The sequence below is a fragment of the Onychostoma macrolepis genome, chromosome 16, assembly GCF_012432095.1.
Source record: "Onychostoma macrolepis isolate SWU-2019 chromosome 16, ASM1243209v1, whole genome shotgun sequence".
Taxonomy (NCBI): Eukaryota; Metazoa; Chordata; class Actinopteri; order Cypriniformes; family Cyprinidae; genus Onychostoma; species Onychostoma macrolepis.
The window spans coordinates 10,478,069-10,711,194 of NC_081170.1; the positions used below are offsets into that span (position 1 = coordinate 10,478,069).

At 36.4% G+C, this 233,126-nt stretch overlaps 15 protein-coding genes and 1 long non-coding RNA gene across 28 annotated transcripts; 11 read left to right on the plus strand and 5 right to left on the minus strand.

The window, feature by feature from the left end:
- Window positions 1-14,661: 14,661 nt before the first annotated feature.
- Window positions 14,662-34,579, minus strand: plekho1b (pleckstrin homology domain containing, family O member 1b). The gene is made up of 6 exons (XM_058747374.1): window positions 34,170-34,579; window positions 32,828-32,974; window positions 25,579-25,719; window positions 22,804-22,908; window positions 19,546-19,647; window positions 14,662-18,330 (listed from the first exon to the last, which is right to left on the minus strand). Exons 1-6 carry the CDS (start codon window positions 34,194-34,196, stop codon window positions 17,638-17,640), a joined length of 1,215 nt encoding a protein of 404 aa, XP_058603357.1. The 5' UTR covers window positions 34,197-34,579; the 3' UTR covers window positions 14,662-17,637.
- A 19,908-nt stretch (window positions 34,580-54,487) lies between these two features.
- On the minus strand, window positions 54,488-60,488 carry si:dkey-23o4.6 (retinol dehydrogenase 13). 5 transcript variants are annotated; one of them, XM_058746383.1, is made up of 9 exons: window positions 60,357-60,441; window positions 58,229-58,292; window positions 58,066-58,145; window positions 57,335-57,469; window positions 57,066-57,257; window positions 56,817-56,978; window positions 56,032-56,151; window positions 55,576-55,780; window positions 54,488-55,502 (listed from the first exon to the last, which is right to left on the minus strand). In XM_058746383.1, exons 3-9 carry the CDS (start codon window positions 58,130-58,132, stop codon window positions 55,397-55,399), a joined length of 987 nt encoding a protein of 328 aa, XP_058602366.1. In that variant the 5' UTR covers window positions 58,133-58,145; window positions 58,229-58,292; window positions 60,357-60,441; the 3' UTR covers window positions 54,488-55,396. The 5 variants fall into 5 exon arrangements, with proteins under 5 accessions (XP_058602366.1, XP_058602367.1, XP_058602369.1 ...); XM_058746384.1 differs by lacking the exon at window positions 58,229-58,292 and having other exon boundaries at window positions 60,357-60,488; XM_058746386.1 differs by lacking the exon at window positions 60,357-60,441 and having other exon boundaries at window positions 58,103-58,145; window positions 58,229-58,697.
- pogzb (pogo transposable element derived with ZNF domain b) lies at window positions 59,820-72,952 on the plus strand. The gene is given in 22 exon segments (XM_058746382.1): window positions 59,820-59,881; window positions 60,383-60,460; window positions 60,664-60,776; window positions 61,009-61,125; window positions 61,638-61,819; window positions 61,914-62,022; window positions 62,109-62,360; window positions 62,635-62,814; window positions 62,919-63,019; window positions 63,106-63,153; window positions 63,155-63,387; window positions 63,502-63,656; window positions 64,749-64,849; window positions 65,316-65,462; window positions 65,725-65,859; window positions 65,949-66,142; window positions 66,234-66,374; window positions 66,479-66,529; window positions 66,614-66,726; window positions 67,689-69,341; window positions 69,598-69,631; window positions 69,929-72,952. Coding segments are annotated over 20 exon segments (5,829 nt in total). The 5' UTR covers window positions 59,820-59,881; window positions 60,383-60,460; window positions 60,664-60,667; the 3' UTR covers window positions 71,703-72,952.
- Window positions 72,953-76,043: 3,091 nt separating this feature from the next.
- On the plus strand, window positions 76,044-81,977 carry selenbp1 (selenium binding protein 1). Its single transcript, XM_058746830.1, has 12 exons — window positions 76,044-76,270; window positions 77,083-77,139; window positions 77,724-77,836; window positions 78,002-78,187; window positions 78,991-79,111; window positions 79,189-79,371; window positions 79,445-79,630; window positions 79,767-79,841; window positions 80,770-80,891; window positions 81,015-81,107; window positions 81,316-81,434; window positions 81,585-81,977. The coding sequence occupies exons 1-12, from the start codon at window positions 76,267-76,269 to the stop codon at window positions 81,745-81,747; spliced, it is 1,422 nt and encodes a 473-aa protein (XP_058602813.1). The 5' UTR covers window positions 76,044-76,266; the 3' UTR covers window positions 81,748-81,977.
- A 1,005-nt stretch (window positions 81,978-82,982) lies between these two features.
- On the plus strand, window positions 82,983-103,234 carry pi4kb (phosphatidylinositol 4-kinase, catalytic, beta). 2 transcript variants are annotated; one of them, XM_058746856.1, is made up of 12 exons: window positions 82,983-83,247; window positions 85,816-86,855; window positions 95,978-96,022; window positions 98,552-98,779; window positions 98,914-99,141; window positions 99,227-99,336; window positions 99,409-99,513; window positions 99,598-99,721; window positions 100,494-100,759; window positions 100,841-100,973; window positions 101,092-101,212; window positions 101,323-103,234. In XM_058746856.1, the coding sequence occupies exons 2-12, from the start codon at window positions 85,836-85,838 to the stop codon at window positions 101,502-101,504; spliced, it is 2,562 nt and encodes an 853-aa protein (XP_058602839.1). In that variant the 5' UTR covers window positions 82,983-83,247; window positions 85,816-85,835; the 3' UTR covers window positions 101,505-103,234. The 2 variants fall into 2 exon arrangements, with proteins under 2 accessions (XP_058602839.1, XP_058602840.1); XM_058746857.1 differs by lacking the exon at window positions 95,978-96,022 and having other exon boundaries at window positions 82,984-83,247.
- A 485-nt stretch (window positions 103,235-103,719) lies between these two features.
- myo1eb (myosin IEb) lies at window positions 103,720-119,352 on the plus strand. Its single transcript, XM_058747834.1, has 27 exons — window positions 103,720-104,144; window positions 105,122-105,259; window positions 105,960-106,049; window positions 106,431-106,525; window positions 106,637-106,724; window positions 107,457-107,546; window positions 110,385-110,516; window positions 110,754-110,888; window positions 110,976-111,108; window positions 111,258-111,454; window positions 111,930-112,010; window positions 112,099-112,185; window positions 112,269-112,355; window positions 112,445-112,612; window positions 113,542-113,627; window positions 113,981-114,062; window positions 114,290-114,495; window positions 114,609-114,753; window positions 115,463-115,577; window positions 115,773-115,942; window positions 116,117-116,262; window positions 116,736-116,882; window positions 116,981-117,138; window positions 117,720-117,794; window positions 117,885-118,077; window positions 118,505-118,680; window positions 118,774-119,352. Exons 1-27 carry the CDS (start codon window positions 104,142-104,144, stop codon window positions 118,848-118,850), a joined length of 3,300 nt encoding a protein of 1,099 aa, XP_058603817.1. The 5' UTR covers window positions 103,720-104,141; the 3' UTR covers window positions 118,851-119,352.
- A 242-nt stretch (window positions 119,353-119,594) lies between these two features.
- prune (prune exopolyphosphatase) lies at window positions 119,595-133,632 on the plus strand. The gene is made up of 8 exons (XM_058747800.1): window positions 119,595-119,877; window positions 123,488-123,592; window positions 123,715-123,917; window positions 126,452-126,636; window positions 126,836-126,994; window positions 127,118-127,212; window positions 129,382-129,540; window positions 130,077-133,632. Exons 1-8 carry the CDS (start codon window positions 119,839-119,841, stop codon window positions 130,485-130,487), a joined length of 1,356 nt encoding a protein of 451 aa, XP_058603783.1. The 5' UTR covers window positions 119,595-119,838; the 3' UTR covers window positions 130,488-133,632.
- A 591-nt stretch (window positions 133,633-134,223) lies between these two features.
- LOC131521950 (uncharacterized) lies at window positions 134,224-136,552 on the minus strand. The gene is made up of 3 exons (XR_009266405.1): window positions 136,420-136,552; window positions 135,655-135,781; window positions 134,224-134,361 (listed from the first exon to the last, which is right to left on the minus strand). It is a non-coding gene; the product is annotated as an uncharacterized LOC131521950 (long non-coding RNA).
- bnipl (BCL2 interacting protein like) lies at window positions 134,274-143,809 on the plus strand. 3 transcript variants are annotated; one of them, XM_058747117.1, is made up of 11 exons: window positions 134,274-134,352; window positions 134,480-134,531; window positions 137,947-138,027; window positions 138,106-138,176; window positions 138,736-138,987; window positions 139,069-139,260; window positions 139,333-139,435; window positions 139,513-139,644; window positions 141,692-141,778; window positions 141,883-141,981; window positions 142,788-143,809. In XM_058747117.1, exons 2-11 carry the CDS (start codon window positions 134,488-134,490, stop codon window positions 142,810-142,812), a joined length of 1,086 nt encoding a protein of 361 aa, XP_058603100.1. In that variant the 5' UTR covers window positions 134,274-134,352; window positions 134,480-134,487; the 3' UTR covers window positions 142,813-143,809. The 3 variants fall into 3 exon arrangements, with proteins under 3 accessions (XP_058603100.1, XP_058603099.1, XP_058603101.1); XM_058747116.1 differs by lacking the exon at window positions 134,274-134,352 and having other exon boundaries at window positions 134,369-134,531; XM_058747118.1 differs by lacking the exons at window positions 134,274-134,352; window positions 134,480-134,531 and adding an exon at window positions 136,767-136,907.
- A 1,626-nt stretch (window positions 143,810-145,435) lies between these two features.
- On the minus strand, window positions 145,436-157,129 carry cdc42se1 (CDC42 small effector 1). Its single transcript, XM_058747120.1, has 5 exons — window positions 156,974-157,129; window positions 154,038-154,376; window positions 150,575-150,679; window positions 147,816-147,895; window positions 145,436-147,726 (listed from the first exon to the last, which is right to left on the minus strand). The coding sequence occupies exons 2-4, from the start codon at window positions 154,098-154,100 to the stop codon at window positions 147,827-147,829; spliced, it is 237 nt and encodes a 78-aa protein (XP_058603103.1). The 5' UTR covers window positions 154,101-154,376; window positions 156,974-157,129; the 3' UTR covers window positions 145,436-147,726; window positions 147,816-147,826.
- Window positions 157,130-158,548: 1,419 nt separating this feature from the next.
- gabpb2b (GA binding protein transcription factor subunit beta 2b) lies at window positions 158,549-164,428 on the plus strand. 2 transcript variants are annotated; one of them, XM_058747810.1, is made up of 8 exons: window positions 158,549-158,740; window positions 159,530-159,637; window positions 159,724-159,891; window positions 159,987-160,181; window positions 160,328-160,478; window positions 161,721-161,888; window positions 161,964-162,082; window positions 162,169-164,428. In XM_058747810.1, the coding sequence occupies exons 2-8, from the start codon at window positions 159,530-159,532 to the stop codon at window positions 162,520-162,522; spliced, it is 1,263 nt and encodes a 420-aa protein (XP_058603793.1). In that variant the 5' UTR covers window positions 158,549-158,740; the 3' UTR covers window positions 162,523-164,428. The 2 variants fall into 2 exon arrangements, with proteins under 2 accessions (XP_058603793.1, XP_058603795.1); XM_058747812.1 differs by having other exon boundaries at window positions 161,724-161,888; window positions 162,169-164,426.
- A 105-nt stretch (window positions 164,429-164,533) lies between these two features.
- Window positions 164,534-166,764, plus strand: elp6 (elongator acetyltransferase complex subunit 6). Its single transcript, XM_058747813.1, has 8 exons — window positions 164,534-164,664; window positions 164,830-164,976; window positions 165,054-165,132; window positions 165,357-165,427; window positions 165,558-165,682; window positions 165,992-166,196; window positions 166,298-166,453; window positions 166,549-166,764. Exons 2-8 carry the CDS (start codon window positions 164,923-164,925, stop codon window positions 166,669-166,671), a joined length of 813 nt encoding a protein of 270 aa, XP_058603796.1. The 5' UTR covers window positions 164,534-164,664; window positions 164,830-164,922; the 3' UTR covers window positions 166,672-166,764.
- A 3,611-nt stretch (window positions 166,765-170,375) lies between these two features.
- aldh5a1 (aldehyde dehydrogenase 5 family, member A1 (succinate-semialdehyde dehydrogenase)) lies at window positions 170,376-177,427 on the plus strand. Of its 2 annotated transcripts, XM_058747323.1 has the most exons (11): window positions 170,376-170,574; window positions 170,948-171,190; window positions 172,120-172,203; window positions 172,304-172,474; window positions 172,577-172,693; window positions 173,154-173,297; window positions 173,379-173,522; window positions 173,788-173,946; window positions 174,052-174,215; window positions 174,518-174,576; window positions 176,022-177,427. In XM_058747323.1, exons 2-11 carry the CDS (start codon window positions 170,969-170,971, stop codon window positions 176,231-176,233), a joined length of 1,476 nt encoding a protein of 491 aa, XP_058603306.1. In that variant the 5' UTR covers window positions 170,376-170,574; window positions 170,948-170,968; the 3' UTR covers window positions 176,234-177,427. The 2 variants fall into 2 exon arrangements, with proteins under 2 accessions (XP_058603306.1, XP_058603305.1); XM_058747322.1 differs by having other exon boundaries at window positions 170,376-171,190.
- A 132-nt stretch (window positions 177,428-177,559) lies between these two features.
- kiaa0319 (KIAA0319 ortholog) lies at window positions 177,560-190,331 on the minus strand. Of its 4 annotated transcripts, none has more exons than XM_058747320.1 (21): window positions 190,121-190,331; window positions 189,662-189,753; window positions 187,184-187,890; window positions 186,229-186,385; window positions 186,027-186,125; window positions 185,847-185,938; window positions 185,654-185,741; window positions 185,472-185,567; window positions 185,249-185,381; window positions 184,832-185,060; window positions 184,511-184,634; window positions 184,298-184,427; window positions 183,092-183,240; window positions 182,588-182,739; window positions 182,331-182,490; window positions 180,624-180,783; window positions 180,352-180,488; window positions 180,109-180,231; window positions 179,766-179,856; window positions 178,590-178,681; window positions 177,560-178,450 (listed from the first exon to the last, which is right to left on the minus strand). In XM_058747320.1, the coding sequence occupies exons 2-21, from the start codon at window positions 189,711-189,713 to the stop codon at window positions 178,287-178,289; spliced, it is 3,135 nt and encodes a 1,044-aa protein (XP_058603303.1). In that variant the 5' UTR covers window positions 189,714-189,753; window positions 190,121-190,331; the 3' UTR covers window positions 177,560-178,286. The 4 variants fall into 4 exon arrangements, with proteins under 4 accessions (XP_058603303.1, XP_058603301.1, XP_058603302.1 ...); XM_058747318.1 differs by having other exon boundaries at window positions 185,847-185,941; window positions 190,121-190,330; XM_058747319.1 differs by having other exon boundaries at window positions 185,847-185,941; window positions 189,662-189,784; window positions 190,121-190,330.
- Window positions 190,332-190,375: 44 nt separating this feature from the next.
- On the plus strand, window positions 190,376-194,219 carry LOC131522084 (tyrosyl-DNA phosphodiesterase 2). The gene is made up of 8 exons (XM_058747324.1): window positions 190,376-190,393; window positions 191,055-191,142; window positions 191,436-191,552; window positions 191,795-192,430; window positions 193,096-193,187; window positions 193,264-193,382; window positions 193,530-193,700; window positions 193,808-194,219. Exons 3-8 carry the CDS (start codon window positions 191,512-191,514, stop codon window positions 194,096-194,098), a joined length of 1,350 nt encoding a protein of 449 aa, XP_058603307.1. The 5' UTR covers window positions 190,376-190,393; window positions 191,055-191,142; window positions 191,436-191,511; the 3' UTR covers window positions 194,099-194,219.
- Window positions 194,220-219,924: 25,705 nt separating this feature from the next.
- Window positions 219,925-231,864, plus strand: pnp4b (purine nucleoside phosphorylase 4b). Its single transcript, XM_058745765.1, has 6 exons — window positions 219,925-220,035; window positions 221,188-221,360; window positions 225,143-225,246; window positions 229,965-230,140; window positions 230,272-230,462; window positions 231,268-231,864. The coding sequence occupies exons 1-6, from the start codon at window positions 220,013-220,015 to the stop codon at window positions 231,513-231,515; spliced, it is 915 nt and encodes a 304-aa protein (XP_058601748.1). The 5' UTR covers window positions 219,925-220,012; the 3' UTR covers window positions 231,516-231,864.
- Window positions 231,865-233,126: the final 1,262 nt, after the last annotated feature.

A 233,126-nucleotide genomic window follows, 5' to 3' on the forward strand; every position in this document is an offset into this window, starting at 1 on the left:
ATAAAATCTATTACATTTACATTTATTGTCTAGGGGGGAAAAACAGCTCTCGAACATACTTTCGTTTGTGACAACATGCCCCTTTGTGTTACATTATCCACCCTAAGGGTGGGTTGCACCAACAAGGATTAAGCTTAAATCTAGATTAAGTCAAGGTTTATCTAATAATTCTGTTGCACCAAACTTTAAACCTTGTTTAAAAATAAGAAGATTTACATTTAAACCATCAGTTTGATCCTGGATTTATTGTATATTTAAAATAGATTAACTTTAATCTTGTTGCTCCATAACTTTAAACTCAGATTTAAATCTCAATTAAGAATTAACTTTAAATTTACAGTTGAGGAGGTTTAAATACAATAAAGTGCACTTACAGTTACAGTATGTGGTTGATTGAACAAAGACAGAAACAGTGGGTGTGTCCTCGGGTCTCAGAGAGGTGTTTATTATAAATAAAAATGAAAATTAAAGCGCACTGAGCCCGCAGATTGTGAGGGTCGTGGCAGCCTGTAGTAAACTCGCGTCTGCTATCGAGTCCGGGATGAGAATCCGTCACTTATCTCGGTGCATCTCGGCGTACGACAAAAGAAAAGACAACAGGATCGCGGCCGCGCCTCTCGTTTCTCACGGCCGCTCCACACGCGTGCTGGACGGCGATCAAACGGAAGGGGCGCCGCTGTCACGAGCAGAGGTAGTCATTCCATGAATCATGCCAGTTATTTTCTCTTATCTCGGTTGTTTTGTCATAAACTATACTCCATTAATTGATACAATAAATATATATATTTCCAAGATGATCAAATCCGTAATGCACTGCCTCAAAGTTGTATTGCTTGTTTGATCAGCTGTTTGATCAACGGTCTCTCTACGTAGCGTTTTATAAAGACGGCGGACCTTTTACAAGTTTATTTCCTTTATCGACAAAAGCAATTTATGTCAGAGACAGAGGATAAGGAATATTAACATTGTTGCTAATTAATTACATGACGAATCCATCATGGCGGAGAAAATTAATCGTAGATGGAGGTTTTAATCGCAGGTTAGAATTCCAATCCCCGATTTGTTAATCTCAGTTTAAAATTAAGTGGTGCCACACAACTCGATTTAAAATAAAACCCAGATTAACAAATCCTCGATTCGCTCTAAATTTTGCTTAATTTAATCCTTGTTGGTGCAACCCACTTTAGCCTATTTTTTTACCGCCGAAGTGAGAATGCGATTCATTAGCCGCTATAGGTTAATGAGTGGAAGAATAACAATGTGCAGTAAACGTTGGACGCTCCCGCTCTTGTCTAACGTTAAAAATAAGGTGGATATGTGGTAAATTGCCATCTATTTTAAGAACATTTTAAAGAAATATGAAACAATTAATGAAAAGGGAAAAACCAAAAGGTAAAATAAATACCAAATCATTGTTTTGGGCAAAATAACTAGATATTAATTCATAATTCTTATGTGGCAACTTTTTTTTTTTTTTTTTTTTGCATAGGCTAATGACAAACTCCGGCTGTTACTATCTAAACCTTTCAAACATGGGTTCATGCTGTAGTGGTTGATACCAACCTCTTTTAACACAACTAACCCTTCATTTCTGAAATTTGAGTGATGTGCTGTTCCTGGGTCAGTTATTGCTTGGAGATGCAAGGTGACCCTGTCTCATGTCGCTGAGACAAGAACAGAGAATACTGCAGTCTGCTCAGGAAACTGTCAGACATGTTAGTGCATATTTGTGCAGCAGGCAGACTGAGCTTAATGAGCAGCTTGAGCCTTGGGAGTTGTTTCACTTGTCTAAATGAGACAAATGTTATTTATGGTGTATGCTAATTAAAGAAGCATGTGTGACATCTGTTAAAAAAAAAAAAAAAAAGGTCAAAGGTCAGACATTTAGCTTTGTTTAATAAACTACACCCAATAATCAGTAATGATTAGAATTTGCAAAAAGCACATACATGCATGTCTCACATTATTGTTATTATTTTTTATATCAAAGACTATTTTTGTTATACTTAAAATAAATATTTAAAAATTAAAATGTATTTTATTTCATTTAGTTTATCTTATCTTACAAAAACAAAAAAAAACTAAAACTGAAGCAAAAATTAAAAACTGATACTAAAATGATAGATTGTTTATTTGCTTATTTTATTCGGTTTCTCTTATATATTAGTACCTCATTAAGAATTTGTGAAATATATAAATAAAGTTTGCACTCAGAGCTGTTAATCATGCCGAGCTGTGAAAGCAATTAGTAAAAACTATATATATATATTTTTTTTTTTATTACATCCTTTATGTAAAAGTGAAAATGATGGTTACAGTTTCATAAAAGCTTCACATATAATGATTGTTGGATAATTAACAGACCCAGTAAAGCATCTAAAACAGCATAAAATCTGTGATCATTTCAAATAACATATAAAAAGTTCAACTGCCTTGAACAACACAGATACATTTAGTAGAAAGATTTTTCTTTTTTCCAAAGCTTTAATTCAGTGAAAATGTCAGTATTGATGTCGCTCTGCAACAAAGAGGATGTTCTGCTCCTTCCTCTTCGATGACATCGGCACATTGGTATCTTTGAAATATAAAACAAAACATGCAAGAAATGACTGTAACACTGTTATCTGATATGTAGCACAATAATAAATTATCACACTGCTGTAGCTATTATGATATGCTAACAGTACAGAACAGTGCACCTAATAGAGATTTCATCAGTCTCTGTGATAGATAGCTGGGACTAAATATAAATCGATTTATGCATGATGAACAATGCATTTTTAAGAAAATAACAGTCACTCCAGGCTGTGAATGTACTGTAATGCATCAAAGAGGAAAGATGAATAAGAGGCAGCGAAAAAACTCACTTTTGTTTGGTCCATAGCTGATTTTCATGTTTGCTGGCAGATGTGCAGCACCAGCAGCCCCGCTAATATTCCATAGTGTCTATACACTGACACTGAATCCTAAAAAGCAGCAAGCATTCATTAAGCAGTCAGTATGGATATTTTCCCAGTCAGACATTGAGACTGTTTGTTTTTTGATTTCCTATTTGGCCTGCGGCATTCTTGGTAATCAAAGCCATCAAACAATTGCTCATTCAAAAGATGTTCCTGACCTATTTTTGTTCTAGCAAATCTCTGCATCTTTCCTGTCATCCTTCCTTTTTAGGAGTTATAGTCCTTTTAATTATTGATTCTTTCACTTTATGCCATGACAATCACAGCCAATTTAGTTCTATTCATTTCAATTGTCACAAGTAGCAAAAAATGAAGGTGATTAATCAGGCTTTTAGAAATGAAATGCCTGTGGATAACATAACAATGGAGAGTTTATGCCACTTTACCGTATTTCCTTGATTTTTAGTATCGTGGAGAATTTCGTACATCTCATAGTTAATAACTGACGTGCCATCTGAAATGGAAACAACAAAAGAGTTAAATTTATGATAATATACATTATTTGCAACTCATTTTAATTTGGTAACACTTCACGTTCTCCTAGAGAGAGTCATTTGATTTTATGAATTGTCTGACTTGTCGCCAGAAGAAATGGAAATTTGCTAAAACTTCCTCTTAGCTATGGCTATTGGTTAACATTATCCATAACTGCTATTAGATGAATCTCTGGAATAAAAAAATGCAGCATTCAGTGTTCAGATATTTCTTAGTATCTGCTGTCGTCCATTGTAAAGTTGTTTGTAAGTCCATCCATCCAGTATTATGTATCTCATCACACCACAGACTGGCACTTTCAGATTGCATTAAAAAATGTGCTCAGAAGACTTCAGGACAGCTGTCTTCTATATGCTCACCAGTGCTCAAGAATGAACATGGCAACTTACTGTACAAATAGTAGTCGAATGTAGCGTTGTAGTCATAATCTGGTGTTGGTGTCACATCTTCATCATCATCTTCACTGCCTAATGTAGTACCTGAGAGGATTTGACAAACACATTTCTCTTTCATTGGTTATGAAGGTAATCTTGAGAAATGCTTTAATTCTTTGCAGTGCCTTTTTAATTGTTTTATTCAACAGTAACTCTGTATGCAAGTGATAATATATGGTTAACCAATCATTACTGCAAAAAAGAAAAGAAAAAAAAATCACACTGAATCAGTATCATTGAGATACTATTACAGTTTTTATGTTTTAAATGACTTTATACATTTATTTTATTTAGTTTTTACACTTTTAAATGAAAAGTTTTATTATTTGATTATTTAAGTTGAGATTTTTTATTTAATATGTCTATAGTTTTTATAAATGTATTATTTCAGGTTTAGCTTTACTACTTCAAAATACACAACATTTTGGCAACTAACTGAAATACATTCAAGATTTTTTTTTATCAATATGCTATTTTTATATAATAACAATAAATGTGGCAAAGATCAATTATACAGTATTGAGTCATTGTAAAATATATATTAGTTTGCTCCCTTGACTTCTCACTCATACATGTTCAAATACAGAATGACAAGACTGACTGAGCCATGAAATTAAAATAAATACATCTTTGAATCATGTTATTGCCATTGTAACTTTTTTTAATTAAAACTATTTGGGTGTTGGGTAACTATTATTCATTGTTTTGATATCACGTTTAGCTTCAGCCAAGAATGGAGAAGTTATGATTTCTCTATCCTGGGCCTGTGTTCATGTGTTGCTATCTTGCATTCCAAAGAATGATATATGCTCAATGAGAAGACAGCACAACATGAACAGATGACAAAGCTATATATGATTTCCAGGGCAGCAGCCTGTGGAGTCTGGGTCAACAACCGTTTTAGCCTTTTAGAAGAAGATCAAATAGACCGTCCTATTTGTGTGAACTTTTCTATGCTAAGGATCTTTTGCGGACTTATTATCTAAACATTCTTTCTTTCATTCATAGGTAATTCTCAGTTTTATTTATTTAAGAAAAGCATTTCTTAAGCATGCCATTGCAAGCCCACTGTGTCCAACTCCATCTTTCTCAACCACAATAATATGATTCAGTCAATGAGAGTGTTTGATATCAAACAATCTGTCAGTAATTTCAATTTAAGAGACCATTATTCTGTAAAGACAAATGCTGCCGTGTTTGAATGGGTTCTGTTTTAGTGACCTCAGGTGAACTGGACCGTCACAGGGTCCAATAGAAGAGATCTCCTCATAGCATCTGGCCCACCAGAAACAAATGAGACTGGCCTTGGCAAAAAGTCATTTTGGCAGGTTCATTTTCGCCTACATTTTACAACAGGCAGAAACACGATCTAGATGTGCTCTAACCTTAAAGAAGATTAAAGAACTAATTTTTTCCCCGAAATTCCTATGCTGTCTTCCCTCCCTTTTGCTTTCTTTTGTTATTGAGACACACTACCTTGGGCTATAGTTTGTTGAGTGTAAGATGAAGCCAGCGCGGATATGTTTCTTCATGTTTTCTTGGTTAAATCGCAGGCCGTGCAATACAACTGAAAAAGTTGTCATTGCAAAACTCAGCCTTTGTTTCACCTTTGAAAGCTTTTAAGCGGCTTTCAAAGGAAAAGTTCAACCATAAAAATAACAACACTGTCGTCATTTACTAACCCTCATGTTACTCCAAACCTGTTTGACTTTCATTTCATTCACCATTTAATTTAATTTTTTTATTTTTACAAAACTTGGTTTGGAACAACAGGAGAGTGAATAAACCATAATAGTAATTTTTAGTAAATAGTAAATTTCCCTTTAAATGTCATGTTTGTTATGCTTAGGCACTGTTGTTGAGTGCTGTTGGCATATTGGCTGCAGTGCTAAAGAACTGGATGTGCCAAGAAAAGGGTTAAAGCATTCTCAAATTTTTGCGTGATTCCTGATAGATGAAGATAACGTTTGCAATATTGCCGTGGAAATTCCCTGCAAATGCCATCTATGTGAACAATGCCAGTCATGCACCCCCACCACAGATAAGGCCCAAAGCTGGCTCATTTCTGTTACCCCTCAGTTGGGCATCAGCACAAGAAACAAGATAAAGAACTGTAGAATTGCAATTAAAATTAAATTTAAAAAAAGAGTAATTTATTATTCATACACTACTGTTTAGAAGATTGGGGTTTTAATTTTATTTTTTTATGTTTTTAAAAAATATATATTCTCAAGGCTGCATTTATTTTACCTAAAATACAGTAAAAACAGCAATGTTGTGAAATGTTATTACAATTTAAAATATCTGATTTCTATCTTAATATATTTTAAAATGTAAACTCCAGTCTTCAGTGTCATATGATCCTTCAGAAATCATTAATATGCTGATTTGGTGCTCAAGAAACATCTCTTATTAATATCAATGTTGATAACAGTTGTGCTGCTTAATATTTTTGTGGAAACCATGATCAATTTTGATGTATGGAACAACATTTATTTGAAGTATGTATTTTTTGTAACAATTTAAGTTTTTACTTTGACTTTTCATCCAACTTAAATAGTAGTATAAGCAAGCTATGGCAGCCATTATTTCTACTGCAATGACTGTGTCCTGGAAATTAAAGCAGATTAACTTGAGTTCCTGAAATGTGACATTTCTGAGTAATAACTGTCACACAGTATGAGACTGTATGCTCTTTTTTTTCAGTGGCCCTATCACATTTTGTTCCTCAAATTGTCAAGAGAAGCTCTAAAACGGCATAAAAGCATTCTGACAATTCTTCAGTGGCCTACTTTTCTGCTAAATAAACCCAAATAAGCTTAAGGCAAATCCATTCACAAAGGAAAACAAATAAAGTTGAAGAACTATGAAGGGAAAACCATTTCCAAGACATGTTTTGCTGTGCAGAAGAAATATACAGACATATTGGCATCCTATGATATTTGTGAATGTCCTCTAGCTCTGTGACAGGTTAAGGGCAACAGTTTTGTACTTACCCCAGTTCAGGGGCAGCAGTAATGCCCCAGTCACCCAGAGAGAGAGAAGCCGTGTGAACATGCTGGAGGAGACAGAAGAACTGGCTGGGAACCTGACTGCTTGTCTTACTATCTATATATGAGCGCATGCTGAAGTGAAAGGGTGGGAGTTAAGACTGGGGAGGGCTTGAAACAGTTACGGGAAAACTTGTGACAGTATTGCTAGATTGGTCATTCATTTTCAGTTGCGTAACATTTCAAGCCAAAAGTATTAACCTGTTTAATTTATCTATGATTAATTCTTTATAGCAGTCTTAAGGTTAAAATACTGTCCATTGCTTCAGTTTTTACTCTTTTTATTGTTCAATACGAGTCTTGAGAGCTTCTGCACCACTAAAAGAATATGAAACCATGAGGTTTGCACACTGACTGTGGTTTTGCTTGATTTTCATTTTTCGCTTGATTTAAATTTCACACTTTAATGGACTGAACGTTGCTGTCTTAGCATAAACATCAGATTTACACGATGGGAATGATTCACATGATGTTCTCACCACAGGTGACGTTTTTCACACCCGCATTGAGCTTTTGGTCTGTTGGATGTGTGTACTTTGATTGTAATCTTTGTGGGTCTTTTTTTTTTTTTTTATTCTCAATTTTGTCCACGTCTGTTTTATCTTATAGTGTAACGTATGTTTTATTTTGTATTTTAAATACAACTTCTATATAGTACAAATGCTTGTATAAATATCTGGATGCAGTATATTGTTTCTGCTGTTCCAAGTTTCATAGCTGTGAGCAGTTATGCGGTAAACCTGTTGGCCAACATCATTCGAGAAGTTATTATGGGACAAGTTCTGACAAATATCTTGAAGTCACCACTTTCTCTTGCCAAGCATAACTTCAGGTTGTGATGGATTTCATTTTAATAATGCAAAAAACCAAAGCCAGCCTGCTGACTGAACAGGTTTCATGAGTCCATTTTGTTCCAGGTACATTAACCCCCAGGACAGGATGCTGTTATGCAAGGTATATTTAGTGTTCAGTTTGCTAATCAAAAATAATCAGGAGAAGTCAAATTCTAAGTGTCTAAGACCATTATAGGCCCTGAAGCCTAACAGTAAGGCGCAAATAAAATCAAGTCTGTGTTGACTGTCAAGGGTTAATCTTTCCACAAGATGGCGATAAATACCTGTACTACCATTTCAGAGCGAGGACAGTCTCTGCAGTTTTTCCTCAATTCTTTCCTCACGATTTCCTAAATGTTTTAATGAGACACCTTCTGAGGCTGAGAAAATAGGACAACAAAATTTAATAAATAAAAAAAGATCGTGAAGACAAACTATGATGTTGTCTTGAGAAAGCTGAACGTTTGTTGTAAAAGCTTGAAGTCTGAAACAGTTTTAAAGTTTAGATAGATAGATAGATAGATAGATAGATAGATAGATAGATAGATAGATAGATAGATAGACAGATAATTGTTTGATCTAATAATAATGATCTAATGAATTTTACTGCTTTTGTTTCTTGAGCAGTAATGAACTTAATATGCAGATCAAATCTACTGTTTTATTTTAAAGTGCAGGGGTACTACAAACACATGTTAGTTACATTTATCAGTAGCTTTGCTAATTTTAAATCATAGCTTTTAAGTAACATTTTAATGTTTAATAGCGGTTAATATCGACTGTCAGTCTACAACGTTACATTTACCTTGATAATATGGCATATATGGTTTTATTTATGTCGGTTGTTTAGAACATAGACTGCAACAAAAAAAAATCAGGTTTACACTGTAAAAAATCCAATTAACAAAATGTTGGAAGGGAAAAAATATTTAAAGGAACACTCCACTTTTTTTTTGGAAATAGGCTCATTCTCCAACTCCCCCAGAGTTAATAAGTTGAGTTTTACCGTTTTGGAATCCATTCAGCCGATCTCTGGGTCTGGCTATAGCACTTTTAGCATAGCTTAGCATAGATCATTGAATCCGATTAGACCAGTAGCATCGTGTTCAAAAATGACTAGAGTTTCGATATTTGTCCTATTTAAAACTTGACTCTTCTGTAGTTATATCGTGTCGTGTCGTACCATGGCGTAGTGATATTACGTAGTGCCTGAAAGTAGTCCCCAGCTATATTATAACTAGTTACCTAGCTGGGGACTACTTTCTGTGCTGCGGCTATGGTACGGCAGCAAAGTTCCTTGATTATTACGCCGGAATGAGAGTATAGTTCTTAATCATATCAGCCTAGAAAATCGCAACTTTTCATTTTCCGCCAGTCTTAGTACACGATATAACTACAGAAGGGTCAAGTTTTAAATAGGACAAATATCGAAACTCTTTGGTCATTTTTGAACGCGATGCTAGTGGTCTAATCGGATTCAATGATCTTTGCTAAGCTATGCTAAAAGTGATATCGCCAGATCCGGAGATCCGCTTAATGGATTCAAAAACGGTAGAATTCAACTTATTAACTCTGGGGGAGTTGGAGAATGAGCCTATTTCCAAAAAAAGTGGAGTGTTCCTTTAAGTTGAACTAGTTTTATTGCTTGGGCTTAGTTGAGAAGACATATTATATTAAGTCTGCACAAATATATTTTAAAAACATTAAATGAATGGTTATTTTCAAATCCAGTCAACATTCAGAATGCTTAGTAACCAATTGGGATAACAAACTGATCAATCAAGTTTTTACCACAATTATAATGTGCTTTACTGTTCTCAGTGGCATCTACACTAATATTAGTCTGTTTCATTCTTATTCCGAGGTCACCATAGCCACCCGGATCCAGTCTGTATCCAGATCAGATGGTGGATCAGCACCTAGAGACGACCTCGACAGTTCTGAATGTCAGCGGAGACTGTGTCAGCTAGATGAGCTCCAGAGACAGATCCCCTCCGAAGACCTCGTTGGCCATCGGGACAAGACCACGAGAACCAGATAAGTCCTCTGCTCAATCTGACCTATGTTGCAACCTAGAATTAAACCACGCCATGCTGGTTTCGTCTGGCCAGAGGAGAACTGCCCCCTGACTGTGCCTGGTTTCTCCCAAGGTTTTCTTCTCGATCTCTGTCACCGATGGAGTTTTGGGTCCTTGCCATTGTTGCCTTTGGCTTGCTTATTTGGGGACGCTTGGCTGATTGCACAGACATTAATGGAAGAGAGCTGAACTGGATGATGTCAACACTGAATCACCAATGAACTGACTTTAACTGGAAAAATGACTTGTTAATGTCCTCTGGCATTATTGCCAAACTATTTTCCTGTTTGACTCTTTAAAGCTGCTTTGACACAATCAGTATTATATAAAGCGCTATATAAAAAAGGTACTGTAATTTTACTGTAACTAACATATTTTTTGGACTCCTGCCTCATATCAAAGATGTAATTGTGAACAATAATAATATTTGTAAACGTTTGTTTGCTAACATTTTGTTTAGCTTGTTTAGTTTTTTGTTAGTTCTTTAAACAAAGTTTAAACTGAATTTTGCAGTTATATTACAGATGTAATGTTTGACAACTGTAGCTTTAAAGGGATAGTTCACCCACAAATGAAAATTTGCTGTTAATTTACTGACCCTTAGGCCATCCAAGATGTGGGTGACTTTTTTTTCTTCATTCCTGTGTTTAGTTTGTATGAAAAATGTTATAAATAGAGATTGTTATTAAATAAAGGCTATTATGTGTTGTAAAGTGTGTTTTATGTTAATGCTCAGGTCACTGGTTAGTGGACAGCTTTCCAGATTGGATCTTTCCAGATCACAAACAATTTCTTTATAGATGAATGTAATTATAAACAGCCTCAAATGTGGACAAAATAGCACTAAAACATTACATGGACTTTATCTCCTTTCTGTTAAGTGAGTGTTGATGCCCCCCATCAGTCCCCCTGTAGTGTCTTATGGGAACATATGGACAAGCTCAACAGCTGTGGGGTTCCGCCCTACTGGACCTTTGAGATTAATTATTGCTTGGTACAAATGCATCCTTTCCCTTGGAAGTCACTATGGAAACCCTTCTTGCCAATTTCAGAGTGCTGGTTTTGGTTGTGAAATTGTGTAAATGTTTTTATACTGTTGGCTGTATGATTCACTTTTTTCATTGTCACTTTTCACTAAGCATCTTGGTTCTATGAATAGAAGCAGGCCTACTTGTGATATTGATAACTCAAGATTTTTAAAACTAAAACCAGACGGAAAAAAAAATTGTTGTAAAATCTAACATGTTAACCAGTGTCTGCTGGTCTGAGATGGTTATTATTAGCTGGTCCGAGCTGATTTTTGGAACATGCTGGGTGGTCAACCAGCAGCTAAGAACCAGTTTAGACCAGCTAGAAACCAGCTACCATGTTTCAAAAATATAACCACTAGTTTGAGCTGGATATTACAACATTAAGCATACTTTCATAAACCTATAATAGGAACAGTTCTTTGCAGAAGTGAAACTTGTGTCAACACAGCATGAGACATGGTCACATTTGTCTGAGACAATGTTATTTTAATATTTTAGAGATGAAGCGCTCCTGGGGTACATCCTACAGCTACAGGCTCTGTGATTGGGAAGAGCCTGGTAAGGCTTTCTCACTTCTCTGTGTGGGGTGTGAGGAATGCATTGACACCTCTTGACACAGACCTAACTAGGTGAAACGTTACTGCCATGGCAACACACCCTACTCGGCTCATAGCCAATGGCTTCTGCTGTCACTTGTCTGTCAGTTTGCTTATGTTTCAGACCACATGCGGTTTTGTTGTTATGTTGTTTGTAATGTTCTTATAGCTCCCTCAGTATAGTATATGCACCAGTTGAGTGTATCTTGTTGTTTGCTTTATTTCAGTGTAAATGTGTAAACCATGCAAGAACTGTGGTCATAATTACTAATTTAATGAAATAAATAATGAAAAAACATATTCAATTTCATTTTCAAGTAATATATAATTAATTTTACATTTTTAGGTAATTTCTAGGTTGGTTTGAACAATTGTAATTATTGTAATATAATTAGTAGGGCTGGGTAAAATATATCGATATCTCGATATTAATCGATTCTCATTTTTACGGAACGATATCGATTTTTAAATCCCAAGAATCGATTAGTCTAGCCTGTTTTCAGCTAATGGACCAACATTGAAGGGCACAGTCCATTCAATAAATCGCAATACGCATTGTGCTTTGGTACGTTTAATGTGAAACAAAGTCTTAGATTTCAAATGCTGTCCATTGTATTGCAGTATTCAAACAATAAATTCCGTTTTGGCGCTATTTAATGTGGAGTGACAGATCGCTGTAGCGCGGGCCAGACGCGGCAGCGCGTAGCGCACGTGAACTGATAATCTCCTCCACATTAATACCAGTTTCAGCACAAAATAAACATGACTAAACATTAGAAGGTAAGTTAAAAGAAAGAGTACAACTTTACAATCCGTATCCTATCTCATGTAATCGCTCAATCTGTGTTTCAACCGCGCAAAGACGTCAATATAATGAATTTGATGAATCTCCTGTAAATGTCACGTAACGTCACATTTAACTTACCTCAGAAAAAAACATATTCGGTGACCATAAACTCATTAGTCAGATAGAAAAATAAACTGTAGAGAGGGGCATAAATATATGCATCATATAACATTCATTATCATTTTTACTGTTCTTCAATGTTTTATTTATGTTTGAATAAATCCATCAAGGTTTTATGACAGCCACCATTTAAATGTTTAATTTTAGTAGTTGTATAGCCTACAAATCAGTCCATTTTAACCTTCAATATTATAGTAGGTAGTTACCAACTGACTCTCATGTATATTTTAAAGCATTAGTTGAGAGATTTTTTTTTCTTCCTTGAGGAAATTTGGCATGTACTGTACCGATATATATCCAAAATAATCGAATAATTTTGATTAAATAATATTGAATCGAATTGGTATTCGAATCGAATCGAATTGAATCAAATCGCAAGCTTGTGAATGAGAATCGAATCGGATAGTGAAATTTGTGTCAAAACCCAGCCTAATAATTAAAATGAAAATGTACGGGTGTGAGTTTGGTTACAGAATGCGGTTGTCACGCCCGTAAATAACCCGAACTGTCTGTGAACGGAACCATATTAAGGACTCAAATACAGGACTGACAACCGTATTCTGCTACTATGTGAAAATGGCCAGAATGACATCATTATCAAATCGCACAGCTGATTGATTCTTTTAGTATCAGCAGCCAATGAGCTCGCTGCTCAACATTCAAATACTTAGCTAGTGCTTGCTGTAGCGGTTGCAACGCTTCAGAAACCCTCCACCTTCCCCAGCTCCACCTGTATCGATCTGGTACGGGGTGATTTAATGTATTTTATATATAGGGGTTATTTCACATGTTATATGTGCAGCAGCAGTATTTCTTACATGCTCACAGCAGCATATATGTGGATGTATTGGCAGTAGCAAGTCTTGCAGCATAGCAGATCTATTCCACCAAGACCAAACACATAAACCATGTCATGTACATTACCATGCTGAACTCTTCAAGAGTTGTCATGACAGAAATCTATTTAGAGATATAGTATGATATTGACCCGAATATAAGATGACCCTGATTATAAGACGACCTCCCTTTTTCCAGATGTACCTTTTGGAAAAAGGCTTTATGAAAACCAAATCTTTCAAAAATCACATTTTATCTTAAATTATTTTCATATTGCATATTTTTCCTATTTTAATTTTTGTTTTGAAAGTTTGGTAAATACTGGTAAAATGTACCATTATCAACAATGACATTTAAAAATATACACTTTTTGATATACCATAAAAATAACAGGTAGCCCATATGAATTATATATTTAGGCTATCCATCTCCAGTGATGGGAATAACGGCATTGTAAATATAGTAGCCTACCAAAATGTTATTATCAGTAGAAGTTAAATCTTATTGTAGTCTTCAAATCTGGGTACTGTCTTCTGTTTTAAAATCACTTACAGAGGAAGTTTGGTCCCATCAGGCTAACATGACAGTCACGACTCCTGCCGCTGTAAGCATTTTCTTTTTCTTTTGTTTTCACTCGCGATCTTTACAACAAACATACATTACATATTTCATGGCACACTCGGTTTATGCGTTTTTGGCGCCACCTATTGTTGTGGTGTATTACTGACATGTCAAAGTCTAGACCAGGCGTCCTCAAATCTGGCCCACTCCTGCAGAGTTTAGATCTAAGCCTAATCAAACACACCTGAGCCTGCTAATCAGAGTCTTCAAGATCATTAGAAAATCACAGGTAGGTGAGTTTGATCAGGGTTGGAGCTAAACTCAGCAGCAGATTGGCCCTCCAGGGAAAGATTTGAGGAACCCTGGTCTAGACCAGGGCTCCTCAAATCTGGACCTCGGGATCCACTTTCCTGCAGAGTTTAGCTGTAACCCTAATCAAACACACCTGAACATGCTAATCAATGTCTTCAGGATCATTAGAAAATCACAGACAGGTGAGTTTGATCAGTGTTGGAGCTGAACTCTGCAGTGGATTGGACCTCCAGGGTAAGATTTGAGGAACCCTGGTCTAGACCCTGAATATAAGACGACCGCGTTTTTTCAGATGTATTTCCAAGAAAAAAACATCGTCTTATATTCGGGTCAATACGGTAATATGCATGTTGAGTGAATTTATAGCTTATATTGTGATAGTCTGATAAGTCAGCAAGGCAAATTGTTCTGATAAACAAATTTGGTTAATGTTTTTTAAATATGTTTAGTGAAATTTAAGCTTTTGTAAAGTTTTGCAGTTAAGACATGAACACTCAGAATTCAGGGATGTTGAATGAGGATCACTTTAATTGCACAAGTGGTTGTGTCTCAAGTACATCAGTGATTAGCCGGTCCTGAGCTTACAAACACCCATTGACAGGGTTCTGCTCTCCACATTGCAAACTGACCCCCATTTACAATTAGCTACAGAAATGTGAAATAATGTACATAGAGATTTACAATTGTCCATATAAATGTGATTAGCAAGAGCAGAAAAGACATTTGAGTATCTGAGTTGTTTACCAGCAGCTTGTAACTAAACTGTCCATCTGAGAGATTGTGGGTTTGTGAGGATAATGGAATCGAAAAATTCCAAAAACATTCAGGTTTTCTTCTGTATTAATGCGCATGTTTTTAACATGAACCTTAAAATAGCCAGACTCTGTTATTTGTAGTAAGCAAAATCAATAGTTTGTTCCTTTCTGATTGCATAAGACTTTTTTTTTTTTCCAGTGTCAGTCTAGCACTGACGCACTAGCTCACAAATACAACATCCCTATGCAAAATTACTAGTCTGACCACAATAACACAGTCAAGAGCCAAACGAGAGATGTTCCACTTCATTCACATTTGATCAAAGGTCTGCAGAAGATCAGAAAAATAGCGACAACAGGTGAACAATCTTATGGCATACATAAATAGTTCAAAAAAGCATGAAGGAAACATCAGCTCTAAGCAGTCACATTGTTTATGATGTCAACTTAAAGTAAACGTGTCATAAATGATTAATGTATGACTATCAAAGTACAGGAATAATTTGGCTCTGTTTCTGTTATTCTATGTGATAGGAGCTGTGCGATAGGAAAGATGTCAGGATTGGTTTTGATGTAATCTAATATGACCCTAATATGATCCTGGCTACCTGACAGCTGCTCGGGTAATTAGATTCACCTTCGGCTGGCACTGTCAGAAAAATCAGATCATAACACAGTCAGCTAACATCTGATTAAACCTGAAAAGATCACAAAACATTGCTCTGTTTGAGATAAGAGTTGTATGAGGTACAGAAAACCTTTGGCATCTGTGTGGCGATAACATGATAAGAATAGAAATTAAAATGTGAGTGGTAGTGAATAAAAGCAATTATTTAACCATACTTTAAAAAAAAAAAAGCTAAGGACTGCCATAGGCTTTGTGCTTTATTACCTTTGGAAGCGGAAATTTACAGTTTTTTTATGACAAGATTCCAGAAGCAAGGAATGTCCGGTTGAGTTGCGTTTCAAGGGAAGTGGTTTTCTAAGTCAAACGTTTAAAAAGCAAAAACTTTCCTCAAAGTCTTTCTCTACAAAAAAGCACTTTACAATAAAATGTACAAAAAATATAACACTGTTTATAATCAAGTCTTCGTAACAGAACAGGCTGACCTGTACCCATAGAATTGTGCAAACACATTATTTAGCTACTAACTGTAAAACAAGGTGTTTTATACTGGCAAGACATACCCTTTGGTCGTTGAACGCAATACCGTACTGCACACTGCCAGTAAATCCTGATACCTGTGGATTATTTCAAGCTTATATGTGGGGGAATCTCACTAAACTTGTCTGGGTCACATTTTACACCCAAATTAAGAAAAAAAAAGAAGTAGAAATTATATATTGCATAAAGAAAATGAACTATATTTTCCTTTTTGACTTTTTTCTTTTTTATGCACCTGTTATACACTGGTAATTAATTATATTCAGATTTTTATATTACAAAAATACATTTTTTAAACATTTTTTATCAGAATAAATTAATTACGGTAATAAGAACTCGGTAGGGAAATGTGCTTAATTTTCATAACAAATTCATAAAATTAAACTACTTGCTAAATTAAATTAGCAAATAAGCTTCATGTACTTTAAGCAAAACACAATTTCTTCCTTTTCTCAAAGAAATTTTGGGGTGAAATATGACTCTTGACCGGTTTCTGAGTTTCACCCATGCAACCTTGCATAGTTCCCCAGAGACAAAAATCCTGCAAAGCAAAGCGCAAGCAAAATAAAATCCTGCTTTAAAAGCTTCTCTTGAGGTGCAGGCAACTTGTAGGCGAAATTTAGGAAAATTAAAATATACAAGCATTCAGAGTCTTTGAAGAGTTTTGCAGTTTGCATGTGCCCTTTTGAAAATACACTAAGGCAGCTTTTGATTTTGAGAGATACCAACATTTTCGGAAATACCACTTAGGTGTAAAGACTTGGCGCTACACGACCCATGTTTCCCTACCTACAGTAGATTGTCTGTTCTGCCTCTTAGGTTTGAAAAGATAGCTTGCCAGTGTCACTCTCGTTTTACAGCATTCTCCATAGTGCAAATGTGTAATTATTATTAATAGTTTCCTTTACTGCATGGAGTCTCGTCTTTAATGGCAGCTGACTTTCCACAGCAACACTGGCACCAGACGTCATCTGTGTTCATGTTCATGGCTTTGTTCACAATTAGAACCCATCTGACGGGATATTGAGCGCCGCCGGACAAGGAACACGCTCTGCTATCCGTGATCGTTCCCGCCAATTGCCTTTGGCTGCACCCTGATTGCATCTTATTATGAGCTTGGTTTGTGTTGATAGCAGAGCAAATGTGCTGGGCATTATTATTATTATTACATACAAAAATGACCATTTCGAAACGAAGCTCCTCCAGTGTATTATGAAACAGAAGGAAAACATTCACATTGTGATAGGCTGGTGATGACAACAACATCACCGCCGTCTGGTGTTTCTCACCCTGTCTTAACCTGATGGGCTGCTCGATGACTCGGTGCTTTTACTGTTCCTGTCGACATCACTGTGAAAACTGATACCGCAGGGTACAATGCAACAGCTTGTGTTTGGTAAAACCACCAGACGCTGATATTAGGGAATGGAAGAAACTAGATTTGCTCTTTAACAATTCATACATACACTTATAGCTCATGTTATTCGCTTTTTGTTGATTCCAGCGAAAGCAGTCAACAGGAAGAGTCCATTGAAAAATGACGCCATGGAGGACTTTTATGTTCTCACATCATGCTTTTCCGGTGGTTTGCTTGTTGAGGGCTGTTTAGTTTGCCGTTCTGTGGAGGACTGAGTGTGACGGAAGAGGCGGAGTCAAGCTGCTTGTACAACGCTCTGAGTTCTTTCACTTCCTCCAGCACGTCACGAGCCTGTCCCCAAGTGGACGCCGCCTCCTCCAGAAGCCTCTCTGCCTCCATCCGCTGACCCTCCGGACTAGAGCTCTTCCCAGCCGGCGAGCCCTTCCCCTTGCCCTGCACCCGTACCTCCGTCAGCAGCTCTTGAGTTCTTTCTAGCTTCTGGGTGATGAGATCCTGGAGCTGGCTGATGGGCTGCACGGGCGCCGAAGTCGAGCAGTGAGGGAGTGCTCGCGTCTCGCAATGCGTCAGGATCTCATCCATGGAAGCGCAGCGGTTCTTGTCGGATGTGGGCGGTTTTTTGCGGAGCTGCGGCGTCCTGTGGTTCTCCGACCAGTCGAAGGCGCTCTCGCTTTTTCGCGGCAGACTCTGGGACTTTCCAGGGGTCTCGTTACAGGTTGAGAGCTTTGAGGTGTCCTTGATGGAGCGCTGGGAATCTGGTGTGCGCTGAGAAGCAGCTTTATCGAGGGTATCCTCACGAGAGTCCTGACCCTGTGTGGAGGGGACATCTTCTTCCTGGATGAGGTCAAGTGTCAGCATGCCATCCGAGTTTGTGGTAGAAGCCTGAAAAGGGTGGGGAGATTTTAGACTTAAGTATTTCTGCAGGGTAAAAGCAAAAATCAAACCGCTTCATTCATTGTGATGACAATTGAAATTAAATAGTGCTGTCAAACGATTAATCGCATCCAACATAAAATTTTTTGTTTACATAATATATGTGTGTGCTGTTTATTTTTATTATGCATAAACACACACGCATGCATATATATATATATATATTAGTATAGAAAATTATGTTATGTTCATATATTAAATATATTTATATATAATATTATATGAATATAAATATATGCATGGAAATATTTCCAAAATATATACTGTATGTGTGTGTATTTATATATGCAAAATAAATATACACAGTACACACATATATTATGTAAGCAAAAACTTTTATTTTGGATGAGATTAATTGCGATTAATCGTTTGACAGCACTGAAATTATATTTAAAGGTGAAGAGTGCAAGTCCTGCCACATTGTTTGTTCTTCAAGTGTACCTTTCTTAAAAAGCAGGGCTCAACAACATGTAAAATTTGTAAGATGTAAAATTATCGATCTGACCAACATAGATAAGTTACTGTAACTGTAAATTGATAGTCATGGTAGAATTAGTAAAAATGGGTTTGAAAATTACAAACCATTTATTACCGTTTTACTGGGTAAAGGGTTTTAAGGGTTTTTGAATGTTATTGGAGCTTTCTGTGTAATTGTAATTCATCATTTTTATTTATTACTGCAAATTTTCTTTGTAAATGTATTTACATTCGATAAAATTAAAAATATAATAAATTATGAAAAAATATATATTATAATAAATTATCTATTTTATTTTTAACAATTATTTAGTATTATAATAAATGTAATATTTAAACATAATTATTAAAAATTATAAATGCAAACCTAATTTTGTAAAATATATATAAAAATATAGAGTTTTTTGTTTGTTTTGTTTGTTTTAATGAAAATGGGCTAATGAAAATGTAGTCAGGACAAGTAGAAATCTGGACTGGCCCGAGCTGGAAAGCAGAAAGATTCTTATTGTTTGGCCCTAAATTGTCCTAAAACTAAAAGTATGAAGGAGAAAGTATTTTATCAGTAATATCTGATACTTTACACACTTCGTTACCTTAAAGGACTGCTTCATATGTATCATTCCAGGCTTTTCCCAAAATGATGTTCATATTTAATGAGATGATATTCAGAGCAAATGGACTGCTTACCACAGCCATGAGGTGCCCGCGGGTGGGCAGACGACGAGTATGGGGTATCTTAGCTCTGTCACGCGTCGGATGGGCCAACAAGCTGTCCTCTTCCACTGTCACCTAAAAGGGGTCGGACAAAGAGTGCTGGATTGAAGCCCAACTGAACAAAATCAGTCACATAGAAACTAGCAGCAGCTACATGTCTCACGCAAGCCTGCAGGAGGAGAGCCAGTATATTGATCAACCAGTCAATGGGTCTGTTTATTATTTGTATGTGATGTACAAATAATGACGCAAGCAGTTCGGCAGAGTGGATGAATGTTTGAGTTCTGGGAATAATCTGAGAATTTGTTCTGAATCAAGTGTGTCAGTACAGCCTGTTGTTTACAAGAAAGCTTATGCTAAAATCCAAGACTCTGTGTTCTGAGATAGCTTTTGTTTGCTGGCCAGGAGTGTACGGCTAATCTTATTGTGTTTGGTCAGGGTTTATGGACTAAGGGAGGGGTGGTAAACAACAAAAATATTGGTTTAGGAGATTTTCTTTGTTCCCTATAATATCTGTATTTTTTGACTTGAGCTTTTAACATATAATTATTAATAGTGTCCGTTGAAGCAATCTGTTCTAATCTTTAAATTCTAAGTATTAAAATTTAGTATGTTACTCGTATTGCTTTGTTTGTGCTACAGTCAGGAATGATCTCCCATTAAGAAAGCACCTAGATCACTCTTGGAACACTATACCAACCAACTAGCAACACTGGTGACTGCTTCCTGTACCCTACCCCTACCCTACTTGTGGTAGTGAGTTTCACCAAAGTCTCTTTAAGGTATTCTATAGTCCTTGGTTTCACACAAGCTCCGAATATGTAAAGTTCTTGTATGTATTTGTGCATTGTGTCGTTTGTGGCTAGTGAATGCATATATCTAGTCACTAAACCTGCCTACACATTTCTCATACTTGTAACACGCAGCAGTGCTTGGCAACAGATAAGCAGCGCATTGACAAACTGTGATTTGCAAAACCAAACCATGCAGATCAGAAAAAGAATATGGCCGATATTGATTCTTAAAATACCAAGATCGATTGCTCTTTTGATATATGCGTTTTCCTTTGATGCATGGACAATAGTGCAAAACAACTGTAGCAATCCTTTTGTCTTTATAAATGTTGGTGAGTCAGTGGCGAATCGTGATGTGCATACTGTTTCTCTGTCACTTTTAATTCCACAAGTGATCAAAATAACTGAAGCATGCCTGTTAGTAAAATAATCCTAAATGAATAATTATAGAATCACAACAAAATCAAATAGAATCAAAAGCTAGACCTTAGTAAACAGAAACTTTCAAAACGGCTTTGTGTAGTTCTTATCTGAACATGCTGTATTTCTATCCTTCACAGCCTCATTTTCATTCCTGTCAGAAATGAAATATGGTGCTTCCCTCACTAAGGTCTAGTGGAATTGAATTGACTTTGAATCAATACCCAGCCTTGTAAAAAAAAGTATGCAAATGCAAAAGACCCTTTTATCATTAGTAGTTCTTTCTTCATTAGCAATATTTATTTAATGATTTGATCCATATTTGAAGACTATGTTTTTTTAATTTGTTCATATTTAATATTTTTAAATGAAAGACTGTCTTCAATAGCATTTTAGGTTTTGTATTGTGAAAGTATTTGTATGAACTACTGAAATGTTGGTATTGTGACCACCCTAAAAAATAATGTGACGTAGTACCAATCTCTCATTTTTAAATTGGTATACTGAATAGCTATAACAACAGATCTCACAACATAACCGGCTGTTATCGAGTGCTGACTCGTCTGATTCCTCTCCTGTTGAGTGTTATGGGAGATCTCGCCTATTTAACTAGATGTAGGGTATGAATCACACCACACTGACACGTGAAAAGGAAATCACATGGTCTCTCTGGTTTATTGAAATGAATATCTAGTACACTGGGTGTGCTGTGTCGTAGTCAGCCTACTTGAAACGCCTGTGTGTATGTTACCGGTCCCAAACAATGACCTGGTCCCCACGAAATGTGGAGGATGCCGACAGCTTAGGCCAGATTAAATCTTGTTCGTTATCGGAAGCTGAAGGTGAAGATAGGCTCTGATCTGGCTGCTTTAATGCTGAAAGTCGTGACTGCCATCTATTTTTGGCGGAGTGATTCATTTTCTCCCACTGTGTGCTGAGCGTGATTATAGACCCGCTTTTAAATTGAGCAAATCCCTTCGCAAACAAACTGTGAAAAGATCAGGGAATGAGAGGGCAGGAAACTTTGCGATTAGAAGTTTTCATAAAAGTGGCTCCTCCAAGGACCTGTGAATGACAATCTGTGATTTCACATTTTTTGAAAAGATTGGAGTGGTGCTTGTGTATGCTAATCGCTGCTAGGGTGTTGTGGGAGGTTGTCTGAGCATTGCTATGTAGTTCCTACGGTGTTCAGATGTTGCTATGCTACAGTTTTTGGGATGGTTGCTTAAATCCCTAACCCTATGCTCAGAAACCTACTTAATGGAAGTGTACAAAATATGATTGCCTGGTCAATGCATTCCTAACTTGCAGTCTGGTTGTAAATAATTAATAGCAAGCAGAACTGGCATAGGCGGGTTTACAACATACAACACCTGCAGAGGAATCTGAACCTAAACAAAATAAAGACAGATGACGCTAGATGCCCGATTCCAGACCCGGACAGCCTCATGAAGGTGATCCACAGGACGCTCCGTAAGCAGCTCAGTGTTTTACATTTATGTCAGGAAAAGGACCATTTACATCCAAATGTCATTTAATGCACACAGAATAAAACCTAGAAATATATTTCAGAATATAAACTGCTTAATCGGCCATTTTCAGTAAGATTTAACGTTACTAAATGTGTTTGTGTGCTTTCGCATTTAACTTGAATAATGTCCTACAGATATTTGTTTTAAAGCAGTGGGTAATTCACTCGTTGATTTGCTTAAAATCTACTTTACGATTCTGTTGGCAAACATGTTTATGGTGCACTCTATTCAACATGTTTATTGCTAGTGCAGCAGAAATAGACAGTGCAGCCTTTACAAGTAATTCGTGTGCAATGTATCTGGTTGCCATGGCAAACTCATGCGCTTGCTGCTGCTCTAATCATAGTAAAACCGCTTTTAATGGTACATGGATTGTGACTTTTACAGAAAGTTTGACTGACCAAATCGACAGGCTTGGTTTGGCCCCCCCAAGCTCAAATGTCAAGCTACGCCTATATGCAAAGATATGGAAATGTCTAGCTTACCTCGTCCAATATGCGATTCTTGGCCCTAGTGATGGCTGCATTAAATGCATTGATCCATGACTCCTTCTCTTCTGGACTGACAGCCAAAAACACCAGATTTGGGACCTGCATGTGGCAGTTGAGAGAGACTTTAATATAGTGTGCTGCTGTTTGAAAAGATCATTTATCCAAGCACAGTGCAGGTTATAGAGCAAACACAGTTTGATGTATGACCAATATGCCCTGAACCCTGCTGGCTTTTCATTTTACGCCTACACACGTGGTGAAAATTCCTTCAGTCTTCTGCTAGGCGGACACAAACATCTAGTGAGCCAAGCATAAATGAGCAGGTACAGCCATATGGCTCTTTCTATGGACAGCTGATGCAGCAACAGCATGAGGCAGAAACCACCATATTAGGCAACAACACTGCAAGCCTTCCAAACACAGTCAGCTGGAGCCGTGACAGGCGGCCCTTCTGTTGATGCTGCAGCTGTGTAGATAAGACACTGCTATGCGCCCTATGCTACGCATTTGTACTGTTGTTGACAAATCACTTTGACCATTAAAGGGGACATATCGTGGGAAACAGAAAAACACCTTGTCGGTCTGATTGCTGCAGTCTTTATTTTATTATTTGGGGTCAAAATGATTTTTGTTTTTTAAAACAAATTAATACTTTTGTTCAGCATAAATACATTCAATTGATCAAAAGTGACAGTAAATACATTTATAATGTAACAAATGTTTACTATTTCAAATAAATACTGTTTTTCAAAGAATTCTGAAAAAAATGTGTCACGGTTTCCACAAAAATATTAAGTACTGTTTTCAACACTGATAATAATAAGAAATGCTTTCTGAAGGATCATGTGACACTGAAAACTGGAGTAATGGCTGCTGAAAATTTAGTTTTACCATCACAGGAATAAGTTACATTTTTAAATATATTAAAATAGAAAACAGTTATTTTAAATTATAAAAAAAAAAAAAAATACTGTTTTAACTGATCAAGATTTTTTACATTGCTGGTGCTTGTCCAATGCAAAACCAGACATTCGGGTGCATTGTTATGTGATTTCTAAGGTGTTCAGAATGTTTTTAGTGTTTTGCTAAGTGTTTTGGTTGGTTGCTAGGTGAAATTCTTACAATAGCAAAAATAGTTTAGTAAATGTTATTTAAAACAGATTGGGTCCAAGAAAACTTGACTTGCTTCATAAGTGGATCTCAGGGGTTAAATATAATGCTATAAATATGTAGGAGACGGTTTCTGTAAGGCTTTTGAATTCCTTGGTAATGAAAATGAGGTACTTAGGGTCTGTTTTGACCTTTTTGAGGTCTGTTTTTAAAGGTGCAAAAAAAAGAGGCAGGCGAGAGAAAAGAGCAGAAAGATGATGATTTTCATGAGGTCATGTATTAGGGTATCTCCCCTCTTGAGCTGCATGTGGAACAGCTGTTGTATGCGGGGCAGAGGGACTTATTAACCATGTAGTGCTATGTTTCTGTGGGTTTGGGAGGGAGGGTGGCTGCTGCTGGATTTTCCTAAGACCCTCCATGTTTGTTTCCTGGGGATTAACCCCTTGTCTCAGTGCTGGATTTTAAAGGATTGGTCAGACGTAACCCCTAATGTTTCATCAGAAATCCTAAAAATGTGTTCTAGACAAGAGTCTAGATGACCAGAAAATGCTTTAAATCTAAATAACTAATGCAGACTTCTAAAAGGACCGATACTGATTTAAAAATGCATATCAGGAGAAGTGATAATAAAATTATATGTAAAACATTTCATTTTCCACCAAACGGAATTGCACAAATTTTAATTTAATTAATTAATTAATTAATTAAATTTGTGTTTCTCTACAGATTCTCCCATACTCACACAATTAGTTGAGCCAGAAGATCAGAAGGTAGCAAACAGGATGCTGAATTGAAATTTGAATTTAATGTCAAGAAGCAGAATTCAAATGTATTGGATTTTTTTAATAAAAAAAGTTTGCCTTGACTTTAAATGCTGGCTTTGAAAAAAATCAAGCTCTGAAAAAGTTTAAGAAGCCTCAAAGTTTGTAGGTTTATGGATGGATATAGAGAGATAACTCTGCATTAATTGGAGACAGAATTAACTGAAAAAAACACAGAAAAAGCTGTGTTAGACATAATAACATAAAAAAAAATCACATACTTTGCCTTTAAGAAACAAGGAGCCTTAACACAATTGGTAAGATGTACTATTTGTGTTGGTCTAAAGGATGAAGGATATTCATGGAGGCCTGTGGTGTGCTAGTGAAAGCAATAAGCTGAGCCGTTCTTACTGAAAGCCAATTACTCAGGATAGGATGACTACAGAGGTCGGTCCAAGTTTGTGCTTAGAGACCGGCGTGCCAACTATGCCGGAGTACGATTTATTGTCTAATATTGTCTTAGACTTGGTGGCTGACTACTGACTTAATGGCTGCGTTCACACAGTCAGTGTTTGGTATCGAAAACCATGTTTACAAACAGATGTGACTCTTGAATTGATATGTGTTCAAATTACAAAAGCAGTTTGAATACTTTCTGTATGAGCGAATAACCAGTCAAGACCCCTTTTTTATTCCTGTTACATTTCCTTTTGCTCTAATATGTTTGAATGTATGTAGAGACACAGATCTTTGAGTTGTGCAACAGGTGATCACTGTCTCACAGCATGACTGCAAACTGACTAATGAAGCAGCCCGGCAGTGCTCTAGTGCTGACTGAGACATAAAGCCATTAGCTATTATCCTCTGCTGTGAAACCCAACTTCCTGTAGAGACTGACCGTGTTGCCTGGCTGCCGTGAACGCAGAAGCGTGAACTTGCTGTGATTTTTTTTGCTCCTGCTCTTGGCTTTGCGAAGTTCTTCAGACCTCTCGTAGTCGGTGAGATCCACCACCTCCTGGATTTTCTTCTCATCTTTGACCTGTAGAAAGTACAGATTTGGTTTAATACTGTGCTTTAAATTTGTTAGAAAATAAATGTAATTTGCTTAATTATTCCCAACAAAAGCTAATTTAAAATGAACATTTTTACTGGGCAGTGTGTCCAGAATTTTTTTAAAGGGAAAAAATGGGTTTGGTTTAGTCTAGTTGGTGCGGTCACAATTGTTAAGGGCATCCGAATGACCAATGATACTAACTTTTAACTAGGATAGACCTCAAAACGTAGCTCCAAAATATCATTGGTCCAAACATGGAAGAAGAGAACCTTTTAACCCAGATTTCCAGTGAACACCATGGTCTGATTTGCTATCACCTGCCAAACATTCTCATTAATTCGTAATCAATTTCCATTAGCGCTCTACTAAAGACAAAAAACGCTGTCTATGCACGCAAGCACACATCTGGTTGTGTTCTGTACTACAGAGCCGCTCTACAGTGCAGTACTTAAGAGATTGGCGTCACACCCAGTGCACTACGGGGTGTCACGACAGGGAATGGCTGTACAAATAGTACATCTACTGTTCCAGCAGTACAAAGGCAGCAATTAACTAGCAATCTGATCCAATCCTTTTTTCCAGGAGAGGACAGTCGGGGCACAGTACACAGTATTTGCACTCAATACCAGACATTAAGAACTCCTCAATGCAACTAGAAAATACTGAAGTATGCTGTTATGACTTATAATGCACTATAGTGAATGAAAATGAGGCATATGTGAGGTATAGAAATCATCTGAAGTAAAAAAAAAAAGTGTTTGATACAACAATAAGATTTGGATATTTCCCCGGCATTACTTGTAAAATGACCCTGATGTATCTGATGACAAATCAGGCACAGTAAATGTAATCTGTAATCTGAGATCACACAGAATATAGAGTACTTTAGTGGTTAAATTCTTTGAATGAAAGTGAGCTACACTACTACTTTTGTAGTTATGCTCTTTGCTCCTTTAAACTGAGTAGGCGCAGTCTAATTAAGTGGTTGTATATGAATCTGACACCATGTCTTTATGCTTTATTTGGATTTCATAACATTTGAAACTGCCTCTTTAAATAAGAACTGGCAGATGCTTGAGCAACAAACCAATTTTCGTCTTAATGACCTTTTTAACTGCAAATAAAGAGCATCATCTATATTTAATATTGTGTACATTAAGCTTTAAACAGACGCATCACTTTGCAGAGGAGACGCACACACACAAACAGTGTGAATAGCTCAAAATAGCAAAATAGCAACAACCAAAAGAAAGCTAGAGAAAATTGTTTGCCAAAACCTTGTGCTTCTCAACAGAAAGAATGAAGGGACAGAGAAGTACTACTGAGAGAATAATTTCACAGTTTTGCGAGGCTGTCTGATACGTACTCTATAATCATGCTACTTTCTGTTGTGTAACTAGAGCTGTAAACAATATTTTTGTTGTGTGCGAGGTTACAGAAATGTTCCAGGTTCAAAAAAACTTGAGCTCTACAAATAGCATCTGTGGCGTGCTGTTGAGTACCACAGAAAATCATTTTGGCACAAATTTGTGTTTACATCAATGCACTTATAATGGAAGTCAATGGAGCGTGTTTCTCAAATATTACCACAAAACTGCTGTTCACAAATGTTTCGGACTGAAACAGGATATTCAAAGAAAAAAATGTAGAAAGGAAATCAACTGAATCCAGGGAAAAGTGGATGATTAACAATTTTACTTCTCAAATTATGCAATTTTTTATACTAAAGAAGTTAAAGCCTAAATGCTCTAATTTTTCATTTGGACGTGGTCTTCCATTGTACACTATTGTTAAAAGGTTTTGGGTCAGCAGCCATTACTCAGTCCTCTGTGTCATACGAGTCAACGTTATTTTTGACATCATGCCAGTAGTTTAGAACTTAACTTGAATTAGCCTCTGGGAAAAAAAAAATCGTTTTAAGGTTTGCTGTTTTTTGTTCACAGTTTCTTGTTGCTCACATGCACCATTTCCAGTGTGTATTCATATTCATGTTATTCAACAAATCAACTGGAGAATTTCCTGTTCAGGTGTCCTTTTGTTTCAGTCTGAGGCCAGGTGGATCATTCAGAGATGAGCAGCCATCGTTTCATGTTTCACTGTCTTTCAAAGGATTGGTCAAGTTCCATCTGAATGGAATTTCGCTATTCAAATTTATATTTACTTTATCCATTGACCAGTCTAACCTTTCATAAACGTCCATTAGGGTCACAAAACATTGCAGCTGAGAGGGTGTATCAGAGAAGCCAAATACCCTGAAGAGGAATTTGAAATGAAAACTCCTCGGCAATGTGTCCCATCGGCCCACACATGAAAAATTCATTGCAAAGCGTTTAAGTGGAAATCTCTGAATGGTACGACCAATGCTGCTTTATGATATGAAAGTTGCGGGAGAGAGCTTAGGGTTAAATGCATCATGTTCGCTTGGTCAGGTGAGGGAAGGAAGGGCGAGCTACATGTTGACATCAGCAATTACAAACCAACCAAAGACAGTTTGAAGGTGTTTCCTCTCTGACTTCTAGCACAGTGGTTTTTCATCTAGTTCCGCAAGTTGTGACCAAACACAGTGCAAAAAAATGTATTTATATCACCACAAACTACATCCAACACAACTGCAAGGCCTTTTACAGGAACAACAAAAGATATTGGAACCGTTTTCAGCTCTTTAAAAGCCCATTTTGCTAAATATTTTTTAGTTTAGAGCCACTGTTGTACAGTTTATAATTTGAGTCCAACAAGCTTCTCATTTTGAGCTTCCTGATGCTATTTTGCAAACTGCTGTTCCAGAGTAAAACCAGTCTGCAACTTGTCTGATTTTTTCTCTGCCATCCTTTCAAATTCTTTGAACCAACTTGCAATTGCAGCAATAATCATCTGACACTGCGACCTAGATCCCATGTGATACTTTGCAGAACAGAAGAAAACACCTAAAGAAACCAGACGGAGAAGAAATGGTTTGATGACTATACAGGGCACGACAACCTCTGCTGATCTCGCTTTCCAGCAAGTGAGTCAGAGCTGTGCCAGGCCCTGACGTGTGAAATGATTCATCCGTCGATTTCATTTGCGACTCTACTTGTGTAAATGTAGCTGGACGACTGCACCCCATCACTCTAGAGAACGATGCTGGCAGATGTAAAAAGAAAAATTCACATATTTTTCCTTGAGTATTTGTACATATAAAGTATGCAATGAAGTCTATAGACATGTTACTTTTACTACTGCACTGCATGATCTCATCATTTGATCATGTTTTCCGTTTGCACCAATTCAGCACATCTGCAGATCTCTTTATTAGGGAGTGCAATGCATATGTACTAATATGACATCTAAACTGGAGTGAGATAAATGGGATGCACAAACTAATTCAAGCAATTGGCTAATTATGATGTGAAAAAAACAAAGGTAGAATATTGTAGTGTTATAATGAAATTGACAAGGGTGTTTCTCTTTAGGGTGGATACTGATTCTGAGTCACCAAATTGTGACCATTACACCCATGTCTACCATCTATGCATATGACTCCAAAAAGCAGAAGAGCAATATAAGATCATTTCAAAATAGATGAAGACCACAGCTTCCTTATTTGGGCTTGAGAAGGCAAGAAGACAGCTCTTGTCTTCTACTTTCATGTTGAAGTTCTGGTAGATGCCATTTAGTGCAAGCGGAACAAAGAAAGACAGGAAAATATTCTGATTAAAGTTTAGATTGTGAGAGAGAAATGTACCAGAAGAAAAGTCCTGGGTGAGTGGGAAAAAACTCTCCTATTATCTGTAGACTCTCCCTACATCTGCCACATCAGTGGCCAGGAATCTGACCCCAAACAACACTCGCGTGACATCTGCTCCTGTGAGCTGTTCAGTAAGAGTTTTGCAGGACACATTCTCAGTTTACTGCCACCCTTTAACCTACTATCATCTGACTCGAATGTGTCAATCTGATTTAAAGGGGACCTATTATGCCCCTTTTTACAAGATGTAAAATAATTCTCTGATGTCCCCAGAGCCTATATGTGAAGTCCTAGCTCAAAATTCTGATTTTGAGTATGTTGCTTTTATGCAAGTGAGCTGTTGCTCCCAGAGAAGAGGGGCATTAGCAGTGCTAGCCTTTGCAAATAAACATTCCACTATCAGTACAAGCCTGTAATCTTTACAGAAAACATACTCTGTTTCAAAGTCAGTTATCTGATTATACGGTGCATAATAAATTTGCGTTTATGAATTACACAGATGGGGAGCACGGCGGGATAAAAATAACAACATAGCTATCACAAACTTTGTAAATCCCACTTCTGATTATGAGCTTGACAACTTCAAGCAATTGACTCACATTGCTTTCATATGCAACTTTTAACTACCACATTCCTATTCACGATCATTCTGATAGCACCCGAAGGCAGCATCAGTGAAAACAGTCAGAGACAATCATAGCTTTAGCAATTAGCCTTACAGCGTACCAAGAAGCTCTTTCAGAAGGGCAATTTGGAAAAAAAACGTGTGATACTTACTTTGTCTGGAGCTGACGTTCATGCACAAAGCGTTGGTATTGATTCCTAAACATTTAGGGGACGTTACCGGGGATATTTCCTTCGAAAATTTCATTTAACCACAGTGTCCTCGGCTCAGATAGGGGGAGATTATGGTGACTCCTATGTTCATTAGTGCATCCCAAAACACAACACTTGTAAAGGCTCTTTGGTGCTGACATTGTATATATCTCCAGTAATGGCAGACCGCAGCTTCTCATTCAGGGCTGTGTTTATGCTAATAGGGCAGAGAGCGTCACAAATGGGCGGGACTTTTTCCCCTCGGTGACGTGAACAGAGGGAGAATCTGAAACGGCTCTTTTGGAGAGACTGTTCATGATTTATTGGTTTTATAAAAAAAAATTAAAAATGAGTTGGTGGATTTTTAACATTATAGGCTGGTTGTTTTCACACACTGCAGCCACACAACTGTGTTCAAACACCTTATAAAAGTGATTTTTGCATAATAGGTCCCCTTTAAGCAGAATCACCTACAATGAGCGGCCAGTGGTGCTTGCTGTTGCCATTACTCATACTTTAGCCCTTAACTCTAAGAGAAGTGTGCTTATACTTCTCAAAGCAATTTATACCTGGTAGATGATAAAATGTGCAAATAAATACATATGTACATTAAAAGAGGGGCCTGAGCATTAAACTTATTTGGCCATTAAAGTCAGAATTAAATGCAAATTTTCTAAATGCAGGTTTGATCTTTTTGTGACCAATTCAGCATGTGTTCAACATGTTTTTTCATAATTCATAAATCCTCCAGTGAAACAACAGACTTCTCTTTGTTGATGTAACCACCTACATCTCTCCCTGGCATGGAAGCTAGTTCTGCACAGGCAAGTATCACACAAAACAAAAGAAGAAAAAAAAAGTCGGTAGGCATTAATATGGCCACTTTTAGAATCTTTGTTTGTTGAGGCCAGCAGTAATATTATAGTAATTTTGCTGTAGCTAACTATGGTATTTTTGGCAAAAGCTAGTTATCATGGTACATTTTTGAAAGTTGTCTACACTTAATTATTTTTTGATACTTTTATGGTACTTTTGAAGCTTGAAAGTCATAATTCCTCTTGATTGAAAGTGCAATCATCACAATTTTTCAAATATTATCTGTTTGTCATGTGCATTTGGAACAATATCAGGGTGAGTAAAAGATGACTGTTTTCATTGTTGGGTGAACTATCCCTTTAACTTTTAGGGGACTGAATAAAAATTCTAAGAAACAAAATGTATAGTATAAGCACAGATACCTGATGGTATATATGTTTTGGAACTATATTTAACTCCTCAAGCTTGGATCTTCAGACCAACATATAAATATGAGGATCATTTTGGCATTTATCTGTTAGGAAACATGATACCAAAACAACAGCATCGAGTCATTAAAATCTGTTGTCTGTCTAGACAGCTGGAGAGAAACATCTAGACGACAGCATGATGAAACCTCAGTCTGTTAAGCACTAAAAGGGTCAATCCTCCCTCTGAGCTGTGAGCCAGAGCCCATATGCTGCCTCGGCATTGTTTGATCTGATGCTGAGCACAGCAAACAGTCTTCTGCGTGACCATGACTCAACCTCAATCCTGCTTTCCTTCCCATCGTCCTCCCACACTGCAGTAAATCAGCCTCGCTCCTGAATAAAGGCCCTTTATTTTCCTATTCCTTCATGCTTGCTGAACTTGTTAAACCTCTCTTTAAACCGTCACTTCATCCAGGCACAATGTCAGGCACACGCTGACAGTATGTGATGCATTGGACTTGGAAATGACAGTCGGCCAAGTGAATGTTTACATGTTTATCTCATCATGTTTGGCCTTTCAGCACATCCGGCTCTAATTCCAGAACAATGTCTGCAATTGGATAAAGGTGTTAACGCTGTAAGACACAGCTCTGTGTACCATAGTGAGGCTGACCTGAGCAAAGCTGGATATTAAAGGGATTGTGTCTTTCGAAATCTGGGTTTTTTTAGGGTAGACAGTCCAAACTGCTGTTTTTTTACAATGAATACAATGAAGAAGAATAATGAGTTGTATAGACTACTTTTATAATGTTTTACGAATCTTTTTGTTTGACCTTTTTTGGAGATTGACAGTCCCTAGTTACCATCTTCTTTCATTCTCTTAAACTTCTTTCCAATGAACAAAGAAAGTCATACGGGTTTTGAAAGGCATGATATGAGTAAATGATGACAGAGTTTTTATTTTTGGCTGAACTTTTTTATTTTTGGCTGTCATCATTTACTCACGTCATACCTTTCGAAACTCATAAGTACTCCTGTAATAAAAAATTTTGTCCCCTCTGCATTTATCTGCATTGGAAGTGTATTCTTATATTGCAGTTTTTTTTTACTTTGTGTAGTTTTGTTATGGTTTTCAGAGATGAGGACATGTCATGTAACCCATCTATGCCCTTAAGCAACTGGAGCAGATTTCTTTCTTTCTCACACTGAAAGCAGTACTAAATATCAGCATGTTATACAAGTAGCATCTCATCAATCAAATGATGATGATGTGGAGAAAAGCATTAAGAGAGAGAGAAAAAAAAAAGTTTTTTCCAAAACTAACCTCTTTTTCAGAAATGTAGAGTTGGTCTCCTTTCAGTATAACAAATCTGTTTTTCCAAATTTCCCTGAAAATTCCTTTGCCACAGAACTTGCGAATCCAGCCAGTTTTGTCGGGCTGCATGGGCAGTTGATTGGCATCCTGAGGGCCCTGTGTTTACAGAGAGAAATTAGAGACATGCCAGTGAGACTTAAGGTTTCCAGTTGGTTATGATCTACAGTAATTGTCTGCATTTCTAGGCCTTTGCAGGTCTATGATGCACATCATGCTGTCTAGGAAGGCAGTTCACTAGGTTTTGAGACACAATCGTAGTCTCTAGAGAGGGAGAGACTTTCTTAAAACCATGTCATTGTCTTTGTCGTGTAGATCATATCACATTCCTGGCGCTTACTCACTTTTCTCACACAGCACATGCACATACACACACACACACACCAGTGTTTCCTCAACCTCTTACCCGAGCTGGGATCTTGTGTGTGATGAGAAAAGGCTGTGTGCATGCACAATACTGGCAAGAAAAATTTATTTCTATTGTATTGATCTCACAGACAGAGTGAGCAATATCCATAATCTGTTTATTATTCAGAAAAAGACTTTTATTTTATACATATAATCAGCATATTCTATATGAAACATGCCCATTTTTCGCCTGCTAGTCTAGACAGGAAATATTGGAAGTGCCATTAATTATGCTTTTTAGTCATTTTGGACAGTAATTTAATCAACTCATTAAAAGTGCATGTTAAGTGTTCAGTTTGTAGTCCCAGAAGATGACTAGCATTTTTCAAACATGGGTTCCCTTGGGAGTTTCCTTTTGGGGATTTACAATGAATTTTCTGTGTGTTAATAATTCATATTTGTTAGGAAATGCGTATATGAAATTATAGTTTAATTATAGAATTAAAAATATTTGTAAAACTTCTATTTAATATGCCATCAGTCGTATTCCGTTTTCTAGAAACTGTAATAGCCTACTGGCTTCTGGTTATAGCAATCGGGTTCTGTTTATTTTTATGAAACTAAATCAGTTCTTAATTGAGTTTAAATTGTTTAATACATGTATAGTATATATTTAATAAACTCATTTAAACGTATATACATCACTACTCCTTTCATTATTTTAATCCTGGTAGCATAATCTACTTCGTGCGAAATAATATCATGTCGACTTATACATTTACAGCTAAAATAAAATAATTTTAATTTCATGTACTGCATTGGTGCACTGCAAAATGTTGTTAGAGTGTTTTTAAACTGAAGTGTACTTGCTGCAGTGTTCATACTAGTGCACAAAGGCTCGCGGCGCTCCTCACTGACAATGGAGTGGACTGACTCGATGTCTTACCCGCTTTGTTGAACTGTTCTTCTTCATGGCTCAATAAAACGGAGCTTCCCGACTCTCCCACCGCTAAATCCAGATCCTTTCGTGCACAATGTGTTGTCTACAACGAAACAAAATCCCAGTGTGGACTCGAAAAGGAGAGCTCGGTGTTGAATGAGTCGCACCCCCGTTTGTATCTTTCGCCTCCTCTTATCTATTTACTTCCATTCAGTGTCCTCCAGATCCGTGCAGATTATCCTCCAATGGCTTTTTCTTGCAGACAGATCTGAGAAATGTGCTTTCTAGAGCAGCAAATGAGTCTGTGCTGATGCCATCATCATCGTTGTGTCGTATAGGTTGATCTCCTGCCGTCATGTGTGTCTCTTGTGGAGTTCTGTGAGCTGGAGAACTTGAAGCTGTGTGGTCCCTCTCTTTGTCCTCGACAGCTCCACCTATGGACATCACAATGATGTCACTGGAAAGACAGAGGGGGATTTGCTGTACTGAAAGGAATGTTCAGTATTTTGCTGTCATTTTACATTTTACATTTCCTATAATAATATTATTATTATTATTATTATTATTATTAATAATAATAATAATAATGCAGTAGCATTGTAGTTGTTGTTGTTGTTGTTATTATTATTATTATTATTGATGTTGTTATTGTTATTACAACCCGAATTCCAGAAATGTTGGGAGGTGTTTTTTGTTTTTTTTCATTTGAATAAAATGAAAACAAAGACTTTCAAATCACACAAGCCAATATTTTATTCACAATAGAACATAGAGAACATAACAAATGTTTAAACAGAGAAATTTTACACTTTTATCCACTAAATGAGCTCATTTCAAATTTGATGCCTGCTACAGGTCTCAAAAAAAGTTGGCAGGGGGGCAACAAAGGGCTGAAAAAGCAAGGAATTCAGCTGGGAAAACATCTAGCAACTAATTAAGTTAATTGACATCAGGTCTGGAACATAAAGGGATGTCTTAGAGAGGCAGAGTCTCTCAGAAGTAAAGATGGACAGAGGCTCTCTAATCTGTGAAAGAGTGCGTAAAAAGATTGTGGAATGCTTTAAAAACAATGTTCCTCAACATCAAATTGCAAAGGCTTTGCAAATCTCATCATCTACAGTGCATAACATCATCAAAAGATTCAGAGAAACTGGAGAAATCTCTGTGCGTAAGGGACAAGGCCGAAGACCTTTGTTGGATGTCCGTGGTCTTCGGGCCCTTAGACGACACTGCATCACTCATCATTTCTAAATGGGCCCAGGAATACTTTCAGAAACCACTGTTGGTAAACACAATCCACCATGCCATCTGCAGATGCCAACTAAAGCTCTATAATGCGAAAAGGAAGCCATACAGTGCCCTCCAAAAGTATTGGAACAGTAAAGACAAAATTGCTCTGTTGGCTGTGGAGTCAAGACATTTACAAATATGATTAAAAGATGAATATGAGACAAAACTACAGAATGTTACATTTTATTATTGGGTGATTCAACACATAGATGTTTTATCAGTTAAGAAGTTCTTTTAGAGTTTCATCCCTCTATCTGATGTGAGCATAAGTATTGGAACAGTTGCCTCACAGGTCTTTCTAAGTGATCGGCTGTGTCCTGTTGCATTAATTCTTCAGATATTAAAAGCAGGGAATGTGTCGTATCAGTTATATCCATTACTTATGCATTCTGAATCTTGCATTCGATGATGACACACACAAACCAGGATGAAGATGAGGGAGCTGACTTTGAGAGAAAAGCAAGCAATTTGGATGCTAAAAGAAAAGAGGAAGTCAGTTAGAGCTCTAGCAAAAGCAAAGGGCATGGAGAAATCAAGAGTTTGGAAACCACCAGCGACACCAGCAACCAACAACGACCCGATCGGCTGAGAAAACAACAGTAGTTGATGACAGACAAATCATAAAAGCTGTGAAAATGAACCCTAAAAGATGTGTCTGTAAAATCATCAACAACTTCCAGAAAGGTGGGGTGATGCTCTGACAATCTACTGTCCTCAGGAGATTTACAGAATTACAGATGCTACACAGCAAGATATAAACCTCTGACCAGCTCCAAAAATAGAAAGGCAAGATTAGAGTTTGCAAAAAAGCACAAAGGTGAGCCAGAAGAGTTTTGGAACTGTGTTTATGGACCGATGAGACGAAGATGAACCTTTATCGAAGTGATGGGAAAGCAAAAATGTGGAGAAAAAAAGGGAACTGCAATGATCCCAAGCATACAGCCTCATCTGTAAAGCATGGTGGAGGTGGTGTCATGGCATGGGCATGCATGGCTGTCTCTGGAACAGACCCTCTCAACTTTACTGATGACTTAATGTATGATGACAGTAGCAGAATGAATTTGGAAGAGTACAAAACCATCTTGCCTACCAATATTCAAGAAAATGCCACCAGATTCATTGGGAAGTGCTTCATATTGCATCAGGACAATGACCCAAAACACCCTGCCAGTTCAGTCAAGGAATTTATAAGGGCAAAGAAATGGAAAGTCTTAGATTGCCCAAGGCAGAAACTCACCAAAACAAGCAACAATTGGAATTGTCTGCATTAAAGGCTGGGGAAAGTATTTCAAAGGATGAGAGCAAGAGTCTGGTGATGTCTATGGGTCACAGACTCACTGCTGTGATTGTGCGCAAGGGATCTGCAACTAAATAATAGCTTTTAATTTTTTATATCTGCCTTATGTTCAACTGTCCCAATACTTATGCTCACATCAATGAGTGGGATGAACTCTAAAAGTGCTGTTCTTTTTATTTGGTAAAACATGTATGTGTTGAAACGGCTAATAATAAAATGTGACATTCTGTAGTTTTGTCTCATGTTCATCTTTTCATCATATTTGCAAATGTCTTGACTCCACAGCCAACAGAACAATTTTGTCTTCACTGTTCCAATACTTTTGGAGGGCCATGTATGTGAACATGGTCCAAAAGCGCCATCGTGTCCTGTGGGCCAAGGCTCTTTTAAAACGGACTGTTTCCTAGTAGAAAAGTGTTCTATGGTCAGACGAGTCCAAATTTGACATCCTTGTTGGAAATCACGGATGCTGTGTCCTCTGGGCTAAAGAGGAGGGAGACCTTCCAGTGTGTTATCAGCGTTTAGTTCAGAAGCCAGCATCTCTGATGGTATGGGGGTACATAAGTGCATACGGTATGGGCAGCTTGCATGTTTTGAACGGCACTATGAATGCTGAAAGGTACATAAAGGTTTTAGAGCAACATATGCTCCCCTCCAGATGACGTCTATTTCAGGGAAGGCCTTGTGTATTTCAGCAGGACAATGCAAAACCACATACTGCAGCTAATACGACAGCATTTGTATTAGCAGAGTCTGGGTGCTGAATTGGCCTGCCTGCATTCCAGATCTTTCACCTATAGAGAACATTTGGTGCATCATTAAACAAAAAATACGTCAAAGACGACCATGAACTCTTCAGCAGCTGGAAACCTATCAGGCAAGAATGGGACCAAATTCCAACACCAAAACTCCAGAAACTCATAACCTCAATGCTAAGACGTCTTCAAACTGTTTTGAAAAGAAGAGGAGATGCTACACCATAAACATGCCCCCGTCCCAACTATTTTGAGACCTGTAGCGGGCATCAAATTTGAAATGAGCTCATTTTGTGCATAAAATTGTACTCAGTTTAAACATTTGTTATGTTATCTATGTTCTATTGTGAATAAAATATTGGCTCATGTGATTTGAAAATCTTTCAGTTTTCATTTTATTCAAATTTAAAAAATGTCCCAATATTTCCGGAATTCGGGTTGTATTATTATTATTATTTAATATTTATAATTTGTAACTAAAAAATAATTACACTAAGAACATGCTGTTCATCAGCATTGTAAAAAAAAAAAAAAAATTTGTTAATTAGCAATATTTAAACCAGGATTTGAAGAATTTATTGACATTAGCAGTATCATTTAGTATTCTGTACTGTGGTAAAAATGTAAATGAACTGGTTTTATGAATCACATACTTTTTAATATGACTGAATCAACTTTAATGCATTGTCAGATAGAAATAGCCTCTGAAGTTACCAACTGCACAATTTCAGTTTTTTAGAATATTTTTATTTTGAATATATGTACTGTAAGTATTTATTTATATTTTTATATCTTTCATTTCTTTAATCCCCTTTTATGTAAAATGTGTGATCTGAGCAGTTATGGCTGGTATATCATGGTATATTTTGATGCATGAATTGCTAGTTTTGGAGCGTTTTCTTGACATTCACTGTTTTCATAGCTGTATTTTTGTTGTTGTTTTGCATTATTATTTAGTAGTCTAAATGCACTTAAACATCAGGTAACAAAACGTGCTTTTGATGTTAAAATTAACTGGTTTTGTGGCTTTTATAATTAATACATCAAACTGAATCAACTTTACTGTATTCAGTTTCTGTTGGCAGAAGTCATTTTTATGGTCAAGAGATAGAAACAGGTTTCAGTTTTTACAGTGTAATATTTTATTATATACTTATAAATAGTGCTGGGCAATGATTAATCGTGATTAATCGCATCCAAAATAAAAGTTTTGTATAAATATATGTGTACTGTGTATATTTATTATGTATATATAAATACAAACACATGCATGTTTATATTAAATATATTTATATATGAATTATATGAATATATACAGTCATGGCCAAAAATATCGGTAGCCTTGGTAAATATGATCAAAGAAGGCTGTGAAAATTAATCTGCATTGTTAATCACAAAAATCTAACCTTTTAATTGGTAATAAGAATTTAAAATGGGGGGAAATATCATTATGAAATAAATGTTTTTCTCTAATACACATTGGCCACAATTAACAGCACCCTTTTATTCAATACTTTTTGAAACCTCCATTTGCAGTTTAACAGCTCTAAATGTTCTCCTATAATGCCTGATGAGGTTAGAGAACATCTGACAAGAGATCAGAGACCATTCCTTCATCCAGAATCACTCCAGACCCTTTAGATTCCCAGCTCCATGTTGGTGCTTCTTCTCTTCAGTTCACCCCACTCATTGTCTATAGGGTTCAGGTCAGAGGACTGGAATGGTCATAGCAGAAGCTTGGTTTTGTGCTCAGTGACCCATTTTTGTGTTGTTTTTTAGGTTTGTGTTTATGGCCCATTATAAGATTTCTAACAGAGTCAGTCACTTATTGATTTTTTTATCTGTTGGTATTTGATAGAATCCACGATGCCATGTGTCTAAACAAGATGTCCAGGACCACCAGCAAAAATATAGGCCCACAACATCCAAAATACAGCAGTATATTTCATTGTACACATGGGGTACTTTTTATCCCGTGTTCACCAAACCCATCTTGAGTGTTTGCTGCTAAAAAGCTAATTTTTTTAGTTTCATCTGACCATAGAAGCCAGTCCCATTTGACGTTCTAGTTGTGTCTGATAACTGAATATGCTGGAGTTTGTTTTTGGATGAGCTAGGAGAATTTTTCTTGAAACCCTCCCAAACAACATGTGGTGATGTAGGTGCTGTTTGACAATTTTTTTTTTTTAAAGGTTTTCTGACCCCGAGACTCACGTCCTCTTCCAGTCAGTTTCGTAACATTTTATATTGATTGGAAATTCTTAATTATTGCCCTGATGGTGGAAATGGGAATTTTCACTGCTCTAGCTCTTTTCTTAAAGCCACTTCACTAATTTGTGAAGCTCAATTATCTTTTTCTACACATCAGAAATATATTCTTTGGTTTTTCTCATTGTGATGGGTGATTAAGGGAATTTAGCCTTTGTTTTCCCTCCTATTTATATTTCTGTGAAACAGGAAGCCATGGCTGGATAATTTCATGTTCATAACCACCCTGGAGTGCTCAAAATTGTGAATATGAATGGGAATATACTACAGAGATATTTTACTCATAGGAATTTCTAGGGGTGCCAATAATTGTGTCCAACGTGTATTTGAGAAAAACATTTATTTCATAATGATATTTCCCCCCATTTTAAATTCTTATTATCCAATGAAAGGTTAGATTTTTGTGAATTTTTTAAATAAAAGATCAAAAGGATTAACAATGCAGATTAATTTTCACAGCCTTCTTTGATCATATTTACCAAGGTTGCTGATATTTTTGGCCATGTGCAGTTTTATCACACAGCACAATGCCACAGATGTCGCAAGTTTTGAGGAAGCGTGCAGGAATGTCCACCAGAGCTGTTACCCGTGAATTGAATGTTAATTTCTCTACCATAAGCCGTCTCCAAAGGCGTTTCAGAGGATTTGGCTGTACATCCAACCGGCCTCACAACCGCAGATCATGTATAACCACACCAGCCCAGGACCTCCACATCCAGCATCTTCACCTCCAAGATCGTCTGAGACCAGCCACCCGGACAGCTGCTGCAACAATCGGTTTGCATAACCAAAGAATTTCTACACAAACTGTCAGAAAACGTCTCAGGGAAGCTCATCTGCATGCTCGTCGTCCTCATCGGGGTCTCGACCTGACTGCAGTTCATCGTCGTAACCGACTTGAGTGGGCAAATGCTCACATTCGATGGCGTCTGGCACTTTGGAGAGGTGTTCTCTTCACGGATGAACGTGTATGGCGTCGTGTGGATGAGCGGTTTGCTTATGTCAACGTTGTGGATCGAGTGGCTCATGGTGGCGGTGGGGTTATGGTATGGGCAGGCGTATGTTATGGACAATTTTATTATTTTATTATTGATGGCATTTTAAATGCACAGAGATACCGTGACGAGATCCTGAGGACCATTGTTGTGGCATTCATCCACGACCATCACCTCATGTTGCAGCATGATAATGCACGGCCCCATGTTGCAAGGTTCTGTACACAATTCCTGGAAGCTGAAAACATCCCAGTTCTTGCATGGCCAGCATACTCACCTGACATGTCACCCATTGAGCATGTTTGTGATGCTCTGGATCGGCATATACGACAGCATGTTCCAGTTCCTGCCAATATCCAGCAACTTCGCACAGCCATTGATGAGGATTGGACCGACATTCCACAGGCCACAATCAACAACCTGATCAAATCTATGCGAAGGAGATGTGTTGCACTGCGTGAAGCAAATGGTGGTCACACCAGATACTGACTGGTTTTCGGGGGCAAAAACAAAAGTGTTGCGTTTATAATTTATAATTTTGTTTAAATATATACTGTATGTGTGTCTTTATATATACACATAACAAATATACACAGTACACACACATATATTATATAAACATTTTCTCTTTTTTTTTGGATGCGATTAATCGCGATTAATTGTTGCCCAGCACTACTGTGAGTTTACTATTACATCTATTTATTGATATATTTATAATCTTTAATTTCTTGAATCTCCCTTTGATGTAAAATATACAACTATAAAAATATGACTGGTAAATGAGGAATACTTGAATGCAGATTAAAAAGAGAATTTTGCAGTTCCATTCTTACAGACCAACAACTCATGACAAGCAGCCCGTGAGGTGTTGAGATAATGCTCCCATAAAGTGATGTAACTCAGCAGCAATACAAACATGTCCACCTGTCGTCTTAAACCCATCATGGCCCTTCTTAAGAGTTTAAAAATAGTAATGCATAACGCCTTAATAAGCTTGTGTCTGCAATGCCCCCCTACCTACTGTGTTCTTAGAGAGAAATTATTAGGTTACCTGACAAGGTTAACATAATAGCTGGATTAATGCTCTATATAATTACAAATGCAAACACAAACATGTTATGCAGCTTTATTATTCATGATAGTGGTGTAAAATTTAAGTCAAGCTGAGAACATGGTTAGCATAACATTGACGGTTTAAGGGCTCAATATGGGTCAGTCAGAGCGAATGTTTGTCAGCGGTATGGCACAGGATGACTGGCTGGTTATCTGTTAAACTGAGCCTGTTAGTCCCCTAATAGAAATTCTAAATATAATGTGAGAAATGAGAGCATTTAAAAGCTGTATCAAAAATAGTAAGCAAAGACCGCTCTCATATTGGGTGTAAAAATTCAGCAGGGACTTCTATTCTAGTTATTTATTGAATGGTAAGAAATGTAAGTGTAATTCACTCCAGTATGTGTTGAATTTTCAGTGCTGTCATTTGCCATTTAGGAAATGAATGTGCTTTTTGTGTGCATTGCTGTAAGAGTTCATTCCTTGAGATCAGTATTCACCACACAATCTTTCTGCTCGGCTACAACAAGAGGCTTTCAGCAAATCCATCTAGGAATGGGCTGAAAACAACAAAATGGTGCAATCTAGAAAATCTAAAACAAGAAAAATGGTGCAAATCTTCTTTCTTTCTATAAGTTGTTAATATTTAATGCTTTTAATTAATTGCTATATTCAGTATAACTGAATTTTTCTGCATAGTCATTTTATGTGAAACAGTTTTCTAGTCCTTGCATGCATAAATACCCATTTTTTAGTTAATGCTGGTTTTTATAAACCCAGGTAATCATACACCCAGCATCAATGTAATGACACACGCTAATCCAGCACTGAAGTGGAATTAAGCAGCAGTGCTGTCCCAGTTTAAATAGAGCTCTTGCACAACTGCAGCGGAAATCAGCTTACAGAGTGGCCTCTCAAAAGGCTTTCAACTGCTACCGAAAAAAAGAAGAAAAATAAGCAGCCACAAGGCTTGAGGTCACTTTTCTCATCAGGTTAAAGTGTCCATGTGAAGAGCTAGACATACAATCAGTCATTTTGTGCTGCTAATCATCTATGTCCTAAGATGAATGCTACCTTATCATACTTGATCAGTTCAAGAGTTCCCATAAGCACCATGAGACATGAACAGACCATCTTTTAAAGTGCTCAGGCCCACTTTATTGTGATTTAAAAGGTTGCCTGTATTCTGTATAAAGAGACCGCTCTGCGTCAGAACGTGTTGTGCTATCAGCAGTCTGTCATGCCGTGGCCTGCAGTGACCTGATAGCAAACTCATGGCAAGGTGCACGTGCTAGCCTGGTTCCTCACCGTTGATTGGCCAAGATTATAAAATATTCTATGATTTGATAGGATACGCTGTGTACAGATCTGTTTTGAGCAGATTCAGGTCATTGTTTGGGTGTAGTTGTGTTGCAAAGTGCATTGAAACATTTGTAATGGCAAACAAAATGCAAAATGAGGTGAACTATGCCAAAGTGGGACAGTTTTTTTGGAATTTCATGATGGAGCACAGATAAAATCATTTTAATATCAGCTTATTTTATGCTTCATCCATCCTAAACGTGAATGTATTCAAACAACATTTATTAAAATTCATATGCTGCAATTGAAGAACTACACAATCTTTAAAAAAAAAATTGACACAGATATGAACTATTAGTAATTAGTTCTTACTGCGAAGATGGTGCATAGTATGATATTGCATGATTACCTAGCTGCATAATTAAAGCTGCATTCTTACAATATTTAACAAATTACAATAAAGTGGGACATTCAACGCCAACACATAATTAAAATCCAGTTTTTGAAACAATATAATGAAATTTAATGTTGGTGATTTCTTTTTTTATAGAGGCTTGTGTTTCACAATAACATTCTCATTTGCCTTTGAGTGCTAAAAGCTCTATTGATTTCTAGGATAAATTTGTGTTATTAGCTGGTTTTTATATTGATTTGTAGGACAGCAGTGGATTGAGCACTACAATCACATCTGATGATGGGACAGGTCCCAACGTGAGCCTTGGGTGGAGATTACACTCCAGATGAGAAATGTAGGCCACAATGCAGACACAACTTTTTTAAATGCCTAATATTTAGAAATTACATGCCAGATCTCAATACCTTCATTGGTGCAGAATAAAATTGATCAAGAATAGAAGAATCCAATCTGTCTCCAGATTTGAGAAGAAGCAGATGCAAGTGTAGTAATTTACAGTGGAATCTTGTGACAGATGCAGAGAAGAAACTGATCCAGGCAAACAACTATGTAATGACCAGATGTTGTCATGCTGCTTGACCTCAGCCACAAGATACTGCACAGCTGATTGAATTCAAAAAGCATATGATCACAGGTTCTGGTCTTCTGAAATACCACAAAATACCATTAAAGGTACTGAAATTACATGAGATCCAAAACGTACAGGTTTAAGAATGAGTAAATGATAACAATGCTCATTTTTGGATGAACTATCTCTTTAATTCTTTAAGTGCTGGAATTATAACTGGAATGTTAGCTGGGTTTTTATAAGGAGATGATGGGTTCCTTTCCCGTGTTTATGTTCTTCTTTCAAGTTTTCTTCATCCAAATGAAGCTAAGTGTTTAGTAAGTCTGACCACGTCTCATTGGCCACTCGCACAGGACAGAACCATATACTTAAGTTTAAAGGCAAGAGTTTTTGAGACTGGTTTAGGAGGTTTATAGCAGTCCAGAGTGAAAGTGGAATGTGAAATAAAGCCTTAAAATTCAAAGTGGCATTTCAACTGTGCTGACACAGACAGACAATCACGACACTCCATCCCACATCCTCATTCCGCGGGGGCTGATTCGACAGAAAAGTAGCCGCAATAATAAAAGCCGCTCCACCCTAATTGGCTTGTTGTTTTAGTTTGGACAGGACAATGTGTAGCCTTCAGTATGCCTTTAGTGCTTTCATTTACTCTTCCTTTTTGAAGAGTAGTATTTATCCTTCTTCACTGTATGTTTCTTTTCTCGTTTTATCTTCTAACGGGAAAAATAAATGATTACTTTGACTGTATTATTATTATTTTTTTAAGCTTTGTGAAATATACCCATCACTTCAGAGAAAGACTGTTGGCTCTCTGTCATTTGTATTGTTACCTTACACTAGTCAATGAAACATTCAGTGAAACCTCATCTCCTTGACACTGATGAATCTACTCGTCAACCTTTGAGTGACCAGGTAGTAAAATGTTAGTGTAGAGTGAGTTGTGGAACTGTATCCTTTTTCAGACTTGTTGTCCCACTGACATTTTCAGGAAATATCAGACACAGGGGGTCTGATTTCACCACTTCAAAATGCCCTGCAACACAGGAGCACTATACTATCGAAAACATAACCGGGGTCAGGGTTAAGTCTGTTTCACATTCTCTTTTCCGACAGGCTGATTGATTGGATTGATTCAAAATTGCACTGAAACAATATGACTGATGTTGCATACAAAAGAGCAGCTGCTTCTGCACTTAGTTCCTGAATGTACCGCAACAGCATGTTGTTTCACTCTATTCATTACATCAGAGGGTCATGCAATGCTAATCGCATGGAGAATGGACTCTTGAACAAATGTCCCAGCTTCATTGGGATTATAAATGAAAGCAGGTGGATTTGGGAGAGTGTAACAGAGGCTACTGTGCTATAAAACTGACGTGCACCTTGTATGGAAGTCCGTTTTCGCCACTGAATAGAAAATAAAAAAGGTAATTACAACTTTTTATCTCGCAATTCAGATTTTTTTCAGAATTGTGTCATATAAACGCGCGTCATATCTGACTGTTTTCTACTAATTGTGAGCTATAAACTCACAATTGCGAGATATAAAGTCAGAATTGTGGGAAACTCACAATTGCGAGAAATAAAGTTAGAATTGCAAGATATAGACTTTTTTTTTCTCACAATTGCGAGTTTGTATCTCAATTGCAATTCTGACTTTTTTTTCCATAGAATTGTGAGATATAAACTCACAATTGCGAGTAATAAAGTTCAGTTCTGAGGAGAAAAAAGACTGATATGTTCTCAGAATTGCAAGTTTATAAGTTTATATCTGTTATAAGTTTATATCAATTCTGACTTTATAACTCGCAATTGCGAGTTTACATCTCACATTTCTGAGACAAAAAGTCAGAATTGTGAGTTTGTATCAAGCAATTCTGAGAAAAAAAGTCAGAATTACGAGATGTAATCTCCCAATCGGATATTGTGAGATAAAAAGTCGCAATTACCTTTTAATTTTTTTTATTCAGTGGCAGAAACGGGCTTCCATACTTTTGACCTTGTTTATAAAATGTGTAAAACTTTAAATCTTCATTTCTAATTAAAATTATCGCACTTTAAAAATAAATTTAATAAATTACCACTTGAAGTGAAGTGAGGCCAAGTATGGTTACCCATACTCAGAATTTGTGCTCTGCATTTAACCCATCCAAAGTGCACACACACACAGCAGTGAACACACATACACGGAGCAGTGGGCAGCCATTTATGCTGCGGCGCCTGGGGAGCAGTTGGGGGTTCGGTGCCTTGCTCAAGGGCACCTCAGTCGTGGTACTGAAGGTGGAGAGAGCGCTGGTTACCCCCACCTACAATTCCTGCCAGACCTGAGACTCGAACTCGCAACCTTTGGTTTACAAGTCCGACTCTCTAACCATTAGGCCATGACTTTTATTTTGTCTGTTAGTCTCAGGGAAAGACGTTACTGTAATGCCTTACTCCAGTTGACACGAAAACCTGCGAAGAGCACTTCTGAGTGCAAAGTGTCATTAGCAGTCTGAACTGTCATATTACAACAGTCTAGTATATCAAAATGCTCACAAACAAGCAAAATATGTTGTTAATTCAATTAATTCTTAGTTCTACATATCCAATGTTGGTGCATGAGAATCTTCTGGTAGTTAGAGAGAGTTTTGGACGAAAGATGGATTGCTTGTGCTCTGACACTTGCGTAGCTTTACCTGAAGGAGATACGACTGGATCTTGTAATGCTAGCCATGAAATTTAACTCTGGAGACCTATCAATTATAAAGTAGACCAACGTCAGGGACCTTTAGTGACACTCTCTCCTGCCTGCTATCTCTCTTGAAAACATTTCGGCACTATTCGGAACAATAGAAGAATAGCGGCAGTTTCATTTTCCGAGTCTCACTGTGGTTTCAGGAAATAGCAGAAATGCACACAGGTTTGTTAATTCTCTCTCTTAGCACCCAGATTTCTACATGCTTTGCATCACTGAACAATATGTACCATCAAGGAGTTACTGAACCTTTGCTAAATCATTCATAAGCACACAGTGAAATTACAAGAAATTACCGTTTTTCTCATAAAAGGTCTATCAGCATTATAATGAGGATCTGGAGCCGGTATTAAAATCTGCCGTGCATCCTGTTCAACAATGTGTCATTTTAGGCTTGTATTTTAGCATTGCAGGTTGTCTGAGGTTTATGTGTGATCTGAGTGCCCCTCATTTATTATTTAAGCATCTTTTATTGGGTTGCACATTATTTATAAGCTTTAAAAAGGGAGCTGTGCCCTCTCACTCATTCTTTTGAGATCCTGTCTTGTCATTAGACCAATCCATCATATACCAGAAATAAAACTATACCATTTAGAGCAAGGGGTTTTAACCTTTACAGACCCAGGAAATCTAAGCAAACCAATATCAAAAAGCTAGATGTGGCAACAATTCATGAAATTTTTCAGATTATTTATTTAAATAGCTCAAATAGTTAGAAATGTCATGAAAAGAAAGAACAACAATAGTCAGCGTAGAATAATCTAAGAAATCTCACAGAAAGAGTTTTCAGGTGAATCTCACAAGCAAAAACTCTCTAACATAATGTAAAAAATAAATAAATAATTAATTGTAGAGGACATTTGTAAAGCCTATACCATTTGCTGTATTTAATTTATTTGTGATGATTTGAATGAAAATGTACATTTCTCATGTTCATGTTCAAATCATGTCACAGTGCAAAATAGAATCCTGAAAAAATAACTATCATGGTTTACACAAAAATATTAAAAAGAAATGTTTCTTGAGCACAGTATTGAATAGCAGACTTGCCATCACAGGAATTAATTAATATATTAATATTGTGAAGTATTAAAATAAAATAAAAAACTACTATGAAATATTACTGTTTTCACTGCATTTTAATTAAATAAATGCTGCATTGGTGAGCATAAGAGACCCCAAACTGTGTTTTATATTTGGCTAGACGTAATAAAAATAATTTTTATTCACTCAACATGCAAAGTTTTATATATCCAATAACAAAAGTAACCTGACTCTGCAAGAGCGGTTATACAATATTGTTACATTGGCACTGCCTTGTCCAGTCAGTTCAAACCAGGTCACTGGGTTTGAGATATTGACCTGCTCCACTGCAGCACAGCACTGTTGTGTGCCATGTGATCTTTCCCCATCACAGACAGACACAGTTTTGTGTTTTTCCATTTAGAGCACAGTGTGGTCACTTGAAAATGTCTGCCGGCTACATTAGGTTAGATAACACAATCGAAGCTCTGGAGATCAATACAGTCTTCTCTCTCACTTATTGCAAGGCCTGTGATCATGCACCAAAGTCACAGTGACTTTCAGTCAACATCTGAGCTTGAAATGAAACACAAAATTTGAGATCGATTTTTTTTATGAATCTGTCCTCTATCTGGAAAAAGACGTCTGAACAATCACATAATTTGAAGTATATCATTCAATTTTGTAGTACAAACAGTAGAAAAAGTTATGCTCTTAGGTTTAATAATTATGGCTTGTCTAATCTAATCTAATCATAATGATTAATTATTGGTGCATTACTTTTTTTTCCATACACAGCTCTAATTATGAACATTCAGCACTCATTCTAAACACTAAAGGCTATAGCACTTTTTTAATAGTGAAATTGGTAAAGTTAGTGGTACACTATTGCCGGGTTGTTCTCTAGTAATTACCACAATAAAAGGAATGTAGATTTACAGTCAGGAGCTTTGCTTCCTGTTCCATTTGAAAGAAGTCTGAGAGGTTGATTAGGTCTAAATGGATAGGATTAAAAATGCATCAGTATTGATCATAATGCCGGGAAAGAAATAAAGCACTGTTACCAAGCAACTATAAATGAATATCCCTCTTCTAAAATAACGATAGTCAGCATACAGTATTTTTTGTGTGTGTGTGTGTGTGTAGTGTTGTGTGAGTGATATAGAAATGTGCCTCTCAAATAGGGTCCTTGTGAGGTTGACACTAGGGACTGGCAATATGACCAAAATCTTATATCATGATATGAGTTATTTTATTGGTTACGATACACATCACAATATAGTTATTTTTGCTTTAAATAAGTTCTTTATGATATTGAATGGCATCATGAATTTTTGATAGCATACACATTTCATAATTCTTGTCACCAGTGTCATTATAACAAAAAACTCAAGCTCACTGAAGACAAGTAAACAGGTAGAGATTAAATAAGAATAAGAAACTAATTACAAGCAACAGGACAAAAAACTACATTAGAACAAATAAATAAGAAATGTTGTATAAAGTAATCAAATATATAAAACACTGCATATTTTCTTCAGTGTGTAAATTAAATACATACTTCTTATTTAAGATACAAAAGTGATTTAGACAAGAGCAGTGAGAGATTTTCTCTCTTTTGTTGTTTGATTAACATGAATGGCAGACAGCAGGAATATTAGACTGCTGTCACTTTAAGAGCTGCCCGGTTTTCTTTCTAAGCTGTTTGCTTTCACTTAAGACCTAAATTGCTGTGTTTATGAGGATACTTGCAAAGACAGGGATTTTAACACCGCTCAAGGCTTATAAAGCAGCAAAATAACTAACATTATCGTTCAATATTCCTAAACTCTTTGCGCATGAAGTGAATTGAGTTCCCTTTCACTGCTGATTGTGTTTAAATGGCTTTAAATCACTTGTTTTTAAACCTCAATGCTTAAAAATGCAAAGTGCAAACGATATGTTTTCGTGACCACGTAGCACAGCAAAGTCACATGAGCGTGTATAGAGATGGTACTCCAAAATCTCTACACATGCCATGTGTCCAATTCTAGACAGCTGCCGGAACATCAGTAAGTTTCATCAAGAAAGGTCTCAAAGTTCGAAAGCACAACACTCACTAGATACCATAGATCCTTGTGTGTGTTTGTCAAGGCATACTGACCTGTATTTGTAAAAGCATGCAGCCAGCTGTTTCTATAGCACTCATACTGTATTTGTGATCATGCCCATGTGTCTGTATAGCACAAAGCAGTCTGCAGTGATTACTGTACCCAAGCAGCTGCAAGCTGCCATTAGAGATCAGCGTTAATTACACAGCAGCCCTGATCTGCCGCCTTCCTCTAAAGAGCCCAGCTTAAACTCCCATCAGATCACCGCAGATTCAGGGCATGTGAGAAGCTCCTGGGGTGCTGGGCATGATTACGTGTTCTGTGTAGCCTATCCTTCACAAAGAACAGCAAGCAGGAAGGATGTTTGAGGAAGATACCTCTCAGCTGGATTTTTTTTTTTTTTTTTTTTTTGGATTATAAACATATCAAACAGTGTTATTTTAGGATCATAGATATACTATTATATTTTGAATTAGTTTTTATATATTCCATTTTAATTTTACTAATTTCATTTTTGCTTTTTAAAAAATGCCTATATAGGTTTTTTCACTGTTATTTTATTTATTTTATTACTTCAAGTTAAACTACAAGAAAACGAGAAATGGTGGCTTGGAAACTATAGCCAAAATAAAATAATGTATGTTTTTATACATATATTTTTATTTTATTTCAGTTAATGTTGTTTTTTACGGTTTTAGTTTCAGCATAACATAATGGTACTGCAAATATTTTATCATATTGTGACATTTCAATCGGTAATACATGCAAACACACCCAAGCTTGTTGGTGTATTGTATGTTTTGACTTAAATATTATTTTTTCTATTCTTATTTACAGTTGCTCATATTTTATTTTGTAATGTAATTATTTTATTTGTATTTAAATGTATTTGTGTATACTTTATCAAATATGAATTATTTTATTATGGATTATTTATTTTATTATTTGCTTCTTTTTTTTTTAAATGCATCAGTATTGATCATAATGCTGAAGAAAACTATTACTTTTCACCAAGGCACTACAAATGTTTATTTTAGTTTAGTTTAGTTTAGCTACACACATAACATTCATTTTAGAAGGTAATGAAATGCCACATATTCAAATATTTGCTCTTGTTGTCTTGTTGTTGGAGAATCAGAGGACGTTTGGGGCGTCATTTTGGCCCTGACAGCTATAGCGAAACAAGTACAAACACGCACATTTGTATCTTCACAGATCTTAAAATCCCTAAGCAGGTGTATTTGCAGGGGATGTCATGCTGAGTAAGCAGCCAGTGAATGAGTGTGCTATCCCATCAGCTGTTAGTGATAACTGACGGTTATCCTTCTCAGATTTCACTCTCCCTCACCTGTTCTCGCCCCTGGCCCACCGCCCCGACATGCCCTCCACCTTCCCTCATGGTCGCAGCATGTTTACTGTGATCGAATCCAAGATCAGAAAGATGAGCTCTCAAGTTTCAATGGACTGTTATGCATGGCGGTTCTCACCGAACTGATTATCTCCCGAGATAAAAACAGTTCCTTTGTGAGAAATGGAGTGAGATATTCCTCATGTTATACCTCTCTCTCTGTTTCCCTATAGGTTATTTTTATTAGTAGTTCCCTTTGTGCCAGCACACCATGGTTCAAATAGCTTTAGAGGTAGTGTGTGTGTGTGTGTGTACAGGGAAACTCATAAATAACAGAGAGACCGACGATGACCCCTAAGGCAGTGCAAATCAGACTGGCTTTCCTGGAACAGAGTCCTGTACACTAGTCCATTCTTTTGAATGAAAGACCTCTCCGTGTACAATTATTATCGGGTCTGCTGCATTCCAGCACTAAGTTGGCCAGAAAAACACAGCAGTTAAGCTGAATCAAATTCCCTCAGAGCTGGTGAAGGGCTGACTTTAATGGGGCCCCTAACACTCGAGTCAACAGACCGGGTCAGCAGTTGTCATGACCCCTCGGCTCTTGGAGCCAACCACACTGGGACTCAGGAACATGAAGCTTTTATGATCCTTTCAGAGCTCAACTGGTCTCCATTGAGGTTCTACTATGGCCCTCCCGTTTCCCACAAACCCTCCCAAAAGCCTCATCAAGGCATAATGGATAGGGGGTTGTGCACAACATTTACCCCTGGGGCAAAACAAACAGAGATGGCCACGATGATGTAGTTTTATAAGAACACAACGATTCAGACTTATAGACTTGCTCGTGTTTGTATTGTTAATGAAGTGCATCATAGTTTTGACTCTCTTTTAAAAGGACAGTCATACAGGTTTGGAACATCATGAGGGTGAACTATCCCTGCAGTAAGTTTGTATTTGTGTTTCGCTGACCAGTATTATGGAAGCTTATTTCCGTTACGGAATAAAAACGGTAAAATAGGTAATTGTGACTTTTTTCTCGCAATTGCAAGTTTATACATATCTCATAATTCTGACTTTTTCTCGTAATTCTGAGTTTACATTCATGATTCTGATTTTTTCTTAGAATTGTGAGTTTACATTTCATGTTCTGACTTATTTATCAGAATTTAGTTTATATCTCGCGATTCTGACTTTTTTCTTAGAATTCTAGGTTTACATTCTGTGATTGTGACTTTTTTCTCAGGATTTTGAGTTTACGTGATTCTGACTTTTTTCACCCAGAATTCTGTGTTTACATCTCACAATTCTATTTTATGAATTCTGAATTCTGCATATGCATGCAGTCAGGTCAGGTGTAAAAAAAAAAAAACAGAATTGTGAGCTGTAAACTCAGAATCCAGGGAGAAAAAAGTCAGTGCTAGATGTTAACTCAGAATTCTGAGAAAAGAAGAATTCTAATAAAAGTCTGAATTGTATCCAAAAAAAGAAGAAAGAAGCAATTACATTTCTATATTTTTATTCCATGGTGGAAATAAGCTTCCATACAACATGACTTCAGATGCGAGAGCCGTCTCTAAAATTCCCCTAAAAAATAAGGTCGTCAGACCACACATTTGAATGCAAAATTCATATTGGTTACAATGTAAATTATACTCAGAGCAACCTGCATGAATATCACGTTGTACTACATCCATTGATCTTATCAGCACATTATGGATATTCAAGAAAATGCAAATCTGTTCGATTTGTGAAAAAGTTATTTTGTTTATATGTACAGTAAATTTTAGTTGAACTTTCTAGTTTAGCTTTATCTTATAATAATGTACAAGAGAAATGGCACATCTCCATTTAATGCTCTTCCTCTTGTGAGGCCAGGGGAGACAGGCAGGCGCCGGGCATTGCCCACAGGGGCCACGCATGCAGAGTGCTCATTGATTGGGTTCAGTTCTTCACAAGCATTACGGTGCTGGATATGACGGAATGAGTTTAGTGAATTATGCTCTTTGTCGACCATAGATGATGTGCTAATGCTACAAGCTAAATTACGTTGGGAGTTGATGGTTTGATTGGCCCAGCAATGGGTTTCCAATTGGATTTCCTCTTTATTCAAAGCACTCAGAAATGACTGAGGGTGTTGTGCATTGTCGTGCCTTGAAGTCTCTGATTAATCACTTTTTTTGACTAATCATGTTTACGTGAAATCTTTGTCCTGTGCCTGCTATGTGCGACACTATACACATCATTACCAGTCACTTATTATCAGTAATGGGCATACAAAGAACTGAATACAAGAAAATGACTTCAATTTCACACACAAATGATTCCCTGGAGAAAACTCTCAGGGACAGAGGCTTGTTGTTTGCTAGCAGGGAACTCATCAGCAAAATGTTTCAGTCTTAATCAGACAATTATTTACAAATCTGTTAGCGAACATTGTGCAGCACTAAAATACGGGGTCTGTAATATTAATATAAAAACATTACAGGAAAGTAAAACAGAAATATTGTGAAATTACAAATTAAAATAATTATTTTCTATTTGAATATATTTTAAAAGAAATTTATTTCTGTGATGGCAAAGCTAAATTTCCAGCAGCCATTACTCCAGTTTTTTAGTGTCACATGATCCTTCAGAAATCGTTCTAATACACTGATTAGGGGCTTCTTATTATTATCAGTTGAAAACAGTTGTGTGGGTTTTTTTCTTCTTCTTTTGGAATCTATTATAAATAGAAAGTAAAATAAAAAACTGTCTTTACTTTCACTTTTGATCTTTATTGCATCCTTTCTGAATAAAGGTTTTAATTGTACTTTATTTCTTTTAATAAAAAAAGTACTGTGCCCAAACTATTGAACGTTAGTGTATAACGATTTTTAACAAATTAACGAATGAAGAGTTTATTTGCAAAAACAGATCATTTTCAAAAATCATGTTTTTTATTATGTTATCATGTTTTTATTGTGTTAGTTAACTGTATTTTTTAGTTATTTTTTACCTAATCAAAATAACCCAACTGCAGTTTGATTGAGATTAATTGGAATGCACAATGAAAAAACATGATTTTTGAAAATTGTTAAAAACGGAGAATTGCAAATGAGCTCTTCGAATAATGAAATCATAGCAATAAAAGAATATAAATAAAAATGAATAACTATGAAATGGCTACAAATTGTTTTTTGCTTTTTTAAATAGATAGCAAAATAATCAGACAACTTTAAAATAGAATTTATGAAATTTAGTGACATTGTTAATATCAATAAAAATGAAGAAAGCAAAATTCAATAAAGCAAAATAGGAGCTGGACTGTTTTATATAGATTGTAGAGTCATTGTTACATAACTGCAAATGTACAACCACATCACAAGGCAATCATGTGATCCAGTCTCTGCTTTTTACAAATCACATCATATATTTCCTTTCAATTGACCTGCAGTGCTCCATTGTGGAAGGATACAGTTTCATAATTTAGGTAGGGGGAAATGCATAGCATGGCAAGTGCTTCCAAAAGCACAACTTCATCGCCATCTAGTGGTTAAATTATATATAAATTATAATAAATACAATCTATATAAATAGGTATGCACATACTGGACACACACTACAGCTGTAGTTGCTTTTTAAAGATACCTTGTTCTAATAAGATATAGGCACAATGTAAAATGTGCTAGAATGTGCACCATCTCATCATCAATAATTAATCCTGAGAGCAACGCTTCTGAAAAACCTAATTCATTGCTGGATGGTTAACAAACAAACCACTGTTTGCTTTTTGCTCTTTCCCTAAATCTGTCAATGTTTAATATATCTGACATATGTACAGATGATAAGAATGTGATCAGTTTCTTAGAAAACACAGCAAGGCAGCTATATTTTCTGAGACTTTTTTCTTGATTATCCTTTTCCAAGAATACAAAAAAAAAAAGGCTGATAAATAAATGCATCTTCTGATGCAAATCATGTAATTTGCCTTGACACTATTTCTGTCATGACTTCACATCTGTGGCCACCTCACTGGTCAGAGTTTGGGGTTATAGGTATCACCACTAGGTGGAGCGCTTACAGTCAGGAAGAGAGTAGTATGAGGTATCAGTGGCGGATGTTTAGTCCAACCAGCCGAGCACTTTCCTCCCACAAACTTCTTGCCACTTCATCATCTTTTCCTTCTGGTGCAGGGTCTTTTTCAGCACAATCACTGCACAAACGCATATACACAAGACAGTCTCAGTTTAAAAATGTTTGATAAAGTGGAAAATTATTGCATGTACCTGAAGTAGCAGCCAGACTTCCTCTCTAAGCCCTCAGTGACAGCACAGTAGATAGAGGTCTGTGCACCCTGCCAGGGAGTTTTCATCAGCAGAATACAGGGCAGAGACAGTATAGTCTTTAGCATTGGGTACCATTGCAGAACATGGCGGTTCAGCTCTGTTCGAATCACTCCTGGATGCAGGCAGTACGAGGAGACTCCTATACCTATGGAAGCATCCATTGAGATATAAAACAATAAGAAAGCATTCATGTAATTGCCTTATTTGTATATGAACTTGTCACAAACTAGATTACACATGGCCATTGATACAGTATGTGACAAAACCAACCAAGTCGGAACACTAATACGTAGAATATTGTTTACTTTTTGATCAAAATAAACAAACAAGCTTTGTTACTTTATTAATTAGCTTGCAAATTGTTTTGGTTATACCAAAAACTGCAGTATATCTTACCTTTCATTCTTCGTGCAAGTTCTCTAGAGAAAAGCACATTGGCCAGCTTACTCTGTTTATAGCTGAGCAAAGGACTGTAAGGCCTTTTGTCAAAGAACAGGTCATCAAATTCAATCTTTCCTGTTGGAAAACAGTGACAAATATGGATATATTTTGACTCAAAGATTTCCATCCTTGTGGCATATTTACTTTAACATCTAAACTACTGTTCAAAAGTTTAGGGTCAGTAAGATTTTATTTTGTAAAAGAATAAATACTTTTATTCACATAATATTCACTAAATGTAACTTTTTATTCATCAAAGAATCCTGAAAAAAAGTATCACAGTTTCCACAAAATACTTTTATTACACACCAAATCAGTATGTTTGATTTAGAGTCTATTACAGAAATAAATAAATATATACTTTTTTTATATATCTCACAATATATTATATAATTTATTCCTGCGAGAATATATATATACAGTATATATATACATATAGTACATACAGTATTTCACAATATATTATATAATTTATTCCTGCGAGATATTTGCTATATATATATATATATATATATATATATTTATTTATTTTTACTATGTTTTATTGTATTTTTAAATTTAAAGGCAAAAAAATATTACAGACCCCCAAATTTTGAACAGTGGTGTATTTTCTGTAAATATAAGCAAAGAAATAATATAGTCTGGTCTAAAAAAAAAATCTTCATTTCTTATCTTAACATTCTTATATCTTAAAATCTTAACATTCTGAGTATTTCTGATTTTTATTCAAAATAAATTACCACCAACATGTGCAATACTGGACACATTCACTACACGGCTGGGGGAGGATCTCTTTAGCATTCCCAACAGTAGATTGGTCAGAAGAAAGTGTCCCAAGTGATTGACAGCCAGCTGTGTCTCAAAGCCATCCTCTGTGATCCACTTTGGACACATCATAACACCTGTCAGAAAAAAAGGGACTTTAAGATCTGTCTCTGTACCCCTTGCTTTTAAGAGTGAAATCAAACTATGATGACGGTCTGACTCACCTGCATTGTTTATAAGTATATCCAGTCGTTCTTCTGTTGCTATGAACTCTTTGGCAAATTCTCGGACAGAATAGAGAGAGGCCAGATTTAAGTGTCTGATGACTACATTGTCATTCCCTGTGGAGCGTTGAATATACTCCGCAGCATTCTCGGCACGAGTCAGGTCCCGGCAAGCCATCACTACCCGAGCCCCTAAATGCACACATATTCACATTTCCAAATTAAAAGTAAGAGAATTGAAAGATGGGGTCCTCGATAATATGCCATACCTCTACGAGCCATATCTTTTGCAGTTTCCATGCCAATCCCAGTGTTAGCACCAGTAATCACAACCGTCTTTCCATCTAGACGAGCACGGCTTTTGCAGACACCACCAGCTATCCATTTCCGCAGCAGCATGAAGCCTGCAAGGGAGATGGAATCCTTGACACAATGCTTAAAAGAATTCTCTCGGCTGTAGAATCTTGAAAATCTGTAGCATTTTTTTATTATTATTTAACTGGTAATATTGTTATATAGGCATATGTGTAGATATTATAAAAGTTTGGACTCACCAGTACTGCATAATAATACTAAATATGGATTTTTTTTTTTTAAATATTATTACACTTTAAATAACAGTTTTCTATCTAAATATATTTTAAAATGTAATTTATTCCTGTGATGTCAACGCTAAATTTTCAGCATCATTACTCCAGTCTTCAGTGTCACATGATCCTTCAGAAATCATTCTATGTTGATTTGGTGCTACATTTTTAGAAACGGTGATACATTTCAGGATTCTTTGATTAATAGAATGTTCGAAAGAACAGCATTTAACGTTATTTTAAATGGAATTTTTTTATAATATTGTACGTCTTTTTAATGCTTCATTGCTAAATTATAGTATCCATTTCTTACATAGATCATTGCTTTAAACACCTTACGAGCCTTTAATGTTTATTTTAACTAAAGATTGTAATAAAGGATCTAAAGATGTCAAACAATACACTTAACTTACTGACTGCGGCCAGCGCGATGACAGCGCCATAACTCACTCGATCAGATGATGTGACTTGATCCCTCATCTCTTGTGAATGTCTACAAAATCAAGATTGTCACACTGTGTACTCTCTGTGCAGAATGCTATATATAGGTCTTAAGCAACTTAAACGGCTTATTACCTGCTGTACGCTTCGCCAAATGGCTGATTACGCGCGCCTCATAAACATTAAGAACAGCAGATTTCTCCATGTTTTGAAACGAGAATCACAATAAGAAGTTTGTAGATTTATTAATATTCAGAATAAAAAGTACAGGCCTTGTTATGAAAATGGGAATAATACACATTTTGTTTTGGGTGTGTTGACAAATGCACATCTGTGCATGAACAATGGCGTAAGCACGTTACGCACGAACGCACACGCCATCGCGAGGGATGCGAAATTATTATTTTATTTTAACCGTAAGTTATCGTTACGATTTCGATTCCTATTTCTCTGTTATTTCTCTGTTAATCAGCAGTGATCTGTGATTTTTATTTTTCACCAGAACAGATATTACAGATCAGAAATAAATGTAATATTTATAATAATAATGTTTTTTTTTGTTTGTTTGTTTGTTTTTTTGCAAATGGTGTTTACTTTGTAACGGCGTTTCACAGTTTAGAGGCGACAAAAATGCACAATAAATATTTTTATATAACAATAAATTAAGTAAAATATAAAACAATCAAAAATGTATTTGATTACAACAAAACCCGAAGAGTTTATTTTAAATTACACCATATGGAGAACCAGTCATTAAATCCCACACGAGCCTTAACAACATTGTACAGGTCGAAATTTACATTAACCGCTACTTCTAATGATTTTGAGTCACTAAAAAGAATCGGATCAGAAGAGTCATTTGTTCGGTACTCGTAGTACACTGGTTGAGCTCTATGTTTTCAGCCCGAAACACACTGCACGATTTTCCAGTTGCCCCATTTGTCGGCTGTCCCAGACGATTTCTGATTGGCCACGATTGTTTCACGATGCCAATCTGTCGTCTGGGGCAGCCGAAAATCGTGCAGTGTGTTCAGGGCTTTCGATTCATTAAAAAGAACCTATTCATTAGAGTCGTTTGTTCAGGAATCGGACCTTACTGGTCGTGTCGAATGTTTTGTGCTGTATATATTCAGTAACGGCGTTGCAGTGAGTCTGAACAGTAGTGCAGTAAACACTGAATTGTGATGTACCGTCCACATTGGTCCACAACCCTTAATGGAACAGCACATCTTAAAAATCATTCTGCTACAGTATGCTTTAAAAAAACAGAACCTGTTCTGGAAAAGTACAGGTTTTTGTTTCCTAACCTACTTATGAGTAAGGGGCGTATATATCACAATTTTTGGCCAATATTTTCATATAGAAGATACTTTCAGTGTTCAATAATTGAACATCAAGAATTCTGTTCAAAAAAGACCAATCTATGATGGTTTTGACAGATTATCTGCAAAACACCAGCAAAGTGTTGAACAAAATGCCAACATTATCTGCTTTCCACTATTAAACCAGCAGTTGGTTAAACAGTGTAAAAATGTTGTCGTTTCAAGGAAGGAAGCCATTTTCTTGTTCCAGTAACCACTCCTTCTTATTTCAGAGATTACAGCCAATCAGAGCTCAGAATCCAAAACAGGAAGTGGCGTTTTGCGTGCATCAACCAATCGCTGACGCAGAAAGAGCAGAACCTCTGCCCATTTAGCGCACTTATTCGTCTCGTCTGTGACGTACCGGCAGGCTTTGTGTTCTTTCAATATATCACATTGAGCATATTTCCATATAGACTATAATCCGGTAAGTATTATTTATAAATTCGATCATATTTGATGTATTCGCGCTTTAATTCACGCATTAGATGATCGTCGTTTATTATGTGCGCAGAGGACAGTATGCGGAGTGCGCACTCGGTTGGTGCCGCGCGAGGGGGTTGCTGCATAATTTGTGACCGAGTATTTGTAATAAACGTCGAGCTGGCTATTGTTCCGACCCAATTTGGATTTTCAACCCCATGTATTGTTATTGTACACAAGCCTAAGGCTTATGCTTTCGTTTAGGTCTGTCAAAATCACCCAGTCTCATGCCCTGGATGTAACAGCACAGGAACTACTTTTCTCTTAGCCCCTTTCAGTTGGATGAAACCACATTGCGCGTACTTACACGATATATTGAGGGCTTTTCTGAAGTGATACGGTGGCGCACTGAATATCAAACCCATTTTAATCCAGCATATTTCTCCAAATGCATGTAAAAACAAAATGTGGTTACTCACTCGTTTTTTATTTATGTGATTCGCAGGATGAGGTGGTTGTGTTAACGCCAGCCTTGACATTGAAACCGGTCGGAGCTGAATGCTGTCCGATCCCGGTGAATATTGTGAGGGTCTTCATTTCAAACATGTCACTCACCTGTCCAAAATAAAACTAAACCCTAAAATTTCCTGATTTATTTGACTAAATGCCATGGGCATTGATAACGTTATTATATGTTTTTCATCTTAGCCTAAATGTAAAGGCACGTTTACTGTTGCACATGTTCACTGTTCAAATGTTTAGCTCAACAAACGTTTTATATTTCAGAAACATGGATGCGGATTTGTTTATGGAGTGTGAGGAGGAGGAGCTGGAACCATGGCAACAGCAAAATTCAATGGATGATTCAGGGGGAAATGCTGAAAGCAGTGCTCCCACCGGTGTGTAATTTCATAGGTTTTCTGTAACATTTATAGTTAAATGTATGTTTATTTACACATATGTAAATACTTAATTTACTAAATGTATTTAATTTTATTGCTTCTAATGTCCTTATTTGTAAGTCACTTTTGAGCGTCTGCTAAATGTACTAAATGTAAGAAATTCTGTTTCTTTTAATAATTTGTTAAATATCATTATGCTAAATAAAACCTGTCCTTCATCACTGTTTAGTGTCTTCAACTCCTGCCGCGAAGGTTGATATTCCAGCTGAGCCTAAAACCATGGTGATCCCAAACCTACAGCCTCTAGTAAATACAGCAAACACGGTTCCGCTGATCACAAATACATGTGAGCATATGTTCCTTAAAGCATTGTTGAGTGATTATCAGGAATTAAGGAATGTTCTTTCATTAAATATTGATTATTATAAATATACATTATTGATTATCATAAATATACATAAATAAATATATAAATATACATTAAACTCATTCTTATGTTGTTCCAAACCCATTTAACATTCTCTATTTTGTTGAACACAAACAAATTATGAATAATATCTTGGCTGCTGTTTTTCATTTCATGAAAGTGAATTAGGACTGGGGCTGTCCAATTTTAAAATGGCAAAAACAAATAAAAATTAATTTGTGCTCTATATATTTACAGTGTACGCTTAGTACGCTTTGTGTAAGGTAGAGACTGAAATTCTTGCAATTTACACATAATCCATGTCAAATACTGGAAGCACAAAGTAATATAAACTACACAAATGGTACATCAGTGCCAACGCCACCATCTTGATGACAGTGTTTTACATTTTCTTCTGCACTTCTCCTTTAATCAGTCAATTATTCTTTTAGTGACTCAACGCGTAGTTCCTGCTGCTGTCCCGGCGGATATTCCTAAAGCAGTGCAAGGGCAGCAGGTCATCTTGGCGCCGGGAGGAGGAGGGCTCGGCACTGTGGCTCTGTCACAGGTTCTCCTGCCTGGCACAACTATTGCCAATGCTGCCAACAGCCAGCCGATTTACTTTACCACACAGGTGCTGCCATCCCACCTCATAGATCCCAGTTTATTTCTGATTATTTCAACTTTTCTTTTATTAATCAACATGTTTCCTATTGTGTATGATTCAGGGTCTTCCTGTCCAGAATATCCATCCTGTCCAGCCTGGCCAGGCCCCAATGAGTTTGGTGCTGAATGTCCAACAGGGCCAGACTGTTCGACCTATTACACTAGTCCAAGGTTTGGCAATGTGCTCCTAAAACTTGTCGAGGTTTTTGTTGTTGTGGCTTATTGATTAACTGTAATTTCTTTATATGTATTCTCAGCACCTGGCACACAAATTTTCAAACCAGCTGTTGGAACAACCCAAATTATTACCCAGCCAGCTCAAATAAGGACTGGAGCTCCCGTTGCAAACAGGGCACAAACACCCAGCACTTTTAGCACCATGCAGATACCTGCTACTCTCACCATTCGCACCACAACAGCAGTCGCCCCTCCTGCAGCCAATTCTCTGCCCACCATGTCGTCTACAACAATTACCCAGCCCTCCGCAGCACGAACCACGACTAAAATCTGTAAGATGCTCCTGTTGAGTACGGTTTTCTTTAATTATTTCAGGAATCTTTTTTAGACAGTGGTTTGTAATTTTAAGAAACCTTGAAGGTACTAATAATGATTTAAAAATTAATTATCTTAAAATTACACATTTAATGTTCACAAGATAAAATCATGTAAACAGGTATTTCCTGTTATAACTGTTACTATATCATGCATTTATCACTGTATTGACCAATCAGCATCAAGAACTGCAATTATCAGTTATAAAATTGTATTTATTTCTCTTTACAGTGACAATAAAGCCAGGAAATGGACCCTTGGACATGCAAAATATAATGAGCCTTGTGAAATCAGTTAACCTTCCTGGTGGGGCTCAAGCACAGACATTTGTTGTCATGAGCAATCAAAAGACCAACAACGGACCTATTGTTTCCTCTGCTGTGCCTGTCATGACACAAAATGTTGTCCAAAGTAAGTTTGTTGTTCTGCATCTGTGATCACTACTATGGTAGTTTCATATTAGAGTAGAGCCACTCTGATAAATTCCAAATTCTTTTTTTCTCTTTTCTTTGAAGCAATCCCTATTACACATACAACAGCATCAACAACTACTCATTTCTGTCCTCGTTGTGGAGCTCAGTTCAAAATGATTGAGGCTCTACGGAGTCATATGTGTGTAAGTATGCACTTTCTGAAGATATTATATATAAAAGTGTGTTTTGGTAATTTGAAAGTGTTCAATTAATCTCATTCCCCCTTTAGTTCTGCTGCCCAGATCTGGCCCAGACTGACACGAGCAGTACTGCAACTTGCTGTGAGCGCTCCAGCCACACCACCTAAAAGCCTCTCTGTTGTGCCCAGTATCAAGCTGGATAGCCCACCTACAAAGGCCGGAGAAACCCAGAACAGACTTGTCATGCTGGTGGATGATTTCTACTATGGCACATTTGAAGGGAATCGAGTCTATGTACCAATGGACAACTCAAAAGAGCCGTTATCATTCAAATGCCTCACCTGTAACAAGAGACTGAAGAATAATATTAGGTACGTTGATGGACAGTCAAGTTAGGATGGGAATTATGGGTGTATATGTCTAATTGCAGTAGATATGATTCATTCTAGAATGCTCCAATTATTAAGTGTTTGTTCTCCTTGCAGACTTATGAATCATATGAAGTACCATGTTGAGTTGGAGCAGCAAAATGGGGAGATGGACACACACACATCCTGCCAGCACTGTTTCCGCCGCTTTCCCACACCATTTCGTCTTCAGTGTCACCTGGAGAGCGTCCACACTGCTATTGAGTCATCTAGTAAGAACTATTTCCAGTTTATTCTTTCATCTTGGGGGTCTGTAAGGGTTTTTATGTATGTTTTTGAAAGAAACATGTTATGCTCACCAAGGCTGCATTTAAAAACAGGAATATCGTGAAATATTATTACAAAATAAAAGTGCTGACTGACAGCTCTGATCAGTTTAATGCATCCTTGCTAAATAAAATTATGAATTTTCTTTCAGAAAATTCTTACTGACCCCACACTTTTGTATGGTAGTGTACAGATGTTCAGATACAACTGTGTTCGCTTGTTACCCAGAATTATACAAAGATGTTTACTATATATTATGTTTGATCCATATTTTATTCCAGTTAAACATGTATATGAGCTGCGACATATTTTAATCAAGTCTATCCCTATTTAATCAAATTTTATCCTTATGCAACTGTTCTCAAATCATTGGATTTCAAATTAGTATTTCCTACAACACAGCTGCCAACCAGTATTTCTGTGAAGCAGGTTTCTGTTGTTGTTTTCCTCGCTTTTTTTAAAAAAAATTTTGTATTCTTATGCACAAGCAACATTAGCAGCTTTCCTCACAGAGAATCAGGTTATACAGGCACAGATAAAGTTAAACATTTAGCTTTCTAGAGGTTGTTCATCAATCCGCTCTTTGTACCAAAAAGTAAATTGTGCAGTGTTTTGTTAGCAAGTTGACCAGTTGGAGTCAGATAAAAAAACAGTGAGCTTGCAGGACTGGTTATGCTGGTACGAACATATGCAGATAGCTTCTTCAACCAACACACACTCTTGCTATGTGCACTAGTTTATTTGACTAAATTCAAACATGAAGGGGCAGTGTCCAAACACAAAAATGGTTTTGTAGCAGCCAACTTTCATATCCTTTCTTCATAAGGCTTTTAGTGGCACATAATGTTCCTAACACATATTGTATTCGGATGTTGCATGTTGTCATAACTAATTTCTGGTTTACTATAGTGACAGTAAATGTTTAATTTCTGTTGACTGACAGATGCTTCATGTTTGCTTTCACCTGGTTTGGTACAGTGACCATAAACTGCAGTAAGTTTAAATTGAATTAGTGGTTGTTATGCTTTTCTGTTCAGCCAAGTGTAAAATATGTGAGTGGTCCTTTGAGAGTGAACCAGTGTTCCTGCAGCACATGAAGAACACCCACAAACCTGGAGAGATGCCTTATGTGTGCCAGGTAAGTTGAGAAAAAAAATCATCTTGATGAACCTTGTTACCAGTATCCATTCATAGCTGCTTTTCCACCGACGTGCCAAACCACTCTCATTCCATGCCGATCCAGCTCAGCCAGTACCGATATGGTATCGCTATCCACTGTGGTGCTCGTAATACAGATGTGCCAGTTGATGCCTTGGTCATTATTTACATTTCATACTGTATGTAAACACTAGCGATACCGAGTTATGGAAAAGGATCGGATATTTTTGTTTACCTCACTCAAATAGTCAAACAAGTGACAAATCCTGCATGGCCACATTACTACACGCATTCCTCCAGCACAGAATTCCAGGTCGAGAATGGTTTTGCTGTGCCGAACCAAGCTCGAGTGAAAATATAACTGATTCTGTTCCTTACCGTTTGGCCAGACGGTGGAAATGCGGCTTATAATACCAGGAGTGTCTGTAATGTCTTGACACTTTCAGGTGTGTGAATACCGCTCCTCCTTCTACTCGGATGTGTTTAACCACTTTCGTACTTGGCATGAGGATACCCGCCACCTCCTGTGCCAGTACTGCCTTAAGGTTTTCAAGCATTCCACCAGTTACCAGCAGCACTATAATCGTCACCAGGTGAGCATAAATTATACTGTAAGATCATGAAAGAGAAATAAAAATGGCATGTAAACAAATATTCAACACATTCTCATTTTGCAGACTATTTGCTGTATTTGAAAATGTCTCTTTTGTCTTCCTGGAAATGATAGTCTTTTGAGGGGGTCCAAATGGATGCTTTAATATCTCAAAAAAAAAAAAAAAAAAGATCCTATGTTGTTACTGATTGACCCAACAGACATTAACAGATATTTTGAGCCATTATATGACTTTCTTACAGAAGTCCACAGTTTACCACTGTAACAAATGCCGTCTTCAGTTCCTGTTCACAAAAGACAAAGTTGAGCATAAAATCAATCACCACAGGACTTTCCGAAAACCTTGTGAATTGGAGGGACTCCAGCCTGGGACAAAAGTAAAATATTTGTCTGTTTGTTTGAAAACAAGTTCAATGGGTGCAACAATGTATTTTATGACTGTTTTATGTAATCTCCTTATTTCCAGGTGACCATCAGGGCATATGTTGGGCTTAAGAAGTCACCAGGTCAGGCATCTTCAAAATCATCCACTAACATTCAGAAAAATAGTAATAGCAGTACACAAACTTGTAGTGGTGACCAGCAATCCCCAAGACATGGACCTGGGAAGAAACAGGTCAGCAAGATGTTTGACTTCTTGTCCAGGTTCCAAGAGCAGAGGTAAGCTCACGCTGAGTTTTAACAGATATGTTGATCTATTTCAACTGGAAATCAGAAATTTGAAGTATGTACTTTTGGTCTTCCTCTCCAGGGCACTGCTGGGCAGACATAAGTGTGTGGAGTGCACTTTTGACATCCCAGACTTTGCAAATCACTACCCTACTTATGTTCACTGCTCACTCTGCTTCTATAGCACTTGCTGTTCTCGTGCTTATGCAAACCACATGATCAAGTAAGTGAAACTGGAGGTTTAAGTTTAGTTTAGTAAGTTTTAGTTTTGTTTGGCAGGTAATCAATGTGACAATATACTGATTGCAATTATTTTATTAATTTCAGCAATCACGTTCCTGGAAGAGTCCCAAAAACTTCTAAAAAGGGGCCACCAAGGTAATATATTATTATCGATTATGAGTTCTGTTTTGTATACAGTCTGAAACTGTTGCTTATGGCTGTTTTGTTGATCTTTTGTAGTGGTGTGAAGCTGAGCTGTGCAGGTTGTGAATACTCCACTGCTCTAGGGAACTTGATGGCAAAACATCTCATTAAGTTCCCTTCTCACTCCTATTGTATCTTCACTCGTAAAGGTGGGTGTTCTCCGACTTAGTAGAACAATAAAACATCTATGTGTTTTACTGAGTCTTTAAAAACTTACTGCATGGTCCCCTATCTGCATGCTTGATTTTCTCTCTCTGCTTTTTACTCCTGTAGTTACAGGGCATCCAACTCTATTGTAGGTGTCATTAAATGCATGATTATACTAATAATACACTGTAGACACATTAATTAATTAATAGTATCATGAATTACACTGCTACTATGATTTTATCAATTCAGATCTTTATAGGATCAAACTCTGCTGACAGTAGATTTCTAACATCCGAGCATCTTAACATTGTGCAACGTGTGCAAACTGTTAATCTTAAGGCTTGATTCACACACTGTATTTTCACAGCTTGAATGTTATTTGTGTAGATGGACACCTACAATAAAGAGGGATCGTTTTAATAAACTTTTTTTTTCCATGCATTCTTAGCTACACTCAAACATTACAGATATGCCTACAACATTTGCAAAGTGGCCAGTCTTGAGTAATAGCCCACAGAATGTGATAAACAACAATCACAGGAGTAGGGTATGAGCTCAAGCTGTTCATTGTCAAAATGGACAAACGTGGGCCTTTTGAACTTGGTGTGACTCTACAGGACTTACAGGCATGCCTTTGCGAGAGCACTCTGGATGAGTAAATGAGTATTTACACAAAATCTACTGCACACCACCTGAACTGGAGAATATCAGAAGGAATACAAAAAACCCCTAAATGGATTAATTTAGAAACATGACAAATGAATAACGACAAGGACTATCCATCGGGGAATTATCTGCTGCTTCTGAGCTGCTTATTGTTTTCTTTTTTTCAAAAGCTAACTGACCTATCAGAACCACATGTACATTGAGCATGGTGTTATAAAATGGATTATTGGTGATGGTAAAGACTCCAAGGAGAAGACTAACTCTGTGTTCCTATAATCCCTCCCCTCCCCTACAGAGTGTTTGGAGACAGATATTGAGTTCTGCCAGGTTGAGGAGGAGGTGGAGGGTCCACAAGGGGATGAAGCTAGTGATGTTGGGACACAGCCTGACTGGTTGTCCATGAAGCAGTGGAGTGTGCCCAAAGAGGAAGGAACTGTGCCAGAATTCATGGACATTTGTGGCCCACAGCATATAATGACCAGGAATAGCGATGTCCTCGACTACTTCCAGCTTATTTTTCCCGACATCCTTTTTGAGCAGATCGTTTTTGAGACCAATGCCTATGCCTCTTATTGCTGCTCTCTGGGGCAGGGAGACCCTTCCTGGAAACCTGTGTCTGTAGAGGAAGTCAAAGGCTTTTTTGGTCTCTCTATCCTCATGGGAATTCAAGGCCTGGGGGAGCCAGAGTTATACTGGTCCTGGGACCATCACCATGGCCGCTATGGCTCCAGAACATGGGAGCTCTTTTACAGGACCATGTCAGTCAAACGCTTCAAGCAGATCGGCACTCACATCCGAATGAGCAGCATGCTTGTGGAGAACGATAACCAAGGTGCTGACAAGTTGTCCTTTTTTCAGTCTATGCTGAGCATCCTGCAGACAAGCATGCGAGAGGCCTACAGGCCAAACAAGTGTCTGACAGTCGATCAAGCTTTTCTACCAAGCCATGACAAGGGAATCGCTCAGGAGAAGAGTAAAAATAACCAGCCGAGGATATGGCTACTGTGTGACTCAAAGTCAGGCTACTGCCATAAACTGCTGGTCTTAACGAGTCAGGAGAAAAACAAAGACCTGGGAAAATCAGTTGTATCGCAGTTTATAGAGGGCCTTGAGGGTAAACATCACCACATCTTCTTGTCCAGCTCACTTGCGTCTGTGCCACTCATGAAGGAGCTGTATGACGCTGGAATATACTGCTCCAGCTCTGTCGTCCCTCAAAGTCCAATTTTGCCCAGGGAGTTTTGGGATGAACCTCTGCTGAACAATCAAGGAGATTTCCAACAGTATGAATTCGCACCACTTCTCGCCACTAGATGGAAAGATAACAAGCAGCTGGTATGTCTCTCCACAAATGCTGATGCAGGCCATCCGGACGTGGTGTGGAGGAGGTCTCCCACTAAGTTAGGAGAGCTTTGTGCTGTTGAAAGACCCCAGGCCTTCAAGCTGCTCCAGGACAACATGCGCGGTGTCGACATCTGTAATCAGCTCCTGACGTGCAACCAACTCGGCGGGCTGGTTCTCGACACCAATTGGCGGCGTCTCTTTTGGTTCCTTGTCAACTTGAGCATCATCAACTCTTTCATTGTCCTACGGGAGACCCGCAAAGACAACCCACCCGGGTGGCTTCAAGGGGGACATTTCTCTCAGGCCATCTACCGTAAACGTCTGGGGTACCAGCTGGCCAAGTGTGCTGCAAGATATGCTCGCCAGAACCAAGTCCACGATAGCATGCTTGAGCAGCAGATTATAAAAAAAGAAAATCCGGACATGCAAGAAGGGGTCAGACATCGATTAGCCAAAATTACTCGTAGGACAAGGAGATGTAAAGTTTGTAACCTGAAAAACATGCGTCATGAGAGTGTATATGGCTGCACAGCGTGCCATGTGAATCTGTGCAAACGTTCTTGCTGCTTCTGGGACTTCCATGGTTTCTCACCTAATTTCCAAGGTTATAAAGCTCAAATACTGACACTTAATATTAATCAGTGTATTTCCAAATGTTTATTCTCTGTTCAAATGTTGCACAAAATTAAGGAATTTACAATTTTCAAACAGCTTTTTAATTGCCATGGATTAATTTGAAAAGATAATGCATTGTATTATATATTTTTAACATGGAAAAATAACAAACACATTGTTTATATTCATTGTCGTAGATTATTATAACTGATGTTAGAATTTATTATCATTTTTTTCCTCTACAGGTAACCCAAAAGTGGGATTCGTTGACACCAAGAGGTACGTATTTTAGAAACCAACGGTTTGATTCAAAATTGCAACCTTGGGTAGATAAATTTTAAAATAGTACAAATAATTTAGTTACACCTAATTTAACATTTAATTTTAGAGTTAGTTATTGCGTGCACCTTTTTGATTAAATTTAAATGTAAAAATTATGAAAGAAATGCATATGCAGTTTATGCAGCTAAAAGTAATGTGCGAAAATAGCTTATTTTTTTCAGTTAGCAAATCTTAAGTTGCCAAATTTTTCATGTTATACAGATTCTGGAAAGTGACCCACTATTTCCCTTCCAGGGAAGGCACAGAGCCTGGACTTAAATACAGAACTGAAATGTTGGAAAGAGGCCTGCACAGATCTTCAGTCGACATCAAAAACTCAAGTGGCGCCAATGCTGTTCTGGATGAAGACGTGGACCAGGAAATGGCCCCTCTGGAAGATGAAGATACTGACTCGGACTCTGAGAAGACTGAAAGCGATGAAGACTTGCCACGTGAAACAGGGGCTAGACAGAAGGTAGAGGTAACAGTAACCAATACACTTACACAACCTGTGAAAAACAGAGAGGAGACTCTGTCTATTCATCAGCGTCGAATACTACTCCTTGCACTGTGCTCTGGGGTTCAGAAAGCGGCTAAAGAAATGGACACCAAACCTCACATCATCAAGACTTGGCTTCAAGACAAAGAGAATCAATTAAATGAATGCAGCAGCACGAGCTGTGGAGAGGCCGTTGATCGTCTGGTGGAGTGGGTTTTGACTCAACGGGAACAGCAGCGTCCTATCAGTGAGGCAAAACTATTTGAAAAAGCTTCAGAGCTCCAAAGCCAAACCAATGAGATAAATTCTTTCCGTATTTCATACGAGTGGGCCGTGAGCTTCATGATCCTGCACAAATTGGGCTTGGATACCCCTTTCACAGTACATCGGGAACTCCCTAAGGCCATGGAGGAAAACTGCCGTCGCTATACAGAGTTGGTGCACAGTAAAATAAAGACAAACAACATTCCACAGTGTGTCTTTGGTGCTATGGACCAGCTTTCTGTTTTTGTGGACTTCAAAATGTTGAATGAGAATACCAGAATAAACCGAGAGACTGCTTTTCAGTTTACTGGGTTTGGGAAGCCCTTCATAAAGATTTACCTTTCAATGCTCGCAAATGGTACAATGCTACCTGCGGTGCTCTTCACTAGTCAAAATACAAACACGCTGAGCAGAAGCCCACCAGACTCAATCCTACTTATGGCCAAGGAGGAAGGTTTCAGTGCAGCGGAAGAGCTAGAAATTTGGGCCACCAAAGTGTGGAAGCAGCATCTCGACTCACAGAATGAAAATGATGCCCTGCTGGTGATGGATAGCCATCACAGCCAAACATCTGAGAGCATCATATCCACAGTCAGTAGCACCAAAACCTTTCTTGTCATAGTTCCAGCTGGCTGTACGGGCAGACATCAACCTCTAGAGATGTGTGCACGCCCTGTGCTGCAAAGGTTACTTCTAGCTCGTTGGGCACAACGACCTATTAATGGTGCATCTGGGGTTCAGCGTGAAGATCTGGTGGAGCTTCTCGTATCCTGGTTGGAAGAGGCCATGACTTGCTTCTCTGGTAGGCCTGAATTTATTCAACAGTCATTCTGCTTGTCTCGCCTGCTTCCTGATCAGGAAGCACATACGAATTTACCTGGTTCACCTTTGGAGCTGTTAAATAAGTTGTCGGTGGCCACACTTGAACCTGAAGTTGTAGATCTTGACTCGGAAGAAGAAGAGCCAATGGACACACACACTGTAGACAAAGTGAGCCAAGTAACTGAGAAAATTGATTTGACACAGGAGCCAGAGGATGAAGTAGTCAGTCAAACAAAGGATGAAGATGCAATGCCAGTTGAAATAAAAAACACAGAACAACAAAAGGAAAGAACTGATGAATGTTTGGAAATTGCAAGTGAATCCACAGATGTCTCACATTCATCCCCTGAATCAGAGACTCCTTCACACAACTCTGAACAAGATCAATTCGCAGAATCTGGTCAGGATGTTAACGCTTACCAAACGGACTCAGCAAACAGGTGATGATTGATCTACAGAGACATTGTGAAGTTGAACAGAAGGATTTGAAGTCCGACAAACCTATTTAGGCTGAATGTGAAATTTAATTTACATGCTATTGTGTGGTGGAGTGAAAATGTAAAAATATTTTTTGTATTCTAAATACTGTATAGATTTACAGGATCGACATTGCATGATTGATTTTTGCACAGTTTTCTACTGTTCATTCTTTTTGTTTATTCACTAGCATAAAACGATCCAATAGCTCCCACAGTGTTAGGATTTTTTTTGTTTTTTGTTTATGGACAGATATTATTTGCATTTCAATTCGACATCCTCTGAAAGTAAATCAGCGTTTTTGCGCCTGCTCATGTTTCACTCATTCTAAAGCTGTAATGCCTCTACGCGACTGTCCTACTCTCACAGTTTGTGTGACGTCAATCTCGTCATCAGCTGTGCGTGTCGTCTGCGCATGTGCCTAACTGGAGGTTGAATATCACAAAGCTTGTGTCAACCGTTTGCGAGATGAAGCAGAAGGCTGAAAAATAATCTAACACTTACAAAAGAAGAACCACTCAAAGGCTAGTTGGATAAGTGCTATTTAAAATAGTTTAATTTAGTAACCATTTACCATAGCTCTTGAAGTTAGATAGGCCATTACAGAACAAAACAACTTTTATTCCATAGCTTTACAGAGTCTGTCATTACATTATATGGCTGTTCTAAAGTTCAGCATGTTGGCTGGCAGCAGACTCAGACTGTCTTAAAGTTCTTCCGTTTTGGTTATTTATCTACAGACCGAATAAACAGTGAGACACGCTGAAGAGTCTTAGCATTGTTATTGCAGCAGCAGTGAATGGAGTGGGATCAGTATGTATATTCAGTATTGATTTCAGCATCTGAATTTACCGTAGCAACCACAGGATGGTGTAAGTACACTCCGTGTGTCATTCATTGACATTCAATTCAAAGATGTTCTATAGCACATTATTGGTGCCCTTTCATGTTTGTAAAGGCTTACTTTGATTTCATCTCCATTCGCTGCAACAATTTTGTATGTAATTTACATGTACTAAATAGTGGGGCTTTATGTAAACAGTCTAATTATGAAGGTAAGTGGGAGTTCATATAACTGGGGGTCTTTTGGATGTTGTTTTGATGAAACTGTAAAGAGGACTAAAAAAATTATTTGAGGTAAAAGTGTTATGTGTGTGACTTGGCATTTTGACTATTCCTCATGAATAAAATGTAAATAAACTCAGTTTGTGCATAAAGCCCTCTCTTTTTCCCATGCTTCCCTGCTTGTTTTTTTTTTTTTTTTTTTTTTTTTAAATGTGGACAGGAGGTTTCCTAGACTTCCTGCCAGAGATCAGCATCTACACTCAGATTCCTAAAAACTTGTACCATCGAGTTTGCACTCTATTTTGAAGAGCATGCGCATTACCTGAACGTTATGTAATAGTGATTCATACAGGACAGTCAGAAGCGGCAGCACTGAGCAGGATATTGATTTGTAAGGAAGCATAAATAATTACAAAAAATAATTTTGACTGATTATGACTATATTTTTGCCCTGACACAAAGAATACTTAACAGATTAGATACATTAGAACTTTTTTTTTTTCCAGGAATGCAGCACCGCAAAATTTCCACCAAATTGTTTTCAGATAACTTAAAAATTAAATCTTCATTTAGGTAAGTTAAACAATTTTAGGAAATTTAATGTTCATCCACTACTATACCTAAAATTAAAGTTAATTAAAATGTAAACAAAAAGATGTATAGGTGGCAATGGCATTTCTAACATTTAATAATTGAATGATTCGGAAAATAAATCCTATATTCTGTATACATGTTTATAGGCTAGTTTTTCATTAAAATGTTTTAAACCTGAACATGCTGTAAAAAATGCTTTGCAATTGGAATTAGTTCTTCACCCTTGCTACCTTAATTCAAATTCAGGAACTGATTTGAACATTGAGAAACATTGGAGGATCCGAAGCTCGCATCGGTTTTATGGGGTTTATGCTTCAAAAATGGAAGCTTCCCGCTTAACCAGAGCGCTCCATAGATACTACATACATTTCAGTGCCTCTCCATATTAAACTGGTTAAATGTACATTAATTTAATCGTACCCTGCGATCAGGGCCGGGTTATCCATAGACGGGATTGGGCGAGTGCCCTGGGGCACCAGCCAATAAGGGGGCACCAAGTGATTAAGAAAATAACTAGACCTTTAAAATATTTTTAATGTTTTGTATATATTATTTTGCTGGAAGAGTTGCAGATGCATAGAAAATAAACAGTTAATGATCCAATGTATACAGAGAGAATATAAAATATATGCATGCATATAGAACTGCGATTGGGTCAGGCCACAGTGTAATTGCTCCCTCCCCCAGTCAGAGTCGAGCCCGCCAATTTATAATATTCAATTCATAATGGATAGGCAGCATCAGCGTAGCAGTTGGGCTAAATGTAAATTAAAAAATGAGAAAATATCAGGGCACATAGCCAGGGCTCTACAATGCGACTGAAAAGTACTGCGTGCAACTATCAAAACATACCCGATCAGCATTTGTGTTTGCGCTCAGGGAGCTTCAAAGATTTCTACTTGCGTGTTTGTGCAGCAGTGAGTAATGTCGCAGACATTAATTTCTTGAATGCAATGTTAATCAGAATCCACTCACTGCTCAAAATACTTTTGTTCATTGCTGAGTTATGCAAGCTCACAAATCCTCTCGTTATAACAAACAAAGTGTAGACAGGGTGTAAATAAGAGATTCGTTGTGCAGTGTAGATCTCTTCATTGATTATTATGGAGCTTTGTGAGATTGCGATGAACTGTGACAGCTTTTAAAGATTATAGGGGAGTTTGCAAATGTGATATCAAATTAATACAACAGTTCAACAAACAATAAGTTATATAAAGTGATGTACATTGTATGAATTTAACAATATTTCCGATTTTGCTCTATTTCGTAAAGGAAAATAGGTTCAAACAGTCACAGCTGAGCCGCTGCGCATCTCCATTCAAATACAGCGTTGTTTCATTTATGAATGAACCTGCGTTTTAAATGAATCTAGAGTCAGTGATTCAATTATCCATTCATAAAGACAGTGCCTGCGTCCCAATGTGCATACTATCCATCCTAAATTCTATGTGATAGTAGTCATTTTCAATACTATTTAGGGCAGATAGGGTGGATAGTATGCACATTGGGACGCAGGGAGTCACTTGCTTCGTTCCTGAATGAATCAGCCGTTCAAACAAATCAGTTAAATGAATGATTCAGTGATAAAATCAGTGACTTGCTGCCACCTGCTGGCAGTTTTATTTTTAAAGTGTCATAGTTACTTAAATAATTTCAATCAAACAACAGTTCTATATTCAAAATTTTATATTTAAAACATTAATCTCACAACATTGTTATGAATTTAAAACATCTATCCCACCTCTGAGCCTTTGTAAATGTCTGTAAATTTACCTTCATGCCACTTTTGTGTTCTGTGCCACCTTTGTAGTGGAAACTGATTTTGTTAATATTGATTTATTTTGATTGGTAACTTATTCTTATTATTCTACCTGTTCTTATTCTATTTTTTTATTATTAGACATTTTGGAAAAGCTTATAAATATGGACTTTTGAATTTGACATAATGACATACTTTTAATAAAATTCGAGAAAAAAAAAAAAATTGCATTGCAAAAAATACCAGAAAATGCCCCTGTAAATCACTTTAAGGAGTCAAATATCACCTTCTAATGGGAAAGCTAATTTTTGTTATTGATCAGAAGGTGCTCCTGAATTTTTGAGGGGGCGCTTCAAATGTGCTCACCCTAGGGCACTACACTGTGTTAATCCGGGCCTGCCTGCGATACATGAACAGTGTTGATCCGCGATCGTGATGACCATAATATGAGACTTCTCCCGCTTGCATTGTGATCTGTAAACCCTCCTTCGAGTTACCCACCGTATTTATTTTTAAATATTTTATTAATCCCTCCATGGAATATTTAATTCCCATTTGGTGGCCTTCTGTGTCCAAAATTGTGCAAAAAACATCGTGGGACAAGGTTTTCACACTGCAGCTGTCATTGTGTGAGCAACTCCTTTTGTTTGTCCGAGGGAGCAACAGTAACTAAGGGGGGCGGGGCTTACCAATAGGTCAATTGCGCATATTGCTGAAAAGTTGTACATTTACAATTTAAGTTTGGAAAAATCTGATCTTTAAGACATAGTAGTTTGTCGATTTGTTTTCTGCTATAAAAAAAATGTATAGCAGCTGCAGCGCTCACCAAGGTACTTTAACTTTGAGAGAAAGTTGTCCAGTAGGGCAAAATACCCCAGAAAGGGGGCGTGTTTCCTGTTTGGGGGTTGATTTCCTGGGACCGAGGTGACAAACAACATCTGATCTTTTTATTCTCCAGTTGAATACCTGGGTGTAGTTTTAAGGATCATCTCACAATCCCACGTGATATCATCACTGAAGGAGTTAATTCAATAGCGACAGAAAATCTTTGTGCACGTCTGCAGCGCTTTGTTGGGTCAGTGAGTTTCCGTCTGTGGAAGCAATAGCTGAGCCATGGGTGAGTGTCTTAGCGCACTTTTGACCATAGCTTTAATTTATACTTGACCATAATACTTTAATTTAAGCATTCGACATTTTCATCCGTAGTACGCAGTTGCTTCAGTCTGGAATAAAGAATTGCTTCACTAGAAATTCTTTACATTTAGGCATAATCGTGTTATTTGTAGGCCTAGCTGTCAAAGTCATTAAGGTAGAAATCGTGCAATGTTGTGGCTTCGGAATGCATTAAATTCCGATTTTAACGTGTTTACTGAGGCATGTTAAAAAAATTAATTCCCAATGTATTTACAATTTTTTTCTCATTGGTTTGAAAACGAACACATGCTATTATTGCAATTAGTTGCTTAAGTTTTAGTATTAATATTAAGCAATAGTGCAACACAGAAATGATTGTTAATAACAAATAATAGTAATATATGAGATGGATATAGTTGGTCAGTGAGTGGGTTGACCTGCACATAACCCATAAACGCATGTCTAGCTCTCAGGGGAAGGATGTTGAACAATCCTTGGCAAGACATGGTGTCTCCTCCTGGACTGTGATATTGTCCATCTGTTTTAGTTGGTTTGTGTGCTTGTATGTGTATTGTTTTCAAACATTTACAGGGCAGTAAGAAGTATTGTCTAGTAGTATCCAGTAGTTCACTTGGTGATTCATCATTCACGCCTTTATAAGATGGTGCACTATGTAGGTCAAGAGATCATCAAACCCTTCACACTTAAAATAATAATACTTTAGTAATTGCTCAGCTGAGAATAACTCGCATAGTAATATTTGAGAGGTGACATATGCTCTTTCTCTACTTGCAGCTTCAACCTGTTCAGGATGTGGACCAGGATATAAAACCCCTTTAGAGGCCATGAAAGGTGAGTTGCTTTAAAAAAAAATAAGACGGCATATTGTTTGAACCATAAAGTGTTAGTTTATATTAACATCTGAGTTTGTAATACATAGTTGCAACTTGCAAGGTACTACAAGGTAGCAGTGACCTTTGCACTGGACAGTCACTATCACATTGTTGTTCCTGCAGCTCCCCCTCCCGACCACCAGAGGTCCTCCTCACTTGTAAATTGGCATTGTTCTGAATTTTTTTGATTTGCCCACTGTTTTCCCATATTCATGTTGACAGAAGTTGAGGCTTCAGTGTCCCAATGCGTAGTGATCTTGTGTGCATGATATACTTATTTACAATCTAGGGAGCTGATTGAGATGCATCTCCTATATCTTTTGAATCTGAAAATAATAATAATAAATAAAAGAATAAAAAAGAATAATATATATTTTAAATTTTTTACAGTTGAATAAACATTAACTCTTAATTTAATTTTTTTAATAAATTGGATAAATTTGTTCATTTTAATTTGTGTATTTAAGCATGTAAAACACTTAATAGCAGAGTTTTTGTTTACTGCATTTAAACTCTAAACTTAAACATAAATTCTTCCTACAGGGCCTCAAGAAGAGATTGTCTACCTACCGTGCATTTACCGCAACACAGACATTCAGAAACCTGACTATCTTGCAACTGTTGATGTCAATCCACAATCTCCCAATTTTTGCAAGGTAAAAGAAAATATGATTTATGAATATGAACTATTTTGGATTCAAATGTGGCATCAACATGTTTCCTTTTAATATTTCTAATATTTTAATAGTATTTATACTATATTTAATAATATAGTATAACACCTACTTTAATAGCATTTCTTTTGTAATGTAATGGTCTAGGTGATTCACAGGCTGCCCATGCCTAATCTAAAAGATGAGCTACACCATTCTGGTTGGAATGCCTGTAGCAGTTGTTATGATGATCCCTCCAAAAGACGCAATCGTCTCATTCTACCTTCCCTGATCTCCTCCCGTATCTACGTCGTTGATGTAGGGATGGATCCACGGGCCCCACGGCTTCATAAGGTTTATTTTAGTAAACACTCATTCAGTTATATACTGTAAGAGCCTTGTGGATGAACATCTGGGTTGATTTTTTTTTTTTTTTTTTACTGCATGCTATAGTACTTATAGTACTTGATGTTTGGTAAACTCGGGCAAGCAAATGTGTATCATGAAAAGACATTTGACCAATGGAGGTCAAAAATCTTAAAGATGAACCACTTGGTTAAAAATCAAACAAACAAAATATGATGTTTTCACATCATCTTGATCTGTAATACAAGCATAAAGCAATATTTTTTGTTAAAATACATGCTCTATAAATTGTGGCCACGAATTAAGAATTAGTTTCTATGACTTATTAATTAGTTCCCTTGTCTTGATGAAATTGTGGCCATAAATGGTTCCCTCATTTTAGTAAATCCTGGCAGTGAATTAAGAGTTCATTCCCTCATTTTAGTAAATCATGGCCACATTATACTAATACGTTCCCTAATTTTGTAAATCGTGTCCTTGTAGTAGTACTAAATCATACCCTCGAATAAGGGAACAAATTCTTAATTCATGGCCACGATGAATTTATTTTGGTCATGTGTGGGGCTCCATAGTTTACCCCCAGTATATGTTTTAATTTCTGTTAAGAAAAGCCACAGAGAACCTTTAAAAGCCCAGAAGCATGACATCAAGTCCTGTTATCCATATTAATTGATTTTGTTTAACATCTACGACATAGCGCTTCACATTAAGTGTGACTGTTGACTTTAAGAATGTTTTGTTCTTTCCAAGACCATGAATTCTTTCCATCTCTCATCTCTCTCCTCCTCCAGATAGTCGAGCCCATAGATCTGTTCTGGAAATGTGGCCTTGCCAACCCCCACACTTCTCACTGCTTAGGCAGTGGCCAAATCATGATCAGTACCATGGGCGATCCCTCTGGCAATGGCAAGGGTAAGATGCTGTGTTCACCTCTATTTATTTTCAATACACATTTTAGCCTTACCCTTTTATTTATGGTAATTTTTAAGGTGGTTTTGTGTTGTTGGATGGCGAGACTTTCGAAGTGATTGGCAACTGGGAGCAGCCAGGTGAAGCAGCACCATTTGGTTATGACTTCTGGTATCAGCCTCGCCACAACGTCATGATCAGCACTGAGTGGGGAGCACCCAAAGCATTGGGAAACGGCTTCAACCCTGCAGATGTCAAAGCTGGTATGTGTGTATTCATGAGGAAGCTCAAAAGACGTTGTAGCTGGCTAGCAGTGATGACCAGATCTGTTTGTAGGTCATTATGGACAGCGCCTCCATGTGTGGGACTGGACCACACACAAGCGGATTCAGACTCTGGATCTGGGGGAAGAGGGTGCTATTCCTCTGGAGATCCGGTTCCTGCACGACCCTGCTGCGGCTGAAGGATTCGTGGGCTGTGCGCTTCAGAGCACTGTCTTCCGCTTCTACAAGACTCCGGCAAGTACATAAAAAAAATGCTTCCATTAAAATCTTCTCTAACCTTTTTGTAAAGGGCTTAAAGGCCATTTTATTGGATTTTCTCCCCAGTTGTTAAGCAATACATGTTTTTAGATTCAGATTTTTCATTTTACAGAAAGGGGACTGGGCAGCAGAGAAAGTCGTCCAAATTCCAAGCAAAAAAGTGGAAGGTTGGGCTCTTCCTGAAATGCCAGGTGAATGCTTTTAGTAATGCTTTTTAGTATTTTTTTTATTTTTAAGTTTTACTTATGTAGTTTAGAAAAAAATTAACTCAGGGAATGAAAAAACACTAATTATTATATGTGACCCTGGACCACAAAACTAGTCTTAAGTCGCTGGAGTATATTTGTAGCAATAGCCAAAAGTACACTGTATGTGTAAAAATGATCGATTTTTCTTTTATGTCAAAAATCTTTAGGATATTAAATAAAGATCATGTTCCATGAAGATATTTTGTAAATTTCTTACCATAAATATATAAAAACGTCATTTTTGATTAGTTATATGCATTGCTAAGAACAACTTTAAAGGCGTTTTTTTTTTTTTTTTTTTAGGAAAAAAAAGTACTACAGTGTACTATATTATAGAAAAATGTTGACATCCATTACCCACTAAATACAATGATCCTCTTAGCAAAGGACCCCTTTCTAAAACATAAAAGTTGCTATATATTTTTCTACATACTGTTACTGTTATATAGTGTTATACTAGGGCTGTCAATAGAATAAAATAGTTATGAATGATGTTTATTTTTAGTTTATTTCTGACTAGTTTTGAAAAGAATGAAACTAATATGAGATGTAGTGTTTAGAAAATACTGTGTTAAACTTTTGATATATACAGCCCTAAAAATACATTTTGTAATTTTTGGGGGGTTTCTCTCTCTCAAATTTTCCCTGAGCCCCAAATCAACATTCATCTGCTTTAATGGCAAAAAGTGAAAAAAAAAAAAAATTCTGAATTAATAATAATTTGTCTCATTTCTAAATATTGTTTGTGTAATGTAATGTAATGTATATATTTTCCCCCTTTCAATTGTACTGCAGTTTGACAATCTGCCATAATGGCAAAAAGTAAAAAAAAAAATTAGACACTCATTTACTCATGTATTTTTTGCCATAGGTCTCATTACGGATATCTTGATCTCACTGGATGATCGCTTCCTGTACTTCAGTAACTGGCTGCATGGAGACATTCGACAGTATGACATCGCTGACAGGAGGAATCCACGTATGGTTGGTCAGGTAAGACAACTTGGATTAGCAGGATCAAGACACCTTTGTCTACATTTCTAAAATCATGTCAAAAACAAATAAAATGTCTAAATAGTAGAACTTGCATTTAATTTCATGAAATGCATTTTTAAGGTCTTCCTTGCGGGCAGCATTTTAAAAGATGGACCAGTGAAAGTATTGGAGGACAAAGAACTGGATAGTCAGCCTGCCCCACGAATACTAAAGGTACCTTTTTTTATTTCCAAGTATGTGAGCTCTGTGTACACATTAGAGTTAGCTATTATTTGGAGGAAAACAGCCTAAAGCTGTTGTTAACTAACTAATTGACAGATGACCCAGCTTATTGTACTCCAAATCATTAGGTCATGCAGACCTAAACAGAGCAATTAGAGCACATCATTTGTTGGAGGTTAAAACGCTCCTTCCTCATCAGGGAAAGCGTGTGCAGGGAGGCCCTCAGATGCTCCAGCTGAGCTTGGATGGAAAACGTCTGTATGTCACCACCTCTTTATACAGTGCCTGGGACAAGCAGTTCTACCCTGACCTCGTCAAGTGAGACAAAAGGATCTTTATTTGTATCTTTATTACTTGAGTATTGTATATAAATCAAAGATTAAGAAATTAGGCTGTTTAAATGGTTTTAGAAGTAACCTCTGGTTTGTTTGTTTGTTATGCTGCAACATGTGTCTTATTTCTCTTGAGGGAGGGGTCGGTCATGATGCAGATTGACGTGGACACAGATAAAGGCGGCCTGAAGCTCAACGAGAATTTCCTTGTAGATTTCGGCGCAGAACCAGATGGTCCTGCACTTGCCCATGAGCTCAGATATCCTGGTGGAGACTGCACTTCTGATATCTGGTTATGAAATTGGAGCCAAACCATTATATTCCAAGGAGCAGAATTACTATGCCCATATTCTCAGTGGAGATACAGTATATCATCAATATCATGATCACGTTTAATCTATGTATGGACCAATTAGCAATTACAAAAGTGAGTTATGTTGTGAATCATATCTTAACTACAAAAACTAATTTTCATTGTCTGTATATGATTTCTACATTTCTTTAAATAAATATTTTGTATCCCAGTGAATTCAAAGGCTTTCTCATTTGTTGTTGTAAGGGCTTTCCAAATCATTAGAATTGCAAAGTAGATTTTAAACACGTGCAAGTGCACACAATCACAATCACCATCACTATACGTGCACACATTTTAAAATATTGTTTTAAGAATACATTCTAAAACAAAGCAATCAGTGTATTTTGAGTTTCAGTGCTTAAGAAACCCTCAAAGAACAAAATGGACATGTAAGTGTAATAACGGGTGTGAATATTTTTACGTTATTTTTAAGGCATGCTTTTATCAAGATGCAGAGAAAGAGAAATGCAATTTTGTTTAACAACAAACACAAGGAATTACAGCACTACTTAGGTTAGTTTTGTTTATTGCCATTGTAGTGCACAAGTACACTGTAAAAAGTCAAAAAATTGAGGAAACCCGTTGCCTTAAAATTATCAAGTACATAATTAAAAAAAAAGTTAAGTGAACTTGACAATTCAATTAACTTGTTTTTTTTATTTATCATTTACTTTTAATTTTAAGGCAACGGGTTTCCTCAATTTTTTTAAGTTAAGTCAACTTATCACTTTTTACAGTGTATAAAAAGTTATCTCTCCGAGTTGAAGACCGAGAGAAATATTACTTAAACTTACTTAAAAAGTATTACTAAAAAATACAATGTTCTGTAATGATAAATAACTACAGTACAGCTATAAATGAGGAATATGTAAAATTGTTAGTAAAAACTGTAATATGTATCAAATGTCAAATTAAATGTCATCTATTGACTCACACACACGCATACATTTTATAAAAGAATAATTGGAAAAAGTGTAATATAAAAATATTAGCAGTAATTTTTATTATACTAATATTTCTTACTATTATTCTTATATAACTGAGAGGTAAACGACTAGGTTCAGTTTATTAGAGTTTACAACAGCTAATGTTTTTAACCCTTACAAAAAAGCGTAAACGTACTATAAAAGAACAGCAAGCATATAAACTGTGTCTCAAAGCCTAGTGAGCTTCCTGCTTAGACAGCATTTGTTGGCATTGCCTAAACGCCCAAGAATGTTGTCTTGTTGGCAGCTCTCTCTGTGTTTTGAGACACAGACTATACGTGTTGTGTGCTGCCTGGAATCAGGCAGTTGATGTGGGCAGCCCCGGCGTGTCATCTCTCCACTCACTTTCTTAGCGAAGCGCACCGGCTATTCAGCAACAGGAGAACCGCGACTCCCAAATGGGGCAGTTAAAATACAGATAAACCGATCATTTAAGCCTTCACCCGGTTTATTTTGAGGTAAGTCATATGTTTATATGTTCTCTTGGGACGGTTCAAAAGTAGAGGAACGTTCTAAAGTAGAGACGTTGCGTTAGCTGCTTGGCTAAGTGTAGCATCCGTTTGTGTTTTTATGAGGCTTATCCTTTCAGGCCTTCATAACAGTTGAACATTTAATAATAACTAATGTTAATTAAATGATGTTCTTGTTCAGCACACATAATTGTATACTGTTTTTAAGGAAAAATCTCTTTGAGCTCTACAAGAGAGAAAAGTAGTCGACGTGTCTCTTAAAGGTCTCAGCTAAACATGCTCAGATGCTAACTAGAATGCAAAAGTCATCCGACTGATAGACTGCTTAATTTTTAACGTCTGAAATAGGACAAAACAAGTAATGTTTTGATTATAAAGCAGATCAGAATATAAATATGGGTGTTATTACAAGTTTTGGCAGCCATGACTGCAAATATTTAGCTTGATGTGCTTGTGCTCTTAGTTGTCTGTAGACTTTTAACTAACTTAACATAAAAATAAATAACATTGGTAGTGTGATTTTATGGCAAGTTGATTAACTAGTCCATCATTGTTGTTTTAATTAATCTAGAATATTATGTCCCGATCGAACCGGCTGATGCATCACATCAATCCAAATTCTGGCTAAAGATTGTCTTTACAGACTTGGCTTTAAGTTTGTTGATTTTGTTTCAGTGTGTTTGATCTAAAGATTATTGGATTTCATGGTTTATTTATACTGTGACAGTCTTGTAATCTAGTTACTCAAGGGTTTCATCAAATAGTTAGATAATAATGGTTTTGGATTGTGGAAAGTGTTGTGGGTGTTGGCAGAAGGAGACTCTTGAGACTGATCATTCATGATCTACATGTTTTGTTCCTCTAGATCACTGTCTTCCTCTCACATTTCAGGGCAAAGGCTGATTGAATTTACTCTTTCCATTGCAATCGGAGAAGTTCAGTGAAACGTTTTGATACTGAACAATGGAAGTAGGCTTGTGCATGTGGTTTGATTGGGCGAATCAGTGTTGCAACTCTTAAATTGTTATCAGTCGAGGCTTGTTGTAGAGCAGTGTTTTTCAGTTTCACAGGATTTAACTTGGAGAGAGAGCTGGTAAGATAGAACAACATACAAACTGTCTGTTTAGAGTAAACCATCCACCAGAGTTGGAGTCAGCGTGTGATATGTGAGAGGAGAGCTGGCATCTTTGTCAAGGCTGACTCAGTCTCTACCATTTGATGTGTGCTTTAATCTCATCGCTTTCAGAATCAGTTTTGATTTCATCTGTTACAGTTTCTGTTCCTGGTCTTAAATTTCAATGATCTAAGAACAAACTATGTTGCTCTAGCTGATTTAGCAAAACTAATCATCATTCTAAGTTAACTTACTTGACGACTTTCCATCACTACTGTTAACAACATGAAAGTAGAACCACGGGAACTTCCAGAGGTGACTGAACTTTAATATGGTGAACTTGCTGCTTTCTGACAGCCTTATCTGTTTTAAAGCACAATGGGTTTTTATAATGTAGCAGCTTTGTGGAATCTGAGACTGATGCTTTGCTTTATCTGATATTGGCCTGCTGGTAATGGTGAGGTAATCTGCTGGAGGCGGATTATGGCGCTGTCCTGCGTAGCTGTGGATCAGTGGGATGTCGTGACCCTGGGGAAGTGGCGCTTAGTAAAGCCTGTTCCTCTGGGTTATTGTGAATTTTATATTTGAATGGCTGTTTACAGTGTGTGCGGTCACATGTTGTGTCAAAACTTTAGATTTAGTAACAGTTCATCATGGGAGTTCTTTTTGTTCTCAGACTTTTAGGCCTATATGTAAGTTGATATTTTAAAGGCAAAATGAAATCAAACTGACCCTATTTACGGTCTTAAATGTTTGTGTGCTTTCACCAGTACAAAACCATTCAAAAGTTGGGGATTGCTTAGGTGTTTTAAATGTTTTTGAAAGAAGTATCGTATGCTCACCAAGCATGACTTTTTAAACAAACATACAGTAAAACATTCATATTGTGAAATATTATTACAATGATTTCAAAGTGTAATACATTATAAAGTGCCATTTATTCCTGTGATGGCAAAGCAGAATCTTCAGCAGCCATTACTCCGGTCTTCAGTGTCACATGATGCTTCAGAAAACATTCTAATATGCTGATTGCCACTAAATATACATTTCTTATTTTCATCAACGTTGAAAGCAATTGTGCTGCTTAATATGATTCTTTGATGAACACAAAGTTCAAAAGAAAAGGATTTTTGAAGTACAAAATCTTTTGTTACATTATAAATGTCTTTACTGTCATTTTTGATTCATTTAATGCGACCTTGCTGAATAACATTATTAATTTCTTTCATAAAAATAATTATTGACCCCAAACTTTTAAATGGTAGTGTAGGTAATTTCTCTGCCACTCAAAAGTCCCACCCCACATTTTTCCTGCTTAACTGTCTATTTCACTCATCAGTTTCACATTGCAGCATTTTAAATGCGTTGTAATTGCCATCATGTTGTCATTACTAAAGCTCACTTGCTGATGGTGTGTTTTGTTGTCTCTCTGTGTTTTGCAGTGGCCTGAGAGTGTGTGGCCATGGGTGACACAGAGCTGGAGCTCTCCCCCACCCAGCTTGAGGAGCTACAGAAGAGCCCATCCGCTTCTTCCACCTCCACCACCTCCTCGCTGTCCCTGCCCTCATCTCCCTCTTCTGGCCCTCGTCCCCTCACCAGCTCCAGCCCGAGCACCAGTGAAGGCCTGCCCACCTCCAGCCCCCCTCTAGATGTCATATCCGAGGGAGTGGGTGAACTCAGCCTAGTCATCGATACCGAGGTGGCAAAGAAAGCCTGCCAGGAAGTTCTTCAAAAGGTGAAGTTCCTGAAGGTGGATGGAGAAGTATCTTCAGCCAGCTCAGAGCCAGTTTTAGTGAATGGTACAGCACACCCCGAGTCCACAGATGGAGGAAAACCTCCCAAGATCAGCGAGGAGGAAGTGGAGCCTGTGAAGAACGTGCGACGCCGTCAAAAGAACAACTCATCCAAGCAATCCTGGCTCCTGCGGCTCTTTGAGTCCAAGCTGTTTGACATCTCCATGGCTATCTCTTATCTTTACAATTCAAAGGAGCCCGGCGTGCAAGCCTACATCGGCAATAGACTCTTCAGCTTCCGGAACGAAGACGTGGATTTCTACTTGCCCCAGTTGCTCAATATGTACATCCACATGGACGAGGATGTGGGCGATGCCATTAAGCCCTACGTGGTGCACCGCTGCCGGCAAAGCATCAATTTCTCCCTGCAGTGCGCCTGGCTGCTGGGGGCCTACTCTTCTGACATGCACATCTCCACGCAGCGCCACTCCCGTGGCACCAAACTGCGTAAACTCATCCTGTCAGACGAGCTCAAGCCCTCCAGCCAGCGCATCCGCAGGGAGGTGCCGCAGCCTCCCCCTTCCTGTCCCCCACCCCTCCATCACGGTCAGGGCATGAGTGAACACAGCCTCTCGCCCTCCAAACGCACCCACCAACGCTCCAAATCCGACGCCACCGTCAGCATCAGCCTCAGCAGCAACCTGAAGAGAACCGCCAGCAACCCCAAAGTAGAGACCAGCCAGGATGAGGTGAGACACCTGTTACGTCACATGCTTGCTTACCAAGTTAGTTACATGTAAGCTGCTTTTAGATGACCCGTCTCTGGCCGTCGCTTCCACCTCCCACAGATGTTATTTCTCAGCTGTTTCATGCAAATGCAGAAGGCAAACAACTCAGATTTGTGTGGTTTCTATGGCTGCGCTGGAAAAGGCGTGTCGATGTTCCACTTGATGTGGCGCTGACACTCAGACAAGCTCTGTAAAAGAAATATTCATGTAGTTACTTTAATGGCAGATGGATGAGCAATGTGAACTTCCTTCCTAGGCAGCATCCTAACTGAAGGGGAACCTAAAAAGTGACCGATTTTCATAGGTAACAACTACAAAATATAGTGCTACATAAAAAGCATAGAAGAGTCAACTTACAAATGATTCAAATTAAAAAGTAAACGATATACTTTTATGTTAGCATGCAATTAATATTGAAATCTAATAAGCATCATTAGAAATTTTGACATGGAAATGAAATGCATGCGTTTCTATTTTCTAAATGCAGGTTATTGATCTCATTGTGAGCGATTCATCCATGCTTATGTTTTAAAAGTTCATCACTCACTTTTCCATTGAAACAGCAGGTTTCTTTATGGTGATGTTTGCAGGACTTCTCAAATACTTTAGCCTAACCCTGCCACTTTTTTTTTTACAATCGACTGCAAGCTCACATTAAGATCTGCCTTCATCCGATCAACAACCGACGAATAGAACCAATTCCAACCCAATTTTTTTTATATACATTTTTTTTTTTTCCACATTCCATTTCATTCATATGCAAGTCACAATACACTCTTAAAAATAAAGGTGCTTCACGATGCCAGAGAAGAACCTTTTTGTCTAAATGGTTCCATAAAGAACCTTTAAAATCTGAAGAACCTTTCTGTTTCTTCAGATTATAAAAAGGTAAGCAAGAGATGGTTCTTTATAAAAAACCTTTGACTGAATGGTTCTTTGTGGAACCAAAAATGGTTCTTCTATGGCATCGCTTGAAGAACCTTTTGAAGCACCTTTATTTTTAAGAGTGTATGAAAGAAAAGATCTGTCGCTGTTTCCGTTTCGTTAAGACTTTAAAATACTGTCTAGATGGGTAGCTCACTAGGTTTTGGAACAGAGATGTGTAATCTTAGTTTGTAGAGTTGGTCTGCCATGTGGCACCTATAAATGTAAATTTTAGCTCTAATCACAGTGAATGCTGAAGCCAGCAGGGGGATGAATAGATTTTTGTTTTTGCTCTCAGAAAATAATTAACTACCACTACTGACTGATTCCCAGAAGAATGATGACAGCTCTGCAGCTCTTCTGTTAAGACAGCCCCTTTCTCTTTGTGTTCATTTGCACGCTCATGATCATAGTCCTCAGGGCTAAATGTCATGCCATTAACAAATTACCTCTCATGCTGCTAATAAGTGGCACGTTGCAATTCACAGTTCCAGGATTAGATCCGAGGTCAGTGTGACAGACAGATCAGATCCTGTTTGTACCACTTGAATCAGATTACTCTTTTATCACAGGAGATTCCAGGTAGCCATCAGGCCGACATTAAAGGGATAGTTCACCCAAAAATGAAAATTAATTATTTATTAATTACTCACCCTCGTGTCGTTCCAAACCCATAAGACCAAAAGGGTCAGAAAGCTCTCGGATTTCATCAAAAATATCTTAATTTGTGTTCCGAAGATGAACGAAGGTCTTACGGGTTTGGAATGACTTGAGGGTGAGTAATTAATGACAGGATTTTCATTTTTGGGTGAACTATCCCTTTAAACTTTTAATGATAGCAGATGAGCTTTGTTTCGAATGGTAAGATTTTAAAAAAAAAATGTTTTTGAAAAAAGTTTCTTATGCTCACCAAGGCTGCATTTGTTGGAACAAGTTTTACAATTTACTATAACTGTTTTATTGTAATATTATTTGCAATGTAATTTATTCCTCTGATGGCAAAATTGAATTTTCAGCAGACATTATTGCTCCAGTCTTCAGTGTCATATGATCCTTCAAAAATTATTCTAATAAGCTGAGGTGCTAGAATCATTTTACATTATTATCAATGTTAAAAAAACAACAAAAAAAACAGTGCTACTTAATATTTCTTTGGAAACTGTGATGCATTCTTTCAGTATTCGTTTTTTTTTTTTTTCCAGGAATAGAAAGATAAAATACCATATTTATTTATAAAAGAAGACAATATAAATGTCTTTACTTGTCACTTTGATCAATTTAATGCACCCTTTCTGAATAAAAGTTTATTTCATTAAAAAAATAATTACACTGACCCCAAACAGTAGTGAATTGGTCACTAGTATTAGTATAGTATATGGTTATTACTCAAATGTAACAATTAATAAATTAGGTTTTCAAACATGAAGGTCGGTGATCAGTTTGAACTTCAGACGGTTCATTTATCTTTTGTTCCCCGTAATAGCAGGCTAATGGGTGAGGTCAAGGGGAGTGGAGAGTAGTTACAATTTAGCAATATACCATAATACACACTGTATTTATTTTCTGATAAGACTTTATGGTTTGTAATCAAGTCATGACAAGTTTATGTAAATATGTCGATAAGGATATTAATTCATTTGTGGGTGTCACTGTGATTTTTACAGATTTGTGTCCTTTGCTTGTCTACTCTTAGCCGACCATAAACCTAATTGGCAAAATTGGTATTAAAATAAAAATGACTGTTTAATTGGTCTTGCCAATATATGTCTAATTTATAGTAAGCTTACAGTTTATTTAATAGCTTTTCACCAGCCTGGATGTTAGTATATAGACCATACTAGTGCTGGGCGGTATGACCAAAAATGTATATCACGGTATTTTTCAAAATTATACCGGTTTCACGGTATATGACGGTATTTATTTTTTTCATGCATGATCGGGTGTTAACCACATTTTCTACTGATTGAGAGAGGAAAAACTGCAGTAGATTGACTTAGAATGCCCTATTTTACTGTCATGATGAGCGAATATTGTAGAAAAATTCCACACTAAATAGTGACTAAACACGACCCATTAATACATGTTAACCAGGAGTCATTTTCATTTATAATCGCGACATCGTCTGATAAAATCAACATGCATCTAACGTTATACTAAAGAGCGGCTATGTGGTGGTTTTGGCTATATTACTATTTTGTCTCATGCAGCGCACTGCCTGCGTCTGAGTAAACTAAAACAAAAAAGTGCATAATATTAACAGACGAACTATGCTCATATTTGTAATTCCAAACAGTCGCTGATGCGGCCAAATGAATGCGGTGCTTCTCTGCCGCCGCTGCACAGAACAGACGCAGAGACGCGACGCTGCGCTGGGAGTCAGATCTCGCGCCAAGGGCAGCACTGGCGACATCTTCCAACTGAACCATAGCTAAGGTTTATCCAAAACATTCGCTAGGTTTGTCAGTTTGTATATTCTATGGAAAAAAAGCCGCTAAAAGGGTTTGAAAGTTGCTAAATATAGTGCTAAAGTCATGCTCGTGTGTGTGACGAGCTGGTGGCGGCGTGCGGTGGATATTGTGGATGAGTTCTTCTGTGTCATCACGTTCTACTAGTTCTACAGCTTCAGAACACGCTTAGTAACACATACAGCTGTGTTCTTGCCACAATGCAATAGTGAAAAGAGACCCCTCTCAAACAGTGTGTCGCGTTCCGAACGTTATTTAAATAACACCGGTATTGCGGTATTTTAAAAATTCATATCATAAGAAAAATAAACACCGGTATTCGGTATGAACCGGTATACCGCCCAGCACTAGACCATACTGACGTGGCCATTACCTTTTGTGTGTCCCGACCATTATAGTGTATCAGTGAAACCGTAGGGTAGAACGTTATGTAATAACCTACCATGGATCACGTTCTATTGTGATGTGTAACTTTAGTGCTCCCTTCCGATTTTTCTTAATTTTAACCTCGCACAGCACACACCCTCTGTTCTGACGTTCACATGATCACTCACCTTCCTCTTTTATCTTCCTGCATGGTTTCTTCCCTTCCTTCTTCCTCTGAATGTGATCTTGGTGCAGCATGTGCTGCTATGGCAACAGCGATGTCGCCACTCCACTGGTAAATGGAGTAAAGATCAGCTATTATGAAATGCGTTGCTCCACAACTCCTCCACACCGTTTACACACTTCAGCGAACTTCTTTTGAGAGCCGAAGGTATTAACGTAGGAATGCCACTTTGTCGTTTCTTCTCCACCTTGTGAACTGCAGTGTAGGTGTCTAATGTGAATTGTGTTAAGCCTGAACAAACATTGGTCAGTATAGATTTGCTCAAAGGCTTGATGGCTTTTCTTTGAGGAACAGGATTTTCATTTATGTTGTAAATGAAAATCCAGAAATGTTATATTGGACACTTATTGTGCATTTTAAAAATAAAAAATACAGCTTTTCTTGGTCGTTTGAGCAGTGTGTCATGCTTATTTTCTATTGGTGGAACGGGTGCAGAGCCTTATCTTATATCCCACACAAACTGCACTGATAAGTTAACCGATCCACTGTGATTTATTTGCACATTTAAGCTGTAGTTTTTCAACCTAATCATGTAAATATTTCAGTCTGCTGGATTTTCTTTGTCCAAACAGTGAAGATTTATTTTAGAAAGATAAAACAAGGCTTATCATCTCCCTCTCTTTTTTTTTTGAAAGCCTGTCAGGATAGAGGTTTGCCATGAGAGAAAGTCCACTGTGTGTTATCATGTGGAATTTGGATCCCTGTTTGGCTATGAGGACTGACGACCTTCTCCCCCCATCATGCCAATTCAACCAGAGCATAAATCTGGGTTACAGTGAGACATTTACAATGGAAAATTTCGGGGTCATATTAAAATACTCATCGTTTCAATAATATAGCTGCAAGATGTAAATAATGTGTTTTGACATGATTTTAGTGTGAATAAAGTGCTAAATAACACTAACTTTTTTGTCAATTTATAGCTATATATATATATATATATATATATATATATATATGTCTAAACCCCTTAAATGACCATAAAAACTTTATAGCTCAGTAAAACAGTTTTAACATAATGTAAGTGATTTATAAAATTATCACATTTCTGCTTTTTATTCATCAAAAACCGACCTATTATAAGTTCACACTGTAACCTTGATTCTTGCTTTTTTTTTTATTTTTTTTTTATTTTTATAAATAACAGAAAACAAGGGATGAGTCAATTATTTTTCGCGGTAATCAGCATTATTTTTTATTGTTTTACATTTTCTGAGTGGCGCTTGCTTGTGCAAGAGTTGCCTCAACAGGACACATGACCACATCTTGTAAACAAGACTGAATTGTAAAGTGATTGTTTGCTGGATGAGGTACAAGTAAACATGACAGCTGTTGATACTCCCTGAAAATTGGAGCAAGACCGCAGTTTGACACTCCCTGAGAACTGAGACGCGACAGCTGTTCGACAGCTGTTACATGGCCCTGGAGAACAGAGCTTGGTCCATGCAAGTTGAATGCAAAGTAGGTTTATTAGTGGCCAGTGCTGGGCTGTAATTACGAGTGCCGATCTGTTGAGTTTCAGGTGGGTGGCAAACAGCTTAGGTGGTCAATGATCATACGCTGTGGGGGAAGAAGCCTGGCAGATCTGGCTTGGATGCTCTGGTGTCTTTTTCCAGATTGCATAAGGGAAGGATAGAGTCTTACTTTTCTCAGTTGCAGGATGTTAAGGGGCAGCTTTCTGATTTAGGGGCTAGTCAAGCTCCAGTGCTCACTGTGCTTGCATTTTATTTCGTGCAGCCAGCTGGGTTGTGTGGATTTGCATAACCAACTAGTGCATCATAGACCAGGGCTCAACAATCATGATGTTTCCATAGTTCATAGTTTTGGCCCTTGCAGAAACAATTGTATTTTTTTTTTTATTATTTATTTATTTTTTTTTAGGATAGGGACCAATTCTCACTATTAACTAGTTGCTTATTACCATGCCTATTATCAACATATTGGCTGTTTATTAGTACTTATAAAGCACATATTCTGCATGACCATATTCTACATCCTTAATCCTACACAATAGCTAAACTTGACTACCTTACTAACTAATTAGGTGTTTGAGGCAAAAATCGTAATTAATGGTTTGTTAATAGCGAGAAGCAGACCATAAAATAAAGTGTGACCTGATTTTTATTATTTTTAATGTTTTTTTTTTTTTTGCTCAGCAGGGACACATTAGATTGATCAAAAGTGAGAGTAAAAACATTGTACATTTAGTGCGTTTACATGAACCCTCTTAATGCGATTATAATGAGATTTTGACAGTATTGCTATTAAACTTTACCTCATGTAAATGCAATACTTAGATCTAAATAATGTGATTTAAACTCATAATCGCAGCAAGCATAATCGTGTTTAATTTTAATTGAAATATACAGGCATGTAAACACCTTAATCACAGTATTGTCGCTCTGACCAAAGTGCGCATGTGCTTGTGACATACATGAATGACGTGACACGCACCTGTAATAATACGCAGATTAGAAACGATGGGGAAGGAAGCATCGCATTTCTGGGGAAAACCCAACTCGCTGCCACCAGTCTCTGTTCCTTACCCTCATCCAGAAACGGAGAGTAGAACGCCACGGCACCATAGGCAAACGAATTGCCATCACATTTCTGTGGCACCGAAAAGGCATGGAATACAACAACCATACAAAAGTTTTGTATTAGACTAGGGCTGCAACTAACGATTATTTTAATAATCGATTAATCTGTCGATTATTTTTTCGATTAATCGATGAATCGGATTAAAAAAAACAAACAAAAAAAAAAGCATTCATTTCCAACCCTTTATTCAAAAACAGAACTAAAATCTTTAGAAAGTGCACAAACATGTTGCTCCTTGAACATCCCTGAGCTGTTATAATAATAATAAAATAAAATAAAAATGGACTAACACAAAAAACATACACATGTATGCTTTACATCTGCCAAATATATAGACTTTTTGGGGTGCAAAAATTAAATAATTTAACAACACTGCGTCGTTAGCGTTGGTATTGTATCAGACACCTGCACTTAACATTATATGAAAATCAAGCTCAATGGAGTTAATAATGTTTTGACCAGAGAATGACGGAGATGGAGTGTTTTGTCTGTCATTAGAACGGCTGTAACTGTTATCTGAAGCAGCAAGTGCATTATGCTTTCATCAACTTTTACAGGTTATATAACTTTGATTGTAGCTATATGGGCGCTTAGTTTTTCTTGTTGTTTAATACACTTGGCCAAAATCTCAAATTAAGCGCTTATGCACATAATGCACAGGATATTTAAAACGTATATAGACAGCAAATAACTAATTCTTCTCCACTCTTCAAACACACAAAAACATTATCCTTTACTGACATAGTGTTTGAGTAAAGAAAACGCTGTACTATTCAAACACCAATTATTTATTCACCCTTGCATTGCGAAAAAGCAGAGATCTCATCTTCTCCAGGCTGTGCGCGCGCGTCAATCTGAACGGAGGCGGGTGAAGGTACGAGGTCTCGCTGAGAGCTCGATGATCCAATGGCGTTACAGTTTTACTGACAAGTTATTTTAATGCTTATCATTGGTTTACCATTTTTAAAACTCTCTGATTTAAAATAATAAAACGAATTATAAGCGACTCAAGTTTGGATAATTTTTCACAGCACCTGACTGGGCTAGGGTATGGCAACTGCCATACTCTGCCATACGCAAACGCCGCCTGCTCCCACACCTTGGATGACTTGGGTCGCACGGATTTCTCTGCCTCCGCCATGTATCTTTCCTCTACCTCCGCTCGTTTTTTTTTTACTTTTTGTTTTTTATTTATGAGGCGCCAAACTCTGCTAGCATCCGTGCGCGAGAGAGACTGAGTGTGTTCACTCCGCTCCGCGCTCAACTAAAGTTTTTTTTAATAATCAAACGTCTCCGCGTCGCGCGACACAACGAATCGATTATGAAATTCGTTGCCAACGCTTTTAGTAATCGATTTTTATCGATTTAATCGATTCGTTGTTGCAGCCCTATATTAGACTAAAATAAATTAAAACAGCGGCCAATAACACACCAACTCTTTCTGAGTCCATCAATTGTGCTGTGCAGTGGGGTATGTGAATAAGCATTTAATACACAGAGCCGTAGTTCACTGACAAGCTACGCAATATCGCGTTCATTATCGCAGATGAATCGCATTCGATTATGAACGCGAGATTGTCTAGCTTGTCAGTGAACTACAGCTCTGTGTATTAAATGCTGCTCCATTTGAAAGCAGGTGATGGAGATTTACAACTAATCACGGAACCGGCTTTACTGACGAGATGCGCATGATCATCGCGTTCGATATTTCGCACAGCCCTATTAACAATAGGATAGTAGTTGTTGAAATAAGTTTTCATGCTTAGCACTGTGTCTTAACCAAACTTGCCGTGATATGTCAACAGGCAATTAAAACTCAGTTTCATGTTCTTGTCCTAACCAGCCATGACTAGTGACAGTTATTTCTGTGGCATTACCACACCCAATGTGAAAACTCATTGGTTGAAAGTCCTGTCTCTCATTACAGTACATTAAACATGAAATATCTTTGCTGATCAACAGGTTTTTTTGTATAGTACCATAATCGGTATGATCAAGGATTTTTGGGAGTGTGCGTTTGGCAGTCCACCATGATGGCTAATGCTGTAGACGTCATTTTCTGATAAGGGTTTATGGTTGGGTTTTGAAATCATAGCCATTTTATTTGAATATGTAGATGATAAAAGTAATCCAGCCATGAGGCGCGGCCTTGGAGGAGGAGTGTGTATAGATGCGTGCATGTGTGTGTGTGTGTGTGTGTGTGTGTCTCGTGTAATCCCTCATCTTGTCCTCACCACCATCACGGTGCTTTACATGGGTTTGATCAGAGCAGCTCTCAGAGATTAGACCCAGTCACCATCAGCAGCCAGAGATAAACATGACACAGTAATTTTTTCAGGCCTGCGGAGTCACGGCCAGACCCTGCTGCTCAAACAGATGGGACGAGTGTAACCTTGAGATGTGTTTTTGTCTTGTTCTGACCCCCTCCACCCTCCCTTGCTCTTGCACTGCAACTCCCCCCTCCCTGCTCTTCCTTTTCCCAGGATCTGAGCTCCAGCTCCGACAGTCTCGAGCTAGAGGCTGGTACAGTAAGTCTCTCACCGTCTAATAACGCTCCTCTGTGCGTAGTGGGATGATGGCTGTGTCTGTTTGCAGGCGGGGTTGACTCCACAGATTCCTTCAAATGTGTGCCTTCAAGATTTGCAATCATGTTATCAAATGTCACAAATTGGGCATAGTATTGGCATTTTACATGAAAAGGTGCAAATAGGGTGTGAAATTCTTAATCTTAATGTCCTTTTTTTTCAGTAAGGTTATTTTGTCAACTTCTGGAGACAAAACTAGATATAAGATGTTATTTAAATTGTTATAATTTATTTTCTATTTATTGTACTGTTTGCATTTTTTATTTTATTATTTTATAATTGTTTTTGCAACACTTTTTAGTGTCTGAATACAGTTTACAACCCCAGTTTTATTTATTTATTTGTTTCTTTTTTAGAAAAATATTTATTCATTTTTAACAATAACATTTAGGAACAGGGAAGAATGATAGTCATCACTACAATTTAGTAATAATAAAAAATAAACTAGCTACATTTAGTCTTATATGTAGCATATCTTATAGTTCTCCAGTGGATGTAGGATTTGGGCCTTTATTTCTTAAAGTAATGAGACACCAATTTGTACCTTATTTGTGAAAAATGCTTATTGCATGTTGCATATTCATGTGAATACAATTCTTCATCTGTGAACTGATGGCATGCTTGCAAACACTTGTTCTTTGTGTGGTTGTTCTTTTCAGTTTTAGCTGTAATAATTATTTGGATGTGACATTTTCCTCTCATTCTCTTATGTAATCGATCATTGTCTAAGTGTAAGAGTTTTTGACTTTAATAATGATGATAAAGATGGGACAGTTAGATTTGTTTTGGGTTCTGTGATCAAGCCCTTTGGTTTCTTACAGAGAGTTTGTAAACCTTGGCAAAGGAGAATTCTCTGGGAAGTGTTTTAATTTGGTGGAATGAGTTCTTTCCATTGGTGTTTTGGGTGTTCTTTTGCATATTTGCAAAGGATAAAGTGGTATTCTTAGTTCTTTGAAAAAAAGAAAAGAAAAAAAAGTCATTTTATGTCATGTTTCTGTAACCCCTTCTACATGGATTACAGAGATATCCATGTATCCTTTGACATCTATGAATCATAGGTCGCACATGTGGAGGAGTTTGATGAGTCTTTCTCCACATTTTCCTGTCCTTGGATGAACTTTGTATTTGTGTTAATACTTTTTCCTCATTTCAGGTGATGCTATTTCATTCATGACTCACTTGCTCTACCCTGTGGTCAGCTGTTGCTAAAACACTCGCTCTCACCATTTCTGATTTTTTACGTCCATGCTTCACTTTGAGTTTAGAATGCTGTGCCGATCATGCATGCAAATTTTTAGCAGTTTTGAGCACTGCTCCACATATTCCTGTGCTGAGTAATTAAACAGTCATGTGCAATAACTCATCCATTGAAAATTCAGTGACTGGTTTAGATTGGATGTATGGTCGGCTTTGGTACGATACCAGCTCTGATACTATGGTATTGATACTAAATCAGACTGTAATAGATTAATCATGTGAACATACAAAACCAATAATAATTGATGTTATTCACATTAATTGCCATTTAGCTGGGATAGGAGTGTTTTAACATTGGAAAAAAGGACACATCGCTTTTAAAGGTATAGTTAAATTTTTTCATTAATTATTCACCCTCATATCATTCCAAACCCGTAAGACCTTTGTTCATCCTCAGAACACAAATTAAGATATCTTGGAAATCTGAGAGCTTTCTGACTCTGTATAGACAGCAACGCAACTACCACGTTCAAGGCCCAGAAAGGTAGTTAGGACACCGTTAAAATAGTCCACGTGACATCAGTGGTTCAACCTTAATTTTATGAAGCTACAAGAATACTTTGTGCAACAATTTCTTTTCTTCCGTGCATGCGTCATAGTAATCTCATGCACGTGTGTCAAAGACTGACACGGAAGAGAAGAAATTGTTGAATAAAGTCATTATTTTTGCACAAAAAGTATTCTCGTTGCTTCATAAAATTATGGTTGAACCACTGATGTCATGTAGATTATTTTAACAATGTCCTTACTATCTTTCTGGGCCTTGAACGTGGTAGTTGCGTTGCTGTCTATTCAGAGTCAGAAAGCTCTCGGATTTCATTCAAAAATATCTTAATTTGTGTTACGAAGATGAATGAAAGTCTCACGGTTGGGAACAACATGAGGCTAAGTAATTAATAAGAGAATTTTCATTTTTGGGTGAACTATCCCTTTAACTTTGCTTTTATGCTTCATGTCACACCGCCTGAATATATCTATTTATATCAGAACATTGTTATCAGGTAACGAAATTTGCTATATCTTGGTATCGTACCATTTTTAAATCAGTGGTACTTTTTTACAATTATTTTAATATCATGCAACCCTTTTTGTTAGAATAATTCCTCTGCAAATTTCCAAATCCGTTTGCATGCGTTTCATTTTGTGTGTTAAAATGACTTTTCTCTCTTTTCCCATCATCTTTCATTTCCTCTCTCAATCTTCATTCGCTCTCAGCCTGTGCGTCTGACCCCTCAGAGGGAGTTCATTAAGTCTCTCATGGGGATCGGGAAGAGACTGGCCACTCTGCCCACTAAAGAACAGAAGACCCAGAGGCTCATCTCAGAGCTGTCCCTACTCAACCACAAGCTGCCTGCCCGGGTCTGGCTGCCCACAGCTGCCTTTGACCATCACGTGGTGCGTGTGCCGCACACGCAGGCTGTCGTGCTCAACTCGAAGGATAAGGTAAGGTTGGGCTGAGATAAGAATTTAGACTTTTGAAGTTTAAGAATGATTGAGTTTCTTTGTTCTACTGGGTTTTGAAAGACTCCTCCTTTCCTAATTTCTTGTCTAAAGATTGTTAAACTCTGCTTTTTCAGGCACCTTACTTAATCTACGTAGAAGTTCTGGAATGTGAGAACTTTGAGACGTCAAGTGTGCCTGTGAGAATCCCAGAAACACGGATCCGCAGCACGCGATCCGTAGAGAATCTTCCCGATTGTGGCATCACACCTGACCAGCGTGCCAGCAGCTTCTCCACAGTTCCCAATTACGACAACGATGATGAGGCGTGGTCTGTAGATGACATCGGAGAGTTGCAAGTGGAGGTACTCACACAGAGTGACAATGAGGGCAACATCTACAAATTTGCTGTTGTTTGAGAACTGACCTTTATTTTTTTTGGTCCTTCAGCTTCCAGAGATCCACACCAACAGTTGTGACAACATTTCCCAGTTCTCAGTAGATAGCATCACCAGCCAGGAGAGCAAGGAGCCTATTTTTATTGCAGCTGGAGATATCAGGTACACCTGGAGATAATGAATCAGTAATTCCAAACAGTGAGAAATACAATACTAATTTCAGATTTATTTCAGACGACGCTTGTCTGAGCAACTTGCCCACACCCCCACCACATTTAAGAGGGACCCAGAGGATCCCTCAGCCGTAGCCTTAAAGGAACCGTGGCAGGAGAAAGTGAGGTATGTGTATGACATTCTCCAGCAAGGATGGTTAGTTCACTCGTTTGTTGAGTCTGATTTAATCATTCCTGTGTCGTTGAATAGACGGATCAGGGAAGGCTCCCCCTATGGCCACCTGCCCAACTGGCGTCTACTGTCTGTTATTGTGAAATGTGGCGATGACCTGAGACAGGAACTTCTCGCCTATCAAGTGCTGAAACAACTGCAGGTTGCACTCTTCATATTTTGTCTTTCAAAATACGGTTAAATCTAGGGATGCATAATATATCAGTAGTGGATATCGGCCAGTATTGTATATTTCATTGTGCTTCCTCATTTCCCCTATTTTTTACATAAAATTTTTTCACACTGTTCATTATAATGTTATGATGCCAAAATCACGTGTAGATTTTATATTGATTAATTCTAGGTTTTAATATTTTGATTTTTAATTTATCAACTTTTTCAAAATTTAGCAGTTTATCGTTATTTTAATGTTGGTTCATTCCTAGTTATATCACATCGTTATTTTAAATCTATATTAACTTATATAAAATATGAATGTACATTACCGTTGAAAAGTTTGGGGTCAGTATGATTTTAAATAAATTTTTAAAAGAAGGTTTTTATGCTCAAAGAGGCTACATTTATTGCAGCAGCCATTACTCCAGTCTTCAGTGTCATGTGATCCTTCAGAAATCATTCTGATATGCTGATTTGGTTGTCAAGAAGCATTTCTTATTATTATCAATGTTGAAAACAGTTTTGTTGATTAGAGAGTTCAAAATAACAGCATTTATTTGGAATAGAAATATTTATAAATTAATGTCTTTACTATCACTCACTTTTGATCAATGCATCCTTGTTGAATAAAGTTATTATATATAAATCTTACTGACCCCAAACTTTTGAACAGTAGTTTACAATGTGTTTATTGAAGTGAGGCCTGCTTAGGCATTGTTGCTATACTGGATCTTCTCACCGTCTTTGTTGTCTTCTAGATTATCTGGGAGCAAGAACGGGTTCCCTTGTGGATCAAGCCCTACAAGATCCTGGTCATCTCCTCAGACAGTGGTATGATTGAGCCAGTGGTCAATGCTGTGTCCATTCACCAGGTGAAGAAACAGAGTCAGCTATCATTGCTCGACTACTTCCGGCAAGAGCATGGGAACTACAATACAGAGGAATTCCTTACCGCTCAGCGCAACTTTGTTCAGAGCTGCGCTGGCTACTGTATCATCTGCTATCTGCTGCAGGTCAAGGACAGGTGAGAGAGATAATGCTCAAATCAAGTTGGAAAATATATCATTTGGATAAGTTGTAACCACCCATTGGTCTTGTTTTTCAGGCACAATGGAAATATCCTGCTAGACTCTGAGGGCCACATCATTCACATCGACTTTGGCTTCATCCTTTCCAGCTCTCCACGCAACCTGGGCTTCGAGACGTCTGCCTTCAAACTAACCAGTGAATTTGTGGATGTAAGCACAGCTTTGTTTATATTGGATGACGTCCTCATCGAATGTGGAGAAGGATTTAAAAAGAATGATCAGCTTCTCCGTATTGGCCAGAATTTTAAAATCTGTGCATCTCTTTTAGGTAATGGGAGGACTTGATAGAGACATGTTCAATTATTATAAGATGCTTATGCTACAAGGCCTCATCGCTGCTCGTAAGCACATGGAGAAGGTCATCCAGATTGTAGAAATCATGCAGCAAGGTATTGTTCGTCTGAAGCTTCAGGGGATGGAGCATCTTTGTCTTTCTATATTCGTCTGAGGACACTTTATCATTCAATTTTTCTTACAAAGTGGTTTGTGTGTTCTGCAGGTTCTCAGCTTCCCTGCTTCCACGGCTCCAGCACCATCCGTAACCTGAAGGAGCGTTTCCACATGAACCTGACGGAGGAGCAGCTGCAGGTGTTGGTGGAGCAGATGGTGGATGGCTCCATGCGTTCCATCACTACCAAGCTCTACGACGGCTTTCAGTATCTCACCAACGGCATCATGTGAGCACTGGCCGGGGTGCACACGGACTAGAGCGCTAAAACTGGAAAAAAAAGGCTGCACCACTTTGAAAACCACTCCTAACGCCCATTTCCCATAACCACCCTTGTGTTTCTGCACACTTCAGACTGATTATCTTTAAAACATGGATTTTTTTGTGTTCTTTTTTTAACCTTGACTGAAGAGGTCTTGAGCTGTGAAGTAACTGTTTGTCGTCTTTTTTTTTCAACAGTCTTTCCTTTCGTTTAAGCCCTCCCTTTTTTGTCACGTCATCTTGCAGAACTCTGGATGCCCAGAGTTGAATTTTATCCAGCTTTCCAGTGCCTCATTTAAACACTACGCTGCTCTGTGACTCACCTGTGTACTGACTGACTTCAACAGCCCATATTATCATCATCAGCTTTTTTTGTTGCTATGCCACTAATGATACATACTTTGGATGAATAATATTCAGAATTTCAACACACACACACATACAGTGAGGCAGAAAACAGGAGATGCTGTATCAAAGCCTGTAAATTGCATTGTGAAATGAGGGAATCGGGTGGTGAACATTTCTGTATTGTTCAACTCTGTGAAGTCAGTGTTACATGAACTGTTTAAAAGAGATCTTCAGCTCAGCGCCGCTCAAGTCGGAGACTATTAAGCCATGAAACGTTTGCTTAAAGTGCTCTCATTTGACCCTGTGAGAAGCGCTTGAGCCGTAATAGGGTTAATGAAGCTTTTTAATTCGATATGGATGTGTTAAATGTCAAAACACCAAAGACACAGACCAGTGACTCCACTAATCATATGAGAGTTTTAATCTTGAATTGATAAAGACGACGATGTAAAATAATTAGGATTTAACTAAAATAACCTGATTTGTTTTCTAGGTCAAAATAAATGGATAAAGAATCTATTTTGAGTTTCCAAAGGTCTGGACTGGAATATGGTGGACTGAGAGATATGAACACTATTTATTGCCCTTTTACAGATATTTCATATACTTACTTGACACTTATGAAATGACACTTTCTCAACGTTCTCTGTGGCTTTCATTTCATTTTGTCGTTTTGTTTGGCACACGTTATAATCCAAGTTGTGCTAGTTTGTACAGCTAACCTGAATTTATAATGTGCATTCTTACAGCTGATCTCAATCTGAGGTGGGCAGCCATGTTTAAATGTGTGACTGTGAGCCACTGGAGTTGTTGTTGTTTTGTTTGTTTTTTTACAGAGAGGAATTGTTCAGAATCTGTTGCACAGGAGAAATGGAAAGGGCTATGAAAAAGCGAGAGAAATCAACACATTAAATCAACACATTCTTTCTTTGTTTTTATTTCCTACACATGTACAGGTATAAAATTCCCTGCCTAAAATTTCTAGTTTTTTTATTATTATTATTATTATTATTTTTCTTTATTTTCATAGAAATTGGGCGTGTGTTGAGCCTCGTCTGATTTCCCTGTGACATCAGTGCTTCTCTTAATAGTTTTAATTCATTCTCTTAGCGGGAGCCACAATTTCCTTTAATTTGTTTGCCTGTGCGAGGGCAGTTAAGACGATGTGTACATTTTCAACAAGCTTATCTTTTCTCTTTACTATTTTATACTTCTATTGTTTCAACGTCAGACTTTCCTTTGAAACTTGTAAAACGGACCAGCTCTTAAGATCATGTGAATAACCTTCCTTGTGAATGTTCCTTTGTATAATAAATTAAATGTTCCCGTTACACAAATTGTATTTTTTTTTTTTTTAAGTCTTCCGAGACCCTGTAATTGATATATTTATTTTATTTTTATTTTTGGTGCAAATGTGAATATCACAATCCTACATACCACTATTGAAATTCTAGTGTAGTGTATGTCTGGGTGGATCCCTTACAAAAAATATACTAAATTGAAAAATCATGATACATAATAGTATTTAGTAAAATAATAATACATTTTTAAAATGCTGCATTTATTAATTATATTTTACTACTGTAAAATACCTTCTTTTCTTTTTTTTTTTTTTTTTGTTATTTTAGTGAAACTATGCTTAACCATGGCTTATGTTAAACAAACAAAAAGTAAATTAAAAACATCTGCTGGTTTGAAGGAGGATGGATATCAGAAAGAAAAAAAGACGCACAAAGTAGGGTAGCTAGAAACTGTGTAAATAACATTTATTTCTACATTTAACAGGGAATTATTGTGAGGCACTGAAATGGTTTCACCTCGCTAGCTCCAGCTCTGGCCCAGAGGCTGATTTCCCTGTGTTTGTAGTGCGCTGTGATTATTACCTGTGGCGCAGGTAAATCCGTTCAGGATCGTGGGGTGGCGCCGTTATCTGTGCAAGTATCTGCGATTCCTTCCGCAACAGCAAGAAGGAAAAACTCTCCACTAGTACCTGCCTACACTTGCCGATGCATGGACAACACCCGTAAAACCAATTATTTAATCGTTTCACAAGTGTTTCCGATACGTGAAACACTACATCCAGAGTCGTTTACGCTTTGGGATAGAATTAAGAAGTCGTATCGGAGGTTATAGGTGGAATATCAAATGGACGACTAGTTAAATCCTGGAGTTTCACCTGAAACTTGCAAGATTTCCTCGAAGAGTCCACACAGGACTGAAAGTTACCAAGGGTGTGATACAGGAAGTACCTTTAATTTATCATGGTAAGTGTTTTTAAAACCTAAAAGAACTTGTAAAAATAGCGTTTTAAGTTGAGATAAAGAGATTAAGAGCTGCAGCTGGCTCTGTACACAACGTTATTATTGTTCGATAGGTATATCTACTAGTCTACAGTATAGAAATTGCATTTTAACTGTCGACAAAACAAATAAAAATAGTTTTTCCTGTCCAGCAAAGTAAATCCCAAATCATTAGTATGGCCAGAAGAAATAGGCCACTTTTGAAATACATAGGTGGACAATGTTTTGCCTGCCAAAAGCTCCTAGCAAACTGGGTTTTGGGACATTATATAAAGAAATCTGACAAGAAAATGTAAAGCACAGGGACTTTAGAAATTCCTAGAATACATGAGAGGACAAGAGAAATCTGTCCAGTTTATTTGTACAGTTCTGTTGAATGTCAGTGAGGGCACATAATAATGATAATAATAGTAATCATAATTTGAATTCAGAGTCATTTTCCCCCTTCTATTTAGGATCGGGGAGGGGAGCCCAAAACTTTCTTCAGAAGTATTGTTAATGACTTGTGCAAGGAGGATATACTCTTATTATATTCATCACAGATTTAATTGGCCATACTTAATTGTTAACTGACTAAGCATTTGCCTTTTGTTTATGGCTTGAGGGAAAGAAATATGACTCACGTTTCTTTTTGTTGTATAGCTGCACTATAGCACTTTTGCAGTCAAAGTGTCAGAGGTTTTAACGCTGCATAAGTGCTCGTGACAGAAAATATTTTAAAATGTAATTTCCTCCTCTGTGCAGAGTTGCTGGCTTAGTTAATCAGTATATTCTTACACTTATTAACCCTTTAATTAACTTGTTAACTTATTAATTCTGCTGAACACCAGCCCTCTTGTCTAATGCAGTGCCGCCAAATGTATATAGTAGCAAAATGCATTTAAATAATCTTTATCTAACCCAACAGTGTGTCGGCATAATAATCTTTCTCTCTCGCACAGGGGAGCAAAGAGAAATATCACTGGCAGACCCAGAATGTGAAGGTCAGTGGTGTGGACGACATGGTCCTCCTCTCCAAAATCAATGAAGATGCCATCACAGACAACCTGAAGAAAAGATACATGGATGACTTCATTTTTGTATCCTTGTGTCTGAAATAAACAATACTTATTTGGTTATTTGGTCTGGCATACTTAAATATATGCTATAGTTGAAGTTGAAAAGTTTGGGGTCAGTAATTGTTTTTAAAAGAAATGAAAGTTTTTATTCAGAAATGATGCATTACAGTGATCAGAAGAGACAGTAAAGGCGTTTATAATGTTACGAAAGATTTATAGTTCAAATAATTTTTTTAAGAAGAATTTTTTTGTATACACAGAAATACTAAGCAGCACCATTTTCAACTTTGATAATAATTAAAAAGTGTTTCTTTAAAAAACAAAAACATCAGTCAAACATATTTTAAAATATATTTAAAAAAAGAAAACGGTTACTTTACATTGTAAAAATGTTTCACGATATTTCACAATTTATTGTTATTATCATTTTATTTATTTATTTATTATAAAATAAATGATTATAAGAGACTTCAGGTATATCATATATGAATTGGACCAGAAAGAGAACGTTTTCAAATCAAAAACAAAAAGAGTTATTTTTAATTCTAGTACTACAGGCAAATATGGGTGCAAATATCTGATTTAGAGAATGCTGCCCTTTTTCCCCTGCTCTCCAAATGTCATTAACATGTCTTTATGAGCACCAAACTGCTCATAGCTCATCTCTCATCTTTTTTTCAACCTACCAGCATTTATTTTTGCCATAACCACAACTCTTCAGACATACATTGGTCCTGTGCTGATATCAGTGAACCCTTTTAAACAGCTGCCATATTTCACAGATCGAGAGATTGAACTGTATCAGGGAGCCGTAAGTAGTACAATATACATTTTCCATTAGTGTCCTGTACATGTACTGTACCGTGCCCTAAATACATGGATACTAAATGGAATTAAAGTTTAGATGAATAATCATTCCTGCAGGATAAGTCATTTAGACGTGGCCAGACGGAGCAGAGCAATGCCACTGCGTGTCCGGTCTTGCCATTGTGCTTCCAAAGACTGCCTATAAATCTGTATTTGTTAACATCTTCCCCTGGATGGCCAAATCATAGAAAGTGCATATGCAAATCAGGATATGTTACTGGTTACGGAATAATGCCTCTACCTCAATTTCATGCAAATGTGACTTTTAATTTTCCAGGACAGTTGTGTTAGAGTCCGCAATGTGTGTGTATTCTGTCATTCGCAGGCGCAGTATGAGAATCCCCCCCACATCTATGCTCTGGCCGACAATATGTACCGCAACATGATGATTGACTCCGAGAACCAGTGTGTCATTATCAGGTCAGGGATAGAGGATCTGGTGCCCACACCCTGAGGCACCTTTATCAATACAAGTATTGTATGGCATCAAAGGTTTGCATGATATGTGATCTGAATGTGTTTGTAATACAGCGGAGAGAGTGGAGCTGGAAAGACAGTGGCAGCCAAGTACATTATGAGCTACATCTCCAAAGTCTCAGGAGGTGGACCTAAAGTTCAGGTAAGGTTATCATCTGCTAGATCAGGGTTTCCTAAACTGGGGTTTGTGAAAGAACTTCAGGAGGGTTTGACAAAAAGCTACTAATTAATTTAAATATTTAATAATAAAATATAAATATAATAAAATGAATTGAATGAATTAAATATTAGTTTAAATACTATATTAAACATTGCATGAAATATAATACAAATGTCATATAAATAAAAACAATCAAAATAAATTACTAAAAAAAGCTGAAATATTTTATTTGTTGACTTGGATGTTATGTGACCATTAACCAAATATCAGAAAATGGTGAACATGCAAATTTGTTGCTTAAATTATTTAAATGTTAACTTAAAATCATAGGTGGTACTTCAAGTAAAGATTTTAGGTCAGACAGGTTTGGTAACCCACTTGTTAGAAGACCATTTGCTTAAAAAGAGCCTGATTGAATTCAGCCCAAAATTCATGTGAACTCATGGGTGTGGTTGTTTCTTTTGTTAATATTGCCCACATTTTGTGCTCATTGTATGTGAAATGTAGTACCTTTGAAATCGCCTAGACAGTTATCTGACAATGATCTATTTGTTCCTCTCTGACACTGAACAGTTCATTGCCAGTCAGCATCAGCAACTATAAAAATTTAATGATTCAAACATAGTTAAACAAATGAATTGTTTAGTGTACATACCTTACATGGCATATTTGAACTGTCTGTGATGTCATATTGTTTCCTCTTTGCTTGTTTAGCATGTTAAAGAGATAATTCTCCAGTCTAACCCCCTCCTGGAGGCTTTTGGGAACGCAAAAACCTCCCGCAACAACAACTCCAGTCGCTTTGTAAGTCTTGCTGCAATGATTCATCTCAGAAGAAATGTATTTTAGATCATTTTATTAATATCTTATGTCTGATCATTTTATTCCATTATTTAGAGTCAGAATGTTTATTTTATATATATACATACACACACACACACACACACACACATATATACATACATATATTATATGAGAGAGAGACAGAGGTGTAAAAAGTACTCAAACATTTTACTCAAGTGAAAGTAAAAATACTCTCATTTTTACTCAATTAAAAGTACAAGTATCTGGCCAAAAACATACTTGAGTAAAAGTAAAAAAGTACAACTTTAAATTGTACTCAAGTATTAAAAAAGTAGAAGTACTTTTTTTTTTTTTTCTGACAGACATACAGAAGTTTGGTTAAAGGGAGAAAACGAAACAAAATGCAGTGGCACAGGTCAAACATATATCTAGTGCAGCGATAACAATTAAAATGCAGCACAGTGGAACACAAACAAAATTGCAGGGAAAGGAATTAAAAGAAAACTCCATCCTTTCCACCCTCATGCCATCCCATATATATATATATATATATATATATATATATATATATATATATATATATATATATGTATATCTTTATTTATCAGATGGACACAAACTAAGATCTAAATCATCTAAACTAAATCATCTCTCTTCGTATAATAAGACAAGTATGGGACTTCCAAAAATGACACTTCAAAAACTACACAAAATGAATATGACAGTAACTCATACAACCCCTGTTAATGAATCAGTGTCTTAAGTGAAACGGTAGGCATATGTAATTACAAATACTAATATTTTAAACTTGACCGTCGTGTTCACTTTGTGTGGTTTCTGAAGTGGTCCTGTCCCCTTGCATTACACGGGCTAAAAATCTTTGCTTGTATTCATCTGAAGAAAGAAAGTCATAAACATCTGGGACGACATGAGAATCTTAATTTTTGGGTGAACTATCACTTAATAACAATGTGATGCAGAGGTTTGAAACGTATTATGAGATAGGCATTTTTATTTGGGCATTTTCTCAGCAAATATTGCTACATAATTATTTGCGAATAATTATATGAATTAATGAGCAAATCATGTAATTATTAAGATTCAAAAATATTCATTGAGAGTCCAAATTCCTACACAATGCGTCATATAATGACATTATTAAAACAACTTACCCACTACCTGGTAAGAACATCACAACATGAAATACAATTAAGTAAACATACAATGTTCATTTAAACACTTTTTTGAAGATTTGTAACATTTAATTAAAAAAATATTAATTATATTTAAATTTTCATCACTGATTTTATTTGCACTCAGTCTTGTGCATTCAGTCAATATACTGTACACAGCTAATGGCTCTATCAAAACAAAGAATAATGAATACACTTTTTGGGGGAAACACAACTTTTCTACCTCAACATGCTTCCTCAGATTTGATGGTGAACTTTTGAAACCAGACATTGACCTGATGAAAGTCATAACTGAAGCAGAACTGTGTGTTTGATGCGTGAAAACAATGATTATTGGTTCTCACGTCAAGAACACATGTTTGAGATTCCGTTTACCATACTTAATGTGCATAAGATAAAATAAAAATATAATGTACTTTTTAAGTTGAAATAAAATTGTAAGGAGTAAAAAGTACTGTTTTTTTCTTCAGAAATGTAATCAAGTAAAAGTACAAGTAGTCAGTTTAAATTGTACTTGAATAAAGTAAAAATCCCCCAAAATAATACTTAAGTAAAGTAATCAAGTAAAATTACTCAAGTATTTTACACCTCTGGAGAGAGAGAGGGTCCAAAACTCAAAATTAACCCAAAAAACAACACATTTTCTTCAACAAAACATAACACATTTTTAAGACACTGTGTGTTTCTAAATTCTTCTACATTATTTGTAGATTTATAAAAATCAAGTGACTTATTTCAGTCTGGCTTTCAACAATCTGACAAAAACTGTATTTGCATCACAATCTGGAGACTCATCTATCTTATTTCTTCTGCTCACGTAGATAGCCATTTTTGCCTGGCCTAGTACAAAATTGAGTAATTGACATTTCACTCTCCACTTCTGACAATATTTAAAACCAAGAATAAACATTTGTTTAGAAAAACTTTCTCCAAACATTGTGAACATTCTTTGTAACAAATAAAAAAGAGCACTCAGTCTGCCACAATCTAAAAAACAGTGAAAAATAGTTTTCCTCTGTTAACAAAAAGGACTATTGGGATTGACAACTGAAATAAAAGCCTTGACTGCCATGATACCGTGCAGTATTCTCCATTGCAAATCCCTACCCTCTTTGTCAACGGTGGTTTGTACAACGCTCTCCACACAGGTTTGATCTCATTACCAACACCTGAGAGACAGAGAGAGATCTATTTAATTACTTTTGTATTATTTAAATATAATTAACAATTGTTCATTTTAAAAATACATATAATAATTTTTAATGAAATATGTATCTTATCAATATATTTTATAACTGATAAAATTATATTGGAATTAATTCAATCATAATTTAATTTTTATTTTATTTTTTTTGTAAGTCTCTCTGTGCTGCGGTTTAATCCCTAGAATCAGTGTGTTATCCAGTTCTAAGAATGTCATTTGGAGCATGCTGGTTCTCAACATGTTCTAGCTTGTTGGCTCCTTGTTGGCTGCAGGATTTGTTTGTAGGAGTGCAGTTTGTGTGTGTGTAGGCTGTGAAGTTGCAGTTCACTAGGCTTTACTGTTGATTTCTTTTCTGCAGCGGTATGCCAACATATGCATATGCGATAATGTCAGTGCACAAGCTTTGAGTTCACTGCATAATATGTTTATTTCATACCTCAGGGAAAATATTTCGAAATTCAGTTCAGCCGAGGAGGAGAACCTGATGGCGGAAAGATCTCCAATTTCCTATTGGAAAAATCCAGAGTAGTATCTCAGAACCATGGGGAAAGGAATTTCCATATATATTACCAGGTAAAGCTGTGAACTCATGGAAACACATCCAAGAAAAGGCCATTTCAGGGTGTGCTGTGTTATGCAAGCTGGCAAATTGTTGTGTGTCATGTTACGGCAGTGTGATTTAATCTAGTTTAGGCCAATTGTGGATTGTATTGTGTCATATTAGTAGCTTACTAAATCAGGTCAGTATGGAAGATTATTGAAATTGGATAAAATTCTTGTATGTTGTTGATACCAATGTTTCTGTATCAGCTCTTGCAAGGAGCCACCAAGGAGCAGAGAGAGAATTTAGGCGTCACAAAGCCTGATTACTACTTCTACTTAAACCAGTCTGACACCTACACTGTGGAGGATGTTAATGACAAGAAGGAGTTTGAAGACACAATGGTGGGTGTGAAGCATTGGATCCCCTAATAGAAACCTTCTGGTTGTGTTCCTGCCGTTCAGTATAAACTTGATATATTGCATTTTTAGGCTGCCATGTCGGTGGTCGGCCTGTCTTTGGATGCACAGGACACTGTGCTGCAGATTGTGGCAGGAATCCTCCATCTTGGCAACATCACTTTCAGAGAGGAGGGCAACTATGCTGTGGTGGAGAGTGAAGACTGTGAGTTTAAGCTTACATTTTATTCATTTAGCAGGTCTGTGTATCTGATTACAAATGAGAAGTAGCACAAAACAAGCAATTCTTGAGGAGCTTGCGTAAGGATGTTTATCTTAGCTGCATAATGAATTCGCTTTCTCACTCTACTGCAGTCCTGGCATTCCCATCATACCTGTTGGGAATCAATCAAGATGGTCTAAAGAGCAAACTGACCAGTCGCATCATGGACAGCAAGTGGGGTGGCAAAACAGAGACTATTTCTGTCACCTTGAACACGGAGCAGGCCTCCTTCACCCGAGACGCCCTGTCCAAAGCCCTGTATTCTAGACTCTTTGACTACTTGGTTGATGTGAGTCACAATTTGAATTGTATAACAAAATGTGTTTTTTTGTGTTCCTATGGTATACTGTAGCATTCAAAATCTTTGGGTGAGTATATTTTTATTCTATAAGAAGCATTAAATTGATCAAATGTGACAGTAAAGACAATTCTAATGTTACAAAAGACTTTATATTAATCAAAGAATCCTGACAAAAAAGTATCAGAGTTTGCACAAAAATAATACGTTTTCAACGTTGATCATAATAAGAAATGTTACTTGAGCACCAATAATAATTTTCATCAACATCATTCAATTATCATATTAGATTGATGCTGATGAAAATTCAATTTTACATCACAGGAATAAATTACATTTTAAAATATATTAAGATAGAACTAACTGTCTTTTTTCAAAAAATCTGACCACAAACTTTTGAATGTTAGTATATGTCTCAAAAAGCAAAAGAAAAATCATTTAAATTAGTTTGCGCTTGTGTTTAAAGGTCATAAACAAGGCAATGCAGAAAGACCATGAGGAGTTAAACATTGGAGTTCTGGACATCTATGGTTTTGAAATCTTTCAGGTGATTTAATTTATGTTTTCTAAATGCATCTCTTCTTCTTACTCGTCGTATTAATTTTATAAGTAACCACATGCCTTTATGTCTCCAGAAAAATGGATTTGAGCAATTCTGCATTAACTTTGTGAATGAAAAACTGCAGCAGATTTTTATTGAGCTCACACTAAAAGCAGAGCAGGTGAGAATAATGATTTTTAATAAACTTATACGCACGTAGGTCTGTAGGGAAGTGTTTGCTGATGTTTTCCATCTCATTTGCAGGAAGAGTACGTACAGGAGGGAATCAAATGGACACCCATTGAATACTTTAACAACAAAGTTGTATGTGATTTAATCGAGTCCAAACTGGTGAGTTTACACTTTGTAGCGTCAAACGATTGTCATATGCATAACAACACCCGTTCAACTAATGGCATCTAATGGGCATCTTAACCCAGAATCCTCCTGGCATCATGAGCATCCTGGATGATGTGTGCGCCACCATGCATGCAAAAGGAGAGGGTGCAGACCAGACTCTGCTGCAAAAACTGCAGTCGCAAATTGGCGCTCATGAGCACTTTAACAGCTGGAACAAGGGTTTCATAGTGCACCATTATGCAGGCAAGGTAAGAGACACTTTTCAAATGTTCAGATGGAGATATATATATATATATATATATATAGGCACATGTGTATTTAGAAAAAATCTTTAGCAAAATAATAAATGGTAAACAGTCAGATTGGCAGTAGAGTGGATGCAACACTGCCCCCTACTGTGGATGAAAGTGTGTGTGTGTGGGTTGGTATTTGTGGTTTACAGGGACAAAAATTTGTTTAATGACATGGGTATGACAGAGGTATTACAATTTGAAGGTGGTTTATGAGGACACTGCCTATGTCCCCGTAATCCAAAAGGCTTAAAAAACATACTAAATGGTGCTTTTTTGAAAATCTAAAAATCTAAAAAAAAGGGGTAGGGTTAGGTGTAGGGTTGGTGTAGTAGGGCAATAGCACATTCGGTTTGTACGGTATAAAAACCATTACGCCTATGGAGAGTCCCCGTAAACCACAAATACCAACGTGTGTGTGTGTGTGTCATACCTTTGTCTTTTTACTAATTAAACATTTACTAATATTTTTTTCAAAATATTTATTTCAAATATTTTTGTCACCTCATAGTTTCCATAAAACAGCACTAACTTTTCAAGTCTATAAATATGTACATTGTTGGTTTGATAGCAGTTTGAAATTTGAAGTAATTTTGGGGAATTTTTAATGGAATGGATTTAAACATGGTTTTAAAAAGAGCTAAAATGATCAGAATTCCTATTAAAAGACAAAAGCACAATCAAATCTGCTAAAATATCTAATAAATGAGGGTGTATTAATTCTCCATCAAGAGTTCTGTGCGCAGCACATTGGTAACACGAGTATTATTCTTAAACGAATAATCTGAATTTAGATCCCTTGAGTGTTTCAGTGTGCTTCAAGCGAGTAGAGTCACTCTGATATTGATTAACGTCTTGGTGAGAGTAATAAGAGCTCTTATTTCCAGGTGTCATATGATGTGAGCGGCTTCTGTGAGAGAAACAGGGATGTGCTGTTCAATGACATCATCGAGCTCATGCAGAGCAGTGAGTTGTAAGTGGCTATTTGGTTATTTTTACTAGTACTATAGTCAGCTGGATTATAGCAGAAGCTTTTTAAAAGCCCCTAAATGCACTCATGCACCAATACAGAACGTCTGCAGTCCGACAGTAATTCCTTAATGAAATAATAAATCACATAAATAAATCATAAAATCAATATGGTGTAGCATTTTTATGGAGCATGGTGAGTTGTTTATTTTTTCTTGTGAGAGATATTCTGTGGTGTATTACTTCACTAGAGGCAGCTCTATTATTATGTCTTCCATGTGCTGGTAAAGAATAAACAGTATTAGGGCTTCTGAGATGTTTGAAATGATTGATCTCTTTTTCTGGTCATATCCACAGCGCCTTCATTAAAGATTTGTTCCCAGAGAACCTTGAGGCTGAGAAAAGGGGCCGTCCTACCACTGCAGGTTCAAAGATTAAGGTAAAATAACTGATTTACAAAACAGAAAAACACACACTTGACTAGAAATATTCCTACAATTTGATTTAAACCGTGTATTATGTTTCAGTTCCTAACAAAGTTTGCATGTAGTGCCTGGCGAGTGTGCTGGATGCTGTGTATAGTTACAGTTTTGTATGATACATGAATGTGATGTTATGCTTGTGTTATGCAATTGTTTATTTTTTTTCTCCCTTCTCCCCTTACAGAAACAGGCAAATAATCTGGTCCAGACGTTAATGAAATGCACCCCTCACTATATTCGATGCATCAAGCCCAATGAGACCAAAAAGCCTCGCGACTGGGAGGAAAGTCGCGTCAGACACCAAGTAGAATATCTGGGACTGCGGGAGAACATCCGTGTTCGCAGGGCTGGCTATGCCTTCCGACGTGTCTTCAAGAAATTCCTGCAAAGGTACAATCAGCTTTTACCAATGCCTGACAAGATGCCAAATGCTATATATGAAAACTTTAAGTTGCAAAAAACTGTGACGTAATATAACTAACTATTCCATTATATTTGCTCAGATATGCCATCTTGACCAGAGAAACATGGCCTCAGTGGCAAGGAGATGAGAAACAGGGTGTCCTGCACCTTTTAAGATCTGTCAACATGGACTCAGACCAGTACCAGCTGGGCAAGACCAAAATCTTCATCAAGGCCCCAGAATCTGTATGTACTTTTTTTTTTTTTTTGTAACTTGAAGGTAGTGATGTGAACAGATAATGTTACAGTTGTGATTCAATGTGATGTTTTCTTCAAATATGAGAAATAATTACCTAATTCATTAACTGGACATTTGGGACTATGTTATCTCCCTGTTTGCTGTTGTAAGGTGGGAAAGTTTATTTTAGTCATGGACAAATTGAATTACTTTGCAGTTTGGCTATTTAAATGCATTCCTTTAGCGATGTGCAAAAGATTAAAAGTAATTCAGACTTGTTAAGTGAACATTCTTCAGCTGTGGTTCACATGGTTTCTTGTAGAACTATTTGTTTTCAAAACTTTGTTTTTTATAGAATAGACACTATAGGTGCGTTCTAATTCACATACTTATGAAGTATGCTGTTTTTTAGTATAAGTAGTGTGAAAAAGTGCATTTCTAATGCCCGGATGATGCACTTAATTAACCAAAAAAGTGTGGAATGTTGGACAAGTTTGGATGAATAAGTAACCTTATATCATTTCCATACTAGACGATTGAGTATGTAGTGCATAGAGAGTATAGTGTGTCATTTGTTACACACCTAACGAAGTGTGTGGACACACTTCTCAAAGTTGCTTTGGTCATTTTGTGATTGCATTTTGATATTCTGAAATATTTTGTTGATATTCAACAGTGCTGACTATGAAAAATAAGTATGATTATGTCAATCTATAGTTGTTCCTGCTGGAGGAGATGAGGGAAAGAAAATACAATGGATATGCTCGGGTAATCCAGCAAGCCTGGCGCAAACACATCGCTGTGCGCAAGTACGTCCGCATGCGAGAGGAAGGTAAGGGTTCAGTCAGATTCCTTTCTTTGATACATGCAGAAGAAGAATTTAGTCCAGATCCTATTGCTCTTTGTATCCCATCTTCTGTATCAGTCAATAAAATGGACAAAAAGACTTGAATCTAATATATAGGACCTTTGGAATAGAATCAGATGTACTTCATTTTCAATCACACCGATTCTGTAATGCTTTCAGCCTCTGATCTCTTGCTGAACAAGAAAGAGAGACGAAAGAACAGTCTAAACCGCAATTTCATGGGAGACTACATTGGCATGGACAACCATCCAGAGATTCGACAGTTCGTGGGTCGTAGGGAGAGAGTTGATTTTGCTGACGTGGTGGTCAAATATGACCGCAGATTTAAGGTATGGTTCGATGTCCCCATTAACATTCTGAAACTCATAGCTCACTTCCTGAGTAACTGTTTAGTAATATTTTGTGCTAGTTTACTGAACCAACAGATGTTTTAGTCTGCACATGTAGTTCATCTGACATATTTCATGTGACCACATACTCACATGCTGTTTCAACACCCACAGACTGTCAAGCGTGATCTCATTCTCACCCCTAAGTTCCTCTATTTGATTGGACGCGAGAAGGTGAAACAGGGTCCTGAGAAAGGCCAGATTCGGGAGGTCCTGAAGAGAAAAATAGAGGTGGAAAAGATCCAGTCTGTCTCTTTTAGGTACTCTATCATGTAATATGCATGATAACCTTTAGGCCTTGAAAGATCTCCCTGCATTTAAAGCCTCAAAATGATTAATAAATCATAAATTTATTCTTTAAAGGGATAGTTCAGCAAAATTCTGTCATCATTTGCTCACCCTCAAGTTGTTCCAAACCTGTAAGAATTTCTTTCCTCTGCTGAACACAAAATATATTTTGTAGAATGTTAGTAACCTCTTTCTGATTCCCATTAACTTCCATAGTATTTTTTTTCCATACTGTTGAAGTTGCTAGGGATCAGCAACTGCTTATCCACATTCTTCAGAATATCTTCTTTTATGTTCAACAGGATATAACAGAAACTCAAACAGGTTTGGAACAACGTGTGTGCGAGTTAATGATGCCTTTAAACCGTATTTAAGCAGGTTTTAAAATTTTCTAAATTGCATATGGATGATGGGCAGATCAGTTATTGTATCTCTCTTTCCTCAGCACATTGCAGGATGACCTCTTCATATTGCACGAGGATCAATATGACAGTGTGCTGCAGTCTGTCTTTAAAACCGAGTTCCTCAGTCTTCTGTACAAGCGTTACGAGGAAAAAACACGGAAAAAGCTGCCGCTGAAGTTTAACAACCTGTGAGCAATGTTTCCCTCACTGAGAAATTTACCATGTGCTGTATTATTCAGAATGTGCTGTTATTGTAATTTCAACATTGAACATTTTTCTCTATCAGACTTGAATTTAAGGTGAAGAAAGGAGGATGGGGTCCATTTTCATCTGCTGGCTCTCGACAGATCCAGTTTCAGATGGGTCAGGGTGATGAAGCAGTTCTGAAGCCCAGCAGCAAAGTCCTGACTGTCAGTATTGGATCCGGTCTGCCTAAAAACGCAAGTGAGTCTGTGTTGAAATTCTGTGTTTTAGTAAAAATATTTTAAATACTTACACCACCAAGTTATGCTGTTTGGGGTATATAATCACCATTTAGTGGTCTTGAGAAATTGACACCCATTTTGCATTCAATTTTGAGATCATGAAGAAATATATATTTCCCTATTCAAAAATATGGGGTTGTAAGATTTTTTTTCTATTATGCTCAAGAAGGCTGTGTTTATTTGATCAAAAATACTGTAAAAACAGTAATATTGCGAAATGTTAGGTTTAACTGTTTCTGGTTTTAACATATTTTAAAATGGAATTTATGCCTGTGATGCAAAGATGAATTTACTCTAGTCTTCCAGATACATGACCCTTCAGAAATAATTCTAATATACTGATTTGGTGCATAAGAAACATTAATATGCATACAAACGTTATATTAATTATTATTATCAATGTTAAAATCAGTTGTGTTGCTTAATATATTTGTGAAAACAATATTTTTCTTCCAGGATTTTTAGAAAGTTGATTGAATAGAAAGTTCAAAAGTGAGATTAAAGAGTTTTTCTAATATGTCGTAATTATCATTTCTGCAGGACCCACTCGCCGTGACAACCGAAAAAGCAAGTACATAGGGAACCAAAATCGCAATGTAGGCCAGCATTCACGTGGTAAGACCACAATTTTACATATTTCACAAAAGTTTCAGCTCAACTCTTTTAGAAATAGTTTTAAAATGTTCCTATGGCTTGTGATTTCAGAACCTCCTAAGTCTGATAGCCGAGGACGAGGAACCCAAGGCCAGCATGCCAGTAGGAACTCTCTGCTCCGCCAGCAGTCCAGTATGGATCAGCCCACCCTTCCCAGACTCCAGGGATCTCGCCGCAGTCAACGCGAGAGCCAGATCTACGCTGATATGGCCTTCATGAACGTTCCTGACCAGGGCGTGGCTGGGTGAGATGATGGATCATCTTACAGCAAGAAATTCAGATACAAGCAATTATAAGAATTATATCCTTACAGCAAGCCATACAGACTGAAGACTTTACAATCTTGAAACCTGTTTGGGCTGGAACTCACAGATCAGTTTGTTAGTAATTGTAACACAAATTTTTAAGAAATTAATTCTGTCATTCAGGTTATTATAGTATTTTTTTTATTTATTTCTGTTTTCAGTGTCATTTGAATTCAATTTTATCTTCACTCTGTCAGTATTAGTTTTTTCAGAGATACCTAAACTTCAAATAATGTAATTTTTTTTAATTATTTTACTTAATTTTTAGTCATAGAAATTAAGTTTTAGTTTTTACGAGAATTGTTATTTTAATTACATTTTTTATTTCAGTCGCTCAAAGGAAATATTCCCTGTGTTTTCTCTCAGAATGCATCGCAGACGTTCAAAAGAGTACAAGCCTCTTCCAGGTTCGGGGGGACCCAAACCCAAACCCAAACCCAGACCCCGCACCCCACAGTGCAGGGCACTCTATGCTTATGATGCTCAGGACACAGATGAGCTCAGCTTTCAAGCAGATGATATAATAGAAATCATATATGAAGGTAATCTATTTTTATAACATTGAAAGTGAACTTTATACAGATTCTACTGGGTTAGCGAATGCTGCACTAACCCAATATGTGCTGTCTGCCCAGATCCTTCAGGTTGGTGGCAAGGCCGTCTTCGAGGAAAGGAAGGCGTGTTTCCTGGCAACTACGTTGAGAAGATCTAAACCGGCATGCTATTGGACAGAATGGGATTCATAACTGAAATACAATCACGAAGAACAAAGCATCAGCATTATAACAAAGCCACTTTGTGCCAAATCATATCCCCAAGATCACTGACATTTACTACACAAGGTGTAAAAGGTGCCACCCTGAAAAAAGATGTTGCTACGTTAGACCACCTACATAAATCAGATTAAATTTTATCATTCTTTTAATAGAAAGTAATGTTAGACGTAACTGTAGAAGAAAAACTATAATGCTGTTTCACCATGTTACCCAGTGTAAAACACTATTTTTGTAATGTGTTTTTTGGAAAGTAGATTAGCTACATCAGTATTTTAATGTATTTTACTAGATTTGTATTTTAAAGGTCCGATTTCTACTTTTTTACTGATATTGTACAATTGTATAAAATCAGAGAAGCTGTTTTCAGATACTTGGAGAAAAAAAATAATAAAACGCTACCATTTTTGGTAAATTGTTTTCATTAAACATCAGAAATAATGTCTTGAATGCCTGTTAATTCATTTGACAAGCACAATTTTTCATTTGTAGACAAATTTCTAATGAAACTGCAAAATTGAGGGACTTATTATTCTAGTTAGCACTGGATTGGACAAAAATCTGTGTAGTGCAGGAGTAGTTTCATTGTCCCTCATTTTCTCTTAAATTCAAACGTGTATATTTGATAAAATATCAGATCATTTTAACTTTGTCACCGTTTAGGAGAACAGTAGCATAGAGAAGAGATGATCTCAAAGGTATAGACCCTCTAATTTTAAGGTTTCTCGTGTGTCCACAACAAACTACATTTCCCGGCACACCGTGTGACGGCCGGACGTAGCTGGCTTCTGCTCGTGGCTGAACTTACACACACACACAGAGAGAGTGAACAACTGAGACAGCCTGCACATTTCAGAGGCACTGAAGGGCATTTTATACTCCTTAAGGATATTCCGTTACGTGAAAACCCTCGGGCTCCGTGTAACAATGGAGGCATATTTACGGAGCTGTCGCGATGTGCTTAAGGTAAGACTATGGTACAGTAACGTTACGCTTAAAGAGAGAGGTTTACGCGTGGTATGTTTGCTTCTACCATTTTACCCGCTTAAAATGTGCCAAGAGCTTGCACTGTGTGTTGCGATATACATAAACACGAGTGTGTTCGCCGTTTATGATGGCTTGGTGTGATAAATAATGAATGCTTTGTTTGATATACACTTGATATTGACACAAGTCGTATGGTGTGACGCGCGGGCAAAGACCCTGGCCGCATGCGCCGATGATAGAAACGACCACATGCATTGAGAGAAAGTAGGCAAGCATGTTTGTTTATGTTTATTTGTATCATCTTATTTAAAAAGTTAATCGTCATGTACCAGTAAATTATATTAATATATTTGGAACACGTATGGCTAAAATGTATAGCCTAATTGTGAAAATGTAATGTTCTATATATATTATTAAGTGTGTGTGTGTGTACACACTGCCGTTCAAAAGTTTGGGATTAGAAAGATTTTGAAAGATGTTTATTTATTTTATTTTTTTAAAGAAGTCTCTTATGCTCATCAAAGTTGTATTTGTTTGATCAAAAATACAGGATTTTTTTTGTTTTGTTTTGGTTTTTTTGATGGTAAAGTCTTTGTGAATAAATGCTGTTATTTTGTACTTTTTATTCATCAAAGAATCCTGAAAAAAGTATCAGAGGTTCCAAAAAAAAAAAAAAAAAAAAAAATTAAGCAGCAAAAACAGTTTCTAACATTGATAATAAATCAGAATGATTTCTGAAGGATCATGTGACACTGAAGAACTGAAGTAATGGTTGATGAAAATTCAGCTTTGTATCACATTAATAAATTAAATTTTACAGTATATTAAAATGGAAAACTGTTATTTTAAATCAATATTTCGCAATATTACTGGGTTTTTTTCTGTATTTTTGATCGAACAAATGCATCCTTGAGGAGCAGAAGAAATGTCTTTAAAAAACATTAAATATCGTACTAATCCCAAACTTTTGAACAGCAGTGTATATAAAATATTATTATTATTATTATTATTATTCACTATACACACAATTTTACACACATAAATGTACACACATTTATCATTTATAAGTGTACACTATTAAAAACGGTTCAAAACAAATTTAATGAGCTTTTTGGTGCAAATGGACCTTTTGGAGCTTCAGATAGGGACTATTTTGTAAAGGTGCTGTTAGTGTGTTTAGTCAATAGGAACAATTCCCACTTTTCTAGTTTTTCAGCTTAATGTACTCAGTTTCAAAACTGAAGGTGGCCCTATTTGCAGAGGCAATAACACCTGCTGTCTGGTGCACATGATCCTGACAGCATCTGTCCAACAATAATGCATCTCTCTACCCTAAACACTGTTGTTTTAAACCCAAACACCCTGACACCTGCACTCGCCCACTGCTGGGTGGATATACTGAAGCCCCCTGTTTACCTTCAGACTCAGCTCGTGGAAGCAAGCAGAGATGTTTCCTTTAACTAATTCAGTCAATGATTGAAAAAATTTTTTACGGTTGCACTTGTGGTTAAAGTGCTTTTTGTGTGCACTGAAGCGTGAGGTTGCAAATAGAGCGCACACAAGAGCTCTTTTCCACCCTGACCCAAGACCCGCAGGTTCTGTACTGTTTACTCACTGTCCCGTGGTCCATTTCACATTGCAGTGACTAACTTCCTGCGCTGTCCTCCGGCCATGCACATATGGACATGAATAAGCATGTTTTTTTCCTGCACTTCCCCATCTAACAAGGATTTTGGTGATATCACATGAGAAAGAGAGATCTTGCCAAAACCTCACCCTAAACAAGCCTCAACCCTGGTCTGTGCCAGCTGTGAGCTCAGTCTCTGTGTTGACAGTCCGTCGTCCAGCGTTTCAAACAAACCCCAGCTGGTTGCCCAGATCAGAGTACATCATTTAATGCTGACGTCACAGATGGCTTCTGTATTCGGCTGGAGTAATGGAGCAGGCCAAATGCTAATTAACGCTGGACGAGGAGTCATCATGGGGAGAGATAAAAGGTTTTATTGAATCCAGGGCGATGCATTTGGTGTTATTCTATTAAAAGTGCTCTTCATCTTGCAAGTGGTCCAGCAAATAGGCTTCAATATACAATCATAGGTTCTTAAGTTCCCAAAAAAGAGAGAGAGAGAAAAGCACATTTTAAGTAACATAAATGTAGTCCTAACAAACTACATTTTTATTTTTTATAAGGAAAGTAATACTTTTATTCAGCAAGGCTGCATTAAATTGACCAATAATGAGCACTGAATCAGCATATTTAGAATAATTTATAAAAGATCATGTGACAGTGAAGACTAGAGCAATAGTGTCTGCTGAAAATTCAGCTTTGCCATCACAAGAACAATATATTTAAAAAGAAAAGAGTTATTTTAAATTGTAATAATATTTTACAATATTACTATTTTTACAGTAGTGCATATTCCAAGTCTTCTGAAGCCATACTATTATTCATGTTAGGAACAACACTGAAATTTAAAGGGATATTTCACCCAAAAATGAAAATTCTGTCATTAATCACTCACCCTCATGTTGTTCCAAACCCGTAAGACCTTCATTCATCTTTGGAACATAAATGAAGATATTTTTAATGAAATCTGAGGGCTTTCTGACCCTGCATGGACGGCAACACACAACTACCACGTTCAAGGCCCAGAAAGGTAGTAAGGACATTGTTAAAATAGTCCACGTGACATCAGTAACCTTCATTTTTATGAAGCTACGAAAATACTTTATGTGCGCAAAGAAAACAAAAATAAAGACTTTATCTTCATTTGTGTTCTGAAGATGAACTTCGGAAGATGAAGGTCTTGGTTACAAGACATGCAAAAACAAAAGCCATTATTGTTAACATTAAATATTTTCGCACAGTATTTGAATATGTGTAAGCGTGGATGAGATTTTCATCTAATAAAAACAAGTCTGTTCCTTACAAATGTATAATTTGACTATTTAGTGCATATTGCCTGTTTTTATGGAGATTTTTTTCTCTTTATTGTTTTATTGTATGAGTTAGAGCAGTGTCACCATTCATCAAAACATCTCCTTTTGTGTTCCAAAGAAAAAAAGCAAGTTATACAGGTTTGGATGTTGAGTAAACAATGACATAATTTTCATTTTTAGATTAACGTTCCCTTTAAGAACAAATATTAACCTTAAAAGAAAATGAGTTTTGTTGTCATTCGTGTTATCAGCTGTATAGTGCTGTACTATATCTGGTGAGAAGCCACAAAATGTGTTTTATCTCTGACACATTGTACTCCACCTCCCACCGGCTTGCGGTTATATAGAGTGACTGGGTGATCATAAGTTCAACATTGTTTGTCAGATGAAGCACTTTTGTGGAGCTGGAAGTCCCCACAGCCTATTGGATGCATTTTCAGCTTGTCATGTACTTGCTGCTTGCTGTAAATATTTGTGCATAGTTAATGTCACGGAAACCTCAAACAGACGTTTCAGTTTTGCATTTCAGCCTGGTTTAATAGAGGCCACCAAAGCCTTATTATGAAGAACTAGGTTTGCAGTTATACGTTATGAATTCTTGTCCTATATTAGTCCAGCAGCCTGTGACACTGTTCTGTTTCATTCTCAGGGTTGTAGTAAGAACAGCCCAGGGCTGCATGTCGTAATGGGAAATGAGGCTTGTGATGTGGACTCCATGGTATCAGCCCTGACCTTCGCCTACTTTCTTTCAAAGGTATGCAATGCCCAACCGAATAAACCACTTTTGCTGCGGTGGGCTTGAAAAATTGTGCCCGAGATAATAGACGTGATAATTCTGGATAAGTTTTGTTCATCGTTAATGTTGTCGTCTCGTAGAGTCTTGATTGTAAGAGGATGCCGGTCCCTGTGCTCAACATCCCACGGGCTGAGTTCCCCTTGCGCTCTGACAGCACCTTTCTGCTGAGAGAGACCGGTCTGTCGCAGGACTGCCTGCTGTTCAGGGACGAGGTGGACCTCCACGGCCTGCACAAGAACAAACAGCTGACGCTGACGCTGGTCGACCACAATGTTCTGCCCAGGTCAGTCTTCAGTTTTGTAGCACAAATGCAATGTGTGTACTACACCATGTATCATCTTCCATCGTCACATATAAAAGGAATGCAGTTTTAGATTAATTAATTAACTGAATTTTCATTTTAATATATGTAAAATATATTCAAAATAAATATTAATGTTCAAAGGTTTGGGGTCAGTAAGATTTGTTGTTGTTGAAAGGAATTAACATGTTTATTACGCAAGGATGCATTAAATGAATCAAAAGTGACAGTAAATACATTTATAATGTTACAAAATGTCTATTTCTATTTTAAATAAATGCCATTCTTTAAAGAATCCTAAAAAAAAGTCACGATTTCCAAAAATAAAAAAAATTAAGCAGCAACAAAACATTTGAAAATGTTTCTTATGCACCGAATCACTATTAAGATAATTTCTGAAAGATCATGTGATGTGAAGACTGGAGTAATAACTGTTACAAATTTAGCTTTGCTATCACATGAATAAATTATGCTTTAAAATATATTATAATTGCAAACTGTTATTGTAATTTTAAAATGGTGAGCATATAGGAGACTTTAAAAAAAAAAATCATAATCTTACCTGCCACAATCTATTGAACAGTAGTAGTTATGTGTTCAATATAGCAATGATGCATTTATAATAATAATAATTAATTGCAATAGTATTATGAAGAATTTTACTGCACCATATACCTGCTATACATTTTTGTATATGTGTGCTAAAAGGGTCTCTTTAAAAATGAATGGCAACAAAAATAAATATCAGAATATTGTAAAATATTATATACAGGTGCTGGTCATATAATTAGAATATAATCAAAAAGTTGATTTATTTCACTAATTCCATTCAAAAAGTGAAACTTGTATATTATATTCATTCATTACACACAGACTGATATATTTCAAATGTTTATTTCTTTTAATTTTGATGATTAGAGCTTACAGCTCATGAAAGTCAAAAATCAGTATCTCAAAATATTAGAATATTACTTAAGACCAATACAAAGAAAGGATTTTTAGAAATCTTGGCCAACTGAAAAGTATGAAAATGAAAAGTATGAGCATGTACAGCACTCAATACTTAGTTGGGGCTCCTTTTGCCTGAATTACTGCAGCAATGTGGCGTGGCATGGAGTCGATCAGTCTGTGGCACTGCTCAGGTGTTATGAGAGCCCAGGTTGCTCTGATAGTGGCCTTCAGCTCATCTGCATTGTTGGGTCTGGTGTCTCTCATCTTCCTCTTGACAATACCCCATAGATTCTCTATGGGGTTCAGGTCAGGTGAGTTTGCTGGCCAATCAAGCACAGTAACACTATGGTCATTGAACCAGCTTTTGGTACCTTTGGCAGTGTGGGCAGGTGCCAAGTCCTGCTGGAAAATGAAATCAGCATCTCCATAAAGCTTGTCAACAGGAGGAAGCATGAAGTGCTCTAAAATTTCCTGGTAGATGGCTGCGTTGACTGTGGACATCAGAAAACACAGTGGACCAACACCAGCAGATGACATGGCAGCCCAAATCATCACTGACTGTGGAAACTTCACACTGGACTTCAAGCAACATGGATTCTGTGCCTCTCCACTCTTCCTCTAGACTCTGGGACCTTGATTTCCAAATGAAATGTAAAATTTACTTTCATCTGAAAAGAGGACTTTGGTCCACTGAACAACAGTCCAGTTATTTTTCTCCACAGCCCAGGTAAGATGCTTCTGACGTTCTCTCTGGTTCAGAAGTGGCTTGGTAGCCCTTTTCCTGAAGACGTCTGAGCATGGTGACTCTTGATGCACTGACTCCAGCTTCAGTTCTCTTCTTGTGAAGGCTTTGCTTGACTGTCAAGTCAACTGCATTTAATATGCTTTGATACAGCACTCTGTAAACAGCCACACCTTTCAGTAATGACCTTCTGTGACTTACCCTCTTTGTGGAGGGTGTCAATGTTCGTCTTCTGGATCATTGCCAAGTCAGCAGTCTTCCCCATTATTGTGGTTTCAAAGAACAAGAGATACCCAGAATTTATACTGTAGGGATGGTCATTTATTGAAAGTCAAATGTAAATATTCTAATATTTTGAGATACTGATTTTTGACTTTCATGAGCTGTAAGCTCTAATCATCAAAATTAAAAGAAATAAACATTTGAAATATATCAGTCTGTGTGTAATGAATGAATATAATATACAAGTTTCACTTTTTGAATGGAATTAGTGAAATAAATCAAATTTTTGATGATATTCTAATTATATGACCAGGACCTGTATTAATCTAATTAGTGCACCACTACATATGAAGTGATTATTGTACCGAACCTGTGACCACAGAAGCAGGATTCGTACTGAGACATTTTACCTATATATTAATATAAATAATATAACCCATAAAATAATATGTGTGAATAAATATTATAAAATGGAATATATAAATATATATATTTATATAATTATAGATTATATAAACATTGATATAGATTTTTATTTTTTTTAAATCTGTGCAATGCCAGTCAACTTTTAGCCAGTCAACAGTTCTGTGTTATTCTGTAGTGCTGACAGTGAGCTGGAGGACGCAGTTGTGGAAGTGATTGATCATCACCTCCTACAGAGGCCCACATCCCCCTCCTGTCCAGTCACTGTGGAGCCCGTGGGCTCCTGTGCCACCTTGGTGACTGAGCGCATTGCCCAAAAAGCACCGGAGGCGCTCGACCAACAAGTGGCTCAGCTTTTATACGGTGAGTGTCATGGCGATGCGATAAACACGGAGAGGAATGTGAGCTCTCACAGCATGACTGCGGCTCAATCTGTTAGACGCTGTTAGACATCAGATGGGCTCAGCATGATCTTCAGTGGCATTTAGCTAGAGGAGATACTTGAAAGAGATGTGAGATGTCAGCAGAAAGATAACATCTTGCAAAATGTATGTGTTGACAGGTACCATTATCCTAGACTGTGTTAACATGGCACCTGAAGCAGGTAAAGTCACCCCTAAGGATAGCCAGTACGCCGTCTTTTTGGAGAAGCGTTTTCCAAAACTGCCTCAGAGGGGCGCTCTCTTTCAGTCGCTACAGAATGCCAAGTTTGACGTGTCAGGTGAGAGGATCTTGTACTGTGTAGGTTAATGAAACAAACCACTTCACGAAGGCATATTAAACGGTATAATTTGAAAGCATGAATTCGTTCAAAGTAATTTGACGGTACTGTCCTGTATTTCAGGCCTCTCTACGGAACAGATGCTGTTGAAAGACATGAAAGCAGCGTCTGGTGAGGATCTGAAATTGGCTGTCAGTGTCATTTACATGACACTAGAGGTCAGTGCTGTTATGACATATTTCACTTGACCTCTAAAAGCTTCTACGATTTCTGAAGCTTGGAATGTATTGATTTGGCTTTTTAACAAAAACAGTGTTATTTATACTGATATCTATGCAGATATATACCATATATTTTAATAATTTTATTTGAATTTTTGTGACTTGATCTGTGTTTTTAAAAGATTTAATTGCACCCTTAAAAAGAAGTACAAATTTTTTTTTTTTTAATTGCTATAGTAAAATTCTGTAATGTCCATTCATTGAATATTTCTTTTTCTTTCATTGTCTTTCTTTCAAACGGACACAATCAAAGGAAAATAAAAATAAATATAAGAATAACATTTCGTTTTTAGTTTGTTTGTTTTTTGAACAGTGAAAGAAGTAATATGTGACCCTGGACCACAAAACCAATCATAAGTAGCACGGGTATATTTGTAGCAATAGCCAAAAAAAACATTGTATGGGTCAAAATTATCTATTTTTCTTTTATGCCAAAAATCATTAGGATATTAAGTAAAGATCATGTTTCATGAAGATATTTTGTAAGTTTCCTACCATAAATATATCAAAACTTTTTTTTTTTTAGTAAAATGCATTGCTAAGAACTTCATTTGGACAACTTAAAGGCGATTTTCTCAATATTTTGATATTTTTGCACCCTCAGATTCCAAATTTTCAAATAGTTGTATCTCCTAACAAACCAATCAATGAAAAGGTTATTTATTCAGCTTTCATATGATGTATAAATCTTGATTTCAAAAAATTGACCCTTATGACTGGTTTTGTGGTCAATGGTCACACATATTACTAACATGATCATTTCAATACAGGTTTTAAACAATAAAACTCATTTTTTAGTGATTGAACATCACACATTACTCACACCTCAGTCTGTTTTATTAAGTATTAAATGAGATGTAGTACTGAACAATTGTTTGCTATATGTGCAGAATGTTGTTTTCTTAAAAGCTGCATCTTGAAGTTATAAAATACTTATAGCGCAAGTTGCTGAATAAACAGCAATGTGATGCATGGCCAAAAACAAAAGATTCTTGTTTTATGCATGTGTATACATATGTGAAAGAGGCACCCAATCTGTTTTGTTCAGTGCTGAATATCCAGCGATAAGTTAAGATAAATTATGGGAATAAAAATGCTGATTACAATACATAACATTGTATTGGTGTATCTCTGTAATTTATAAGTTATGTATGCAAGCTCATTGCATGCTTGCAGCATTTCTAAAACTGATGCTTACTTTAAATTTAGAAGATCACATGCAAATTACATGTTTCGTCCTAAATGAAGTGAATCTTGTGTTTGTGCTGTGCATTTAGCCTCAGTACTCGGTTCCACAAAGACAGAGAGGAAATGTAGACTCTGAAATGTAAGGAGCTACTGTTGTGGGCACAAAGTGTGCTCATGTGCCCATCCTCATGACTCATGTGAATTCCTCATTAATACCGAAGCACAACCGATTCCAAGTCAGACACACCCAGACTCACCGCAGGGCTGGGCGGCCTGTCTCGCACACCCACTGATTACACCAGACGTTAACCTCCGTGACAGACTGTCCTCTTCTCTCGTTAATACACATACAATAGTATGACATGAGGTTGCTGAATCAGATGTGAGAAGTATCAACACTTTCTTTGTTCACAATACAGGAGACTGGGGGAAATTTGTATTTTTATTTATTTTATTGGTATAAGAAATCCAAAGATTTCAAATCGGCCCCAAAATGTTAATTATAACACTTGAAAGATTTATGACATTACCCATAGAATATCGATTATTACTTCAAAGTAAAAATGCCACTTATTTAAAGTTTATTACGTAATTATTTTAACTGTCAAATTGCCAAAAAAGTGAATCAGAAATATTTGTCATATGATTCTGAAGATATCAGAGGTATTTCATAAAATGAAACAATGTTTGATCTGTGCATATTTTAAAGATTATATTTTTCAGAAATATATTTATATTTCATTAAAATACACTTACACTAATGAAATTTTATTAATGGCTTAAACAAAGATATATGTTGGAATTCGAAGGCATCGATAATAATATGCATCTCATTTAAAAATGTTTTAGAAAGTGAAATAATTGCAGTTTTTTCCTCCTTATGATGCTCACATGTTAAAAGTGCTGTTCTGTCTTTAGGCTTTTCTTCAGCGGCGTGGACTACAGCAGGACCTTTGTGAGTTCTGCCACAATTACAACTACAACCTGGTGGTTGCCATGACAATCTCTTTCATTGACAACAAGGAGCCCTTCCGACAGCTAGCCGTCTACAGCTCCAGCACTGTCTACAGGGAAGAGGTGCTCATACTTTATATCTTTCCAGGAATTAAGCTTTAATTGACTCTGCATATTTGACCAGGTTATTAATAGTTAAAATAATAGCAAATTAATTTTGAAACAAACAGCACACTCTTCACCTTGAAGGATTCATCAAGTATTTGATCAAAGTATTTTATGATAAACCCTCAGCAAAAATTAATTATTTTTTAACCTTGTTCATCAAAGAATTCTGAAAAAAAATGACCACAGTTTCCACATGTAACACTGAAGACTAATGATCCTGAAAATTCAGCTCTGTCATCACAGGAATAAATTACATTTTAAAATGATTAAAATAATAGTATTTCACAATATTCACTGTCATTTTTATCAAATAAATGCAGCCTTGCTGAGCATAAGAAACTTCTTACCAAAACATTAAACATCTAACTAACCCCAAACGTTTCAACAGTAATGTATAAAATAAAATAAATACACATTTTTTTAAATAATAGATCAAATTAAAGATTTTTCTCACTTTACTAATTGATATCTGCATTTTCTTTTTTTCATAGATGAGTAAAGCACTAGAAAAAGCCAAAAACCCCAGTCTGGACCTTAAGCCAATGAGCAGTCCATATCCAGATGTGAAGGCCTTTATACAGGGTAACACATTAGCATCCCGCAAGAAGGTAATGCCCATAATCACAGACTTCCTGAAGGAGAGGGAAAGAAAATTGTATCAAAATGTGAACATGGAGGACCTAGATCTGGACGATGATTGCATTCAGGACCAGAGTGACTCTCAACAATGTCCCGAGGACGCTGGGATAGAGGACGATGGTCAGGTTCCTCCAACGCCAATGAACAGTCTGGTAGAGGGTTGTCCCTTAGACAATGGCTTACCAAAAATCAGTCCTGAGGCTTTGGTGGAGAAAGTTAGCAAGATGGCCAGCATGGAGGACACGTCTTCTGAGGGACAGTGATGAGAATCTGTTGTCCAAGAGATTCTTGAATAAGAGCTGAAGAAGGAAAGTCCTTCTGAGTCTTCAAGAGGATGAAGTGCATATCCAACAGTGCTGCTTGAGAATGAAATGGCACTTTTTTTGACCTGGTTAACTCACAAAGGTACGATACAGTCTGAAGAGACCATTCTGTTGACTTTGTAAGGACTGGTACATGATCGTTCAAATGGAGCATTACAGAAATGCATTATATAAAAAAGTGTTTAAAGTTTGACTATCGTTAAAAAAAATAAAAAATTCAGGTTTAGGCTGTTTATTTATTGTTCACAGTCGTATTCATATTTGATCTTCTAAATTAATCAGAAGGCTCGTTGAGACATATGAACATTTAAACATATTATCTAAAATTGACAATAAGCACCCAGTGCAAGCTAGCAACTGACAATTAATAGAATAAACTGATTCAGAATTAATTTCTGGTATTATACAATTAATTATAACGTGGTAGCTATCGTTGCTTTTGATGCAAATAACATACTTCATTCTTTGTAGTGTTAATTAAAGAAGTTATTTTCAGCTTGTCTGCAGATCATGTATGTGGCATGGCATTGATTCCCCCAGAAAATTGTTTTGATTTTTCCCTTGATTTACAAAACCGAATGGAAAATGCATTTATAGTAACACTCTTACAGTATTATCCTAGTCATAATTTCAGTTAAACTTTGAAACAATACTAGAGTTGCATATTTACATTTATGCATATGTTAATATATATACATACAGGTGCTGGTCATATAATTAGAATATCATCAAAAAGTTTATTTATTTCACTAATTCCATTCAAAAAGTGAAACTTGTATATTATATTCATTCATTACACACAGACTGATATATTTCAAATGTTTATTTCTTTTAATTTTGATGATTAGAGCTTACAGCTCATGAAAGTCAAAAATCAGTATCTCAAAATATTAGAATATTTACATTTGAGTTTGAATAAATGACCATCCCTACAGTATAAATTCTGGGTATCTCTTGTTCTTTGAAACCACAATAATGGGGAAGACTGCTGACTTGGCAATGATCCAGAAGACGAACATTGACACCATCCACAAAGAGGGCAAGTCACAGAAGGTCATTACTGAAAGGTGTGGCTGTTTACAGAGTGCTGTATCAAAGCATATTAAATGCAAAGTTGACTGGAAGGAAGAATTTGGGTAGGAAAAGGTGCACAAGCAACAGGGATGACTGCAAGCTTGAGAATACAGTCAAGCAAAGCCGATTCAAACACTTGGGAGAGCTTCACAAGGAGAGAACTGAAGCTGGAGTCAGTGCATCAATAGTCACCACGCTCAGACGTCTTCAGGAAAAGGGCTACCAAGCCACTTCTGAACCAGAGACAACGTCAGAAGCATCTTAACTGGGCTGTGGAGAAAAAAAACTTGCACCTGCCCACACTGCCAAAGGTAACAAAAGCTGGTTCAATGACCATAGTGTTACTGTGCTTGATTGGCCAGCAAACTCGCCTGACCTGAACCCCATAGAGAATCTGTGGGGTATTGTCAAGAGGAAGATGAGAGACACCAGACCCAACAATGCAGATGAGCTGAAGGCCACTATCAGAGAAACCTGGGCTCTCATAACACCTGAGCAGTGCCACAGACTGATCGACTCCATGCCACGCCACATTGCTGCAGTAATTCAGGCAAAAGGAGCCCCAACTAAGTATTGAGTGCTGTACATGCTCATACTTTTCATTTTCATACTTTTCAGTTGGCCAAGATTTCTAAAAATCCTTTGTTTGTATTGGTCTTAAGTAATATTCTAATATTTTGAGATACTGATTTTTGACTTTCATTAGCTGTAAGCTCTAATCATCAAAATTAAAAGAAATAAACATTTGAAATATATCAGTCTGTGTGTAATGAATGAATATAATATACAAGTTTCACTTTTTGAATGGAATTAGTGAAATAAATCAACTTTGATGATATTCTAATTATATGACCAGCACCTGTATATTTTTTTTCAGTGCCGCCTGTTTGTCTGCAAACAGTGCAAGTATTTAAGCATTTATGCAGTTCCTGTTGGGATGAGTCAAAATGATTGTGTGGTAATTGGCAGCGTGTCAAAGATGCAGTCCATAAATCTTAAATTGATGACGTTATGTCATTTTATATCACGACGCATCAGATGTAAATGAAGATGAACATGTATTGGATTAGTACATCTTGTCATGATTCCCCAATAATATTGTAAAGGAGTTATTATTGGTACGTGAAAAGTGAACGTAACCCCTCTGTGGCCTTTTGCATGTTATAGGTGTTAACTGACCTGCTCCTGGTTAGAATCAGGGCACCTGCATTTTAGTCAATGAGATTTTACCATTAACTACCAAAGACCTCAGTTGTATTTGTGTGTTCGGCATGTTAAACATTTGATCATTTGAGATTTAAAACTTTAGTATTCAGTTCTTTTCTATTATGTTATCTTACATAATTTATTTGATGGCTCTGGGTACATTAGGGTTGAAAAACATTAGTTTGTTGAGATTTTCATGGACAGCCCGTTTGATTTGTTATACGGCCAGCAGCTTATTTGCAGATTCAATCATACTTGGACTATCATCATAATTACAGTATTCATTTTTTTAATAAATACAAAAGCTCAATCCAAGGCATTTTAAAGGCCTAACTGGACGAATCTTATATAATGACATGTTCTGTCAGACAGTTATATAAAGAGTTTTTTTTCCCCATAGAAGATAAAGGGCTAATGTAGATATGACTTAATTAACAGTTCAGCAAAATCAGTTAATATTGGACGTGAAACCTATAAGATGGTATGTTGGTGTTTTGAGGTGTTGTGTATCCCCTGTGATTTAACCCCGACTGTTGGTTTGGTGAGATTTGACAGGGGGACAGCAGAGGATTGCTGCATGCTGCCTCAGGAGAACTAAGCACATACTAGTCGATTCCGCCAAACTATATAACTCCAATATCATAATAATGTTGTATGAAATGTTGATTTGATGTAAATGTATTGATGTGCTACGCTTGTTAAACAGGACATTCAAGAGCACATACTCTGTCAAGTATTTTATTGCCACGGACTTTTTTATTTTAAGTTCTCTGACTCATTATGAATAAAACATTTTCAAATTGTTCCATATGTGGTTTGTGAGCTCTTTTTTTAAATTATTGTTCTTGTGCACTAATAGTTTGGTGTCAGTACCATTTTGTAATGTTTTTGAAAGTCTCACCAAGGCTGCATTTATTTGATCAGGAAAATAATTAATATAGTGAAATTTTATTACAATGTAATAAACAAATACAGATAGTTTTAAAAATGTATGAAATGTCAACATTCATTGCTCCAGTTTTCAGTGTCACATAATCCTTATAAATCATTCTAATGTGCTGATTTGGTGCTCAAATAACATGTTGAAACCAGTTGTGCTGCATAATATTTTTGTAGAAAACGTGACACGTTTTTTTTTTTTTCAGTATTCTTTGAATAGAAAGTTTAAAAGAACAGCATTCATTTGAAATCAAAAAATTGATGCAAATGTCTTTACTGTCACTTTTGATCCGTTTAATGAATCCTTGCTGAACAGAAGTATTAATCTTACTGCCCTCAAACTTTTAAACAGTAGTGTATGTACCTAATTAAATATAAACAGCTAAATATATGTAGTTAATTGTATTTTGAAGGGGCCTGTAACCTCAAGGGTATTAGGACCATGTAGCCTGTTTGTGGCGTCTTCCTCCACCTTCCCAGCCTTCCCTGTGGGGGAGCAGAAGTGCAAAGCAGCTGAGCCAATAGGAGACAGACAATTCAGTCAGCAGAAGTCAGAAATGTTGAAAAACCTGTACTGACAGTCGGGGTGAGTTCCCTAACACAAGACACAAGATACAGTCATTGAAACTGGTGAAGCTCATGAAACACCTCAGGTCATGGTCAGCAACTGAGTTCACTGAATGCATTTCTAATCTAGACACTTTCTTTTAAAGTTTTAGACATGGGGACTTACTCAGACCAGAGGGAAGGGTACATGCAAAATGGGTAAGTCAAAATTTACAATATTAAAGTAATGGATAATGATTTAAGGTTTCAGTTACTATAATACCTGGTCAAAACATAAGATCAAAACGAGTACCATAAGAGGTCATAAGCGCATACTGGTTGAACCAGAGACTAACGTACAAGTTGTTCTGTTGTGCTGTGAAGTGTTCAGCAGAAGGACATGAGAGAAATCCTTGTAGCACTTCTGTGTCTAGTTATTTAGAAAGAGGATTTCAGAAAAAGGAAGTTGCCGTTGAACTGATTTCCGCCACTTTTGCCAATCCTCTTGACTAATATTTGAGACCTAACCACAGAGAGACAACATCTCTCATGTCCTGTCATCTGACAGACCATCAGTTTTTCTGTCATTTACATTTGACACAATAATAAGAGTTTCACATCTGTCACAAGTTAAAAGTCCAAATGGAAATGGAACAATATGACAAAATTGTTGTTTTAAAGGGGAAAATATGTATGTCAAAAATATGTCATTATAGCTTTTGATGGTTTGAGACGGTAACATTTAGATGATTTCAAAGCTCTTAATACTACTATAATCACAGAATAGGTCTTTTGACTTGTTCATTTCCATACCAAATTCCAAGTTCATGTTCGGACAAGAAGAGAATGCAGGAAACTTAGTGTCATAAAAACCCTCAGTGTTTATGTGCTATGACTAATAATACCTATATCCTTAAAAACAGTAAGTTACAGAATGAGTTACTGTAGTATCTTACAACCCAGGACAAAGGTTTTCACAACAGGCGATTACTTTACAAAATCTTGTAAGAGTTGCATCAAGAACAATTGCTGAAACAGCACACACCTTCATGCTTTGCAGTGGAGGTATCATGTTGTCTGCCACAATGTTCTAAAAAACACCCTACGTATTTCTTAAAATACATTTTGACATGTGATAAGGTCTTAGATAGGACAACACAGGGTTTGAGATTACACAATAGTGTCTTGATGCTGTATTGACTAGTGAGTCAGTCAGTAACTAAAAACATACAGTCTCCTCAGAGCAGGTTATGTTGGAAATGATGTACAATCTCTGAGCAGCCTTGCTCGACAATAGCGTATCGTGTGTGTAAAGGTTACAGGGTTGAAGTGAAGACAATACCATCAAGCTCTGAATGAATTTGATAATGGCTTCACATCAGAAACAGGTTGAGTTATGTGACGTTGGACAGAAGCTCTTATGTTGTTGCCAGCAGGAGCACACCGGTTCATTACCTGCCCGGAATCAGCTGAAAACAAAACGAGATTTTCTGGTCATTTGTGCCACGTGTAATTACCCCATGTGCTGACGTAAAGAAATACTTGAGGTAGAAACAAGGACAAGTTTTATATTGGAGTTTGTATTTGACAAGTCTGACACAATAGAACTGCTATTTTCAGTATATTTGAAATAGTGGGTAGAAAATACAAGCTACAGTATTGGAATAAAGTATGCAGCGCATGTCTTGGATGAATCTGTTCAGGTATTCATCTATGTTTGGGATCATGCTGTTTCCATTTTCTTACAAAAAAAAAAAAAAATGCATGAAAATATATCTCTATATATTGCACTGTCTGACTCTTAAATATTAATGATAAATATTGAGAAGCATTCACTTTGGTGAATAAAAGAATTGAGACTACCTGATGGTTTCAAACTGATTTTCAGTTCTGTAAATTGTCATCAGCATCAGAAAAATTTCAGTGTTGACTCAAATTTTGCACATCACACTTATTAAATGCAGCCATCTTTTTGTTTTATGGTTTTTAGACAATAAACAATAGGCCTAACCTAAACAATTTCGTTACAGTTTGTATCACAGAGCTGACAATGCAGCACGATTAGGCTGTTCAAAATTTTAAAGCTTAAAACAACTTTAAAACTCACCAGAGTTTGTGTGATGATGTTGAACTAGTAGCCTATGGAAAGAAAACCTTCGGGATGAAGGATTTCATAAATGTTTCTGTTTTAAAAACTAATGACAAATAGGTTAAAGTTTTGTCCAACCTGTTCGTTTTATTTATTTATTTTTAGCATAAACTATTTTTGAATAGGTTATTTTATAAGTTGATGGATCGAAATTTCCGCAGCTAGATTGTGGGCGGGGCGTTGAAACAGCTCTCTCAGGTGCGGAGGGCTCGTCATCAGGTGTGACGCGCTCTGATTGGCTGGATTCTGTGTTTGGCGTGAAGCTGCTTTGCTTGTGTGATGTAGAGAAAGAATCGCCCTTGTCGATGTAAAGGCTAGGTTATACATCAGTAGCCTGTAATAAATCAGTTTAACTATATAATGCTCTTAGGAAATACTTCTTTTTTTATCAAATGAAAAAGCAGTCTGTTTTTGAGAAACATTTCCTGTACGAGGTTAGTGAAAAGGTGAGTTTAGCATGTTTACACTGTCATTATTTACATATGTCCGTAAAGAGCGATGTGATGGGCGTTAGCGAGGTCTCAAGTGTACACAGCCGTTTCTACGTGCAGTCTAATCCAACACGAATTTTTAATGCTTACACAGTTTTAAATCTATCTATCTATCTATCTATCTATCTATCTATCTATCTATCTATCTATCTATCTATCTATCTATCTATCTATCTATCTATCTATCTATCTGTCTATCTGTCTATCTGTCTGTCTATCTGTCTGTCTGTCTGTCTGTCTGTCTGTCTGTCTATCAAATACCAGTACTAAGAGTTTGAAAACAGCACTCACAGGTTACTATTGATCCTTTGCCATTTTCTAGTAGTGTGTGTTTTTCCTGACTTTAACTGAACATCAGACTGTCAATCAATCAGTGACTTATACTAGGCCTACTACAGAAACTTATATATTTGCTTATACATCATTACATGTCAAAATTGTTTCCAAATGCTGGAACTTTCATCACTTCTGCTCTTAAGAAGAGATGAGATTTATTGATGACAATCAGAGATGTTAGTGTTAATCAAAGACAGGATGGGAAGATTTGATTGTTCCAACATTACTTTAATAACCTCTATGGAGTTAAAAGGCAAGATTTGTATTTCAAGTTTTAAAAAAGAAATGTTATATTTTGCCAAATGGAATTATGACAGACAGATTTGCTGTTTTTTGTTGTTGTTGTGTGTTTTTTTTTTGGGTAGTAGCTAAAATTCCTGCATAAGCATTAATAAAATATCAAAGACTAAATCAATCTCTGTCATTCATAGCAGGAATTAATTTAAAAACATTTCCAAATGGCTGGATGTTAAATATTTTCTATACATTAATCTTGTACTGACCCGTTCTGTAATTAAAACAAACAAACCCGGAATTTTTGTTTTGACAAAATTGAGGAGTAAGTTATTTTCCTGCTGATGATTTAATTGTTAATAATTAATACAATTTTGACATAAGCCCCATTAACTTTCTTTACATTTTCAATTTATTCCTGCAGGCATTCAGAAAACGGCAAGACATCGGCCTTCATCCCCGACATGGAGCTCCAGGAGGAATGGCAGGATGAGGAGTTCCCCAGGTAAACTGCACTAGATACATGCACCTTATTTATGATCATATTAAGTGCAAATGGGATTAAATAATGTGATTTTTGTAGGCCTCTTCCTGAAGACACACAGAGTCCTGGCGATGAAGAGGAAAGCCCTGGAGCTGAGGGAAACAGGCCTGGTAACTTCATTTCTCCAATTAGTTACTGGCCAAAATATCTGCCTCTTATATAATATCTGTCTCATATATAGATGCGCTACAGTTCAAATGTTTGGGGTCATAAGAATTTTCAGTGTTTGTGAAAGAAGTCTCTTATGCTCACCAAGGCTGCTTTTATTTGCTTGAATATCCAGTAAAAACAGTAATATTGTGAAAATAGTATTGCAATTAAAAAAAATCTCTTTCTTAAGTACATTTTAAAATGTGATTTATTCCGTATATTATATTCTGTATTTAATTAATTAATTAATATACTGTGCTGGCAACTGTGCTCACATGAGCCTTTAGAAATTATTCTAATCTGCTGATTTGGTGCTCAGGAAACATTTCTTCTTATTATCAATACTAAAATCAGTTGTGCTGCTGCTTCTTTGAATGGAAAAAAGTATTTATTTGAAACGGAAAGCTAAAAAATACCTGCAAATAAAAATTTGACTGACCTTAAACAGTAAAATTGGTAGTGTATACACAATATATGCCTGTGTAATGCCTGACCTCTCTTTTTCTTTCTTTCCACTAGTCCCACCAACTAGCCTGGCCCTTACAGGTGATTCCGTCAGGAAGAAGCGACTAGTGGCGCCGGCTCTTAGTTTAACACTGGACAAATCCTCTACTGACCGGAGCGTGAAATCTGACGAGTTTGATGCCTCTGCACTTTCACCATCTCCTGATGATGACCTAGAGATGGACATTAACCTGGAGGCTCTAGAGACGCCCTCAGACAGCGAGTCTTACAACTTCCCAGACAGCATGCACGACTTGGAGTGGGAAGGTATTCAGTTATTTTGACATTCATTAGGGTTGTGTCATTTATCAGAGCACTGGTTTACGACTAGTACTGTGGTCATTACAGATGATCTTCCCAGGATGGGCAAAGCAGCGATCAGAAAAGCCAGTTTACTAGAGCATGCAGAAATGGGACACCTGGACTTGGATCAGGTGGACAGCAATGGGCGGCGATGGAGGCGATTCCATATTGGCAGCCAAGACTACCAAGTCAACATGAGCGTTCTGGAGCCGTACCTTCAAGTTCTTTCCCACGGAGGTGAGCTTTTGTTGAACAAGCTGGGATGATCATGCTTTACTGAAATTACCAACTGAAATCAACCTTTTACAGGATATTATGGGGACGGATCGACAGCCGTCATCATGTTTACTTCCTGCTACCTACCAGAAAATACAACAGAACACTATGAGTATGTGATGGACAATCTTTTCAGGTAAATTGATTTGGGATGAATTTCTATTTTCTTAAACCTAAATGTTTATTCACATTTAATGATTTATTTGGATTTAGGTACATTATTGGCACATTGGATTTGATGGTGTCTGAGAATTACATATTGGTGTATCTGTGTGGAATGGCCCCTCGCAATAAAATGCCTGGGATTAAGTGGCTTCGACAGTGTTACATGTCCATCGACAGAAGGTGAGCCATACTAGAAGTTACTATAAGATTTATCATCAAGTTAAAAATGTTATAATTGAAGACAGCAATCAATTTCTGTTGTTATATAATGATATAATTGGCTAATTCTATTTTCATCCTCCCATGTGCCCAACAACAACAAAAAAAGATTGTTTAAATTTTGATTTCATATGGTTTCTTCATGGAATGGTTTGAAAAGTGAAATTTTGTTTCTTATGTTGACACTTCCTTTTAAAACAGGAAGTTGTGGCAGGGCTGATGACCGATAGAGCTTAGTTTGAGACACAGCCCGGAAAATCAAAACAAAACAAAGTTACTTGCTAATTGGAGTAATTCTGGAGTAATTCAGCTTTACCATCACAGAAATAAATAACATTTTAAAATATATTAAAATAGAAGACACTTATATAAAATTGTAATAATATTTCACAATAATATGCACTAAAAAAGCCACAATACTACTTTGATTTCCTCATGAAACTACAGTGGCAGTTTCCATCAGTTCCAGAAGAGGGCGTGTGTGTCTAAGCTCTGCCTGTGACAGTCTTCCTGTTCCTTTAGTTTAGTTTGTGTCGAACATGAGAACCCACCTCCACTCTCTCTTTCTTTCTTAATGCCCCTCTTATGAAATATGATAGGAATGCTGTGGACTCATACATAGAAGGCCATGTTATCGGAGTTCTTCCAGACATTCCTCAGATAACCCTTGACCTGTTCTCAGCTGTCATGTTTTCTTGTTGTTGTTGCTATATTTAGACATTTTTAGATTGAGTACTTCATTGCGGATTAGTTCTTTAAGGTTTAAAACTCTCAATGGACGTCAATGTTATTTACAAAATCTCTATGTACTTCTTTAGTCATTTTTGGTTATGTACAACCAGCTAGTCTTTATCTCAAAATAAACCCGATGGGGCGATTAGGATCAGGACAGGATTCTGAAATGGTCTGTTTTGTGGTTATTGACGAATCAAAGAATTAAAATTGTAAATTCTTGTTTGATTTCCATATATTATGGCGTAGCTATCCAACAGTTCATCTTCCAGGTGAAGGTCAGTCTCATAAACGTTTTATGTGAGGATTTTTTATATTCAGGAAATTCAAGGTCATCTTATCATGTAAGATCAGTTTGGGAAATGAGGAACTAAGAAGTGTGGGATGCTCTTGAAAGCCTGATTTGTCATTCTTGCTGGCTCCGTTGCGTCACTACATAAAGTTTCCTCTGAGATCACTAATAAGCTGCTGACTGTACAGATGGCAACAGAAAACAACAGAAAAAACACTAAGCATGACATCACACAATCAAAAAGGAACTGCGAGGAGGAAAATTAACTGATAAGATTCATTTGAAATAGCAGTGGTACTAAAGGGAAAATCCTGTCATTTTAGTTACTCTCTTCACAGTTTCAGTACAAACGCTGACCTTTTTTTATGGAAAACAAAACACTGTGAGATCGTATTCTAAATCGAATTGAAATAAACATGTAGAATTTTGTATTTAAACAAAAATGCCAATAAATATGAATAGAAAATAGTTATCAAATATCAAAAAAGTGAATATTTGTTTCCGTATTGCTTCCATTGAAATACAAAGATGAATTAAAGTTAGAATGTGTATTTATTTGTAATTTTACTAATAGAATTTTACTGACAGCCTCAGACTTTTGGACCCCACTGTAGATCAGAAGAGTAATGTATTAGAGCTTTACAAACGCCTAACCCTTAAATGACATATTAAAGAAACAAAATATAAATGGTTAAATTTGTGGATGATTTTTGGGATAGGAGACCAGTGAAATATGTTGTAAACAGTTTGTCGTCTCCAAGTTTCTGCCTGTCTGTGTCCCATGATTCAACGCCCTGCCTCTCAAGGGTGGTGCTAGTGCCAGTCAGCGATTGCTCCCTTGTGTCGTCATGTTCTGCTGGCATCGTCCTTCTCCAGTGGGAGAACCAACCAGTTATTGGAAACAAAATAATTTTATGTTTTGCTTCATAGTTATTTGGCTTTTCTTTTCTGATTGAGGTATTAAATATATTTTGTTTTCTGAAGGTTAAGGAAAGACTTGAAAGGCCTTTTCGTGGTTCACCCAGCCTGGTACGTGAGAGCGTTAATCACCGTCATCAAACCCTTCATCAGGTGAGCACAGATGATCATTGATTTAGCAGACAGAGCTAAAAAGGGCCATAAACATTATTAATATCTAAAGCCCTCAGTCTGACCCATTTCTTTCTCTCTTGAAGTGAGAAATTCAGCAGGAAGATGCGCTTCATCCACAGCTTGCAAGAACTGGCAGAGTTTGTTCCTGTGGCCCAGCTGCAAATCCCAGACTGCATCAGACAGTGAGTGTCCACATCAAGCCACTTTAGTGCACTGTCTACGTATCATTATTTAAAAACCTGGATTAAATATATATTTATATATAATAAAGGCATACATCTTTCCATAAATCTTAAATGTATTTGTTGTTAAAACAGTTTGAGTCCAACTTCTATCATTTCATGATTCTATCATATCAGTAGTCCTTTTTAATAAAATAAATATTGTTATTTGTTTATGCAAATTATTTAGAGAGAATTGACCTTAAACATATCACATTCACTGGTATCATTTTTCGTGTGTTAAACAATTAAATTTATTCATAAAATATATTCATCATATATATATATATATATATATATATATATATATATATATATAAAATAATTTTTTTTTTTTTATATAAATACATTTAATGAATAAATGTTACATTTTTAAAAATTACATTTAAAAACTATTTATAAAATGTATTCATTTTAATTAAAAGATTTCTTGCATAAATTTTATTGTATTATTATTTTAAATAAATCAACAAAAAATTATAACAGTGAAAGTGACGTGTATAATTTCTTGGCCAAATTCCTCCCTATTTCCCCATCAAATCTATTCTTTTCTCTGTAAATTATTTACACAAAATGTATCATCAAATGTGTATTTTATAAATCGATATTGAAAAAATAGATACCAGTGAAAGTAACATGTTTGAATCTAATTTGTATAATTACCTTGTTATCCCGTTGTTTTGATTTATATCAAAAAGCATCTTATCTTCACTAAATAAAAAGTGCTACCAGTGAAAGTGATGGAGATGATTTGTTGCGCTCTGCAGGTATGATGATCAGATGAACAGGTGAAGGTGTCTGATGGGAAGAGAGCAGAGGTGTACATACTGTATAGACTTCACACCGGGTTGACATGCATGTGGGAATCGTAGCTGGCTGGGGTTAAAGGTCAAGCTTGAGGGCAAATGCCCTAATGACAGAAAAACAGCTTCCTACCAGACGACTCTTTGATGAAATACAAAAAGACAGTGTTGTCCTTCAGAGAGACGCAGCTGTGTCATGCTGTAAGGTGGGTCAGGAGAGGTCTGTGAGCAACATCAAAGCCTGTTTGACGTCATTGCATTTAAACTGTTACACAAAAACAGACAAACATGTTTCCCAGACTGTAGAAAATGACATAATACACCCTTCACTCTTCATAAAACCTATTATGTTTAGGCATGAGAAATACCAGTAACATTTCCTTTTGGACTTGTGGTGAACATACCCAAATTAGGATAAATTATTAGTTTTAATATTTGCACTAAATGGTTACAAAATCTTGTTGTATGTATGTTATCTGAAACCTGTATGACCCATGGTTTAAACTCTTCAAACTACTGTTTGGCTTTTTAAAATAAGTCTTGTAAAGTGGTATTGACTCTATTTTGTTGAAATAGTTTTTATATATTCTGTAAAATGCATTGTACTTGAGCATTTAATCACGTGTGAATGTTATTAGCACAAATGCTCAAACTTTTAATGTAATCAAATCAGAGCTATTACAAACAAATTGTGTGTGTAATATTGCTGTAGGAAGCTGCATTGGTCAGTTTATACTGTACATACTTGTTACATATATAATCGTGCCTGGTTTTCTTCTTGGGAAATGTTCTCTAATATTCTGCTGCTGCTGCTGCCTGTAAAGTGGCCCATTGAATGTGCTTTCATTTAATAGACCCCTATGTGGAAATATTTATACAAGGCCACACTTGAACAACCTGAGCTTTTAAACTGCACATACGACATGTATATCTTTTCTATGATATTTAAGGAAATAAAGGGTTATATTAAACACCTGTTGTGATTTTATGTTGTGATTTCACTGTTAATTGTAATGAGGAAATAGTGGGAGTTTTTTTTTTGGGTTTTTTTTGGGGTTTTTGAGAGAGTCGCCATGGAAACATTCCTGCCTTTCAGGAAACTGGCTCTGGCAGAGAGAGGAAGTGAGGTAGCTGAGAGGTGAAACATTTTTCTTTATGCATTGAAGTCACAAACAGGAACAGAGCGAGAACTACTGGAAGGTTAAATAACAGATTCCTGTTGTAATGCTGTATGTGCCAGATGTTGGGTTATGCAAGTCAATGTTTAGTAGGAACTAAAGTTCGTGTTGGAGTTATCTAAGCGAATAATTCACGTGAATGAACTACAGAATGGTAATTTAACTTAGTACTTTAACAGAACTGAGTTACAGATGCATCTATTGAATTTATTGAAAAATAAATCTATGCATTAGAATTCAATGTAAAAAATAAATAAATACATATGCATATTTAACTTTTGTTTTCTGGATGCTATAACACCCTATTCGAACTCACAAATCCTGATTAAAAAAATCTAACACTGGTAATAACTTTGAGTTTGCTGTCAAACCTTGTATATTTTGTACATTGTTTATTATCGAATGAACTTCTCAGGACAAATTTCTCTCTAGAATCTAGTATCCTATCATTTCAATAAAATTGAGAAAATTGTGAATTTATGAATGAGACAATGCTTTGAATGTGGAGGCATGTTCAGTAAATGTAAGCAACTGAAAAACCTCAAAACGTGGACAATCAGTCCCTGACAGCCTGTTTTACTGTTTTTCAAGCCATTGTGAGAAAAAGGAAATTAAAATGCAATGTGCTCCGTACCGGTCTGAGGCCTAAATAATCTTTGTGCCAAAGGTCCATTGTTTGTTTTTTGTAGGTGTCTTGCGCAACTTTCACGTAGCGTTCCATGAGCTGCTTTACTAATGACTGTTACAGTAGATGTTAAAACATGCTTTAGGGATCAGCTTTGATTTCTTCGCCCATAAATTTAAGGCTTATGTTTGTACAAACATGCATGGCAAGAAAAACAAAACACCAAGTCAAGGAACAGCCCTCACTAAAAGCCCTGGATATATTTACTGTAATAAGAAAATCCTGTTTAAATCCATATTAATTGTATTAATTAAGAGCATCTAAAGCACCTTTTCCAGCCATGGAAACTTGTTTACATCACAGAATTATTAAAAAAAAAAAAAAAAAAAAAATAATTGACTTTCTCTCACAGTTAAGATAAAAGGTCATAATTGTGAGATTAAAAAAAAAAAAAAAAAAATTCTCTTTTTTTTATTTTTTATTACGTGGCAGAAAAACAAACAACAATTGTGGCATGCAAACTTAGAATTCAGTTACAAAGTCAGAATTCTGAACTTACATCTTGCAATTCCTGTTTTGTTTTTCTTTCTCAAAATTGAATTAGAAAAATATGAATTAAGAGTTTCTATTGAAGTCATGCAAACACAAAGCAAAGAGCAAAGTAAAATGATAATGTTATTTACAGTACAATTAAATAAAAATCAGATTTGGTTAATATAAATTTAAATTCCCTCAAGAGCTTTTTTTTTTTTTAAAATACACTTTAGATATTACTACTATCTCTGTCTCAATTAAAACAAACAACAGACTGCTCTTTGTACAACTGTATTGTTACAAACCAAAACACAACAAAAGGATTTATCAACATAACACCATGCCATATGAACAGAACACTATTACTGCTCCCATTTAAACAAAATCAATCAGTTGGACTAAAAGATGTTTTAAAAAAAAAAGTAAAGAATAATAAAAAGCATCAAAGACAAAAAGAGCCTAATGAGTGCTTTGCACAAACATTACGGCTTTAAAAAACAAGACAGATACTTAAAAAAAAAAAAAAAAAAAGGCAAACAGTCACATAAAACCAAAAAGTGAGAAAATCTGCAAGCAACATGTATAATTAAGTTAAGGGAGCTGTCGAGGTCTTTGGCGGAGATGCAAACATCTGCATGTTTCTCTATACTGTCAGCTAAGAATGAAACGCAATTCCACTAAAAATACTCAAACATTTGGATTTCTAAAGCAACATGCACAGTCTGAAAGCGTTCGCTACGCACATTTTGTCCTATGACATTTCCTAACAAATTACAGCAAACACAAAGTAAATTACAGTTTGGGATCTTGCAAAGCAATGCATTTGAAATAAAACATCACAATTACAAGCAAAAACATCGTGTTTAACATTTCAGCCCAACTTTGTGCTACATTGAGCTGCATTCAAAAACAAAGTACAGAGTAAAGTATACAAAGTGTGTGTGTGTAAATCAGTGATTTAATCATGGTGCCGTTTGAGGACTGGAAACAGAGAGCGTGTGTTTAAGCTGGTGTGGGGTGCAGCTTGATGTGTGAAAGTGAGACTAAATGTGCTGTTTAAATGACAAAGGGCAGTGGCTCGCTGCTGGCAGGAAGCCACCGTTCAAAGTCTCCACTCAGATAAACAGATAATAGCCTTTTTCTAATACTTAAGGATTAAAGTAATAACTCACCTAAAATAAAAATTAATTACTCAACCCTCATGTCATTTCAAACTTTTTTTTTTTCTTTTGAAGAATTTTCATGCAGATTTTTTACAATTTAGTGCCCGTTAGACGCTCTCCAAAAACTTCAAATAATAAAAAAAAAGCACAAAATATGGTCCTCAAAAATCCAAGTAGTCTGAAGCTGTATTATTGCTTGACTCAATTTTTCTGTAGCATGCAGTTCTCAAGTTATCAGTTCACTTGAGGGGACAATTATCAGTGAATAATGACACAAAATTGGTCTGCTCCTCACATAAAGCAAATGTAAAACTTTAGAAAACTTTGAATATGGACCACCATTGTGGTGCCCTTTTGGATTTTTTATAGCTTATACATTATATCACTATGCATTGATATTGTACTAATAAATCACAGAAAAAAAATCCACAGAAAAAAGGTGCTTAAAAAGGTTCTTCACAGCGATGCCACAGAAGAACCATTTTTGGTTCCACAAAGAACCGTTCAGTCAAAGGTTCTTTAAAGAACCATCTCTTTCTTACCTTTTTATAATCTGAAGAACCTTCTTTTGCCACAAAGAACCTTTTGTGAAAACGGAAAATCTCTTCAGATGCTAAAGGTTCTTTATGGAACCATTTAGACAAAAAGGATCTTCTATGGCATCGCTGTGAAGCACCTTTATTTTTAAGTGTGTATGTGTTTGAAATTATTTGGTGAACGAGTATTTTTATTTCAGGAATTTTCAAAACTATTCCTTTAGAGATATAAAGGCCATTACGCATTATTTGTTAATGCAATATCAGACATGCGGAAATAAAAAGCGCCATATTTTCATACTATATCCATCTACTATACACATACCAGACAGCTTTGTATAATACACTAATTTGTGCAACTGTTAATGACAAGCAGTTGGAGACACTATAATGGTATAGGTGCACATATATTTCCATTACAAAACAAAAGCAAACACACTTGCGCACATCCTTATCAATGACAGACTATGACAAACATGCCAGTTATAACTTTGGGAAGGCAGTCAAATAGTCCCCTGTGTTAAAGCGATAAGAGCCTTTCCTCTTCCACAGCAAGCACAACCAGTGTCTCAAACGCACACGCCACACATTCACACTCTTTGTCAGGCGCTCTCATACAATCCGGTCCTAATTTAATAATAGTCTTAGAGTAGAGTCGGGACGTTCGTCTCCTCTGAGACATTCCGGAGGATCCAAAAGATAAAAAAACCTGCAGAGGTAGCGTCCACGTTGGTAGCTGCAGCAAGGAGGTTGTCGTTTTTGTGATCAGGATCTGCACTTTATCTCCTCCTCATTGGTGCGGTGCTGCTAGCTGGACAGGTTCTGCTGAGGACACTTTACGGAGCTTGGGGTAAAAAGTAAAAAAGCCTGGGGAACAGATGAAGGTCTGTGGTTAAATATAAGTGAGAGTGTGAGAGGATGGAGAGGAAGAGGAAGGTGTGTGTGTTCATACTCACTGGTGAAGAGGCTATAACAAGCTGTTTCGACCATTAGCGTGAGGCACTTTGGATCTCATTTGTTCCTGGATCGGGCCAGACTGCAAAAGGAAGTGACACAATCAGGTTATTGGCATGGAAAACATGCGTAATTATTAACAATAAGTCCACTTTAACAAACACAACTATACTTTTAGTAAGGTTTTCATTTATATGATCTGAGTCTTAAAGTGGCCAAAGTAAAATTTAAAACTTCAAGTGAGGTTAAAAAAAAATAAATAAATAACTTTCAGACTTCAAAACTTCCTCCTAAGTCAAACAAAAGAGCATTTATTGAATATTACTGCTATTAAAGAAGCATTCAATTATAAGAATATATATACACACGTTAAAAAAAAAAAAAAGTGAAAATTCAAAATCATTATGTAATAATGATATTTTAATATTATTTATATATAATAACAAATACAAATATGTAAATTAAATATTTTAGTACTATATACACACACATACACACAATACTACTTTATATAGTAAAAATTACTACTACTACTACTACTAATAATAATAATAAATATCACCATAATAATATTTCTTTACTCATTACTTTTAAATTATAATAACAACATTAATACAGCAACAACTATTTATTATAGTAATAATAATACAATTAATATTAATACAACAACAACAGCAACTACAACAACAAAAATAAAAATACAATTTGAAAATAAGGATGCAAATGAAGTTTTTTGTATGGAATAGTGTTCATTAAATAGAAAGACTGGACTCCTGCATGATGTATAAACTGTAAAATAATTTCACACTTCAAGAGGTGGGGCTGAAAAAAAAACCTACATCCTTCATGCAACAACAAGCCTGTTTCACACACACACAGAGCTCTTCACAGCGTCACACCCATTGTTACATCATGTGTCTCAGGAACACTGCATCTCACAGCAGAAAGAGGAGGAAGTCCATTTCACTGGGTCATTCTATACACAATTTCCCAGCATGACACAAAAGAGCAGAACCACAAGGGAAAAGCCAGCGGGTCGGTCAGCTGTGTTCATCACATGGACTATGAAAGGCTGATATCAAAAAAAAAAAACGCTTATCACAAGAAGTCTCAGCTATCAGTGCTGCATTGTTCACAGGTCCAGCTTTTGCTTTGATAAAACTACTAGCGCCACAACTGACTAAAAAGCGGTGTTCTTAAGAGGTGTTGTCTCCACTAAGAGCGGTCCATTTTGCAAACCACACATGAAGCTATAGATTGCCACTTAAAAATCAATCAGTGACCACTGCAAAGACCTTGACGAACATTTCCTCATTTAAAGAGCTCTATTCTGTCCCTGACGGGCTGCCTGCCAACATTCCTCTGAGCAAGTTGCAGTCTGCTTGATTCTGCCCAGGTATTCAGTCCCTCCGTGAGCTGCAGGATTAGGTAACGCCTCACCTTCTTATTTGACAACACAACAGCTAGGAACATGAGCTAAGTCCCATTTCAGAATCACATCTTACACATGCAGCATGTCTACCTTATTCAAACATGCATTTGATTTCTTAAATTTGACACTTTAGAATACTTTTACATAATAATAAATATTATTATTAGTAGTAACAGTATTATTATAAAATTTTAATGTTTGTTGATGTTTTACATTGATTGTAATTTATAATTTATTAATTTCAACTATTATAATAAATTTACAGCCTTGAGATTTGTGTATAATAAATGTATAATAGTAAAGATAATATTTTTGTTATTTCTATTTTTACAAATTAAAATAAAATTGGAAATATTGTTCCCAAGCTCATTAGAAGTCTACATTTTAGTATGTCCTTACTTTAAAAAAAATTATATTAAAACTACGACTACTACCAATATATATATATTTTTATTTTATTTAAAAATATTTATTATAATAAAGAAAAAAAAACTGAAAAAAAAAAAAAAAAAAAAAAAAGTGTCTGCACAGGCTGACCACTTAATCGGGGAACCTTCAAGATTCAAATCAAGCATTTAAAGGGATAGTTCACCCAAAAATTCAAATTCTGTCATCAATTACTCCAAACCTGTAAGACCTTCGTTCATCTTCGGAACACAAATTAAGATATTTTTGATGAAATCCAAGAGCTTTCTGACCCTGCATGGAAAGCAAGGGAATTACAACGTTCAAGGCCAGAAAGGTAGTAAGGACATCGTTAAAATAGTCCATGTGACATCAGTGGTTCAACCGTAATTTTATGAAGCTACGAGAATTCTTTTTGTGCACAAAGAAAACTAAAATAACGACTTTATTCAACGATTCTTCTCTTGCACGGTCAGAAAACTTTGATTTCATTAAAAAAAAAAAATCTTAATTTGTGTTTTGAAGATGAACGAAAGTCTTACAGATTTGGAACGACATGAAGAAGGTGAGTAAATATAATGACAGAATTTTTATTTTTGGGTGAACTATCCATAAACATGACTTGTTCAGACAACTGGCGTTTGTAACAGGTGTGAGGGCAAAATTGAAAGGGAAAGAGGGCAAAAGAAAAACAACAGGGATTTCCAAAAGTCTTGTAGTGGGTGCCAGGTATCTCTCTACAAAACCCCCAGCAACCCTCTTCAGATTTTTAATGTGTGCCTGTGACAATCCGGTATTACCCAGAGGTTTAGTAAAGAACGCATGCAGAAGTATTTGTTCTATCACTGTAAATTAATTACAGCCATGCCATAAATATTAAAATGAGAGAGTCCCACTGTGCCAACATAATAAAACATGTCTTACCGGCTGCATGCCATCTGCCATTTCACCAGAGCCTATGTGTGTCAGATGAACAAAATTTGTGGGCTCTCCGATCATGCTGCGGTCAATTCTCCTCCGTTTCTTCTTCTGTAAACATAGAGGCTTAAATTAACAAAGGTCCAGCATAAAGATACAAAGCACTTGATTGGCAGATTGGTGAAACAGCATGACGTAATCCAAAGGCGTTGAAAATCTAAGTGTAGTGAGTGAGCTCAAAGAAGCCTGTCATGTGACCATACAACGACCACACCAGTGCCTGGGTGATATAGCACTAACATTTCCCTAAGGAATCTATTCCTGGATGCATCCTGAAGATGAGCAGGATTCATCAAGTTCCTAAAAATCCCCAACTGTTTCTACAGTTTACGGTTTCTTTTCTTTGTTTCCCATAACTATGCAGCAGAGTTAGTCAGAGATTATATAAGTAAATCTAAAAAAAAACCCTTGTATCAACAACCAGAATAATTATTTGATGAGAACATGTGCCATAGCAGGGGTGTTGGCATACGAGCCATTACTTGCCCATCCAGAGTGAACAAAGTGCATTTTACACAACATACAGCACTGGATTTACATCGTCAATCATCAAATATATCTTCTAGACTTACCTGAAATCTCACACTAGTTTTTGAAACGGGCCAGAGTTTGTTTGATGTCAGTGTTCAGATCGTTTGGTTGGTGTTAAAAGTTATTATCACTAAAAATAATAATAATAATAATAATGCTTTTAATGTCAAGATTATTATTACATAAATAGTTACTTTTTAAATAATAGCAACAAGTTTTCTAATTAAATAATTGTCCACATGACAAATCTAAATGAAAAATATGAGGTAAAATTTTTACGTAAAACAGGACTATGTGTCTTTTTAATTTATGTTGTTAAAAATAATGATTATAATTTTTAACATTATTATTATACATTTTATTATACTATATTTTTTATATACATAGTTATTTGTAAATAGTGGTAATATTCTTTCTATTTAAAACAATTAGTCAATACAACAAATCTCTTCGGCACTTTGAGGTACCATTTGAATGTATAATAATAATAATAATAATAACGAAAACATAAATTATCAACAAAAACACTATTCTTATTGCTTATTGTTGTTAAACTATGTACCTTTTATTGTTTTTATTATTTCTTACTGTTGTTACACTATGTACCTTTTATATCTTTAATTCAAAATTTTACCTCAGGTGTTCATTAGACATATTGCCATTAATTATTATTTAGAAAGATTATTATATTTATTATTATTTAGAAAGACAGACAGACAGAAAGAAAGAAAGAAAGAAAGAAGGCTCTTTGTATTTTTCTGCTCTGGACCAAGCAATTCAGTTTGAAAACAGTTACAAGTTAAATTTAGTTTTTGAATGCAACATGTCTTATGTAACTCCAGACATCCTTGAAGATGTTTACTTTCATAATCTTTGTATAGTCAATGGCCCATATCATAGCAAACCCTTGGCACATGCTTTAGTCCTTATCACCTTCTCTGATGTAAGGAGACACTTTAAACGTAATCATTTTATCTAAATCAGTTGAAGAAAATTGCTCTTGCACTGAGAAGCAGCATTGGTCTGTTACAGATGCCCACTGCTGTCTGACCTCACCCCCCACCCAACAATAGAACAAACAAAAACCTAAAAATAAAAAGAGGAAGGAGGGAGGAAAAGAATGAGCACTCCCAGCTCGGAGGAGCCAGCTTCCCTTCAGAACCCCCTGTCATTGTTACAGGAGACCATGGTAAACCTGGGTCACTCATCATTGGCTCAGAACCTCAATCCAGATCAAAACAAACTGACTAACAAAGACTGAATTAAACCACTAATTTGGCAAATATGCAAAGGTATTCTAGAAACATAAACATGATTCTTTTACTTACAGGAATATTAAAGGGAAAGTCCACCCCAAAATACATGTTTGCTATCATTTAGCAAACTCTGACTTCCTTTTGCTCATGCAATACAAAAGGAGATGTTTAGCAGAATGTCTGAATGTCCAAACTTGGGCTTTTCCAATGACATGAAAGTAGACTGCCAGGGACTGTCATGCCCCAAAAAGGATCATAAAAGCGCCATAAAGAGATCCATATGAGTCATGCTCTATATTCAAAGTCTTTAAAAGCCGTACAATTGTTTTGTGTGACGAACAGACTGATATTTCAGTCATTATTCAAAAAAAACCTGCCTTTCAAACTTGCTACATCATGATCAAGATGTGCAAGAAGCAGTAACTTTTGAGGTCAAACACGGTACAATGCAATTTATGGTGCTACGTTTGAATATGCACAACCATGAATGAGATTTGAGAGCTAAAAAACAACATTTTTAGACAAAAAGCAACTTATATCAAACTACAATTATACAAGATATTTTACCTGTATTGCCTAAAACAAATTTCCCTTAAAGGGACAAATAAAGTATATGATGATGATGATGATGATGGTATGAATACAGTATAGGAAGATGTAGTATGCGAGTCATATGCAGTACTTTTATAGTGTTTTTTTCTTTGTTTTGGAGTCAAAAAGATGGTGGTCACTACTTTCATTTTATGACGTCTAAGAGTCAACAGGTTAAACTTCTATTATGTTCCACTTAAGAAAGTCAGTCTTACAGTTCAGGAACAACATGAGGGGGGAGTAAATGATGACAAAATGTTTATTTTTGTGTGAGCTTAAAAAAAAAAAGAATCAAAAGTTTGGGGGTCGGTAAAATTATTTCATTTTATTTTTTAAATAAGTCTCTTATGTTCACCAAGGCTACAATTATTTGATCAAAAACACAAAAAGTTGCGCTGCTTAATTTTTGTGGAAACCATTTTTTCTGGATTTTAACGAACAGGGAGTTAAAAGAACAGCATTTATTTGAAACATTATAAATGTTCATAATGTTGTGTTTGATCCATTTTATCCAAATAAAAGTACTTTTTTTTTAAAACTTACTGAACCCAAACTTTTGAACTATGTATAATCTTGATAAAAATCAAATATGCATGTGTGGACACATTTATCAGACTTCCCTCACACGCAAAGCGGTTTGAATCCATACCTCTACACGTTCACCCGTTCAATGACAGAGCATTCTTTGTCCATCTGTGTTTCACGTCTGGCTTCACTCTCAAAAACACATTTGCACTCCTGACAAACTCCTAAGACTATTTGGGTCACATTCACATCAGCTGAAAGGTTTCTTTTCTGCCCTAGACCAGCGTGAGTCATTCTTCGAGTGATTAGTGAACACAAAACTCGCATGAGCCATGGGGAATGCCTAATTGATGAAATTAGTCCAGATGTTGTTCTCAAAAGAAGCCTGATATCACAGTACCTGTGATTCATGTAGATTCCTGAAAACTAGGTTTTACTGTATTAAAACGCCTTATGATGGAAGTCTGGGAAATAAAACTATAAATCTCTCCAAATGAGACACTTACCGGAGGAGGTTTGGCTACCACACAGCAGCCGATCTTATGCCAGAACGCACTCATCTCCGGCATGCACCGGTTGGGTTCCCCCCGCTCTCTCGCCACCCTGCAGGCCGTTTAGAGACAAGATAGAGAGAGAATCTAATCCTCAACACTCAGCGATATAAGCCGTGGCTCGTCCAAAAACCTCAGTCCTGATCACTGAGAGAATCCTTGTTGATGTCTCTGCTTTAAGTATATATACACACACAAGACCCCTTATTCCCTCAGTTATTCTGGGCCCCTGATTTCCAGTTGATTCTGTGGGACTGTGGGGTTTATATGAGGCAGAGCGGTTACAGGATGAATCTGTTCAATGAAAGAAAGAAAAAAAATATGAATTTTTAATGATGTAGACCTGAATCCATCATACAAGCACACCATATACAGTCACGGCCAAAAATATCGGCTGTGAAAATTAATCTGCATTGTTAATCCTTTTGATCTTCTATTTAAAAAATAAAAATAAAAAAATAAAATCTAACCTTTCATTGGATAAGAATTTAAAATGGGGGGGAAATATCATTATGAAATAAATGTTTTTCTCAAATACACGTTGGACACAATTATTGGCACCCCTAGAAATTCTTATGAGTAAAATATCTCTGGACTATATTCCCATTCAAATTCACAATTTTGAGCACACCAGGGTGATTATGAACATGAAATTATCCAGCCATGGCTTCCTGTTTCAGAGAAATATAAATAGAAGGGAAAACAAAGGCCAAATTCCCTTAATCATCCATCACAATGAGAAAAACCAAAGAATATATTTCTGATGTGCAGCAAAAGACAATTGAGCTTCACAAATTAGTGAAGTGGCTTTAAGAAAAGAGCTAGAGCAGTGAAAATTCCCATTTCCACCATCAGGGCAATAATTAAGAATTTCCAATCAACATCAAATGTTACGAAACTGCCTGAAAGAGGACGTGTGTCTATATCGTCCTAATGCACGGTGAGAAGGAGAGTTTTTGAGTGGCTAAAGACTCTCCAAGGACCACAGCTGGAGAATTGCAGAAAATAGTTGAGTCTCGAGGTCAGAAAACCTTCAAAAAAAAATTTGTCAAACAGCACCTACATCACCACATGTTTGGGAGGGTTTCAAAAACAAGTTATCAGACACGACTAGAACGTCAAATGGGACTGGCTTCTATGGTCAGATGAAACTAAAAAAATTAGCTTTTTAGCAGCAAATACTCAAGATGGGTTTGGTGAACACAAGGATAAAAAGTACCCCATGTGTACAATGTGGGCCTATATTTCTGCTGGAGGTCCTGGACATCTTGTTTAGACACATGGCATCATGGATTCTATCAAATACTAACAGATAAAAAATCAATAAGTGACTGACTCTGTTAGAAATCTTATGATGGGCCATGTTTGGATCTTCCAACCGTACAATAATCCAAACACAAACCTCAAAAACAACACAAAAATGGGTCACTGAGCACAAAACCAAGCTTCTGCTATGGCCATTCCAGTCCTCTGACATGAACCCTATAGAAAATGAGTCGGGTGAACTGAAGAGAAGCACCACCATCATAGAGCTGGGAATCTAAAGGGTCTGGAGTGATTCTGGATGAAGGAATGGTCTCTGATCTCTTGTCAAGTGTTCAAAAAGGTTTCAAAAAGTATTGAATAAAAGGGCGCCGTTAATTGTGGCCAATGTGTATTAAAGAAAAAACATTTATTTCATAATGATATTTCACCCCATTTTAAATTCTTATTATCCAATGAAAGGTTAGATTTTTGTGAATTTTTTAAATAAAAGATCAAAAGGATTAATTTTCACAGCCTTCTTTGATCATATTTACCAAGGGTGCCGATATTTTTGGCCATGACTGTATATCATACATTTAACATACTACAAACAAAACAGTAAATGACACTGATCACGAATGATGCAAATCTTAAATTAAAGAAAAAGACTACCATCTTGTATCTTCTTTCTTTGGCTCTGAGATATATATAATACGGAACCGAACAATTACCATATTCATTTACATGATAGTACTCCAATTAACTACAAAAACAGCTTGTAAAAGAAAAAGTACTATAGCAGTAATAATCATGCCATGATATGATATTACAATATACATCATATTATAATACCATGGTACTTTGAAACATAAAATTGTGCTGAATCATTAAATTACTCATGTTAACATGGTATCAATTAAAATCAAAGAATAGCATATGGTATTACGGTGGTATATAGAAAAAACGAAGTAATACCTTGGTAGATCTTAATAAATAAATAAAAATATTAACACAAACTAATCTTTGTAGCCGTGTTAAACTTTGAGCTGAACTCCCTAACTAGACAGTAATGGCCCTTTATGCAGTCTAGGAAGGAAGTTCACTAGTAAGACAGCCGCTTTCTTGGGCATTGAGTACACTTTATAGAGCTAAACGGAAAATCAGTGTAATAAGCAACAAACCCGTTACACTGACAACTACTAAAACACACCTAGAATGGATTCAGTAAACAAGTAAACACGGATTACAAACGTTACAAAGAAACAAACCACTAAGTCGAAAGCAGAAAAAAACAAACAGCCCAGAGGAAGCTTTCAGGAAAACAATAAAACGGTGTGTACAACTTCTTTCCTCTCCTCAACTAGTTTTAACTCGCAGCACCTCGATGATTAAATTGTCCGAGAGTAATCCGACTGAATTTAACTAGACTATCAGCGTCCGTCGCTTATCTTTCTCGCCTTTATTACTCAAGCACACAGGCGCTGGTCCTATTCAAACTCAACTACAACTGAAAGTTTGGCACAACAACCCGGCTCGACCGATCCCGGGCCATGTTAGCGGCTCAAATGAATTAATAAAGTTCAATCGAGTCTCAGAAAAGTTATTTTATTTTCTAGCATACATTAAAATAGAAAGAAAAACGTTACCTTAGATGAAAACGAGAGCCCCAGTGAGCGGCTGGAGTGAAGCAACTCTTGTGTAGAGAGCTGAGAGTGGAAATGACTCTGTGTTTCCCAGATCACTGAGGTGTGGTTGAAGTTTCCCCATTAATATGAGGAAATACTTCAATCCAGAGACCAGCAGCGCCACCAACGGGCTACAGATATAACGTTAGACAATATATTTGATGTACTATGTACAATTATAAAGTCTCTTATAGATTTGTTGATTATCTGGTGAAAATGGAAAGGTTTAGGCAAATTAAATTCCTTCAACTTTTTATTAAGGGTCTTCTTCTAAATATGTTGAATATTTGAATGATTCTAGAACTCCTTCAACGCAATACTTAAAGATGTCTTAAAGATGACTTAAAGGACTTGGGGATAGATATTTCAGAAGATAACTGGACTAATGCCCTCCAAGATATTAGGTCTTGTTCCATCAACTAATTTGTAGTTGATTTAGTATAAAGTTGTCCATAGATTGCACTGCTCTCGAACCAAATTACTCTTCTGCCCCAAAATGTGTAAATTTTGGACTGAGGTGTTTTCTTTCTACTCAAAGAAATTCTACTCAAATTGCACTTATTGCAATATTAGGCTGGGCTCCCTTCTTAGAGAAGCATAGTTTCAATCAGATCCAAACAGTTAAATATGGGATGACGAATATGGGATGTAACAATTATATATTTCCATAATTGGGTATTTATTGGTATAGGATGTTGCTTTTTTTTTTGCTTTTTTTTAAATTAAATGGCTGTATGTGCTTTTGTATAGGTACACAAGTATGAATGATGTATGTTTATGGAGGTGTATATGTATACTATATATGGGTGTAATCATCAGTACATTGATTACAATGTCAAGTACAGTTTTACATTTTTCATTAAATTTTATTTTTTATTTTTTTTCATTTATTTTTCCTAATAGTTTTCTTTGATTTGCTGGCATGGGGGTTGGGGGATTGTTCTCTAAAATGTGAGAAGCTTAAAATAAAATATTTAAAACTTTTTATTTTACTCCATTTAAATCTCCCTCTTTGGGATAAAATTACTGAGATTACTCAGTTTTCCAATGCTCAAAATCAAATGATCGAGTGTGCTCTAAATCGTGTATTAAACATAATGCAGTGTATCACATTTGGGATTTTTTTTCGCCATTATAATGTTTGTACCGATGAAAAACAATAGCGTAACATATATTTTTAATTAGTAATATGTTGTATTCATTAAAAATATATATTTAAGCTGTTTTGTCCAGGAATATAGAATAAATATTTCAATAGTAGTAGTAATAATACCACCGATTATGTTGTTTTTAATCTTGAACTTTGGGAAATTTGGCAATCTCAACAGTCCTATCCTAAATAAAATAGTAAAATAACAATTTGTAGGAAATGTATTTACATAAACCTCTTCATTTTCAAAAGCAGAGAATTGCTGAGCTAGCCAATACATTTCTCTTCTGGTGTAAGGATCTCATCATATGTACTGGTTATGCAGTAGGGGGTGCTACAAACGCCTCAACTTTTAAACACTACCAAAGAAGAACCAATCAAATATTTCTACTTCCGGTATCGTTCGTGCGCCATCTTTGTCGATAAATAGTCCATCTATGTTATTTTTGTTTTCAAAAAGTATCAAAAAGTATGATAGAACACTAAATCGCATTAAATAACCGAAGCATACGTCTGGTTTTTACCATATCTAACGTGTTATAATACAGTAAAAGTCTTCGGGAAACATTTTTGGCGAGGTGAGCATCAGAAGTTTTGCTTTATTCTGTTTATTAGCAACTGACTGCAGGAGTTTGATGTACTGCCATAAAAAAAGATTTTAATTACATATTTTATATGGCTTTGGCGATATAGTACCTGTAGACGATTACATGACAATACGAGGACTTGTTTTAAGACTTAAAAAACTTAAGCGCAACTTACTCAAACTTATTGTAACGTTAATGATAAATTTGCACTTTGAGTCATATGTTCTCTAACGTTACTTGTCAGATTATTAGCCTGCTCATAGAAATAGGTTGAAAAATATACTGTATATATTACGACAATCTCGTTAAAAGTAACCATTAAGGTTACGATTTTAATTATGTTTCTTATGATGTAGAAATCAAACCGTAACACTATATAATTGACAGTAAACCTGACTGAAAGTTTGTGAAAATGTCCGTCCAGCCACACAGTAATATTGTCAACAAAAGCATGGAATCAACTTCCCCCGGAACTTGCCTTATTATAAAATGATGACTATTTCCCGTTCTGTCATTGATAATGAATTATGTCGAAGATCAATATACACATCCGCTTCCTGGCACTTAAAAACACTTGATCCTTATGAAATAAAGTCTTACGACTAATATAACCATTCAGCATACAGTTTGAATATATGGAGACCATCTTTTGGGCATTTTCTTTGAAACACTGCTCCTGGTTAAACACCTCATGAATGTAAACAGGTGGTTGTCAAGAAATAAAGCAACATTTAAGTATCAACCGTATTCTGATGCTTCAAACCTTATTTGTATGATTAGATGTCGCTTGTGGATTTGGGAAAGCGTTTGTTGGAGGCAGCACGCAAAGGACAGGATGATGAAGTGAGGTCACTTATGGCCAATGGAGCTCCTTTTACTACAGACTGGGTGAGTTGTATTTGTTGCTCAATGCTTATTGTCGGCAATTTATAATCTGCATTTTACTATAACGTGACAATGGTAATATGTTTTAGCTGGGAACCTCACCGCTTCATTTAGCTGCACAATACGGGCACTACTCCACCGCTGAGGTGCTTCTCCGTGCCGGAGTGAGTAGAGATGCCCGGACTAAAGTCGATCGAACACCCCTCCATATGGCTGCGGCAGAGGGCCACTCAAGCATTGTTGAATTGTTGGTCAAGGTAATAACTGATGAAAGCAGAACAGCATTAGTTTTTTAAAATTTTGACATTCTGACTTTATAGTTGAGATATAATATCTGTTATATCTGGGACAGAGTGGAGCAGATATCAATGCCAAAGACATGCTGAAAATGACTGCCCTGCACTGGGCTACAGAACATGGGCACAGGGGAGTCGTGGAGCTGTTGGTTAAATACAGCGCTGATACTCACGCCCTCAGCAAGTTTGACAAGAAGCCTTTTAACATTGCGGTGGACCGAGGAAACACTGAGCTGATGCTATTGTTACAGGTAAAAATGAGATTGCATTTTAATGACCTGTTGATTATCAGATGTAAAAACAATGTAAAATTCACCAACTGTTGCGAATTTAAAATCATTTATAGGCAAAATCAAGGCTGCAGTCTTATAACTTGATGGTTTGTTTGTTATTCTAGGAAGGAATGCAGAACCAAGTGAACATGAATCCAGAGAGGACTATCCTAAGCAGCACGTCACCCGCCACCACCAGCCCTCAGTTCATCATCTCCTCCTCTGGAGTGGTCAATCTTTCTGATATTGTTCTCACTAATGCTAAGGCTAACACAGGTATGAGTTTCATTACATTTCGTTTCCATGCTTGTCAAAATGAGTGAATGACAAAATGATCTGAGATGAAATTCTGTTTTACATCATTTTAATTAAAAAATATGTTTTTGTCCCTATGATAATGGCTGTGGCAACCTGTTCTAGCCACCTGCCCTGTCGAAAAAATCATTTTTTATTTTTTTTTGCCTTAGTTTCTTTAATTTGTTGGCTTAATGCAAGGAGTTTTTTCTAATTACACTACCATACAGAAAACTGGGGTCAGTAAGAATTTTTGAAAGGAATTAGTATTATTATTTTTAACAAGGACACTTTACATTGATTATAACTGACATTAAAGACGTTTATTATGTTACAATTTTTTTAAACACTCAATTCATTAAGCAATCCTTAAAAAGTATCACAGTTTACACAAAAATATTAAGCAGCATTACAGCATATTAACTGTTTTCAACACTGATTATATTAACAGATATTTCTTGAGCACAAGACCAGCATATTAGAAAACATTATGAAAGATTATGTAACACTGAAGAGTGAAGACTAAATTACTCAAAGAAAAGAACTACTGAAAATTCAGCTTTGCCATAATAATTAACATGTAAATACATATAAATAGAAAATGTAAAAATAAAATATATTAAAATAGAAAAGCTATTTTAAATTGTAATATTATTTCACAAAAATACAGTTTGTACTTTTTTTTTTAATTTAAGAGACTTATTTCAACAACATTAGAAATTGACCTTAAACTTTTGCCACATGATTAACAAAAACAAACTTGGGTACAACTTAGAAAAGGCACGAGTTGCAATGTTTGTTTAGCAGGTTTGTGTGACTTTGATTTGAATTGCGCTTTACATTCAAATCAATTATAAATCACAACGCATAACAAGTATCAGCCAATTATTCTTGCATTTTGTGCTTGTTGAATGTTCATTTTGACATTAACATTTTGCAGCAGTATTTAATTATCCAGTTTTATTTTATTTAGTGCTGTCAAACGATTAATCGTGATTAATCGCATCCAAAATAAAAGTTTTTTTGGATGCGTACACAGTGCGTACACAGTGTACACACATATATTTTGTAAACAAAAACTTTTATTTTGGATACGATTAATTGTTTGACTGCACAAATTTTATTTAATTATGTTTTATTTGAACTGGATGCACATAGAGAATGTGTATTATATGTAATATTTGTGTACTTGTCCTTTGCAAACAAACTGCTGCTGTATCCCAGCAGGAGCTGCAGAGAGTGTGATTGCAGCTGATTCGGTAGATTCTGCCATCCAGCATCTTGTAGGGGAAGATGGCCAGAGAGTCATCACCATAGTAACCGACCAACAGGGAAACCTGCAGACTGGCAACTTGGGACAGAAATTCTTTGTCACAATGCAGGGGCAGCAAAGTGAGTAGATTGCTAGTTTATAGTCTACAGACTTTGATGCAGTGTTTATATTCTAACATGCCTGTATATATGTAGTGGTTGCCGTGCCAGCGGGTCAGATTTCAGAAGAAATCATAACAGAGGACACTAAACCAGTTCCAACACGGAAGCGGAAATTTGAATCAACCGTCAACCACACAGATGTTAAACACAAGGTCTGACAAGCAGAGATTCCCATTTAAATCTTAGTTTTTTGAATGTAAAATCAATTTGAAAGTAAACTGTTTGGGGTTTTCTATAGGAGCCCACCGAGAAGGACAGTCGGGAACTACTGCAGCAGCAACTAAAAGAAGCAAACAGAAAAGCCCAGGAGTACAGACAGCAGTTACTACGAAAGGAACAGGAAGCTGAGCAGTACAGGCTTAAACTAGAGGCCATTGCAAATGGGCAGACCAATGGCACCAGCACAGAGCCCCAAGAGGAAGTGGTGCTCCAGGAAGAGGAAGAGGAGGAGGTGGTTGGCGAAGAGGAAGTTGTCATGTTGCCAGAAGGGGCCATCATCATTAAAGAGGAGCCACTTGACTCAACGACAGGAGAAACAGTAACATTAGTAGAGGCCGCAGATATCACAGCCACCTCCGAGGGCACGCCGTAGCAGTGAACCCAAAGACTCAAACACTCAGGAATTACATGCTCTATGTGCCTGGAGTGTGACATTGTATTTATTTATTGTAAATCATAACCTTTTGTTTTTATCCTTTTTTTTATTCATAGCATTCAGTTTCTGTACAAAGCTCTACAAAGATGTAGCATGAGTTATATTTAGGTGGCCACAACGATGCTGAGCTGCTCAGATTGACAAAATTGGAAGACCAGGTGTGTCTTTTTAACATACAGCAGTGCAAGTTATGGAAGTTTTAGTGATAATGCTTTTCAGTCAAGCCCTGTTATGCACCTTGAATGCATACTATACCGTTAGTATGCACCATAGTGTACTTAAAAGGAACGTTCTGGGTTCAATATACATCATTTTGACTTGTCCCTTTAGTTTTTTTTTTTTTTTTTCTTCAAGTTGTGGTTATAGTATTGCACTTTCGATTAAAACAAAAAAAAAAACTGGGACAGTGTTCTGGTGAAGCTGATATTTATGTTAAATCATTTGCATTAATGAATCAGTAAGGAAGATTATTATGTGAGATGCAAAATCGGCCTTGTGAACCCTGAAAATATTGTGCAAATATTCTTGGGTTTACTAGCTGAATGTTTCTTGCCTGGTTCAGTGTTGTGCCATATTATAACCACGATTTTTGTTTCTTAAAAAAAAAAAAACAACTGAAGGTCAAGTCAAAATTGTAATTGCAAATGCTGTCAATAGAGCTTAACTTGAACTTGGAACATTCCTAAAATAGTGACATAAGATTTAGAATGAAGGTTAACAGTATATCATATAAAGAATAATACTAGACATCATTCAGCTTTGTGTAACATTGATCTACTCCTGCAGTGTGAGGCATGTCTTATTAATGCAATCGGCATCTGGGGGTGTGATAATCAAAGTAGCTATGTATTTACTTAGTAATCAGACTCTTTCGTGTATTCTAATACTTTTAGCTGTTTATAAAGACAATTTACTCCATTCAGAGTACAAGAATGAGCAACGGTTGTTTCACTTTTTTATCTTACATCATTTCTTTTATTCTGTTAGACACTAAATCACGATTTGCATTTCAATGTTTTGTGCTCTAAAAAGTATGCAACATGTCTTTGCTTGCATTTCATGGTCTAATCTATGTGCCTGTTTTGACTGTCCCTGTAACATTTCCCAGCTGCTTTGTTTATAGATGTTAGCAGCTTTTACAGTCAGTCCTTCAGTGAAGTTATATCATCAGTTGTGTTCAGTCTTTGTATGTCAAGTTTTAAAATGTGAATGAAATTTATAGAATTAGACCTCAAGTGTTCTAAGGCTTATCTTTGCATAGAAAAAAATGTTTTGCATTATCTCCGACATGTTTTCCAGGTACACAGCTGATGATTAACATTCCATGAACTGAATTACAAGGGCTTGCATTACCATTGCTGTGCAAAACCTATTTGAAAATGTAGTTTTCTTCCATCTAAACCAATGAATGGTAAGATTTTTGTAGGACATTATACTATTTATTTAATGGGTGATTCATGTGGTCAAGACAATGTTTTCCCCTTATATTTTTCTCACTTTTTGTGTATTTAGAATTTCTGTTGTATAAGATGTCATCAGCAGTGCTTTATAGGTAAAAACATTGATAATCTGGTGAAATTAGTTTTAGGTCTAGTTGTTTACACTTGTTGTAAAGTTTAACAGGCAGAATTACTTGTTGTATTTCAGTGTGTTGAAAGCAAATGCTTAGAGTTCTAACTAGCAGACCCAAGCACACGATACATGACAAAGAACAGTTTGTCCCTGAGTTTTCTTGTTTGTATAGTTTTTACATATATATTATTTTTGTAATGAAACACTATCTGGGCCTGTCTTTAGTGCACTTGCAGCTACGTTTTTATCTCTGGTCAAAATAAATATTTTTAAGGTTTGGTATATCTACCAGTTTTTTTTAAAGGGTGAATAAAAAATATTTCACTGATTTAAGAAAAAAAATAAAAAATAAATAAAATCCTCACGAGTTGCTCTACCAAAACGCGTTTTCCCGAAAGATTGTCTTCATGCGGCTTCCGTACCCACGTTGACTAACATAAGATGCGAACGTGAAATATTTATTTGTATATATTTGGAAAGAAAACGATGTAATTGCAGACGGTGCAGGTACGTTATTATTATTATTTTTTTACTGTTCTCTTCTTATTTTGATACTTTGAATAGTGAGGCAACGCTAATATTAATTTAGCATGCTAACTGCGCTACATATACACAGAAATGTATACACTTTAAATGCTTTGCTTTCATTTACAATCATGTTTTTCTTAACAGCATGAGAAATACTGAAGAAGATTTTGAGAAATAGAGAGGAGACAGCAGCATATCCTGCTCAACTGTAGTAAAGTTCATCTCTGTCTCACAAACATGTTTCCAGAATTGAACAGTATTCTCAATTCCACTCCAGACAGTTTCAAATCGGTAATTACATCTCTTTACAAGCTTGATGTAACTTACTAGATGTCATAGAGTCTAACCGATGTTTTCTGTACTTGTAGAGTGACTTTATCCTAGTGTCAGACAGACGAGCTGATGCATCATTCCTTATTCATCACTATCTGTCTTTCTATTTACGTGGTAAGTGACCTATTGTTTATAGTGAGGGTGTGTGTATGTATGTATGTGTAAAATATATATATATATATATATATATATATATATATATATATATATATATATATATATATATATATATATACATATACATGTGTGTGTATGTATAATATATATATATATATATATATATATATATATATATATATATATTTTTTTTTTTTCTTCTAAATTTTGATATTTTGCAGCTGGCTGTAAGGTGTGTTTTCTGGGTCTTGTGCAGTCCTTCAGTCACTACAGTGCTGTCGGTCAGAGGCTGGTAAGTTTACATCAACTTGCTCTATTTAGACTTTTTTTTTTAAATTTATTTTTGATTAGACATTTTGTTGATGACATTTATATTATTACATTTCTAACATTATATTTCTTATCGTAATGTTTTTGTGCAGGGAGTGAGTCTGGCACAGGCGAGAGAGAAGGGTCAGCTCGTGTTTCTTGAAGGACTGAAGGATTCTATTGGAGTTTTATTACAGGAGGACACCAGTCAGGAGACACAACCTTTGAGTTATCTCAGGCACGTATTGTATGTTATGAAAATGTAGTTTAAATACATTTTAGCTTTATTCCTTCTTATGTTATAACCCAGGGGTGTCAAACTCAGTTCCTGGAGGGCTGGAGCCCTGCAGAGTTTAGATGCAACCCTAATTAAACACACCTGATCCAGCTAATTAAGTCATTCAGGCTTATTTGAAAACTAGATGGTTTGTGTGTTGGAACAAAACTCTGCAGGGCTGCGGCCCTCCAGGAACTGAGTTTGACACCCCTGTTATAACCTATATATTAAGAAACAAATGTGTTTTGCCTTTTTTTTTTTTTTCTCTAGGACCCCAGGTGTTGGACTGGAAGGTCTGTTCAGATTTGTGGAACGCTCTGTGCGTCAGAGTGGAGATGGTGATGCTGGTGAATCATGGGGTCCTCCAGTGTTACTCATAGATGATCTCAGTGTGCTTCTGAGTTTAGGTGTTAGTGTTGGAGCAATACTAGACTTTACCCTCTACTGCCAAGCCACCGTGTGCTCTGAGTTACAGGTGAGTCAGTGTTTTTGTGTCAGTGCCTGAAATGATGACAAATGCAGTTGGTTTAGCACTGTATTATGATGTATTGGCTATAAATGTCTGTTGATATCCAGGGAAATATGGTAATTCTGGTGAGATGTGAGGAGGAGGATGCAGATGATGACGAAGAGGGATCAAACCTGCTTCAGAGGGGACTAGTTCATCAGTGTAACTTGGCTTTACATGTAGAGGGGTTACCCACGGGCTACTGCAGGGACATACATGGACAGGTGCAATTTCATGTTAAAGTTAATGCTTACTCTGTATTAAATGCCTCTGAATTAAGCTGATTTAAAAAAAAATTTTTTTTTTTTTTTTTTTTTAGATTGAGGTTTGGTGGCAACAGAGAGGAGAGACCATCAACAACCAACGAAAAATATTTCACTTTAAAGTTCATGATAAAGGAGCATCATTTTTCGCTCGAGGGACTTCTAGTGCTGTTCTCTAAGTTTTCAAATGAATATAAGTTTTCACATTGAATCTCTTACTGAAATAATGTCACTATTTAGTTTGTTTGACATAAATGCATATATTTAATACATCACCAGTTGTCGTTGATTTGTTCACTTGTTTGCATTACTTGCTGAGATAACTACAAATATAATGGGTGCTTGTAAAAGTACCAACATGTATACATGTACATCAAGAGCTGGAACAATGATGCTAGTTAATGTCATTGTTTAAAGAGACACAAAAACAAAGAAGAGCTCAAGGAAATTCCATACTTTGGTTGGGAATATTTCACTGAACGAGAGCTAAAATACAACTTTACCATACACGTGAAGACAAATTCACACGTTTTTATTCTTTTCCTTTGTGGAGACAACGAGAATATTAAGACATGATAGTTTCTTAAAATTACATTATGAGATTCTCTGTGGATTAAACAGTGGTTTATTTGTAAATGAACTTGAAATAAATACGTTAAGAATATATTTGTGAATTGTAGAAGAATTAACAGTATCCTGCACAGTCACTTATGTAAAGTTGTCACAGAGGGCGCTGTGGTGCTTTTTTTTTTTATTGTAACAAGCCAGTATTGTGATTAAAACCAATAGCGTCTGTCTGCGGACTGCAAGAGAGGGGCGTAACTGGAAGGAGGCGTAACTTGAAGAAAGGGGCGTAACTTGAAGTTGTCCAAATCACACAGAACCACGCGAGATGTCAAAACGAGATGTTATTGGCAAGATGGCCGCTTGTATATTGACAAGGTGAGAATATTTTTTTATTTTTTATTTTCAGTAGGTGTAAGCAATATATAATTCAAAAGGTGTAAAGACGACAAGGCTAGTCAAGAGTAGTCCCAGACTAAAATGCATGTCTGGGCTGTTTTAACTGAAAGCAACTTGAACTGACTGATCTTAAAATAATTGTTTTGTCTCAAGATGCCCATCAGTAGTGTTTTTATCCAAGGCACGTTTATAAAAGCTACTCAAATGTCCTAATTGAACTATGGCCTAACTTGTGTTGGATAAAAAGGGAGTTACATCAGCAACTACCTCAACATGTAAATGCAGTATTGAGCAGATAAATCACAGCTGACTGACTCTTGTCTGGATGTTACAGGGACAGATGAGACACACGAGTGTATATCCGGTGCAGAGTGACTGATGAAGGAATGCTGCCATCAAAGACTCTCAGTGAGTACACTACAGACATCAATAAAACATCTTTTAAATCTTAAATTGTAGTTTATTTTAATTATTGTAATTTCAAACAACTATTACAGCACTTTTCTGATTCTTGATTCCTGTGCATTTGCTGCAGATCTTTTGTGGTGGAGCAGGACCTGCAAGACAAGGTGACAGCGACATTTGTGGAAAAAGGAAAACCTGAAACAAAAGGATAAAGTAAGATCATTTTATTACTTTTAATACAGAGATCAGATGACATTGTGCTGTTAAAATGACTGCTTGTGTATTATGTTTGGCTGTTTTGTATGATCTGAAATGTCTGCAGGCTGCTGTGAGCGCTGAGGATGGAGAGTCCACAGCAGCATCCTGGAAATGATCCAGTGCCATGAATTAGACGCTCCAACACTGCACCTGCCCTCATCTGAACCAGATGCTGCTGTGGTCTCTTCATCATCAGTGACCCCAGAGCCAGCGAGAACATCTAGAGAAAGACCAAAAGACATCGAGGATGTGACATTGGTCAAGTTTATTCTGCTGGTCTCTGTTCATACAGTGAAGGCTGACTTTCAGAAGCTTCACAAGCATCATCAAAAATAGTCATGAAGCTTTTATCGAAAGTGATTTCCAGTGCTGTTATTACAGGGACCTACAATCCCTGGATCAACCTGGAGAAAAGAGCCTTGCTGAAGGACACGCCAGTGACGAACCAGCAACCTTCTGCTGACCAGTTCAGTGGTTTAGCCCACTACAGAAGTAATAAAGCTACAACTAAAAAAAAATGCATGTAATTGTAAACATGAAATAAAATTTGGCAAGAAATGGAAAGCTGACAACATGAATTGTAAATGTTTAACTCTGTTTAAATGTTTTACAGGTAGTGGTGCTCATGGAGAGCAGCACCACGAATGTTTGAAGCAGACACAGATTATCCCGCACATGTTCTCCTGCTCTTGCCTCAAGGTTGTGTGGTTCAGGGTGTCATCATGGTCTTCCTCATCCTCTGGGTCAACGATGTCCTCATTGAGAAGAGCAAGATTGTGAAGCACAAGCGCAGCTGCAGAACTGGCTCAGCTGTGTTGAGATGACTGTAGGATGTGGGTTCACCGTCTGTAAAAACATGATTGTTAGAACAATAAGTTTGAATGAAGCTTTGTTTCATCTGTTGTTGACTTGTATATTGTATGTATTTATTGTGATGCTTCCTTTTATTCATTCTTATACTTATTTATTCATGTTTCTTATTGTTGTCATTAAATAAAATATATTTTAATGTATTAATTGCTTGACTGAAAATTGATGTATTCACTTCGACTGCATTTGTTCAACTAGTGTATATTCATGTATAGCCATGTCAAGACAAAAATTAAATTTTGCTTGTTTTACTTGTTTGTCATTTTAAGTTTAAAAAAAATTATAATTATTGGTTAGCACTTATCATTATTATTGCGTGTAAGTGTTGGGGTGGGAAAATGATGCAATTCATTCTGGGGTAATCTTAATTTTTAAGTACAAATACTTACATTTTTAGAGTATAAAATCAACAGTCTTCTCCAAAGGCGAGATCTTCGAGCAGCTGCCCGACATGTCCTTTGTGCTGACATCTCAAACGCTGAGGAAAACCGTACTAGATTGTTGAGTTAGTGATGATATGAGGTGTTAGTGCACCTGTCTCTCTTTTTTTTATTATTGCCGAACTTATTACATAAAAGATCAGGGAAAGATGGTTGTATCTAACAATGAACAATCATAAATGGCATAAAACGGTAAACAAAAATTTCATGCGTTCATCATAGTATGAGATAATATACACAGAAAAAAAAGCACAGTGACGAGGTTAAATATCTTTGAATAATTCATCATGACGATTTTTTTTAGAAGCGAGGGATGAAACAAGAAAGTTAAATTCAACAAGAAAAAAGAAAACAGGAGATTTAAGCCACGTTTGCTTGTGGATGATAAAATAATTAAAATATTCAAGAGATAACAATTTTGGGTTTTGTAATAAAAATAAAATAAAAATGCTTTAAGGATAAAACTGTGGATCACATTAGTGGAGTTACAAATATAAGAACTTAAATCAACACAAAATGTATTGACTACTACAATCACAAAATAAAAGGGCAGCTGTTTCTTCAACAAGACCACAAAATGAGCAAATTTAGATTAAATTAAAAATTAAACCTGTCACTCATATCTTTTGTTGCGCTTGTTATAACGTCTTAGGTCACGTGATAACGTCAACATAACGGATGATATCCAAATCGCATTCATAATTAACGCATTCAGGCTGTAGAGTATGTACTCTTTTAGCGCTCGTTAAGTAAGTACTTATTGAAGAAAGTATGCGGTTTCGAACGCAGCCCGACAACATCTCGTTTTGACATCTCGCGTGGTTCTGTGTGATTTGGACAACTTCAAGTTACGCCCCTTTCTTCAAGTTACGCCTCCTTCCAGTTACGCCCCTCTCTTGCAGTCTGCAGACAGACCCTTCTCATTAAAACGCTCCCTTTATGTGATTCATTATGATTAATTCCCGCTAATCGGTTCCTTTGAACAGTTCGGTTCATGACTCGTTCTACTCTGGTTTACTGGACTGATTCGTGAACGAATCGTTTAGAATAAGACGGAAAGATAGAAAAGATCCGACTCAAAAAAAAACGATGCGTTCATGAATCGGATGTCGCTAGCGTCTCTCGAGTCGGATTGTATTTCCTGCAGTGAGTGAAAAGCAAAGAGTTATGCAACACTCAATCAGCTGGACAGTTATTATTATTAACGTTACTTATTATTTTAATCTGTCTTTAGCGTTTTTGGAGTGACCGTGTAAATTAAGATGATTTATGATTTGCATATGTCTGTGTCTGTGTTTGTGTGTAACAGTCGTCAGTAGAATGTAAATAAGGAGAAAATTGTTAAAGCGCGTGTAATCACGTGTTTAAAGCAACCGCCCTCTTTTCTGGACTGGACTGAGCTTGATATTAGACTCCTGCACGCCTCAGCCTGTAGACGAACGTCTAGGTTTTATTAGACCTGTCAGTTCTTATCATGGGCAGTTTATATCTCTCAAGAGGTCGGTGTATTCTCCGGCAGGTGTTCTTTGGCCTACCCAGCATGCTGCAGCGGCCGTACAGCCTCGATGTGTCAGCGCAGCTCCTGCGGACTCAAGCCTTCATAGAAGGGCGCTGGGTCTCCGCTGCATCCACGTTCCCCGTGTTAGATCCAGCCACGGGAGAAGAGATCGCGAAGGTGTCAGACTGCGGTACAAAGGAAGCTCAAGACGCTGTCAATGCTGCATACAAAGCGTTTCATCTGTGGAAGAATCACACAGCCAAGGTGAGATGTGGGGAATGTTTTTAATGTGTATGACTGTCATTCATAACTCATGCATAAGATCTAATTCTTAACTGGAATGTACTAAGCATATTTACAAAATAACAATTACTACAGTTTCAAAAACGTTCTGGGGTGGTATGTATCCCAACCTGACATCGGATGGTAATGCCATGGTGATTTTATTTATATACCATGGTATTTACATGATAGTGGTACTCAACTCAAGTACTTGAACAAAATCTTAGTACTACATTCTGATGACTACATCTAAAGCTCTACAATCACTTTACTTTAGTTTAATATAGTTTTCTCCTGAAAATAAACACAATTCTGTATGTTATGTAATTTAAGTCCGTTTACGTAGTGCTGTGTTTTACGTTGTGATTATTTTCAGTTGAGCATGTTTCCCCTCACAGTTCTCATTAATGTAACGTAAAAAACATAATTTGAACGAATTACAGTTTAAATCAAATGATGAAATAAAAATAGTAAGTATCCAAGAAATTGAAATTAAAACATGAAATAAAATGATAAACAAATACAAAAATATTTATTTAAATAAGTATTTATCCATCATGTTCATAAGTTCTGACATGCATATTGATGCATGCTTTTTGTAGGAAAGAAGCATTTCTTTGCAGAAATAGTTTGATCTGAATAATATTTAGCAAGGATGCATTAAATAAATCAAAAATGCTTTTAAATTACGAAAAAACTATTTTAAATAAATACTGTTCTTTTGAACTTTCTATTCATCAAAGAATCCTGAAAAAAAAAAAAAAAAAAAAAATCAAGGTTTCAACAAAAATATTAAGGGGTAGAACTGATTATAAAAATATAATTAAATGAAATTTAAAAATGTAATAATAAAGTATTTCGTCATTATGTTCAGAAGTTCTGATATACAAATAAATGCATGCTCTTTGCAGGAAAGAAGCATTTTATTACGGAAATGGTTTGATCTGATCAATCAGCACAAGGAAGATCTTGCCAAGTTGATCACAGCAGAGTGTGTAGGTATTCTGACCCATTACATACAGGATACAACATCTAATGTTTCTGTTTACAAGGATTCAGATATTACAATTGGTTATAACTCAAATGTATGTACAGGGGAAGCCCATGAAGGAGTCTATCGGTGAGATGACATACTCCGCCTCCTTTCTGGAGTGGTTTTCTGAAGAGGCCAGACGTGTGTATGGAGATATTGTCGCACCTCCAGCCAAGGACCGCAAGATCCTGTTACTCAAGCAGCCGGTGGGAGTGGCTTCCATCATTACACCTGTGAGACTTCCTCCTTCATTCTGATCACATAACACCATCAGGCTGTAGGGTCAATGAGCTCAAGTAAAACTGTGTGTGATTTATAATTTTCCCTTTTCACAGTGGAATTTCCCCAGTGCCATGATCACCAGGAAGGTGGGCGCAGCACTGGCGGTGGGCTGCACTGTGGTGGTAAAGCCAGCTGAGGATACGCCTCTCTCTGCTCTGGCCCTTGCTGAGGTCTGTCTGTTTCCATGAAAGGCTGCTTAACTTGAGATGAATCAGGCTGCAAGACAGCCAAACTTTGTAGATTACCTACCATTCAAAAGTTTATGGTCAGTACGATATTTATTTTTTTGAAAGAAATAATTCATCAAGGATGCATCAAATTAATTAAAAGTGACAAACACTTTTACACTGTTACTAAAAAAAAAATTCAATAAATGCTGCACAACTGATTTCAACATTGATAATTTTAAGAAATGCATATTAAGGCATATTAGAATGATTTCTGAATGAAATTACATTTACGTTTAAAATCAAAAACTCTTATTTAAAATTCTAATAGTATTTCACAAAATTACTGCAATTTTTAAACAAATAAATTAAGTTTAAGCATAAGGGACTTCTTTCGAAAACAATAAAAAAAGCTCACTTATGTATATGACAGAATGAATAATCCATTGTATTTCTTATCTAGCTGTCGGTTCAGGCTGGCATTCCTCCTGGGGTGTTTAATGTAGTGCCCTGCTCAAGAGGAAAGACCCCTGCTGTAGGGGAGCTGCTCTGCACAGACCCTCTCGTGGCCAAAATCTCATTTACCGGCTCCACGGCCACTGGCAAGGTAAAGATCTAATTTCTATATGCTGGCAAACACTTAATGTTCACCATAATATATTAATCGCTGAAGTAAATTCTTTTGCAGGTACTATTAAGACATGCTGCAGGAACTATCAAAAGGGTCTCCATGGAGTTGGGAGGACATGCCCCCTTTATTGTATTTGACAGTGCTGATGTAGATAAAGCCGTTGCAGGAGCAATGGCTTCCAAATTCAGGAACGCAGGCCAGGTGAGTGTATTGCAATCTAAAATTAATTTATGCAAAAATATTGTTTCTTTTTTCATGTTTATTTTGGGGAGAAATTTGATGCATATATGGACCCTTTGCACAATTTTCAAGGAAGAAAAGTCAATGTTTTTCATAAATAAGTAGTGAACTACAGGTACTCATAAGGTTTCAGAATCATGGCATTCTTTAAGTACCTTTGAGCACCATGTAAATACTTGTTACTGTAAACAACTGTTCTCCATTTCTCACCTGTAATCTGCTGTAGACCTGCGTGTGCTCCAACCGCTTTTTGGTGCAGAGTGGGATCCATGATGCTTTCATGGAAAAGTTGGCGAAGGCTATGGATGCCGAACTGAAGCTTGGCCACGGCTCAGAGCCCACCACCACACAGGGGCCGCTCATCAACACCCGCGCCGCAGAGAAGGTGCCGATACAATACACTAATGTCGCTGTCAACAAGCACACACACACAGATCATGTGGTTAAGATGATGGGTTTAACTGTGTTGATCAGCTGTTGTTTCCTTCAGGTGGAGAGCCAGGTTGCAGATGCTGTGGCACAGGGAGCAGTCATAGTTCGAGGTGGGAAGAGACTGGATGGCTCCTTCATGCAGCCCACCCTGCTGTCCAATGTCAACACTGACATGCTCTGCATGCGAGAGGAGACCTTTGGACCCCTTATTCCTGTTGTTAAGTGAGTATTTACTACTTATTGGATTACATGACTTCATGTTAACCTCAAATTTAGTAATTTAAAACATTTTATTTTACACTACATATTTATTCACAGATTTCTTTCTTTTTATTATCAGCATAGCAATTTTGAGTTTAATTTTAATTGTTTCTGAAAATATTAGTTTTTATTTTATTATTTAAATTTGTATAAGATTTTAAATTATTTCTTTCTTTTTTTTTTGTAAATAGGCTTTAATGGGCTGCATGTTTCAGCGTGAATGTCTGCCAGCTGCTGACTTGTTTTTTTTTTTTCTTCACCAGGTTCAACACGGAACAGGAGGCACTTGTCATTGCCAATGCTTCTCCTGTTGGTTTAGCAGGTTTGTACATCTGTGCAAATTAATCATGTTTTTTTTTTTCCTACGTAATTTCAGATTTTACAAAGTTTTTTTGGACAGTCTTGAGTTTGCCCACTTTTTCCTCACATGCTTGTTTATTTATTAGCTAAGAGTGTTCTTTACTGAAAGCATGTACAATAGTCTACATTACAAGTTTTCTAGTTACTCATTTGACAAGGCAAATTAACCAATCATGAAATACTGTTGGATACAAAAGGGTTAAAAGACCTCATTGTATTTACATCCTAAATACTAAATGAAGAGTTTATTTGCAAAAACAGATAAATCATGTTTTTTATTATCATGCTTTCATTGTTTTATTGTTAGTTAGCTGTATTTTTTTGTAGTTATTTTTTAACTTAATCAATATAACCCAACTGCAGTTTGATTGAGATTAATTGGAATGCACAATGAAAAAACATGATTTTTACTGTTTTTGCAAATGAACTATTCAAATAACAACAAAAACAAAGGGGTTATTTTGAATATGTATTTAAATGAAACTAATATATTTCACATTTTAAAATATATTAAAATCTATTATCAATAAAATTATAATTTTTCACAATATTATGGTTTGAGACTTCTTTCAAAAAAAAAAAATTTTTTTTTTTTTATTCTAAACTTTTGGTTGGCAGTATATACAGTGGTGGCCAAAATTATTAGAACACTAGTATTTTCACCAGCTAAAAAATTGGTTTAAGTCAGTTAATTCTATATTTTGCTGTAGTGTCAGTAGGAAATTTCAGTTTCCATTTCCAAACATTTATTTTGCCATTAATTGTAATAATCCTGTGAGATTTTTGTTTGCACAATAAGTCTGACAACAGCCAGTGCTCCACACAGTGCTGTAAAATACTAGTGTTCTAATGATTTTGGCCACCACTCTGTGTGTGTGTGTGTGTGTGTGTGTGTGTGTGTGTGTGTGTGTGTGTGTGTGTGTGCGTTTTTGTGAAAAGTCAGGACATAGATTTGTATAATGACAAAGGTATGACATAGGTATTACAAGGTGAAGGTGACTTTTCAGGACATTGACCCATGTCCCCACTTTTCAAAACGCTTATAAATCATACAGAGTGAGGTTTTTTTGGGGGAAAGTTGAAATGCACAGTCTCCTGTAAGGGGTAGGTTTAGGTGTAGGATTGGTGTAGGGCAATAGCACATACAGTAAGTACAGTATAAAAACCATTACGCCTATGGGATGTCCCCACTTTTCACAAAAACGAACGTGTGTGTGTGTGTGTAATTTTATTTTTATTTTTTTCAGTTATATTTTTGGGACCAGAAAAGGTCATTTTCTTTCAGCTCCACTGTACCTTTGTATCTGGATGGTCAAGTAAAGCAAACGGCAGCTACATACCTTCTATCACTCATCTCTTTCTGTGGCAAAAAATTCAAAAATATTCATAATAGTTTTCTTTCATCAGGTTACTTTTACTCCAGAGACATCAGTCAGATCTGGCGGGTGGCTGAGCAGATGGAAGTGGGCATGGTTGGGGTCAACGAAGGTCTGATCTCCGCCACAGAAGCCTCATTTGGTGGAGTCAAACAGTCTGGAATGGGCAGAGAAGGATCCAAGTATGGCATTGATGAGTATCTAGAAATAAAGTACATGTGTTTGGGGGGACTCTCTCTTTAAAGACAGTGGTTACTAGCATGTCATCATTTAAGCAGTACTAAAAACATGGATCCACAAAACACCATTCTCTTTCAATCATATGTAACTGAATAATGACTATACAGAGACATTTTATTGTCGGGATATTTTAGGTATTTGTTGCAAAAATGGGTACAAATCGTCCTCTTTGAGATTCCATCCATCATAACTGATTGATGTAACCTAGTTGCTCTGAAATAAGATATTGAACACTTAAAAAAAATATATATTATTTTTATCACTGAAAAATATCTAAACATCCTTAAAGCAGGATAAATTTACTTTTGTGTTTTTGTGTAAGATGAGAGAATATATCTTGAATAACTAAAGTTTATTCTTCTTACTCCATTTAATTTTAGACTGAAAAAAAGACGTACTAATTTAAGTTTTATTTTATTTTTTTAATTGTGTAAATTAATTTGGGCACAAAAAAAGAGAACCTAATTTACAATTAAGTACAGTATGTATAAATATAGGGCTGGTGGTGGATCCAGTGAGAAATCAAAGCACAATCTTTCTTTAAAAAAAAATAATTTAAATGTTTAATTTACTAACCCCCGGTTTCACAGACAAGGCTTAAGCTAGTCCCAGACTAAAATGCATGTTTGAGCTGTCTCAACTGAAAATATCTTGCTCTGACAAATGTCAGTGTCATTGTTCTGTCTCGAGATGCACACCTGAAACGTTTTCTTCTAAGACATTTTTATAAAAGCTGCTTAAATAAAGTCCTAGTCCTGGTTTAAGTTAAGCCCCATCTGTGAAACCGGGCCTAAGTGTTCTATTTTTGTAAATCTAGAAATAGAAATGTTAAAAATGAAACCTTGACTGTGATGGGATGTTTTGGGTGCTCATTCTGCTGGATAGAAACTTCTGATTTGAGGTATTGAAGCATAGAGATTAGTCAAACAAGTTAACAAATTTGTCATTGTGGCCAAATGTTGTAATTGCCAGTGTATTTTTTTAAACTGTTCTCTGTTGTAATTTTTTTTGTAATTGTAAATATTAATTTTCTATTGATATACCTAATTGTATTGTGAAGTGTTATATGTATGAAAATGTTTAGAAGTATATTAATTTTCTTACCTTGGGAGTGGAATTTTGCAGAGATGCACATGAAGGTTACAAAGACTAAATATACATCTGAAAGCCTTGGTAAATAAACAACTTCTGCTGTTCGTTCAGTTGTGCCGTTTTCATCACTAATTTAAGATTAAGCCTGAATATGAACATTAACACACAGAATTGCACACTGCTTTTATTCATGTAGCTCAATTTCATTGTATTTCTGACACTAATGCTATAAATTTTGAACTTCTGTTTATAAAACAGTCTTAACCTCTGTAAAGGGCCATATGTTTTTAATAATCTCCAGTTGCATTAAAACAAAAAAGAATATAGGAGAAATGCATCTCCTTGTCACAATATGCCTGATACAGATGGCTTCTATTGCAATTCCAGCTAAAGCAGAAATTTTTAAAAGGTTGTAAAACCAGAATGCTATAAAGACAGAGACCAATGTACAGTATCAGGGCCAAGACTGAAATACTAACAAACTATAACAAAATTAGTGCATTTCAATCAGGCACATTAACATTCAGAAAGTTCAGTAGAAATACATTTTTTTTTTTGCATTAAGAATGGTATTTGCTTTCTTTTTGATTTTGCTTTTCTATGCATCAGTTATTTGCAACATCTTCCCAAAATGTATCATAGAAGCATCATATAAATAACAAAATAAATAACTGATGTCAATTGCTTGTACTGCATCACTGAAACAAACAATCATTATTAAGAACATATTGAAGACAACTTTGTATGAGTTGAATGCACATGTCTTTTTATATTCAAAAAGAATATGCTATTGGTAATTGAAAGTATCATTCAGAATATTCATTATGAGACCAAATGCATTCAGTAGTCAGTAGTTTAGCAGCCCATTCTTTCAGCCAGTCTTTTGTCTGCATCGGTATTTGTGGAATAATCAACAATAACCCTGCAGTGTAAATATCCATATGAAGAAATGTCCATGTGAGACTTAACCCTCCACAGGACAAAGGCTGAGAGTGTCTCCATTTCTGACCGCTCCATTGGCTCTGTTCCGAGCTTTCCCATAGTTGAAAAGGTTGTCCTGCTCACTGTCCAGCTCTGATTCTGACATCATCAGGCTGGAGTTGTGCTCAGTGCTCCTGTGTTTAATGTCTAAAGATGACAAATGCAGAAAAGTGAATGCAGTAACTGCAATTACAAGCCTCAAGAAAGAACTACTCTAAAGAGCATCAAACTTATTTCCTCACTGCAAAAATACTGCGGAATAAAATAAATCCGTTGTGAAACTTACTGTACTTTGGCTGAAGCTCCATCCTCTCCTGCTCGTCCATGTTGTCTAGTATTGTGTACTTGGTTTTCTTCCTCACTTTAGTGCGTCTCCCTCTACAACAGTCCAAAACATACACATGAATATAGAAACTCATACCACAGGTACACAAAATCATGTCATTTTAAAAAGGTTCCCTCTTTCCCATAGAACAAAAACTCAGATCACTAGTCAAAAAAATCGATTGTAATAAATGATTCCAGTAAGAAAATTGTACAGGATTCGAATTAGAATTTCTATCTATATTTTGGAAGCAAACTTTCTGTACAAAAGATTTAGTTCTTATCCTGTTAATTTTCTTTGCAGCAGCTTGTTTACTGAGACAATGTACACAAAAGGGAATGATTTAAATAGGACGCCAATGGATCCCAGTAAAAAAAAAAAAAAAACCTCATAGGAATCTCAAGTCTTATAAGAATCTCATTGGAATGGTTCCAAATTATGATAGAAATTCTAATGAGAACAATTTTCTTATTGGAATCCTTTAGGATTTTTTGACAAGGAATGAGAAACTGGGGCGTTTCAGCTCATTATTCAAAATGTCTTATTTTGTGTTCCAAAGTCATACAGGTTTGACGAATAAATGACAGAATTTACATTTTTGTGTGAACAATCCCTTTAATACTAGACTTGCAGTACTGACGCTACTGTTACCAAAAAATATTTTTCATGCTCACCAAGGCTGAATTTATTTGATAGGAAATACTGTAAAAACAGTAATATTGTGAATTATTACTACAAATTTGAAATAACTCATTTCTATTTTAATATATTTAAAATGTAACTTATTCCTGTAACAGCAAACCTGAATTTTCACTCATTTCTCAGTGTTGCATGATATTTCAGAAATTGTTCCAATACGCTGATTTGGTGCTCACAAAATACTTATTATTTTCAAGTAAGTGCTGCTTAATATTTTTGTGGAAATATTTTTTCAGGATTCTCCGATTAATAGAAATTAAAAAATAAATAAATAAAAGGCATGTGATGTGTGTGGCAATTCGTCCTTTCTCAGTATTCATTCCTTTAAAAAAAAAATCTTACTGACCTAAACTTTTGAACAACAGTGTATATGACATAACTCATGCCACATATTTAAACAGACAGTTTGTCTACATGCAGTAATGGAATCTTTATCACCTTTTACAGCAGCAGACACAAATCCAGCTGATGGACAAGAGGAAAATGATTGTCACGAAACAAGAGATTGTGACATACAACACGCTCCAGTCTGCGAAAGGAGACAGAAGATTAGCCCTCAGCCTTTCCATCACTGTAAAACATTCTAATGATTTCATGACAGAACATCAGCAATATCCTTAGATTATTTAGCAAAACAGAAAGCATAAATAAAGGTGTCACATTAGCAAAATATTATGGGCAAAAACGGTCCATTGTCAGTAGTGCAGCGCTGCATGAACCTTATTTGAAATTTCTCATTTACATGAGAAAACGTATTTGGAGACAAAGAGGTCACACTAACCGCAATTGCTCTCGCCATCATCAAGGAAGCGGCGAATGGGGTTCTCCATCCAAAGAGGGTCACAGGAACAACTCTTTGTAATGGGATCACACTGACCACGTCCAGAACACAGGAGCAAACACGCTGAAATATTCACAACCAAGGTAAAATCAGAAAGACTGCATTATCAACCTTTTTATTTATATTTATTTATTATTAATCTGTTCTCAGATTTAGTGAAATTAAATGGAAAAAGTCACTTACTGACTGTATCCACTCTTAAGACCTTAAAGAGCAAGAAGTCAGTTTTCTCTTGCAAAAGCTGGTTTCTCAGCAGATGAGCAAGTTTAGGCCCTGGAATTGTACCATCAGGACCCTGCACTGAGAACCTAAATACAGTGCTAAACACAAGAAATACATGTAGACTTTAACTAAACTGGGGTTAGTCTCTAGTAATTATGATTAGCTTAATTTAAGAACCACATAAGTTCTCATTTAAATTGGTTCAGTGAGTTTGGTTGTCATATGTGTAGTACCTGATGTCTGACTGGCCATGCAGGCCCTTCAGTGCAATGTCTGAGTCCAGAACATGCAGTAATGCGGCCAGCTGTCTCACCACTGTCTCCTTCTGCTGCTGACTGACCTGAGCCACACCCACCTGCAGCTCAAGCTCCACCTCCTCTCGCTCGCGTGGATCTGCACACAAAAATCAATGGCATCAAACGAGCAATTTGTAAATTGATAGAAAACAAAATGACTTAATATCAGAATATGCTACCTAAAATGTTAGCATGAAAGTAAAAAATATCCTGAAAAGGTTTATTAAGGATAACATAATTCTGAAATACAGTACCATTTAAAAGTTTGGGGATCAGTTTTTTTTTTTTTAAGCTGCAGTCCGTAGGTTTTGCCTCTTTGTTGCCATCTCTGTTTGAAACCTGCAATTGCAGTTATTTGCGGAATTATCTTCTTTGCATGGGTTGTGCATCGGCACGGCTCTACAGCGCGGATGTCAGTCACCACACCGGTGTGGATACTGTACTTCGGAATCACAGATTCTAGCCTACGTCTTGGAACTATGACCCAAATAAGAATTTTCACCGGATATTGTCATCTGAACTAGTAAGTAATAAGTCTGCCACTTTTGTTCTGACCAACTGAGGAAAAAAGCATTACAATAAATCATGCTACCAATGGTGATTAAATCTAATGATCACTTAGCTCATATCACTTCGAACCGTGCAAATTATTATTATTGTTACACTTTGTTCTCAAATTGTTAATGTTAACAACATCAGCATTGTGTGACTATGTGTATGTAGTGTGTATTAGCGTGTAGATTTCAATTTCTGTACAGTAATCTCGAATCGTCTTTTATTTTTAACCCAAAGAGCTAATTATTCTTCCTTAAATCTGGTTCTCTTTAAAATACAAATCTTGTGCAATCCCACGTAGGCTATCTGTAATCAGATGCACATTTAAAACTGGAGCATAATCTAATTTCAGTCACTTGTGTTTCATAAACACATAATAATTTCTGGATTACAATCTGCCATAAAAATTACAAATGTAATTATTCCAGCTGCTGTGAGATAGGGCTATAAACAATCTGCCACCTGCAGGATCCTCACGTGCGATATAGCCTACTAGCTGGGAAAACTCCTTATATTTACAGACGTGACATCATGACGCAGCAGCATGCTCGAATTTCCCGCCAATTCCTTACCAGTACCACTCAAATTAGAAAACATTACCGTTGTGAATTAGGCTAAGGTAAGGAGATAGTTTTGAACACTGGCTGGTTATGAACTTGCTCAAAAATAGATTTTGGATCATTTTTAACAAAAAATAAATAAATAAAAAGTAACGGAATGCAGCTTTAATAAATTAATACTTCTATTCAGCAAGAATGCATTAAATTAATCAAAAGTGACAGTAAAGGTATTTACATATGTTACAAAAGAATAAAATAAATGCTTTTTTAACTTTATATTCATCAATGAATCCTGAAAAAAAATAGCGGTTTCCACAAAAATAATGTTCATATTAGAATTTGTAAAAACACTTTAGAATATCACTTTTTTTTTTTTACTGTATTTTTGATCAAATAAATGCAACCTCGGTGAGCATAAAAACATAAAAAATTTGCCCCAACCATGGTAGTGTGGTAAATGGTAGTGTATTCTTGGCAGGAACGACAAAGACATGCCAAATAAATGATGCATTCTGAACTGTTTTCTTACTATGATTGAGTAATATCGTACCAGGGCGTACTTCCACAGTGGCTGTAGCCATGCTTGAGCGGCCCTGGATATCCGTAACCCGGAGCTGGAACAGGTACGTTCCTTCTACCAGGTTGGCGAGGTAAAGAAAGGCCTCATGGTCTGAACCATATAACACATCCTACTCTCAAAGGATGTGAAAACAAAAAGAGAGATTATCAGGTAAAATACTGAGCCACAGCAAATGGTATAGAAAGAAACACAAATATCTCACTCACCCCGGCAGCAGGGCTCTGTTCATCTCTGACCCAAAGAAAAGACACATTCACTGTTCCACTGTTGGATACGGAGCCCCTGAGCACCAGAGAGTTGTTGGGTAGAGTGAGTGTGTGGCTGCCGCTGGCATGGGCGATCAGTGGCAAGCTTTTTGCTGTGAATTTAATAACACACAGAATAACTGGTCACATCCTTGAATGATTTTTATCTTTATTTTTCAAAAGAATATCTATTGTTTTGTTATTTAACGTCAGACAATCTTCTTTTCGTTAAATATTTCTCTTCAAACGCATTTTTGTGATGTCTTTCTTTAAAATAAATTCTAATTCGGTTTGTCATTTTCTAACATTCATGCATTTTAATTAAATGTGGCTGTAAATGTAGTTAAAGTATTTTGGGGCGAGGGGGTTCAGTGTATCTACACAAATAGGACATAAAAATCATTCAAATTATATAAATACAATGTAATTTTACTTATATATATACAATTGCTCGATTCTGCTCACCTTCTTTAATGGTGACGGTCAGGACTGCGCTGCCTGTGTCTCCCTGTTGATCGGTCACAGTCAGCCTGAACTTGTAATTCCCAGATCTCAGGCCAGTCGCTATGGCAACTGCTTTATTGGCATCTTTTATCTTCAAGCCTGGAGGGCCACTTCACGGTTACATATGAGGAGAGTGGTGATGGCACATCAATACACTTTTCACCAAAATCCTTCACTATTCATGCAACACTAAGGGTGAGTGAAAATTTAGAAATGTTTTGAAATGTGTTCTGAAATATGAGACAGTCTGTAAGGTAAATATTCAGAAGCAGAATGAAGCAATAACAGGTCCTTATGAACTATTCAATACGCCACATTTGTCCTGTTGTTTATGGAGTTGGGATTTTTGTGAATCGATTCTTTTGTTTCAATGAACTGGTTCAATAAATAAGATTTATTATTTTGCAAGACTTCACATGTTTCCAGATGCCCTGTGATATTTTACATGCTTTAAACATATTTTAATAAAATGCCTATGTACACTACTTTTTTTTTTTTTTTCAAGAAATTAATGCTTTTACTCAGCAAGTATGCATTAAACTTATAGAATTTAAGACATTACAAAGGATTTCTATTTCAAATTATTGCAGTTCTTTTGAATTTCTGTTTATCAAAGAATCTTGAAAAAAAGTATCATGGTTTCCACAAAAATATTAAGCAGCACAACTGTTTTCAACACTGATAATAACAATTGATATTTCTTAAGCACCAAATCAGCCTATTAGAATGAATTCTGAAGTGTCATGTGACACTGCAGACTGGTGTAATGGCTGCTGAAAATTCAGCTTTGCCTTCAGAGAAATAAATTACATTTTTAAATATATTTAAACAGAAAATCTTTTTTAATTGTAATATTGTTTTACAATATTGCTGTTTTTACTGCATTTCTAAGCAAATATATGCAGCCTTAGTGAGCATAAGAGACTTCTTTCAAAAACATTTAAAAAAATGTACTGACCCCTAAGTTATGAATTGTAAATAAATGTTTATATAACAAAATAATACATTATATATAATGTAATAAAATAATACATTATATATAATTTCATGTAAATATATTTGCAAACAATTTGTTTAGTCCATGAACCAGTTCATTGTAAAGAACCCACTAGATGATTCATTTATTCACCAGACATCACTAGTTATGCCAAATCAGTGTGCTGGTACCTGATCAAGTCCCATTGGTAGCTGATGATGGCCTGATCGTCAGTGCTGTCGTTGCCATTCAACATGATGCTGTTGACTGGGAGGATGATCTGCCTGTCTGGTCCTGTTACGGCGACTGGTGCTTTGTTTGCTACCACAAACAAAAAAATTCAACTAATAAGGATGCATAGTTTTTCTTCATACACACTGATAGGTGAAGTGGGTTTGTTTTACCAGGCAGTACAGTGACTGAGACAGTGTCTGAATCCTGTTGACCTCTGGAGTCAGTGACAGTCAGCTGAAACATATACCGACCCTCCTGGAGATCAGAGAGCTGCAGGAACGGTGTTCTCACATCCTGAAAACAAGTAGCATATGAAAACATCAATTCAACATCAACTGCTCAACATTTTCGTCTACCTAAATTTACCTAGATTTAGTGCTGCAGCACTAATATTAACCATAACTGACAAACTCCAAAAAGTGTCATTAGCAATGAAAAACCAACTTCAAAACCATACATTTGTGCACTAAGAAAAGTAAAGATCTCATTACCTGCATAGTGACCTTTTGGGTCATGCTGCTGGGATGCAGAGTCCAGAGGTAGCTTGTAATGGCGTGGTCATCCGTGCTGTGGTTACCCCACAAGGTGAGGTGGTTGACAGGCAGGGTGACGATGCAGTCAGTGCCTGCTCTGGCCTGAGGAGGGTCATCTTGTGGTGTGCTGACCCTCACTGTGGCAGTGTTGGAGTCGGTCAGCCCGTCAGAATCAGACACTGTCAGCCTGATGTGGGCCAAGCAAAAATCAGGTCAGGATAAAGTTAATGAGGTTAAGCCAAATTAAAAAAAGCCCCAGAGGAATTGGCCACCAAAGATTTCAACAGCTTCAGAGACAGCGAATGAAAATTGAAAACTGCAGAACACACAGGCCTATTCATACAGTACAATCTTGAAGACAAGCTAAGTCCTTACTTGAAGGTATATTCTCCTGGTGAAAGATTTTGTAGCTGCAGTACAGGTGTATCAACAGGGCCTTCAGGTTTCCAAAAAGGCCCGTCTACCTTCTCCCACAGGTAACTGACTATTCCAGCATCATCCATACTCTCTGGAAAGCATCGGGATGTATGTTTGGTTAAAAACTCATGACCTAAATTATGTAAAGAAACAACGGGAGAAATGGACACAAGCTACATACGACTGCCATTAATGATGAAGATGGAACCTTCTTGGAGAATCACATCTTGGCTCTTGGGCAGAGTGACGGCTTTTGGAGGCTTGTTTATATTCACTGCTGTAGATTGAAAAATAAGGCACATAAACATAATGTATATTTGGTAAATAATATTAAATTATGATCTAAAGATGGTGCAAGTGTACCAGGGCGTACTGTGAAGTTCACAGCACTTTCTCCATACGCTTGCTGCGCTTTCACACTCACTCTGATGGTATAAACACCCACTGAAAGCTGCAATAAAGGAAACAAAGATTTTTTTTAGAAACAGACAATTGTCTCATCTTCTAAATTATCACTTGGCAGTCATAGTGAAAGTGACAAGGATTTGAATCTCACTTCTGTAATTTTGACAGACTTGTGCCGCCCCTCCATTACTCCATGATGTCTATCCGGTGAGGTTACCATAGTCCACTCATACGTGTAAGGAGCTTCTGAGGAAAAATACACCATCAACTTCACTTGAATGCATAATTATAATTCAGGAATGCACATTATTCTAAATACAGTAGGCCATACCTGCAGTGTCATCGTGATTTACAGAAGCAGTTAGTTCAACAGTATTTTGAGGCAGTGTTGCTTCCACAGGGCCACTAATGGACACATTCAGGGCTCTTACTGAACACAGAGAGTGAGTGAAAAGAAGGTATAAGATCATCTGAGAAATAATAATAGTGATGCTTGCATAAATGGAAATGATGCAATAACACATCTGTAGCACCTGGTTCTTCTGAGATCATTTGCGGTGTGGCCTCAGTGCTGGGTGGAGTAGTGAAGGAACCACTGACTGTGCTGAACCTCGATGGGTCTGTGCTGATGTCTTGCAGGACGTTAGGGGCAGCAGCTGCAGATGAAATGTTCTCTGGGTCTTCTTCAACCTTTAATGATAAAAGAAAAATTGGTTCTCAATTACTCAACCTTGTCAACACAAAGGTAGTGAACTAATACAGGACACCAGTAGAAGGCAATTAAAGTGACTCTAAGAGGGAAATGATGTGCTGTTTCCAGATTTCACACAGCAGATGAGACGTGAAAGACTGATTAAGCACTTGGCCAGAGTGAGAGTACATTTAAGACACCATGTTTCCCAATGACGCCACAACATTAAAATAGAATCATGACATTTCAAGCAATGATGAATTGGCAACTATGTAAAAGAAAATCAGTTCCTTTAATTTTTGATTACCATGCCAACAGTCTTGTCAGTTTTATATTGATATTTTAAAAATGTAATTTAATATTTGTATGTAATCTATACAGTATAATGTATATATATTCATAAATATTACATATATACTATATAAAATGTAATTTATTCCTATGATGGTGAAGCTGATATTTTAGCAGCCATTACTCTTCGGTGTCACATGATACTTTAGAAATCACTCTAATATGCGGATTTGGTGCTCAAAAAGCATTTCTTCTTATTATTACAGTAGTACTGAAAACAGTTGTGCTGCTTAATATTTTTATGAAAACTGTGATACATTTTTTTCATTCTTCGATGAACAGAAAGTTCAAAAGAACAGAAATCTTTTGAATCATTATAAATAACTTTACTTTTGCCCAATTTAATGCATCCCTTCTGACCCTAAGCTTTTAAACAGTTTTTACCTGTCTGTTTTTAATGTCTTGAAGGTGTCTGAAAATAATATGCATGAATCTGTAACACTCACCCTTGTGCTAAGTGTCGTGATTACTGGGGGTGTAACATCAGAATCTGCTTCAATTAGAGATGATTTGCTTTCATTCCTCATTTCTGGGAAGTAACTTGGGGGAAAGGGGCTGCTTTCAAGAGGGCCCTGCACTGTCGTCAGTCTTTCCCCAACTCTCTCTGTCTCTGATTGGTTGAATTCTTCTTTTCCTTGAACAACTGGCCAATCATATAGCCCAGGCCGCTCTTCTTGATCTACTGTTGCAGCATCTCTGGCTTCAGCTCTTTTGTCCTCCAAACTTCGGAAACTCTCGGCATACTCAGCATCAGTGTTGTCCAAATCCTGATTGCCTTGTAATAAGGCTAGGTCCTTCATGGGGTCCTCAGATCCCCTGTGCCTGGGCAGGGGCTGCCAGTGGTTTGGGAAAGATTCTCCTCGAACCAGGGATTGCAGAACCAGTGTCTGCGGGGGCCCACGTTGCAGAAATGCCAGGAGAGAGTCAGTACCAGGTCTCTGCTTTGGCTGGCAGTTCTCTTTGCGCTGACAACTGAGGACATAGCAGCGTTGCTCAAAAAACCAGGCCAGGTCACAGCCCGAGAGATCGCAGCAGGCCCCCGCACACTGGGCCAGAGACGACACATCCGGAACCCGCAAAATACTGCTGCTCCTCAGCTCCGGAGACACTACGCTCTCAGAGTAGGTTGCGGCCTGCCAGCATTGTCCCGATACTGCATCAACAAAACACAACAAATGCATGGTGAAAGATATTGGGGATACTAATATAAAAACATGCTAGACAACTGAAACCCCTTTATACAGCCCACTGCAATGTCTCCACAAAATCAGAAAAAACAAGCAGAGAGTTCAAATTAATTTTTCTGTGCTCAAATGATGACAAATTAAATGGCAGCTTGATAAGTAAAGCACTAGCCAGATGGCAGAATCTGTTCACTGCACAAAAAAAAAGAAAGAAATAAAGTAAATATGTGAATTTCTGAGGCCTCAAAATAACATGATCAGCGCTTTGCTGGAAAAAACTGTTGTAAACAATCTACAATGCTTTCTGCCCTCTGATTTGCAGTTAATACTTTTCAGTAAGTAAAAGGCCTTCTAAAAATTCTAAAAATGTCCAAATTCAGGTCATGGTATATGTGTCTTTCTGCTGGGAAATCTTTAGTAAACATGAGAATAACTTTCATATTATTACTAATATTTCAGCATGAGCATTTACTGGACTGAAGCTACTGGACTTTTTTTTTTTTTTTTAAATCAAATTAAATTGTAAAATGTTTTTCCCCCTCCTATGTAATAAATCATACTAGCCTTATGTATCAAATATATACAAAACATTAAACACGTGCATATAATTGAGAAAACTTTTTTAAAAGATTTTTTATATATATAATTTGTCTAAATGTTCAATAAACTGTAATTTAATTATTATATATGTATTATTATATATGTATACATAATGTCAGGCTTTACATGATTAAGTTACAGGTGTATTATTCACAACTTTTTAAATAAGGTAGAGTGGGGGGAAATGCTTTTTTTTTTTTTTTGTGAAACAAAAGTCCAAATCATCGTTTTAGTGACAATGGCATAAATTATAAACCAAGTAAGAAAAATGTATGGAGTTTTCAAGTTATTAGATTTTTAACAAACATTAAATTTGTACCAAAGGGGTCATTTTACCCCACCTATGGGGCAAAACGCCCCCATGGGTGGGGTAAAATGCCATCCCAGTCTGACAAAGCAATTTGCTTTAAACATTGACAGCAAAATCAGAGTACAGGCAGTTTTAGCTTAAAATTTAAAAGAATATAATCAATAATTATGAATTACAAAATTATAATAGCCTATTTGAAACATTTTGTTAGCTGATGCTAACTGGCTAGCTAATTAGCTACCTGATGCTAACTTGAGGTAATTTTTAAATATAAAATCCAAATATTTTTATTCAACCAACTAGTTAGAATACATTTGATGGAAAAACAAAGGATTTGATGTTCAGAACAGAATAACTACAGTAATATCCCACTGCCCTCTGGGGGCGTTTTACCCCACTGACTATGTTTGAGAAAAAAATTGTCATTCTGAGAATATAATTATATTTTTCTTAAATAACACGTACTCCCTATCTACAGGCCCTACTGTTCTCATATCATATATAACTGTGATGTTTTACAAAACAACAAGCTTTAAAACAAGCTTTTTTTTCTTTTTTTTTTACTGTTGAAAATTAGATAATTTACAGTGAAATCTGTTTGCTCTCTGGTTCATCACCAGTGTGAGCTTCATGGTGAAAACTTCTACCAACATAGTCCATAGTTACAATAAAAATGTATCTTGATTTTATCTTGTGGTTATTTTGGGAAATATAGTAGGGGGGCGTTTTTCCCACTCTACCCTACTATTTACGGATTCTGACTATGATCCAGAATGGCACTTCAGACTTGTCTTGGTGGTGATGTAAGTACTGCAGAAATATATACTTGCCTCTGATAAAGAAGAGCAACACAAGCGAGAGAATTGGTGAGAAGAAGTTCATGATGCCAGCGATGGATTCTGACGGTCATTCCCTCTTCAAACTTAGGTTAAAGACAGTGGAGACAACACAGGCTAGAGTATCACAAATAAACAGGACAAAAATAACAATATGGCAGGAGCATCAATCAATTAATAATAATACAAAGCAATTCAAGATCCTATTTGTGGCTGGGCCTTTTGTGATTTGACTTCCACCCTTCATAGCAACCAGCCCCTTCGGCTCAGATACCTCTGGAGATATCTTACATGTAATACTAAAATACATTACATTATCTGCGTTATGTTATAGTACATTGTTTAACACATCTGCCACTAGCTGTTACATAAAACAAGCAAACCACTAAACACAACAGGGCTAAACAGAAAGACAACAGCAAGAATGAGCGCTATTGTGAGTTGTAGCTGTACCAGTGGGATGTGACGCTCTTATTCAAGCATCTGTTTCCATGACATCGAGAATCAGCTTCCGCACTGCTGCTCCATAGCGAGCTCGCGCTGGATACACGCTGCTGGAGTAATGTTGGGATGAAGGTCTGGTATTGCGGCAGTGGTGTTGAGATGAAGGTCTGATATTGCTTGGAAGATGTTGAGGTGTATGTCTGCGCGAGGGAGTGTGTCAGCAGAGCAGACAGAGACGAGCAGGGCGGAGGCGGGGAGACACGTGACGTCATCTCTGTGATGGTTCAGAAACACACAATACATCCTTAACTGCGTCTTGAGGCCCAGTAAAATATATATATATATATATATTCCATTTTAAATTTCATTTAAATTAAATGTTACATAATTATATTATTTTATTATTTAAAAATACGTTAGTAAATTACCATTATTAATTAGCTACAATGTTACTATTACGTCGACTACAGCCTAATAAACAAGAAAAATAATTATTTTCGCCATTCCACATCATTTTCTTTGAAAACCACATTTAAAAATTATATTATTTTATTACATAATTATATTATTTTATTACTTAAAGAATACGTTATTAAATTGCTTATTACGTCGACCGCAGCCTATTAAACAACAAGACAAAGAATCGTTTTTTTTTTTTTTAAACTCCCTTAAAATTCACATATCAAAAAATTCTACATATACTTGGAACGGCTCAAGGGGCGGGGTTAACTGGTCAGTTTCGGAAGGCTGATATCTCTCATTTTAACGTTTCGCTGTGTTTTTAAGTCTTTGTTGCAATTTATTAATAAATTCATTTATTTATACCATGAAGGACGACAAAAACGTCCTGAGATTTGAATGTGTTGCCATTGCCACTCAATCTGACCTGACGTGGCTCGAAATCGAAACTTAACAGCTGCTGCCTTATGTATGTGACAAGCAGAGAAAGAGAAAAGGAAAGAGAGAAAGGGTGATGCTTTATTCTTGAGACCTCGGACTTCAGAGTTATCTTCAGAGTTCATCTCGCAATCGTGAGTTAAAAACTTGTTACTGTAATTCTCGTACTTGCAACACTGTTTCTAGTGCTTATTGAATGTATAGTAGTTCGACAAAGGTAAATTTATTATAAATTATGTAGGCTAAAGGTGTAAGATTATGTAGCCTACATATGGAATTTCAACAGATATTAACAAGCTATACAAAATGATTAAAATTATGAATGACGTCTATCCTGTTACATAATTTTTATATTGTTGGTAGGCTATATATTGGACATAATGCATGCTGTGACTAATGGGCTAACAAGTTTAACTTGCCTTCGTAGAAATTACTGTCAGGAATTCGGATCAGTCCCTAGAACAGAAATCGAACCTGAAACTCACAGTAGTGCACACAAACATATGTTCCCTATTAAAATGGATAAACCACCGTGTTCACCAAGGTAAGTAAATTATTCACTAGGCTATTATAGAAGCATTAAGAGTTTTAGTTAATCAGTGTCAATGTTTACAAACATGTTTGTGTTGTTTAGACTGTGTAATTTTTAGATTTCAAAATGTCAAGCTATTTTTGTCATCACAGATATTATGCTGCTACAGTATTATGCTGCTACAGTATTTTGTTTTTAATAGACTAAATGTATAAGCAAAACAATTGAAATTGTCTTTTTTTTTTCTAAAACAGTATGACTTTACAATGTTGCTCAGGAGAGCCCCCTGTAGGCTGTAATGACACTGCATCAGGTCTTGTGGACACCAAAGTTCAGGGGAAATCTGGGAAGAAGAAAAAGCAGAAAAAGAGACAAAATCCCACAACCCAAATGAAAACAGCCACTGTTGGAGAGCAGTCATCATCACCCTCACAAGACCTGCCTGAGCACCCCGAAAACAGGTCTGCAGAATCAAAGCACAAAAAGAATAACCGAAAAACAAGAAATAAATCTATTTCACCTGCAACTTCTCCTGCAAGTTCCTCTCATCAAGATACAACTCAGAGTGCACAGCAAACATCAGCTCGCTTTACCTGTGACCAGTCAACCCAGACAGAGGCTTCCCAACTCCAGTCTGTCCAAACACAGTCAACACAAACCCCTCCGATCCAGGGCATACACACGCCAGCAACAGAATGCAAGTCCACCCAGACAATACAGTCTAGTTTTTCCTTGCAACAGGCATACTGGGGAAGATCTTTCACAGTTCAGTCAGCTGATGAGCAGATAACCCAGTCCAGTCATCTGACGCTGCTATGCTGGAACATAGATGGTCTGGATCCAGATAATGTCTTTGAGCGGGCCAAAGGTCTGCTTTCACACTTAGGAAAGTGAGTGTTACCAATTTCTTATATATATATATATATATATATATATATATATATATATATATATATATATATATATATTAGGATGCAAATTTCTTTAGACCACAAGTTAATACAATATGTGAACTTTATAATAATATGTCCAAACATTAATACAATGTGGATAGGTTTCTTATGCACAGATTTAAGGATGACTAAATTCAGTATGTTTGTGGTGAATAGCATTTTTAAATCACCAGGTTTAGGGAGTTTAGAGAGTGTAATAGTGTTTGCTTAATTAATATTATTCTATATTTAAAGGTGAAGTGGCTAATTTTTGCACTACCAGTGGCACTAAACAGAATTTTAAAAATTATGATTATCAAATAATCAGTTTTCCCTGAACACTCCCGTTTGTCCTTGGTTAGACAAACAGGTACTCCTGCCCCAAACTTGTTGAGCCAGTGTTACTATATAATAATAGAAAAAAATAATCAATGTTTTGAACCTACAAATAAGTTACTTGTTTTCTTTTCATATCAGTATAAATAAGCATTTTAACATTAATGGCATTGCACACGTCTACAGCATTTTGTACTCTCAATTAACTAAAAAATACTTAATGCATTACAAAAGCACTTACAAAAAGACTTGAATGAATTAGTTACCAAGTTATGATTTTAATGCAGGTACCGTGCAGATGTTGTACTGTTGCAAGAGCTGGTTCCTGTTAATTGGAAGATTTTAAAGAACATTATGAAAGATTATCAGTTGTTGCAAGGTATGTCAATGATTGCATACGATATATAAATTATGTTTCTGGTATGAATCTTAAGTTAGAACATTTGGTGTTTCAGGCAGTGAAGATGGCTATTTCACTGGCATTTTTCTCAGAAAGGACAGAGTGCAATTCCTCCAGAGCAGTATTGTGAAGTACCCCACCACAGAGATGGATAGAAACCTTCTAATAGCACATGTAGGTTTTTGTTATCCATTGGATAATTATTGATTCAATATGCCTTATTATGAATTTCCTTTTTTCCTTTTGACCATATTTATAATGAAAATATCATACTGTAAATTTAGAGCAATCAAAACTGTTTCTGTTTACATGTTTATTTAGGCAAGCTTTTTAGGCCATCCACTGTGCATTATGACATCTCATCTGGAGAGCTGTAAGGCAAGCTCTCAAGAACGCTTGAATCAGCTGCGGAGAGTCTGGAAATGGATGAAAGAGGCTCCACAGGACCACACAGTTATATTTGGAGGAGATACCAACCTTAGAGACTGGGAGGTTGTGTATGATGCTAACATGTGTTTGCCCTGATATTCTCAAAATCAAAACTCAATACTCCGTCAAAATGCGATGTGTAAGTTTGTTTGACGTGTTTATTATGACAGGTGAAGAAGCTCGGGGGGCTGCCGGATGGTATCTTTGATGTGTGGGAGATGCTGGGAGAACCAGAGGAAAGCAGATACACCTGGGACACATCCATCAATGATAACAATGAAATTCCTAATTCTATACGCCTGCGATTTGACAGACTGTTCCTCAGAGCAGCTGCAGAGGGTGCCAAACTACAGCCAGAAAGCATGGCCCTGATTGGTCTGGAGAAGCTGAAGTGTGACTATTTCATCAGCGATCACTGGGGCATCCTTTGTACTTTCAAATTTGGAGCATCAGAAGAGTAGCATGTCACTGACTGATTTTTTTTAATGGCATGCACTTGATTATATGAATGGGTTGTAAAAGGGATAGCTCACACAAAAATGAAAATTCTGTCATTAATTACTCACCCTCATGTCGTTCCAAACCCGTAAGACCTTTGTTCATCTTCGGAACACAAATTAAGATATTTTTGATGAAATCTGAAAGCTTTCTGACCCTCCATAGACAGCATTGTAACTGAAATGTCCTTTTCTGAGTTACATTGCTGTCTATGCAGGGTCAGAAAGCTCTTGGATTTCATTAAAAATATCTAAATTTGTGTTTCGAAGATGAACAAAGGTTTTACGAGTTTGGAACTACATGAGGGTGAGCAATTAATGCCAGATTTTTTATTTTTGGGTAAACTATCCCTTTAATAGGTTAATAAAATATAGTTAATGGGTCAAATCACTATTAATATGAACTCTAATATGAATAATAATTATAAACTGCTGGGAGAATAACCTGTCCTGCACCAAATATATACTTATAGACCTGGGAGACCAGGGCTATTTGTCACACTTTTTGCTTCAATAATTCAGTACTTATTTCTTTATAACCACGTACTCTATCTTGCCTACAAGAAGAGCCACCACAAACATTCAATTACTTTGGGAATATTGCATAGGAAAAAATAAAGTTCACTGAACACACTGAACATTTGTGACAACATGTCATAGAAGTGGAAATAAACCTGCTATTAAACAGCCTATTATTGGATTTTGAGGAAAATTAAAACAATGATGAGAATCGAACCATTGTTTTGGCCAACATTGTAAATAAAAATGTGTAATATCAAAAACTTGTATGACAGCTTGCTTTATGATAAATTCCTGCAATTTGCTAACTCTTCCCTTATTTTTCCACCAGAGGGAGCTCAAAGGACAGAATATGATTCATGCTGTGACTGAGAATATCAACCCTAAAAGAAAAACACTATTAAAGCACTATTATTTATTTTGTTCATTTATTTTAATTCATAATATTCTGGGTTTGGAACAGAGTATGTAGTGTTACATAGCATATATGATTACTTCTAATGATTTTATGTTTACATCTAAGGTAGTCATCAACTACAAATTTAGGATTACTACCTATTTTTATTTAGCCACCATTATAATTTGGCATCATTGCCATATAGTTTAAATTGACACTGTGGTGTAAAATAATGTGGACATTTAAAGTGCCCCTATTATGGATTTTTGAAAATGACCTAATGTGTAACACAGCTCTAAGTGAATGAAAACATCCTGCAAAGTTTTAAATCTGAAAGTGCACAGTATATATAGTTATTGTCTCTCAAAAGAAAGAGTCGACTCTGAATCATTGAAACGAGTCGCTTTTAAAACGAATCCCAAGCCGTTTCATGTGTTGAAGTCAAAATGAAATAGGCTATTAGCATATTGCCCGCCCACTTGTTGCGCGCGCAGACCTGGGAAAACTTGGATTTTCGAGTTGGTCTGAATGAAACTGCAAATTCATTCTTTGCCACTAGGTGCCGCTTTTGTAGCGTTAAAAGCTCTCAAACACACGCAAAGGAGGGGTTTGGATAAATGAATCGTTGAACGCGAATTGGGAGTTGTTGGGCAAATAAGATAAAAATAAATGCACATTATAAGAAAATGAAAGTATTTTTTGACCTTGCATGCATGTCTACCTGTTGTTGGGGACTCCCAAAACCAAAATATGAACCTTTCATAACCCATAATAGGGGCATTTTAAGACTGTGTGCATTTTGATTTAATGCACATAACTACTGAAAATCTAGATCGTCTGGGTGATTCAGATAGAATATATTCTTGGCAAACATGGCCCTGTTTTCATTTGCAGAAATGAGTTTACAGCACATTCTCTCTCTCCTACTTAAGCTAAACAGAATTGAAATGTGCCAATACAGTTAGATGCAAATTTAGAGAGGTGGCAGGCTGACGACAAGAATTATAATTTTTTTCATTGGCATGGTGTCAAGAATTGGATTAACAAAGAGCCATTTAACAGGACAGTCCTCATCATGGCCAGCTGGATTTAGAAATTTACTGTTTGCAGAAGGTGCCAAGAATCTAATACTAAAGGCAAAAACCTTGAATAAAAAACCTTGAAAAAATCTGTCCATTAAAATGTGACAATATCATTAATCAAATATTTAACGCAGGAAATGGATCAACGTTCTATCATGCTAAACTATTTGCTTCATTTTAATACATCACAGAATGAGATGAATTAATTGTCATATCATCTCCATATAAAGTATTTAGTCACATGTTGAATGCTGAAGTATTCTATCAGCCGAACTAGAAGGCATTATTTAATAAAGACCATCATGAAGGTTGTGAAAGATCATTAGCGCCCATAGAAAGCCTTAGTCATTTTACTACAACGAACTAAAAATAACCTCACATTAGTCCTTTGGGCATATTTTATGCGGTTTTCAAAACGGGTCATACCAATGGGTTTGAATGTAGTTTGTGTGCAGCAACATATCCCGGTCTCATGAAAATACGTATAAATATTACGCCAAAAAAAAACGACAATTCGTTTTATTGATACGCAAAAATGGACTTTGGCGTGTCTATGCTACGCGCGTTTTTGGCGCGCATATAATACCAGTTTTCGCGTGCATATGATAAAAAATTTGTTGGCGTGTATTGATACGCAGTTTTCGCGTACATATGATACGCATCTACACCACAACCCTAATCCTACCCATCGCGTAGCACAGACACGCCAAAGTCAATTTATCCGTATAAATACCACGAGTTTTCGTTTTTATTTGGCGTACTATTTATACGCACTTTCATGATATCGGGTTGATACAACAATGCTGTGAACATCTGGAGTCAGCAATGCCTCAAAACATTTTTATTTTTATTTTCTTTTTTTTTTTTTTGCGTGTTGGGATTCCTATTTCCTTTTTGTGCAGGAGTTTGCTAATGATTACCACCAGCAAGACCAAAAATAACATCTGGGGTGGGCTGATGAATAACATTTTTGAGGATTCCAGAATCAGCCATATTGGCTTCTGTGTTTCCTTTTTTGTCACATGGATCCACTTATCCACTTATGCCTAATTTATCTTCCACTTTTTACTTGCAGAGTCTAAACATCATGTTGTGTTGAGTTCATTTAAATAAAGGCCTTTTCAGCAGTTTTTCCCTGTTCAATGACACAACAGCAGGGGTCACAGCAAAAAACAGCAAACCTGACATCAGTGGACATATCAGCATACATTTATTTTAAAACACTTGCAATGACATTGAATATATTACAAATATTTTCTAAAGTGGTCACAGTTTGTGAAGTGTCATTATTGCAAAACACAGCGTGTAACTAGAGAACATTAAGAGGAGACATGGCATGCTGTAAAAAGTGCTATGAGGCCATTTTATTTGACCTTAAAGGGAAAGTTCACTCAAAAGGAAACTTGTGTCATCGTTTACTCACTCTTGTGTTTCTCCAAAACGTTGGATTATTTTTCTTCAAAGGAACATAAAAGACAATATTTCGAAAAAATATCTGTTTGTCCATATAATGTCTAGTTCCCAATGTTCTTCAAAATGTATCTTCCATAAGAAAGACATGCATACAAGTTTAGAATGAAGTTTTTATTAACTATCCCTTAAAAAAAACATCTTTACTTGAATTAATACGTAAAAAAAATTTTTTTGGAGTAACCTAACATAAAATCATATTTTGGCTTCTGGATCCATTGGTTCAAGGTCAAATACTACCAAATTTAACTTTTGATATATGCTCTTGAGGTGATAGCTACAGTAACATTGTCATTCATACAGTTTTAAAAAAAAAAATTAAATAGCTTAATGACATATGCACATTTGTTATTATTCAGATAAACACTCTATAGTTCATCACCATCCTCTTACAAACAAGATATCCTAATGTACATACCAGTTCCCTAATTCATCAATGTCTATATCAGGCAAACTCAGATGACCTGAAGAACATAATTCACAGTCCTAAACCAAAATATGACAAATGACTGCCACACTATCTGGGTGCCCTGCATGCCCCCTATTTAAGTGAGTGACAATTCAAGTCACTTGACAGCATATAGATGAACCGATGGCATGCCAGTCCGCAGCCCACCTGTGCATGCTCAGATTAGCATGGGAAATAATTACATCAGAAAGCTTCCTCCACTTTACACTGGACATATTTCAGAAATGATAAGCCTGAGCTGTCAATAAGGATAAGAGCAAGGCGGGCGGATAATACAGTGAAAATGAACAACAGGCTTACAGATAAACAGATTGCTGACTTAAAAGATTTAATTAAGGGTAAGATGTATTTATTTATTTAGAACAGAACACATTAATTAACATCACACCGTGATGTTAGCCATAATTCAGACAGCCATAATGCCTAATTTTCATCTGCTTTCCCTGATAAATATATTTATGGTAACAATGTTTCAAATTATAAGGTTATATATCAATCAAGTTACACAGCTAATAATTGGGAACAATTTTCCATTACTTTACAATGCAATTTATTTCATCACACATCTGAATTTCTCATCGTAAACAATGTAATATTACATATTACAGATTAATTCAATATGACAGAGGTCAGCTTCACTGGAACACATTCGCAGACAGATTTATTGTGATTGCGTAATCCAGAGCAGGTGGCAACAAATGTACTATATGTAATTACTTAAATGAATGGCTATTCCTGGATTCTCATATTATATAAACGAAATCCATTTGCATATGAGCAAAAAAAAAAAAAAAAAGGGAGAAAAAAAAGGGCTCACCAGTGTATGAGTTTAGACACCCTATATTAACCAGGGCCTAATATAAAAATTCTACAGCTGTAGGCACTATTGATAAAGGACCTTTTATGCCCACTAATCTGAGTAACCAACTTGAAACCATTGCAAAATGTTTTTTTGTATAATTCACAGAATTGGACACGTTGATTAAAGGTGCAGTTACATTTACTGTTATTTGGTGAATTTTACAAAATCTATAGTGACTTCAACAGAAATCCTTCTGATCAGGAATTTTGCACAAAGGCGAAAGATTTCCCCATGCAGATTTCGTAACCAGTTCAAGGTGATCGTTTGAAAGTGACTTCTGTGTGAAACATGCTTAACATACACTATTGACAACAGACAATGGATTTTTATATTTTTTTGCCCGCTAATCCACGTGACCAATTAGCAGATTTTTACACACAAGTCAAGTCACCTTTATTTATATAGTGCTTTTAACAATACAGATTGTGTCAAAGCACTTAACAAAAGTGAGGTTAAATCTACACAAATGGGTACTTCTGTCAGAAATTTTTTCCGGTATGATCTGCTGAGGTTTTCATTTGTTGCCCTAAATAAGTAAAAAAAAAAACTAAAAAAAAACCTAAAGACATTTTAAGCAAAACACTTGAACGCTGTGATCATATGTGAGCTATAAAAATGCCAGTTTTGTATGGTTAAACTTTCAATTCTGACTAAACTGAATGTGCTTGAATATCTAACCTATTTCTATGGTTGAGCATCTTTAGCAGATTATATGATCATTAGAGGCTAAATGTACAATGTAAAAAATTACCGTGATTTTAACGGTAAAAAACTGTGAAAAAGCTACGGTAAAAACCTGTTAAATGGTTAACGGTAAGTTCCCCTAATATATACAGTGAAAAACTGTATTAGACATTTCAGACAATTTTACGGTGAAATACCACTTTTGGAAGTGAAAAAGAATGTAAAATTTACAGGGAAAAACGTTCCCAGAATTCCCTGCGTTGCATTTCAAATTTTGTTTGAATTTGATGTTTTTTCTCTGAAATAACTAGGTTTCTTCTTAGTTTTTTCTTATCAGTTATGTTTATTAGGGTTGTATGTTACATCTAATGTTGTTAAATTAATGTTTATTGCATATTTCAGTTTAATGAGTCTCACCATGATGGTGTGTAGTGCTTGTGTGAATGACACTGTGCACCTTCTATATATGTCATTATTTAAAAGCTACTTGTGATGGGCTTTGGTTCATCATGTGACTTTCTCATCACCTTCTGCATTTGGTGGTTATCAGTGTATTTCAAAGATACAAAACAGATTTCAGTACTTCAATAGGTTGGTATATTAACATTATATCAGTTAATGAAATTACGGTATTTAACTGTAAATTTAAGTTAAAACCGTGAAACCTAAAATGTTGCTACCATATATTTTACGGTAGAATTCCAGCAACCACAGCTGCCGGTTTTTTATCTGAAATTTTACGGCATTTTTTTTACAGTGTACTTTTCTAACCAGTCAAACAAAGAAACAGAAAGTGAGAGTTGCATTGTTCCACCCATGGTTGTATCATTACAATTATTCCCTCTCCTCTATCCATAATCAAGCATAAATTTGAGACACGCTCCATAAACAATTAACAAATCCTCACAATGATCTGCCATTTTCAGACACAATCATCATAATAATCTCGCAGTCCTTTTCCAACTTCATCCTCCCAGATACCGAGACACTGTGAAGGAGACAATCCTACGACATATCATTAGTCAAATAACAAGCTGGTGATTAAGGAGGCTCTTGATGAAGTGTGGCAGCTCAATTATTTTACATGCTGGACACAGTAAACACACGTTTCACCTTCAGAAACCTGATGTATCAGTTTGGACTGCTTCATTTAATTCTCCTGTCTCTTCGTCCAGCTTGATCTTCTATAGTTACGCCCAAAGGGCTCTCCATCTCTCATCCTGTCTTCTATAGCATATTTGGCCGTGTATCAATTGAGCTTAGTCTTGTTGAAAGATGAGAGATCTACGGTATGAAAAGGATGACACTGAACACACACAATTATCAGCTAGTGGCAGTTTTGCCTATTTTTGGAAAGCAATCCACTGTGCTCTGTGGTGCCCCTATTGTTCTTCTAGGCTGCGGTTGCCATGAACACCACGTCGGCGGCGTCTGACATGGCAGTGACCTGTGGAGAAAAGGTTGGCGAATGGCCTCACACACACCTTATTCAGCTGGTAGATGTTGTCACTTAAAACATTCACCTGCTGCTTTTGCCACGCTGCTCATGAACGTCTGATGCTCCTTCAGACAGGCCTCTGCTACTTTTGTTGTTCTAGAGGAAATTAGTAAATGCACTCTTCAATCAACTTGTGGGCATGAGGACAATGAAGTTGATTGTTACAAACAAAATTGCTTTTTAGCTCAAATTTGCACTTATTATTCCAAGTAGCTGTTTGATTTTGATTACCCAAAAGACAAAACTCTCCAAATTATAATTCACCACAGGGGAGGATTTATTAAGGACCATCTTTTTTGTACCAGGCAGAAATGTGGCATGGAAATCAAATCATTCCATAATTTTCCAGTGAAACCTTTTGTCAAAAATCATGCCATTATTATCATTAGCATCCTCTGGATCCTCCCCCACCCCACCGTCGCTCAGAGTCTGATTGGAACCTCAGGGAAACACAACGCTGATTTGATTATTTGCCTTCCTTTTATCGTGGCTCACTGAAAAATAAACGATGTCTCTGTACAACAGGATGATAGTGATTGAGAAAAACACAGCTTTTGCTAACCTTTGAACCTCCTGAATGGAAATGTTCAAAAATCTGTAGTGATTAGTCGATAACAGCTGCACATTGCTCAATTCCTTAACACAGCATGACAAAAAAATGCTTTAGACATTACCATCTACTTAATTAGACTTTATTTTTTAATGTTTATATTTGCATATATGAACATTAAATTAACAATATGACTGTATTTTGAAGTTCATATATACAAATATGAACATTAAAGAATACAGTCAAATTAAATAATATCGTAATGCCATAACATTCATATACCAATATCAGTTAAAGTTCAACTACAAAAATCTGCTTAGTACTTTTAAAACATAATAACTGCCAAAATACAGTAAAATATACAGCCACATGATAACTTAAAGTTGGCCTCTCCAAAAATGTTGGCCATAAACATGATCTACATCACATAATCATAACTATTTGAACAAAATATTATCTAATGTGGCTTCTGGGAATGTCATTTTATGAAAAAATAAATAAATACTACCACTACTACTACTACTACTACTACTACTACTACTAAACAATTACTTTTAAAACAATAAAACTTTTTTATTTTATTTTACAATTCAAAATCAAATCAAATAATGTGTTTTAGCCTATAAATTATGATTTCAAATTTACAGTGCATGTAAAAAATGTGTATTGTCTTGTAGTAAAATTAAAAATTACCTATCTAGTTTTGCAGCATTTTTGCTGTCTTTTCCTGATGAAATAACTAACATTTTTTACACTGATGTGTAATGTATTATCACTTTTGTTCAAAGGCCTTTAAAACACCAAAATATGACTCTACCGATCAGTTTTATGGCTATGTAGGACATCACACATGACCCGTGACTATTTGCATTGGCTGTTGATTGGACAGAAACAGGAGGCTACAGAGCCAAACAAACAGCGTCCAGTGTAATGAATCATCATCACTAGGATAAGACAACAAATGTCCACGGTGGTTGAGCAGGGGGTGCATGCATGTATGCGTGTGTGTGCGTATCTTCTATGTTGAGTGCACTTGTTCATCCACATTGATTTGCATGTGGACACTCTATTCATCACTATGAAGAAGGCTAGTCATTAAGTTTGACTCTGTGTATCGATTCACATCACTATAACCCTATAAACCTCCAACACTGTTGCCACCTCACTGCATCTATAGGTGACATGAGGGCTGACTAAAAAAGTATGCATCTTGTTATCCACCCTGAGGATCAGTCTGAGCCTCTTGTTCCTATTTTTCTCATAAGATGTGACTTTCTGTTTCCTGCTTTTAATGTCAAGACAAATTCCTATTACACTGGTGCTTTACAGCAATTCACTTTCTAAATAAAGAGCTCTGTGTCAAGACAGGGCAAAAAGGAAATGGAAAGTTCAGTCTGCTGACACTTGTGCTTTAGGGGACAAAGCTTTCTGGCCTACAAATGAAATGGGGACCAAACGAAAAGCAAAAGTACTGCCAGATTTGGAGTGACCAAAGTGCCCCCAGGAGCCGGGCTCTCATTATCACCAGCCTGTAGTAGACGATAGTAGTGGGAACATTTGTATTCATATAGCATGACCACACATCAAGCCTTTGGGACAGATTGTTTACGGAGGTGATATTGTAGAACAAGCATGCTGACACATGGAAAAGCAAAACTAAAATAATTCATAGACTTTGATGTAGGCATTGTACGCATGCAGATTTGATTGATTTGATTTGAAGTTGGATTGAGCTACATGATTTACTGAAGTATAAAATAATACTATGAAATAAATAATATAAATGTAAAATGACTGGCAATCATCTTATGCATGCACTGAACCGTAATTTACAGAACTGCAAAAATACAATGAAATAAAGTACTTTAAACAAATTGTTTACATTTACATTAATGTTTTAAACAAACAACAAAAAAGGACAGCACGATTATAATTTAATATGCTGACATGTGTTAATTGAAATAACTGTTTATTTCAAGAAATCTAAATATTTTTTAAAAGATAAAATATTCAAAATATTTATGAAATATACATTTAAAATAAAAGTAAATAATAAAATAAAATACAACAGAATACAATAAAATAAAGTTTTATTTATGTTTTTATTTTTTGGTTTGTTATACAAATATACATAATAACATATATTTTAAATGAATTAGAAATATATGACTGATTGAAACTTCATACATTGGTGCCGGTCTGAGCTGACAACCTGACAAAAATCACATTATGTATCAACTGTTTTTCTTTCCATGTTTTAATCTGAAATGAATAATAGCCAAGATATATAAAACTCCTAAACTCTCCAACTTTTCAAAAGAGGCTTTAACCACTGACACGTAGAAACTGTCACTCCTTCACTTCACATGCAGTATGGTGTGAAGAAACACAACTGTCTTTGCTGTTATTCACCAAGCACAAAGAGTTGTAAATGAAAGCTAAAGCTTAGCTGCCATAACTGATGCCTTGAGAGGAAGATAATTAGACTGGTTTTTACCCTCCATTGCCTCCCTCTTTGTGTTTTCGGTTTTCATTTGGCTCTTAGGGCCTGCACGTAATGAATTCAGAGATAGTGGCAGATAAACAACTGTTATAATCTCACAAGATTTACAACATACATTATTATGAAACCAATAGCCTGTGAAAAGCAGTTGGCACGAGCGGGCATGATGATACCACTGTGAAGGCCTTTTCTCCTCTGAAATGAACCACTCATGAAAACACAAGGCTGGGGAGGCAGATGGCAAGATATATAAGAGTCATTAAGTTCAAAAATTGACAGGTTTATGTGCTGTCCGGGTAATAGTTGCTTTCATTGGTTTAAGCCTTTATATCAGAGTTCAATTTAATAGCTGTGAATTTTCCATCAGCAATGAAACAGACCATATCTTTAAAGGTAATGGGTCAAGAGGTGAAAGAATATCACGTGAATCGACGTTTCCTTTAAACGTGACTCGACTAAACACATTTGGTACAATATCAGCGTCAAATAGAGAAAACATATATTGTGAAAAATAAAGTAATAATGTATGTGGGCTTATAAAATGAACAGTATTCTATTTTTTCACCACTTCTCTGTTTGCTCTTAGCAGATGTGGCAGTACAGAGCAGCTGCTTGTGGAAAGCCAGCGCTACTTGGCCAAGCAGCAGATCATGCGTATGTGTGTATGCGTGTGTGTGATCATGCATGAAATTATAACACTGGGGTGTAAACACCATCGAGATGAGAATAACAATGCACTCCCAACAGCACAACTCACTGTATGACTGAGGGGAAACCTAAACACTGTCATAGATGCAAAAACTTGTCTATTGCTCTTTAAGGGATGTCTGAACAGAAGTAGTGAGAGCGTGAAAATAAAAAATATATTATAATGAAAAAAAAATTGAGTAAAGAAAAAGATGGACAACTAAATACTACAAAATCCCGAAATATATATTTTTATTAACTTTTCACTAAAACTTTTATGTTACACTAAAATGATTCTGAAATATTAATTTTTCATTTAATCTTTTCACTCAAAACTTCATGCTGACAATTTGTATTGAACATGAAGACATATTAAAAGCTAAAGATAAACCAAATACTAAATAATTGTATTTATAATTGTATAAAAACAATTATAGTAAAAACAAAATGATTTATTAATTTAGAAAAATGCAAAATTTTATTTTCAGTAGTGGTGAAGTGGACTTTGGGACCCAACCAAACTGAAACAAAAATTGTGTTGAAATAATTTTCACTCAGACATTGCCAATAAATTTCACAAATTTACTAGTAACACATTGAATTAAACTTGAAACTGAAAGACTCAAATGGTATTTTCTTGTAAACTACATTACTATACTGTCTATTATCTATACTACTGCATAATAATATTATAATAATCTATTGACAACTTCAAAAAAAAATTGAAGTTGCTGAGGGGATTAAAAACTTATAACATTGTGGATTAGCTTTAAATCTTATGTAAAAAAAATATAAGGTTGACAGTGTTAGCACCATATGTTGTTAGTCAGCATATGAGCGGCTTAGACTACTGACTATAGCAGAGCACTGATTGAAAAGACCAGCAATGCATAAAAACCTCTCAAGCAGTGAATCACTGAATTCATTTCACTGTGACTCATATGCTTTGTTTTATTTTGTTGGCCTAAATTATCATCCTCCAATTGAAATCATCTACAGAATATTCTAGCAATGACAAGCAATATAGGGATTCAGTTAATTCACCTATTTACCAAATGATATTCTCCAGTCACTTAGTAATTCTGTCAGACACCTGAAAGTGTCCTCTTCACTGTCTGGTCTTGTCTGACCTCTGTCTCATTTTATTTTCGCTTGAAACCTGATCTCTGTCCGAGGAAGCGTAGCTGTGGTGCACACTCGTTAAGTGTTTGGCATTTGAGGAACAAAAGCCCCCCGCATCCTGAATGTAGCGATGGATCGGCCTATAACAAGCCCTGTCGCTAATGGGCCCTAATGAATTCAAAGATATGCAAACCCACGTGGGGCTTTCAATCAGATAAGGTGAAACAGAATAAATCACGTTCCCGAAATACACAACCATTAACCTTTCTTCACTTGTCAGGCATGAGAGGACTGACACATCTGGCTTTCTCTCAGGTCAAATGCACAAAAAGGCGACATGTGGCTCAGCTGCCTGCAGGGACTTCCTTTTAAAAACGCTTGTACCAGAACGACTTGCTTTTGTTTTTCACCTGACGACCAAATATTCTTTGATTTTCCATAACACTCATATCAGTTATTTATACTGGGTAACATAAAATCCTACTATTCTTGGTGTGAGTTTATTAAGTCTTTTTCTTTATAGAAACATACCTTAAAGCGTTGGCTACCAAATCACTCAATAATAAAAAAATAAATAAATACAAAAAAGTTTATTGAATGTTAACCTCAATGGTGGGGCACATTGTTTCATTACATGGATATATTTTCACAATGAAATCTATCATGTAAAGCAATATTCTGGGTTTGGAGCTTAATCGACAGCACTTGATTACCACAAAAATAAATTTTAACTAGTTCCTCTTTAACTAGTTCCATTTTATTTTTTTCCAGAGTTGCACAGAAGCACTTACAATGACAGTCAATAGGGTCTGTAAACATTAAAATAACCACTGTTTCAAAAGTATAGCCATAAAATGTAAACAATATGCATGTTAACATCATTTTAGTTTGAAAAAATGCTTATTAACTGTGTAAAGTTACAGTTTATCCATCTTTACAACTTTGTTGCCATGACATTGACAACTAAAATGACAAAATTAAGATTTAAACAGCTTTACAGCTCAAATAATACACACATTTTAACATGAGAATTAATGTAAGTCATTTTATAAAACCATATGCTTTACATTTCTGATTTTAAATTCTCCAAAAATTCACCCCATACTTCCATTTTAAGTCCCGCAATATAGCCTTGTTTTTACTTTTTTTAATCAAAAAGGGATGAGTCGAAATTAATTTTTTTTGGTTATCAGCTACCTGGGACAGACTATTATGAGCTTTTTCAGCAAAATGTAAGCAATAAAATAATTATGAAAGACAAAATGAATTAAAAAGCAAAAATCTCAAATGTAACAAAAACTATAAACTATTTTTGGCGAAAAAATATTGTAATAAAACATTTAAAGTGTCAATAAAATGTGACAACTTGCCCTGACCCAATATGAAAAACACCCTTCTCCTAAGAACATAAAATTCTCTGTGACAACTAACCATTATCAGTTTGCGACATAATTTAGTAAAATATAGGACTCTAAGGCCATTATCTTTATTATGTATCTTTCCACCACCAGACCACTGACAGAAAAAGAGCCAGTTTATCACAATTTGTAACCTCTCACAGACATCTGACCATCTGATGTATGATTCTAGCTGGACATCTTCCCAGTCATATCTCATAATGGTGTTATCATGAGCACATCATCGCTGATATGTTGCCTCAGGCATTTTTTTTCCAGGTTAACAGCCATATGGACGACGCGAGACGGAAAACATGTCCCTGTACAGATCTTTGGCAGAGGGAGGTAAATTGTAGCGAGGAATCCCTGAAGAGAGATTATGGAAGTACATGTTTTCATGACACGGCAGCGACAGATAACAGGTGAGGTCTCGATCGTCTATTCTCCCATTGTTGAACTGTCAACCCACCAACAACATCCTCAGACAGCATGTCATCACTCATAATCTAACCCTGTCATCTCCACAATGAGCATTCTTTCATCTTTAAGATGGAGGTGATGTTCACCTGTGGCGCGAACATGCCTGAGGCATGCCATAACCACCTGCCACTAAGAGAATGATGGGAAAAGCTGAGTGGACTATTAAAGCTGGAGGGTATTTTCTGATCTGATTACACAGAGATCTATGTCTCTGTTAAAAAGACCTCTGCAGTTGCACCTGGTCTTTAACCTGTGATTGTTGCCCTCATTTTTTCTCCATTTCAAACCTCCTGTTGAGCTCAGAATGAGATGCGCTGAATGGATAAAATGTGCAGTATATAACTGCCTAGAAGCATCATTGTAGTCATACAGACCCACAAGGAGAATGTAGTCATACAGCTATAAACTCTATTTTCAAATGCAATCCGTCTGATCACTATTGTAATTGTTGATGCATTTCTTTGTTTTTACTTGCATTTTTCTTTCATTCTTTCTTTCTTTTTAAACATAATTCTTTATGAGAGGTAGAGGACTCTTTGAAACTAAGTATGATAATATCGTAATAAGATTTATATTCAAACGTTTACATCCCAGGACTACTAGATCATGAATATTGGTTAGTCTGCCAGTACACCATAAACTGCGCCATACAGTATCTACCATTCTGTTTCCTGTTCATAACTACACCATTCTTTTTCTTTTGACATTTTTTGCAAGTAACATAAAAAAATAAATATCTAATTATATTACATTTAGGAAAGTGTACTATGTTGTCTTGTCAAATGGACTTCTCCAGATGTTCTTTTCCCCATTATAGCAATACAGAGGCAATTTTTGTTCAGCGTTCAAAGAATGCTTGTGATATCATACTTCAATCACTGTCAGTCTCCAACCAGCTAAGTGGATGCCTTTTCTTGACCTTTCACATGCTATCCCCCATGACTCTCTATGGTGAGTAATCAATCAGCATGCTTTAACTCACTCTAATTAACCTCCTGAAGTACTAGTGTGATGCTCTGTAGGGTGGGTAACTTACTGCAGTTCTTATGAAGCGGCCTGCTGGTGGGCCTGATTAGCAATGTGAAGTCATGTCTGTAGGTGAAAAAGGAAATTATCTCATTCACCAGTTCAACAGCGGCTCCTATAAACAATCTATGAGCGACAGTAATAACCGTCTTTTTTAACATCCCCCAAAACCCAGAGGTAATCATCACGGTGAAGTTCAAAACAACATTTTTATATTCTTTCCCTTCTTGTGATGAAACATGGGAGAATGCCAACCCTCTCACTGTTTCCAGTAAGTGAGCTCAGTATGGCATACCCAAACTGCTTTCTTATTATATCCTGGCCTTTTATTCCTCTTATTTGAAGGATGATATTATAAAATTGCCAATGAGAAGAAGTGCTTGGGAGAAAGTGTTTGTAAATCTCAAAGTCTCAGTAAAACATAAGTAGTGACACATATTATGTTCCATATTGAGACATGCATCCAAATGTAACAGATTATCAAATAAATAAATAAATAAAATAATGATTTTCTTGATTCTGTGGTGTGGGCATTGCGCTCAAAACTGGAGACAGATGAACAATGAAGGTCCAGTTATGATATTCTGATTAAACACTCAAGGTCAGAACATTTTTTTTTTTAAATGAAACATACACAGACTACCTGTTCATAATAGGATTTATAAAATGCATTAAGAAAATGGGGTGAATTTTCATTTCATCACACTTTAATCTGTACAGTATCAGATCCAATTCTCATTAACATTTTTGGAAGTCTTGACTTCCTAGCAGTACTCAAAAATACTCAATAGACCTTGGCAATGGTGAGCACCTCACATTTTAGTCAGAAAATCTTAAGACAAATCTATAAAATGTTATTATTTCTTAATAAATGTAAGAATTTATAGGGCTGTCTCGTTGTCAGTTCAATAAAACCCTAAAAAATTTCCACAGTGAAACAGAAATGCCATGCTTTCACTTACCGGAAATGTCTGGAGTTGCACAACAAACCTACTACACTAGGATGATAACCGTTTTAATTAGTGCAGTCAAACGATTAATCGCGATTAATCGCATCCAACATAAAAGTTTTTGTTTACATAATATATCTATGTGTGCTGTGAATGTTTATTATATAAATAGACATACATGTATATATTGTATATATTTCAGAAAAATAGGTTATGTTTATATATTAAATACTTATAATATAAATATAGACATGTAAATATTTTCTAAATATATACTGTATGTGTGTGTATTTATGTATACATAATAAATATACACAGAACACACACATATATTATGCAAACAAAAACTTTTATTTTGTATGCGATTAATCATTTGACGGCATTAGTTTTAAAGCATTATACAGTAACGCCGTTGATAAATACACTGACGTAGGCTAATATGCGACCAGATAATCGAGTTGTCTTAATTGAGTCATTCGTGACCCAAAGTTTTTTAGATCAAGACCCTTGCCAGTGCCCGAATTCCCATTTACAAAACATATTCACAGCATAGAGAAAGGAGTTGCACACAACACCATCTATAACTGAAAAATATTATAGAAGCTAATAATTAGGCTATTATTAGTAAAACATAATTTAGACATTAAATTGCATCAAATAAATATATAGGATATATATATATATATATATATATATATATGGGTAGTTGACGTATCAAGGTGTACTATGGTGTGACAGAAAAAAAACTAAAAAAACTAAAAAAACTCTAATATTGAAGATAAATCTCTCTCATGCTATTTGTAACTCTAAGAATGAAGATACATTTTTCTCATGTTATTTATATGTTAAGTTTTTTTTTCTACATTTTTGCTATGTCACACCATAGGACACAGTCCAATTTTTATTTGTCAGCTACCCATATATATATATGTATATATATATATATATATATATATAGAATGAGATGGTGAATATCTGAATTCATTTGCAACTGAATTTATTCAGAGATTAATAGAAAGTAATGTTTCACATGTGACTTGTCAAAAAGTAATTTCCCTGTTTCCTCAGCCGATTTACCAGAAGAAAATTCCATTCAAGGAACATTAAGCATTTTGAGGAAAATGTAATACCTGTTCTGTGACATTACACAAGACATTTCCTGAGTCACAGCAAATGGGTGGCTAGCATTGAAGTGGTATAAATTTGTATCCATGATTGAAGTTTGGAGTTGATGTTCCCAAGTATTTCTGTGTGTATCCATGTGTATGTGTTTGTGCATAACCATTAAAGGCGGAAATGAAATGACAAATTCACAATCTGATTCCTTCTCCTCGCATATAAATATTCACTTTGCAAAGCTGCTCTCTTAGCATCAAAGATTTCAGTCCTGGCTGTAAATATGACAGACACCAACACATAGCAGTAGATTACAATATTTGAGACAGGAACAGGCTATTTTCAGTCTAATTTACAATGCAAATGTCAAGGTAAAACATTGATCAATAATCAGTTTAGATAAAATATAGAACTTTATGCGGATGAAAATGAGCTTATTTCTGTCATTTCTGACACTGTATTTGAGTCAGAAATTGACTAAGGTCTATAGAAAATAATGCACATTTTTATATAAACACCCTTTTTGCATTCCACAGAAGAAAGTCATTCATTTAAGTCTGGAACAACATGAGGGTGAATAAATGATGTCAGAATCATGTATAGCTACACGATGACTGTGCTGTAAGATCATTATTAATACATGATTAGTCCTGAGCTCTCAGCTGAGAAATTGCTGATGTGATGCACAGAATTATGGATCTGAATATGTGCTTCCCTGTTTGCATCAGCAGTTTGTTCTATTGAAATGTAATTGGGTCTGATTTGTCGAGTTCATTGGGACAGAAACTATGGAGCGAATTTTGTGCCAATATTCATCAAACAAATCCAGTGTTTCGCAAATAAACACAATCTGCTTTGCAAAGAAAAACTTGACTTGCAAACAAACGCAAAGTGATTTGCAAATACAAAACTCTATTTGAGAGAAAATGCAGAGGTATGGACAAATATATGTATTGTGTGTTGCAACTGTGAGACTCATTTGTCTTTTTATGAGGAAACTTGGCTTGATTTTCTCACAAATGAGTGCAGGCTGATTTTCTCACACGCGTGCGGGCAGATTTTCTCACACGTGCAATTGAGCAACTTTCTTTTCCAAAAACAGCAGATGGCGCTGTCGGTCAATTTACGCTAGTCTCCCGAGACCTTTTCAGACCAGTATGAGTGGGGCAGGTGAGTTTCCCTTTCGAGGGAACTTCGAACTGCGTCCTCTAGGGGTCGCTATGGGGAACGCCGTCAGCGTGACCCGTGTCTGAAGCATATATACAAAAACACCACATGTTGGCCGGCGACAGGCCGAGGTCAGGTGGGGACCAAGATAGAAACCTGCGCTTTAAAATCATTGCAGTCTCTATGCTGGACTTATGATGTTTTGGTTAAGTTCTATGTTTCATAGAAACTACCTTACTGATGGTCTGGACCCGACTCTTCGGATTTCGCCTCCGGGACTGATCTCATGCGCAGGAACCATGGATGGGTGAGTACGATCCAGTTCTATGGTTTACTGGTATTTATGTGTTCCACTCTTGCAACACTGCAGTTCCAGGACCTGCAGATCTTTTTACTTCAGTTTCTTTGGTTTGAGAAGGTGCATGGCTATCTGAGGATATCTATGTGCTAGCTTAGGGACTGCTCCCCTTCCGAAGGTTTTTAAGTAGCAATCTCCCTGAGCCCTTGCCTAGAGTGTGCGTCTCCCCTGCTAGCTTCTCTGGAGGGCTTACCGTTTTTTTAGGCCATTGGTCGAGCTAGCTTTGCTCCCCTCACCTTAGAGGGTCACCTATGAGCATGCCGTTCCCATCTGAGCGTCTGAGTTCCCTCTCATGCTGAGTTGAGTTCTCCGCTCTCCAGAGCTCTGTCATCAGCAGCCTCAGGTTGTTAGGACTCTCTATGCCTCCCTGTTGGGTTGCTCTCCTTGTTGGTAGAGTTAGCATTGCTCCCCTCATCATAGAGGGTCACTCATGGGCATGCAGCTCCCTTCTGAGCGTCTGAGTTCCCTCTCATGCTGAGAGTTGGGTTCTCCGCTCCCTCAAAGCTCTGTGTCCCATATGCTCTCCTTGTGGGTTGAGCTGGCGTGGCTCCCCTCACCATGAGGGTCACCTATGAGCATGCCGCTCCCTTCTGAGCGTCTGAGTTCCCTCTCATGCTGAGAGTTGGGTTCTCCGCTCTCCAGAGCTATGTTCGTTGGTCGAGCTAGCATTGCTCCCCTTGCCATAGAGGGTCACCTATGAGCATGCCGCTCCCTTCTGAGCATCTGAGTTCCCTCTCATGCTGAGAGTTGGGTTCTCCGCTCTCCAGAGCTATGTTCGTTGGTTGAGCTAGCATTGCTCCCCTTGCCATAGAGGGTCACCTATGAGCATGCCGCTCCCTTCTGAGCGTCTGAGTTCCCTCTCATGTTGAGAGTTGGGTTCTCCACTCCCCCAAAGCTCTGTGTCCCATATGCTCTCCTTGTGGGTCGAGCTGGCGTTGCTCCCCTCACCATGAGGGTCACCTATGAGCATGCCGCTCCCTTCTGAGCGTCTGAGTTCCCTCTCATGCTGAGAGTTGGGTTCTCCGCTCTCCAGAACGGTGTTTCAAATCCATGTTATGGTAAGTGCGCACGCTAGTCTCTGTGCACTTTCTGAAAGCCACGTCGTGGTAAGATCGCACACCAAGTGCTTTGCGATCTTTCTAAAATCCTGTATGGTATGGGTTATGCGCTGCGGCTTCGTGCCTTTTCTTTGAGTCGGTCAGGTCCCGGTTTTCACCTTGGGCCCCACTCTACCTATGTATCCCCAGTGATACTGACTTGAACAGGGTGTTGCTACCAAGGATCTGTTGAAGCAATTCCTTCAGCGAACTCATGCAGAGCAAGCAGTAGCCCCTGGGTGACAGGCCAAGACCTAGTTACTATCCTAGGCGCTTGGTCGTATCCCCTTAAAGGAATCTCTGCTTCTGATTCCAAGCCTTTGAGCTCTACCCTGGGTCCAGGAGGCCCGGCCCCTAACAGGTAAGTATCTGGGGTATACAGCTCAGGTTTTGGCCAAAGGGGATAATGTCACTGACAGCCGTCGAACCGTCCCAGGGGCAACTCCCTTAGCCGGGTAGAGTTGGTACTTAGTGCTCGCCTTTTTGTGCTTGGCTTGCACTCCCCTCAGGTGGCGTGGGTATTCCGTTCCCCATAGCGACCCCTAGAGGACGCAGTTCGAAGTTCCCTCGAAAGGGAACGTCTCAGGTTACATATGTAACCATGGTTCCCTGAGTAGGGAACGAGACACTGCGTCCTCTAGGCTCGGTGCCATGCTTCGGACGCAAGCTTCAGATGAAGAAGTGAATGACGTATTTTCCTTCCCTTTATACTGTGGTCGTGCTGGTAGTGACGTCATAGGCTGTCGCCGGCCAACATGTGGTGTTTTTGTATATATGCTTCAGACACGGGTCACGCTGACGGCGTTCCCCATAGCGACCCCTAGAGGACGCAGTGTCTCGTTCCCTACTCAGGGAACCATGGTTACATATGTAACCTGAGACGTTCTGTCTTACTATCTCTATAATTAACCATTTAGATGTTTTCAAAAAGCGACCCTACTACAGTGTCAGTGAAATTCACAACAAGTGCTGTAAAACTGTTAACATGATTGATCAGTTCAAAAATCAGGAGTGACATGGCTAAACATTTAACTAGACAGTCTTTCCCCTATAAAAACTGATCCATTCTCCGTAACTCTTATCCTCTGTTGGATCGCGGGATATAGAATATATAACATTCAAAACAATGCAGGGGTATAACAATATATCTTGTCACAATATATTGTAATACTAAAATGCAAATGTGTAGTGGATAGCGACAATATTGTGTACCAAAAATGAAAGCATTTTGAATTTTATTTTTTACATTAGGTCTGTCAGACTTTGTCTCTACGTCTTGTGTTTCCCCTCCTCTCGTGCCCTTATTTGGAGTTCCTGTTCCTGTCCTTGTTTGTTGTGATCATTAGTTAATTTACTTTAATTTACAAGGTCAAGTAAGATTTATTGTCTTTCTGCTATAGACATGTTGTAGGCTACCTCTGCAGTAAAAGTTTAAACAAGTATAAAACTACACATAGATAGCGTACTGAAAGGAGTAGGCTAAACTAATTATACAAATAGGCTACTATAATCATTTAATAAACTAGTTAAAGTTCAGGTGAGCTTTATTGTGATTCAGCTATGTAAATGTACCAAAATATAATCTAAACATTAATATCCCTTACGAAAATTAACCATGGTTTTACTAAATAAATACCATGGTATTTGTAGTAAAGCTGCCTATATTGAAATGGTAACCTGCAAAAAAACATGATTACCACACTTTTACTATAGTAAAACCAACTTTAATTTTCATAAGGGATATCATAGTTTATTATCATATTTATGTTTATATATAGTACAGTAATACATGCCTTGTACAACATGTAAAACTGTAAGGAGATATTTCAACCAATATACCAGCAGATTTTAGTCTGACAATAGCCTGTTTGGAAAAATCCAACTAAAATTATGTAGCTTTTTATATAAGGCCGAGCAACATTTTAACTCATGAAGTTAAGAATAAAAGGCTACCGTCAGGAATTATATTAGTGGCTCTTCAAAATGCAAACATTCGTCATCCGAGTCACTCCAAGAAGAGTCCTCGCTGTCTAGAGTGTGTCTTCACCCGTGTAGCACGCTGTTTATTAAACCACTGTTTATTAAAATGCTGAATTTAGTATTACATCAGCATGAACTTGTTCCTTCTCCCCAATTCACAGGACAATTGTGACACCAGAAGAGAAATATTCATCATTTTGCTTAGCTAAAAAATACGTAATTATTTAATCATTTAAAAAAAAGTTTAATATATTGTACTAAATAATGTGATTTGTTTTCATTTTTTTATTAATAATTAATGACCTCTTGGGTGATATTACTATATCTGATAATAAATTAAATTGTCTAAGCTTTTATTTTTTGTACACAATATTGTTGCTATCCATTATACATTTGCATTTTTGTATTACAATATATTGTGACACGATATATTGTTATACCCCTGCATTGTTTTGAATGTTATATATTCTATATCCCGCGATCCAACAGAGGATAAGAGTTACGGAGAATGGATCAGTTTTTATAGGGGAAAGACTGTCTAGTTAAATGTTTAGCCATGTCACTCCTGATTTTTGAACTGATCAATCATGTTAACAGTTTTACAGCACTTGTTGTGAATTTCACTGACACTGTAGTAGGGTCGCTTTTTGAAAACATCTAAATGGTTAATTATAGAGATAGTAAGACAGAAACTCACCTGTTCCCCACTCATACTGGTCTGAAAAGGTCTCGGGAGACTAGCGTAAATTGACCGACAGCCCATCTGCTGTTTTTGGAAAAGAAAGTTGCTCAATTGCACGTGTGAGAAAATCTGCCTGCACTCATTTGTGAGAAAATCAAGCCAAGTTTCCTCATAAAAAGGCAAATGAGTCTCACAGTTGCAACACACAATACATATATTTGTCCATACCTCTGCATTTTCTCTCAAATAGAGTTTTGTATTTGCAAATCACTTTGCGTTTGTTTGCAAGTCGAGTTTTTCTTTGCAAAAGCAGATTGTGTTTATTTGCGAAACACTGGATTTGTTTGATGAATATTGGCACAAAATTCGCTCCATAATAAGAAACCTCTTGAGACTATGATGATTAATCTATTGACAACAAAGGAAATCTGACTTTTACTTATATTTGTTTTTTTCTGAGCTATTGGCCTGTATATGCAATATCTGATTTTGCATGCTTACACAGAGTGACTTTGATTACAGGATGTGCTTTATTGGCAGAAGATCCCAGTACAATGTGAGTGAAAGGCAGAAATATTATTGATTTAATATGCCCCTAGAGTACCACGTCAATGTTTTCGCAGTTAAATAAGCACTGCGTTCTGAGAGGAGAAATGGAGGAAGAATTCCACAATTATCGTATATTGATTCAAAAGTAAGATTTTATTGACACTTGATGTCATTATTAGTCTAGTCGTCTTAAGTTACAAATTGCTTTTTTTTTTTTTTAAAAACAGACAAAGACAGTCTAGAGGTTTCAGACTTGACATCAGCCAGGGCCGCCCAGCGGATATAGGCTTGATGAATCATTAACCTTTGCCCTCAACAAAGACAAAGGTCAGATGATTAATTATAGGTTGATTTAAGTCCATAGTGCTGATGTCAGTCAACAAACTCCATGCAATTAGACCAGCTCAGATGCATTATGGAGTTGCTATAGGTAAGTAATGAAGGATGGTATATTGTTCTGAAAGGATGGAGGTATATCAGTAAAGCATCTTATAGTTCACCCGATAATGAAAATGTTTAATTTTCATCAGACATCATTTACACATCCTCAACCTGTATGAGTTTCTTTCTTCTGTTAAACACAAAAGAAGATATTCTGAAGTATGTTGCAGTAGCCACTGATTACTATAGTATAGAAAAATACTATGGAAGTCAATCGCTGCAGCAACTGTTTGGCACCGAATTGTACCAAATTGAACCAAGTATGCTTGAACATTTTGTGTGTTTTTGGTCCGTTTAGATGTCTACATTGTAGACATTGTCTGGTTTGCTATCCTTGTGGGGACTCTCCATAGGCGTAATGCTTTTTCTACTGTGCAGACCGTATATTCTATTGCCCTACACCTAAACCTACCCCTTACAGGAAACTTTCTGCATTTTTAGATTTTCAAATCTAAAGATTATTTAGATTTATTAGCTTGTTTACCTTTGGGGACCTCAATTTAGGTCCCCACTGTGACACGAGTCCCCATGAGTCTGTGTGTATTCAGGTTTAAGTCCCCACCTGAATAGAAAAACAGGTACACACACACACACACGCGCGCGCGCACACGCGCATCCAACACATAACATGCACTGCCGTTCGTTTACCTTGGCTTCACGATCACAGTCCCCTCTCCTGTTGGGTCAGTAGAAGCTTGTTTGCTAACTGAAGGGACCCCACTGCGCTGCCAGCACATGTTGGAGAGACAGCTGGCAGACTGTATGTCTGGACAAACAGTCACGGTCAGTCTCACCCATCCTCCCTGCAGGGCCTCGACAAATGAAAACTGATCAAAACACAACACCAGCCGAATGGCAGCACAGAGGGTGTCAGATTGTGTTGGCTTGACAAATCTAACCAATCAATAGAGAGATAGTCTCATGCTCACCAAGGCATTTATTTGATGAAAATGTTGAAATATTATTTACATTTAAAACAATTCCTACAATTCTTACAATTCCTATTTTATGGAAGCTTTTTCCGCAGAATAAAAATATTAAAAAGGGATTTGACATTTTTTCTCACAATTGCCCTCAAGGCTATCGGCGCTGATGGTATCTCACAATTACTCGTATATTTTTTTCTGAATTCTGAGTTTACATGCAGCAATTATGATTTTTTCATTTAGAATTCAGAGTTTACATGTCACAGTTGTAACTTCTTTTCTCAGGATCTTAAGTTTTGATCTTGCAATTCTGCTTTTTTTCGCCTCTTAATTCCGAGTTTACTTCTTGAAATTGTTTTTATTTTTTCTTCCACTATGAATTCAAATGAAAGATAATTTCAGATTTGCACATCACAATTATGACCTTTTAAAATCACAATTGTGAGTTATAAACTCAAAATTGTTAGTGTATATATCAATTTTTTTTTTTTTTATTCGGTAGCAGAAATATGCTTCAATTGTATTTTTATATATTTTAAAACGTATTTTTTCCCCCTGTGATGGCAGTTATTTCAGTCTTCAGTGTCACATAATGCTTCAGAAATCATTTTAATATGCTGATTTGGTGCTAAAGAAATATTTCTTCTCATTATAATCGAGGTTAAAAAAAAGTTGTGCTGCTTAATATTTTTGTGGGAATTTTTTTTAGCTATTAACATATGCTAATATTACACTTGATAGTGAATTGACCTTCCTAACAGAGTTAGGTTAATAGTTAGCAAGCATATATGTGAATGGTACACTCACACAAATATGTTCTGTTTCCTTTTGGTTAATCATAATTTGAACATAATTTGAGTTATGTTCATTTTCAATTGGAAATATGTACTTAACAAAAAGCAGGATGATCTTTGAACAACTGGAACTCAGTGAATGAGCAATCACTTTTCTGTCCTTGTTGGTCAGTCCATGATTTGCGTGTTGTGGACATCATGTAACTGTTACATAATTTAACATCTGGGTATGTTACTCATTGACAGGAACTGCCTTGGAACCCTTGCACAAAAAAAGCCCTGATACTGAGCTTTTTTCATTCAACAAAAGCAGTAAATATGAAGACAATATTGAGCAATTTTGTGAAAAACAAGTATTTTGCTTAATTGTGGTTTCTCATGTAATGTTCAGATTAGGTTATTTTCCATATTACAATAAGTTACCAGCTCAATATCTCTGTGTAGAAATGATGTCTCAGACACTGCTGTAAATGCATCAATGTATTTAGATTTCGAGTCGCGCCTCTCCAATACTGAGTCTGCCAATCCATTTCCAAGCCACAGTATAAAGGCTTTGGAGAATTATAATGGGCCCTGAAGCTGTATTCAGTAATCGCACAGCTCAGCAAAGTGCACAAACATGTAAAAGTGTTTTCTATTTACCATAGTACAAGTCACTCTGCCCCTTCTGACAGTCTTACAGACTGGTATGGGTAGACAATATGTTATGTTTCATAGAATAAATGTATATTATTTTATATATATATATATATTTATAAACATTACCAGTAGGGCTACAACATAAACCAAATACAGTGCATTACAGCCTGTACACTAGCACATGGCTGTCTGCATTTTTACTAAATTGTATTTATTTTAGCGTCTAAAGGTAAAGTTTCTCAGGGGAGAGAGTCGGATAATTTCTTGGAAAGGATATGGAGGTTTCCCGCTCTCACCATTTATGCAGCCAATGAGACGAGACCTTTGAGAGGTTATTCGGTCTCTGTCTCTTTCTCTCTCTTATCTGTTCTGATAAGACAAGTACACACTTTTTGCAGGTGCTGTCAGCCTGTGACTACCTGTGACTGAGATCATGCACACCAAGGAAAACTCATGGTAAATTTTAGTTTTACGTCATTGATATAATTTACATACCAGACAATGTATAAAGCAATTATTATTAAAAGCATTATTGTTGAAAACAAACTTATTTATATTTACTGTTTATTGAGCTAAAGAGTCAGTATTTGGATTCACAGCTGTTATTTTAGAGTATGATCAATTCAGTAAGGTCAATACAAATATATCAGGCCTGCTAAACACAGCTGAGTCACAATATGGAGCAGAATTATCTTCAAATGAGATGCAAATTAAATAGAGCCTTGACAACTGCATGCTGTAAATTTGTGTTTTGGACTCTTCATAACTCCATTCAGAACTTCTGAATGCGTCCACTGTTTGCATTTTCACTGTCATTTCTTCTAGGCTTTTACCTATTCAACTTTAACCACATTATGCCAGCTTTATACGTTCAGATTTTTGCTACCAGCCAATTTTCAAATATCAAGAGGTGTTTCTGTGGTTTCATTCATATTAGTTAATTTCCTGTGTGCTTTATACAGAACACATTTTCATAACCGAGTCCGGAAATCTTGAGACGTAATAAAAATGATGTGGTCTTTTACAGTGCAGCTGTTGCGAGTAGGCTTGATTGTTATTATATTAATGTGAAGGTCTGTTCTGTATTTACGTATTGTTTATTGATATCTGATCACAGAACATATTTCTACTTTTTGAAGAAAAGAAAATAACTTAACTATATGTGTTTAACTAAGTGCAAATATGCTAAAGGTAAGGAAAAAACTTAATTCATAATATCTTAATATTGTAAATATTATTCAATGATTTTTAAGTAAAATTATATTTTTATCTTGTTATAATGAATATTTATATATATTTATACTAAAAACAACAAAAATTTAAATGTTTTCAAATGGTCTGGCATTGCGCAAATTAAATATAATACGAATATGGATATAACATTTTGGTTTTAACATTTAAAAATTAATGAATTAGCTTATTGCTTTGAATTTATTCAAATTGTCAAATTTGCAATATCAAAGATCATCATGTTTCTCACTGTAAGCACTGACTAATACTCAGAAGCTTGCATTTTGCTACTTAGCATCTTATCTGACAATTTGAGCAGTTACCAATGTGACCTGTTCTAATGCATCTGGCCATCATTCTTTCTTTCCCCTGACTCAGCTGCTGTTCCTTTGAGGACTGCAAACTGACTACAGAATGGCTGCTGAGCAGGACGAGACACAGGCCAAAGATAGCTATCGTGTGCGGCTCTGGACTGGGACTTCTCGCAGACAATGTCTCAAATAAACAGACCTTCCGCTATGAGGATATTCCCAATTTCCCAGTGAGCACAGGTACCAGATTCATGAAAGCATATCAGAGCTGAACTGAAGGAAGAGTTTACACCAATTCTTTTTCTTTCTTTCTTTCTTTCTGTCGGTCTTTCTTTCTTTCAAAAGAAACAAACTACAGAAACGTGTTTCTGTAACAAAACATAATTTGGCATATGCAGTAATAAAGCAAAGGACAGAGTCAGTGGATGTTCTTTTGTTAATTTACACAGCGTGGTCATTTCAGTTAGCATGTTAAGTCTATAAAAAGCCACTAGACAGATATGGAAGTTGTTGCTAATGCAGGGAGCGAATCTGAAAGCACAGAGGTTTTCATTCTGTCCCTCATTGTATTGTATGGTTAACAAATTATGCCCAGCTCCTGGTAATATGAGCTACAAAATGAATAACTACTGCCTATGAATAAAATATCATGACTGGAGCAAAAATAGCCCCTAATATCTGCCACAGGGAGTTCATACTATGATATCTTGGACAGGTTTAAATATTTATATGGCGAGGTGAATAATCTTGAGAAGCGTTCAGATGCATCACATGATATTTGCACTACCTGTAGCAGGTGTGTGTGTGTGTGTGTGTGTGTGTATGAGTGTGTGGGTACTTGAATGATGGCTGAGGAATAAGAGCACTTGTAATTAAGGGAAAGTATAATAAGGGTCTTAGAATCCATTTGTGTTGTCATTCTTTCTCAAACCAGCGCATTTAAATTCTGAAGTGGATTAATGGAGATCAACAGATGAATGACTGACAGTTTGAATAATGAGAACTATGGATGCTCTGTGCTCATTTTTTAAATAATAAATTGCCTATTGCATCAGTCATATAAATCACCAAGTGTCAAAATCAAAATCAAATAAATCAAAATTCACATCACTTTAGTGTCACTACACCATATAGATGGATGTAAAAGTCTCTACCAACAAATTATACATACATACATACATACATACATACATATATACATACATACATATATATATATATATATATATATATATATATATATATGTATGTATGTGTGTGTGTATGTATATACGATCAAACTAAACTCAGTAAGGTTTAAGGTTTAACTTTCAAAATATGCACTTCACTTATTTCTCATTAAACAAATTTAGATAATAAGGAATTTTTAAGCTTAACTAAATTTCTCTCAGAACTTTTCTCATTACAGTCATTGTTTTGCCAAATTGCATGACAATCTCATCAGGAAGCATGCACCGAAACGTTCATTTGCTCATTCATTTTTACAATGTTGCAGGAAATACATTTCACGGTGAGTGTAATAGCCCCCCTCTCTGAGTGAGTTTTTTTCCTCAAAGTCATTCGTCAACGCTCGTGCAAGAAAAGAGGAATCGGCCCCTGGAAAAACCGAGCCATTATTCCGGCAGAACCTCATTACGCTGCAGGTTTTAGGGCCAAACACATCTCATCAGCCAAAATTCAAGGTTACATTTACATAAGCTCCAATTCACTTGCCTCAGTTGGCTTGATATGTCAAAGTAAGTTCCTGAAGCCACAAACAAACTGCAGCTTCCTACTTGCTCATAATTGTAGAAAACAATGTTTGCTACACCTGTTCATACACTAATGATACACAATCAGTCTCACTAATTCCATCCTTGATGACATCAGCAGATATCAACTTTTCCTGTTGAATGAGCATACAAATGCAAATCGAGAAACTTCCAAGTACAGCCAGACCAGCAGGATCTCCGAGACTCAGGAATAGTCATTAGTCGGTTAATGTTATATTGTAGAAAAAGATTAGATGGCTTCTGTTATCAATAGCAGCATCTGACCCTTATTTGCTCATTACAGAAAGGTTATTAGATGAATAAGCCCTTAAGAAGCAATATATTAGCAAGAGTGCAAAGAGTAAATGCATTACAGCAGGAGATTTTTAATAAGTTAAAGATACAGTTGTGCTCATAAGATTACTTTGCATGAAAATGTGAAAATTGCTTGTTATTATTGTTTTTATTATTATTCAGTTATAAATAATAACTGAATTTATAAAAATGACCCTGTTCAAAAGTTTACATTCTGTGTGTGTGTGTGTGTGTCATTTCCTGGATGATCCATGACTGTCAAGTTCCATGACTGAAAAGTTTAACCAGAGATTGTCTTACTATAGGGAGATGAGAGGGTCTGTATTACTTGTATTACTCGACGCAGAAGTATAAATTGGGCTTTACTATTGGAGAAAGTGTAACGGCTAACTTGGATCACGTGTTCCTTAATAACCAATCACATTACAGCCTTGACGTCATTGAATTTCAGTCAGAGTTATACTACACTAAATCGGCATTTACTGATACCATAGGAATGAATGAAAAGTGCCGTAAGCTGCATCCCATCTGTCGCAAAATGTCAGTGACTTCTCTTATAAAACGGCATATTTTTCGGTGTAAACTATAAAAATAGTTAAATCCAAACGTATTGTTTAGTGTAAAACATGTTGAAGATTAGCAGATGGGCTGCATTAAATGATAAGCCGTTCCCTCTAAAAAGCTGTTTATTCAGCGTAGTGAAGCCTCTCTTCCATTTACATCCATTCAAAATAAATAAATAAATAAAACGGCCTCTGGTCTCCTTTCCGTTAGTATAAGCCGTTTCACTTTTTTGGCTAATGGTTGCAGGCTTGCCTTAATTAGTGGCTTTGGTTTAACTGCCTGCTGTTATTCAGAAAAATCCTCCCTGCATATTTTTTCAGGTTTTCCAGCATCCCCTTTCCAACAGTGATTTAGAAATTAATTGACAACTGAGGTTCTCATATCATTACAAAAGGTGAAAACTTACTGATGCTCAGTAAGGTGAAAACATTGAAAACATTTACTGATGCTTGAGCATATGTTTTCACCTTTTAAGACAGTACTAAAAATAAGCTTATTCAGGACAGTACTAAATAAAAAAATAACATGCAATTTTCATGATCCCTCTTATTTTGTAAAAATAGTAACATTTTGCGTATTCTGCAAGGGGTATGTAAACTTATGAGCACAACTGCAGCTTTTGAGCCCAACTGCATTTTATCATCAAACTGCTTTATCACACTGCGTTAGAGCAAATCAATGTAAAAGTGTCTCATTTTGAAAATGTTTTCAGACTAAATGGTATTATAGAGTTTGTCGCGTTACTCTACGGTGACCGAGAGAGCTCAACGCGCTGCAACTTCAGAAAACACATGCAAATAGAAAAAGCACCAGCAAATCAAGAAAACATCTTCATCAGATTGACAGCAGGTGCTGCAAATACTCACAACACAAACAAATAAAGAATTTGATTTGCAGTGCGTTTCTTTATTTGGTTGTGTTGTGAGCATTTGTAGCACGTATATTGTCAAATTAATGAAGTCGTTTTCTTAATTTGCAGGTGTTTTTTCTATTTGCAGCGTGTTGAACTCTCTCGGCCACCGTATTACTCTCATGAAATTCTTACCTCAAGGTCGTATTTTAGGATTTAATCCCACAATTAAACTGCAATTACAATTTTTATATGTTATATAAATATTGTACAACTTCAATATGCTATATAATATTTATATTATAAAATATATAAAATTGTAATTATAAATATATACACACAAAATGGCACAAAATCAGGATATTAGAATGATTTATGAAGGATTTTGTGACACAATATTGCTGTTTTACTGCATTTGACCTAATAATGCATAAGACTTTTTTCAAAAACATGGAAAAAACCTTTATGAATCATATGGCTTACATAGAATATAAAAATTTGTATATGTGTTTTTACTCATATGTTTGTCTTTTTACACATAGTTCCAGGTCATGAAGGGTGCCTGGTGTTTGGTCAAATCAAAGGCAAGTCGTGTGTCTTTATGCAAGGAAGGTTTCATCTCTACGAGGGTTATTCATTGTGTAAGGTGAGCTAAAAAAAAAAAAAATGGTTTGATGTCTCTGTTGCAAGCACCACAGCCATCTTGTTTTCCTTTCACTTTACTGATTCAGCTTCATCTTGCCTTTCGCCTTAGATGCATCCATTTATAATACTTACAAACTCAGTGGCTTCTGTGCTTGAAGTAAAAGCTATTTCACAAACCCCATTTTTGGCATCAATGTCTCAAAGTATTGTAGCGTGTGTTTCAAGCAGTGGCCTTGGTGTCTCTTACCATCACCTCAAGGACAAGTGAACTTGTTGTAAACAGCTCCTATTTGTAAAAACAGAAAGGAGCTGTTACCTCCTCTATGGGCCATTAACTTTATCTGTCACAATCAGGAGCCACGCCGTATGAATACAGAGGCTGAATGCTGAGAATGCAGGTGCGGAGGAGAAACGAACTGCTCGCTGCTGCTGTCATTCTCATATCAAAACAGTTCATTGACATTGTTCTGTTTGTACTTGTAGTCCGTTGTGACCGTGAACTAAGGTGAAAATAAGGTTCACGGTAACAACGGACTACAAGTACAAACAGAACAATGTCAATTGAGAAAACACTTTTGGGAGAAAACACTTTTGTTTTCCTTTAAAAACTGAACTGCATGCATTAATATATTAACATGTGATATTAATGGTGAATACATTTTCAAATCGGTTGAAAGTCTTAGTTAATTTACAAGTTTTCCATGTTAATTTATCCCAGAGTTCAACTAAGCAGCATGAATTATGTGAGCTTTCTGCTTTCTCTCCATCAAAGTCTGTCCGGGGGAATAATTTATCTGTTGTACATGGTGCCGGAGAGCCACTTTTTACTAAATTACAGAGGAATCTACAACCTCTTGCCCTGAGGTGGGACTGTCACTGTAATTGCAGCCCTGACAACATGACACAATGCATTACAATCAGTTGTCATAGCAACCGTGCCCTCTACAGCCAGCCAAGAGCTTTTCACTCTTAATATGCTGCTAGGGCATTAAATCCATCAGCCCCCTGTATTAGCAAACTCCAGTCTTTCAAAACACTATTTTGTATTTAATGTCTTAATGGCTGTGGCACATAAAACACACTGACACTGCATCCCAATTTGCATAGTAGGCTACTCATTTTAAATCGGATGTGAGAATACAGTTGGTAATTCTCAGATCTTATCAGGCAAATGTTGTAAATAGTATTTTTTTGGTGTGTTTTGACCCATGACCTTAGCATTGCTAATGCAACGTCCTAACATTTGTCCAACAGGTAAATATATTTTTCATTTACTATTTACATAAAAAAGACAAGGATTATGTGAACGAAAGTGCCAAAGCAATTTTTTAAACTGTGAATCTAAAAGTAAATGCATTGGAACGTTATGAATTTAGCTTGATGCTAATAATAATCTACATTTTAGTATTGTTTATATATTTATTAATATTTTAAATTATCTTTCATTTTTATATTTTCAGTTTTAATTGTAGTTTTAGTTCAGTCTTTAGCAATTTTGCTATGTTTGCTATGTTATTTAGCTTTATTAATTAATGTTAGTGATTTAGTACTTAATTATTAGTTGCTAAGAAAACATTTCAAATTTTCATTTAAGTTTTCAATCTATTTATATTTTATTTCAGCTTTATTTCAATTGCTTTTAATAATTTTGGCTTTAGTTAACTATAACAACACTAATGCTAATGCAAGATATGCAGATTCAATTTTATGACTCATGCATTGTCTTCCTCTAAAGTATCAATTAGTTGTAAACAGCTCAATTAGTGCATAATATAAGTATGTAAATTGGGATATAAAAATAAATGAATGAGGTTTTTTTGGGGGTGGGTACAGAAATTTTGAAGCTCCTCATATAATAAGCAGTAGCTTGACCAATCTGGTTATTAAATCCTTTGTCAAACTGTGACAGCTGGTTTGTAAATGCACCTTCAGTCCACTGTTCATTTCCCTTTAGCTGACTCATATCTGTGAGTCACTGTGCAAATCTGTGCCAGCTCACTGTGCCCTAAAAGTGCACCCCACTCATTTCATTTACGGTTTAGGATGTAAACTCGCTTTCGCGTTTGCCCTTGGTAACACAAACGGTTATTATGGCTTGTTTAAGTGATCTCTTTGTTATGGAGAGATGTGCTGTGGAGGGTAATTGGACTGTCGAGCTTGCAGCTCTGCTCTGCAGCAAGTAAAGCAGCTTTATGGTGTTCAGATGCATTTAGAGGGCTTGTTTAAACTGAAAAGAGGGCGTTCACAAAATGCATTTTTGCATTCCACACTGCTGCTATTGCATTGTCTTTCTATGTAAACATGGGTTAGATAGACAGGAATATTTAATGGCACGATCACGTAAACCGATCATCTCTTCCTCTTTACTAGTTATAGCATGAAATAATCATGAATGAACATCAGAGGGTATCTTGTTTCAACCGTGGAAAGACGTCAATACACAGTTTTTCAAGTTAAAGTCCACCAACGTTAATCTACTCTCCTGTCTGGTTTGTCATACATTGTATATTCCTACAGGTTTTTTTCTGGCCTTTAAGAGATTTAATATTTCCTAAATCTTCTCATTGGTAAATGTAAACAGCGCTATTTTAAAATCTCTGACTATAATATTGTTGCAGTGTTCATCTTGTTAATGGTTTTATACACTGTAACTGATTATAATTTCCTTAACAGAAGCTTTAAGATATGATATTGATCACTTCAGTATTTCATGTGCATACAATGTGCATATTTATTTATTTATTTATTTATATACAATTGAAAAATATTTCTGCTTATTATTAACTAAACCCTGTCCAGTTTAAGTAAATGATAAATGTGCAATGAGTATTTGAATTAAATAAATTTTTTAGCACAAACATGCCTCCTTTCTATGTGGGATTATTATAGATTTCACCTCATTTATGCACTTTTTTTGGCAAAATTAACATTGTTTGCAGAAATCAGGCATAATAGAATATGTATTTTTCTAAAATTTAATTTGCATAATTTAGTAAAGTGTGCAAGAGTGCAATGATGCAGTCAGCAAGCGCAAATCATTCTTAGTGAATTTCCTCCTTTAACGTCTTGTCTATACAAAATTGAAATATATGCCAATTCACACAGTGCCAAGACATATTCTCATTACTCCATAATAGTGCACATTAATCAAGCTGCCGGTGATGGGTAATCAACAGACCATCTATAGACCTATAATGCAGCACCTATAGACCAATTCTCTCAGGAGAGTTAAAGACTCAAAAATGAAGCGATCTGATCTCTGAGAGTTTACAATCCACAAAGAAGTCAGCTTTGATTTAGAGGGTACTAAACTGGGGTGTATTTCCTGAGAATGCCGTTTCACCTCGTTGACCCTTCTGTGTATAGCTGTAATGGCCGTGTTGCTTGTGGCAGCCCCGCACGTCCACCCTGGTTCGTCAGCTGGAGAGCAGGCTGACAGACTGTGACATCCCTATTGAGCCGTGCTATACTGAGCCCGCAAGTTCATTATTCTTCTCCTGCTCGCACTGACACCTCCCTTAATGGCTCCCTGCTTTACAATCCTATATTTATCCCATTTAGAATCACTAAAGCTTATTTAATACTAGCCTAAAACTGTGAGGCACTGTGTATACCATTGCACATTTAGGCTTGTGGATGTTGTCAAATTCACACAGTCTTCTAAAGGCCCTTTTCTGTCCAATAAAATGTGAAAAACCAAATTAAATTAAATTATATATATATATATATATATATATATATATACACATACTGTATGTATGTATGTATATATATATATATATATATATATATAATATAATTTAATTTAATTTGGTTTTATATATATATATATATATATATATATATAAAATAATAACTTAATAATTTATATAAACCTATAAATAAATGTTGGTGCAGGGCTGTTTAAGACCGTTTTGGCATCCTTTTTATGGAAATCATAACATGGGTTATTTTTCTGAAGCATTCATTCATTCTGTAATTTCAATGTACACTTAAGTTTTGTCTTCCTGATAACATTAATGTACTTAATACACAGATTATATGCTAAAATACAGTCTCATTATGTTAATGTTAAAGGGACAGTTCTCCCAAAAAATGAAAATTCTGTCATTTACTCACCCTGAAGTTGTCAAAAAAAAGAAGATATTTGGAAGAATGTTGATAACCAAACAATTGCTACTGACTTCCATAGTATTTTTTTCCCCATACTATATGGAAGTCAATGGATACTGTCAACTTTTTAGTTAACAACATTCAAAATATCTTCTTTTGTCCTTAAGAGAAGAAAGAAACTCATACGGATTTGGAACAACTTGAGGATGATGACAATTTTTAATTTTGGGCGAACTTTCATTTAACAAGGGCGTTGGGATGCTCGTTGGTGCCCCTTCCAGATGGTGTTGCCCCAGGTGACCATCTAGTTTGCCTGTGCCTATAAATAGCCCTGTGTTGCTCTCCTGTTTTGTTATATTTGTTTTGCTTTATTTCTGTAATTTGGATTATTTTCTTATCCAAATTTGAGAAGACGCAAAGACCGCACTTGCCACATGCTATTTTTTCATCTTTGATTTCCATATATTCCATTAAATATGTCTGAACATGAGAGGCAATGGCTCATTAATTTAATAAGATAAAGGGAAAATGATATATTTGACGGTTTTGTCAGAGAGGTTCCCTGATGTGAGTAACAGCTTGTATTTTCTGTGGGAATTTTTCCAGGTCACGTTCGCCGTGCGGATCTTCAAGCTGATGGGTGTGGAGACCATTGTCGTAACAAATGCCTCTGGAGGTCTTTGTCAGGATTTCAAAGTGGGAGACATCATGGTCATTAAGGACCATATTAACTTGCCAGGGTTTGCTGGGCAGCACCCACTGTGCGGACCCAATGATGAGAGGTACGCAGATAAGGGAGAGAAAAAGGTAGAATAAAGTGTGAAAGAGTTGGAGGAAGTATTGGATATTATTTTACAGAACTGTTTTCCATTTTATGGAAAAGGTGGTGCGTTTTCTTTCATCTCTTCCTCAGATTTGGGATCCGGTTTCCTTGCATGTCTGATGCTTACAGCAAAGACCTGAGGAAACTAGTTTTGGACATCACTGCTGAGCTGGGCTACTCGAATTTTGTGCATGAGGGGGTCTACTGTATGGTTAGTGGACCCAACTTTGAGACCATCGCTGAGGCACGCATGCTGCACATCTTGGGGAGTGACTCTGTTGGTATGGACAATCACAATACGCAAGGAAAAAAAGAAAATTTTATCTAAAACTAAAATTTCACTAAACATTAGACAATGTGTCTCAACAATTAACTGAAATAAATAAGTTAAAGTACTTTTTTAGGAATATAGAAATAACTGAAACTGAAACTGAAAATATAAAAAGCTAATTCTATTAAAGTATAAATAGTAGCTATAAATAATAAAATATGGCCAGTGTGTATTGAGTTCCTCATTTCTGCATCAATGTCCTCTCTCTGAGGAGTTTGAGTGGTTTAACATGCTGTTTCCTTTTGTGTATAGTGCCTCTCCTTTAATCGGTATTTCATGAAAATTATAGCAGGTTAATAATGATGTGCCATACTAGCAGAGGAGACCTGCCACGTTAACTGATGGAGATTAGGCCCACCCAAAGGGCCAAAGTGGGCCACTTTAATCAATGTGATTAGTTTAATCAGTGATCTGAATAACTCTCTTGACCGTATGATTGGCATAAACTATACTCACCGCTGGTCCTCTGATGAGCTGAATGATGTCTTAGATAATTGGGCTCCGATTACCAAACAGCAGCACTGTGGGGTATGTGCTAAGTGGGCTCCCCTGGCTAGACCGGTCAGTTCCTAGTTCCTGTGTGAGTCCTTCTTCCTGTGTATCCAACAAGACCCCAATAGTCCTCATTAAGTATTAAGTGAGACCCAGACCCGGTCTGCTTTATTAATGAATCACCTACTGTGCCACAACGGAGATGACTGCCATTTAATTAAGAGTCTCTCTCTGTTTCTCTTTTCCTCCTGCTGCCCTCTCAGGCATGAGCACAGTTCCTGAGGTGACGGTAGCCAAGCATTGCGGACTGCGGGTCCTGGGTCTCTCGCTCATCACCAACAAGGTATCTTTGGACTACAGCCGTGAGGAGAAGGTGAATCACGAAGAGGTCCTACAGATCAGCAAGATGAGAGCTGAGATGCTCCAGAATGTGCTCGTAACCTTCATCGCTCGCTCTCATCAAGTGGAGACCATCAACAACAGCAACTGCATCTACTCAAATGCCGTGTAGGGTCAATCCAACCAGCTGAACTGAGGGTACTATGAAAGTCATGTGAATCTATAGTACTACAGATCTTGAAGGCTCCTTGTTGTGGTTTTTATCTGGCTGAATGAAAATTTCCAATGTCAGATGTTACTGTGCCTTTGTGGAGGATGTATTTGATCTTCATAATGTGATTGTTGTGTTGCTACACTAATGTATTTCCCTGACTAGAAAAGAAAATATGAAAATAACAAAAATGTACAATGTAAATAAATCTCCCTCAGTTGAAATTATGTAATAAAACATTTGACAGCTCAGATGGAACATGCATTTAAAAGCCAAAAAAGAAAAAAATATAAATAAATAATACAACGTATTGTAGAGTGCTTAATGTCTGTATGCTGTACAGAATAACAGAAAAGGCACTGATAATTTTCTGCCAGGACATCATCTATTTCTTTACATATTTTTAAAGAGACTCCTCAAAAAATAGCTAGTGGTGATACAAACATATTACACCCAGTTTAACAATATTTAGCTAGCATCAGCAGTTCACCCCTGCTAGATGCAGTAACTACACCTATACCTATATATAAAATAAATATTTGATATTCAATATTCTTCTATTCTGCAGAACACAAAAGATGATATTTTGAAGAATGTTTCAACTGTTTTTGGTCCATACAATGAAAATGTATTCTACAGAATAAAGTCATACAGGTTTGTAAAGCATGATGATGAGTAAATTATCCATTCCAGTATTCATTCCAAAAGTTGAAACCAACAGTTGAAACTGAAACCAAAATTCCCTTGATATTTTGACACATAAAAGAGGTAATTTCCTGTAAGTTTAAGAACACAAAACTTTCTGGTTAGTCTAAAAACAGCTTATATTGAAGGCAGTCTGCCAAAACAAAAGGCTGTGGAATATGCCACTCTATGATGTAATAGTGTGCATAAGGACCGCCTCCACAGAAGAAGATCAACGCCTGCTTCTCATACAGACTATGCTGCTTCTACATCGCTGCCTGTTTAGCCCCGCCCACTGATTCGTGAATGTAGTGTAAATAACCAGAGGTGAATGCAGGTCAGCGCAGAAACCAAACGATAAAGATTACTCTAAAGACAACTAGACACTTGCTGTACCAAGTTTTGGAAAAACAAGTCTTTGCATTGCCTTCCTTTTGATCCCAACGTTAGGAAAAAGGAGATGAACTTTATTTTCAGTAAGAACTTGGTACTTTGTTCACTTCATTTTAACCGTGGATTTGTTTACAAACAAGAAACAATTCGATACGGGATTTTCAGAAAGATTGAAACTGAAAGACAAAGCTGTGTCAGCTATCCAACAGAAATGTCGCACCAATGTGAGTATCTGTTTTTATTATGTGATCACTATTGCTTTGTCTGTTTTTGATCTAAATCACAGCAGCATCCATCTATGAAGGATGTAGGCTGTTAAACATACACAACTATTAAATAATCATAGCAGTGGGCGTTTACTTCTAAGCCTACAATCCGCCACAGCTATTCAAACAGAGCGTTCTGATGAGAGAGGTGAAAAACGGCACAGAAAATAACCTATTATTTCTAAATTATGATGTTTTTTGATGTAAAAATCTAGCATTATAAGGGTAC

Excerpts from the sequence above, each read along its gene's own strand:
- gabpb2b (XM_058747810.1), top strand. The coding sequence starts at position 159,530 with ATGTCGCTTGTGGATTTGGGAAAGCGTTTGTTGGAGGCAGCACGCAAA. Across the intron at positions 159,892-159,986 it reads TTGTTGAATTGTTGGTCAAG|AGTGGAGCAGATATCAATGC; the intron begins GTAATAACTGAT and ends TATCTGGGACAG. Across the intron at positions 161,889-161,963 it reads CACAATGCAGGGGCAGCAAA|TGGTTGCCGTGCCAGCGGGT; the intron begins GTGAGTAGATTG and ends GTATATATGTAG.
- pi4kb (XM_058746856.1), top strand. The coding sequence starts at position 85,836 with ATGGGTGACACAGAGCTGGAGCTCTCCCCCACCCAGCTTGAGGAGCTA. Across the intron at positions 98,780-98,913 it reads TGCTCAACTCGAAGGATAAG|GCACCTTACTTAATCTACGT; the intron begins GTAAGGTTGGGC and ends CTGCTTTTTCAG. Across the intron at positions 100,974-101,091 it reads TAACCAGTGAATTTGTGGAT|GTAATGGGAGGACTTGATAG; the intron begins GTAAGCACAGCT and ends CATCTCTTTTAG.
- bnipl (XM_058747117.1), top strand. The coding sequence starts at position 134,488 with ATGGGGACTTACTCAGACCAGAGGGAAGGGTACATGCAAAATGG. Across the intron at positions 139,645-141,691 it reads TACATGTCCATCGACAGAAG|GTTAAGGAAAGACTTGAAAG; the intron begins GTGAGCCATACT and ends TGTTTTCTGAAG. Across the intron at positions 141,779-141,882 it reads GTCATCAAACCCTTCATCAG|TGAGAAATTCAGCAGGAAGA; the intron begins GTGAGCACAGAT and ends TCTCTCTTGAAG.
- selenbp1 (XM_058746830.1), top strand. Across the intron at positions 80,892-81,014 it reads ATCCACGTATGGTTGGTCAG|GTCTTCCTTGCGGGCAGCAT; the intron begins GTAAGACAACTT and ends TGCATTTTTAAG. Across the intron at positions 81,435-81,584 it reads TTCTACCCTGACCTCGTCAA|GGAGGGGTCGGTCATGATGC; the intron begins GTGAGACAAAAG and ends ATTTCTCTTGAG.
- aldh5a1 (XM_058747322.1), top strand. The coding sequence starts at position 170,903 with ATGGGCAGTTTATATCTCTCAAGAGGTCGGTGTATTCTCCGGCAGGTG. Across the intron at positions 172,204-172,303 it reads AGTTGATCACAGCAGAGTGT|GGGAAGCCCATGAAGGAGTC; the intron begins GTAGGTATTCTG and ends ATGTATGTACAG. Across the intron at positions 174,216-174,517 it reads CCCCTTATTCCTGTTGTTAA|GTTCAACACGGAACAGGAGG; the intron begins GTGAGTATTTAC and ends TTTCTTCACCAG.
- elp6 (XM_058747813.1), top strand. The coding sequence starts at position 164,923 with ATGTTTCCAGAATTGAACAGTATTCTCAATTCCACTCCAGACAGTTTC. Across the intron at positions 165,428-165,557 it reads GTGCTGTCGGTCAGAGGCTG|GGAGTGAGTCTGGCACAGGC; the intron begins GTAAGTTTACAT and ends GTTTTTGTGCAG. Across the intron at positions 166,197-166,297 it reads CCGTGTGCTCTGAGTTACAG|GGAAATATGGTAATTCTGGT; the intron begins GTGAGTCAGTGT and ends GTTGATATCCAG.
- cdc42se1 (XM_058747120.1), bottom strand. The coding sequence starts at position 154,100 with ATGCCGGAGATGAGTGCGTTCTGGCATAAGATCGGCTGCTGTGTGGTA. Across the intron at positions 150,680-154,037 it reads TGGTAGCCAAACCTCCTCCG|AAGAAGAAACGGAGGAGAAT; the intron begins GTAAGTGTCTCA and ends CTATGTTTACAG. Across the intron at positions 147,896-150,574 it reads TGGCAGATGGCATGCAGCCG|TCTGGCCCGATCCAGGAACA; the intron begins GTAAGACATGTT and ends TTCCTTTTGCAG.
- kiaa0319 (XM_058747318.1), bottom strand. The coding sequence starts at position 189,713 with ATGAACTTCTTCTCACCAATTCTCTCGCTTGTGTTGCTCTTCTTTATC. Across the intron at positions 185,742-185,846 it reads AGTCTGTCAAAATTACAGAA|CTTTCAGTGGGTGTTTATAC; the intron begins GTGAGATTCAAA and ends CCTTTATTGCAG. Across the intron at positions 185,061-185,248 it reads CCAGGAGAATATACCTTCAA|GCTGACAGTGTCTGATTCTG; the intron begins GTAAGGACTTAG and ends GGCCCACATCAG.
- myo1eb (XM_058747834.1), top strand. Across the intron at positions 112,186-112,268 it reads TCACACTAAAAGCAGAGCAG|GAAGAGTACGTACAGGAGGG; the intron begins GTGAGAATAATG and ends TCTCATTTGCAG. Across the intron at positions 115,943-116,116 it reads AATATGACCGCAGATTTAAG|ACTGTCAAGCGTGATCTCAT; the intron begins GTATGGTTCGAT and ends CAACACCCACAG.
- plekho1b (XM_058747374.1), bottom strand. The coding sequence starts at position 34,196 with ATGAAGAAGAACAGTTCAACAAAGCGG. Across the intron at positions 25,720-32,827 it reads TCTACATTTCTGAAAAAGAG|GTCAAAGATGAGAAGAAAAT; the intron begins GTTAGTTTTGGA and ends TACTTTCTACAG. Across the intron at positions 18,331-19,545 it reads GCGGGCACCTCATGGCTGTG|GCTTCTACCACAAACTCGGA; the intron begins GTAAGCAGTCCA and ends CACCCTTTTCAG.
- si:dkey-23o4.6 (XM_058746384.1), bottom strand. The coding sequence starts at position 58,132 with ATGAGGGATCAAGTCACATCATCTGATCGAGTGAGTTATGGCGCTGTC. Across the intron at positions 57,470-58,065 it reads CATCGCGCTGGCCGCAGTCA|GCTTCATGCTGCTGCGGAAA; the intron begins GTAAGTTAAGTG and ends TCTCCCTTGCAG. Across the intron at positions 55,503-55,575 it reads AAGTCTGGCTGCTACTTCAG|TGATTGTGCTGAAAAAGACC; the intron begins GTACATGCAATA and ends GCGTTTGTGCAG.
- prune (XM_058747800.1), top strand. The coding sequence starts at position 119,839 with ATGGAGGCATATTTACGGAGCTGTCGCGATGTGCTTAAG. Across the intron at positions 123,593-123,714 it reads TCGCCTACTTTCTTTCAAAG|AGTCTTGATTGTAAGAGGAT; the intron begins GTATGCAATGCC and ends GTCGTCTCGTAG. Across the intron at positions 126,995-127,117 it reads TGCCAAGTTTGACGTGTCAG|GCCTCTCTACGGAACAGATG; the intron begins GTGAGAGGATCT and ends CCTGTATTTCAG.
- LOC131522084 (XM_058747324.1), top strand. The coding sequence starts at position 191,512 with ATGTTCCCTATTAAAATGGATAAACCACCGTGTTCACCAAG. Across the intron at positions 193,188-193,263 it reads AGATTATCAGTTGTTGCAAG|GCAGTGAAGATGGCTATTTC; the intron begins GTATGTCAATGA and ends TTGGTGTTTCAG. Across the intron at positions 193,701-193,807 it reads CCAACCTTAGAGACTGGGAG|GTGAAGAAGCTCGGGGGGCT; the intron begins GTTGTGTATGAT and ends TTATTATGACAG.
- pnp4b (XM_058745765.1), top strand. The coding sequence starts at position 220,013 with ATGCACACCAAGGAAAACTCATG. Across the intron at positions 220,036-221,187 it reads CACACCAAGGAAAACTCATG|CTGCTGTTCCTTTGAGGACT; the intron begins GTAAATTTTAGT and ends CCCCTGACTCAG. Across the intron at positions 225,247-229,964 it reads AGGGTTATTCATTGTGTAAG|GTCACGTTCGCCGTGCGGAT; the intron begins GTGAGCTAAAAA and ends GAATTTTTCCAG.